Below are 229,693 nucleotides of genomic sequence, written 5' to 3'. Positions count from 1 at the left end.
ACCTATCCCCAATTTGTATTAAAATTAGCTTCAAGAAGTCATTTCCATAAACTCCTCCCATCTGCACCTGCGCAGTGGTGATGGTCATCAGGGGTCATGGGGATGAAGTCTGATAGCTCCTCTTCATCACCACTAGCTGACTCCCTGCCTTTGTACAGACTCAGCTGCTCCTTGGCTCTTGTCCAAATCACAGGGTTGGTCTCAGCTGGTTTTTGAGACAGGTTCCCCGTTTTTGTCAGGAAACATCCTCTGTGAGGGGCCCCAAGGCTCCTTGTTTTGGTTAATTTGCACAGTAGTAAGCAAAGGCACAGCAATATCTATTTTTAATGGGATTAAGCAAGCCCCCATTCTTCCATTCCTGGCTTCATTTTGGTTTTAGTTTATTTGGGGTGGGGGCTTCTGGAGCCACCACAAGGCATAGGTGGGGCTCTGCAGATCCCAGGTGTCCTTCCCCTGAGAGGTACCGCAAGCAGCACCAGAGACGAGCACCTTCTCTGCTGCAACTGGTTCCTGTAACAGCTGTAAGAGAGAGCTGGGGCCAGCGTGAGGAGAGCAGCGTTCCTCTCCTCTCCAGCCAGCCCCATGCAGACCTTGTGGTCTGGAGGCCTGCGTGTGCTGCGCACCCCAAGCACGCGGCCGCGCTGCGGCTCGCCTCACCCCTCTGCCTGTCCACCGAGCTGCCAGGGTGCCCCAGTTTCCTCTGGGGAATTTTTCTGCATTTTATCAGTGTTTAAGACTGGCAGATTGCCTCTCATCTCATCAAAAAGGTGTGCTTCGCTTTGCTGGTTGGGCCTGGGCCCTTATAAGAACCCTTTCACAATCCTGCATGCAGTGGATCTTTATTTCAGATTTTCTTCTGAGTGCACTGAATTTACATTTTTTTTTTTTTTTTTTTTTTTTTTTTTTTTTTTTAGCACTCCAAAGCCTCCTGTTACATAAATAACGTACAAAACATCTTTGAGAAGATGGTTGTCTGGTTTAAATATACCCTGAACAGAGTCAGTTCTTCTGCTTGGGGTGGATGGAAGGCGCATGCTGGCTGAGCTGACAGGGCAAGTGCCAGAAAGGTATGAGGCACCCACTGGCACAGCAGGATGCTCTATCTAAGCCCTTGCACTCACTGTTTCCAGCAAAACAATGCTTTCTAAAGCCAGGAAAAATGGAGAAAGGAGCCCTGGTGAGGATGGGGCAGTGGGGCAGCCCAGGGGCAGGGTGCTGCATGGAGTGGAGGTGGCTGCACCGCATTGCTGAAGCTGCATCTCCGTGGATGTGGACATGAATTTCTTATTTCACATGTAGGTTACTGACTTTTCAATTTCAATTTAAAAAATCTGCACCTTATGAACAGTTAGGCTCTAAGCACACTGAAAAAGAAAAAAACGAAAGAAAGGGTCCCTCAGGAGGCCCCATGTGGCACTCAGGAGCCATTTCACACAAGTAACCCCTTTTCTTCCTTCGTGTCCTGGTCTCCTGGAGGCAGAGTCCTGCACCTTGTTGGTGAGCTTTCCAGGACTCCCATATTTGTCATCTCTTTGAGAATGACTCATGCAAGGTGCCAAATCATGGCATGAGTTTCATCTGCATGTCTGGATTTGTGTCCTGCATTTCTTGCCAATGTGTTAAGCAGTTTCTCAGGTAGCCCCTGCCCGTCCTTCCCCCTCCCCCCCCCCAATACTCCTGTGTTTCAGTGCATGACAACACTCCTGAGCACATGGAGCGTGAGAGAGGCTTATTTGTCTTCTGCAAATAAATTTCTGGACTAGAAATGAAAATCTGTACTGTGCTCACTGACACAGGTACAGAGCTTTCTGAGGTGTCAGAGCTGCTGAATTCCCCCATCCCTCACCTATTTTTTTCTTTCTTTCTTTTTTTTTTTTTTTTTTTTTTTTTTTCCAGCCAAGTTTAACTAATAGAAACGAGCAAGAACTTAGTTCTCATTGAGGGGAATTAGCATGTTGAATTTAGCCTTGTACTAAAGTTATAAAAAGACATAGAAATGTGGGGGAAGAAGGATGAAAGCCCGAGGGAGGCAGCGAGTGTGTTTCATCGGTCTGGTGAAGCACGGTTTCTGTTGTTTTTTTTTTTTCTTTCTGTAGAAATCACGCATGCATTTCTGCACCTGTGCTCCTGCGTGCACGGGGCGCGGCGCTGTGGGGGCGGGGGCAGGGGCTGTGGCCGGGCCCTGCTCCTGCTGCCCCACGGCCCAGCAGTGCCCAGCACCCCCAGCACGCTCACGGCGAGGGGCGGCTTGCAGGGGCCGCGCAGACCCGGCGTACCCCTGGAGCTCACCCCTGGAGCAGGAGCGTGCTGGCTGCGTGCAGCCAGGCGGTGGTGGTCACCTTGGCGTGTCGGGAGCAAGGCGGCAGCAGGCGCTGCTTCATCGCCCTGGCAAACTGCTCCAAGGGGGTTGGAACTAGAGGGGCTTTAATCCCTTCCAGCCTGAGCCATTCTGTGTTTCTATGATTCTATGCAGGGAGCAAGGACAAGTACGGATCCCGTGTTAGCTTGCTAACCAGCAGGCTCCTCTCCCATCCCAGATGCATTTCTGGCTCCTTATGCACCCCTCCCCTCCCCTCTCTTTTTCTTTTTCCTCTTCTCTTTTGTCAGCTAGGAGTCTACATTTTGGGATCACTTGCAGAAAGGTTTATTGTTCTCAGTACAGTTGTCATTAGCAACACGCATTTTGGTATGACTAACAGATCTTTTTTGGGCAACATCTAAAAAAGGAAGTGGAAAGCAGTCCGTGCGTGCGAGCAGCGGTGCGCCCTGCCCGCCTCCACCAGGCTGCCGCAGGGAGCCAGGACCCCGCAAACCCTGCAGGGGGTCAGGGCTCTGCCTGTCACTGAGAGCAGGAGGGAGCGATCCAGATACAGAAGTCACAGCTGGGAGAGCTGGGAGAAAACCTCTCTTGTTGCAACTGGATAAACTAGTTACCTACACTGGATTAAATAAATTTGATGCACACAGCATTGTCAACATTCAATATTGTTTTCACTTTCACTGTGTTCAGCACATTCACAGCAATTTTTTTTTTTAATTATTATTTTTTTTAACATCTCTGCCTGGAAGGAAATCATGTTGCCATGCTCTTTTCTTTCCTCTGCCAATGTTAGTGAGAAGCAGACTGCATCCCACCACCCAAAAATTGTGTGCAGGGAGGTGTCGTTGCCAGTGATGGCTTAGCACTGGTGCAGGCTGTCAGCTGGTGTGATGCCCGCTCGGCAGGGCATCCGCTTGGCATCCGCGCGTGGTTTTGCTGGCGGCAGCGCCCCTTCCCCTGCAGACCGCAGAGCTCTGTGGCAGGAGGGGGAGATGCTGGCACGCCTCAGAAGAAGGGGTCTGTCCCGTTCCAGCTGACCGTTGCGCCTGGCCACCTGGTCCTGATTGCCATCTCTAGAGACGGAGACCTCTTCCCTGGGCTGCTTGTGTCCTTACGGCGGCCCTCTTCCCAGTGGTGTGAGTGAGTGTCTGGAAAGGAAATGCAGTTAAAAAGCATCTAAAAACATCTAACCCACTGTGTCCCTCCCCTCCCCCCCAAAAAAAATAATAAAAAAAAAATTTAAAAGGTTAAAAGCAAAAGAGCTGAGCTGCTGTGGTTGGGCTGCCCACCTGGTGGGGGGAGCATGGGGAAGCGCTGCCCTGCAGCATGTTTGGAGGTCGCAGTTCTGCACAGGTGCACGCGGCCTCCGCTGCGGCCATGCTGTGTACCATGACAGGGAATCTCCCTTCACCCCTCTTTCCTTCAGACTTGGCCTTCAGTGTGATGTTTTTCAAGTTTCTTGTTTTTAAATGCCACGGTGAAAGGAGAGCCGAAGGGCTGGGTGGAGGAAGTGGAGGTGGCTGCAGTGCCTGGGGAGCACGGAACGCCCTTCCTGAGCACGCCCTCGGAGCTGTGAGGAGCAGCCCGCACTGCCCAGGGCCTGTGAGGCTTCGGGGCACCCGGCAGCACCTTGCTCTTGGGCACGGAAACGCAAACACGCTGTATGCATATGTCTGTATCAGTGCATGTACACTGCTCCGTTGGGCTGTGTATGTAAGCAGATACATGCAGCACTATGCAAACACAGCTCCACACACGCCTGTACGTGACACCTGCAGCTCTGTGCTCCCGGGGTTCGTCTGAGTGCTCACCTACTGTGAGGTGGGCTGTTCTCGTCTGCCCTCGCTGCCCGTTGTAGAAGTACAGGTGAAAAACGTGCTCCATCTTCCAGTCGGACAAGAGCAGCCTGTTGGTGCTGAAGAGGACGCTGTGCATCCCGTTGATGCTGCACAGCCAGATAGGAAATTTAGGGGTTTTCAGCACGCTTCCAACCTGGGGGTGGAATGGGCAGCTCAGGTACGCAGGCAGCACTACCCACCGGAGACCTGTGCCTAAGGGGCTGTGGGGGCTGCTGTCCTCATGGGAGCCCGAGGCATGTCTCCAGGCACGGGGTGAGGCACAGTGAGGGCTGGGAAACTACCAGCACCTCATCTGCTGTGGGGTTTGGGGATGGGAGCGGGACTGGGGATAGGAGTGGGATTGGGGATGGGAGTGGGATTGGGGATGGGAGTGGGAATTGGGGATGGGAGCAGGGTTTGGGGATGAGAGCGGGTTTGGAGATGGGGTGCACAGTGCTCACCGGGGGCAGGTGGTGCCTGGCCTCCTCCCGGCTCCAGCACAGGAAGCCCACCTCGCAGCGGCGGCCGGGGCACGCGCTGCCTGCCAGGACGACCTGGAGCAGTGCCTGCAGGCGAGGGCCACGCTCAGGCTGCAGCAGCGCGAGGGGAGGTGCTGGGTGCCCGGCCCCAGGCCCTGGCCTCACACAGCACGGGGCAGCCGTGGGACCCTGCCTTCCCAACGGCCTTCCCACGGCACCGCCGGCAGCTCACGGATAACATCTACAGCAAGTGTCGCCTCACAATTTTTTTTAGGTGATTAACAGGTGGGGGTGTTTTCCAAAATCAGACATAGGAGGAATAATAATGACAGAAACACCTGGAAAGTGAGGCTGGTCCTACCTGAGTGCAGATGACATTTCCACAACTGGACTCTAACAGGTGAGGTGTCGTGCCACCTAAATCGTTTTGGACCCTGTGCAACCAGACACAAAATATCGCTGTAATGTCCAGGTCAGTGACTGGAGCGTCATACATCATGTCTGACTAATACAGAGAACAGAAAGAAATTTCACAGAATCATTTACTTTTCTTTTTTTGAGCACAGCAGTAGTGTCCCACTACAGGAATTTTATGCTCCTCCTGAGCTCTCGCATGTCAGGCCTATGTCTGTTAAAATTCAAAGCTAGGGTTGGATTCCAACCTTCTGCAGAATGGAACAGAGATTTCAGTCAGTGCCTCAACTACCCCCAAGTTTAACCTGAATATAACGATTTGAAGCAGCACTGCAATGTTTTGCTAAATAGCCACTGGTGTCATGTTAGTATAAATCACTGGTGCAGTGATGTCTCTGTATCTGTCTGTAGCATCTTTACACAAATGCAGTTACATTGCCTGTAGGAAGACTGTATCAGCTTCCTCTGCTAACGAAGTTATGCTGATGTATTTTTCCTGTGTTTAAATAAGCTTTTTGTGATTTTCATGTTTAAGTTTAATCAGCTATAACTATGGTTATGGCTACCAGTAGAATAACCCCTGATTTGGTACAGTGCACTGTTCTTCCTGTGTGTGCAGCCAGGCACATCGCCTCTCTGCTGCTCCCTCCTGCCTGCTCCTGCACGTGTAGGCACGAGAAGGACACACGTTAATGTACAACATCAGCCTCTTTTTCCTCAAAACTCAGCCAGTAGCTCTACATTCCTCTGACTGTTGCTTCTTCTCATTAGTATAAGAGTGGGCATGTAACTAAAATAAGAAAAAGAGTATTTCATAAAATGTAACTAAACTAGAAGAAAATTTAAAAAATGAAACATACCTTTCCAGTGTCCTTGAGAAAAGTAAACTGTACAAAAACAGGATCAGTCCCTTACTTCCTTCACTTTTAAACTGGAAAAAGAAAAATGTAATCACAGGGAAGGAACTATGGCACATATGTGATGCTTAATTAAAACAATTCCTCTGCTTAAATCAACCCTAGATAAATATAATGAGCCAAATGAACAAGGTATTATTCTGGGAAGACTTTGGCTTTGCTACTAGTTCTGTTGAATAAGACCAAGTGAAAAGAAAAAAAAAAGTCCAGTTCTGGACTAACCTATTTTTGTACATGTTTTTTAAATGTTACCCCTGTTTGCCTGGCATCTGTGGTGAGGTTCCAGTGACTGCAGTGGCAGTGGGATCATTTCCTGTAGTAAAAAAAAAAAAATCTAGGAATGGTCCCTGAACAACTGGGGCTAACAGCCTGGCTGTCCTGCTGAAGACCCTGCTATTGAGCTCTGCAAGGCCTACTTCTGTGTGAGAGATCAGGTTCAAGCAGAAAATAACTCAGAATACAGCAAATATTCCATACGTACACAATTTATGTGGTCGAAGATAAATTTCTGAGCTGCTGCTTTCTCAAAAAAGTTAAACAGCTGAATCTGCAGGGCAGAAGCATAAAGTGAGAAACAAAAAAAGGAGACATTATATTAAGAAGCAGGGCTTTTTAATTCAGTGTTTCCTTCAGACAAATGAAGGACTAACACAAGAAATTACTCTGACCATTCCTCAATTCTGGAGTTCAGTTCTTTGCAAATAGTCAAAGGCAATAGGCTTTAATTCAACTTTTTTTTTTTTTTTAAGTATTATTTTTTTATTTTTTTTTTTCCCAGAAGAAAGATCAGTCTTTAATGAAAAATAATTACAGCCCCTGGATTCACCTAAAGCCTTCAAGAGGTGGCAGAAACATCTTTCAAGCTCCAACTGGGATGTGGGCCCTGTGTGCTTATAATTTGTGATGCATCATAAGTTAGGGAATGGGTTTATAAGATTTTTTTTTTTTTCTAAAATCTTCAGGCCAAATATCTTAAAAAATTTGTTTACAGAAAGTGTTTTCTTACTCACCCGTTCAGTGAAGTTGTCTGCTTTGTAGTCCGTGGTAGGGACAAAATGGGTGGCTGCTGAGATAAGGCAGACGGTGGCTTCCTGACCTTCTCCCGCTGCCCAGAGGCTGTCTGCCAGGGCTGCAGCCAGGGCCTCTCCTTGCTCCTTTTGGCTTATTTTGCACAATCTGCAGAGCAGGACACAGCAGAGTATGGCAGGCAGGCGGGGGCAGTGGCAGCAAGGGGTCTGTGTCCCCATTGCCCCATGTCCCCACCAGCTGCCTGCTGGCTGTGGGCCCTTCCTCAAGGATGCGGAGAGTCCCCACACCCTCGTCTTGGAGTGGTCCCGCTCACAGCCAAGCCCCCAGAGGCCCTGTCCTGCCTGAATATCCTGGGTCAGGCCCACGCAGCTCTGAGGAGCGGACCTATGAAGGCAGGAGGGCACGGTGGAAGGGAGCCGTGCCCGCAGCCAGGCCCATCGCCCCCGGCGTTTCCAGCGGCACAGGGACCGTCCGAGTGCTGCGGGGTGCCCCGCTGCCACCACAGCACCAGGGACTGTGCTGAGGAGGCAAGCACTGCTCCTGCAGCAGCGAAGGTTGGGTGGAAAAATCCCTGCCTGGGAGCCAGGTACAGCGTTCCCACAGGGTGCAGGTCTCCATCTGTAGCTGCAGCTCTGATGTGAGCTCTCATCTGGTAGAACTTGGAGGCAGGTGCTGGTTTTATTAGTTCTAACAATGCAAGGAAGCAGTTTTTGTGTTTCGCCAGGAAGGCTCATCTGCTTACCTTTCCAGGTGAGTATATTCTGTGTTTCTTACGAAGAGCAGATATTTAATGATGTTCCCTTGTACAGCCATCAGAATGGCTCTCGTTCCTCCCTAGAAACAGAGAGCAAACACTTGCCAGTGCTGATGAGCCCAAACAAGCTGAGCTGTGCAGGTCTGCTGGAAATTGCAGCATTCTGTTTGTCTGAGCCAGCCTGCTGCCAGCATCAAGGGCAGTAGTGTTTCTCTTCTCCCTGGTAATTCAGGATGGCTGCTGACTTCTGAGATAAAAAGAAAAGTTTTGAAAAAGATCTTATGTGCCTAAAAATAAGAAGTCTCTATGCAAGAAGAGCCCGTGGTGGCCCTGTTACTGTGCTCATGCAGGGAGGATGCCCGTGTGCATCCTGGCGAGGTGGGAGTCCCAGCCCCAGAGAAGGGGTCAGGGTCAGCACCGTGGGCTCTCCCTCCTCTCCTCTGCCTTGTGACAAAGGGACCAGGGCTGGCAGGAGCGTGGCTCCAACTGAGTTGAGGCTGCATGCAGGGCCCTGCCTGCTGCTGATGGCAGATCTGCTTTCTGCACTGCACCCAAGTGTCCTTTGACCTCTAGGAGCCTCACCTGCCTTTGTGAAAAGCATTTTAACCTCCTGGCAGTTCCAGAGTATTTGCAATTTTAAGTGTGTATCTTGGTCTGCTGCTTCTTTGGGGGGCAGCATTATGATGGCAAATGAGGAAGAAGAGAACCACGCAATTTCAGCAAGTTAAAACACAGATAAATTCACCTCTTTCATTTCCAGGTGGGGCAGTAAGAAGTGGCTGACTACTGCCCCAAAGAAATGGGCAAGTACATCTGAATGTGCCCACCCTCAGCAACCCGCTGCTCGTCCCTGGATGCATTTAGTGCTGCGGTATTTCGAGCTTGTGTCTGCAGCATGCTGCTGGATCAGAATAGCTGCTCCACTGAAATCTGCTCCAGTATTTCCACCTTGTGCCACCAGAGCGGGTGCGGGAGGGGTGTGTGCAGGTCTGCAGATATACGGGTGTGGGAGTGTGCACCTCTGGCTGCCACATCCCGTGGGCTGGCCCGGGGTGCAGACACGGCACTGGCGCGTTACCTTGTCTGCCTCCAGAGCGTAGGCCAGGTCGGAGTGTGGCTCACGAAACCTGAAGTGTGCTTGTGCCCAGTCACGGCTGAAGATGCGGGACGTGTCCCCAAACAGCACCTTCCGCAGCGCCTGGGGATGGAGGGATGGAGAGGTGCCGGGTGCAGCTCCTGCAGGATCCACAGCCTTGGAGCAAAACACTAGGCACACACCCCTGAACATGCAAGTTGTTTTGCTCGGACCCACGTGGTTTGTGGGGGGGGTGGCTCCTCATGGAGCAGGTGGAGTCCTGTGAAGCTGACCCTAAGGGCAGTTCTGGGCCCATGTCTCTTCAGGACAGGACCTTTTTTGGGGGTGTGCTCAGCCCAGCAGCCCTGGCCAGGCTTTTCAAGCTCTTGAGCTTTTTATCATGTTTGTGGCACAGTGAGAGGTGATGGGTTTTGTATTGGAGATCACAGGAGGCAAGGTCAGCACTGGGGACCCCTCTGCTGCCCCCCTGCAGAAAACCCGCCGAGTTTTTGGTAAAGCCCCTTGGTAAAGGCCCAGAGGCAGCCAGCACCAAGCGCTGATGCTCTGGAGACCCGCTGTGGGCAAACAGAAAAACATCCTACTGCTCTCCCAAATTTCTGCCTTCTGTTCTGAGGCTATTCCCGAGGAGAGCACCAAGAAGCAGGACGCTTTGTGCCTTGCCATTGGGCCTATTATCTAACGCGAAGTATAGTATGTTGGTTTTGAGGTTGTGTTACAGCCGTGCTCTGTAAGAGTCCCATAAATAAATAACAGCCCTGCTCACCATCGCCATGCCCAGCGAGAGGGGCTGGCCGCCCCGGCTGGGGGAGGCCGGGGGAGGCCGCGGCACCACGGGAGGGCAGCGGGGCTGCGGGGTCCCTCCAGCACCACCTGCTCCGTGCCCTCCGTCCGTCCCGCAGCCCGGGCGTCCCTGGAGGAAGGGAGAGAGGGGCAGCTGTTTGGAGGCGGCTGGCTCCTGGAGCGCTCCCAGGGTTTCCAGCCCCCGGCATGAGCACAGATAATGGCACACGGGGCTGAGGGGCAGCAGCAGGACTGCCCGTAGTGCCTGGTGGCAGCAGCTTTGTGCCCTCACCCTGCCAGCCCCGCACCACCCGTGCCCCGTGTGCTCACTCCCTGCTCGCCTCCTTCCCCGCCACCGCTGCAGGGTGCAGTTTTCGGCTCTGCCACCCACCACACTCCCTGCTGGCTGTGGGGACGGGCCCCGCGCAGCCAAATTTTCCTTTACAGCCCCCTTTAACACTGACAGGCTAACAGCAACGGGGGACATTTCTAACTTAAAACAGGCCTGGGTAAACACAGTCAATTTTTAGTTACAAATTGTTTGTTTTAAAGGTGCGTGGTATTTACTTTCAAATATCAATTTTATGCTCCTGAGTTGTTTTACTATGTATAAACTGACAAGGGTGTGAGGCTTAGGTATATTTGTGTTAGACAGATAAATATGCATTTGTATACTTCACTTCCAACTAACTTTAACTAATTGTTAAAAATAACTCCCACACGAACAAATGATTACAGTGTAGAAGAAGAATGTTGTGTTTGTCTGAGTTTCAGGAAATAAGCTTCAGTGCTTGTCAACCTAAGGATGGAGTAGGTTCTCCAAATACTTGTATTCTATGGTCTTCACTTACTATCTTTTTTTCCCCCTGTCTTCTAAAGTTGACCACTGACCATGAAAACTGTTATGTTTAGACAGAAAGGTCAATTTATGTTGAAATGTTTTGCTATTTTGATTCAGATTGGGAAAACATCCCTTTAAATACCTGAAGAGAATGCACATTTCTTAGAAAAGGAGCACGAGAAATAAGTCTCTATAAAGGCTGTTGTACTACACACTCGGATGAGTAATTTCTTCAATAGGATGACATGGCAAAACAATTGCAAAAACTGGTAGACAAGTACAAAATGTTACCTTTTAGAGAAATGCTTACCTGATGAGTAGTAGTAGTGATTTCCAAACTGCAAAATAAAATATAAATCAAAAAATAAAACAGAGGCATTGTTAATGCATTAAGGAACAGGAGACCAGCTGGAGAAGAACTCCATAAGAGAAGAGGAGGAAAAGCTGTTGCACTCGCGTTACTAAGCACCTGAAAACCTTTCCTGCATTGGCATAAGTCTTGTGACGAAATATAATGTTACAAAAAGTCTGGAATTTAAAATGTGTGATAACAAAGGGGGACAAAAACCTTACCCACGGAAATGAAAGATTTCCCTCCATTTGTTCAGATCTGAAATTTTGTTGCAGATCTCGTCCAGTGCTGCCTGCGCCCTGGGGTGCTCGGGGTGCCCAGCTCCCTGCTCGTCCATCGGAGCCGCAGCCCCAGGCTCACTGTCACCTCCTGCTGCCACGCCGTGATTAAACTTTCATCAGTGCTGGTCACGGTCTGCAGGAGCACAGCGGGGGGACACCACGGGGCTGCGAGAGCTGGGGCCGTGGAGCAGAGCAGAGCACCACACGGCTCTGCAGGCACCACGCAGCCACCAGCTCACGGGGAGCCCAGCTGGGGACGGGCGAGCTGCAGGAAGGGGGATGCTTGTCGGTGCCTGCCAACTTGCCAGAAGGCAGGTGTTCGCAGGGTCAGCGGCTCTGCCTGAGGGAGCTGTGGGAAAGTCACTGCTTCCCCCAGGGGAATCCCACACCCACAGCAGCGGGGCTCTGGGCTCAGCCCTGCCGGCTTCTCCAGCTTCTCTGTGGTGCAGGACGTGCTGCGAGATGCTGCACGCTTCCATTAACTTCTCCTATTGCATGGTTCCAGCCCCACAACTGCTGGGGGCAGAAGGACCCCAGCAGGGCCAGCAGCACCCTCTCCCCCCCATGGCGATGCTGCCCGCAGGGACACCAGGGCCTCAGCACCCCACCAGGGCACCAGCCGCCCCTGCAGGGGTCTCCTCTGGCTTCTCTCCCACAGCACCACCACCTTCATTGCTCCATGCCCCAGCATCTGCAGACGCGTGTAATTTCCTGGCTGTGCTCTGTAGAAAAGTTTCTGCAGATAGGTTTCAGTTTGGACGTGCTGCCAGTGCCACAGCACAGAAGCTGACTGCATTTACTCTGTAAGCGGGTTCTGCATGATAAATCGTCTGCTTGGCGTAGTACCTTCGACAACAAAAAACATGAAAATGGATCTGTTTCAAAAGAGTCCACCAGCAGAGGCACCCGTGCGGCCCCAGCTCCCTTCACAGCTGTGCATGGGGTCACCAGGCGCAGAGCACCCACGTCTGCAGCACCTCTGGGGCGGCATCGCTGGGTGGGCAGTATAATCCTGATACATGCCCTGTGTAACATGTAGTGCACGTGTTTGTGGTTATAGGTATGCTCACTGCATTCACACACACACACAGACACGCATGCGTACTATTTTTTTTATTGTGATAGAAAAAATCTGAATTTTCAAGAACATTCAAAATATATTTACATATTTCTCCTAGCTGTATATATGTATTTTTTAATTGTGAAATTAGAAATGATGCAGAGCAAAACTTCAGTTGATGCTCACGGATTAAAAGTGATCCACAGAGTACATGCTGGTGTTGATCCAGGAGCATGAGCTGAGCGTCTCATGCTCACTGCAACTGTCGCTTTCAGCTGGTCCAACCTAAATATTGACAAAATTTAATTTTGCTAGTAAGAAGTTACTATATCTGCCTTGGAAAACGGACGAGCATGGCTTCAACAGCTGGCCTCACACTTGAGAGTAGGCTGGGAGGGGATGGGGTGGGACAGAGAGGAGCTCTCTGTGAAGGGGCTCCCCAGGAGCAGGGCCCCTCTCCTCTGCACAGGAAACGTGGTGAGAAGGCTGATCTGCACTGAGGCAGCTCCGTGCAGTTCTTTGCCTTACAGATACAGGCTCACTCCTTCAGAACTGGCAGGGCACAGGGCAGGTGCGGCGCTGAGGGCAGCCGGTACCTCTCACCTTTGTGCTACCGGCTGCCCATGGGGCAGCAGGGCTGAAAGAAGATTGGGTTCATAAAGCACCAGGAACAAGGGCAAAACATTGCTTCTCAGTACTTGTTCTATGGTAACACAATGAAATGTAATACAAATTATGTGTTAAGAAGATGCATTAATATTAATTAACAAGAACACACATTAGCTCAGAAGGAAAATGTGAAAAAAATGTTGGTAGTCGTGGAAATCTGCAGTAGTGCTTACACATTGTTAAAAACTAGGTGTATACGATACAGCTCGGGAGGCAGGGTTGTTCTGTATGAGGCTTGGTGGAGCGGGAACAAAGATGACACAACTTTTACAAAAATAAGCATGGTTTTTCTGTCATTCATAGTAAAAGTATAAAAACTGGCATAAATGTCAGCAAGGTCATCTTGTAAGATGCTGCAGCTTGAGGCACAAGGCTCCCTGAGACGCAAGGTGACTCCAGGGGTGATGAGTGGGATTGCTCATTGCTTGCAGCTGCACCCGAAACCTCAGCAACTTGGGCAGATAAATGGGCAGCTGGTGCAGCCTCTGCTCCCCTAGGGCACCTTCTCTGCTGTTTGCTTGGAAGAGCGGTTCTATGCTATGCAAGGAGAGCCTCATCTCCACAGAGGTGGTGTTTGCTGAGGTGAAGCTCTTTTGACCTGCCTGTAAGTAATTAGGCTGACATAGCTGTACCTGGGGCTACCTGGGGCGAGTGGCCTGGCTGCTTTACCTGACCTGCAGAGGTTCAGAGACACAGGGACTGACGCGTTCATCCCCACTGGCTTCCTGTGCGTCTTGAGTTGGAGAGCCTCAGGTGTTTCCTTGCCAGCCCCTGCTGAGCTGCAGCATGCTGTGTGTGTCTGGGGCCTCTTTCCATCGCTGCTGTTTGCCAGGAGCTTTGCTTTTTGTTTATTTGTACTGCTTGATGAGAGAGCACTTACTGGTTGTTTTCTGGGCTGAGCTATTCATAATTGTGACAATGAGGCTTTGGGTGGGTGTAGCACAGTACCAAAGGTGCCTGGTTTGGGTTTATGTTGCTGTGTTTCTGGATGTGCTCTTTGCCTTGCTGTGTTGCACAGCGGCTGTTCAGCAGTACTCAGCCAGGCTTCCTCCCTCATGTAAGCAGGAGGGAGTACTCTGAATCTCCTCTACATCTTATATTTCTGTCTTATATTTTGGCTAGGATAGAGTCATTTTTCCTCCTAGTAGCTGGTAGGGTGCTGTATTTGGGATTTAGGATGAGAATAATGTTGATAACACCCTGATGCTTTACTTGTTGCAGAGCAGTGCTTACACCAAGCCAAGGACATCTCAGCTTCTTGCTCTGTCCTGCCAGTGGGCAGGCTGGGGGTGCAGCGGGAGCTGGAGGGGGGACAGACACAGGACAGCTGACCCAAACTTGCCAAAGGGGTATTCCATGCCATGTGGCACCGAGCTGAGCGATTACTGTGGGAGGGGCTGGCTGGGGTGCTGCTCGGGGATGGGATGGGCATTGGTCAGTGGGTGGTGAGCAATTGCTTTGTGCATCACTTATTTTGTACACATTATTATTTATTTTCTGTCCTAATAATAAGTCTTTATCTCAACCCACAAACTTTCTATTGTTTTCTGATCCTCTCCACAATCCTGGGGGGAGGGAGGGGTGGTGAGCAAATGTCTGTGTGGTGCTGAGCTGCTGGTCGGGTTAAAAACCAACAGTTTGCCAGTGTATTCCCAAATAAATCCCCAAAGGCTTGCCATACCCACAGCTGCAGTGATTGCACTGGGGAATTTGGAATTCAGGGTCAGAGTAATAGTTTGGGCTTTTAAAATTAAAAAACTTAAGAGAAGCTTATGGACAGAAATAATGGTGTTGTCACATGTGACACAAGCTTAAAGTGTTAGTGGTGGGTTTGGGTGCTTGGGTTCTGTCTGCGAGCCCTTGCCAAAGTCATGCCTTCCCCTCCAGTGGGGTTTCTGGGGTAGTGCCTGCTGCCCGAGGCACAAAGCCTGAGGGCTTTCTCCTCTTGGCCCTGCTGCTCTTTCCCCTTGTGGTCTGCTGCCCTGATGTGGTGATAGTTGCATCACAGCACTTACAACAGGTAAAGGTCAAAACTGTGCTGCTGGTGATCGTAGACTCTTACATGGTTGAGTACTTATCTTACTATCTAGATTCAGTTCAATGCTATTGATTTAATTTTGTCAGTACCACCTACTTCTAAAATAAGTTCCTGGAGGAAGGAGGAGTAGATATACTGATAAGGTTTTACTACAAGGAAGAGTATTTTGATTTTGATGCCATCAGATAGCATGTTATCTTTTGTTTACTGTATATGTCACATTGACATCTACCTAAAACCTTCTCTTGTTTTTAATTTCTTTACAGCTAATCATTTAAAAGTTAGTACTCTTGGTGATTGTTGAAAATAGTGGTGATAAACCTCTTTGCTTTAAATGTTCATAAATTAAGTAAATCTAATACATCAGGTCAACTGCTCCAGTGGTTGTTGCTGAATCCTTTGATTTTGAAAAAGGAAATTCAAAGCCAGCAAAGCGGATCAAGAGGGCGTTCATGAAGTGCACCAAGGAGCAGCCTAGGATGATCCAGAAGGAATCTGCAAACTGTTCACTGTGAGTTTTAAATGTAAAACTTCCCTCCTTAAAATTAGCAATTTTTTCTGAAAGGTGGTGGATCTTCACCTCTGAGGAGAAGAGAATCAGGATGAGACAACCGCAGGAACCTGAAAGAACACGAGAGATGCTCACCACATCAGAAATCCTGGCAGCAAGGCTATATTACATCCATCACAATGGAATGCTGTATTGATGGTGTTGTTATGGCCATCGTGACTTCATTTTTACTGGGAGCTTATTTCTAGAACCCCAGCCACAGGCTGTGTCACGAGCAGACCTCCCACTCGTCTTCTTGTGCTGGGACTCACTGCCCACTGGCTGTGCTGGGGTCCCCATGTTCCTGACAGAGGGGACAGGACAGCCTGCCCTGTCTCTCTGCTACCTGCTGGCCTGTCCCACCACGCACTGCCATGGGGAACTTCAGCAGGTGTTTTCCTGGAGTCAGAAGACAACACCTTTGCTGTATTGACACCTGGAGGAAAGCCAGGTGTCAATACAGCAAAATTATCTGTCACTTTGGAGTCAATGCAGCTGTAGTCCTTAATAGTCTACTGTGCTGATAAATCAGCCAAAGTATATATATATCTCAAATTCAGGTGATGTGGAATGGTACTTACATGCAATGAAGGTCCAGAGGTACAACCCTACAGGGCCATGCAAAGTTTCATAGGGGCTGCCGAAAGCATTGTACATGAAGAAGCCTGTTCCCACCAGGGCAAAGACGATCAGCACTGTGCAGAAGAGAATGACGCTCACATGGATACTTGCAGGGATAATTTTGAGTAGATCTGGAAAAACTAAAAGTTATAAGCAATAATAAATAAATAATAAAAATGTAAGCAATTTGCTGCTAATTTGTGCAAATTATTTAAATTGTGCTTTTCCAAACGCAACAGATTTAGTCTCAAGTCTCTCAGAGGCTTGGCCAGAGATTTGTCTTTTGGGGAGGTGGACAGCAAATCCAGAAATGAACTCCTTGCATTTATGCTCATGCTTACTGAGGGTAAATTATATTTCCTTAGCTCATTCACTGACTGGAATGTCATTTATATTTATTGCTTTGTCCAGACCTTTATTAGCATCCAAACTTAGTTACGGTTGATGCTGTCACTTTTGTGCCTGATCTTGTCTGGAGTGATCAGCAAGTCATACAAAACCTGTCTCTCAGACTGGATTGTTCTGGCCAGTGCGGTTTGTTTTCCAGAATACATGTGCAGAGGGGATGAGGTGAGACATTGCTTACTGCGATGCAGGATGAGAGGCACCTTGCTGAGCACCATCACTCACAGCTGTGCTCTGAGCAGTGCCCGGAGCACCAGTCCTGCAGGGGGGCCGGGAGGAGGCCAGGCTGTGCTCCTGTCCCGCTGGTGCACGCCTAGTGTGGGACGACAAAGCCCCAGGGAATGCAGTGGTCCCAACCCTGTGGGCATGTGAGATGATCGTTCGGTGGGTGTGAGGTAGGCTCTGCTGTGCCTTGGGTGCCTATTCAGTGGGTCTGGAATACCACGTGCTATCTGTGTCCTGTGTAGAAATGTGGGGGTTTGGCTGCTTTGTCTGCTATGAAAGCAAAGAACTGCTCCCAGCTGTAATGTTGATTGCCATTACATCTGAAAGCAGTGATTCCACCACTTTGACTTGCACAAATATTCACTGCTGTTCTGTTAAGCTTATGCCCAAAGAATTTTGGTTAAATGCTTTTTTAAAGTGAAAATCCAAAGCACTAAATATGTTAATTTAAAGGTCCATGTTTAGCAATGAAAAAGAAAATATTAGTAAACCTGTGGTACTGACATACAGGTGAACTGCAGTGTGATCTGTTTCTGGGTGACATTAAAAGCTGCAAGAATGAATGATATTTGGGGAAAGGTAATGTGTGTGGATGTTTACAGAATGGAAATGATGGGAACTCCCTGTGAAAATCCATTACCAATGCCTAAGATTTGATTTGAAGACACCAAAAATGACAGGAGGTTTCCTATCACTTGATGTTTTCCTGTTTTTATTTTTTATTAAAACGTTTATTTCTGTACTTACCTTAATCTCTTAAAGTAGTATCTTATTTCACTATTTTAAAATAGAGGAAGTCATTCATAAAGGTTATATCATAGGAGTAAGTGCCACAAATTCAGAGTGAAATTTTGAAAGATGGAGTGTTTTGTGTGATTGAAGTTTTCTCCCCTGTATTTCCACAGATGAAAGATTTGAGGGATGTTTTTATCTGGAAGCATGTGGCCAAAAAGAAGATAAATTAATGAGAAGTGGAGAAGTCCTGCAATAAGAAAGGAGGATACAAAGAGAAAACAAGGTATCAAATACTGAAGCGTGTGGCTACGAAACCTGGTGCTGTTCAGGGCTGTGCTGGTTCTCCTGCTGGCTGGCAAAATGCTGCTGTTTTTGCAGCAGAGCTCTGCTCTGCAGGGTCAAGAGGAAAAACACTGTTGGTTATGTGTGAGCACTGCCTGTTAGGCAGTCCACGCAATGTGCTTGCTCTATGCTATATAATTGTTTCCATAGCCTGTGTTAGCACTGGCTGCATTTGCTGCTATGTCACTTGCCCCAGCAGCCCGCCCTTGGGAGCCCATGCAGCACGAGGAGACCCTACCAGTGGGAACAGCAGCCATGCTGTGTCAGATTTGGCATTTACAGTTAATTACTGCTGCCTGATCTACCAGAGGCTGTGCTGAGGTTCAGCTGTGTAATGGCCTGTGTGACCATTGTAGGCCAAATGTTAGGAATCATTTTAAATATTTTTCATGCAGTTTTTTCCCAAAGTGTGATCCTGCTTGGCTGTGGCACAGGGGATAGTTGATCAGCCTTGGTACAAGGGTAATCTTTAATCACTCATGTTTGTTTAGTGACAATGGATATTTCAGAAGTAATCATCAAACACACTTAGCTGCTGCTGATCCACAGGGGCACAATTAAAGCAGGGTAATAACACCTTGGAGCTGCCTCACTGCAGCTGCAATGTGCTGGGAGGAATAAGCCTCATGTAAATTAACCTACCTTGCAAAATGTTTACCAGCAAATATTTTGTAGCCTGCAATGCAGTAAATACAGAGATGCAGGTAATGTGGTGTCAAGCCAATTTATCGCCTGACTGAACAAAAGGGAAATTAATGGCACAAATGCTTGTGCATTGCTCCCGAGGCTGTGTTGACTGCCACTTTGTGCTGCTAATGTCTGCTGAGAGCAGAGAGGGCACTGGGGCCCACGGTGCATGCACAGCCCTGTGAGCACGCTGCAGTGTGGTGCTCGCCCCGTTACCGACTGGGTGGGTTTGCCTGGTGTGGAGGGAGAATCTCCATGCCTGGAAGGCAGCTGCTGCTGATGGTTGTGTATTGTCCAGTTGTTGCTGGTGGCTAAATTGCTTATCTCATCCTAGTAGAACAAAGCAGTTTTTGGAAACTAGACCTTGTGTCTGTTGGACTGTAAAATATTCCAAAAAGTTACAAATGCTGTGTATTCATAAGTGTAAGGAACAGCTGTACTGCTAGTATGCTGTAAAGTATGATTTTACTCTAGTACTATTCAAGATAGCCAGCAAAAGGCTGAAGAGTCCTTGCTTGTGCAGAATTTGTGCAAGGAATAACATTAGTTCATGCAACACTACCTAATCCTTTGGGAGAACATGAGCTTATTTCATAATACAGATTTTTATTGTTTATTTTAAGAAAGTATGCTACTGCATTGTGCTGAATCTTTCCCTTGGCACCTGCATTTATAGTTTTTGTCATTAAAATTTTATTAGTGACATATTGGGGAAAAAATAATTCCCGTAACAATGCTGTCTTGAAAGAAAAACATTCCTTCATTGTAATGAATGAAATAGTGTTTTAGTATGCATGCCAGTGACCTTTAGAAAATGAACTGCTGACCTAGAAACAGATGAGAATCAGCAAGAGTAAATGAGGCAGAAGGCTTTCCCCAGCCTAACAGGGTTTGCTGGCAGAGCAAATTCATTTTACAATTAAAAGAGATACAGTGGTCAGAGGGGAGCATTTAATGGGAGCAAACATAGAACTAAATCATTTAGCCTATTTTCCATGCCTTTTCTTCTTAGACATGCTAAAGTGCACTTTAGTGCATTAAAGAACAGATGTGTATATTGTACGTGGTGGTTCTGCTTTCTGCGTTGCTCACAGGGAGCTCCCGAGGGCTCTGTCTCAGACAGGATGGGTCTCCTCTAGCCCCAGGGAGTGTGAAGCGGCCTCTCCGTGTCTGGTCTCTAAAGTGGATGCTTTTGGTAGATGCAGACTTTGCTAAGCCACCCAGCCATTGTTTTCTAAATATTAATCCTATTAAAGTAACTGTTGCATTTGCTTTTTAGTCCAAATAAAAGATCCAAGAACAACGTGTGAAGATGACATCAGTGCTTGCTGTCAGTTGTTGGTGAGCGCAGGGAGGTGAGGCCAGGACCTGCTGCTGGGCTCACGGAGCTGTTCGGGCTGTGACTGGGGGGTGGTTTGGGTGCACGCTGCCAGGGATCTCCTTGCAGTGCTACCTTTTCATCGTGTGCTACGTAAAGGATTCCAGGGCAGATAAACAACCTGCAATGTGCTTCTAACATTGAGTGGGACCTACCGAAGTATTTCACTACTAATGCTTGACTTGCATGGACAGAAATTAAAAGGTAAAATCCTGCCCTTAGGCTGCTTTGGGTCTGTTGAGGCTCTTAGGTTCCCCTCAGACCTGCTCCCGCTGCTGCCCTGGGTGATGATCTGCTGTCAGCAGTGTGCTGGGCTGCCAGGCCCCTGGAAGGAAGCCTGCTCTCTCCAGGGAGGGATGCTGCCCTACCACAGGCATATCACAGCTTCTCTTCTGGCCTGGGGGGTCTCAGGCATGAGATTAAATCCAGCATTGGGTTCACATTCTGAGAACAGGCATTAAAGCACCTGCTTCAAAACTCAGTTCTCAAAATAAATAAATAAATGACATTTACTGATGTTGAGTGAATTTCTCTTCCATTTTCCTTTATGGAATTCCTGAAAGCTTTGAATGCCTGATGTCTGTTTTCAGAGAAACTATTGCTGGAATCACCCTAGCAGTACATTAACATATTTTAGCCATAACGCGATGAACTTAAAGCAGAAGTGAACAGACAGGAGCTTGAGTAAGGAAATGGTCTCAAGGTCTGGGAGTCTCTGCAGCTGATAAGGAGCAGAAGCCAGCTGCCTGCCTCTGGTTTGGGCTGGCTTTCGCTGCGGGATGGGATGCCTGGGTGGCTGCTCAGCAGTGCCAGGGTTGGGTCCCTGTCTGAGGCAGGCAGGACACCCTGGTCCCCTCAGCGCTGGCCAGGGGCCCCAGCAGGCCTCAGCCACAGGGCTGGCAGCAGCTCATGGGAAGGGACAGCTCAACCCTTGGTAGGAAATGAGTTCCTTGGGGCTTTGTGGACTGCTCTGAGAACTTCCTGCAGCCGACACCTGCAGGGCAGTGCTTCTTTCTTCACAGCCACAGCGTGCAACGGGACCGAGAGCTTCCAGCTTGCTAAATAGCTTAGTGATGGGATTTAATTAGAGAAGGTAAGCCTTCATGTTGTGTAAAATGAGTCTGGTCTACTGCTTCGAAAAAATAATATAGTAGACCATTTATGACACTTAATCTGGTAACCTTACTTTGCCTTAGGTGACTCATGTAAGCAATTTGCCAGTGCTGCTTTAGCAGATTGCTTCCAAATTTTGTTTTGTAATAATTTCAGGTGGCATGCAGTATGTATAAGAAATGACTGTTTGTTATCATCTGTTTAGTGTTGCTACATGCAAAATGTCTTCACTTGATCACTTCATTGATCTTCTTACCCTTGAAGATGAACAGGTTATGAATATTACATGTAAAGCAAAACCACTGCTAACAGTTTCATAAGATTTTGAATGTTGGTTACTAAGTTCAATTTGCAGATCAATTGTCTGAATGTCAGCTAGTATCAACCAGATGTTTTTCCAATTAATACAGCAGATTACTAATCTCTGGCTGTTTTGTTTCTCAACAGCAGCAAAATTCTTCTATCCCCCCGTTACTTTGACATTCCTGCTGGTTTATTTTTCTTTTGTGACAGAGCAGAGTATGTAATATTGACATGCACAGAAAGATGATAAAGATTAATTGACAAACAATAATATATGAAATTACTTTTTGAAAAAGATATGTTTTTTTATGTAGCATCTGTTAATTGAAACACAAACTGCTGAAAATATTAGTATGGCTTTGCTAGTATCAGAAAAGAGTAATTTAAACCCGAAGACTGAAATGCTGTAAGGGTAACATTAGGCTTTATAAAATTTCATGCCTGTTAAGGTCTGTGTACGAACAGGGGGGTACCAGGGCAGTTATCTCCTGGTTCCCCTAGCAGTGAGCAGCACAGTGTTAAATAATTCAAGCCCCTTTCTTACTCACATGAAAACTGAAAAGGTCTGCCTCCGAGCCCGCACTGTCTCACTCGCTCGCCATAGAAAAGCCCATACTGGATTTCCCCGATAAACTTCTCCAGCTCCTGCCCGGTGGCGTTGACAAGCAGGGCTCCAGTCTTGCAGAGGATCGTTCCTCTAATCCACAGCTGAGTGCCGATGGCTGCCGCGGTCCCCAGGGCACAAGCGAAGCTGAACACCCCAGCTATGCAAAAGATGATTTTCTTCTGCTGGGCTGGCATGGTGGCACGCCAAGTCCTTGGGGCGATGCAGCCTCAGCCAGGCAGCGAGGAGCTCTCCATCGCCCCGGCGGGCAGGCGCTGGGTGCCCAGCACAGCCGTGCTGGCAGCCCCCTTCTCAGTGCCCCCTCCTCGGGGGTTTTGGCAGGGAGGCACCGCGGGGCGTGCTGCCCTGTGAGCTGCTGGGGACGTCTGCCTTTTCCCTCTCCCCTTCTGTCTGCTGTGTAACTCCAGTTTGCACACTCCAGCCTGGAAAAAAGCAGTTTGCAGAGTGTTTCAGTGCATCCTGTGTCACTTGATAACGAAGGTTTAAGATGACAGAAGGAACCTCTGTAATTTGAGGAGTGCTCCCTTCCTCCCTTGTCTGACTAGGTGACCTGAGGATTTCAGGACCGGGCTTGGCTGCTTGTCCGGCTATCTCCCATCCAAAGCTAAAGTTTTTAGAAGGCTTTACTTTTCCAGGAGTTCTTCTAGAGCCAGCAGCATTGAGCTGTTCTCTCTCCCATTACGGGTGCTCTTAATGCAGCGGGGAGGCAGCGTGTGGTGCCTGGGCTGGGCCGGGCAGCCCTCCCTGTGACACCTGCTTGTATCCAGCCACTCGCTCTGCCCTGGCATGCTGGTATCTGCTGGATCTGCTCCTGCCCTGGCTGCTGTGTGTGGCAGGATGCTTTGGCGAACTCCTCCGCCTGGTTTTCCAGGCCTTGCAGGTGGGGTGCCCATGGCTGGGTCCCTGCTGCTCCTGGGGCTGCCTTGGCATGCTGCCTCACCAGGGCATCGCCTGGGGTCAGCCACATGGCTGGCAGCATCGATTTACTGGCTGCTAGCAATTTCTAGACAACAGAAGGGTTTTTCTCTATTTTCCAAATCAATTCAGTTAAGTTATCTGGACACATGTCTGTGGCAGAAATGCTCTTCAGATGTTTTAAGAGTATCACATCAATTGAACTTAAAGGTGACTAAGTCTGGTTTAACTACATATGTTTTTAGACAACCTTAGAATTAAAAAGAAGCAAGGCTGGGTACAGACACAACTTTTTCTAAACTAAAGCTTAAATAAAACTGCCTCATGCATGATCATGGCATGTAACCAAAAGATGGCACTGTCACAGGAATCTGGCCCCACCAATCTTGCACAGTGCATGATGCTGAGCAGTAGGTTTGGAAATACGTTTATTTTTAAAGATGATTTTGAACACTTAAGCAGAATGCATTTATTTACTGAAGTGGAGCATTTCAGCGTAACTATTACCACATGGTAGCAGTGAAAGCAAGACTTGAACATATGCATGTCCATGCAACAGCCTTCTTCACACCTTCTTCCCTTCCTAGGGCTTTGCCCTAGGCAGTGGCTGGTGGCATAAAGGCAGCAGGGGAGTGGGCTGGAGAGAACTCCGTGCACAGACAAGCTGGGAACTCAACTTGAGAGTGGTCTGGGAGTTTGCTTTGGAGCAACTTGTCACGGCAACGTTCATCAGCACCTATGGATTCTGACAGACTTGTTCAGAAACCCCTTGATATGTATCTTGGTAGACAGTACAAATCACTTTCTAAATCTAGCTGTTGGATTCTAGATTGAACACTAGGGAGATATTTACAGGGTCTGCTTCTTTATATTTGCACAGGAAAACAATGTTGCTTTCTGAGTGGCTAAAATGATATTGCCTGGTACCTGGGATACTTTGTTTATCAAACAAATACAGGGAAAGAAGATACAGGAAAAGAAATGTACATGCGTTCTTGTTAGACTGGCAGAAAAGGAAGGTCTCTTTCAATAAACGTTTTGACAGGTTTTTGTAACATCTTCCCTCTTCTGGAACACGCAAATGCAATAATTGGTTATTTTATCCCTCAGGTAATTAATGGAAAGAAGTGAAGCTGAGCTATCTGAAGATCACAGAAAATATTTTATTGCAAATGCTGCATGCTCCACTGCAGTGAATACTACACTGAATATATGACAAAACCAAAGAAGATGCAACAAATGAAGGATAAGAAGGGGAAGTGAAAATACTTGGTTTTGTTTTTTGTTGCTTTTTCCTCAGAGGCACTAGATTCCAGGCTTTCTGTTAATGTCATCCTGAAACAAGAATTAAGGGAGTTACTGTGTGAGGCCAAGGTTAAAAAACAAACAGAAGTAACCAAGGGATATTGTAAAAGTACTGCTGTGGTTGGTTGCACAGGGGCAGGGGATGGTAACTAACAGCTGGCCTGGAAGCTGCTCTCCGAGGCAATGCATCTTGTGGCACCACGAGCTGTTCTGCAGGCTGTGCTGTGACCTCAGGTCCCACTGATGGTATTTTCCCTTGCACTGGAAAAGAGCCTTCTTTGGCTTACTTGTCTCGTTCGGGTCCTGCCTGGCTCGCATCCCACCTGTGAGATGACACCAGTTCTGTTACCGTTTTCTCACTGTTTGCAGCACTGGAAATGACCGCCCTTCTTACTGGGACGGCAGGAGCCTTTGGGGCTCAGCACCATGCACCTCTACAGCCGGTGGCAGCTGGAAGGAGGGCGCGGGGCTCCCCTGGCCCGGAGGTGGGCGCGGTGCCCCCCTGGTACCTGCGGGAGGGGGATCTGGGCCTCGCTCCGTGGGGCACGGGGCAGGAGAGGGGGCGGCAGCCCGGGGGCTCTGCACCCTGCTCAGGCTCCTCCTGCAGAGGCCGGAGACCCCTCGGCCCTTTGGGGTCCCCGGAGGGAGGCTGCGGAGGAGCCGCGCAGCGCCCGGCCGGGCTTTTGGGGGCTGCCCCGGGGCGGCTGCAGCCTGACCCTGCCGGGGGGCGGCCACGTCTGCCTCGCCCTGGGCCAGCCGCCCGCCCGCCCCGACACCGGTGCTACCAGCGGCGAGCCGCCTCCGGGGGGCCGGGCTGGGGGCTCGGGGCGCTGCCACCGCGCTGCGGGCAGGGCCGGGGGCGGCTCCGCGGGAGGCAGCGGGCAGGGCCCGGCCGCCCCCGTCCCCCCCTCCGTGCCCGTGCCCGGCCGTGGCGGCGGCGCGCGGCCCGCCCCCGGCGCGGCGGGGGCTGAGGCGGGGGGCGAGGCGCCGAGTGCTGCTCCCTGGCGCTCGGAGCCCGCTCCAGCGGCGAACATGAGCGATCATGGCCGCCTTCGGGCTCCTCAGCTATGAGCAGAGACCGCTCAAGCGGCCGCGCCTGGGGCCGCCCGACGTCTACCCGCAGGACCCGCGCCAGAAGGAGGTGAGCCCGGCCCCGCCGCTCCGCTCCGCTCCGCGCCCGGCCCCCGGCCCCCCGCGGGCCGCCGCCCTCGCCTCCCGGCCCGGCGCCTCCCCCGAAACTTTTGAGCGGAGCCGCCGCTGACTTGCATTTTCTGCGGCGAGCCGGGGGCGGGCCGGGGCCGGGGCCGGGGCCGGGGCTGGGATGCCGGCGGCCCGCGGGCGGGCAGGGCTGGGCTGGGCTGGGCAGGGCCGGGCCGGGCGGCTTCGGAGCCCGGGGCCGCCCCCGGAGGCGCAGGGCCGAGGCTGGGGCAGCCGCAGCCCCGGCTCCCGGCGGGGCCCGGCGGGGGGGGGACGCGGCCAGGGCCCCGCTCCGCGATCCGCAGGCACCGGGAGGACGGGTCCGGGACGCCGGAGGGGCTCCGTGGCGCGGGGTCAGCCCGGCGGGGGGACGGGGGGGCGCGGAGCCGTGAGCCCTGCGCTGCGCCGCTGCCGGGGGAGGCTTCCAGAAGGGACCCGCTGCGGCTCCGAATTGCCGCCTGCTGTGTGGTGGCTGCCCGGGGCTCACCCGAGGGCGGCTTGGGCAGTGCCCGGAGAGAGGGGCTGGGAGCAGCATGCAGGGATCCGTGTGTCTCTCAGTCTGGTGCTAATCTTTCAAGCCATCTCTGATTTTTTTTTGACCTCGAGTGTCTGTCGGCCTTTTCACAGTATTCCTTACGCTGGTTGGGAATGTGTGTGTCTTTCTAGGCCCTTCAGTGCTATAAGAGAGTGGTGCTCCTTTAGGCTCTTGCCATCCGTGTGTAGCGTGCCCAGCCTGGCATCTCCCTCGTCAGCAGAGAAACTCGCCTGTGCCGGCGTTTGGCTGCTCGGGACGGCTCGTCCTGCTTGTGGCTTCTGAGCTGCGGGTGCTGAGGGGACAGCGCTGCTCTGAGCACGGTGCCCTTCTTCCTCTCATCCTAACGAGTCCCGGGGTGCTCGCTGATCCGTAACTGGCACAGCGTTCGGTGTACACCAGTCTCTCTTAGGGGGCCACTTCTTGATCTCACCGTTCAGAAGGCACCTGCTGTTCAGTGGTGTGAGCCTGAGCGCAGGGTTTTTGGCACGGCGGTCACAGCACAGGGCAGATCGCTGGAGCTTCCCACACAGGGGTTAGGCTTCCAAGCCAGCGCTGGTGTGGCTCCAGGCTGCCAAAAGTGGATGGCCTCTTGTAATAAAGGCACAAAGCAAAAGCTGGAGCTTGTGAGAGGATCTGAAAGGAATGACTGAGTTAAGATCCATTTTGTTCCTTTCATGAGTTCGTGAACTTTTCTCTTCTGAAGGAAAGTCTTGAGGTTAGGCAGAAAAAGAACGTATTGCAAATATGCCTCATTTTGACTGTCAAATTGTGCTAGTGTAGCTCTGTACATTGTCTACTCGGCTTAGACATCAGTATAAACTGGCCAGTTCCTAGTTTTTCAAAAACGGCTTTCCATTTTTCACCTACTGGCTGCAATAAACAAGCATTATAGGTAATAAGTATTAAGGAGGTGGGAAAACATTTAAGTTGCAGGAGCTCATTTGTTCAAAGCAGATTAATACAGAATTAGATGATCCAGAACACCCAATGATAACGTTGTGTTGGCTCCGCTGGTGTAGCTGTGAGTGCCCTGACCACGCTGTACTGCCCGGTGCTGCCATCGCCTCCTTGAGCAGGCTTTGCAGGGCTCACGCTGCAGTGTGGGGAGGGAACGTCTGCGGGTTTGGTGTGGGGTCTGACTCCCCGTGGAGCTGACAGTGCTCTGCTCCCGTGAACATCGGTCTGAACTTGTTAGGCTTTGCTTCTCTAAGGGTTGTGCGTGTTGGATTCATAAACGCTCAGCAAAGGAAGTGCTGCAAATATATAAGCAGGTTTTAAGCGTTCCACGGGAAACAATTAAAATACTTTCCAAAGGAAATTAATGCAGTTTGGGCTTGGGTGTTCGTTTGGCTCTTTAAACTTCAAAACCATTTGAAGTCTTGATTGGGCTCGCTTGGGGCCCTGCTTGACATTTGGAAAGAAAGCTCGACATCCCTGCAGGAGCGCGGCGGGTCCGGCGCAGATCGCTCGGTGACAGCAGCGTGCCGAGCTCCTCTGCTTCTCGTTAGGAAGGGGCCTGCGGATCGAGCCGAGTGAAAGCGTGCTCAGCCCGCCTGCCTTCAGCGCTGTACAGCTTAGCTGTGCTGGGGTTCCTGCTGCTTCGTCTAGGAAATATTGCCCTCTGCCAGGACAGCTGTGCTCGTGGAAAACAACCCTGAGCCATTAGTGGGGCTGGCGTGAGGCGTAATGAGAACTCCTGTGAACATTCAGCTGAACTTTTATTGTTGATTTGTTTGTATCTCTGCGTGTTGTGTTCACGGGCGGCATGTCTGTTAATTTAATTTGTGGCTGGTGTTTGGTTATGCAACTGTCCTGTGTTCCGTGTTTAAAATTTCTGAACTACGGCTGGAGGCAGGGAGAAATCTGAGCCAGACAAAACCAAAACACTGCTGTGTTTGTGTTGTCAGTCCATCCCCAGCTTGCTTGTACAGTAATGGTAGCTGCAGCAGTACCACACACGGTTCTCAGTTATTTTCAGTGTAGCTATATCTAGACAGATTTCTTCAGAGGAGGAAGAATTTAAAGATAACAGAGCTGGGGTCATCTGTGGAAATGGCTGTAATAGTAACATATATCTCCATCTGTTTGCCATTTACCTTTTATTTATTTGCTTATAATCCCTTTGATCACTTTCATCTCTGCCTTCATCTGTGTTTTCAAGGCTGTCTTGGGGATAGTGTGGGTGGAGGAGTGCTCCAGCACTTCTTGTTGATTTCATTTAAAATTTAGATGAGGCTTGCTAACTTCATAAACCCTAGAGAGCTTAGATTTCTTCTAAATACAGTGCTGTCTCCTGTGTTACTCACAAACTTTGAGAAAATACTGAAAAGCAAAACGCATTGCAAAGCACAAGAGAATAAACTGAATGGAAGTTTCTGGGTCATTATTTTTGGGGAGAAGGCGCCCCAAACCAGTAATCAAATCTTCTAATAAAGTTACTACATTCTTCTTTTTCCTCTTCTTTTATTCTTGTTGTTAGCCCGATTGCATTTCAGTTGCTTGTTGTTTTCATGGGTCATTTCACAGTCATCTCGGGGATGGTTTTTACATCTTGTCTGCTAGAGGTGGTCCACAGGCTGGGCTTGATGCCCTTGGTGGCAGGTGGCTGGTTTGCCACGGGAGTTTTCTGCCTTCTCTTCGGGGAGAGACCAAGGAAGAACCAAAGCAAGCTCTCCGGCCTGTGCAGCTCAGACCCGTGCTCGCTGAGGGCTCCCCTGAGGCCCCGTGGGGCGGGACGCGTTCGGCGCTGCGCTTGGCCCCGTGCTGCTGGCTGCCCTGGCATCAAGACCCTGGTGCTGGCCACGAGTGCAGCTGCGAAGGTGCCTCTGGATAAGCCAGAGATGATTCACTTCCGAGGAGGATGAGCCTTGCTTTCTGCTACCCTTTCTGTGGGCAGCAACCCTCTTCCCGCAAAACAGTTGCCATCCTTATAAAGTTATGGCCTTGAAGTCTGTAGTTAGGAGAACACTTAATGGGAGCCAGAGGATAGGAGAGGCACTGCATTTCCCTTCGCTGGCATCCTGTACGTACAAAGCATTTCAAGGGTTATTCAGGTGTGATGGACTAGCATACAGATAACACTTCTTTGTAAAACGTGCTTCTCAGAATGATGCGACTTCAGAAGTTGTCATGTCATTTTTTCATCCCTAAAACACTCTTTGCAGGATGAACTTACTGCAGTGAACGTAAAGCAAGGCTTCAGTAATCAGCCTGCCTTCTCTGGAGATGAGCATGGGTCTGCTAGAAACATCGTCATTAATGCCTCAAAGGTAAGGCCTGGCTTTGTACCTGGAGTATATTTGTGTAGCCTGCTACCAAGCTGGCAATGGTTATACTTGGTTCTCGACTTCTTTGCTTTCTAGTTGGAAGTCTTCATGTTAGAGTTGATTACAGAACTAATATAGGAACGCTGAGCTGTGGTCCTGCTGCCTGGTGTTACCAGTCTTTAGAGGAAGACACACATACTGAGAACAACACATAGCTATTGCACATCATTATAGCAGACACATTATTTTTTGCTCCTGTTCTTTTATTTGCTTCACTTACAAAGCTGTTAGTGACTCTTTCCCTGAAAGTCCCTAGTGTTTACAAACCATTCCCTTGCCTTGGTCTTATGTATGTTTCATCAGACTGTTTTCTATTATATTCTTGGACAGTTTAGTGAAACTTAACCTGGCTCTACTATGTTTTTTTGAGAGTTGAAGATATTTGAGATACAAAAGAACAATGAAAATCACTAAAATATTAGCTATTATCTTCCAAACTGAAAGTTATAACTCTTTAGAAAAAAAAAAAAAAAAAAAAAAGAGTAAGCTATCCAGATTTGTATACTTTCTTTTTTGTTCTGTTGGGAAAACACAAATAAACAATTTTGAATGAGAAATTTATCAAGAAGCTTAACAAATGTTTTCCAACAAAGTGACTCTTAAAATATATGATGTTTTATGGCTTATTGGAATATTTGAATCTACTTATTACAGTGATGCTCTTTTATTTTAGTAGAGCGTAAATCTGAAATGAGAAGTGATACAAGTAAATGACAAGGTTGTTATTGTTGAAATGTTAAAGGTTTTTGTTACATTCTTTGTTTGCTAGAATTGCCACCTGCAGGTACTTTCTGTCTCACATTTCAATTAGTCTTGTTTTGACTATTGAACATAACTGAAAAGTAAAACGAATTCACAAGGAATTGCTTATAGTCTTACAGTTGTTTGGAAGATGTAAGTGTAGAATTACCAAAATAAGTTCAGTGTCTCATTAAAAACTTTTCATAGGTTTTAAAATTACCCAACTATGAATGTATTTATTTGAAAATCAATCACCTGATTCTTACTGACAGGTCTAAAAATTAATTAAAATTTAATTTGTATTATAGTAATTTTGGTATGTAAAGAACCTCACACAGTAAATAATACCTCTTTTGGTCTTTTCTTTTTTTTTTTTTTTTTTTTTTTTTTTTTTTCTCTGCTGTTTCAGTATTGAGAGTTCTGTGTAAGGGAATCCTACAATGTTTTCCATTCTGAAGGTAGTGAGTGGAAGTGGAGGCATTTTGAATAGAAGTCAGAACACTTACTAGCTTATCCAAATCTTTGAAGTTTTGCCTGCTGTAACTGACAATGCAAAGGCAATTGATGCAGTTCTTGTGGCAGTGTAGTTTGTTCTTATTAGAAGTGAACAACAGCTATATACACTTATTGCATTATAAAATGCTGACACATCTCGAATATGCTGTGTCAGGTCCTAAATCTGAGATACTCAACTCCTGGAGTGATGTGCCTCTGGTGATTTACAGTGAAGTCATTGTAAGTGGTGGCTGCATTTCTGTTGTCTTTGAGGCCTGGTCGTCTTTGGCTTGGTTTTGCTGGCCTGCAGCTTTTATAGCAATACTGCAAAAGCATTGCACAGTTACTTTAATATCCGGAATCTCTATCTGCTAGCTGCAGGGCTTTAAAGTGTAACCTTTATTAGGCTGATAGCCTGGACTAGAGTGATGACTGCATCTATTCAGATAAAGATTCTGTGTGCGTTAATGTACAATAGATGCTTGCTAACTGGGTTGTCATGTGTGTTATTTTTCCCTCCCTTTTTTTCCCCACCAGATTGGCGCTTACTTTAGCAGCATATTAGCGGAAAAGCTAAAACTTAACACGTTCCAGGACACAGGAAAGAAGAAACCACAAATAAATGCCAAAGATAACTACTGGCTGGTTACTGCTCGGTCTCAGAGTGCAATTCACAACTGGTTCACAGATTTAGCAGGAAGTAAACCACTGACTATTTTAGCAAAAAAGGTATAAAAATACTTCTTCCCCTGTTTCTTGGATTGTACTGGGGTTGTACTGAATTGGTCTGTAAGGATAAGGCAGTATTCATAAAATGAGTTAAAAGGTTAACTTTCTGAATAAAAGCACCAGAGAGACTTCTTTTGTTATTTATGATTTAAAAACAGAATAACAAAAAGGGGCTTATGGACATACATAAGCCTGTTAAGAGCCCTTTGAAACTAATTGGGTAGACTAGACCTTAGAATGACTACAAAAGAGTGTTACCAAAAATCACCTGTGTTTGGTTAGCGGTGCTTTTCTGCATTGATGTGCGTCTGTTCTCCAGGCGCTCTCTTGGAAAGGTTGAATAATCTTGAAGGAGTAATTAGCATTTTTTGTAGGGGGACAGCAAGCGTAATATTTGTGCCTCCACTCCCTTCTGTCTCCACTGGGTGCGAAATGTCTTTTACTCGTAAATGTTGCTTTAAAAATACATTCAAAAGTTATGCTACCTTTATGCAGAAAGGCTTAAGGAGTGCTGTGACAGAACAGAGTGGCTTCACTGGGAAGTTTTGTGGGAGCAGCCCTGTTCTCTGCTTGGCACAGACACGTGTTGCAGCTGGCCACCTTCTTTCCCTGGTGCGCTCCATTACCATGGGCTCTGAGCCAGGGGCACCCAGGATACTGACAGAATCTGTGTAACTGAACCCATAACCAAAATCTCAGTACGTGCTTAATTTCCAGAAGTTCTGAGGATCAGCTTGCAGGACTCTTTCTGCACGTTGTATGTCTTTGGCTGTATTGGCAGGATTGTTAGTGGCCCTGTAGGCATCTCAGAGATGGGGAAGGATGCTCCTGGTGTAACCTGGGGAAGGTGTGGGGCGGTACCTTTCTTTTGTTGTGCCTCTTTGTATGTGCCTAAACAAGAGGCTTTGTCAGCTTAGTGGTTTCCCAGGTTGCTGAAGAGATCTGCCACTGTCCAGCTAGTTAGGGTTTGAGGAGAGGGGTCCTGGGCTAACCCGCAGGTGCTAGCTGCTGTTTGGACTGTGTGCTATAACTTGCTTCCTGTTTTATTTCAGGTTCCAATTCTCAGTAAAAAAGAAGATGTTTTTGCTTACTTAGCAAAATATTCTGTGCCACTGCTACGAGCGGCATGGCTGATCAAAATGACATGTGCCTACTATGCTGCTATTTCTGAAGCTAAAATCAAGAAACGCCAGGCCACCGATCCAAATATAGGTAAATAAACAACTTTAATGTCCGAATGAATAGTAACGGCTGAAAGGACCTGCTATTCCCGTTTGTGGCTTTTGTGTTACTGACTGTCTGGAGATGAATCTGTGTAGTGGGAAGGGGAATAAAAAGTCTTTTTAATTGGTTTTGCTTAGAATTGTGTGTCAAAGAGTACAAAAAGCCATGTGGCATAAATACAGCCCTGTTGGCTTGTTCTCCTCCCAGCTGTTTTCTCCTTAAATCTCCATGCACGGTATCTGAGGAGCTGACTGCGCTGTGTCTTAACCACTGATGCCAGTCTCTGTGGGGTTGCCAGGAGTGGCAAAGGCTGTGCTAAGATAAACATTACCAAGGAGCAAACTGAGCTGCTGATTTAGAAAGCCTGGAACAAAATGAATTTGCAAGTGTATGTGTTAAAACATAGGTGGTAATGTATTTATTTTAAGTATTGATGTTAAATGACACTGTCTGGCACCAAGCCAGTAGACCAAACAGTGAGCACCCTTTAGAGATCAACGGTATGGTAACTATTAGTTCTACTCTCAGTTTGTATGCAATAGCTACAGCTCTTCCACTACCTGTTATGAACTTTTTCCTTTTCCTTAAAGCATCTGTGATCAGATGCTGTTTAGCAGCATCTCCATACGGCTGTGAGAAATTTTTACATCGTTCTACTAACTCATTTTGTTTCTTTCACTTCTTGTTTGTTTGTTTTTATTTTTAGGCTTGAAGCATTCATTTTCACTTTGAATTTCTAATTAAAGCCCAAAAAGTGTTTCCTGGCGAGCATCTTACGCCTATTTTTTCATTATAGTTACAGATGTGGGGTCCTTGTGGCATGGTCTTCTGAAGTACTTGCTGAATATGATGTATTTATCCCTTGTTTACCCCCCTATTTATTCCTTGCTTAGTTCTGGGTGGCTGCAGTACTGACAGGCTTCCCTATGAGCATGTTTTGGCTTCCCTTGTGTGGTGTTTGCTTCTGACCTTGCCCTGCTTTGGGACAGGAGGGAGTCAGACAGCCTCGTGAATTCGGTCTGGTGCGTGCCTGTAGCTGGGCAGTCCTGTGTGGTGCAGTGGACAATGAGGCTGATACCTGCCTGTTCTGTTTCTCTCAAGGACTTGGTCTGGAGGATCTTTGTGCAGGCCTGTACCATGTGTCTGGCATGGCCTGTGAGCTGCTGTGCTTTAGGGATAGCCCTGGCTGGCTTGGGTGTATCGGCCTGCAGGTCAGCAAATGGCATTAGGCATGCCCTAAGTGCTGTCCTCTTGCCTTTTTTTTTTTTTCTTTTTTTTTTTTCTTAAGTTCTCTTTAACCTCCTAGGTTGTCTTCCTTTTCTGTTGATTCTCATCAGCATTTCTGGGAGTAGACCCTAGCAGAAAACTTAACAGGCAGTGAGAGCAGGTTGATTGCTTTCCTAATCCGTTGTGAGTAGTGCTGCTAAGGGTGAGAGAGCACCTCTGGCTGTTCTGGGGGGCAGAAATGGTGCTGCTGAGTAGGAAGGCCGGTGACATTGCTTTGCTTTGGTTGCATGCTCATTAATGGTGTAGTTAAAACAAACACTCTGTTTTCTGGTTGTCTTGGAGTGGGGGAGAAAGCAAAGCAAGAAGGTAAGGAAAGCTAGGGTTGCCCACTCCACGGCGGTAGGTTCTAGGTCATCTGGTTTGCTCTGCTCTGAGCTGTAGCTCTTCGCTTCCTGGGAAGGGGACAGGCAGTGGTGTGTGGTGGAGGGGCACACACGAACTGCTCAGGCTCTGCTTTTGGCTGGCCTGATGGTGGCATCTGCTTTACAACGAGAACGGAGAGCCAGTGAGAGTATTGGTGGGTGGAGGGGCCTGTGATTTTATCAGCGAGTATTCTGAGGCAGATTTCCACTGTAACTGTGCTGAAAGTGATGCTGAATATTACGTTGTCTGTCCAAATTCTGTTAGTTTTTTTTTTGAATTTTGGAAGTAATTTGATGTGTGTTACTGTGTAGTCTTTGACATTCCGCCAAATGTTCTAGATCTGTCCCCTAGGTAACAGAAAGGTGGTTGTGTTGTTTCTAACTCAGTAGCATAGAGATTTTGGTAATTGCTTTGGGAAAATTATTCTTTCATACCATGCCATGAAAACAAGTGTGATACAGTGGATTTGGAATTGTTTTTCCAAAAGTGAGTGTTTGAGGTAAATCTAGTTAAATAGCTGTATGAAAACACTAAAACCCACTAGCTTCATACAGAAATTTCAGATTTGGTTAGAAAGGCATTCAATGTATATTCTATGGCAGAATATTCAGTTAACAGAACTGCCAGTTATAAATTCAAAGGGGAAAAAAACACAGAAGGAAAGCGCTAGCTGAAATCTGAGGTGGGTAGTAACCAGTAAAAATAGTTGTGTTTGAGCCCTAGTTCCTGTAACTCTGGCAGTGAACAGGCTTAGGTTGTCAAAGCAATTGCATTACGCATTCATGAAAGAGTGTGCTCTTCCAAAATACGCTGCGTGCTGATTACATGCAACTCTGTCAGATGTTTGTGAGATAGTAACAAACACCCTTGGTTGTCCCAGTTATGCTGTTTAGAGTATGCCTCCTTTACAATTCCTATTTTCCCAAAGCTTTCTATGTATGGTCAAGCCATCTACTTTCATTTACTAATTTCTCGCAGTTACACTAAGTATACAATCACTGCTGGAGCATAGAGAAAAGCTGGTGGTTCTGGGTAGGTTTGTGTGTTTGAACAGTACCTACTATCTTAGGTATCACACAGAAAAGCGAATCAGTCTTCATTGCAAACCTCCGCACCGTGCAGGTCAGTCTGACCTGAGGAGCTGTCTCTGAACTTCTGCATCCTCATCAGAGGACAAACCCAGAGGAGGTGTCTGTTTCAGTGATTGCAGCAAGAATCGTATATCCCATTGCTGGGGCAAAGTCCTGTCTAGTGTTCTGGTGGCTGTATGTGGAGGGGGAGAGAGGAGGGGAATAAACCTCCATATGGAAGGCAGTAATGAAGGGTATTTATTTGATCTGTTTCAAAGCTGTTTAGTGGTTGAATGCTGAGCTCTGATGAAAGAGACAGGTGATTCCCTGAAGGCATAGCTCGTATCTGTGCTTTTTACGTCATGCTAAGCTAGCAGGCTGCTTGCACGCCTGACACTATATATATGTGCTTTGGGAGCAGCGCAAAGGAGAGGCACATAAAAAAACCATTAACTCACACTGGGGGCTGCATTATGCAACCATGTGTTAATGCTTTGGAGAAATATTTTTCAACATGAATTTGTTTCAATTCTCACTGTGAAAGAAACCTTTTATCATCTGAAGTGTTCTAATTGTGAACTTATGTTGCAGAATGGACTCAAATTATAACCAGATACCTTCGGGAGCAGCTGGCAAAGGTTGCAGAGTTCTACCATGTGACATCCAGCCAAGGCAACGGCTCTGTGGTGATGCCTCAAGAGATGGAACAAGCCTTGAAGCAGTGGGAATATAATGAAAAATTGTCATTTTACATGTTTCAGGTAATACTTTAAGAAGTGAATGGATTTTTTTTTTGAGGTCACTATTCTCGGGAAGTTGAATTTTAGATATTACTGGTAGTTTGTGTCATAAGACTTGCATAAATTTTAAATGCTAATTCATTTCAGAGATCTGCTAGCTGAGGAAACTTTGATTTGCTTATCATCCTTGATTGTGATTGCAGCAATGTACTCAATTATTCTCTCTCTTCCTATATTATCCCATCTTTTAAGGCTGTGTTTAATGATTGTGAGTCAGGCTGCGGTCGCTGTAGAGCACAAAGCCTTGGGTGTTTGAGTAGTGACCTGGCTGTTCAGTTCCATGGTGTTCTAGCCCATGCCCACCTTTGCAGTCTGCACGGGCCAGGGAGCTGGGACACCTGGTCCCCAGTCACACAGCCTTCAGCTGAAGACGTGTTGTGGCTTAGTGTAAGCAGAAGTCCTGCTAGACGTTGACCCAAGGTCACCTGAGCTTGGGCAGTGATGGTGGTAGAAGCCTCCAAGGAAGAATGCTGCTTTGTTCCTGGAATAGAAATAACTCTGAATCCTGCTCACGGCCCCTTGTCCATGCGGATGCTGTGATGGTGGTTGGTCCTTGCATGTAAAGTGATGTATGAGCATCCTGGTAGCTGTCATGGGTAATGAGAGTTAAACCAGAAATGAAATTAAACTTGTAATTGCACACCTTCTTGTTTAGTGCTCCCAGTTAACGAGTGATGCGTTTATTTAAAATCCTTTAAGGAAGGAATGCTCGAGAGACACGAGTATTTGACATGGATACTGGATGTTTTGGAAAAAATCAGACCTACTGATGATGATCTTCTTAAGCTGTTGTTGCCGCTAATGTTGCAGGTATATGCATGGTTCAAAGCCGTGTGATTTATTGAATCAATATGAGCATGACTCATTCATGTTAAATGATTGTAATATTTGCGGTGTTAAAATCTATGTAGGGATTTTTACATAAGATATTTGGGGAAATACATTGCATGGTGCATGCTTGGAATATATAAACACCTTTAAACTTTCTAATCCTTCTTAACTTGAATTGATAGGAAGTTTCTTTCTCTGTAGCTGGTCCTGCAGGACTGATGAAATTTTTAGAGACTGAACTACAGATTTGTATTTAGGATACTCCTTTGTAGTCCCTTTTAGTTTATGCATGTTATGTGTTAGATTGTTAATGAAAAATGAGTATGTGGAGTAGTAAACTGTTTTTTTTTTTTTTAATTTCAGTATTCAGAAGAGTTTGTTCAATCAGCTTACCTATCCCGTCGCCTTGCTTACTTTTGTGCCAGACGCCTGTCGTTACTGTTAAGTGATGGTCCTACCCTTGTGGCTGCACATTCCCCTCACATGATAATTGGGCCAAGCAACCCTCCTTTGGCAGCCCCAAGTCCGACCGCGCCTGGTCCTGCGGTGAGCCCGGTACAGCTAGCCTGCTCAGATTTCCTCTCCTGCCCTCAACATCGTCCGCTGGTGTATGGACTCAGTTGTATGCTGCAGGTAGGCAAGTGCTTAGTTGCTCCTTGTTTGTGAGGCTGTAACCATTCAGCTTATTGGAGAACAGTGTGCTTCTGGGTTTGGCAAGGTGCAGTAATTGGGGTCCGGAATGCAGCTGCAGCAGGTATCGTGAGAGGACCGAGTGGGTCTGGAGGGAGCCGGAGGGTGGATCCTCAGCACTGAGGTGTGGTGGAGCCACGCGTGCTGTGTGTCTGTCCGCACCTCTGCCACGAGAGGGAGCAGCTCTGCTGGCAGGAGCGGCCAAGCCTCCGCTCTGCGATGGAGTTTCTGGTTGCAGTGAGGCTCTGTGCAGCTTCTTCTCATCACCGGTGAACCTGCTCATTTATGCCAGACCCAGTTTGTCTTTGCGGAGTGCAGCTGGACAGAAGACCTTTGAGGGTTTCCCTGCTTCCTCCAGCTTGTAGTGGCTGCTTGGTGCCTGTGCAGACTGTTCAGGTTTTGTTGGGGTTACAAGCCATTTGTTGCCTTACTAACTTTTGCAGTTTTTAGGACAGTGGGACAGAAGAAACTTCATTTGTGCTTATTGGTCAGTGATGGTAGGATTGTTAGGAGTAGTTTTTTCCTAAAAAAGGACTTGTGTGATGGTACATTTTGGAGCATTTGTGTGACTGGTGCATTTCAGTTACTTTGGATTTTAGAATTTTGTGAGACGAATTCATTTTAATTATTTTCTTAAATGTTAGTTTTGCATACGTAGCTTCTTTCCGAAAGCTAAACAGCAAAATGACTCTTTTTCTGAAGCCCATTCGTGTTTCACAGAGGGGATCTGACTGAAAATAACCTTTGGTGATATTATTTGGTGGCATTATAAAAGCAATACAAATGGGAATTGAACATGCATGTATTTAAATACAATTCTTAATAATGGAGAGGGAAAATAACATAGTAATTTAATTTCTTCAAATGGATGTTTTAAAGTGATTGTGCATAGGCTTGTCTTTTGTTTCTTTCACTGTAACAGGCCAAAAATGATTAGAGTCTGATGGACTCTCTTATTACTGGTATTGTTGGTCTTGTCTTTCATGTACTACTTCCATTTTATACTATTGCTTGCAGACTGTAACTCTTTGTTGCCCAAGTGCCTTGGTGTGGAATTATTCCACAAATGAAAATAAGAACATTAATCCAGGCTCACCTCTGGATTTACTTCAAGTTGCTCCATCTAGTTTACCTATGCCAGGTGGAAATTCATCATTTAATCAACAGGTAAGCTTTTTTCATTTTCTGTTTACTAAGATGTATTTTATATCCCAAAAAGTGACTTGCATTCATGAGGACTATACCTAAGTTTAGATATTTCAGTAGTTCTGCTGATGTGCTAGTGTTTGATGACTCAAGTTTCTTCAGTCAGGTACCAATTTTGTGAAAATATCTGGAATTTTATTTACATTCAGATGTTTTTTTTACTTTAAGATGTAAAATGGCAAATAAGAGGAAGCTTGTCATACCATTTCTGAGATGTGACTTTTCAGACACATTGAAAGTTAACTTCCATTGGGTTGAATCTAAGGAGCTTACATGAAAAGATATTTTATTGTACAAAATAATTTTAAAATAATGAAAGCGTTTTAGCAGAACATACTTTAGTTTGTTGTTCCCAAATGTAGGAAGTGCTGGGGAATGCTATAGGGTACCTTGCTCCTGGTGAGAAACCTGTCACCAACAGGTTTCTTCTTCAAACTTTTCACTTCAAACTTGAAGCGAAAATTGAGACTTCCTATGACCAGCTAATTAGCAACTACCTTTTTTTTTTTTTTTTTTTTTTTTTTTTTTTTTTTTTTTTTAATCAGGTTCGGGCAAAGATTTATGAAGTAGAACAGCAGATAAAACAAAGAGGTCGTGCTGTGGAGGTGCGGTGGTCTTTTGACAAGTGCCAAGAATCGACTGCAGGTAAGACAAGTCAAAATGAAGTAAATGTTGGGAGTCTTAGCGTTTGCATCTGTTCTCCTTCTTTGAGTGTAAACCTGGTGCACTATGCTTAATTCCAGTAATAGAGTTGACAGATGGATGTAATGTAATAGCCAGCCAGCGTTTCTCCACAGAGTCCTCAGGTTTTGTACTTGCAATATAACATTAATATGGAAGTGTTGGGTAAAAGCTAAAAAATCAGGTTTGGGCTTGGGTACCTGCAGCTCCTGGATTACCTAGGTAAGAAATGTGTCTGAAAGAGCTTGTTTGCAGGTTAGGTAGGGTTATGTAGGACAGAGATTCTTGCTTGAAATACGTATGTAAAACATGCAAAATTAGAAAATATACATTTACTCTTTGAAGCTTGTACTTGAGCTTTCTTTTCCATGACAAAAAAAATATCTGTAGAAATCAGGCTATCGAGAGTACGAGCAGCTACCTAACAGTGAGATAAACATCAAATAAAGATTTGTATGGGCTTTTAGGCTGCTCTCTGTTTCTGGTCATTCTGTGCTTAGAGAACTTTTGTGTAGTGGTGCTATTCTTAGTGTAGGGGATTTGTTTGTTCAACTTGCTCATCTGTTGATCAACAGATGCTACCATCCATATGTGTGTTAGGGAAGTCTCAGCCTAAACTTATCGGTGGTCATTCTCACAGATGATTTGAGGTCCTCTGAACTTCAGTGTGGTACTGTGGCTCAGACTTGCCTTTTGCAACTGAATTGCTTGTGATTTAAACCATTAGGAGTCCAGTGTGTCAGCTTCTTCCTCTACTAGAGGAGGGCAGCAACATAAGTGGTTACAGGTAAACCTGCCAGCAGTAGTGATGTGGCCCTCCACTGCAGTCACCAAGAAATGGATTCCATGGTGGTGGCAAGTGGATGGTCCCTGCTTCTGCTGCCTCATACAGGATCCTGTGCTGTCCTGCTGCTTATGATGGTTGTGACTGATAATGCCTTAAATCCTACAGCATCTTCCTTTTTAAACTTTTTTTTTCCTCCTCTAACTCCTATATCTAGGGGTGACCATCAGCCGAGTTTTGCACACCTTAGAAGTGTTGGATCGACATTGTTTTGACAGATCAGATTCCAGCAATTCAATGGAGACTCTTTATCATAAAATTTTCTGGGCAAACCAGAATAAAGATAACCAAGAGGTAATGACCACTCTTCTCACTGTGTAATCTGTAGACAGAGAATTTTATTTTTACTTTTGAGAATTGTTTGTGTGTGTTTTTAAGTATAGACTTGATACAAAAGCTTTGTGTTTTCTTTTTTCTTTTTTTTAATTATTATTCAACATTTGGTTTATTAGGACTAAGTAGTTGTTTGCTGTTATAAATTCTTCAGTGCAATATACTGTAAAACTCATTTAGGAGAATACATGTTTTTTTGGATCATCTTTTGGGTCGTGAATTAAGTATTTTTTTCTTTTTTTTTTTTTTTTTTTTTTTTTTTTTTTTTACACTTTTACATCTATTGTAGAAAGTTTTATATTAATGGCTTATTAAATATATTAAAACATTCTAAAATCATATACTTTTTTTTTTGATATTGTTACCTGTGCTACTAAAACCATTTTCAGAGATCATAAAAATCATTATCAAAAGTCTTCAACATTTTGCTCTTTTTTTTTTTTTTTTTTTTTTTTTAATGATGCAGATGACAGCATCATTGGGCCCATGTGGTGTAATGTCAGACTCCTGAGCTTTCTTGGAGGGTGTTTGGGGAAAAGAATAACCGGCTTTAGCAATACACTTATGAAGTAAAATTTCAAAGTGGAAAATAGTAGTGAATCTGTCATAGCTGCTTATGTTAATGTTGTAAAAACATTTTTTGCAAAGTTGTTTTTCAAATTTACCTTTTTTTTCTTTATAACTTCATGTTCTTAGTGATTGATAATCATAATGCAAGGCCCTATATTGCACAGAAACACTGCACAGTAATAGTCACTCAGTCTTATAATGACTTTTGCAACAAACAAACAGAGTATGTTGGTGGGGAGATGAGATCTCTTTGGAAATATTTCCAGACAGATATACCTGCCAACTAACTCTGCATGTGAAGCTCAGAACTGGTAGGTAGGAATGAAAGACTTGCCAGTCGGCTTTGTATTTCAAGCACGTTACTATGATCATGACAGGAAAAAATACAGCTGTCTCATGCCAGCAACAATGTTTGTGTTTTGAATCATCTGGGACAAGCCTTTTTTGACTGCAGAGTTCCTACATTTTCAAGTTTAGTCTTATGCAGTCCAGTTTAAAGCGCTAGAAATCTTTAGAGTTATGTGGTACTTGCAGCGTTACGCATCTCATATAGCTGTGAAATTGGTATGTACACATATATGTTATAATGTTAGCTTCTCTAACGTGTTATGTAATATACATGTCATCATAACTCATGTTAAAAAATTGGCTTCAATTTGAAATATATTAATTGTATTGACATAGTAATTGCTAAAAATTTTTGCATAGCTCAGATTAAATCCTGGTTCTTTCAAGCTTTTGTTCCACTTTCATGTGGAAGAAATGATAACTTGCATGGTTTCTGTATTGAATTTTTTTTATCCCTTAGTCCGTTCATGCCCTGGTAAGATTTGTCCTGTGCTCTTGAAATGAAAATTGGTGTTCAATAGACTGTGTTCTGGCACTCCTTCCAACTGTTGAATTCCAGCTTCTGTCCTCCTACAGAGGTCTGTTGTGTTGGACAGCTGGTATTCAGAACAGCAGGATGAAGATTACCACTCTGTGCATTTTGAAGTACTTTATGCCTTTTGAGAGGCAGGTGATTAGATGGATTGTAGCCTTTCAGGGGCCTAAGACAAATACAGCAAGCATCTGCAAAGGTAAAATTTAAGGGTGGTGAGGAAATAGATAATGGAGAGCTGTTATATCAGACAGATGAAGTTGCTGGAAGTTCATAACACTGATGCTTGGATGCAGTCAGGATTTTTAACACACATTTTTTTTTTTTTTTTAATGGATAGGGTTTCATATGTTTTAAGTGCTAGCTTTTTGTTTGCATCTGTTTTGGGGGTCAGCTGATGTAGTTCCGTGCTGTTGCCCTCCTACATTTGTTTTTATATCTTTTTTTTTTTTTTTTTCCCCTTCTTCCTACATTTCAGAAGGTTTTTCTAACTTCCAGCTACAATTGTATTTACAAACCATTTTTTTGTGTTTCAAGAGGCAGTGTTGGTAGTGAGTGTTCTGAAAGCAAGGTAATTATTCTGTTCTGTTCTTGTTGCGGGTTGTCTGCTATTATTATGTTTGTTATGTGGTACTTCATGACCTGAGGTCGGGTTGCCTTGAAAATACCTCTGTTTTGGCTCCTGAACAGCTATCTTAAAGATGTGTTCCCTGCCTCTGGTACCAAACATCTTTATCAAGGTCTGTCTAGCTAATTTGCAGGGCTGCCTATCTTCTAATGGCATAATACTTTTACTCTGAGATGGAGAACAATGAGTAGTAAGAGAAGCATTGTCACACAAAAGTGATGTACCCATGTTTGCACAGTTGTCATGGGATATTGTAGGGAAAGCAGACAAAAAGGGTTTTAATGTATTTCTGAGAGAAGAAAACCTAACCTTGAAAGTTTCAGTTGTACCTTACTGGGTTTGGGGCTGGTATGAAACTAAACATTTAGATAATCTATAGCTTCTAAAGTCCCCTGGAGTTTTCAAGACTGTTGTTGCTTGCCTCAGGCTTAACTTTTGGCAGCCAAATGAGGTTGCCTCATGTTGCTGAATATCTGATGCTGTACTTGCTGTGTATTTTCACATTGGAGCTTTTACCATTACGTTCATGTTTATTAGTTTTGTTGTTAGCTGCTTACCTCGTGGGCAGACTGAGTGCCCGTGGCCAGCCAAGCCCTACCCGATGTTTCTGAGGCTCGCCTGCTTTCTCCAACAGGCTGCGAAGCCGCTAGATGGCAGCTTGATGTCCCGCGGGCCTGGGACCTGGCTCACGCTCTGCAAGTTGAAGCACATAAGGATGTTCCCACATGAAATGCTGTTTGTCTTTTTTTGTCTCTCTATTTCTTTCCCACTTAATAAATTTAGGATGTTTTTCCTAGGCAGAAAAGGTCATAAGTTAAGAGGTCTTGTATGTTCTGGTTTCAGATGATAACTTGTGTAAGCCCGTGAGGACTTCTGTTTTGTGAATAAGACAGCTATCTCAGGGATGTCTGCCTGCTGACGTAATTATCTAAAGCACAACATAGTTTGAAGGACAGCTATCTACTATCCCCCGTTGTGATGTGGGAATGTGTTTGGAACTTATTTCCTGTCTGTTTTTTCCTGTCGGATTCCTAAATTTTCTTGTGAAGATTGCAAGTGATGCCAGTGCTTGCATGTATCAGTGGTGCTCTCAAGTACTGGAGCAGAAGGAAGGTGACTGCTGCTACAAAGTGCTTAGGTTCTGAGTGGGTCTAAACACACACAAACGTACTCCAGATGCTGCTTTTATATGTGCTGCTGATTTCTTTGGAATCATTTTAATATACAGTTGATTGCTTCCAAGTGTTGGAGTAAAAGAAGACTTGGGGGAAGCGGCTGGAGCGAAGGAGGGTAGGTGGGTGTAGATTAGCTGCAAGGCCACGTGTCCTAGGCCCTGGAGGAGTAAGGATTGCTTTGCATCCCATGGGGAGATGCGGAGGAATGATGGTGAAGGATAGAACCTGCTAACACTGGTGATGGGGCCGAGAGACCAAAATGGAGAAAGAATACGGTGTGAGGGGCTGAGCTGTGGCTGTACATTGAGTTTGAGTGGGACAAATGGGACAGAGATGGCATACATTGAACAAAGCTCAGACTTCGAGCATCGTGCAGCAGATGGTGAAGGTGGCACACTGAAGCTATGTGAGATGTGATGTTAAATCCACGTTTTGACCGGACCTGGGACAAACCGTCCATTCTTGACCTTCTTGAGAGAGGCCACAGCAGTGATAGAAGAATCTAGTGCTTCTCCAGTGACTTGATGCTGCATTATTAAGTGGACTTGAAATAGGAGATAAGAATTACGTTGCAGTGTCTTGCAGACTGTCCCTGTGATCTAAGAATGATGGTCCTTGGATAATCACATATGAGTAGCTTGGTTTGAACCTTAACTATAGATCCCAGCCTGGGTTTGCTCTTACGGGAGGATTTCTTACTGGTGCAGGGTGATCACCAGGCTCTGTGTGCAGACCAGGAAGCGGTGCAGACATCTGTGAGATGTTCAGCTTTTTATTCATGAAGTTCCAACTGATAAAACTTTTGCTGTGAATGTTTGGCAGCCAATAAAAGTAAAATTTCACAATTAGTATGGTAAGAACGATATTACATTGTGAACATAGTGAGTACAAAAGTACTCAAAAGACTACAAAACAAAAGTAGTACATACAAAAGATACTGACTTGCATAGAGTTTCTCAGTAGATTAAGCTGGGTAGGCGGATTTGAAATCTAGAAATCTGTGACATGGCATAAGGCAGTAAATTCACTTTCATTTTGATGGTATTGTAGAAAAACATACTGGTCTTAATTATAGCCATGAGTGTTTTCCATCTGACATCTCCTCGACGCAGAATATCTCTTGTGCATTGGGGATTAGCCCTGAGGATGTTACTGTGCGGGTATCATTATGTAAAATCCTGAAGCTTCATCGATATTTGTGCTCTTGGATTGATTTTAAAGTTCAGGTCTCTGAAATCATATTTAGGTCTTGTGTTGTCTGCAACAGTCTGACTGCATAAAGTCCAACTGAATTCTTATGATGCCAAGAGTTTTTTTCATTTTAGAGTGAAAAACTCATGCTTTTAATCTTGGTTCTCACGAATGTGCTTGCTACAAACGCGGAGTTAATATTTGCCTTTCTGAGATCACTTTGCTGGAAATTAAACAAACAACCAAAAAAAAAACCAATACACCACCCCCTGTGTCTGTGGGAAAGGAGGTCTAACGATGCTGTTTTAGTTTGGTAAGCTAGAATTTAACAGTTTGATGCTGCCTGGGGGACCTGAATCTGAGTATGTTGGGATGCGTGACGGGTAAGAGAAACAGGATGAGCGAAATAAAATGAATTGAAATGAATTTGTAGAATCAGAATCTGTTTCCACAAACACTGAGAAAATAGAGGATGTTCTGAGCAGTCTTGCAGTGTTTTTAATAATGCAGTTAGTGTTAGTTCAGTTGCTTGAATTGCTTGGTTATCTATAACTTGTCTGTGCAGGTGTTTTCACCCTTCATTATTTCAGAAAATTCAACATAATATTCCTGCTCACTTAGGTATGAAGGGAGTTAGTACAAAACTTGCCTGAGAGGGAAAAAAAAATTCTGTGACATAAATAAGTGGCATAGTCCTTAAGAACAGTTTGTTTTTTCTTTTTACCTGACAACTACAGCGAAGTAGAGGAAGAGACCGGGGGAATGAGCGTGAGGAGCTGCCTGCCCGCGAGGGGTGAAGGGGTGCTGCGGACAGCTGGGTGCCCCGCAGGGAGCTCGGCTCCTTCAGTAAGGTGGTGGTCCGGGATTTGCAGGTTAGAAAGGCAGGCTGCAGTAATAAATGTTGCCATATTGTTCCCCTTCTTTTCCTCTTTTGATTTAAAGACAGCCTCCTGGAAACCATTTATTGTCTTCTTAGAAAGCAAACTTGGAGTTTAAAAATACTGGTCTTTTTTCGTGGAGGAGTTAATTTGAAAATGCAAACTGGAATTGTGAGTCCAAATTCATTATGTAGACTTGAATAAAAAAAAAAAAGCTGGTTAGTGTTATTAAATGATAATTCTAGTACATTTGAAACAGAAATGCTCATTTCGAAACTGAACTGTATTGCCCAAAGAGGCACTCAGGTTTGTTGTTTTGTTAACCTTTTTCATGATTCAAAGACACTGGCTTCATTGGACACGGACCTGACTTGCAAAAAGCATTTGCTTAGATCTGTGGAAAGATTTGTTTGAAGACATTTTCAAGATGTTTTGAAAATAATAGGAATATCCTTAGGAATATCCTTTGTACATACGTACATACATAAGTGTATATCTGTACACAATATACAGTGTTATCTCACCCATATCCTCCTCAGGCACCTCTGAGGCCAGGAGAGCCGGTCTGCTACAAGCTGTAGCTTCCTTCCAGCACGAGGTGGGGTGCTGTGCCCGGTGGCAGGGCAGTGCCGTCCTGCGGTGCGGCGGGCGCTTCCCGTAAGGGGCTCCCAGCGCGGTGGCGCGGCGCTGCCTGCGTGACATCTCGGAGGAGCGGTTACGACAGACGACGCTGGCATTTCCCAGCGGCAGTGAGTCACGCACCTGCTCCCCTTCTTGAGGGGTTTAAAAGAAGCGAGAGGGGATGGGGGTTTCCTCCTGCTTAGCGATTTGAGCTAGTTAGGGGATGCTACGTCATACTTTCTGCCTCCGTCACAAAAAAAATTTTGCAGTCTGAGTACTCGGCGGTGGTCTTAGCTTGAGCAAAAGTCAAACTTCATTTTTAGTAGCAACTTTTGAGTTAATAGAAAAAGCAGGGGCTAGTGGGAAAAGAGCTCTGAGTTATAAAAAGCAGTTTTAATAATACTTCTGGCTCTCTATCTCCAAGTGTATCAGAAACAACCATGTTTAATCCTTTCAGTGCTTCCCTTTATTAATAGTTGTGTTTCTTTTCCCTTTTTTTTTTTTTTTTAAACAAGTACCTCTGCTCATCTTCGCCCACCTTCTGCTCTACGTATAAACTGGTGGAGGTGAGACCTTTTGGTTTTCTTTGAAAAGGCTTGACTAACGACTTTCAGAAAGTTGCAGCTATTTTAAGTCATAACTATAAGACCCAGAATAGCTAAACAACGAATTTGTGAGTGAGATGTTTTCCACCACACAGCTTCTATGTGCCTAAAACAGTAGGTACGGTTCTCGGGAACTGACATTTGCAGCAATAAAAAGGCTCCCGGAGTACAGGTGTTGCTTTAAGGCCTCTCATGCGGACTTCTGTTGGGCAAGTTGCCACGGTTGTGAGCGAGGTGCCTAAACTTGTTGAAATCGTGCTTGGAAGGTGTGTGCTGCCACACGTAGTTAATCTCTGCTGTCTGATGCCACCTTGCAGTGTTTTTGTCTCACTAGGAATGGTGAGAGGTTTGGGAATTTTGAAGAAAGGGCCTTGTCTGTGGGAGAGTTCCCTCCTGCGGCTCAGAGATCCAGGTCTCACCTGCCCACGTCTGTTCTGTGCCCTGTCACATCTTGAGTCCTCCCTACAAAAAAATGTGGTCACCGAGCAACATGTGACCTGATCTCACTGCTTTCCTGCCCCTGAAGCTTTAAGGGTGCAAGTGTGATCTCACTGCTGCTCTTTAAGACAATAGTTTGAGCCCTCCTGAAATGTGGTCTGCGCTTTTCCAGGCTGGAACATCTGCAGATACAAAGTCCCAAATTAGATGAATCCAGAAGCTGGTTGTTATTAAGAGGTGTTACTCACTTGCATTCTTGTCGTGTAAGTAAACATTTATAGCATCAGAGGGGAGGAAATCATGAGGTAAGCTATCGCGAGGCAGCATCAGGAGGAAGGAAGCCGAGCAGTGAAGCTGCCGCACAGGGGGCAGGAAGCGAGAGCTCCCCATGCGTGCTCAGCAGCATCACAGGCTGCTGCGGCCCCGGCTCCTGGGAGCAGCAAACCACGGGCTGCGCTCAGCAGAGCAGCGGGTGCCCAGCACAGGAGTTTCCAGCACTGGACGTTCCAGCACTTCCCTTTTTGATGCAGCTGAGCTGAGGGCTGCTTAGGAAAGTCTCGCCTCTGCCTGTGTGTGAGAGGCTTGCTTACTGTGAGGTTTCCTGGATAATTCTTTACATTGCAGGGACTTGATACAGCCGTAAAATACATTTGTTATTTTCATTGTAAAGCAGATAGAAGTGTTTGATGGTTAGACACTTCAACATTACTTTTCTCAGCTGCTGCACTTGTCCCATGTTGCAAGAGCTTGATGTGTGTGAGTAGTTCTGGTGATGGTATATTGACCAAACAAAGTCTGATGGGGTTGAAATAGTTACCTGTACTCAGATAGCCTTTTTTTTATTGCTGAACATGTCAGTTCCTGAGAACCAAACCTACTGTTTTTAGGTGCTTAAAAGTTGTGTGGTTGAAATTCTTAGATGGATAAACACCTCCATGTGTTCTCTGTGTACATGAAACTGGAGAATTCGCACTGTGATTTTTTAACGTGAATAATCAGTTCTAGCCATCTGACCTGTCAGCCATCTCTGAAAACGGAGTTCTGCTTTTTACAGGCACAGAATTAGGGATTCTTTTTTATATTCCTGCGCTAGTAAATATCAGTGTTAGCTGATGACTCACTTAGAAACCGAATGAATTGACTGTACTTTCTGAACTGTAGGGCTGTCTGCCTCTTGTTGTTTGGGAAATAAATCAGTTTGTCACTTGAAACAGGTCAGTCCTTCAGCAAAATCTGACGTTCAGGTAGAGCAGACAAAGAATTAATCTGTACTTAATTTGTGTAGACCTCAATGCTATCATGACCAGAGTAATTTCACACTATTTTCTTGTGAAGTGCACAAACATCCATCCATTATTAATTTCTTTTAATATAACTTTAATATAGACACATTGCAGTATTATGCAGAAGTAAGAGTTCGTAGCATTTCTTGAAAAAATTGAAGTATCTTCCAGCTTTACCATGGGCTTAGCTGTAAGCGAGCTGCTCCCTCGTGCAGTGGGAGCGGTCAGCTCACCGAGCACCAGCCCTGGTGGCTTTGCCTTGCAGCACTAAATGCTGCTGAGTGCAGCAGTGAGGTTAGCTGGGCAACAGACTGGCTCTCCTGGCTCACTGACAGTGTCTGAGGGAAATACTGATGTGTGCACGCAGGTATGTGTGCTTTAGTGCTGTGTGCTGGCAGTGTTTGTGCTGCGTGTTTTCCTTGGAGGAACAGCACCCTTGTTTCTCTCGAAGGGTAAATAACTGCTGGCTTTCCACTCCTAGGATTTGACGTTTCACCAAAGAACTCAAGTCATTTTTTTAGGCCAGAACAAAAACGTGTAAGATCGCTGCCGTAGCCGTTTTACCTTCAACAGAACCCTGTGTAAGCCTCCCTTTGGAGTCTCTTGTCCCCTTCTCTGTTGCCCCAGCCCAGGGAGCTCAGACCTGCAGCATTTGTGCCCCTACCCCATTGCCTCAGCTCTTGAAGGCTTTCCTGGCCTACTTTTCTGAACAGATTTGGTCCTAGGAGCATCACCTGTTCCTCACTCAAGAAAATAAGCTTCTTTGTCATTTCCAAGTGCAGTCCCCTGTAAGGAAGGAAGGGGGAGGAAGGAGGCAGGTCCTGTGCTGCCCTCCTTGGGGTGCCACAAGCCTCAGGGAACGGGCAGCCCTTGCAGGTGGTGTCTGCTTGGGGCACAGATGCACTTCTTTGTTGGCGGTGTGCTTTCTGTTGTTGGCAGAAAGGGAAAGAAGCCAGTGTGGAGATCAGACCTTTTGAAAATGCACAGTGTCCATACTTCGGTTGTCAGCCAACTGCATCTAGCCACAGCAGAGGTGGCATTGCTGCGTGGCTTCGCTCGGGTTGGAGAGAAGCATTCCCCTTCTGCCCTCCATTGCCCATGCCCTTGTCATTTAGTGTCTCCTGTTGGGCCATTGAAATGCATTTCAGGAAATGTGTGTGTATGATGTGTGTACATGTATCCATGTGTACCCCACTTGTGTTTTGGCATATTATTGCATTTTTGTGTTTTTGAGGAGCAAGATTGCAAAGCTTTGGAGCAGTAACTTTCATGCTTGGGAGCCTGTAATTCTTAATTGCTATATAAAAAGTTTCTACTTTCTGGGGAAGCTACATTTAGCCTTTCTAATACTTATCTGTAAAGGTAGTTTCCACTAATCCTGGAGGAGGGGAGAAATCACATCTATTTATTTTGCAGGTCTTACTTGTGTTCGATGTTCAGATATAGTAGCGAGGTTGGGCAGGAGTGAGGAAGTTCAGCAGATCCAGTTCGGTAGCACACTAGAAAAATACTTCGAAAATGTAGGTAGTTAGTGCAAACAGGGATTTGATAAACATGCAAAAGATACAAACATAATGTATAGCATAGCTCTTACTTGGTAAGGGGGGATTTTCTAAAGACTGTTCTTAAAAGGCCTGTTAGGCATGTACGGGTCAGAAGTAAGTTGAGCTTTTTGGTTGGGAGTTTTTTGACCTTGGTTATTTGATCCTCACACCTCCGGAGTTGGTGGGTTTGGTTTTGTTTTGTCTTGGTATGAGTCGGTGGTGTGCTATTCATGGTCTGGAAGTGGAGGAGGTTTGGAAGAATTGTTATAAAGAACACAAATTCTGTGTGGTTATTTTGGTTGAGAGGCTTTGTGGGATATGCTTTTCCTATTTTACCCTTTACTGTTTTGTGAAGTAACGCTATGATAAAAGACAGTTTTGATTTGAGTAGCAGCAGTGTGAAAATTGGAACTTCCCTCTTCTTCTGCTCCCTCTGCTTCTAGGTTATGTTTAATTAGAAAATATGAATGAAACAACCTTCTGCATCCATTAGTAGTAAAGAAAAAAAACAGCAGCTTTTTCCCTCCCTCAGAACACCCCTTGCTGAAAGCTGCTTGCTCATAAATAAGCCTGTTGGATGTGTAGGTGAAATGGTTTTCTTTTTGTTCTTGCACTGAACAGGTAGCCCCAAACGACGAAGCTGTGGTAACTCTACTCTGTGAATGGGCTGTAAGCTGTAAAAGGTCTGGTAAGCACAGGGCCATGGCTGTAGCCAAACTCCTGGAGAAGAGACAAGCAGAAATTGAAGCAGAAGTAAGTTCTTTCTACTTCTAGAATAGCATAAGCAGTATGCTTAAAAAGAAAGATATTTCTAAAGAAAAATCACTTTAATCTCTACTCTTTTCAATACAAAGTAAGTTTGATTGCATTTGGAACACTGGAGATTTTGTTATCATTTACAGTTTTTATATTCTAGATAAAATGAAAAAGCTGTCTACTTAGGGAAGAAATTACAGCCTGAGAGTGGTTTTATGCCTCTTTGTTTGAACTGTTTTACTTCTGTGAGCTACTTGTCCAAATAAATGAATGCCACTGTACCTGGAGTTCCTTGAAAAGTGGGGCATGCATCTCCCCTGCACACAGGTGGGTGCGTGCCTGCTTGGAGGACTTGAGGATGGCTCCAAAACAAAGACCATTTTGAGGCAAAACTTGAGTGTAATTTTCATCTTGCGTTCTGTAGAACTGCATTCATTGTCAGGGGAAATGATAATAGTTTCACTGGAGAGGCAAAACACGACAGTGGTGTCTTTGATGTAAGCAGTTATCTGTCTGTAGTGGTCCTGTTGCAGCTTGCAGGAGCTGACGATGCTTCCCTGACGTTCCAGCCCTGCACTTCAGCGTGCACGGGGCGCTGTGTCAGCCACAGCCTTGCTGCAGGTCCCTGGGCTGTCAGCACCCCGCAGCCCTGCACGGAGCAGCCTCTGCAGACGGGCTGTGCGAGGCTTTCGCATCGTCCTCGCCTCGCCACAAACCACTGCGGGGGGAAGGGAGTTGGCGTGCTGCTGCTGCCTCCCGCCCCGGCACACGCGGCCGAGGTGTTCGCCCTGCCTGTTGCTACGCTTCTTGTCACTGACACAGACGAGAGGAGTTACCTTTTGTCTTCACTTTGGTCAAGGAAGTTCTGGATCTTAATTTGTTGTTGTTCTTATATGAAATTGTGCCATTGCAGGTGATGGTACGTGTGAGAGGTATTCCTTTTCAATAAGTAATCCAAAGTGAATAAAACACTTCAGTAATAACCTAACTGGGGTAATGGGAGAAAAGTGTCATTCTAGAGCGAGTCTGCATTTTATGGAGAGGTAGGAAGCAATCCCACATACACCTGCCTCACTTGCAAATTGTGGGAACACCGGCTGTGTTTGTGTGTGGATACATGCTGTTTTATGTATTTAACTGTGCAGAGATGTGGTGAATCTGAAGTCCTAGATGAAAAGGAATCTCTGTCTTCAGCCTCCTTGACAGGTTCCAGTCTTCCCGTTTTTCAGAATGTCCTGCTGAGGTTTTTAGACACACAGGCTCCCTCATTATGTGAGTATTAACTAACTCGTATTCCAAAGTGGGTCAGAAATGACTGTCTGCTCTCTGGCTGCTGAAGTCACTATTTTGTTGTAGCAGGTGTTTCGCAGTTTCTGTGATGACCAGCTTGATTTTCTTATGTATTTATTTTTGGAATTTCTTACCTTGTTATAGGATTTTTCTGTGATTTTTTTTTTTTTTTTTTTTTTTTCCTCCACGAAAGTAAATTTGGAAGAAACAATGTTTATTTCTGTTTAGGCTGTAAAAGATTTAGGGAAATTACTTACACTACATGCATAATTAAGACCAAACACTTGCCTCTTTTTGACAAATCCACCTTCAAAGTGACTGACTTGAATGTTGTGCACAAGTGTTGAAACCGAAAGCTGTTAGGTGGCAAATAGGTGGGCTGAAAAAAAAAAAGAATCTTTGTCCATTGTAGGTTGCTCTAAGAAATGTATCGGTGTAATAAAACTGTCTGATATTGTACCTCGTGTTTCTGGTACTTGTTAATGTTTTTATTTTTATTTTTTGGTGCTCTTAAATTGAGGGGGATTTTAAGTAGTTTGAAACATGATATTGAGAACTCTCAACATCCGAAAAAGGAGAAAATTCTTAAAAATCTGTTACAGACTCTGGAGTATTGGTGTTGCTCTATTTTCGTGTCATTGGTGACCCAAGTTTTACAAAACCATCCAAACTATTTGTGTTATTTAGACTTGTGTTTCTGATTTCCTTGTTTCAAATATGGTATCATCTTTCTTCACATGGGTAGCTCTGCGAGACAGCATATGGAGAATAGCTGGGGAACGTTTTCCTTGCTTGAAATATTCCTTGTTATTTTAGAAGACCAGAATAGTTTTGTTGTGTGATATTGTTTTTATGGTGGTTGAGATTCTTTGTCTCCAAAAATGAAAAGCATGTGACTGCTATATTTTGACTGAGGGCAAATCATTTAGTGTGTGGGGGTGTTTGTGTGATGCTCTTGTTGTGCCTTTCCGCGCATCTTGGTGGGCAGTTCAGGATGGGTAAGGTTTGCAGAGAAGAGTTCTAACTTAGAACTGGTGTGTTCTTGGGCGTACTGCTGCAACTTGTATACTGCAGTGTAATGGGAGTTCCAACAAACATGAGAGGATAGTGTGTTAGGGTGAAAATCAAAAGAATGTCTCTGTTTACCGTACGTGGGGGAAAGACTAATGTAGGTCTTATTGTTTATCTGCAAATTGCTTGTTACTTTGACAACAAATGACAATTCTAAGTAGAAATTGTTATATATTGAATTAATTTGAGCTTGTATTGCGTAATTTGCTGTAAGTGCATGTTGATGATTTAGATTTGGTAGTTTTGTAGCCAGAGGTTTTTATTGCTAAGTAGTTGTTGTGGTATAGAGCTATTTTCTGGTGACTGCAATATTGCAAACCTTCCTTTGTTATGGAACTAGTAAAATTAAATATAGCTGTGGCAAATGAAAACTTAATTTAAAAATTATATTTCTCTAGACTTTGCTTTGTCGTTGGCAAAATAACATGCAATTCTTTAAACAAGCTTTTTCCTGATGTGTGTGAACACAATTATTAGTTAAAATAAAGTACACAGAATAAATTCTTTGAAAATACTTTAAAAACTTTTGTATTAGGAATACAAAAGCACTGTAGACAAGACAGAATATTTACCCTAGTAACAACATTTTGGAGAAGTACAGTCACTGGATTGTCTGTTTATAATCCAAAGCTTCACAATAAACTTAAATTTTCAGCACACAAGGAACGGCCTTGCCCTCTTTCCCCCCTTTTTTCTTTTCACTTATTTCAAAGACAAATCGAATAAATAAACGCCAGAACATTGTGCTTAACTGCTGACCTGCCCAGCTGCAGTATGTGGATAGTGTAGGATGCTCTGGCATCCACTGCTGTCGGAGGTCCATCGTGTGCCTTGAGCAAACGTGCAGGTTGTATGTCACTACTTGGGAAGTGATTCATTCTGCAGAGGCAATGATAAAGCTGTCCGGGATGCCTGAGACACTTTTATCAGGCCTCTAGAACTTTAAAATGAATTTGCAGGGGTTTGTGAGTTGGGTAGCTGAGAAACAGATATTTATATGTTGAAATTACAGTCCTTTTTTTTGGTTTTTGAATAGCTGACCCAAATAGTGATCATGAGAAGACAGAGTTTGTGAATTTGGTGCTGCTGTTTTCTGAATTCACTCGACATGATGTTTTCTCCCATGATGCGTACATGTGCACTTTAATATCACGTGGAGACTTGTCAATCACTGCAACTGCTAGATCACGTTCACCTAATGGGGAAACTGTGGATGAACACTATTCTAAGGATCATGACATGAAAATGGAGGTAACGCTTCATGTTATTTCCCCCATGTTTGGTACTCAGTTTCATAAAATGTAGGTTTTTCACTAAAGCATTACTATTTCAGATGTGAGTTTTTGGTGTTTTTTTTTTTCTTCTGTTTTTACTTTTTTTTTTTTTTTTTTCAATCTATCTCTTTATCTCTCTCACTTAGAGAAAACTGAAAGTGATTTGTTGGATTCACTTTTGTATGTAACTTAAGTTTCGCAGTTTTGGTGCTAATGTGCTGAGCTGTCAGTTCTCTAGTGATCTGAGTAACTCGGGACAAACTAAAAGATATAATGTAGGTTTCTGAATTTACCAGTGGAAAAACTTACTTGCAGGCGTGCTTTAGTGAAGAGTAGAGAGAGCTTTAAACAGGTGGAATCAGCAGTAAGCCTGGGGTAAGCCCCACTGCCCTGTGTTGTGTGGGATGTGATGGCACGGTGCAGCTATGAACAGTTCCCAGCCTGGTAATCTGCTTGCAGATATGAGGAGCTTACTGTGTGCTGAACAGCCATGAACTGACGAGCATAAAGTGAAACCTCACGATTCCAACATGCACAGTCCATGTGCAATCCTGAGTCTTCTGTCAGATGAGCAGTTCTTAATCTTTTCTAAAATGAATTGAAGAGGAAGATGACTTTAAAATCCAGTCCATGGACCACATTTGTACTTGTGTGATAAGATGCAGCCTGTTGTTCTGCTACACAGTCCTTGTGGAGCTTGTGGCCAGCTAAAGTGTTCGCTCATTTATTTTTCATTTCATGTGTACATCTGTTTTGCAGGTCTCATGGCCAAATCTGTGCTTAGATGTATGGGGTTTCTCCAAGTTGCTTTTCATGGTACAACAAAACAGCAAATAAATCTGGGGCAGGTGCAAGAGTCTGCCTCCTGTTTTATAGGTATCGCTGGGAGCAGAACCGCACGTGGAGATATACTGAAGTTTTGTTTCCCCTTCAGCTCCTGCTCTTTTCTATCCTTTTGTGGATTTAGGCTTGAGATTGAAATTCACTTTTGTGAATCAAGGTTTTCATAAATATTTAAAAATAGTTACCTGAAATCTTCCTACCATCAGTACTTTTTCCTTGATTCTTATAGGTGGAATGCTCGCGTTTACCTGTGATCAGTCGAATAGGTCTTCAATAAAATGTAACTGATGCTTGTTTTTCTCTCCGACAATTATTAGGATCATAGTATTATGGAACATATGGGCATTGACTCAGGAACCACTAGTATTTTTGATGATGTAGACAAGAGTGACTTTAAGGCAGATTTTGGTTCGGAATTTCCAGTAGGTTTAACTTTCAACTTTCTGCATGCCTTCGATGCCTGTGTCTGCTGCTTGCTGTTGTCACTGAGAACGCCTCTCTGTGCCCCTAGCACCACCTCACTTCTTCCATCAACAGCCAGTGTAATTTGGAGCCAGTGCCTGATGCATTCTGGCGGTGCATGACCTTCTTTCTGTACATCTCTGCTGTGTGACAACTGCATTGCTTTACTGTGTGTCCCCTAGCTGTCCACGTGCACGCATGTGCACGTAAACACACATGTGCACACACTATCCTCTCTTCTTTGCTTTCCTCTGCTCCCCAGCATATTCAGAGTACAGTTAAGCATGAAGAAATATGCAGATACACCCACGTCTTTAACATTGAGGGGCCCCAATTGATACCTTCTGCTTTTCAAGTGACTCTTCTGTCTTTGCTCTGTTTTCCAAGTCTGTTTCCTCCTCTTCTTTTCCTAACTGTTAGCCTGATTCTGGATTACTCTTGAATCTCCTAGTTTCTTCCTTTGCACTGGTCCTCGTTCTGCATTGCATGGACTCCTGTGCCCAGACCTGTTGGTGCATATTCACTTGCAGGATATTGAGACCCCTGTTTTCTCCTAACATCTGTCATATTGATGGCTTCACGCATATCCATGCCTGCCTGCAATGTCTCTTGTCTTCTGCCACCTTCCACTTCACCCTTCTCATTATGTTCCCTCAATCACCGGACTGTCTTATTGTATTTTCCATGTCACAACAGCATAAGTGTGGAAATTGCTCTGAATTGTAATATGCTTTCTTTTCCTGACTGAATACTGCTAGTTTAAAACTTGTCTAGAAACAATGAGCTATGCATAGAGATATAACATGTACGTATCTGATTATATTTCAGGCTAGATTACCGTTTCCCTTGCTTTGTCTGTCTTTGAAAAAACACTCAAATATTTGTAAGCAAGAACAAAATTGTATCTCTGGAATTGATGAATTTCAAAAGTTAGAGGTTACACTTATCTTAAATGTTTGTTTTACATGACTTAGATTTTTTCTCCGATGCCTGGGGAGTCTTGTGAGAATATGAACTCTTCTTTAGACAGAAGAATTTCAGTTACCAGTGAGAAGTCAGTGAAGAGGGAAAGACTCAGAGAACTGATTTTTCCATCCAATTATGACCTCCTTCGCCACTTGCAATACGCAACGCATTTCCCTATACCACTGGTGAGTGTATTCTCTTTGTGCGCGTAACGGTACTGCCTGATGTGATGGCAAAGCGTTTAAAGAAAGAAGAACTCACTGCATAGAGAGCTGAGTGACCTTTGAAGGGCTTCCAGGTGGCTCACATGAGGCTATTTCTGCCCGTGTGCACGTGTTGTGTGCTGCAGGATGGCTTTAGTACAGCATACAGGCATCTTTATTTTATCCAGAGGACGTTAACTGGAAAAATGCGTAAGAGGCATATGCTGACTTACTAGAGTAAGGAGACAAGTACCACATTGCAAACACCGTGTTCCGGGGTTTAATGAAACTTTGTTAAAAAGAAAATTCGATAGTTGGACAAATGGATGAATAGCAACATATCTGAAGGGAGAAGCTCTGGAATGTAAGGGGTGGAATGGTGTTGATTCCTCCCACCCACTCCCTGTTGTTTGCAGTATGGATTTTTGTCTGCTGCTGTTATTCTATTTGTGAGCTGTTGGGAACTGAATAAAGCCCCATGATTAACATTCTAGATATCAAACCTTCGTTTGGTTGTTTTTTATTTATTCATTTATTTATTTTTGTCATGTTTTCAACTCCACTGGAAAAAGCGCCCAAATACTGAAGAATCCTGGAACTAGAATGTATCTGCTTGGTGGTGATGATGGTTATTTTGAAACAGCGATAACTTTTTAACAGTATTAAATCCTACCAGTAAAGGAAGTGTCAGCTGAGTGTATGATGTGATAACCACAGTTTTCTTTGCTTTAATTTTCCTCCTCTACAGAGTTTGAGTTATGAGTCGTTGCAGATGAATTGTTGTTAGGAGAATACTGAGTGAGATGTTTCTGTTAAGGCCAGTTTTGAGTGCTTGCTTAAAGTTTAATTTATATTTTGCACATTTTAAGGATTTGAAAAATGTAAATTGATTGTTTTTGTTTCTGAAATATTTTTGGTTTACAGATGAAGCTAATCCAGGTAGTTAGGCTTTGCCTATCTAAATTGATTTTTGACTTTAATTATTGACTATTTTATATATGCATTTTTTTTAAGTGTTTGTAAAATACATTATTAATACACTTAGTTGCTGCTTTATACATCTGCTTTATACATTGTTATAAATACAACAAGCTAAGAGAGCACTGTATATTTATGCTTATTTTGTATTTTCATTTTAAAATTTCCTTGAATTTTCTGTAATAATGTGTTGTTAGCTTTTTTTTCATACTCATTGAAGTAGCAGCAAAGGAAGGCAGTGGAAGTTGATAAGAACAATAAATTTATTTTATTTATGAAAACTGCAGGTGAAATGTAAGCGAATACACTATTTTCTAAACAGTTCAGCTTAAAATTGCTTTCCAGAATAAGTAATATTCTTAAAAACGCTTTTAGGTTAATTTTATCTATGAAGAGCTGTGCAGGTAATGAACTCCTCTTTAAAAAAAATATCTTTACTTCATTGCACCAAGTCATTTAATGTAGTATGCAATATTTTACTTAGGGTGAGTTCAGGTGTTTACCGTAAATAATTAGAATGTATATTTGAGTATGAAAAAAATTATTCTGAAGTGTTGCTGATTCTTCATAGGTTGTCACTGGTACATGGAAATATTTCTGAAAAGCAGTATCAAACGTTCTTCTAGTTCAGACCTACCATGTAAATGTATAACAAAGCAATTGTTACAGTTATTCAAGTTTTTTCCTTCTGCCAACACCAGTGTTGTTGACCCTGGTAGCCATGCTTCCAATAGCACAGTCACTGTTTATATCCTGTATTTGCACACAGTTTCCACGTAGTTCAGAATCCGTATGTCTGCACCTGCTGTTTGTTTCTGTGTTCTGTCTCTTCATCTGTGAAAGCCTTTGTCTCTTTGGGTGCTATGAAAGTCTCAGTAACTTTCAATTTGAATGAATTGGAAAGGTGATAATACAGAATAGGGTCAAAACAGAGGTTTGATACTGCAAACAGCAAGGTAGATTCTTTTGCTTGAAAGAGCGTTTGCTTCAGAGAGCAGTTGGTTATGGCATCATTCTGGCTCAAAGTGTAGGGAATGCGAACGATGTGGTATGGAACAAAACACAGTATGTAGCCTGCTGTTACAAGCAGTATGTTGATCAGGGCCTTCTTCACATTCGCGTAACTCTCACTGTATTTGTTTCTGTAGAGTTGTCTAACAACAAGGAAATTGGAAATCAGTATCACAGCTGAAAAGTTCAGGAATATTGCTGTACATACAAAATTTGTAAACACGTGCCAGTCTCTTCCAAATTTTGTTTTGAAATCAATGCACCCTGCATTGGGCCTTTCTTCAATGGTTTTTATTGGAATAGCCATGTTGGGCACTGTTATAAGGAGAACCATTGTCCATACAACTGCAGACAACATCTTGGCAAATCCAGGCTCTTGAATGCGGTAGATCTTACAGCTGTGCATTAGCTGAAGGCAACGATCCATGCTCACAAATCCCAAGAATATAATTGATAAATACATGTTCAGGTAGATGAAACAGGCTGTAACTTGACAATGGAATATTCTCAGTTTCCAGGACGCAACTCCTAGGTCAACAATTATCTTCACTGGCAATGCCAATGTCAACAGAAAGTCTGCCGTTAAGAGGTTAGTTAAGTAGATGCTCATGCACTTCTGTTTTTGACCTTTTTGTGTGAATGCCCATAGTGCAAAACAACTCCCCAGAAAACCCATTAGAAAAATTAAGTAGTAAAAATAGGTGAAAGGTTCCATTTCTGTTTTGATATAGCATTGCGAAACGTTTGACATGGTAAACTTCTTGTGCGCGTTGGTTTTGTTGTCAGGAGATATCAAGAACCTACAAAAAAACAAGACGTCAACTTTTCCTGACCAACAGTAGTAGTTATTTGAGAATTTTGCTTGAATAATTTCATGAAAAAAAATGCAGTCAGGAAGAAATATTTTTCTCACTATTCATGCTACTTCGCAGATGTTTGAGAGCTTTGTTGTTATCAGAAATGTCTAGAAATGTACGAGGATTTATTCATGACAGCATATAGACTTCTGAGAAAAATTTTTACAAGAGCAGTCTTGTATGCTTGCTTCAAAAAAAATACAAAAAGAAAGCTGCTAATCTGTTTAAGCATCTGATTAATAATCATTGCTGTAACCTTTGTAACTCTGGAACAGTTTGAACTACATCTAAAACTAGTAATGTTTGTAGCAGTCTCGCTAAAAAAAAAAAGTGTATGAGGAGTTTTGAAGTTAATATACTGTCAAACCGATATGCAGAAGTGTTAGCCAGATGACCAAACTGTTCTCAGCAGTTCTAAGTTTTTGCCAATTGCTGTCTCTCTTCCTACTTGAACAGAGGGTAAATTAACTGCATATTTTAATGACACCTTTAGAAAAAGCTTATTTGAAAGAAGTAGCTATTAAATAATTTTGTCTACATCATTTTTAGGCTCAGTAGAAATTATTGGGAAGAAAAGTAGAAAATTATGGTGGTATTTTTTTTTTTTTAAAACTAAATCTACTACTCCCCAGCCAAGTTCTGTTTTGGTTTGCTCTGCTGCCTGAGTGCTGCCCAGAATGTCAGCTGGGATGGAGGTATGTTTGTGAGCATTTCCTGGAACTAAGAACAATGCATTTATGTCTTGCATAGCCTAAAACTGCAACACTTTGTATTTCACTGTATTGTTTCAGATATTAACATACAAGTGAACTACTGCATCTGCGTATTTATTTTCTGCTGTAAAATACGTATCCAGATGTATGGTAATTTCTGTTACAGTTTACATAAGCACAAATGATTACAAACACTCCAGTGGTTTAAAATGGAGGAAAAAAGTAGTTTGTGCCTTGTAATTAGCTTTCTGCAGGTGGCCTCTATTGTCCTAAAACGCGTAACAGAATCGTGTGAAGTTTTGGTGTGCGCAGTGCAGGTGAGGGGCAGGCAGCGCTCTCTGGCCAGCTGGGCTTGATGCTCTGCTCCCGTGCGGGGGTCTGGGGTCTGCTGTGCTCACGGTGCAGCCTCCGCCAGGCTCGGGGGTGGCATCGTGCCTGCCGACGGGCAGCCCCGCGGGCTGAACCCCGAAACGGGCTGGGATTTGAGCCTGCAGGCGTACAGCATGGCCGCTGCCAAGTAACGCTGCCTGCGGGTGGAGCACGGGCTGGAGAGCTGAGTGCTCGAACCTGACTTTCGATGCGGTTGGCAGAGCTGATCTCAAGCTGTATATTTACATAGACTAGGGAGACTGGAACAAAGGCTGAAAGCACGTACCTGGCTTACTGCTCTCTGGGGTCTCCGGGGCATCAGGCTATTAATGCTCGGTGTCTCTCTGCGACTGTTTGCTCATAGTCCAATAGCATGTTAATCTTTTCCCCTTGCTGCCTCTACTGGTGTTTTTTGAATGCGTCTGTGGTTTTTAAATGTGCTGATTGACGCAATTAAAACCAGCATTCAAATAGCTAAACCACGTGGAAGTTACCTAGAAGAGAGGTGCCAGAAAGACGTAAGTGTTCGTGGAACAACCCAGGGGTGCCTTTGTTGCTTCCTTTCTCTAGTGCGGGCGTTGGGGCAGGTGGCAGCTCCCTGCCCGTGGCCATGGCCGGGTGCTGTGCCCAGAGTGGTGGCAGAAGGGTGCTGCGGGATGAGCCGGGAGAGCGCAGCCCTGGGACCCGTGGCAAGGAGAGCCGCAGTTTGGAGCGTGCGTTTGTGGCTTTTGGAGTGTAAGGAAGACGGTCACAGTTGCTTTCTCTGTCTGCATTAGAGAGCTGATGGTGAATAGTCCCTTCAACTTGTTGATATCTGCAGACCTGAAGGCAGTGACATTTTCACTCCTCTGCTAACTTCAAGCCTGAAACTTTCAATGTCTGTTTGTTTGCTTTATGTACGGGTGACAAGATGTTTATGGTTGGGTCTGCCTCAGTATGTGGACTCTTTCCTGTAGTCCTTAGAACTGCCTCAGGGTACAGATTGGTCCCAGGTTCTTGAACTGGGACTTCAGATGTGTGACACCCTCTGGACTCCATCTTTTCTTTTTTAAAAAATAACAAAAACCTGTCTTTCCTTCTAATATGTAAGACTTAGACTTAAATTCTATGGCCGATCAGGGACAGAGGCGTATGGATTTTGCAGTGTCATAGGTCATCATTCATTATTTTCTTGAATCCAAGCTTTGGAAATCTCATGCGTGTTTTTTCTAGAGTTGTAAACTAATTTACAGATTTAACAGCGTGTAGGGATTATTTCTGTTAAAAATTAAAATTCTGAACGTTTGGACATTTGCCGGAAGCAATTAAAATATATATCCCCAATGTACTATTTTTATTTAAGGGAAATGCTTTTACCTCTTTACCCACCTTCCTTACCTTTTTTTTTTTTTTTTTTTTTTCTTTCTTTCTTTAAACCAAGCTAGGAGGGCTGAGGTACTGACTACAATACTGAAAAAGCAACATTAGCACTCTGTTGTAGTTGAGAATCCACAGGAATTTACAAGTCATGTACCATAGCCTTGTGAAAAAACAAGTTAAGAATGTCTGGTTTTAGGTTTAGTCATAAGATGAAAGTTCAGACCATATTTGTTGAGATGTTTGCAAAGCTTCATAATCTGGAATGATCCTGTGTTCAGTTTTGAGCAAATGTGAACTAATTTTATGGTGTTACGCTCACCATGCAAAGCCAATCTTTGCATAGTTTTATTTATTTTTAACTTGAAATGCAGGATTCAGTCTTTTTTTTTTTTTTTTTTTTCCTCAGTCAGGCCAAATATCACTCAGAAATGGTCTTCACTTCCAACACAAGTGTTTCAAGAGGAGAGGAAACATGAGAACATGAGACAACCGAGTTGTAATTGTTTATACTGCTAATTGTTTCATCCTATACCCCTGTCTATATATCTAATGTAGGTGATCACTGTTGTTTGTAAATTACAGATGCAGGTGGTAGATTTTGCTGTAATTAAGGTTGCTGAGCACTTCTCATCATAAGCCACCAAAAATGCATTTAAGCTTTGCTGAATTTTTGACTTTGGGTTTGAAATCTTCCATGATGAATGCTTAGGCTGACCCCTAGGGATCGGAAGGGTGGTGCAAAGAAAGAATGGGGTGCTGGTGTGAGCAGCATCTCTGCCAAAATGGTTAAATCAGTTCTGAGGAAAAAGGAAAAATAACATCTAAACATGGAAAAAAGAAACAAAAAAATCTGGTGACCTATAAAACCATTAGGTGCCTTGTGGTTTGAACTGGGTGCACCAAAGACTTACGTGGGTTGTTCTGGCATTGGGATTACTTCTGACACGTCTCCATCTTCTGTGTACTCAGCTACAGAAGACTTTTTGGAGGCTTTCTGGGGCTCAGCTGCAATAACTGCTATTTTCTCTCCTGAGCACACAGCATTGCACGTGCAGCTGGGCCGCGTGCCCACCTCTGCAGGGAGCCGGGCAGCGTGGGTCCCTCTGCTGGTCCCTGCCGTGGGTGGTGGTGTCTCGCAGCAGGGACAGGCACGAGGGAAGAGACCACTCCTGGTCAGTGCTGGAGAAAGGCGTCTAAAGGCCTAGGCGAGGTCTGGGAAGCATGGTTGCAGGAGCGACGGGGCCTCCGAGCTGGGGCTAGCTCCTCACGGAGCGGGCTGCTGGCTGATGCACGGCGTGGGGAGAGGCTGGGAGAAAGGGAGGATATGGGAGTAGCTGGGGTGGGTGGGGAATGAGCCTGAATGTACCCTGAGCCCATCTGCCTTCGCTGGGATTGTTTTTTTGGAAGGTACCATGGCTTTGCTCTGCGAGCTGGTGAATACCCACAGAACTTCCCCTCAGGATCTCGGTACTCTGCAGCTGGCTGGTAGAGGCCAAGTCAGAGAGGGGCTTGTGCTCAGCTTTTCATGTTGCTTTGGAGCAGTCTGCTCCAGTCGAGGTGGGACAATCAGTCGTTCCCAGGCCCTTCAGGCTGTTTTCCTGCTATGCATGTGTGTCGTGCCTGGCTTCACGAGGAACACAAGATCAATTTCATGGTTAGGATGTTAGATAATCCTTTCAGAGAACTGTGGACTGGAGCCCCAGAATGTTTTGTTCCAGTTATTCCTCTCTCTTTTTTTTTGGAGATCCGGATAGATCATATCACACCATAATGCAATCATAGCATCAGTTGAAATAACACATAGTAAATATACTGATAGCATGCAAAAATCTTTTTATAGAGAGAAACACCACTTGGTATTTTACTCAAACTTTTTTTTTTTTTTCTGTTTTATTGCTGTTTCTCAGCACAGTTTCTTTCTGAGACATTGCGTTCTTGAGTAACTTTCAAGCATGTGTTATTTTACAGACCTAAACTTACAGAATATTCACACTTTCCTGAAGCGTATTTGATCTTCTAGATTTAGAAATGTCAACCTCATGTGAAGTTTTCATCTTGAGGTGCAGTTTTTGATACAGCTTTTCTCTAAAAGGTAGGCAGAGGAAAAAATAAATAATGGGGTCAAGGCACACGTTTGCAGCAGATAACACGAGAGTAAACTCCTTTGCATAGAACAGAGTTCTTTGTGACTGGCAGTTGAACTGTGAGCTAGTTTGACTTAAAGTGTATGGTATTCTGCAGAAGTGATATGGTACAAAGCAAATGACAAATACAAACATGATACTGAATATATTACGACTGGTTTTTCTCTTGGTAACGTCTGAGTTCCTTCTGAATTTTTTATAGGAGCTATATATTTTTTTTGATATTGAAGTGTAAAAAATGATTAGTAGGAGAAAAACAATCCAGAAAATCCCTGTGCAAATGTAACTTGACACCTCGTGCCATTGTCTGCCAAGCTCGCTTTTAAGACCAATACATTTTCTGGAATAATTTGCTTTAGAGATTTCAGTAGTTAAAATCATATTTGGAAGGGATATAAACATAAACAATAACCATATGATTATAGAGATAACCTTACTGTAGTTAACTGTGTGAACAAAGGAGGTGAATAAAGGCTTTACAATTTTATAGTATCTGTCAAAACCTATGAGGCCAAAAAATGTTATTCCAATATACATATTTGTATAAAAAACAACCGCAGAGTATCTGCACACAAACATGTTGAGTTGTGGATGTGCAATTTCTGAATCAGCAAGAATTTTGAAAGGAAACGTCAAGCTCATTAGGAGATCAGCCACAACGATGTTTTTGAGATAGACAATAAAACTCTTCTCACTAGAGACGTATAGAAAGATCCATGCTGCCACGCTGTTCAGCAGGAATCCTACTATGAAAATTAAACAGTAGACCAGGGGAATGACTGTCTTAGTTATTACTGTGTCGTAACTGCAGTTGTTTCCCGAGGAGTTTGTGCTGGAGTTGAACATCTCACAATATCTTTGTTCCTAGAAGCAGAGGAAAGATTATCTCAGCAAGATAAAATGGTGGTGTGCTTTCCATTAATTAGTATGAGATTTCTACTCTTGTTTCAAAGTAAACTTGGCATACTTCTGAGAAATCACATTTTCGTTTCCAAGGGGGATGCATAGTAAGTATTTTCCAAGTGATTCAGGCTCACTTTTGGATGATATTCAAGGGCATGCTGCTGTTCTGAAAATCCATTTGTTTTTAGATTGGACTTGAGTCCGTTGTCTTCGAGACCTGTACCCTGCTTTTCTGTATATGTGAGCCTATGTGCTGGGAACTAAAAACAGGACTGAGCCACAATGGTTTAGTGACTCTAAGTGCATTACATCAAACCTTAAGGACCAGAATGTATTTTTAGCACTGGTTTAACCAGGAAACATGTTAGGGATATAAATATTCCTTGTACTTCTGTTCTGTGTACAGTCATGGTAAACATGCTTCTGTTAGCCAAGACTGGGAATGAGTAGTATATGCCCATATTTTCTAATGCTCACTTGAAGGAAAGCCTTATGTGCAGCTAGCACAGTTTGCTTTAAATTTTTACTTTTAGTAGCACAACATACAGCAGTCTGTGTATCAGCATGAAATAAAAGCTAGAACTGTGCTCTCAAGTCATTCAGACTTAAATTTTAGATGATCCCCATGAAGGGCCCGAGAAATCACATCTGCTGTCTGCTTTCCTTCGACAGAAGGCTTATGGGGGTGGATTACCCTCTGTAGCAAAGACTGAACAAATACAGATATATTGCTGCTTCACTGGCAAATGAAAACTAAGGCAACTGGAAGCCACATGCCACAGAACTGGGTGGGGAAAAAAAAAAAAAGAAAGAAAGAAAGAAAGAAAGGGAAAAAAGCCCAGCCTGCCTATTAGAAAGTAAGTGTTTTCCATGTTGCCACAATTCAGAGTCAGTGGCTGTTGCCTCTGTGTAGCAGGTTGGAATCTGAATTCAACTTTGCAGTAACTGGAAATGGGATCTCTGTTTCACATAGGTAGAATTGTTTCATTTGGTGTATTGTTTTGTGTATCTCTTTCGAAGATGCTATAAAGGCTGACAGACTCAGTTGCTGGTTCGGAACTTGCTTTCTAAGTGGAATAATGGAGCATGAATTACCATTGCTTGCACCCAGAGCCTTCAGTTAATCTCTGCATGGTTGTTCTCCCATAAGGAGAGCTGCAGTCCTGTCTTTCAGTTTAAGCTCGAGTTGTTGAGGCATTCGTTTCTGTTTGGTTAGGTTTTTAATGGGAATAGATGGTGTGGTCAGTGGGTGTTGGAATAAAACTACCAGGTGAACAGGTGTGTTAGGATTATGTGATGATAATGGGTAAGGTTTGGGGTGATACTGCGGGAAGTAGGAGGATCTCTGCTTACAACTTTATAACTACACTGTCTCTAGCAGCATGGAGGAAACCCTAGACAAATTTCAATTTTGGTGCCAGCACATTTGTCAACTGGCCATGGTTGATTAAAAAAAGGACAAGGCAGACTTTGTAAATCTTTCAGTACCAACGACATATACTTACCTTTCTTGATTTCACTGCTATGGTGGTTTTTCTTAAGGTATTAAGGGTCTAGAGAGCCTTCCATTCTCAGGCACAGAGCCTCTCCTGCCGGCTGAGCTGTGTGGAACAGGACAGTACAGTTGTTAGAGCAGTGTGTGCTGCCAGGTAGGACAGTGTAACCCTGGGGTGCTGGGGGCTTCCCCAGTGCCTCTCCTGTTTAGCCCACCTAGGGATAAGTGCTGGAGGGGAGCCCTGGGCCTTTCAGCAGGACTTCACCGTTTTTTAGGGACAGAGCCACAGAGGCAGCAGCCGTGTTCAACCTGGAGCACAACCTGTGTGGGTAAGATTGGGGCCTTCTGTCCCTGTCATGTGCACCATGTCATATGTGTTCATGATAAAATGTGTCTGCTCTTGCTGTCACGTAGTCCGACACGCAGCTCTTTCTGAAAGGCCTTGTCCCTACTTGCTCTCTGGAGGCACCCGGCTGCGCTGCCCAGAGGAGCGGAGCTGCCGGGCACACGGTGGGTCCATGGGATGCCATCTCCTGCTGCAGGAGGTCACTGAACTGCTGCGTTCCTCCGAATCAGAAAGTCCTTTGGGGTTTTCTTAAGGTATGTGACTTGCCAGTCCCGATGTTACTGCCAGGGTTTCTGTACTGTCCATCCCAAGTGCCAAGTCCCAAGTCTGCTTTTTCCTCCTGTGTGCATCTCATCCCCAAGCCCTACACAGTCACCCCTTTTGTCAGTGTTCCTGCTTAACATCGCCATGCACTGTAGTCCCTTGGCTGACCTGGTGGGCAGGATCTCACCCTGACCCTTAACCTTGGTCTGTCTGCAGCCCTTTGCTTTGCACAGCACAGCAGCAGTCCTGTGCAAAGTCCTGGACTTTTTTTCCTGCTCATTTCTACCTGAAGAGAGCAGCCAAGTTGCTCAGATTGAGAGAAACTGGCGATACCCTGTAGCCAGTCAAGTCTTATTTCAACAAAAAACCAAACAAACATGGAATAAAGCCACCACGTCTTTTGTGACATCTCTTTTTTGGGATTGTATTGCTCCTGGCTGTGTGTATTCTTTTGGTTGGCTATATAATTCTTGTGGGAAGAAAGAATAAATAGAATTCAACTTATTCGTGTAGCATGACATACACAAAACCTTATAAATTTATGATTCTGTGTCTCTGTTTCTCATTCCTTGTGTCTGCAAAAACAACCCCCAAATTTGTAGGTTCAGTGCATTCCCAACATTTCCTGCCAGTGACTGGGCAGAGAGGAGTCCCATTGGCATCCTTCAGAGTATGCAGTGTTGCAGTAGAAAGTTTTGACTTTTTTTTTTTTGGTTACAGTTGTAAGTGCATTCTCATTTCAAGATGGATGTAAAACATCTGTTTCTAAACCTGATGCAGAACTGAGTACTGAGCATTTGTTCAGTTTATTCCTCTCTTCCTTCTTTTCCTCCCCATCTGCTCGCCATTTAGAAAAATAAATAAATAAATAAAATAGGCTGACATTTTCAGGTGACCTAGTGATGAGGAAAATAAAGTAACTTGTTATTTCCAGGTTAGATCAAAGCAACTTGGTCTGCTGCACCAGCCTGGAAAGAGGGCAGTGGGGATGCGTTACGTGACCGGGGGACTGGCGGAGGTGCTGAGCACGCTGAGCACCCTGCCCTGCGGCTGGGCACGGCTCCGGGGCTCAGCGCTCCCACGGACCACAGCGTTCCAGCTGCCCGAGCCGTGCTCCCTGTGCTGCCTTCCACGGGTGGCTTCTGGGGAGCTCGGAAACGACTTCAGCAAAGAACTTGTTGTTAACATGTCAGGAGATGGTGTACCACGTAAAATGGTTCATTTAATGCAGACAGCGTTTGGCATTGACATCATTTTATAACAGGTTTTCCTGACCAAAATTTTTCCAGACAATTAGATCATATGTTATGTTTTCTCAGCATTTATGATTAATTTCTGGTGTTCTGAAGGACAAAGCCAGTGAGGAGAGCCAACTGGTATAAAGAGCCATTGTAGATAAGATCATTTATTTGCTTGTTAAAGTAGCAAGCTTTTGAAGGGCAACGTGAGCTCGTTTGGTTGTAGGGTGAGAACACTCGAGGGGAGAATTTCAGTCTTACAAAAACCACCAGTAATTGTTTCGTTTCTTCTTACTGTCCAGGGGTCCCTGTGCTACTTTTTTTATGTATGAAATTTAACAGCCTCATTTTCCTGATGAGAAGTTGAAATTTTCATTCTGTTTTCATTTCTGATTTTTAGACAAGGCTCTGAGCTCTTCTAAAAATGCGGTCTTTTATCTTTGAAAGATTAGAGCCCACATCGGTATCTATTTGATTCCTGATATTCACACTGAAACCTGGGCAATGCTTTGAGCTGTTTTGTATATGGAATCATTGTCAGATCTAACCCAAATATTCTAGGCTTTTTAATTGTCTTACAAAAAAATCTCCAAATCCTTCCTGTCTCCCATCAGTTAAATATTTGAATTCAGCAGCAGTGATTCTAAAAGTTAGGATTATGGTATATGGAACAGTCTGTTGGTGATTTGATTAGAGGACTAATGAGACCAGCTTTTAGTAGCAATGGATCTATCAAATTTGGAATTATTCCTGTACAACTGTGTCAGTGAGATATTTTAATGACTGATAGTTTTATTGTCCTAAAACTGGCTATTTAAAAGGAGACAAATGTCTCAAAAAAATTGTTCCCTTTAATATTCTTTATTAATCGATCATGTTTGTTTTTTAGTGCCATTTCTGATGTTTTAAATTAGTTATGTTTTTGATCAAAAATTAAAACAGAAATAGTTGCTTAAGAAGAATATCTTTTGCTGATTACACCTCAGCTGTTTACACAAATCCAGAACAATCCCTGTCTGTGCAGATTGGCAGCATTAGGTGCAGCAGCTTTAGTCTGCTCCATGTCTCAGACTAATAGGCATTTGCCTTGTCTGTTGTATTTATTTACAGTTCAATTGTGTTTTAAGTAACTTGTTTGTGGCTTGCATAGCACCTGAATGATTTCCTGTTGTCCCTTGTCTATCATTCTTTTTTTAAAATTACAGCAGTAGTTATTTAAAAGCTTCAAAAAAATGTTCAAGAATGTTAATAACATACGGAAATGTGTAACGGAGAGGCGTGATCTTTCACCTGGAAAGACTTTTCAGCTATCAAATAAATTTACAGAATACACCTTTTACAATTGCCTTACAACACGAATCACTGTAGGAACGGTGTAAGCTGCAGCAGATCGTTACTTACTGGTTAGAGTGAAGTCTCCTGTTTTTTCTGCTTTACCCATTGGGTTATTCCTTTGCAGCTGGGTAGTCTGCCAGTTCTTTCAGTGAATGCTTTGAAATATTATCTTCATTATCTATGTTGATAGTGGTGAAGTTTCAGAATCGAGCTTGATCTCCACAAGCAAAAAGTTGGTGAGCCGCTTCACCAAATGTGGTCGAAATGTCAAGTGCTACAGCTGGTCGGTGCTATTTTAGTGTACTTACACGTACTTCCACGAAGATCAGCTTTGAATTGGTTTCAAAAAAGACACATTTGTGCAGTTAGCCAAGCAGTAGGCTTAAGGGTTGCTGTTTTCTTTCTCCAAGCTGTTCCCAGGCCTTGCTGTGACCTTTTCTATAAAGCTTGCTACCCCGATAGCTTCTGTTTTTGTTAATGGGAGTGTCCTGAACAGGAGTTCATGTCGTGTTTGCTCGGGGCGTGCTCAAATGCCAAGAGATTTATTCTTGGGACAAGTGATAAATCCCTGGTGTATGGCTATTTTCTTTCTTTTTTTTCAAATTATTATTATTATTATTATTATTATTTTTTTAACTTAGCCACACGTCCGTCTTCCTCCCTTCCTGTTCTTCCTATATGTTTACTGAGAGGCTTCAAAGCCAAGCACAAAACCAGCTGAAATATATGGTAAAGGATAATCAAATGTAATCTCTTATTAATCTGGGAAAGCATTGATGTTTATATTAAAGTAAAATTTGTAAATGGTATACAGTAGTGTTAATAAACATGTAGTACATGACTTGATCTTGGCTTCACAGTGCATGACCCGAGCCCGCCTTTGAACACACAATTTCCTCATGGACTTTCCTTCTGTGAGCGTGTATCTCCTTACTAGGAGGGGCCCAAGCGTGGCCTGCTAATGCTTTGCTGCAGCGTACATGTCCTGTACTGAGAGCCAAGGCTTGGTATCTTGAATTAATAGTCTCCTTAATTGCATTGAATCTTTCTCAGTGAAATAACGGTGATATCTTCAGAGACCTTAACAAAATTGCCTTTCATTATCGTGAGTGTTATTCCTCTTTTATTTCTAAGACTCCCTGGTTGAAGCCATGATGGTCAATTAATCGTTGCCTTCAGGTGATGAATTTGGAGGTTCATTTCATTTAGCGTTCTTACAGTGCCTTACATTTCATCTCGGATGAACTTTGAGCATTCAGCTTCTCTGAGAGTCTGAGCGCAGGCCCAGTGGGCAGCTGCTGTGATGTGGAGGTTTGGCCGCCTGAGGACCGCGGAGGATCTGGGTGTCAGAGGCTGACCTCCTCCAGCAGCTGGGTGCCCTCCTCTCCTCGCAGTCCCTGCTGCACTACCACACCTCTGGCTCTTTCACCTGTGGCTCCCCCGGGGATTTGGTAACAGCATGCTTCTCTGGTACCGTTCTCACGGGTTCTGTCATGTGAAATGCCCTGTGTGCTGGTGGGCGGCAGCTTTAGCGTTCCTGTCCTGCGGACTTCGTGTGTCCTGTCTCAAGTCATCAGGCTTCCATTTCCCAGGCAAACTGAAGGAAATCCATCTGACCTAAAGAGTCATTGCTCTTCAGATGTCCTGGGAGAAAAGAGGGTTAGGCTGGTAGCTCAGGAAGAAGCAGTGAGTGCCAGAGGTTGCAGGTTTTAACCCTGCTCTGGCTCATGCAGCCTGGGACACAGCCCGGCAGCAGGGAGCAGACTCTGTCTGCCTGCATGGCTGCTGCAGTGAACCCGGTGGCCCGTGGTGCTTAGAGGAGTGGCTGCTGTGTCCCTTTCCTCTGTCCTGCTGCCCCGTGCCATGTCACGAGCGTGACCGTTCCGCACCCCTGCCCTGCACGGCCTGGCCCATTTTGTTCCCTGTGCCAGCTGCTTTCCTGCTCGTCCAGCGTCCTCACAGTCCTGTGTTCTGCTCAGGCTCTCTTCCCTCTCTGCTGGGGGCTCGAAGGGGCCCATTTTCCTGCTTCCCTGCTCTATGCAGGTGTCACGCACTGCAGACAGGGGCTGCGAGCAGCTGGGGGGAGCAGCATTGTCCCGGTGCTTTGCCAGACCCGGGGGCAGTTCGCAGGGGGTGGCGGGTGGTGCTGACACGCGTCCCCTTACCAGCGCTCCGGCATCAGTGAGCGTCTCAGGCAGGGCTGGGGTCCTCGGAGAAGCCTGGTGGTCGTGGATAGCACTTTGTTTAACTGAAGCACGCTTCAGGAAGGTACTGATTCTCTTTGATTGTTCAGAAAGCAGAAATACAGCTTGAGAGGCATCACACAGGTCTGCGAGTCGGCAGCTGGGTTTCCTACGGTGAGCAGGACAGCACTTACTGGCAGCACACGCTGTTCCTTCTTACAGCTGGGTCTGTGGTCTGAGATGCGGTCCCGATTTTAGTCCGGACTTGGCAGTAGACCAGGCCACCAGCTCTGTGAAGACAAGCAGAGGTGTGCCGCTGGGAAGCTCTCCAGCTCCTTGCCTGCGCTTGGCACGTGCCCAGCCCTGGCTCCCAATGGGCAAGGAAGGGTGCCAGGGTGCCGCCGTCTCCTCAGGAGAGTCCTGCCCAGTGCCGGGGCTGCCCGACATACCCGTCTGCAGGCCTGCGGCTGCACAGCCCCGCTGCAGCTGGGTGCTCTGAGTGCTGCCCGGCCGAGGCAGCTCGCCCCAGGGCGAGTCCTGCCCTGCTTGCTCCTCCTCTGGCTGGCGGTCTTCTGCACCAGGGCAAGGATCAGGCAGGATGATGCAAAGGCTTTTCAGATTGTCCCCAGAAGGCACACAATCCAACTTTTCATCTCTTTCCATCTACCCTCTTGTCATGTTATTTTTGGAGCAAGGAAGAGAGGAGAGGGTCAGATAAGGCTTTGGCTGATAGAAGAGCTTTACAAGCCTGCAGTTCTCTGAGGCAGGCAGGCTTTGTAATTTCTTCTGTAAAAACCTTTCTTTGTTTTTCTGTTTTATTTTTTTCCTGTTGTTTGGTCATGTCCATCCCCCCCACCCCTCCTTTTTTTTTTTTTTTTTTTTTTTTTTTTCTTTCCCAGAAGCAGCAGCAGCAGAAACCTCAATATCCCTTTTGGGACCAGGATCAACTTTCACATTGTGACTCACAACAGACTTTTTCCAATAGCTTCCTCATCTAAACCTAAAATTGCAGTAAGTAATCGTCCATTTGTGTCCGGATGAAATCATCACAGAGGAGGAAGAAAAGTGTAGTTTGCAAAAACGAGCAAGTTTGAAAGGGAAAAACGTAAGGATAAAATGAGCTTCTTTGCAAATCAAAACTGCGCATAAATTCTTCACCTGCTCCTGGACGCAGGAAGCTTGAGCTAGAGCTAGCTTTTCTCTACAGCGTAAAGCATTTTCTTTTATGTTTTTCTGAAGCATTATGCTTTTTCTTGAGCTAGTTAGCAGAACTGCAGTGCAATCGCAGGCCTCCATCTCTGAGCGGCTCAGTAATTTGTTATTTTTCAATCCATAAAATAGACCTTTCCTAGCTAACTGAGGTGGATGCAAACGCAGGTGAGTGGTCTGGAATGCGTGTGTGCTGACCATGCAGTACTCCTGCCTTGGGAAAGCCAGGGCTGAGACCCCGCTGTCCCCTCCTGCAGCAGCTGAGCAAGGTGGTCCAGCAGTTTCATCCCGTCCTGGGACTGCTTGTCTGAGCAGTCTTGCACTGTGGTCACAGGGAGAAATGCGTCACACTTACTTCTTAATCTGTTGTATGTAAGAGAGAAGATCTTAGCTTGCTCTGGGATACCATTGGTCAATAAGTACTCCTCAAGGTAATAACTAAATAAACGTGAGGAAATGGTCACGTTTGAGTTTTGTACGTAGTTGCATACTGTCTTTCCTTTTGCAATGAAGATAGCTATGAAAACTTTAAGTCATGTGAATCTGTCGTTCTTTTATTATAAGTTAAAAACAGTTAACTTCCATGCTTGGTCTGAAAACTTCCTTTTTTAGAGTCATAAAATCCAAATACCCTGATTCTGTGCTCTACAATGTCTTAGTCAGAAAGCCCATGAAATTATCTGTTTGCACTCAAAGTTGTTGCCCATTAAAATGTCTTCCGGCACTGGGGGACTGGCCTGCTAGGTTTAAAAGTTTAATTCTCCTTACATACCAGAGGTTTCCTGGAAGCATCACATCTGGCAATCATCTCAGCAGTGCAGTGGCATGTTCCCTGCCATCTGCCGTGCTGATTAGCTGATCCTGTAAGCCCCTAAGTCTGCACAGAACTGAAAAGCCACCGCAGGGTGTGTGCGTGCATGTCTTACTCTTCCAAGAAAGGAGTTGCTTCATGGAGAAACCTGCTGATTTCTATCCATGGTTCTCTGTTAGTTCTTGGCATTGCGGCACGTAGGAGTGTTGGTAAGCATGAAATCATTGCAGTAGTATCAAGACCAGGCTCCAGGACTGCGAAGCTGTAAGTAGGAACTGCTTAAAAGATACGCCAATCCTGCAGGAACTAAAGCAGAAAGTACACAGAGAAGACACAGGTGTCATCTCTAGGTAGGAATGGTGTAAATCTGTCAGAAGATGTGCATTTGTCAGTGGGACATAATTTGTGGTTTAGACACCTCTGGCTTTTAATGAAAGCACACGGATTGAATGTGCTCATAATACACAGAGTTGCCAGGGCAGGCATCTGTAAAAGCAGATGCCAATCTGAAGTTCAATACAAGGGAAATTCTAGGGCACTTTTGGATGCAAGGTTTTTGCATATTTGGGTTTTGATTACAGGTTATTCTCTATTTGAAAGGCTTGATTTGAATCGAGAGTCTGCCTTGAAAAATTCCTGCCTGCATAAAAGGGGTTCTCTGCGCTTTCTAGAACTTGCTTTCCTCGTGTCTCCTGTCAAATGTTGAGTTGCCTTAATGCAGCCTAGAAATGGAACTTTGATGTTGTGAAGTACTTCTACTCCTTAGTTTGGTTCGTTGTCATTTGGATATCCTTTACCCCACTGCTGCCCCCTTGAAAGAAAAAGGAAAAAGAATGCTTTGAAACAGAAAGTGAAGCATCTTGTTCTTGTCAACATTAAAGGAAAGCTGTCTTGAGTAATGTGCATATGGTGGAGATGGCTTTTCAGCTGAGTGTAAGGATGCGTTGAACAACACATGCTTTGCAAATTAGTGTTGGCAGTACTTTTTTTTTTTTTTTTTTTAACTTTGCTTAATAGGGTTCTGGAAATGAGCACTTTCAGCTTTGATGTTGAGTGAGTGAATATTTAACGATAGTTCAGCAGAGAGAGACTGCTTCTCTGAAGAAAACAATGCTAGCACCATATTTATGTAAAACTGCTGATTTAGACTGAATAACTCAGTAAGCAAACTGATACTGCAATTGATTTCCACTGTTTGCATTACTGGGGGTCCAAGCTTTCTTTAGAAAAGCTCGTTTGCTTCTTTGTGACATAGCGAAGAGCACAGCACAGTACTCCAAGGAACGCAGCATGCTTGTTCTTCGCACCGGCAGGCTTTGTGTTAACCCATGATGACTGTTCTGACTTCCATGACTTCTCAGAATAATGTCTGCTGAAACTTAACAAGATATTTTCATAACTATTTTTGTTTGGCTCTACTTATGTAATGTAATTCAGCTAAATTCCAAGAATGAGCTATGCAAAGGTAGTTAAATGCAATCTGTCCTTGAGGGGAAGCTTAATCTCAGTTTTATGGAGGGATTTCTTTTTTTTTTTAGATTGAACGTTGCCACTTATTTCTTGCAAAGTCAAGGGTTGTTTTCTGTACTTTGCCAAATATTTCTGGGGATTTGCACCCGAAGTATTTTAAAATAAACTGAGTGGGAATTTTGGATGGGCAGCATGACCTCGCTGCTCAGGCTTGCAGTCTAATCCTGTCAGTCACAAACTTTATTGCCCAGAAGGAAATAAAGATGATGGTGCTTGCCTTTAATAACAAGTGAGGAACATAATTTTGCCTATGTGTTTAAAATATTGAGGTGAAGGAGGAAGAGCTTATAAACAGCCCCTAAAAAGGGCCTTTTTCATGCTAAATGTTCAAGGCCGTTCCTGCAGCTTTAAATAGTCATCTTGTTTTCGGACTGTTAGGGATATCTCTTTTCTCCCTCTTACTTCATCTGTTGTATCATTTTTTCCATTTTGTTTATTGTTAGAAGAAGAACAGTAGAAGCAGAACATGATTTGCCAGGAAACCAGAAGTGAAATGTTAGTGGTCTTCCTCTCTGAAGATCGCAGGGAGCCAGCACATACCGGAAAGGGAAGGCAATTCTCAGTAGGCAGAGGCAACTCAGACACCAGCTGAAGTGCTAGAATGTGTGGGTGCTTGGTAGTTTCCCTGAAGTTGTGCAGGACTCATGAATCAGCTCAAACTTCATAGTATGAAATTATTTTAAAATATGGTAATATGTTGAAAGGTAGCAGAATCCAGGGGTGAGCAGCTTTGGGCATGACTTTTTTGTGTTGTATGTTATATTATGAAATTATGTCATTGTAGGTTTGCTTAAAGGTGTGACTGTACTTTTTGGTTCGCAGTGTCATCCTTGGTTAAAGCTTGCCAGAGTTGTTAAACTACAGCTACTGAAGTACGTCGGTCAAAATTCTGCCTTCAGTGTGAGTCTGAAGTTTGCAGCTCCACATGACTGTGTGAGGTCCCAAATGAACAAGAAATGCAGAGCTTTCGAGTGCAAGTTGCAATTCTGTGACGGATTAGATGTTAGGGCACAGAGAGCTTTTTGCATGCTTCAGAGAAGTAACCAGTTGTCCGGGGCAGAGGATTAAGAGCTCTGCGGGTGGGTAGGAAGTCTCAGCTCTGTGTGCAGTTTCACCCCACTGGAATGATTCTAGACATCAGGGCAAACCGAAGGGTCACTTTGTTATGCAAACATGGATGCTTTTCCAACATACCAGCCAATTTTAGTATATAAGGATCTACAGATACAGCTGCTGTTTCCAAGGGGTTGGAAAGAAAGCAGTGAGCTTGATTGCCAGAAAAGACTTCTGCTATATATTGTATGCTTTTGGTGTCTTAAGAACAACTGATAATGTATTTTACCCTTAGCCATAGAAGTCTTTTTCTTTCCCCAAATCACACATCTCCTAGTCTATTTTTTTTCTTTATTAAAAAAATCATTTGAAGTTTTTGTTTGAGCTCAGTGCATGTGAAAGGAAACCATTTTATAGTCCTGCTGATTGACTTCTACATCAGAACCAGAGGATACATGCTCACAGACAGAGATGGGAGGACACTGACAGCGTTTCAGGGCACACTGCTCACTGAAAGGGCTCAGGTGGTGGTGGTGATGTTGGTCATGTCTGATGAGGCTGCTGACAGGGGTGGTAGCTCTCACACCTTTGCGAGCAGGAATGGGGCTGACAGGTTCAGATTTGTTTTTTTCTTAAATGTGTCTTACCCCACCAAACTGTTGCCATATATAAACAATGTCTCTGTCTACCAGTCTTATTAGAGGTTTGTGCCTCATTATCAAAACCTTCTAATGAAGTACTCAGTGCTTCCAGCCCTACTAAATGTGAAACCACGCAGATTGTATTATATCTGTGGCCAAGCGCCGTGAATTGATTAAAGCAGGATGAACAAGATAAATATTTGTGTAGGATAATCCCACTAGATGGCACGCTAATTACCAAAGCCCTGCAGGACTTAAGGGTTTAGTTTTTAGCCTATCACAGCTTGCCAGCAAATATTTTCTGCCTAGTTTTGTTTTGCTGACTGGGAGATGCCTCTACATCACTGTTGGGTAGGCTTCAGGGAGCTGCCAGTGACCAGTCTCAGGGTGAGCTGGCAGGTCTCTGGCCGTACCCTGCGGCACCGCTGTGGCTCCCATGCGCACGCTGGGTGTCGGGGTGGCCTGAGGCTGTCCGAGGTGGGAGCTGACGCACGTCGGAGTGAGCCCAGTCTGGGTGCACGCCACACACAGGGACAGCTGCAGAGCTCGTGAGGTTGGGGCGTGTGTCAATATGAAGACACTTTTAGAACTTTTGGGGGGTTTTACTTTCCTTTTTTGAGGTGTTTAGGAAGCTGCACTGGTGGAAAGCCCTGGCAAAGGTAACTGTTAGGAAAACCTCGAAACCAAAGGGCATTTTATATGTAGTGACAAAAGTCTTGCATGGGTTGTGGTCTAGAGCTGTCTCTAAGTACATGTTCAAGTAACATTTCTTCCACGGTACCTCCGTGGCATGGAGACTCAATTGCATTGTAATGCAAAGTTTCAGAAGTGAAAACTTTCACCAGTGTTCATGAATTGTGTGCTCCTTGCTTTCTTGGGTCTGATTTGCTGTCGTGCCTCCACCTGAAAAAACACCTTGCACATGTAGTGTCCTGTTTAAAAAAAGAAAAAAGGACTCCCTAGTTTCATGATCAAAACTTAGGCGTGCTTCTGTCCTGACCTGTTTCTCTGAAATAACAGCTATTGGTGAAGATCTGAGACTTTTCCTGTGAACTCTCTTGCACCTTTTTATTTCAACTTGGGCAGAGTACAGAAAATAAGGAGCCCCAGAACTACAGCTGAAGGAGAGGGCAGTGAGTCGTGCAAGGTCCTGGAGGGGCTGTAACGGGAAATAGCGTTAGGCCATTAAAACTTGTATCACAGGAGCAAGAAGTAGTGTGTGCACTGAACTATGGCCCTGTGTCAAAAGTGAACTGATCTGGGTGGAAAGCAACAACATGAGCTTCCAGCACATTATCACTTGACTCTTGTAACCTCAGTACTGTTTTTAAATTTTTTTTTTTGTTTGTTTGTTTGTTTTAAATGGAGCTTTAGTTAAAGATCTAGTAATTTAAACAATCTAAGCAAGTAATAGACGTAGAGAGGAATGAAAGTTCAGAACAGAGAAGTGAACAAAGCAGAGGATATATCTGAAAGTGAAGTCCTCAGGCCGTGCTCACTGAATGGTGATTGTTACCTAGGCTTCTACCAATAGCCAAGAAAAACTTTGTTTCAGCAGTGGGCATTAATAAACCATTGCTATGATCAGGAGAAAAGTGCTTTTAAGCACCAAAATTCCATGTACAATACAGAAATTAAATCCAGTTGTCTGGTATTTGAGAAGTAGGATATTCTTTTATAATGCATATTTAGTCCTGCAAAAATACGTCACAAGCAGCATCTTCAAGAAGTGTTGTGTGTGTAAGTGCATGTATAAGTTATAATGAGAACTGTTTATCACAGATATATGCTGTCAAAATAAAGGAAATGTATTTTGGGGGCAATTTTACAGTAAAGTGTTGTCTGTGTCACAGTTGTCTGGCTCCAGAACAGATGCTTGTCCTGGCTAGCCCTCCTTCTAGGAGGGAAGTCCATGTGAGTGCAACCTGTAATTAAAAAATAAGCGAGGTAGTGAGACCTTGTCATTCTCATGTCATTGTGCATGCACACTTACAGTTTGTAGCATGCTAGAAAACGAGTAGGTGCCCCCCGGTCGTGTTCTCAGCCACCGCTGATCCAGTGTGCACTGGTTTGGCGTGCGGGCCCTGCTGCTGCGCAGGGGGGAGTCCCGAGTCCCACACTTGTGGTCTGCAGTCTCCTCAGCTCTCATCCGTGTCCCTGGCTGGGGACAGATGGGGATGCTTCCACTCATGTAGCTCTTCAGGCGTTGCTGGAGTGGCTGAGTAGATAGGAAGACAACCATACACCTGGAGAAAGGTGGCGATTCTTAGAGGGGCTCAAGCTTTCTTGCTCTGTATGCATACATATCTCTGTGTTGCAAGACAAACCGTGGTTTGGGGTAAATCGGGATAGCCTGTATGGTAGGCAGAGCATTTCAACTCAAAAGATTAATGTTGGAGAAGGCTACAAGAAAGTATGAGTGTGATGATAGCCACTTGTATTGCATGCTGAGCCCGTGGAAAGATCTGGGAACCCGTCATAGCATGAGCGGCCTGTCAGCCTTGGGTGGTAAGCACGTGGTGAGTGTGCCACGAGGGGGGACATGAAGATGTTGCAGCCTCATAGGAAGTGATCTTGGTAGTGGAAGGTTTTGTCTAGCAATCTCCCTTAAAGCAGAAGACCAGCTGTCTGTACCTGCTGCGTCCTGTAGCTATGCAGATGTTGCAGCAGTGACGAAAGGTGCAAAGCAGAGCCCCGGGGAGGGGTGTGCGAATTTCTCAGAGTATTTGTCTGATGCAGTTTCACAAGCCATAAACCCCTCTGTGATTCCCTATTACTTGTGTCGTAAAAGGGAGACGAGAAGCACTCGCTCATCACTTTCTTTAACCATATAATACCTAAGAAGGTCTTTGATTATTAGTGTCTTTGTGTACATACTGACCTTGCAGTCCTAAATATTACTATTTCACAAAACCAAGCCAGTAATATGCAGTTCCACTTGGAGCTTAAGAGAATTTGAACTATGAAACCCAGTTCCCAAAATGGTTTTCTTAATATAGTTTTGTATATGCAAAAACCCGTAAGAGCACAAAATAGCAAATTCAGTCCCAGAACTAGCCTTTGATATTCTGTGTGCAAACTTGGTTTCCTACAGAGCTGATTGGAAAGTAGGGTTTATTCTGTGGTATTTTGGCCATTTACAGTATTTGTACTTTAAGTAGGATAAATATCCAAAGCATCCCTCCTTTCAAGAAGTGATCCCCCCCGACAATATAAGTAGCTTTATAATACTTGTTTTAATTCAGCTATGTAATCCAAATATTATCTGTAGTACTTACACTTCAGCTTTTTCTCTGTGCATAAAATGGAATATAAAACTAAACTAACTGCTGTTTAAAAAAAGAAGGAAACACTTATTTCTGTGTAATACTTCATCAGAGGTATTTTCGTGGAATATCTTACTTTCTTCTTTGAAAGCTGCAGTTTCATTTTTTTTCTCAAACCATTTTTTTTCTATCCTAAAGGGCAATTCCTTATATGAATAAGGCACTTGATGATGGACTATTGCCATCTTCTGTTTGTGCAATTTCACTGCGTTGCATAAGATGCATATCAAAAATACATCGCTCAGAACACTCGTCAGCTCCTTGCAATCTATGTTTTTTAAGTTGGCTGCTTGTTTAGTTTACGAGGAGCTTTTACTCTGAGCAAATCTGATTTAATCCCCAGTGAAATAACAGGACAAAACATTTCACGTAAGCATTGCTCAGTTGACCGCCCTAACTTCAAACACACCCTTGTAGCCTTGAAAGGCCAAGTGCGTTCTCCCTGCGGGTCCCCCCGTGCTGGCTGTTGCGGTGGGGTCCTGCCTGCGGGCTGCTGGGCGCTGCTGAGCTGCGGCTGGCACTCATGGGTGTGCACCCGCAGCCACCTAGCTCTGACATGGCATGCCCTGAATCCGCAGCGCTCTGTGCTGGCTGGAGTCAGCTCCAGCTCCTTTTGGGGCTTCCTGGGGCAGGGAGGTGTGTGGGGGGTACACCAGCCCTGTTCAGTGAGAGCTGCCCGTCCTTGTAAAACGGAGCTGTCAGAGGAGCAGGAACTCGTGCGTGCATCTCTGCACCATGCGGCAAGGTCCGTGCGCTTCCCGGGGCCGAGGAGCTGCTGTCTCAGCCTTGTGGACCTCGCTCAGCCCCGGTCCACCTGGCTCCCAGGGTGTGCCCTGCAGCCTGCCCGACCTGGTGATGGTGATGGGCAGGGGGATGTTGGCACAGCTTGCTGTGAGCTCCTGGCTGCCGACTGTTCCTCCTGACCACTGTCGGCTGCTTGCGTGGTGGAGGCCCCCGGGCCCCAGTGAAATCACTTGCAGTGTCCCAGTCACCGTGAGCTCTGGTGGGGACTCTTCAGGACTTCTGTCTTCTCTTGAGTAGTTTAGTCATTAGTCAACTCTTCGTCGTGCAGCAGATTCTGCGTTGGTCCTTTATTACTCCTTTTTTCTTGCCTTGGCTTTGGAAGCTCTCCTTTAGTGTTTCCTCCAGTTGGGTTGTGTCCCACAGCTTGAAATAACAGCCCAGAGGTGCAGCCTGAACTGTCTGAAAGAGGATTTCACCTGCTTATTAGGGACCCTGTTAGTTTCCAAGAGTTGCAAGCAGCCAACATAAATAATTTTGAACAAAATTTCCTAGTACCTTAAGTTTTATTCATGCTTTATTAAGCAGGCATAGAAAGTGCTGTGAAACTGAGTGTTCAGCTTCGTGTCTACTGCTCGGTTCTGTCACACATGAGTCTGTTAACGAGTATTTTCTGTTGTGCCCTCCCTTAGCATGAGGGAAGTGAGAAGCTAAAGAAGTAATGGTTTTTGGTTTGGTTTTTGAGAAAAGACTTAAACTAGGATAGTATTTGAATTTCTCATGTTGATATTCTGAAAAGGGATGAGAAGCGCTGCAGCAGGCTGGGCCTGTGGAAAGGAGGCTGCTGCTGATGACACAGGTGGTGGAGCGGAGCCGAGGAGCTGTCGGCAGGTAGCTGAGTGCCGTCTGTGAGGAGCAGCCCCGCAGCTCTCCTGTCCCCTGGCAGCAGCCCCCTGAGACCCTGCTCCAAGGCGAGAGCACGCCCGGCTCTGCTGGAGCTGCCTGCAGCTCCGCACTGCTGTCCATCATGGCCTTGTGTCTTGTCGGGGCCGTCGGGCTTGGGCAGAAGGCGTGTGAGGCGTGGGGCTCCGGAACCATTTACGTGGGGATGTTAGTGCCAATAGGCAGGCAAAAGTAGCTTCATTCTGATAACATTTTTCTGACATTGTCTGTGTTTAAAAACGAACCCTGTACATTGTTTCACCAACCATGGTCCATGTCAAGAGCAGTGCTGTGGTTTGGGCTAGCCAGTGGTGAAACCACCCTTGGGTATGAGTACTTCCCTGTCCCCATCTCTGGAACAGATGTGTGCACAGTTTGGCATGGCCTGCACCTTCAGTGGTCACCCTCTTCCTCCTCCTCTGCACATGTAACTGCAGCACATGATGCCTTTTATCTGGCTTCAGTGTCAGGCATTGCCAGTACAACCCGTGCATTTTTGGTTTGTTAAGCAAATTTTTTGCTGTTCTCACATTCTCAGTAACTATTTTAGGTGAAAATAACAATTTTACTGTCTTAAAGTATTTCTTCTAGGAAGTAGAAAGGAAGAACTGATAGAATATCAATAAGAGTGAAAAATGCATTAAAAATGAAATGAAAATAAAGGAGCATTACCAGACTGAAATAATTATTGGCATTTGAGCCATAAGGGAAAAGAACTTCTCTTGGCTAATGAGAACATTCTTTAAATTACAAGATATTGACATTGGATTTCTTTAGTTTCTGTTGACCTTAAGAAAACAAAACAAATTTAAAAAAATAGTAAAAAAACCAAAAACCAAACCCCTCTGAAGTGAACCTGATCTCTGTGTGAATCCAGGCTTTTGACATTTAAGATAGATGTTAGTAAGCTGAAATGGAAAAGCTGAACGTGTCTGCACAGTCCTTAATGAACATCCATGGTCAGATACTCAAAGATACATTTTATTTACATGCTATACAAATACTCTCAGAAATTAGCAAAAGTCTCTGTGTGGGTGACTTCAGACATCGGTGTACTCATGGTATATGCGCACTTCTGACCGTCTGACGCTCTGAAGCGACCTAATGCTCTCGCTCCTGGTTCTCATATTTGATTTTCTGAACAGCCTTCGGGAGAATGATCTACACATGAAAAAGTAAATTATTGGATCCAGACAAACATTGCATGCAGAGAGGAACAGTGTCATTTCCTTGCAGTAATACAAGATTTTATGTGCAGAGTCATCTAGCAGCTTGTCTAGATGACTAAAAGTAAAGGGTATTCTGCACAAGTGGTATGGCAGAAAACAAGTGAAAAACACAGCCACTACAACCCTTATACTTTGATTATGCTTTCGCTTTCTGCTTGACGAGCTGATGAATTGCTTGCTTGATTTATAAATGTATCTGGAGATGGCAATATAGCATCCTATTAGTACTATCAGGACCACTACAAACATGCAGGTATTGATGTAAATGACAGCTGTATGCCATTTGACTCCCAGGGGTGATTTAAGTTTTATGCAGTCGTCTATGTTTTTCTTTGTCGGGTAGCCGTTTGTAAGGATCAGATTTGGCAAAGCTAGGAAAGCCATAACTACCCACACACAGGCAGATAAGATCTTAGTGAAGGTGATGCTGTACATCCTGGAGTCTCCAAAGGGCTTCACTACTTTCAGATACCTGTCAATACTGATGAGTCCGAGGAACACAATTGTAGTGTACATGTTGGCGTAAAATAAAACCGTGGTGTACCGGCATAGGAACGAGTTGAAGTGCCATGGTCCCAGCTGGGAGTCCTGAATTATCTTAAATGGGAATGTCAGTGTCATGAGGAGGTCTGCAACCACGATGTTTTTGAGGTAAAATATAAAACTTGTTTTATTTCTGATGTGGAAGAAAATCCATACTGCTAGGCCGTTCAGCAGGATGCTTGCCAAGAAAATAACGAGGTAAAGCACAGGCAGAACAATGGTGGTGAACTCGTTCTGCGTGGAGTTCCCGAGGAGGCCTGCTGTGTGATTCGATGCGGTACTGTTGTCTTGGCTCAGATGGTCATCTATAGGAGCTATGGAAAAGAACAATTTTGAAGTATGTTTTTAGTGTTTTATAAACGGAGCAGTTTTAGAACCATCCTCTAGAAAATGTCACCTCTCTGGGCAATCCCAGAGGCTGCTCAGGTCAGCCAGCTCAGAAAACCTGAGCCTGAAACAGCAGTCCTGAGTATTGCATGTGTTAAAGTAAATTAATCTGTGGCTTATCAACCCCTGAGCACAATGGCTGCTGCTTCCCGCTGGATACAAAGGTGCCTCTGCCAATACTACAACTGGAGGAAAATGCAGCGAGTAAATGAATGTCCATTTTGAGCAGTTCTTGTGATACTCACAAGCACCCCTCCTGCCCTTTGATAGGATTCAATGAACTTAATATGTGGCTTTCATGCTTTGTACCAAGCTATTTTGTGTGAAGATTGTCTTAAGTTAAAGTTGTAAATGCTCAATGCTTTCGTCCCTTCCTACCACGCCTGCTCCTGTTGTTGTTTTCCTAACAGTTCAGGAATAATTCTTCTGTACATTACCAAAGTTTCCAGGAGAGGTGTTTTCATACAGGAAACTTGGTAACTGTGAGGATAATGGGCGTTTGCGCTGACTTTATAAAATCCTGCCCTAAAAATCCTGCCCTAAGTCACCTAATCAGGGAATGAAGCGGGGCATGTGCATTCATTTTGTAGGCCTCTCCGCGCCGAGGTGCCGGCACAGGGAGGGTGCTGGCAGCGGGGTTATCCCTGCTGTAGGATATCCCTGAGTTGGCTATAGGATGTTATTGACACCTGGGTGTGAATGCTGTGAAGCAGCACAGGGAAAATTAATGTAAGAGCAGGGTGTGCGCTCTTGGTTGTCTTGGCAGATAGACAGTGTTTGAGCTCAAATGGCGTTTGTCAAGAAACAGGACTCTGGAGAGTCTCCTTGGGCCTATTAAAATGATAATTTAAAAGTTAATTTACTTAAATGTACTTAAAAATCACAGCCTCTGGGGATTTTAAGGTTTCACATATAAATATTTGTGAACAAACTTCAGATTGTTATAAATTTTTCTTTTTTTTTTTTTTTTTTTTTTTTTTTTTCCTTATCAAGAAATTATTTGTGCTTTGAACTTGGCTGGTGAACTGGGACTGCAACCCATGGGGGCAGCACGTGGCAGTATTCAGACAACCTTTTCTGAGATGACTTATTTCTTTAAAGCTTTGGTAGGAACTGGTAGTAAGTAATACAGTAAGCGCTTCTCAGGCACTTCAGTTTCCAGCGTTATTTTACCTGGCAGTTTTCCATAGGACGAATTGTACCCCATTATTTGCAGTGCTGTAGGTCGTCAGCTGGAACACCTCTCAGGAGCCCCACTGGCAGCCACAGGTCCTGGAGTCAGCAGGGGCTGCGTCAGCTCCGCATTCTGGGGAAAAAGACTGAAGTTAAAGCAAACCAGAAGTTCCCGTCTTTCTCTCTGCAACATGGAGAACTCTGGGAAGCAAGTTTTGGCCAGAATTCCCTAGGAAGGGACTGAGGTGGAGCTGATGGCTGGCCTTGGGGGGCTGTGCAGCTGCTGTGCTGTCAGGATCTTCCCTACCGCAGCTCACTTGGAGCCGGGCATCTGCATCGCTGCTGTCAGTTCTGCCAGCTTGGTTTTTGTAAGCCCATGTATTGACTGTAAAGCTATTTCACTTCTTCTGCCTCACTGACACAGCTGTGCTGGAGCTTTATTGCTCTAATACTTAGAAACATTACTCCAGCTTCTAACCTGAGTATCTGTGGCCACTTTCTGTCTCCATTATTCCTGTACCAATGCCTTTCATTTAATGAAACCTTCCCCACCTCTGATATTTGTCCCTCTGTTTATAGAGGGACATTTCTGTATTTAACGAGACATCATTTACTGTGTTTAAGCAATCCCAGCTCTTCTCTCTCTCTTTTTTAAGACTTGAAGGTACCAGTCCTTCTTTGCATCTGCTTCAGTTAAGATGATTTTCCTTGAACACCATTGACAGATATTGTTCATTGTTTCACAAATGAGGTTTAATAAAAGCTTGTTTCATGGTGGTTTGTTTTCTCTGCTGAAACACCTCAGGTAATATTTTCTGGGGTTTCACTTCCTCCCTCCCTCCCTGTGTCTGCACCAGGCAAGTGGCAAGCAGCCACAGAGGGACCAGCTCTGCCACGCTTTGTCCCCTCTGCTAACCAGCAGTTGGTGCCAGTAGGTAGCAAACTTGTATTGTCCTCAGCCTCATGATCGTGTGGAGTTTGTCCAAGAAAACTTCATTTAAAGTTTGTTATTTTCTGTGAAAACATGTTGTATTCAACTTCTTAATGCCTGTTTTCTTTCTTTCTTTCTTTCTTTTTTTTTTTCTTCAAAAAAATGTAGTCTGACTAATGAGCCTCTAATGACCTGGCCACGAATTGCTCCTGGCTTTGGTACTGTGCAGGTGTATATCTCTACACCACACTTCTAGGCTTTAAAGCTAGCTTAGTGTACAAGGAGATGCAAACATGCAACCCCGGTTCCTGCAGCAGGCAAAGCCTGTCTCCAGGCACCGGAATGTGCTGGCTGGAGGACCTCGTGCCTTTGGTCTGCCACTACAGCTGGTTCCTTACTCTGTGATAAAGGCTTGGCCTTATTCCTGACAGTTCATGTCTGGATGTCCTGTTTGTTTTATCTTGGACGTTTCAGTGCCTGATTCCTGACAGATGCTTATTTTTATAGACTTTTTTTGAACTCCTCATTTCTTGAAGTTAAAAAGCTTCATAAAGAAAATTTGACAGTATCAATTTATAATGCAACATCCCAGATGATTGGTTTATTCTTGTATTATTTGAGTGTAACAATTTTTCCTTGTTTCACTTTCTGATTACTAGTTTTGATTAGAAAACTAGAGCTAAATAGCTCACACCTCAGCAGGACCTGACTGCTTCTCTTGTGGCTGTGAACAGAGGATAAAATTACTGATGCCCTTTTGCAGATCTAAATTGTTTTACACGATTATCACTGTATTAGTGACAGGGAGAGAAAAAGTTTTAATCTGTCACTAGATGGCAGTAAAGCAAATCGTTACATCTTAAAGCCTCAGTAAAATTGTGATTCTGCTATTTTAGGCTTTTTCTCGGTCTGACTTCTTTTGGTATGGCATTATTTGCTCTGATAAAAATTGGGGTCCCTAATGGGACTGTCAGTTATTTAAGGTATTTTGTCTTCTATTGAGGGATGTGCTGACAAGCAGTAGCCTTCCTCCTAGACAATAAGAAAAATCTCTATCACTCTTGCTGGTGTTTGTAATTCACAGCTATCCCTTTTCTACCCAGGAGGCACTGAGATCAAAAGGACAAGTGATTTTATGAAAAGATGCATATCTCTCTATCTTATGCAAATAGAAGCCTATTTCCCTGCATTTCAGAGTTCCTTTTAAGTTTGTGTAATTCCTGGTCCCGGTCCCTGGAAAGCTCCCTGCTCTAGGCTCTTCAGGGAAGTGCATTCCCAGATCCTCAGCACGGAGGAGTTGGTGAAATGCCAGTTGTGTTGCCTGAGAGCAGGGTGACTGATGGCTCCGGTGTTCCCATACAGTAACCCTGGGAAGCGCTGTAGGATTCAATGGAGCTGAGGATCAGATCAGTGCTAAACAAGCTTCTCGTGGGCTGTCAGTTACTCCAGGTCCTAAAGGAAACCACTCTAATTTCTGTTAAAAGAGGCTTGTGCCTGTTTGCACCTGTGCCTCTGTCCTTTTAGGTGGATGTTATCACTAAGAGACTGTACAAGTCTGACAACAGGTCAACACATATTTGTACACAAACAGCCCCAACACTCACCAAAGGTTTGGTCTCCTGACTTGCATCCAAAAAAGAAATAATACCCAAAGATGTTTTCTGACACTGATGAGAGAGCTGCATATGATCTCAGCCTTGCTTTCGTCTGGGCTCTCCTTTGAGCTTGCACCATTCACTTTCCCATCTGTATCCTGGGGTTTACTGTCGGCAGAGATGGGGCATCCACAGCAGCTTAAGACTGAAGCCCCTGCTCTTTGTAGACCTTACTGGTTTCCTTCCTCACTGCGGACAGCATTCTGTTTCGTATGTACTGTTGTTTGAAGCCACTGGTCTGAGTGCTGGGCTTTAGTCCGTAATTTTGTAGCTGAGTGTTGCTGCACGGGACTGACTGCAATCACTTGGACCAGTGATGTAGAAATCACTGCCACAGAAGGCTCTCCCCAGACAGGCATGTATCTTACCACTCTGGGGCATAAAATACAGTCCTCAGTCCCTGATGGGCCCAGTTGTGCCTGTCAGGTTTGATGGTATCAGCACAGCTCCCGTGCTTGCCCTGTAACAGGTCTGCTCAGGTGCAGTTTGCTTATCTCCCCAGTCCATGCAAAACCTCTGCTTGCTGAAGCAGCCCAGCCACTCGGTCACTGTGCTCTGTTCCCCTTCCAGGTGCAGCATGGACAGCAGAAGCAGCAGCAGCCCTTCTCTTACGCTTTTCAAGTCAGCACTTCTCATAGCAGATATCCCATATGGGCTTATTGATTCCTGACCAGGGCACTGGCCATGAGAAGTCCCTGCCATGTGCATCTTCCTGGCTGCTGGAGGTGTGAGAACAGTTAGATTGCCCAGGGAAGTACAGGTCACCCTGAAACCATAGTGGGAGGTTGCTCCTTCTTCTTGCAGACCAATTAGGATCAAGCCCCTGAATGGATATCTCTGCGTCATCTTATTCCTGAGGGATGGTTTTAATGTTAAAACATATTCCGAACAATTCCCAGTAAAGCATGGGCTGGAAAAAGAAATTGAACTGTCCACAATTACAAACTGTGACAGCTAACCCACATTAGCAGTGCTGGGTATCCTGCCCTGCCAGCACAGCTGAGCTCAGCTGAGAGGCCTCCATGCGTGCATGGGGTGGAGGTTAGAGAAGACACCTGCTGTTGGCTGCCCTAGTTATGTGTTATAGATTTTCCCTTATGCTGTTGTAGCTCTGAAGCTTTAATATCTCAAACAGATTTGTGCAGGACAGCAGAGAGGTGCAGGCATAATGGTCCTTGCTGCACAGAATTGGTTGTGTGACCAAATTTCTGGATGCACAGAAACAATCCTGCTTTAGGCTCAGAAGTCCAAAGGTGTTCAGTTTGCCATCAAAGCCTGTCAAGCTAAGGAGTTCTGTGACAGAACACATTAAGTAGCGTGGCTTTGTTATTTACACTGGTACAGTGAGAGATCAAGGCTCAACTGAGTCAAACCTGGTGTATCCCTAGGCTCTGAGAGCTTCAGTTCTTCTGATAAAGACCACTGGATTGTAGACTTGAGGAACTAGATGAAGGTCATCACCTATGGAGAGTTCAGAGTTTTTCACATAGGACTATAAAGGTTGGAAAAGACCTCCAAGATCATCTGGTCCAACAGTCCCCCTACTGCCAATGTCACCCACTAAGCCATGTCCCCAGGCACCACGTCCAACCTTTCCTTGAACATCCCCAGGGACGGTGACTCCAGCACCTCCCTGTGCAGCCCGTCTCAGTGCCTGACTGCTCTTTCTGAGAAGAAATTTCTTCTTATTTCCAACCTAAACCTTCCCTGTTGCAACTTGAGGCTGTTCCCTCTAGTCCTATCGCTAGTTACATGTGGGAAGAGGCTGACCCCCAGCTCCCCACAACCTCCTTTCAGGTAACTGTAGAGAACAAGAAGGTCTCCCCTGAGCCTCCTCCAGAATAAAATGTTCTCTTGGAACAGTGAGTGAAGACTGTCTTCTCTTCAAAGAACATTTTAAGGTATTTTGTAATTGTTCACTGATTATGCGCTCCGATAGAGGCTTTTTCACTTGTTTGAACGTGTTATTTCTGTGCTGGATAAGGTTGGTTTTTAACTCTTTGTCCAGTTCTTCACACACTTCTTCTGACCAGTTTCATCCTAACCATGTTTCTCCAAAGTCGTGCCTCACACTTCCATACAAATGTGTTCTGCTTGGATCCTTAGAAGCTGCTTCTTTATTCAGGTAGCTTTTTAAAGCAGAATACTTATTACTTCTTGTCGTTTATATATTTGGTTGGTTGTTTTTTCTATCATTTCCCTAAAGGCTGTCAGCTACAGCATATACAGGTTAATTACGTGCTGTTTTACAGATGAGGTAATCCGTCACTGCTAATGTTGATAGACTGGTTTATATGCATGACTGATAGAGCCTCAGATGAGAAATGAAGCAATAGGCTGAATGGCATATTTCAGTGTCATACGGGTACAGAATGACTGCATGGTTTTGCTGATGACTAAGGCTTTGAGTTGCCTCACTATTTAAAGAAATTCTGTATCCTCAAATCTAATTATTCTTCCTTCGTCTCTTATTTGCAACTTCTCAAAAATTAGAAAATTCTCTTTGTGAACTTGAATGAATATTCTAGCTCATAGGGCCGTGGAGTTTTAAGTTGTGTTTGTTTATTTAAGCACCTAACTTCTTGGTGTGTCACTCCTTGCCAGTCTGCATTTGTCAGCCTAAAGTCTGGTAAATGGCAGAATTAAAGCAAGCATTAGAAATGTGGGGCAGTTTATTCAATTTGTACTTGGCTGGCTGCAATTATTTTCTTTTCTGTTGCCCATCAGAACCAAATCACTGACAGTTAATTGTAAAGATTTGTGGAAAAAAATACACTGGTGCAGGCTGCAGTGTACTTGTGCATACTGCTTCTGCAAGCTGGCAAGTGGCAGGTACAGAGCCTGTGCACAGGCTCCCTTGGGTATGTCCAGCCACTCCTTGCCTGCATCGCTTGGGCAAGCCTTAATGTTATTTCTTCTCTTCTCTAGTATTTCTCTGGTATTCCCTTCTGCCGTGCTACTGGCATCAGTGTGAGCGCTGGTGGAGCTCACGTGGTGCGAGGGCACGCGCCAGGCAGACTGCTGCTGCCCATGGCACTGCTGCAGGGATCTGGATGCTGCTGAGCACTGCCTGCTGCGTGGGCAGGAGGCACCGGGCACAGGCTGAAGCACGAGGCCGCAGCTGAGCATAAGGAGTCGCTGTTCTGCGGTGAGGCCGGTCAGATGCCAGCACAGGTTGCTTGGAGAAGGGGTGGAGGAAGATGCCCAGCAGTGGATGCAGCTGCCCCTGCCTGAGCAGGGCCAGCCCCAGGGTCTCTGGGGACCCACCTCGGCTGGTTTCTAATTTGGTGATGGGGAGCTGGGTTGCTCGCTGCTGCCTGCTGGCCAAGGGCTGAGTGAGCAGTGGTGCTGCTGCCGGCTGCCTGCCTGGGCCAGCTGTCACGGGCCGGCCACTGCAGCCTGGGGACTGCTTTGGTGTGGGCTGGCTGGGAGGGGGTTGAAAGCAGCCCTCCTCTGGGAGCCCTCATTGGGGTTTCGTGCCCCTGGGGGCCTGCTGGCAGAGAGGCGTGCCAGCCGTGTCTGCTGGTTCTCCGTAAAGCAGAAATGCTGCTGCACCTAGCCAACTGGATTGCAAAGAGGCAATAAGAAGGTACAACCGTCTTCAACTGTGCCATCTGCTTAGTCATACCCACAAACAGGAACCAGTGCCTTGGCTCAGAAGGTTTCTTGTCTGCCTCAGTATCTAATAGAAAACCCCCTTCTTGGTTTTCAGGTTCCTCCTTGCACTTCCCCCTCCATCCCAGACTTCTCTCTCACGCGTCTCTGAACAGCAGCACATCCCGTCCCCAGCCCAGCTGTGCTGAAACCTGCTGCCCGTCTGCCTTCAGCCCGTGGCAGAGCTGCATTCTGACCACCTGTCCTGCCCTACCCAGCGGTCTCCAATAAAAGACAAGTGACAGGAGTGGTTCGGGAGCGGAGCTGTCCCGTGGCAGGCTGTGCCCAGCGCTGTGCTGACACCTGCTCCAGGGGCAGCCGTCCCCTCACATGGCCAGCGGGCACTTCCTTCTCCGCGGTCACTTAGCTCAAGAGTTGGCCCTGAGAAAAATTATCTGTCAGCTATTCTTGTAAACTGCAGAGCTTTCCACTCGCAGTCACTTACTCAAGTTTGGGTTTTAGTCTTTCTTAAGCCTTTGTACATGAAGGTAAAAGTATCATGTGTATATCCAGCCAGTTTCTGTAGCAGAGGACAATTTTGTGCCAAACAGGAACAAAGGTCTGATTCTAAGCCTTGCAGGTGCACATCTCAAATACTGAGAGAGACGTTTTCCTTGGTTTTGGTCAGTGTAACTTTGTGAAGCAGATGTCCTCAGCTCTGCGGGCACTCAGGTCAATTATGCTTCTCTTGGGATTTTTAATCTGCTACACTTGAAAATTGGGAGGGAGGGTGACAAGATTCTAGGCATCAGTTCTTTGGTGGCCACCACTTTGACTGCCATTTCTAAAGCAGCATAGTATGAAGGGTAGTGCTAAAATTTGTTTCTCAGGCTGCAGTTGCTTTACATGAAGGTTTAGGAGAGAACTGCCAACAAAGGTACCCCACTGGGCAGCAGGTAAATGGCTGTTGGTGGCAGAGGAGTTAAGTGTTGCAATTATTACTATTATTATTTTTTTTTTTATGTGAAAATGAAGAGAGGACAATGCCATGGTTGGCAGAGTTGGGATAATTAATGTTTTTTCAGTATGGCAGTCTCTAATTAGGAAGGAGGAAAGGATTAACCCTGGAATGTTTCCTTTGTTTCTGTCAAGAAGATGCTGCTGATGGTTGCTTCTGGTTGCGCAAAGCCTGCTGATAGCAGAAGCTGTATCGTAGCCCTATTAAGTTGCTTTCTCTGAACCCCTGCTAAGACTCTGCCATGCAGGATGCAGCTTCCGCTGGCTGCGCTCTGAGCAAGGCTTGTTGCGGTGGCAGTCCTGAAGCTGAGCAGCGCAGTCCCAGCCTCTCCCCCAGCACCACCACCGGGACGCCCTCTGCCTGCCCATCTCTTCTCCTGGTCCCTGTCACAGTCTCCTTTGTTTGTCTGGCATTTGCTTTTCAGCTCCTGAAAAAAACAACCCATCTTTTTGGCTCTCTTAGTGTCTTTGTCCTTGTGCCGGCTGCCTTGGATCCTTCCCCTCACCACACCACACGTCTTAGCTGATCTCTCACATCGTGTCAGCATCTGGATGACAGTGATGAATATGAAGCTCTAGACAGTTTCATCCTTTCCCTTCCTGTCAGCAGCTTGTATGTGCTTTTCCTTTCAATTGTCCTTCCTAGGAATCCATGACCATTGTGCTGATAGCTGTGGAAATCTTCTTTTTTTTTTTTTTTTTTTCCCCCTTCCCCCTCTCTATTAACTTCCCTCATTTCATTTGTGATGGGGTAAGAGGAGGGCCCCCTTTACAGAGTCACAGAATAGGTGAGGTTGGAAAGCAGGTCTGGAGACTGATTGTCTAATCCAAGTCCCTGCTCAGAACAGCCCGGGAGGCTCTTGGCCTGTTTTGCTGCAAGGGCACTTTGCTGGCTCAGGTTCAGCTTGTCCACCAGCTCATTCTCTGCCCAGCTGGGTGCCCCAGCATGTCCCAGTGCTTGGGGCTGTTCCTCAGGGGCAGGACTTTGCATTTCCCTTTGAACTGCAAGAGGTTCTTGCAGCCCATTTCTCCAGCCTGTCCTGGTCCTGCGTGGCAGCGCAGCCCTCTGGCGTATCAGCCGGTCCTCCCAGTCTGGTCACCTGCAAACTTTGTCCCCTTTCCATCCAACTGGATTGCCATTCTTTTGCTGCTTGGAAGATGCAGTTTTTAGTCCCTTGCCAGCTCACGTTTCTAGTCTTCCCTTCCAAGGGGGAGGCCAGAAGCAGGTTCACGTTTACATGTACTTGCCCAGAATAACTTAAACTTTTCCCTCTTTTAATCTCTTCACAAGTCTCTCCCCCAGCCCTTCTATTCCTGTTCTGCTTGTGTTTCTGTGGGCTCTGTTCTTGGCACAACAGGCAGCCTGGAAATTTTTGTCAGTTAATTTCCTTTAATTCCATGGGCTGTTCCTTACTTGTCCTATATACTTTATTATCCTGAAGTCAGTCTTTTAAAAGTTTTTTATAAACACAGCAGTTGAGGCGGTAAGCAGTCTGGTGCTGAAGTTTCAGCAGTTGGTGTTTGGGTGGCCTTGAGCTGCCTCCTGAGGAGCAGGCAGGTGGCTGCTCGGCTCGGTGCCGCGGCAGAGCTGGCGTGGGGAGCTGCTGCTGGGCTGTGCAGGCGGCCTCTGCCTCTTCCCGGTGGAGACCGACTTCGGGCTGCAGCTTCTTGCAGGCTAGGCTTTAAGTGTGGTGATTGGCCTTGTGCAATGAAAAACAGTGACCTGAGAAACTTGAAACTTTAAAAACAGCCAAGATGATGTCCAGGTCTAGAAATAAGAATGAAGATGTATGATTGATTGCACTGTACCTTCACCTATTGTAGCTCTGGCTATTGCACACCTGTCTTGTGTCTCAGGTGTACGGGGGATGCTGTGAGAAATCTTGTAGTTAAAAATAAAAGTGCTGGTACATGCGTGTAGGTAATGTCAATCAGTTTTATGTAATTCTAGCCTCACTTTTAGGTATTTTATTTTGCATTGAAACAATTTCTATTATTTTTTAATATGCAATTCTAATTCACATTGCAAAAGGACAAAAAATTCGCATTTACTGTAGTCAGCTGGGTTTTTCTGTGCCTTAGTATGTATTACTGTGACATGGGACTAACCATGCTAGCTACTTGCAGCAAAACCAGTGTTTCAAAAAGGAAGGAAAAGGACGTGGGGATTTTTGGGTATGACTGGGAGAAGTTCAGCCTGTTGCAACCCTGATTTTTCATGAAGTGCTCCCAGCCTGTCTGCCATTCTCAGAAATCAACAGACTGCAAATCCTGGGCACGGTTTCAGTGTGTGGGACCCAGAGAGCTTTTCTTCGTCGTCTGGCCCAGCTGCTTTGCCAGCTCCCGGCCGTTCCTTGTAGGGGCAGAGGCCGCTGCTGCACAGAAGGTGATACAAGGCCAATTTATAATGCTTCTGATCAGTTGTCACTTCCTTGTGTCAGCAACATTTTCCCCAGTAAAACCAAGAACTTGTAGCATACTGTGATAACGTGTATCTCTTGAGGTTTGTTGTTGGTCAGATGTGGAAGCCTGCTTTTGGTAATGCACTGCCTGGCTTGTTTGTTTTAAAGAAGGTACTGGGGTATTAAATGTTGGGAAGGGTTAAGACAGCTGAAATGTGGGACTCTGCTCACTTTCTCTGGTGCCTTCTTGGCAGTGCCTGGGTTTGTGTCTCTGGCAGCTGCAGCTTGGTCTCCTCGTGGAGCACTGGCGTGTGACAGCAGTGTGGTGATAAGTAGCCACTGGTGTACGTTAGGCACGTTTTCTCTTGGTTCCAGAATTTTAGTAAGTATTTCATGCCTTGAGTTTCCTGCTGCAGTCTTACCGCAGGTGCCTGGGCTGGCTTTCCCTGGCACTCATGTGGCTGAAGAGGAGAAGAGAGGAGGCCCTTCTGAACTCTGCTGTGCAAAGCTGAGCTGCGACTCCTCGTAAAAGGAGGTCTCTCCCACCCGTTGCTGCTGGTTGTCCGGGTATCTCCCACCCCAGGCTACGTGCAGCAAGTGCGGTGGGTTCCCTGGCTGAGACGGGCGCTGGGCCAGCGAGGGGCTGCCTTGGCGAACGCAGCCATCGCCACGCAGCCGCCGCCCGGTGCTCGGTGTGGGCCCGGGCGCCTGCCCAGCAGCCGGTGTGAGTGCGTGCCGGCGCAGGCCGGGCTGCGGGCGCGGGTGCCGGGCGAGCTGGTCTCCCTGCTCCTCCCCACCCTGCCCTGGGGAGGCCCCGGCAGCCAGGGCGGCACGAAGGGTGAGACAGCAGGGCCGTGCTGGGAAACAAACCCTCTGCAGGCGGGCAGGGAGGAACCGGCGGCTCGGTGCTGCTGAAAATGTACTGCTCTTTTTCTCACACGCCCCTAACACAAACAGATGCTTTCTGTCTCTAAAATCCCTTCACGCCCTTCAGCTTCTCTCTCTCGCGCGAGAGCTGATCCTTGTCGTTCCCCACCGTGGGGTTGTCCCCGGCTGGAGGTCCTCCCGCGGAGGCGGCAGCCAGCAGCACAGTGGCCCTGCAGGGCTCCTGGCTGGTGAAGGGGAGTGAGAGCGGGGCCACAGGGAAATGCTGGACGGCTCCCAGCCAGAGAACGGCCGGCAGCTTCCATGCGAGCAGGGCCTGCGCTTCTGGAAGGGAGTTAGTGACCTCGGCCAAGTGTTTCCTGGTTTCTCTTTTAACAGGGAGATTGCAAAATCTTCTTTAAAAGGATGGACTAAAGTATGAAGCCCTATCAGAACAAGACCAAGCGTATGCGATGAGAAGACAAATGGATGTCTGCAGTCCCTGTAGAGCACAAACACTAAGCCATTTTTTAAAATATAAAACAAACTTTTTTAAACCTTCAATTGCACTGCTGTTTTCAGTTGTTCATAGCTAAGAATAATCGCTTCAATCTAAAATACTTGTTAAATGACATAGGTTTTTAAAAGTACCCCATATATTTCCCTAACTTTGAGACTAATCAGACACGTAGTTTGAGTTGCTAGTTCAGAGCTATGTGGTTTTTCCAGTGATCTGGACAAGTTTTAACATGATCGGAGTGAAGTATGAAGGAAGAGAAACCTTTATTCTGTATAATGTAATTAAGAGAATTCACGTATGCTTTCCTTTACTGAAAGAGGCAAAAAGGATAGAATACAAGTATTTCACATCAAATTCAGATGTTATATTTACTGAATCTTACTTGATATGACTTTAAGCCCTGTCAAGACATAAATTATTAAATCCGTGAACCTTCCTGCACTTTGAATAGTATGTTAGAAAGAATAACTAGGAGAAATATATCAATTTTTGCCATTAGGAAAAAGATAGCAAGTGACGTTTGCCATTGAATGAATAAAAGATTAGTTAAGTCTCACTATTTAAGACCTTTTCACATTTTTAATGGATCTGATACTCCGCTTATGGTTCCATGTCCTGTTTTCAGCAACTGCATCTTAATTCCCGCTTTATTTTCAGTTAAGGGTGGTTAAGAGCAAGAAGATTTAGAGAACAACTTATCAAATGCTTTTCAGACCATCAAAAATCACTTACCTGCCACCATTGTCGCCTTCCATTTGCCTCTTAGCTGCATCTCGAAAGTGCCTTAGACTCCTCCAGAGTGCATCTTGCAACTAAAATAGTCATGAGAGTATTTCTCGCAATAAGGTACTTAAATAAACCATATCTGGAAGTAAGCTTCTTTGCTTCCAATCGCTTTTTTTTGTGGTACCTGATCAGAGAGGCAAAATTCCCCTGGCCAGGAGCAACTGGAGCAACTGGCTCTCTCATTCCCGGGAATGACTCACATGCCAGGGTAGGCGAGCGCGCTCCCCGCTCACTTCCTGGCTCCAGAGCAGCTCGAGCGCCCAGGACGCAGACGGTGATTCACCTGAGAGGTGGGTTAGTGCCTGCTCAAGGCAGCTGCCGTCCTGCAGGGAGACGTTGCGAGCAGCCTGAAATCATGTTGTACTGCAACCTGTGCAGCCCTGCCTGTGCCTTTCAGTTAGTGCTGTTTTGTCTGCAGGGTGAATGTGAATTTAATGCGATGTGTGTGATGTGATGTGTGTAAACTGAAAACTCTTGTGCTGGGTAGATGCAAATATCTGCTAATGAAGATTATCATGTCAATTATTAATTTGACTATATTTAGACATCTTTAATGTACTTTGAGCAGATTCTCTCTTCTAAATAGCGTGTAGGATGAAAGCAAAATGTGAAGTCTGTAACTAAATATTCCAGCTAAAATGACTAGACTGTCTGTTCACTTCGTCCTTTTTGCTGTCATGGTGCTCTTTGAGATTCTGACTGCGGGCCTGCTGCCTCCTGCAGTCCTACTGCCACTGGTCCTGGGTGTACGCACGTTTAGAGGAAGATAGCCTAGTGCCTTAAGAACATTGAAGTAACCCCAGAAGTAGTTACATCAGGACAAAATTGTGCGTGTGACTGTGTGTCAGTAGAGGATGAGGTTGTTAACCCATTTCTTTAGCCTTCTTGAATAGAAAACAGTTATAAACGATACCCTCTCTCCATTAAATCGACAGGAATAAAAATAATCTTCCCACTATTAAAGCAGTGGCTGCCAAGTCATATTTACTGGACTTCTTTCTGTTCTGCCTGCATTTCTCCATATACTTTTTTTTTTTTTTTTTTCCTCAAAGCTCTGAGTAGTTGAATCCCCAGCGTTGCTCTTCTAATGCTGGAGGAGGTCTTCCGCACAGGTCCCTTTGACAGCTGCTTGGAGGCCTGGGAGGAGCTGGAGATGGAGCAGGAGCCAGACCTACCAGTTGCTGTCCCCGTGCTGGTGAACTGCTTCCTGACTGCGTGTCCAGGGGGAATCCTGTGATAACTTTCACGTTTCTGCTCTCTGCTCACTAGCAGGCAAACTGTAAAATTCCCTCTTGCCTCGGGACCTCTCCCTTCAATCAGATACAGTCCCTGATCTTAGGAGACTTCTGACATGGCTCATCTTTGAAGACCAGCTTTTGCAAGGCAAAACAGATAATGGAAATGAAGGCAGCAGGAACACGTGTTATGTTTATCATCTGTTTTTAGATTTATTACTAGAAGTTGCAAAACTGATCTCAGGAGATGGATGTTCTAACGTTAAGTGATAGTCGCTATTACAGGCACACGGCTTTTTCTGTAGTTAGGTAGAGGAGCCTTGCCTACATTTCTGCGTCTCTCAGACCTAGCACATGGCTAAGTAGAACAGTGTGTGCCTGCCACCATTTCACCTTCTTTCAACTCTGCCTTGTGTTCTGCAGCTTAGCAGCTCCGTGCCTGTTTTTTGTTTTGTTTTGTTTTGTTTTTCCTCTCTCAACTGCTTTTGGGTCTCTAGACCAATGGTGCCTTCTGTTTTCCTTTCGTATGTGGTTTGCCTCCTCACTGGCTTTCGGTCATTTTCCACTCTTCATGTTAGGTGTTCAGATCCAGGTCTTTCTCCTCAGTGGAGCTAGTGTGAAACAGGAGCATGTTCCTGACTGCTGGTCTGGTGTGCTGCTCCCTCCGGCTGAGAAGCTCTCCAGCAGAGAGGGCTGTGGCAGCCACCCCAGGACATGCTGGTAAGTGCTGTCGTCAGTGTCAGTGCAACTCAGGTACAGTACAGCTCGCCGCATGTCCACACAAACAACCTCATTTCTCAGTATTAGATCTCCCCTGAGGTTTCCTCTCCTGTCTCTGTAAACCACTGTCTTCATGCTCTGCTAAGTGGAGACCCTGTTGGGGGTATGCTGGGGAGCGTACAAGGCAGTTTGTGTTTCTTGACCTTTTTCCTGTGGCTGAGTGGTAAGTGGGAGGCTATGGAGCTCTGAGAGCACCTGCCTTGGTTTATCATGCTTTGGATGAGTGTTGTACAGCAAGCTCCCTGGTTGGCTTCCAGAACATTCTGGTTTACTTGAGGACAGGGTAATGTGCAAGTTTGGTGCTGATTTGGGGGCTGGCCTCGTCTCCTTCCTTTTGAGAATTTGGGGGATTTAATTTGACTAAGTTTATTTGTTTCTTAGCTCTCTTGGGGATTTCTCAGATCTCTTCCTCAGTACTAACTGATGATGCTGGAGTCAGCTCTGATTAGACTCAGATTTGCATCTTACCCTGGCACCACTTTTTCACCGCTGTGGTCTCCTCTCCCTTTATCAGAGTCCAAAGGACCTATAAAGTAGCCTTGTTGCAGCTTAGACCTATTAGTGCCTCTGAGTTTAAGCTCTAACAAGGTGATTTCTCAGTCTTTCCCTCAGGTATTACCAGTGGTGATTTTTAGTCTGTACCTTATGGGGCCTGGTTGTGCAAAGGATTGCAGCTGAGTAACGTCATGGTCTGTGGCTGCTGTTCCATGCACAGATTATCTTCAGGATATCTCAGGTCAGTTTCCACTTGGCACTGCAGGTAGTGCATCCTTTCAAAAAGCTGCTCGGAGAGCAGGCTAGCATGTAAGCGGGTTGCTGTTGGCAGGGTCCTGGAGGCAAGGCACATGAGTGAGGTTCATACTCACGGTCCTGGTCTGCCAAGCTGTGTCTGGACAATTCTCCAGAAGGGAGAGCTGGGTGAAGCTGAGTCCTCGTGCTGGCTTCTCACAGTCTAGGACTTCACCAGCTTGCTCAGCTGTTAGCTGGTCTCAGGCACAATCCTGTATCCTCATTTCCACACCTGGAAAATTGGCTAGGATTAGGCTCTTCAAAATTCCCATCTTTCAGAAACCTGGCTCTCAAGCTGTGTCTGGCCACTCACCCAGATGCTGATGCGGACACCTACCTGTTGCAGGCCACATAGTCCTTCAAGTTCTTGAAGAGAAATGCTCTCAGTGTGACGTTTCTGAAGAATGTGGCAGATGTTGCAGGAGAAATCTGCCTCTTGCTTCCATTGGGATTTTTTGCAATAGGTGGTTCTACGTTGGGATGTTTGGACAACCCAAAATTCCAGGATCTGAAGTCTCTGCTCCTCTGAGGACGTCTTAGTTTGGGCACTGAACAAAATGCCCGTGATGCGTTGGTCTTGCAGTGTGTGTGCAGCCTGCCTGGCAGCCTGCGCTGCAGCTGCAGGGAGCAATATGCTCCCGTTGGCGAGATTTGTGCTCTTCTTCAGGTGTCTGTAACAGAGGGGTCGTCTCTGGGATCTTAAACAGCTCTGTGGGATATGTCATGAGGGAGAAGGGAAGAGAGTAGAAGAGAAAATAAAAAAGTTTAAAACAGTTTCTCACAGAGATCTGATAGTTTAATAGGTGGTACCCTGTATTTTTATTTTTCAATATGATGCATTAACTTTCCTGTAAGATCTCTGTGTTTTGATATATCAGCGGAACTTAATGGATTAGAAAGCACTGTCATAGCATCCCGTAGCAGGCTTTTAACTCAGGTGTGTTTTTTGGCAGTCCTCAGACGGGAGCAGGTCTGGACTAGCCAGCACATAAAAAGGAAATGCTACAGAGCTTGTCGTAAAAGCAGCACCACAGAAATGTGAAGCTGTGGTGTGAAGAAATGCTGAAAGCTAACCTGTAACTTTGCTATTGTTCACATTATTCAAAGGCTGGATGTCCCTTTTTGTATTCTGGTGATTACAGAGCAACTCTCAGATTACCTAAGAGTCAGAACAACTTTATTACAGCAATTACTGTGTCGCTTTATTGTAAAACTCCTTTACTATCACATTTGGTGGTGCAAGCAATGGGTTTATTTTTAAAGCAGATTAGCCACCTGGATAATGCATGAAACTAGCTTTTTTTATTTGATAAATAAAAAGGGAGGAAGGGACCTAACTAAAGGATTCATTTTAATAAAGCTCATTTCTTCTTTCTTCATCCTCGAGCTCCTCATGTTCTGTTGATCGGAAGGTGCACGCCATGGCTGGCGGATCCTTTCTGTAGGTGTAAGGCAGTTCTAGAGCCCTCAGTCTTCACATGCACCCTGCTGGCCCTGTGTGATTGTGTGTAGTCGTATGGGTAACATCTTGGTTGCTTGGCTTGGCTTCCCAGTTCTTATTCATGATGCAAATTATTTTTTTTGCATTTCTAATTAACTGAGGTAGAGCTGTGAGAGTCTTCTCAGTGCTCAGAGTCATATGAGCATCGTTGGAGAGGGTTATACTGTGGTACTGGAGAGTCAGGGCACATACGAAGTGCAAAATTTGTCTTTAGGTGTTCAGGTGTTTATTGTCCCTCTGAGAAGAGGTGGTCTGATGCAAAACCTAAAAGGCTAAAAAGGTGGATATATTAGGGAAAGGTATAATATATTTTCTTAAAAGCAAGCAAAATAAGAAGTACAGTTGGCCTTTGTGGGCCCAAATAACATTGATTTCCTGCAAAACTTGACTGCCTGGTGCCCTGTAGTTCCCTTTTTGGTAACCCAACAACCTGTAGAAAAATTGACAATAAGCATCGATAGTTTTCACGTGAAGCCAGGAGCATGGGAGCCTGCAGTAAAGTTCATTTGTCTGAACAAGTTTTAGGCCTGCTGCCAGCTTTCTAGTTTGTAGGTTGTGTGTTGTTTGTAGTCTGGAGCACAAACAAGCCAAGCAAACGAAAACTTGGAAGTGGAAAGGAAAAGCCTCATTGCGGCCTCATGATGATGATGGACTGTAGTAAGGATGTTCAATGTCACCCGTGTTTGCTCTGTCCTGTACAATAGCTGGACCTAGAAGCACAGGTGTCCCGGTAGCTCCAGGGGCACGAGTGTCAGTACCAATCTTTCCAAATTATGTTGGGAGAAAAATCAGATTTTGAAAAATGGTGACTACCTCTGAATTTGCTGCTTGACTGTATGGAATCACACACACTCCTCAGTGGCACTGGGGAACTCCAGAGAGCCCAGCCACGCAGCTTCCTGTGCCGTGCTGCTGGTACGCGCTGCGGTGGTCCGGGCTGCTGGCTTCCTTGTCTGAGACAAGCCTCTTCCTGAAATCTCTCTCAGTTCGTGTAAGATTTAAAATATTGCTTTAGCCTTTTTTGAACCTGAAAAAAGAAGAGACCTAAACTTTGAGATATTCTAACTGTTACCATTCTTACTTCTGCCTGGAGGCAGGGGTCTAAAAACTGATGGAAAAGAAGTGCAAGATCCCAAATGTTAGAATTTAGGGGACTTTTCCTGAAAATGATATCCTTGCAGTCAGCTGGCATTTCTCTGTGGCAGATTTTGGTAAATCTGTCTCTCCTTTACCTGAGATGCTACTGCTGAGAAACAGATGATTAAGACTCCTCTGAAACCTTTGGCACACCCCATGTTTAAGGAGCACCTCATCCCATTTTGGGTTACACCCACCCCTACATACAGGCTCTTGGTGCTTAACTGCGTGTGCTGCCAGGCTGGGTTTGTGCACAGTGTGAAAGAGGCATGTTGTGATCCAGGCAGTAGAAATGAGAAGGTTTGTGCTAGGTTCTGCCCTAGTGTACCCAAAGCTCAGGAACGCAGATTTCCTTGGGAGGTTGCCTGCTTGAATATCGCAGCTAATGTAAAAGCTGTCTTCCCCCATTGCTGAGCTTCAGCCACAACATTAATTGCCGTGTGTGTCAGCAGGCTTAGTGGAACATTTTCAGACTCCTCTGTACATTTCTTCATGCAGTTGCTACAGTAGTATTTTAATAACTAAGAATTTAATATATTTGCTTTAACTAAAGTAGCCAAATTAATCCTGTTAAACACTGCATGTGTGTGGGAGAGAAGACTTAATTCCTGAGTAGCATTTAATCCTGAGAGGAAGACACTGTTTGAGAGAACACTGATTTATGGAGAAGTTCAGAACCAGTTGGAAGCTGACTGGGGTTTAGTTCAGTTTCCAGTTGTGAGAGGGTGTTATACTTATGGAAAGTATGTAACGCGCCTAGTAGAGAAGATACAGAGTTGAAATTGCCAAATAACACATCTACCTGTGTGGCAGAGGCTGGGGAAACCTAAAGGCAGATGTAATTAATACACAGTAGTCTAAACACAGCTCTGAAAAAATCAGGCTGTATGGAGCAAGCTACGTGACTGCATTGGGCTTTTGTAAATATTTAAAGTTATAGAAATAACAAACAAGTAGTAATCAAAGCATCTGGCACACGTGAGAAAGACACAAAGCTAGCAAGAGAGCTCGAGAAGTGAAGTTTGTTGGTAAGGTCCGAGACTGATTCTCAGCCAGGCGCTGGGGACTCTCCCATCTCTGTCCCACAGTGTCACCGAGCAGAAGGGCCACAGGAGGTGAGCGTCCAGGCACAGTGCAGTGGGGCAGGCGAGGTGAAGGCAGTTACAATAATCTGTACGCAGGATGGAAGAGAGCAAGTTGTGATGCTTTCCCTGAGGCCCCTTCTGCAGTGCCACATTGCCTGAGCAGCGCATGAAGAGGTTATCCCCGGGTTGTGGGTATGTCAGGGACAAGCAGAGATAGAAGGGGGTTGTTGGAGAAGCCAGAAAGCTTCTGGCTGAAGTCTAAGGTAGTTTTAACAGATTTCAAGTGTATTTTCTAGAATTGGAGTCAATAAATGGTTGGTGTCTCTTTCATGTCTTAAAACAGTGGAATAAATGTCAGGGCTTTGGGTTACAAGCAGTTTCTCTTCAGGCGTGGTAGATTTGGACTTCCCTGGTGGGATGGCTGCTGGAGAGGTGAGTAGCACCACGAGCCAGCTGGAGCTGGTTGTTTGAGTGGGGAGGCAGCGCTGCTTGCTGCCTTTTCTTCTCCGCTCATCAGCTCTGGGAAGGGAGAACACGCGACCGAGGGGAGGCTCCTGGGCACTGCCTGCTGGTGGGCAGTGAGGTAGGGTGCGTGCTGCACGGCTCAGGGCTGCTCTTTGCAGGGAGTTTTGGGTCCTCTGCCTACCAGCCATGGCATATGCTTGGGGGCTGAGGTATTGCAGAACCATGTCCTCCCCAAACATCTCCTCGGAGGTGGAGAGGAAGGATGAGGAAACAGGGTTAGGTGGCAGGAAAGTAATTATGTGTATGAGAGGCGGGGAGGGATGGGAATGGAGCGTGTCCTCCTTCCCTCTGTCAGGTACGGCTCCTCCTCCCCGCCCTACAGCCGGCCAGCTGAGCTGGCACCCAGGGGGGAAATTACAGACATACAAAATCAAGAGCTCTGTGTTTTATTCCCAAATAAAGCTAAATTGTCTTTAGAAGCATCTATCAATAAGATGTTTAAGTGTTAATAAGAAAGGGTTTTTGTTTTTGTTGTTGTTTGTTTAAAGCAGATAGAATTAGTCGGTATCTTGTTCTTAAGCGAAGGCATTCTAGTTCTTGTTAACTTCGCAGAGCCACAATAGCAATGCAAGACTACAAGCTGATCACTGTTAGTTTTATGCATTACCAATGCAGTTTTATTTATTTATTTATTTATTTTTATTTTATTCAGACTGGTGTGGTTACAGCTGTGAAGTCGCATTAGTGTCTGACTGAGGTGATACAGATCTCTGTGGTGCGAGTGCAGCAGAACCGTGGCTGGGCAGGCACAACCAAGACACACTTGGGCTTCCCCAGCTTTGATTAGTGACGGTGATCCCAATGAGAGGGCAGAGCTTGGGGGAAGATCAGTGTTAGATCTGGGGTGGCAATGTGAGTGACAGCTTTTTGCCTATCAAAGCTAAGCGGTGAGCATAAATATGGAAATCCAGTGTCTCGCTTTTATTTAGTAGTAGTATTACAGTACCACCGCCCTTTAATTTTCTACAGCAGAAGTAAAACATTGTTTTTTTAACTTCTCCACAATATACAAATACCCACAAATGAATATGAGCTACAGAATCAAGGTTCAGTTGCCGACGTTCGTGTGTCCAGTTCGGATTTGGCATTTGTATGAACTGTTTTCTGAAATGTGCCTACTCTCCTGCATAATATCTTCTCTACAAATGGTTTGCACAAGAACATGTATATCAAAGGGTCCATGCAGATGTTTGTGGCAGCCAGCCAAAGAGTGCTTTCTTTAGCGACAAAGAGCTGGTTCTGCAGATGGCATTCCATTCGGGTTGTCGTTTGACTCAGGGTGTAGGGAACCCTGCTGAAATGAAAGGGGGCAAAGCATAAGAAGAACACAGTAAAAATGATGAATACTTTCCCCTTGACCTTTTTTTCCCTTTTGTTTTCTTTCTTCTGTGTTTTCTTGTAAGACTCATATACCTTTTTGGCAATAATTACATAAAACAGAAACATAAGAATGAGAACAGTCCAGAAGATGAGCTGACAGATGTAATTGACGGCTTCATGCCATTTGAGCCCAAAGTAGCTCTTCAGCGAGGCACACTTCTTTACGGATTGCGGTGTTGCTTTCTTGTTTGATAAGATCATGTTTGGTAGAGAGAGAACAAGGAAGAAGAACCAGACCAGGCCTGCGAGGATCTTTGCTGAGGTCACATGCTGCACCCAGAACTTCCCAAAGGGTCTCACAATCTTGAGAAACCTGTCAAAAGCAATGAGACCAAGGAGCACTATGCTAATATACATGGTGTCATAAAATATTACGGCTGAAAAGCGACAGACAAAGGCTTTGAGTTGCCATGGTCCCAGGCCAGAGTCAGTCAGGATTTTCAGAGGAAGCATCAGTGTCATTATAAAATCAGATACTAAGGTGTTTTTCAGGTAGACAATGAAAGTTGATGTGCTTGGAATATAGAAGAAAGCCCAAAGAGCCAGGCTGTTCAGTACAAGTCCCAGGAGGAAGACGAGTGTGTAGAGTACCGGGAAGACCAGGTGGGTAACTCTGGTGTCTCGGTGGCACGGGGTGGAGAAGGGTGCTCCGCTGGAGTTACTGATGGTACTCTCGTTCGCAAAGTCTTCCATTTTTCAGAATAGACTTGAGTGAAAAGGAGAGAGAAAACATACAGCGTAACAGTTTGTATTCAAGATGACATGTTCCTGGCAGTGATTAGCAGGTTTATACAATTTACACAAAAACTCTGGAACATGCATTAAACAGACTGGCTGATACTAAATCTAAACCTTGTCAAAGTTTACGTGGTTTACACACTAATGTCTAATGAAAAGTTGAAATGTTATATATTCATTATAGAGGCCTAAGATAACATAATAGCGAGGTATAACAGCACAACGCCTAGAGAACCATTTGTCTTTATGTGGGCACGTATTTTAACATTGAATACAAATTTTAGAGTTGTGGCTGAAAACCAAGGTGCCTTTGGGAAGGTGAATTCTGGTATTTTGTACCAAGCATGTACCATTTTTCCTTTCTCAGCACATATTTAAATAATGTTTTTGAGAATAAGATGCACACCGCTGGTTATCAGCCTCCTATCTCTGAAAGCCAGATGCCCAAGTGCCCCGTCATACCACATGAACGCTCCAATAGTGCAAGTACCTGAGCAAACTTGGCAGCAGCTGGTTTGAAGAGGGGTCTTTGGCTATCTCCACTTCATCTGCTGTTCCTCTGCTGACAGAAGCCTCAAGCAAAGTATTAAGAATGGGGAAATGTGTAGAATGAAGAAACTTTTTCTGCTGGTGGTGATGTGTTGTTTCCTTCCTCATTTCCACTTACCATCCAAGTTAGTTAATCACGTTTGCTGTTGCCTCTCTTTTCCTTTTGGTCTCTGTCAAAAAGTATATTACCTTCTTCTCTACTGACAAAGAAAAAAAATGACCCTATCTGTGAAGGTGGGCACATTGTCTGGATTTTTGTTTGTGTGGATCAACTACACTGTGCCATTACTATTTGGGTCCTTTAGAGATGTGAGAAGAATGAACAAAGAACGTTTCCTGACAGTTTCTCAGGATAATCTTCAAATGTAGCTTATGTGTGTGAATTCCCATGATTTGGACAGTGCTATTTGGCATTAAATCCATCACCAGAAAGTCTGCTCAAAGCAGACTTTGCTAAAGTGGGATGAAGCATTGAGGTTACTTGGCTACAAAATCATGTACACTGACATTTTCAGAAATGGTACCCTCCCTCTGTAGCTTGAGTAATTGGCTAGATAGACCACCGAAGGCAAGAAAAAATGCATTCAGTCTTTGTATTTTATGGTTTACACTGAAATGAACAGTTAAGCTTTGAAATCTGTTGGACAATAATTAATATTTGAATTCCTGGTGAAGATTCAGTGAAGAGAAGAAGGAAAAAAAAAATCTTAAAATGTGAGGTGTATTTTCTCTGTGGAACTGTTAATCCCACACAGGAACCTGAGCGTTACTTCTGATCTTCAGCATGGCATTTCTGGTTCATTTCGATGCCAGTGTGGCTGGGTGACATGGCATGCCAAATATAGAGACTTTCTCTTTCTGGCAAAAGCTGCCTCTGCTTCATGATATCTTTTTATTTTTTATGTGTTTATTATGTATTTGTTATGCATTTTGTTGGAATGCAATGCATTTCTCTTTAAACAGAATGTTTTGTTTGAGTAATGTGATTTATCTTGCTTTTGTGTCAGCTGTTTCTGGCTTCCTGCTTGGTGTGGTGTGGGAACGGCCTCATGTTGAAGCCGTCCTTCTGTGAGCAGATGTGGATTGCTTTTTGAGGTTCTCAGTGTGTGGCTGTACCGATAATGTCCGTGTATTGGCATGTACATTTTAACATACGTGCACACGCTGATGTTGATGTTAAAAGTCTGGCAGAGAGCACAGTGCCTTGAGGAGTCACCCTTTCCAACATCATCAGCTTGACATGCCCCTAGCTGCCTGACCTGACTTCTGCACATGCCTCAAAGACAATATAAAGCTGAGATGGACTGTTGCAATATCCTATTACCAACTGCCAAGTCAGCTTCTTCCACGTTTTCTTCTCTTACACCTTGACAATGCCGCCAGCTTCACAGGCAGGTACTAAGTGCCTGCGTGCGGCATCAGTGACATCTGTGTGGTATGCAGGGAGCTGCAGTGTCTGTTGTTTGAGCACACCATCTGACCAGGAGGAGCAGCTGGCAGATAATTAAATAATAAATCTCTGTGTGTGTGCAAAGAATGTGGAGAATGGGTGTTAGGTGGAAAAGGGGCATCCCGCAAGTCCCTTCCAGGCACCAGCTGGGAGCTGGGCAGTCTCCTGGGCCCAGGTGGTTGCCAAAAATGCACTCAGAAGTGACTGGCAATGCTGCTGGTTTCAGGGAAATAATGGTGCTTCTGCAGCGTGACCTAGCACTGATTGTAATCAGCATAAGCCGTACACAAAAAGTTTGTGAAATCCTTGATTTTGGCAGGCAGGTTATAAGAGATGCATCGGCTCCAAGGCTGAGTGCTGAAGTAATTGAACTGTGTTCTGATGTTTTAGGAAGTTGGATATCAATCCTGAAAGCTCCCTGTGCCCCGCCAGGGACCAGATGACTACTGCAGAGGTGTAGGCAGGACATCAGCTCGGGGCAGGTTTGAGCTCTTGTTTGCTGCTGGAACGTCTTTTCTGGCTGGGAGCTGTTTTGCAGCTACACTAAATGAAACATAGTTTATTACATTTGTCTTGCGTATTTTTCATGTGTAATTACAATGATAATTGTTCCTGAGAATACCTTCCTCCTTTTTCCCACTTTTCCAAATGAAAAGGCATAAATGGTTACAATTCTTGTATAGTGCAAACAGGCTGCCCTTAATAATTAGTAAAAATTTTACCATTAGTTTTTCTTTCACTAAGATCTAAGTATTCTGTAGATTGAATCTTTGTGCATTTTCCAGTGCATTATACACTCTATAAAAGTGTACATTTTTTATTTGTCATATAATAAGGTGAAGGATTTGAAGATTGAACACACATCAAGGTAAGCCTGGTGATAAAATAATTTCCTCTGACATAAAGTAATTATTGGTCAATGGATTAAGAACTGCAAGCATGTAATGAGATAAGCAAAATGTTATTGTTCCCAAAAATCTACACAGGTAGTTTACCTACATATGTCATATATTTCTGTTTATCTTATGGTTGCATGCAAGGTAAGAACTTCGTGTATTTAAAAACTATGTTTGTTGTGGACTTTGTTTACATCTGTTGGCTCTTGTGTTGTCATGGACTTTACTCTGGCCAAAATTAAGCTATTTCTGTAAAATCTCTGCATGTCATCTTCTGTTCTGTAGCATTTCATGACTCTGTTTTATTTTTTTCTTCCAGGACAAGCTCCAACTATAAATTCTAACTTTTTCCTTAGAAATTCTGACAAGCACGGAGTCTGTGATCAGACGGTGCTCTTGTTTTATTCAAGCTTTCTAATTTTGCCATTTCTTCAACCAGTGATGTTGGTTCCAGTGTGTTTGTGCTTCATCTGTAGGGCAATTTGTAAAGGTGTTGGCAAAATTCTAGATAACCTTCAGCAGGATTTTACTGCTTTCCCTTGTCTCCCAAATAAGCGTAGGTGGCCAAGTAGGGACATGGTTAGTGTCCCTACATGGTGCTAGAGTGGTGTCTCGTCTGTGTCGTCTGCTTCATTCTGCACTGCCATCTGTGCTCGGAGTTCTGGCGATTCCGTGTGTTTGCGTAGCGTGTCTAGCAAGGATTTTCTAAATGATTTGCAAAGGAAAAAGTAAATGAATGGATCTAGGCAAGCATTTAGTGATGTCAGCCACAGTGTGGTCTCTTTTAAGTAAAACAAAGTGTTCTGAGCAGAACATTCAAAAACGTCTCTTGTTTGGCTCAAAGTGTAGGGAATTCTAGTGAAGTGGAATGGCACAAAACAAATAAAAAACACTGCAATTATGATAAAAACCTTCAGATTTACATTTTTTTTAGATGCTTTTCCTGTGCATCTTGTCCTTTTGTAGGATTTGTACAGTTCCTTACTTATGAGCATGTAGCATACAACTATGACTGCTAAATTAACCCAGAAGATAAATTGGCAAATATAGTTTACGATTTCATGCCAGACTAAGCCAAAGTCAGATTTCAGGAGAGCACACTTCTTTACATTCATAGATGTTTTTTCCTTGTTTGTTAGAATCATGTTGGGTAATGAAAGAGTAAACATTGATATCCAGATTGCTGTGGACAGGATCTTGGCACCAAAAAGGCTTTTTGTGGTTGATGTTCTGAATGGTGAAGTGGCTTTTTGATAGCGATCAATGGTTATTAGCCCAAGAAACATAATGCTGATGTACATGGTGAAGTAAAATATGACCTGGGTGACCTGGCACACAAATCCTCTCAGCACCCACGGTACCAACTTTGCATCGCTAAGGATTTTAAATGGAAAAGTCAAGATCATGAGGAGGTCAGAAATGACAGTGTTCTTGAGGAAGATGATGAAATTGGATTTACTGGATATTTTAAAGAAGATCCATGTTGCCAGGCCATTCATAGTGAGACCCACCAGGAAGAGAAGTGTGTAAAGCAAAGGAAAGATGACCTGACTGATTTTGTTATCGCTGCTGCAGTTGTTGCCGTTGCCAGCGTAGCTGAAGTTGTTTGTGGCTTTCACTTGCATTTTGTCTTTCCCACCTTCCTTGTGAAAACAAACAAAAGAAAAAATAAACCAAGTGGGTCTTATATCTATTGTGAGACTTCAGCATTTTTAGTCTATTTTTAATTTTTGCATTGGGTACAGTTCCAGTGGGGCTTTGACTGCTGCCAGGTGGGTTTTTATCTGACCAAGGATGTTGGGTTTGTCCAGGGGGAGAGCTGGCCAGGGGGTGCAGGCAGGGGCTGGGCGGGTGGGACCCCCAGGAGGGCCCCCCCAGGCTGAGCTCCACCTGGCTGGGCCGGGCGGTGGGGCCGTGAACGGGGAGGGTGGCCTGCAGCAGCTCAGTGCAGCAGCAGCGAGGCCGTCGTGTGGGCCGGCAGGGCTGCCGATTCACTGTCTGATACGCGGCTGTACAAACTACCTCCTTTTCTCACAAGGAAGAAGGAGAAACATCCTTTTCCACATCCTTCATAGTGTGGAAGAGAGATGGCAGCTAAATTCCTTTTGACTGCAGATTTAACAGTGCCAGGCTGAAGTAAAAAGTAATCAAATTTCCCTTTTTTAATTTTTTTCTGCTTGGCTGGCTGTCTTTGTTTCCCAGAGGCACTACTCCAGCCTGCTGTTGGTTACCCTTGAGGCTGCTCTCTCCCTTTCCCCCCATGCCCTTTGCCAGACAGTGGGAGCAGCCACTTGCAGGCTGCCACCGTGCTCCCAACACTGGGCTGGCTCCAGGGGGTGTACGTGGCCCCCCGAGTCCCTGTGTGCTTCTCCCAGGGGGACAGAGGTGAGACATGAGTGGCTGCTCTTTGGTTGTGCATGCCAGCAGTTAGATAGCTAGCAGCATCTTACTGCAGGGGTTACACATTTGCCAGCACGGTCTGTAAAAGGCATTTGTATTCTAAGTATTAATGTATAACTTCACTACTAGTTTATCCTGTCAGTTTTCTAAATCAGTTACTTTATCGAGTGTCATGTTGCAAATAGATCTCAAACTTTGCTGACTTGAACCACAGTGCCAAAGCAGCGTGGGAGTGCTGGTGGCTCACGGCCCCCGGCAGTGCTGCTGGTGCTGTCCCGCAGAGCGCATCGCCCGGCCACTTACCGCAAACGCCCGCCCGTGCGCATCCCCCTAACTCGTAGCAGGGACTCAGTGGAAAACTTGCTCCTAACCTGAAAGCCTTGGTCCGATAGGGTTTGATCCAAACTGGGTGCCAGAAGGAGCCAGGCAGGGGTGTTGAATTGGTCAGTTTGGTATTACCAAAGGAGCGGCTTTCGGGTGAGTAACGATGCAATTGTAAAAATTGCTATCGTTCAGAACGATCTCTGTCTTTGTAAAATAAGGTGCCTGGAGGAGCTGAAGCTTTGTCAGCCAGTGCCTGAGCATCCCCAGCATTTTTCTCACAGACCTGCAAAGTTTTATTTCTGTCTGTTGGACTTAGAGAGGAATTTCTAAATCTGCTTTGCTGTGAAGCACATGACAGATTTCACTGCCGAGTGTCATCCTAACAAAATAAGTATTCACTAAACATGCAATATCAGGAAAAAAAAAAACAAAACCAACAAATAAACCATAAAACAGAGGAGATTACCGTAGTGGGCTGTTGAGAAGTGATGAAATCTCGTGTGTTTCCTGTGTTGGGAAGCTTACGTTGCTGGCAGAGGGTCGCCTGCGGTTCCTCTCGCTCCACGCTGTGGCAGCAGGCAGGAGTGTTCATGTGCAAGTCCCTGGGAGCCTGGAGAAGCTGGAGGAACAGCTTCACATCCCAGATCTGCCACTTAGACCTTCCTCTGGCTTGAACTGGTTTCTCAGCCAGAGAGACAGCTGCAAATTCCAGGTGATGCTGTCAGTGCTTCTCCTTTTGTTTCCTCTAGAACTGAGAGCGAAATAGAATTTTATAGATAATTTGAGGTTTACTTCCTGCTTTTGACAGAGACACTATTTTTAAAAGAGGTCATGTATTTTGTAAGACTGCAACGTTGTGAGCGTAGAGTGCACTTCCGCCTGCTATCTTTTGCCTTGTGATTTGTGTGGTGCGTGCTGTTTAGTATGACTTTTGTACACAGCCTTATCTGTTTGAAAACTTTAAGTAATCTCATTTTTAAAGAGAAACAGTCATTGGAGAAGGTAATTATATTACTGCACGAAATATTTACACCTTATATGACTTGCAAATCAGTTCTCCAAGTTTTTAAGTTATTGTGCATCAACATTATGGAATATATTTTAGTAGAAGACTAAATATAATCATTTAGAATTTAAGTAAACTATACGTATGTCTATTTCTTTTGGATGTACAGAACACAATTTTGTTGGGGTGCATCTTCTTTTTAATGGATTTGTATGTAGCAAGAGAAGTGATGCAGTTTCTAGACATCTTTTATTTACTGACTTACTACTGAATATCAATCCACGGGGCAGCTAAGGGTGATTACCCTTATGCATCTTCTGACTCTGTCTTTACAGATATTTATAGAATTCATAATACGAAGTTACATTTTTTCCCCGTGTATTTTAACCCTTTTCAGTGATTTTCTCCATGTGAATAATCAGATGAGGTGCCCGTTGTGATGAAGAGTTTGTTATTGTGTATTGCAGTCTGGGCTATTGGGTTTCTGCAAGTGATAACAGAAAAGAATAATAAAGAAAAGAGGCTTCATTCCTTCTGGTCTTTTCAGGATGAATCTTCAAGTCATGAGTGTAACCAGCGCATGATTCTTCTTTATGGTGTTGGTAAGGAGCGTGACGAAGCAAGACATCAATTGAAGAAGATTACCAAAGACATCCTGAAAATTCTGAATAAGAAGAGCACTACTGAAACGGGTGGTAAATGCTTTAACAGTGCTGTACGGTAGCCTGTAGAGAAGATCACGGGAGCTGAGGTGCTCAGCAAGTTTGAAGCTGTGCATGTTGATCATTACCTTGGCTTTCCTCCCCTTGACGATCACTGGGTGAGGTGCTGTATTCCCACAGCACAGAGTGCACCTGCTGTGCCGCGGCACTGGGACAGGAGAAGGCTGCTGTGGTTAGAAATCCCTGCACTGTGGTTAGAAATCCCTATTTAGCATCATAGCAGTTTGGCTGTCAACACTGCCGTTAGGCTAAAGCCTGGAATATGAGATACTGGCCAGCCCTTACACACATATTCCTTACCTTCCTAGTAACACAATGTGACTATTTGTCAGTTATTATTGAACAGCGCCTTCTTGCACTGGAATAATCTTAAAGTAGCTTTTACATTGTTACCTGCTATGCTCTGTATTTACCCCAAGTATTTTTGGAAAACTGAGAGAAGAAGGGTTTTATGTAGTCATGAGTGAAGCTTTAAATTTTTTAACTGTGTTATAAAGCAGTAATATTGCAGAGCTACTAGGGCTCCATTAGATATAAAATAACCAAAATATTTTTATCTGTTAAGTTGGGGATGAAGGGCAAAAAGCCAGGAAGAACAAACAAGAAGCATTTCCAACCCTTGAGACGGTGTTCACAAAACTACAGCAACTGTCATATTTTGATCAACATCAGGTGACATCTCAGGTACTTCCCATGTATAAAATTGTAGCCTTTTATATTCTGCTGTAGAGAGATCAAATAGGAAGTGAATCTAGGTTTTTAGAAATGTTTTGTATGTACCAAGAATTTTGAGTGCACTGCTTCTTTGAAGGCAAGAGAAAAAAATGTACACTGGCATTTTAGAATATCTGTTTCAGTAGGTATTTGGTGGTTTGTTTTGGTTTATTTGGACTTTTTTATTAATTTTAAGAAGCTTTGAGGGCTGTTATAGGCGTCATGATTTTTTAAGTGAAAAATTTGAAATCAGTTTTCCATTTCAGTTAATGTTATTGTTTAGGGATCACTGGTAAATTAGATACCTGTCAGTCAATCTCTCGTGTATGTAAAAGGTATGTTACTGCATCTGTGTGCATGTAGGATGGTGAGCTCTTTTCTGTGTGTTTGTGCAACAAACTGACTGTCTCTTTGAGAAACAGATGGATAGTACAGTTTGTTCTTTTTAAATTTATAGTTAACATTTAGCATTAAAAAACTATGTTAGGGGCTGACTTGAGAAGGTAACTTATTTTAAATGACAAGCCCGTTTTTCCTGATTTGTATCAGGACTTGTGTGCAAATGTATCTGCATAGGTTTTCATTACTTCTAGTTACTGTTTTAAAGTATTTTTCAATAACCTCAGGCTAGCCTAAGAAACAAAGTAAAAGAGGTTCGTGTTTGATACTTAATTTATAACACATCACTAGATCTGGTGTTTTGAATGAATTCATTACATTTGTTTTGTTTGCAGGATATCGTTTGAGTAATTATTTCAATAAAACAGCACAACACAGTAGGATGAAAATAGATTTTGTCTCTCCTTTAAACAAAAATTGAATTTTAAAAAGATCCCACAGAGTAAAAAAGTAATTATTGTAGGTATTAATATCAATTTGACATTTAGCTATAAAGCAGTAGACCAGCATGTTTCTGCTTTCTCTATGTAGCAAATAAAAGTGTTACAACTGACTTGCATGATGGTAAAGATATACTCTGTACTTATGCATGATTTGTTAGTGCTTTTATCTGCAAAATGCTGTAATTTGCTATTACCAATTAACAAATTTAGTACTTTTGGAGCACTAGTGTATCTGAGAAGTCGTCAGTTATCATACAACTTTTCAACATTTATTTTCACAGATCTCCAGTAATGTTCTCGAACAAATAACTAGTTTTGCCTCAGGAACATCATATCATCTTCCCTTGGCTCACCATATACAACTTATCTTTGATCTCATGGAACCAGCACTGAACATCAACGGACTGATAGACTTTGCAATACAGGTAAGAAGAGTTAATTTTATTAATACGTTCATCAGGACAAAGCTGTGATACATTTTTAAGTAAAATCAGGAAAAAAAAAAAAAAGAAAAAAAAAAACACAAACCAATTATATTCTCCTGATCTGCTGTCATGAGACTTTCTCTCTTTCAGTTTCCTAACCTCTGAAAAAACTACCCAGATACTTCCCCTTCTGTCCTACTCGCTGACCATTACGGGCAGTGAACAGATCTACTTTATTTAAAAAAAATAAATATATATATATATAGTTAATAAAAAAATGGATTATTTTAGCACAATATATTTTAGTATGGGCTTCACTGTTTCAGGCGCAAGCATCTTATTACACTGTAAAGCATGTAGGTGCCAGAAATATTGTGTTCTTCTGAAAATAGTTCTGAGGGACATGTTCTGTACTTGTAACAGTTGATTTTGCTGCCTCTTTCCTTTGTTCTTTAGTGAAAAAGATTTTGTTTTGGCTTGCCATGTAGTATTTCCTTAATTTATTTTTTTGAAGTTGGAAGTTATTTTCAGCTGTTTGTTTTTGTGTATGTGTTTTTAGCTGCTGAACGAGCTGAGTGTTGTGGAGGCAGAGCTGCTGCTGAAGTCATCCAGCCTGGCAGGAAGCTACACAACAGGACTGTGTGTTTGCATTGTTGCTGTCCTGCGGCGTTATCATGCCTGCCTCATTCTCAACTCGGAGCAAACTGCGCAAGTATTCGAAGGGTACGTGGCAGCTACACTTTTCCAAAAAAGTATTTCTTCTGTTCTCTTCTAAACAAAAAATGTGTGTAGGTTCAGGTAGTGAGACCAAGCAGTGCATGGCACTGGAAGCTGCTGCAGCATTGCTGGAAGGCTGCAAGCAAGCTCAGGTCTGTGCTTGCTCTAGTGCCGAGCAGACGGCTCAACTGCAGCCTGCTCCCTCCTGCTGGTATGACCTGTGCCCTTGGTAGCCTAGGAACAGGTGGGAGTTGTATATCTCAGTTTGTTACCCATTCACTTGATTCTTCCCTGGGCTCCCCTCCCTGGAGGGAGTTCTGTCCTCTCTGGAGCCCATTTAAACTCACAGGTGACACCAAACTTCAAATGAGCCCATCAGTTTGTAGATGCAACGTTTGTAATCGTGTTACCTAGCTAATGGGGTTTATACAACATGTAACAGGATGAGATGCGTTTCTAAGCTGTGTTGGAATGGACTCAGAATGGTTTCTATCTTTGCAGGTTGTGTGGGGTGGTCAAGCACGTTGTTAATCCCTCAGAATGTTCCTCCCCAGAAAGGTGTATTTTAGCTTACCTCTATGACCTGTATGTATCCTGTAGTCACCTGAGAAGCAAGTTTGGAGACCTCTTCAGGTGGGTGGTAACGCGATTTTTCTTATTACTGCCTAACCTGTAGGCTGATGCAGACTCCTGTTTTCAGTTAAGTTTGCTGTCAATGGAAAATACCCCATTGCCTTTGCTGCTTTACCTTTATGGATGAAATCCTATTGCGTGTGCCAAGTGTGGCAGCACAGCATGTGGACCTGAGCCCGTGAAGTCCTTGTGTTTGTGCCAGTACCTGCCGTGGAGGAGCTATTGCTGGGGGCCCTCCTCGCTGTGCTGTGGTTAGCAGTGGAGGGAGCACGTGTGGTGCAAGGGCAGTGGGGACCATCGGCACTGGGTCAGCTGCTGCGGCAGCCGTGACACAGCTTGGGACCCTCCCCCTGCCTTCACTTTCATAGGTTTTAATGGAGCTGATTTGTTTTCCGTAATACTGCAAGAGATTGACCAAAATTCTTCTAACATTGGATAGAAAATCAATGAAGTTTGTCTGTGTGGATGCTGTTCCCAGCTATGGTATAAGATCTAACACTTGAGACAAACACTCCTTAGACTATTTTGTGTGTGAAATTTATGTTCTTCTCTAATAGTATATTTCTATGTTTCCACTCCCACCACCAAATAAAGCAAATTAACATATAGGTATCGCTAGCCTTTATTATTTCTTGGTCTTTTGTCATAATTTTAAATGCCAAAACATGACTTTTATGTATCTTTTCTCTGTTTACTGACTTCATCCTTCAAAAAGTTGTCAATTGTGTCACATTATTACTAGATATAGGGGGGAGGTAAGTTAGATAAGTTTTTACATTTTCCTGTAACTAAGTCTGCTTACCGCTGCTGCAGTTTGTTGTGTCATAACAAATGAGGAGGGAGAGCAGTGTTACGAAGCACCATTATAGCTCACTGGAAAGGCCTGTGGTGTTCTGGGAAGTTACTGCGCAAAAGGAACGTGTGTGGGTTCCTTTATCCAGCCACTCACCATGGCAGTAGATGTCATAGAAGCTTCTTATAAAAACGAGATTGTGTACAGAATGGTAATCAAACTAGAACTTTCTGACCCCACATGGTATGTTCAATAGTATTTGTGCAAAATACTTTTTTTGGGCAACTCTCTCTTTTTTGGTCCTCAGTAGTGCCTGTTCTAAGGTGAAGCAAACAATATACAGCAATGTTCAGCCTTCAAATTCCAATCTGCTGTGGGACCCAGAGTTCATGCTAGATTTTATCGAGAATCCTTCAGCTCATAGCATTAACTACTCAATGCTGGGCAAGATCCTGAGTGATAACGCAGCCAACCGCTACAGCTTTGTCTGCAATGCACTAATGAATGTGTGTATGGGGCATCAAGATGCAGGAAGGTAAGGCAAACCCTTCTGGAATTGGAACTGTATGGATTTTTACATGATACAGGTGAGGCTTCCTTTCGCCTGCTTGCTTTGTGTCTTTGTTGCAATTGTTTTCATTCATTACTCTTTGTGATTGCTGAAAGCTTATTTTGTCAGTTTCCCTTCACTTTCATTCATTAAATCAATCTGCATAGTTTAACAGAAGGGATTAACGAGTAAGAAGTACTCACTGTAGGACAAGCAGTAAGCTTTTTGTACCAGTAGGTGTACTGCTCCAGGTAGGATGGCCCAGCACAGTGTTTAACTGTTAGATGCCTGTAAATGAAGGAAGGTTCTGCACTAGGTTGCTTCCTTCTGATGCAATTGATGTTTAAATCATTAAATATTGTAATTTAATTTTTCATAGTGAAATTCATCTTTGTGTGTAATATGTAACATGTCAAAATCTTTTGTATAAAGTATTAACTTTTATTAAATAGAAGCTACTAGAGTTATAACGACTGTCAGTTATATTTTAAGAGTAGTTTAGACCTCATGGTGCATGGTTCCATCAGCTCTCCAACAATTCAAGTTTAGGATGAGATCAGCACTTAGCAGGTTTTCCTGCTTTGTTTTGCTGTGGCTGTCTTCTGACACCAGCAGGTGCTGCCTTTTGTCACCATACCGTGCAGCTTCTGTCTGATCCTGTGTGTCACTTCTTGGACCTTACGGCTGTTAGATCTTTCTAGATGATCTCAAGGTACAGACAAGAAGTATTGTGAAGAACTCGTGCAGTAAAATTACTAACATCAGCATTGAGGTTTCCACTGACAGTACATTTTCTGTCATAATTCATACATTCTTTTCTCAATTGCTTCCTCTTTCCTCTGTATATAGACCGTCTTCTTGTGCAAATGCGGCGTTACGGTGTTGAAACTTTTTGCCCTAGTTTCTTGTTCTGCAGTCCCTGATGCAGGTTGAAGTGGGCACCAATTTTGGATCTAGCATTTATCCTGCCTCCAGGACCTTATTCCTCTTAAACAATGAAAATCACCAGAATTTGCTGTTCTGTTCCAATTATGTTCCAATTTTTAGTAAGAAATTCTTAATCCTGATAGTTAGGCCTAGGTGCAGCAGTAGCTGACCATCTTTGTTAAGGTTACTGACAGATCACAAAACCTGAGGAAATGGGGATTTTTTTTCTTTTCCTGATTGGCTTCTGCCCAAAGCGTGTGCTGTTCCTGTACCCTTCTCCCCGTCCCCAGTCTGAAGCCATCTAGGAGATGGGGGGCACCTTTGGAGAGCAGAGCAGCCAAGCAGCAGCGATTCTGTAGACCAGCAACATCCACATGTGGCTGAACGAGTTTCGCTGTGGAACAGGGAAAAAATAACTTGCACTGGGATGAGTCAGCTCTGCTCTGTTTTTTGCCGTGTTACCCAACTCTGAGTCACACACTGAATCACACGTTGCACAGTGTGCAGTCGGTCAAATGAAATCCATTCATGCCGTTTGATTTCGTGTCCCTCTCCTTCCCCCTAAGCAGCAGCGCTGGGCTGGCGCAGTGCACCACCCCAGGGGCTGGGGCCATGCACCACCTACACTGCTGCCTGATGGCCTGTGAGCGAGGACAGAGCTGCTGCCTGCAGGGCCGTGCTGAGCACAGCCCCGCGTGCCCAGACAGGGAGGGAGGGCATCCGTCTGCCGCGGGGGGCTGCGGGCGGCGGGGCTTTGGCTCTCCGTCCCTCTTTTTGGGTGGCTCAGCACAGGCAGGGGAGCGAGTACCAGGGCAAGGTGCACAGAGTTGGGCTCACAGAAAATAAAGGTCCCACGCTGCTGTGTGTGAGTGCAAGCTGCGTGTTGCTTGTAGGTGCGGCAGTTGTCCACAGCCGAATCGCACTAGGTTACATGTACTAGGAGCGTAATCACCTTTGGGCATTACCCTCCCCTTAAGTAAGGAAACACCGGTTCTTCTGTCAGACATCGATTTCCTTTGACCTAAATATTAATTGTATTCAAAAGATCTTGCTTCTGTATTTGTTTTTCTCTTCTCTCATAGGATTAATGACATAGCAAACCTTTGTGCGGAGCTGACGGCATGCTGCACGGTGCTGAGCTCAGAGTGGCTAGGGGTTGTAAAAGCTCTTTGCTGCTCTTCAAATCATGTGTGGGGTTTCAATGATCTGCTCTGCAGCGTCGATGTAAGTCCACACTGTCTTCTAAAGTACCTGTTAAACTTACTTACCTCAGGTGCACTTAGAGGTATAGTAAGGTCTCCATTCAGTGCATAGTGCTGGGCACAAAGTTGGTCCTATGTCCATCAGTTTTCAAGGCATTTCATGAGGTTCCTGATTGATTTTTATTCTTCCCTACATCTTCAGCATGAATGTAAAATTTGGGCAGCGCTTAGAGATTTCTCTTTGTCAGCATTTTTTTCTTACTTTATTATGGAATGTTACAGAATATTGGAGGTGCTCTTGGAAAGGAGCAGATGTTGGCATACTTTTCCTGAAGTGCTGATGGATGTGTAAATAACTGTTTTAAAGACCCCGTGTTTGGTGTTGGTTCTTAAATTGTAGAGTTTGTGGTACATTTTGCTGTTCTTAACTCAACTGGTATAAGTTACCATAGCCTTGTTAAGTCAGCAGGATTATGGTGACTAACGTTATTCAATATCTGATCCAATATATTGATCTGCAGTTTAGGAACAGATTGCAGTTGTGTACACTGGGGACGTATTCTTGTCCTTAAGCTAAGGAATGAGTGTTGGTATTATCAATTTTTATAGAATGATAAAATTGTCCCAGGTTTTTATAGGATGAGTGGGTTTAATTTTGGAATTAATTTGTGCTATTTGAAATAGGTCTGTGTTAAAGTTTAGTTCAAAGCTATCATTATTTGTCATTAAAAGTTTGGTAATGCACTAAAATGTGGAGACAGATGCATATGTGTGTACATTTTGCTCTTTATTCTAATATTTAATTCTTTAATAATCATGGCAGCGAGATGTGCACTGCCACGTGAAGCATAGCAATGTTTTTCTTTCCAGGTGAGTGACCTGTCATTCCATGATTCCCTGGCCACTTTCATTGCTATATTGATTGCCCGACAGTGCTTTTCTCTGGAGGATGTAGTTCAGCACGTTGCACTGCCTTCTCTTCTTGCAGCTGGTAAGAATGTATTCAGAGAAAAACTTAGAATGAAAAACTTAAGACTTTTTAGTGAGCTTCCAATGACTGAATAAGTAGTGAAACGCCACCTGTTGTACATTACAGCATGTATGTCCCTGCAGTTCGCAAAAGGAGTGCTGCCAGGTTAGATCAGAGAACCCACAGCTGACAAGTGCTGTCAGATTTGTTGACAATGCTCTGTCCTCTTCTGTTATGCAGTATCACCAAATGTCTGCCAGATCTACTTGGGTTGTGCTGTGAAACATTTTGGAAGCTCACCTGTTCTATGTATCCTCTGTAGCCCACAGTGTGCATTTCTCTCTCATTTCCTTCTGGCATCAATTTTCTCTCTGACACCATCTTTGCATCCACCCTGGAGTACAGCAGCTATGGTCCCCTTTGTTGGTCACATCCCATTTCTTTTCATTTTCTGCCTGGATTTGTTTTTCTTATTTCTTCATTGACTATCAAAAGGCAGTTTAGCCATGTATTCTCTTCTGCCATTAATTAGGTCCCTTGCTTAACAAAAATCATACTATTCTTTCCTGTGATTTTTTTTTTTGTTTGTTTGTTTTTTAATGACTGAAGGCCATAAATGCTGATTCCTGTTGATGAAATTATTGTATTTACATTTAAAATGGGGCTGTGAATTAGAACCTTTCCAGGCCTGCCAGCGTGACTTGTGAGGTCCTGGGTAGATGCCCTATGTCCATGTCCCATATTCCATAGCCTGCGGGGATCCAGATGCTGAGCCTGGGGCCAGGATGACCTGTCGGCTTCTCCTACACCTCTTCAGGACACCCCAGGTCTGCCTCTTTCCACAGGAAACAGGTAAGCTGCCTGCTGCATGGTCCTTTCATTTCAGAGAGTGAATCTGGATGTTTTTGGGTGGCTTCAGATTTCATGTGTGAAAATATCCATGGTGCAATTAGAAATTACAGCCTGCTTAAAATTACAGATTTTTCTCTAGTTAAAAGGTGATGTATACTATTCTTATTTGTTGGAAAAATGTCCTGTGTGCGTCCATGCTGCATGTGGGTCATCCTGCAGTGATGTAGAAACTGATAGGAATACACATAATGCAGCTTGGTAGCCTTGTGTGTAAACTGAAATTATATGTGATTTTAAGTAAGGCACAGTAAAACATCTAGTCCAACAGAAGAAACACGAGGAAAACCGTCCTCAAAATCCATTAATGTATCTTTCCTATTGGATTTTTTTTTAATAATTTTTTAAAATTTGAATATTCTGTGGTCTGACTTGGGTGGTTTTGCCACAGACCAAAAGAGGAAGGAACAGGGCAAGGAACAAGCACCTGACAGTTAAAACGAAATAACCATTAAAATAACGTGTGTTTTGACTCTTAAGCATTTCAGAAAACTTGATGACAAGACTATTTCTATGGCAAAAATAACCTGAAATTATTTTAAACTCTTAAGTGACGTCAAGTTTTTCCATCTAAAAGCAGTAGTAGCTTCTTTTTCAACATTCTTCATTCAACAGAAATGAATGAACCTCACTTAACAAATCTGAACAAAATAAGTAAAGGCTGTGAATACTGTCTGAATAACAGAAATACATTACGTGGCTCCAGGCTTCCCTAGAAATAGAAATTAATTTAAATGGAAAGGGAGAGTCATGTTAGAACTCTAGCAGGTAGTACAGATCAAACAAGATGTGACTACATTGCAGACTTCTATTGTGTGTGGCTCAGTTGACCATTTCAGAAAGGTGGTAGATTTGTCTTTCCTTTCTCCCTCCCTATCTTTCAGTCTGTGTATCTTCTCCTTGAAGTCAGAAAAAGCATTCACTGATGGCTTTTGCAGTCTGCTTCTAAACTGTGGGATTAGGCTTAACCGTGCAACAGGCGTTTATATTAATTAATTTTGCCTCATGAAGACTAGGTAAAGGAAGTCATTTCCTACATCTGTGAAGTCAAAACCAAAATACACTTCAACATCTCATTGTGGCTAAATTTGCTGTTTATATAGAAACAGTGAAATGACTGGCTTCTTTTTCTATTTAAGTAATTATAACTTATTTTAATATTTGATATTAATACATCACAACAATGTGGCATGGGTTAACCCTGGTGGGCAGCTGAACCCCACTCAACTGCTCACTCACTACACCCTAGGGGAGTAGAGAATTGGAAAGGCAGAAGTGAGAAAACTTGTGGGTTGAGATTAAGACGGTTTAATACATAAAACCGAAGTTGCACATGCAAGCAAAGTAAAGCAAGGAATTCATTCACTACTTCCCATTGGTAGGCAGATGTTCAGCCATTTACAAGAAAGCAGGGCTGAACATGCATGATGTTTTTTTCGGAAGACAAATGCCATCACTGACATGCCCTCAGTGCCCTGGCTGTCCACCCCCCACCAACTTCTTGTGCATTCTCAGCCTCCTTGCTGGTGGGACAGTGTGAGAAACAGAAAGGCCTTGACTTTGTAAGGACTGCTCAGCAGCAACAAAACCATCACTGTTATCACCACTGTTTTAATTTCAAATCCAAAACATAGCACCATGCAAGCCTACTGCGAAGAAAACAAACTCTATGCCAGCCAAAACCGGAACACCACGTATCCCACTTGATTTTAACGACTTACCCTTTGGTCTTCAACTTCAGTTATGACATTCGATTCTTCATTCAGTTATCGTGTTTCTATAGCTGTTTTGGATGAAAAGGAATTTGTACAAAGGAAATTTTAGATGGTAAAGCATAACCATTTTCCAAAAGATTTGCTCTTCTTTCCATAGGGAAATTATTTCCTGGAATTCGTTCTTCTTGTGATCGTCACCTCTTGGCTGCTGCTCACAACAGTATAGAAGTGGGAGCTGTGTTTGCAGTCTTAAAAGCAATTTTGATGCTTGGTAAGATTATGCAGAGTCATGCGTAATGTTTTTGCTCTAGGGCTTGGGTTAAAGTTGTACCGTGATACTTCACATATACTGGGAAAGAAAAGCGCCGGTGACAGAAGAAAAATGTAGATGCTGTCTGTGCTTCTGTAGCATAAGAGTAGTGTTTCCCCCACAGGTCAAGAGACAGCATTTTTCTCTGGTGAGTCAGCCCCAGCTGATGAGCCTGTAAGCAGATGTGGCTTTTTAACATTTTGACCTCCCCTGCCACCAAGTCCCAGTACGCTTCAAATTCAGGCAAGTCACGCTCAAGAGGAAATAAGGTCTCAGATCACTTTTCCCACCTTTTTCTGTGCTTTCCACGAATTGTGTCTGTCAGTCATTGAGAAACTTAAAAAAGAATCACTGCTAAGCAAAGCAACTCTCCATGAACAAGGAGTGTAATATTTATTCAAACAAATAACTATCTCAGAGTTTTGATTTGGCTTAAGTTCAGGTAAAGCTCTGGGGAACTGTGGTGATGTGTATTTTTGGAGCTAAGTAAACGTCCAATTAAACAAACAAGTTCTCCCAGATGTGCATATACCAACAGAGGTATACCTCCAGCTAGAGTACTAACATTATGTTCTCTGTTGGTCAGTGTCTCAGTACTCTCAAAAACCTCATAGTCCTTAACAACATGACTATGTTGGGAAAGAAGTTAAGGAAATAGCTAGCAGAGATGGACTGATAGATTGAAAGTGAGCTTGAAATACGTTTATGGCCATTATCTATGTTCTCTTGCACTTCAGAGTGCTGAGATCTGCTATTTTTCTTCACTAATACTGTGCAGTGTGAACACTTGCTGTTTCATCCCTACACAGGGACATGGTTTGAATAGGGTCTTGGTGCAGGGTGATAAGAAGGAAGATCTGGACACACAGCTTATTTGTGTCTTCACTGCAACTCACATATCTGTCAGTTTACACTGTCAGTCTCCTTATTTTAATATTTTGCTGGTAGTTGTCGATTTTAGGAAGAAATCCTAGCATAATGTATAAGCAGAGGCCATGGTGTGGAAGTGGATGTTTAAAAAAGTAAATATTTAATGTGGTGCTGAAACAAACCATTTCGCCTTGTCATGCCATGTTAGTTGATGTTGGTGGTAAACTGAGAGGTTTTCTAGGGGATAACTATCATATATGGTCAAACAGGTGTGATCCACAGGAGTTTGTGCTGACTTAACAATTTGGCTGTATTATCCTGCTTCACCTGCACGCTCCTGGAAGGCCTCACAGACTCTAGGGTGTTATTACATGCAGTAGTGTGGGCTATTTTCTGCTATTTTCTCCACTTCTACATGCTGTAGTTGCATCTACTTTCTTGTCCACGGCTGCAAAGCCTTAAACATCAGTTTTAACATAGACTGTTACAGGTCTTATTTTTTGCATCATGTCCTAACTGCTTTTCCTTGCTCCATTGGTCACCCCTGCTTGTTTCAGGCAGATGGTGGCACAGAGCTGAGCTGATGCCTTGCAGGGAAGATCAGCTCTCCCATGTTTGCCAGGGCTCTCTCACCATGTGCTGCCCTTTTCCATTCCCATGAAGGTCCATCCTTCTGGTGGAAAAGTTCATAGTAAGACAACTGAGGGTACCATCAGTCGAGACTTGTCTCTTGATCTATGGAGTGTTAATAAATCAAAGTAAGAGAGAAGACTTGGAAAAATCAGACATCTGAGAACAATGAGTAACCCAACACTTCCTTATCTGCCAAAGCAAGTCTGTGCATTCGAAGGTGCTCCACTTTCCTGTGGAGCACGGCGGTTTTAGTTGTGCTTGATCTGTATAAATGTTTTTCTGCTTCTGAAATATCCACCAAAAAGATACCATGCAAAATGAAGCAAGCAGGCAATACTTTGGCCGTAGCGATTTTCAGATCACTAAAACTTACTGTTTTTTTTTTTTTAATTTATTTTTTTTTTAAAGAAAAAGCTTTACTCCTGTTACTCCTGTTTTATTCCTCAGCTTGCCTGTGCCTGTGCAGATGTCCCTGTCTAGAGGCATGGGGCCTTGGGTAAAGTTCACTCTGTGCTTGTGTCCTTTGCTCTGCAGGTGATGCCGAGATTGGCAGCAGCAGTGTCAACACCTTGAAGAGCGAGGACTTCACTATGAGAGGCTTATTAGAAGACCTAAATGAGGATGAAATGTGGGGTTCCTCTCACACACTGAAATCATGTGGAAAAGCTGTTTCCATAGAAACTGCTAGTTTAAGCGAGTATGCTAGATATGTGCTAAGAACTATTTGCCAGCAGGTAATTTGTAAGAACTACTCTTCTGTCTTCATTTAGCGAAACAATGGTATTTTATTTGAAAAGGATAACGTATTTTGGTATAAAATGAATGCTGAAATATTTAAATATTTGACTTCTCTTTGGGTTTCCTGTTTTGGAGCAGAGACATTTAATAGACTGTTAGTGGGGGAAATAATGGCATAAGTTGGTTGTTAGCGTCTCCCTATGCTCTATCAGATCTGAGGTATTTTTCCTGCCTGACTCTCAAGCACTTTGAGAAGACAGTAGGACCACTCCATCAGCTGTCTGTTCAAAGTGCTTTTACAGTAGTCTTTCTTTTATTACAAAGTTGCTTTCAAATTATAGAAGTTCTTCAAAGCTCGGAAGAAATTAATTTTTGAAAACAGTTAACAGTCATACTTTCAGGTGGTACTGAATGACAGATGACGTTTCTAATCTCAGATAAACCATATTTCCCTTTAAGTTTTGCATATAGAAAATCACTTTTCTGCTTAGCTTAACGAAAGGTAATATTTGAACATTGAAACTATCTTCTGAATCTGTTATCTGGTTACTTACAGGAATGGGTTGGAGAACACTGCTTAAAAGAACCTGAGAGGCTATGCACAGACAAAGATCTTATTTTGGATCCTGTTCTTTCAAACAAACAAGCACAGAAACTTCTTCAACTTATCTGCTATCCTCATGGTATTAAAGAATGCACTGAGGGAGACAACCCTCAGAGGCAGCACATCAAACGCATACTTCAGGTAATGCAGTGGAGAAAAAGAAGGTGCAAAAACCACCTGTGAGGTAGTAACTCAACCTGTCATTCAGCAGCAGCACAAAGTGATGATGATTTGCAATTCCTGGTGCAACCAAGCGTTAGATTCTTCTTTAAACATTATATGTGCTCAGGATCTCTAGTCTTTGCTGTAAACATCTTACAGAATTCTGGTGCCTCTACTTCTGATTTCACAGTTTTGGAGGAAACAAGTGTGCTGCATGCTCATTGTTACTGTTTATCATTGTCAGCCGTTAAGGAGCTGCTGAAAAGGGAGCTGCTTTTGGGGATGTTTAGGTGGAGATGCATACTGTCTCAGTAGGGCTCTGTGACAGCAGTGGCTTGAAAGACACTCCTGCTCTGTGGAAAAGGCTCAAATGCAATCCACGTGGTCCTAAACTGATTGCTTCTTTAAATCCAAATACTATAGGACTATTTCATTCCTCAAACTTACAAAAATGGATTTTCTGTGAAATCTCAACTGTGTCGAGTCAACAATAGCCAGACCAGGACAAAAATTGATTGGTGTTCTGCAAAACAATCACTTTAGCTGCTTAGTTTACTTTAATCATGTCTAGATGGCCTTGTACTAAATACAAATGTGTCTATTTGGATGACAGCACAATGGTTAAATATATTTATTAAAGAAAATACTAATTACATTTTCTGTATTTGTATTTAACTAAACTCATATTTTGCAGAGAGCAGGATTTTTATTCAGAAAAGTTGCACAGTTACTGAGTAATGGTGGACCATTAATGTAGTTTCTTGAGTGGGTCTGATATTCTGGAATGCCATTAGATTATTAAAAAGAGTAGTGATTGTGATGATCTGCTTATAAGAAGGCTTTTGCATATAATACATTCAATTATGAGATATTTCTTCCCCTCGCACCTTTGAAGTGTTGACACCTGTATTTGTAATGTTAATTCTTTCACAGAATTTAGATCAGTGGACTCTCCGTCAGTCTTGGTTGGAGCTGCAACTAATGATCAAGCAGTGCATGAAGGAGTCTGTGAGTATTTGTTTTCAAACTTACTTTTTTGCATTAAATGTTTAGATAAGACTGTTAAATTTTAACGTAGTCCATGAGCAAACATACCATGAATGTGCTAGTTTGCTTATGTTTTACTGTAGGGTTCTGGGTCTGTGGCTGAAATGAACAGCTTGTTGGATAATATTGCAAAGGCGACAATAGAGGTGTTTCAGCAATCCGCTGATCTAAACAATAACTCTTCTAACTCTGGTATAGGCCTCTTCAATCCAAACTCTGTTGGAAATGCTGACACAAGTAATACAAGACAGAATGGTAAAAAGACATTCCTAAGGTATTTTCTGTAGCACCTTTTTAATTATTTTAGCCAACGTGATGCTTAATTTTGCATAGATTGCCTAGACATTTTGCACTTGAAGCAGGGATGTACAGAAATGAGTTACCTGAAGGTTACTTCTATTTACTTTTGTTTAACAATAAATATAGTTGCTATTCTTGAATTTTTGGAAACCAGAAATTATGATTGTTCAGTCCACAGTAGTTACTCCAGACATGTTGTGCCAACTGCTCTATTAAAGCAGTTCAGTTTTTTAACAGCTAGTACTGGTTGCAAAACTACATGGATATTTTGGCTGAAATACGTTTGCTCTGTTTCTAGCTCTTCTGAGAGGCGAGGAGTATGGCTGGTGGCTCCCTTGATTGCAAAACTGCCTACCTCAGTTCAAGGTAGGGTCTTGAAAGCTGCGGGAGAAGAGCTGGAGAAAGGACAACATTTGGGGTCATCTTCTAAGAAGGAAAGAGATAGACAGAAGCAAAAGAGGTATGACCTTGGGAATTCTCTGTTAACAGAGCTGGAAGGTATTTTTGAAGGAGGGGTATACTGGGCTGGGTTTTTGCTTCACAAGGCCTCATTGGCTCACTTCTTTGGAGCAGTAAGTTATCAAACCGAGACAGGTTTCAGGTTTCATTTAATCTGAAAAATGCCATTGGTTTCAGAAGACAAAATGTGAAAGCTTTGTAACATGTCTTCCAGTGGCTATTCTGCAGCTTGCTGATGGGTAATGTTGGAAATTAAAAAGGACAATCAGAGGGCTTGTTGTCTCTTCCCTTCTATGGTGGTAGGCCACTTCCTTGCCAGTAAGATACCATAACTGTCCTAAGATGTCACTTAATTCCTGTGGAGAGTAGTGGAGCTTGAAGTTCATCTCTAACTTTTCCAAAGGAATGAGAATTTTAATGATTTAATAGTTATTGATTTTTCATTTAGTAAAATATTCTTGTACAGTGTTTATTATTTGTTTTTATTTTGTTCCAGTTATGATGTAAATTACGTTAAACACTCTACACAACAAAGCCTCTTAGCTTCAAATACTGACCGTCTTTCTTCTTGGAAAGCTCTTCCAAAGTACACTTATTAGAGAGAAAGCAAATCAGTTCTTAAAGGCTCAGGGTTTTTGACTGTTACATATGATACCACTATAAGTTTATTGTTCTTGTGTTATTAGTGAGCATTGTTATTCATCCTCCATGTTTCTCATGCTGTATATTTTCCCTGAACAAGGGACCAATAATTGGGCATTACCACTTTATAGTGCTCTTGCATGTATTGATTTTTGACGTATGGTTGTCATTAAATTCTGTGAAACCTTTTAAATCTGCTCTTTTTCAGCCTCTTCCAACTAGCTTATTTTACCCATAGGGTTAAGAGATTTATTTATTTTCTTTCCCTGATAATTGCTGTATGCCTGTTACTCTGTGTCAGGTTGGACCCTAGTTCATTTGTGTTCTCTCTTTAAGAAGCTTCTCATGTAACAAATATATCAGTCTAGAGAGGTTTGCCGTGTTCAGTTTTTGAATTAAATCCTTGTCCTTCTACTTCATTTGTAGTACCTGCCTGTTCCACTGATAGACAAAAATGACATCTTGCTTTACGGATCTCTTTGCTAGGTATTTCCGGGTATTTCAGCACTCTTCTGCTATTCACTGGCTCTCATGCAATTTGCCAGTTTTTTTTTGCATCAGTAAAAGGGAGTATGGAACCTCTCTCTGCTTTCTTTTTGTATGGGAGAGATCATGTATAGAAAACCTAAAACAAGAATCTCTTCAAACCACAAATAAAATGCTGTAGAAACTGTTAAGCCCTTCCTCTATGACAGGTCCCGTGCACAGAAGTAAAAGCATTTAAAAGGTTGTTATAACTGCAACAATAAATGACTTCACCAGCGCCTTTTTGAAACCTTTCAACCTCAATCAAAACCAAACTTTCCTACTCTGTTCATGACAAAATCTTATACAGGGTATTTGTTGTATCTTTTTTTCAAACCCCACTTTGTGTAGCAAGGATAACTATTGTGATAATAGTTATCTTGCAAGTTGTAAATTTTTCTTATGGAAATGAATGAGTAAATGAACACATGTTCCTACCATGGGTGTTCCTCAAATATGAAAACAAAACAAACAAACAAACAAACAAACCTGTTTAACATGACTTCCATAATTGCAGACTTTCTAATTTGCTTGTTTTACAGAACCTAGAGATTTTGCCATTCCTTAATACTAGTTGTCACATAAAATGCTGAAGTCAGGTTAACTGCCAAATGAAAATAACTGCTGAAATGAAAATTTACAATAAATGTATGTGTGTATGCATGGATACGTCTCTATTGTGTTTAAGGGTGCATGTAATTTTCTAGGAGCTTACGTATCTAAAACTGTAAAAATCATTGCACGAACTGTTACTCAAATACCTTTGCTGACGTTTTTTACTTCTCTTCTACTTTACATGTTGTAGTTTCAGATTTGTCTCTGTTTCTTTCAGTTTGTCTAAATTTTATGTTCATAATGGATACCCTTTACTATATGTATGTATGTATGTATTCTGAAAACCTTTACAAAGTTTCCTAAAAACGTTTAAAGCTGCATCTCAATTTACATACACTAAACCCGTGTAAGATTTTAAGTGGAATTTAGGTGGCTTACATTCTAATCAGTGCTTGTAGGGGAACCTCGAGATTCACTTCAGACCACTAACATGGATTAGAAACTTCAGCTGCCTAGTCTCCACTACAATTATCTCCCTGTTTAATGAAAGTAGTCTTCAAATAGCATGCTCTGTTTCTGAGTCAGTCCTTCAAGTGTTCATGTAATTCTTGGTCATTAAATGCCTTGAGCTAGGTGGGTTCTCAGCAATGGCATGTATAACGTGTGCATTTATACTGGCTGGTGCTCTTCCTATTTACGTGCATGTTCTTTTAATTTGTCATGTGAGACTTTAATTTACTAAAACAGAAACAGACATAGATGCAGGCAATGCCACTTCCAGAGGGAAAAAATAGACAAAACAAGGAAGGTGGTGAAGATTTGGGGGGTATTAAAGTAATGTTACTAATTGACTTCTGTGTTTGCTTCTCTTAAAGCATGTCTCTTTTGAGTCAGCAACCTTTCCTTTCTTTGGTACTTACTTGCCTTAAGGGACAGGATGAGCAACGGGAAGGGCTTCTAACATCACTGCAGAATCAAGTTAATCAGGTAAAACAAGCACATAACCATAAGCACCCTTCACTGGATGTTTGTGTCATCAGTTTTATGTTTATAGGACAGTTTCAAGCCAGGAAAATTATAGTGCATGGCCTACCAAAAGGAACAGTCCAAGGAAGAAAGAATGGGGAAGTGTTTTATCAGTTTATGAGAGTAAATTTTTTATTTTTTTTTTAAATTGTTATGGAAAAATCTATTGAACTTGAGACTGGTTTCAGTTCATTCCAGGAAACACAGTAACAGATGCTTGTTCTGAGAGGAAGAGTCTTCTCAGTCTCTAGCTTGGTCAGAAAGAAGTTTTTGTAAGTTTGAAACTTAACATCTTTGGGAAAACCTTTCATCTTCTTCAGCTAGTACAGTTAAGTTGTGAGGTTTTTTGTTTGTTTATTTGTTTTGCTCTTGCTTGTTTTGTTTTAACATTGCTAGTCCCAGACTAGCCTATTGCCCAGAGAAACTATCCCTACAACTTTTCCTTCACTTATGCTCATTCACAACCTCTGATTCTGCTGTAGCCTCCTTGTTCCCATCTGGTTGATGCTGTAGCCTACATGAATATTGCTAGCTCCTAGAGACGGTCCTGTAAGTGAACATATGCAGTACCCAGTGTAGTGGGAATACATGTATGTTTCCTTTTTCTGTCTCTAGTTTCTCTAACTTACTGTGGCAGTGAAAATTGATACTTGTAGGGCTGTTATTTGCCCATACTGCTCTCACTGCAGGTCTAGGCTCAGACTTTGGTTCACATCCTAGTTAAATTCATTCCTTTTGATCTTTTTTTCCCTGGTGTTACTGCCACTTGGATTCTTCTTTAGAGGTATGGTTTCTCCTCTGAAATGCAGCTGGTCCAGATTCCCTAAGGTTTTGGTCCTTTCTCATCCAGAGCACCCAACAGGATTCTGTTGGGAAGCTGCATCCAGTACAAGAGATCCATTTATATACATATGGTGAGCAGTTAAATAGGATGTTTGAACTCTATTTTTAATAAATGCATAATGAAGATCCTTATTTTCTTTTTGCTACAATAGGAAGATCTAGTCACATAATTGATAGCAGAGTATTAACCCTGTATAAATTCAATTTTTACCTTCCTTTGTTGTATTTAATATGGTCTAAGCTTTGAACAGGCATGACGATAAGAAAGGTTAATAATCTTTTATGGCTCCTCAGAGGTAATGGTCACAAATACTTAAACTTGAAGGGGAGAAAATTCCTCTACAGGGAGAAAACAACCTTACTAAAATGGTTTCTTTTAGATCCTTAGTAACTGGAGGGAAGAACGGTACCAGGATGATGTTAAAGCTAGACAAATGATGCATGAAGCCTTACAACTTCGTCTTAATTTGGTAAGAAAAACTTACGTGCTCCTTCTGTTGGTATAAAGAGATGTAGCAGCTACTTGAAGTACATGGTAAGGTGCAAGAACTACTGTGTCTGGGTAGTGCAGGGGCCAGGGCTCCCAGAGGAAATCCCAGCCCCGGGCACCTGGCACCTCCACCAGGACGGGGACAGGCCGAGGTCATACCGGGCTGTCAGCCTCTTGGGGGGGTGCCAGGATCCGGCCCGGTGAGGAGAGGCATGGTCAGACACAACCCTGGTCTGGGATTTCTAGGCAGGGCTATGGTGATGAGCTGAGGCTCCTGACAAGCTTCTGGGCTAGGGACAGGCATGGGGCATTGGGGTTGCCCCAGGTGGGGCTGGCCAGGGGCAGCAAAGGCCATTAGTGCTCCCCGTGCCTCAGTGTGGCATCACAGGGGATTCTCTGCTTTTCCCGTCTCTCTTGTTTCAGCTGATGCTTCCTGGCCATAGTGTTTGGGCATTGTTCATAGAAAATGAGTAGGAAGGACAGACTATGCCCAGTTCACACCTTGTTTTTGTGCTGCTTTCATCCTTTCAGTGGCACTGGAATATCAGAAATTGTATCACCTTTATTTAGATGCTGAACGTTATTGTCTACTGATGGGCTGGTTTATCCTCTTGTGACAAGCAAGGGATTTATGGAATTAGGCAATATAGCTGATCTTTTTGGAGGTCTCGGGAAATGTAATATTTGGCTGTTTAATTTACATGTGCAATTTCAGTTGCCACTACTTGAATATCAGTCGACTTAAAAAGTTTACATCGAGTCCTTCAATGTCCCACATCTCCTGAAACTTCTGTACTAGATGTCAGGGTCACTGCAGCTCATTTAGCACAGTGACGGAGGTGTATAGAGACTTTGTGTAAGGCCAAGTGAGGGAGCTCCAAGGCAGGAGTAACACTGCAGCACTGTTCTTCTCCCACCTCCTTGGAAGCTGCTCAGGTGCAACCAGAGGGGGAAACCATATGCTGCCACTGGCTCAGGGTAGGGGGACTTGAGCCAACGCTTGATATGGGTAATAAGTGGTTTATTACTAAAGCAGTAAGATTTTATCCCTTTGTAAACAATAAACTACATATGTAGTCGAAGGAGTAATCTTAGGCATAAAGTCAACAAGGTGTAGGAGCTAAAAGCAGGTACTGAGATTTGAAACAGTCTGTGTTTCTTGAGCAAGGTAAAATGTAGAAATAAGCTTTAAGCATTGGGAAGAATTGTGAAGTGAGACAACTACAGGCATAAAAAGTGAAGGATTTAGTGTGATTATAAACATGAAAAAAATATTTTTGGAAAGTTGTAAAATGGGGAACAGGCAAGATGATTCGAAGCAGATACTGTGTGCAGGGATAATACACAAACCAGCAATGCTGACAGTAGCATCATGGTAGAGCAGGAGGACCCTGGGCTGCAGTGCACCAGCGAGGAAAGACCAGTGTTGGTTTGCATTAGCTCCCTTAGGCCTCCTGTTGTGTAACAGGGAGATGCTTATTCCTGTACAGAGTTGGCACTGTCTGAAGGCTTGATCTGTGCTTGCATTAGCTAGAAGTGTTGTATCTTTGATATGTGGGGTTTGGGCTCTATTCTGGCTGGTTTGGAAATGATCTTGTGTTGATGCAGGTTAATCCTTTGCAGGAACAGTTCTGATGAAATGGTTCATTCTCAAAGAAAAGGCATGTTTTACAGTGTCATAAAATACTCGTAGGAATTGGGAAAAATTGTTTGTGGAGTCAAATACATCATGTAGCAGTTTTTATTTTCAGTCAATACTATCTTGTTCTTTAGGTCCCTTTCTCTATGCAGTGGATTTTATTGTCTAATTTTTGTATGTGGGGGGAAGGCAATAACTAAAAGGTTTTACTTCAGTACCTTCTCAGTTCTAAGAATCTTTTCACACGCTTCAAAATTTGTTGCGTCAAACATGAAAATGAAGATAGGAAGCTGAAGGAGCAGTGCAGTACTATTTTGCTTTTCTGTAGTTCCTTCATAGGAGAAGCTTTTTTTCTGAAAGAATGGGGTAGGGAGAAAAATGTGTTTAAGCTCAGTACATCAGAGTGGCAGTCAGCACTCAAGAACACATGGGACTGGATGGCAGTTTTATTCATAAGTAACACGTGATGAGGAAGCATGCATCTGTGAGATACATGCAGAGCTTTGCTATCTGCTGTGTTATTTTGCAGGTAGGTGGCATGTTTGATACTGTGCAGAGGAGTACCCAGTGGACCACTGACTGGGCACTTCTGCTCCTTCAGATAATCACTTCAGGAACTGTTGATATGCAGACCAACAAGTATGTCTGCGCTGTTAAAACAAGCTAATCAATGTCCTTCGTGCCTTTAAATCTAGATTGCATGGATGTTACTGTTATATTTTTCTTATTATTACCATATTACTGCTTGAGTGCAACTTACATGCTCAATGCTGGTCTCAGCTGGGGAACATCTCTATCTTGGAAAGCACTGGAAACACTATTTACACTGCTCCTTAACAAGCATGTTTTCCTAGCAGTTTCCCAAACTGGAGCTGTAGTTCCTAATGACTATTAGCTCTTTGTGCTGTCTGTAGCTCTGAGCTGTGGTGTGTAAGATCTGTGTGTGTATCTTGACAGTTCACCTGCATGTATACACCGGGGCCGGTGCATGCGAGCTGAGTTGTGCGTGCATGCAGAAAGCACTGAAAAATTCGGCTTGTCTAAAGAGCTGTGTTTGTGCCTTTTGCTGTGAATATCTGTCCCTGGATCTCTTAGCAATGCGTAATTCCTCGGGTAACACTTGTAATTTTACTCTCAGTGAATTGTTCACAACTGTGCTTGACATGCTGGGCGTTCTCATCAACGGGACACTTGCCTCCGACTTGTCAAATGCTTCTCAAGGAGGGCCTGAGGAAAACAAAAGGGCTTATATGAATTTAGTGAAAAAGTTAAAAGTAAGTGTTACATCTCATCATTTTCAGCATTTCTTTTGAATCACATTTTCAACTTTTCATCTTGCCATTTCTAGTATCTGGGAAGGCCTCGGAAAAAGAGGAGAGAATGAAGTAGCACTAGTGGTAATAAGGAATGAAAGAAGGAAATTAAATAAAATAGGAATGTGAGGGTGGGGAGACAGTCTACCAAGATTTTCTTCTCATTACCTTACATTTAGGGACCCTGGAAGAGACTTAATTACTTTTATTCATGTTTGAGACACTAAATTTCTATTTAAATTGTATTATATAGTTTCTATATTCTGCTCAAACAAGAGATGAAATAATAACTTACATTCTTAAAAAACAAAACACAACAAGACCAGAAACTAACAACAACAAAAAAAAACAAACTAAAAAAATAACCAGCTCTGCAAAACCATTTGTTTAAATTTAGTAAAAGTACAGGGAAATGATTCATTCAGAAACTGGACATTTTCTAATAGTGAAAGCAGTGCAATGTTTCTCTTCCTTTTTTTTTTCTCCTTTCTGTTTGATTGATTGTTTTATTTATTCTTTAGAAAGAGCTGGGAGACAAGCGGTCAGAAAGCATTGACAAGGTTCGCCAGCTGCTCCCTTTGCCAAAGCAGACATGTGATATTATTACTTGTGAGCCAATGGGATCCTTGATTGACACCAAGGGCAACAAAATTGCAGGATTTGACTCCATTGATAAGAAACAGGCAAGAGTAAATGTTTACTTTCATCTAATTTTTTTTCATGATTTTTTGGTGATGGGAAATTCAAGCAAGCGGGTACAGCTTGTAGAGTGCATGCATTTACACACAGTATCAAAACCAGTATCGTATTTCTGCTGTAGTGCAGCTTTCTAATGCAGTCATTACCACAGCTTCAGCCTCAGCAATGCAATGTGTTAAACAAGTAGGCTCCCTGTGAGCAATGATGTGAAAGTTGAGTGATGCTGGGCTTGTAAGAGCAGCACTGTTAAAAAGAGTTGCAAACAACTGACTGTTTTTTTGTTACCAAATATATTTCTGTTTGAAATACATGTGCACTGTTTTTCTTGCATGATCCATGTGAAAGTTCTTGGACAGTGTGTGAAACCAGGACTGGGTTTATAGAGGGGCGCTCAGGGAGCTAGATGAGTCCGAGCAACCTGGTGTGAGTTGTATGATACAGCAGCACCACCAGCCCTGCATTCGCACTGATAATGGGTCTGTCCTCTTCCTAACAACTCACCAGTGCTTGCAAGTAGCCTCAGAGCTTTTGAAGTATAGGCTTCTTCAATGGAAACAATTTTATGCCACCCATGCAAGTTCAGGAGTTTGGATAACCTTTCACTTTTCAGTTTGTTTAAAGTTTGTCCATCAACATCTATACAAACTAGAAGTGAATGATGTTTGTTGCATGTCCTACCTCATTAATTCCACAGGGTACACGGCCAATTTGTAACTCCTAATGTAATGAGTGTTGACATAAGCTTGCTTGATTTTGCAATCTAGGGTCTTGACTGGTATCAGCCAAAAAGGAAGATTATGTTTGACTTGGAGCTGAACAGCAGCAGCTCTTACAAAAGGATTTGTTTTTCAAGCAGAATCCTACATCTGAGAGCTCATTTGACCTGGAAACCTTTTGATCTGTTACGTGCTGAGAGGAAGCTGGGGGGTGATCCTGCTTACGAAAGACAGGAAAGAAAAGGAAAATAAGAAGTGTGTTAGCTGGTTTGGAATTTTTGTCAATATAAAAGGATATGTATTTTTTAAGGTGAATTTATTTAGGAGAGAAGGGTGGAGCTTTTTATTCTTACCCCCCCCTTACTTAAATATGTAAACTTCTAGCAATCTTCAGATTAACTAGATTAATTATTTGACTTTTCCTCTGAAATGCGTTAGATGGAAATTGAAATATTTAACATGGCTACAAGCAAATAGTACTATAGAAATGTAACTGCTTTAGCTAGTGGTAGCCTTGATGGAGGTTAAAATCCCACCATTATGCACTTGAATTATTTTGTGGAGGAAAAAAACTGTTACTGGATTTTCTGACTCAAATCATACAAAAGCAAGTAGTTTGCTCTAGTGTTCAACTTTCCTAAAACGCTAACTTCACTTTTGTTTTGAAACAGGGCCTTCAGGTTTCAACAAAACAAAAAGTGTCCCCTTGGGACTTATTTGAAGGTCATAAAAATCCCGCCCCTCTCTCCTGGGCATGGTTTGGTACAGTTCGTGTTGATAGGAAAGTGATCAAATACGAAGAGCAGCAGCATCTCCTCCTGTATCACACACACCCCAAACCCAAGCCACGGAGCTACTACCTCGAGCCCTTGCCCCTTCCTCCAGAGGAGGAGGAGGAAGAGCCTACCACACCTGTCTCTCAGGAACCAGAAAGAAAGTCAGGAGAGCTCTCAGATCAGGGAAAACATGGCATGGATGATGAGAAGAAGACAAAAGGCAGGAAGAGAAAGTCAAAGTCAAGCTCAAGGACTGATGTAAGTGGTTGATGCCCCGTGCAAAACTTGAAATACCTTGCTGGAGCATCTGACGTTGCACAGTGCTCTCTCAGCTACCTTCAGAAATTGTCCTCCACCTGGAGACCTGGTCCTAATAAAGGGAATGAATAGAGATGGGCAGCTGGAGGCTGTATTTCTATCAGAGAGAGCTTCTAGGAGAATCAGTGTAGAGAAGTGTACAGGGCTTAGGACTTTACGTGCAATATAAAATATGCTAGGCTGGAACTTAACTCACTAATATTATTCAGGCAACAAACATGCTTTCTCTTGTTTGGAGTAAAATTACAGCACTTAGATTCTCTGTCAATTTCTAAAATACCTCCTGCTCAAATTATGTTTGAAAGCAAGCATGTTGGTTCAAACTCAGGTCCCATTCAAATAGAAACCAGTTTGAAAAAACCTCTTCCACACAGATAAACTGTTTCACTGTGCCGTTTGTTCTGGCTTCTGAGCTGCTTGCCCTGTTGGCTTTAATGTTGTTTTGAGGTGTGAGTTCCTCAGCTGAAGAATCACACAGAGCCAGGTGTTTGAGAAACAGACTCGGCACCACCTGAATAATAATGTACATTTACAAAAGCAGCATTTTGCACGATTGCAGCCTTTCCACAGTGCTGCTGATATAGTTGTATGCCTTGTAGATGTTACAGTATTCTGACAGCATCCAGCTGGTTTGGCACCGTGTTGTGTTTGAAACAGGTATAATTTTAACATAGTTTTCTGGCCTTTTTGATATTTCTGTTAAGTTCATCCCGTTATTGATAAACTGATACAGTAAGCAGAGCTTGTGCTTTGCCTAATTATAGCCTGCAGAAAATACTTGCTAATAAGGTAAAAATGGATGGTGTCTCTAAGAAGTTTAGTGTTAATTACCTGTGGGCAGCCTGAGACTTAATCTGTTTTTTACATCATTGCAAACGACAATGGGAACTGTCTCTATCCTTTAATAATTTAGTAGGAAAATTGGCATTATTTATGAGTTAGTAAGGTATGAATGTCAGTTACATTCACTTTTACTGTGTATTTTAAGGAATATCCACAGAACAACTTATACAGAGTGCCTCCCAATTATTCACCTATTTCCTCTCAAATGATGCACCATCCTCAGTCTGCCTTGTGGGGTTACAACATCATGGGACAGCCACAGCAGCCTGGTTTCTTTGTGCAGAACCAACCCCTCCCACCAGGTATGTGTAAGCTTTGGGTTCACTCACTGGGCCTTTTTAATTTGATCTATGATAGAATTTGACTTACTACAACCAGATTTTGTTCTGAACTTTCTCTGAAGCAGGTTGTGATGGCTGATGCCATTGGTTTTATTCCTTTAGTTAGACATTTTTAGAAGAACCTTCCATTAGCAGTTGTACGTCTGTCTCTTAAGCTGTTAAACTCTCCTGGTAGATAAGCAAAAATGACCTGCTGGTGGATTTTTTTATTATTATTATTTTTTTTGGTGGATTTTGTGGTGGATTTTTTGTGATACTGATGAATTTTTCTTATAAAAAGCTGGTAGAAGTTCAATGAGGAGTTAAATGAGAGGGATGATTAAAAGGAACAAGTGACCTTCAGGTTATTTCTTCTGGAGTTATTTCTTCTTTGATTCACATCAAGAACCATGGTGGGTAATTTAACATCTGCTAGATGGAATAAATAAATCTGTGGGCTAGCTTTTTTCAGCATTTGAGATGTGTTCAATTTTTTGTATGCTTGTTTTGTTTCTTTATGTGTATATAATTTAACATACATATTTTAGATGTTCTTGTGGGCAGCAGATTTTGAAATAGATGTTCTGTCCTTCTCGGATATTATGCACAGAAGCTTGGAAGTTTGTTTCCAATTATAAATGTTAAATATTTTTTCTGAAGCTCCAAATATAACTAGATCTGCATTTAAGATACATAAAAGTCTTCAGAAAATACCAGAAAGTGTCTACAAAATTAAGAAAATTATGATTTTTAAAAAACATGTATAAGATGTACCTTCCTAAGTCTGTTGACCTATATGTACTTGTTATTTCTCAAGTAGCGCCGATGCATAAGTTACTGCCACCTCATGATAACATGATTTGACATAATGAGCTGTTCGTATCATGCTTTTGATGTGACATGCAAATTTTGTTTTTCAGTAGTAGTCAAACATCTTGGCTGATGTAGAACATGTAGGAGCCCATAGCCTTTTTACTTTTCATTCCCATTTACAAGTGGTAGTCTTCAAAGCAATTTTGCCCTTTCAATTTTTCAGGCCAGTAATCTGGTTTAATCCAGTTCCCTGTCTGCCTTTACAGAGATGAGTTTATCATCATTATTGTAGGTCTAATCAAACAGGAGGTGATGAATTAGCAGTGAACTGTACTAACAACTTCCCTGCAGATGGCAGAGAAAACATTTGTGTTTTTGGTGGGTTTTAGGTGGTTCCAGACTGGATCCAACAAGCTCCTTTGTTCCAACTAATACGAAACAAGCCCTGTCGAACATGCTGCAGCGACGCTCTGGCACCATGATGCAGCCCCCCTCTATCCACGCAATCACACCTCAGCAGCAGTTGCTCCAGATGAAACTCCTGCAGCAAGAGCAGCAGCAGCAGCAGCAGCGGCTGCTCAGGCAGCAAGCACAGGCACGATCTCTCCAACAGGTTTGTCCAAACTCCAAAGGCTGAAGAGCAACACAGTGGTTTTGCCTTGTGTTGGGGCTGCTTGCCCTGAATAGGCACATGGAGTGGAGAGCCAGCTGACATTTACACTCACAGTAACACCCTAAATATTGCTTAGGCAGGACCATCTGCTTTTAAACTTCATTTGCCCTTTGGCCTTTTAGCCCTTTCTATTTTTAGTGTGTTTCATGAAATCAGGTTTTGCTTCTGCTACTTGATGTTACTCTAGTTCCCTGTTGTTCCACCAGTGACTTTCATGACGGAATTAGCATGGTGCTATGTACCTCCAAACAAACCTCCTAAAAATTCCAGGAAGTCCAGCAGCAGCCAAATCCATACACATGTGCACATGGATGTGCATGTTCTGTAGAAGCAGCTGGTACTCTCCTAACATTTTTACAGAGTACTGTTGCTGTGTGCCAAACCACACATGCCTGTTACGCAACTCCCTTCTGAGCCTAAGATAATTTTCAGAATACGGTTACAGCCAGGCTGATTTTGAGTTGATGGCATAAGAACCAAGGAAAATAATTTTTTCTTTTGGATCCCAGATAAACAATATGTGTGTATAGTATTTGGCGGTACAACCAGTAACTGCTCACTTTTACTTTTAAAGACCTACTCTACCCATTCCTCCCCTCACTGCAGTCATCTGTATTGTATTATCCTTATGCTGAGTTCTTGCCTTCAAACTTTATGATGTGTCCCGCTTGCTTAAAATTATCAAAATTTTTGGCAAGTATTCTCATAATTTTTCACATGCTGTGTCTGTTTCGTTAGAGCTCCCTCATTGTCCTTATCATCCCTCCTTCAGTCTCCCTGTTATGATGCATATAAAGCCCTCTGCAGTGCTTAAATTGCTGATGGGCTAGAATAGTTTTACATGTAGATGGGCTGTTCATAATGATGAAACCAGGGTTTCCTGTATATGTGTCTTATACTACCTTTCTTTAAAAGAAAAATCAAAATTAAAAAAAAAGAAAAAAATCCTCCACTAAAAAGCCTCCTCTAGTACGTGTTTTGTAAGGTCAGTGGTACAGTGGATATTTGATCCCTCATTGGTGTCCAATAGGCACTAGAAGGCACTAGGGACTAGTTGCCCTAAATGTTAGGATAATGGCTTCTACAGTCAGCCATTGCTTCCTGTTCAATAGGAACCTTGAATTACCTCTTACGTTAGACAGTACCTCAATATTTGAGTGTTAGGTTGAAATGGTTTTCAATTATTATGAAAGAATGCAGGTTTCAATAAGAGCCTTTAGTAAACAAATGATGTTCACTACGTATGGCTAGGTGGATTTAAAAGTAATTATTGAAGATCTAGAACAACATAGTATTCTCACACTTAATAAATCTGTTTTTTTAACATTGTTGTATTTAGAGGACAAAGGATGTTGGATTTGCCTTTTGGTTTCAAACAATACCCGTATCTGAAATGTTAAGAACAGTGCTTAGATTTTGCTCTGAAGCTCTGCCTAGGCAGTTTGTCAGTAATGAGAAACAGCCTATCAGGAGGATGTGATTCGAGGCCTAAATAAGTTTAATAAGGTGTCTGTCATGAACTTTTTCATAAAATATGGTTCATATTCAATACTGTTATGAGGGCATGCCCAGTCTAACAGTTGCATTAAAGTTCAGCTGGGTAGGTCCAAATGCATATCTCAGCTAACAAATGACATGTTGGGTGCTCTTCAATCTACTCGGCAGGTCTGTATCAGCCCTTTTTTTTTGTGTCAGCAGTAAGTCAGTGCAAATTAAGCTGAGGTAAACCAAGTTAAGCCAATCTTTTGTCTCCAGACTACCTCTACACAGTGGCATCCTTTGTAGCATCCTGGGGAGTACCACAGACGGGCACGTTTTGCTGTATACTTCTGATTTTTTGCTTATAGATTGTTTGGGGAGATTAATTTGGGACATTATTTGGAAACTTGCACTGTGGTAAAATGAATGAGCAATTCACCAGGCCGTACAGTTTGCTTTCCTTGTTTGAGTGTTTGCTGGCAATACTGATACCAGAGAAACCCCTCCAAGGTACTGGTGGCACTGGAACTTCTGCATGCTCTCTGAGACTGCAGGCTGCCCCAGCAGGACACCTGCCTGCACGCTTGGCTAGTGCCTTAGTTCAGCCAGGTGGCCTTTGGGAATTTGCGGTAGTTCTTTCTGTAGTCCTGGATTTAGAGCAGGAAATGCTGTACAGGTAGAAGCCTGAAGGTAGTATTTGGAAATTCAGGAAGAAAATGACTTGTAAGTATTATTACTATGTGGTGTAGGTTGTTAGGTTGAGCTTAAACGGGGAAGATTTCCTCTTTGGATTTTATATCTCAGCAGCTGGAGAATGAAGTTACCTGTGCAGCTTGAAATTATTAGGACTGGTGTTTCATGAAACCTCCAAAGAGAACAGTTCTGTGAAACTAGTCCACAAGGACTCTGACCTTCAGTGCTGTATTGTTCATGCTGTGCTCTTGAAAACAAATAATATGGTTTGTCCAAAATGTTTAATACTATATATAGAATAAATAGGCTCCAGTGGGTGGCAGTTTCCTTTCCATGTTTTGAGTTTCTGTTCATAAATCTCATAAAAGTGTGGAGATTCATTAGCATCATGAAACACTTGTAAGGGTTCTGTCAGTGTTTCAGAACACCAGCATTCTTTCAGTACATTCGGGTGAGCGCTGTAAAGGTGCTGTTCTACTGTACTAACAAGCTGAGCCTAATAATATATATTCTCTGTATTGTTTGCTATTTTCTCGCCTGTCCTTTTCCTTTAGGATGTCTGTAGCTCTGCTGTATCCCTTCAGGATGGCTTTGACAACGTAATGGTAACCAATCTGAGATCATGAACTTTTCTTCTTTTTATTTTCTCTTTTGCACAAACATGCATTTCTTTCAACACACAGGCTGCACACTTTGCTTTTGATGAGAATGATACGCTTTGGGTACCCCCGTGGCTAGGTAGTGCAGTGGCTGCATGCGGGAAGGCTGTGATATAGTTGCACACAGAATATTTTGTTCTTACAAATATTCCCAATAACTGCATCATTGATTTTTTTTTTTCTCTTCAGAAAATGTTGTGTTTCTCTCTGTGAAAGATTAGAGTAGCTGCAAGATAGCCTGATGCCATATCCATCCAAGCATGACCTGCGCCTTCCCATTTTGCCCCCGTCTCCTTGCTGGTGCCTGGGTCTGCTCCACTCTGCCACCTTCCACCGTGGTGGCGTTCACCGCGCTGTGCAGTGCAGTAGCGGTGGCTGCTGAGGCAGCCCTGTGGGCTGGCTAAGAGGCAAAGGATGGACCATGTAGGTTTTACAGCCAGCATGTCCCAGCCAGCACATAGGGCCATGTGAACTGCAGTTTCCAAAATACTTCATCTCGTAGACACAGCAGTACAGTGCCTGGTGGTGCGTTCCTGAGCTGCAGGACGTGCAGTTGTTAGAATAACCATGTTTTGTTTCTTCCAAAATAAGTAACAGTTAATAGCTAGATACTAAGGTTTCATAGAATTCAGTCATTTCTCGTGAGAAGAGATGACATCTGTCTTTGTGGCATGAAGTTTCATCCCTAATATCCATGTTTGAAAGTTTGCCGGATATGGTCAATTAGAAAAGCTGCTTCAGAATTAGTTTTCAGGACTTTCTTCCTATCCTAGGGAAACTGCAATGCTGTCAAAAGCACTAATTGGAAAAACAAAATTTATTTTTAAAAAGGCTTTTCTGCTTACCCTGTTTGCCAGTATTTTATAGATATGCAGTATTTACAGGTACTACTGGCAGCACGGCAGGATGGGGTACAGATCACTGTATTCACAGCTCATCAGGCACACCTAGATATGCAGCAAGTATGCAGCGAAGTCTGTCAGATTTATCAGTGTAGGATGTTGTTCTTACTTAAATAAGTGTTAGTGTTTCCCTACCTACTTTTGAAGTCAGATTTGACCAGATTTGATTCATAATCAGGGTACAATACCATAGCTGGTGTGATTACCAGTTCACACACCACATAGAAGAGCAAATGCATTCTAAATGCAATATGGTCACATACTTAATATGAAAAAGCACTAAGTTGTGTTTGTTTCAGTTTAAGGTGTAAGTAGAACAAAGAGAACAATGGTTATTGCTGTAACATTGCATCAGCATTGAATAAAAGTGGTGGGGTTTTTCTCCCTTCTTTTCCTTCGTCTTTTTTTTTTTTTTTTTTTTTTTTTTTTTTTTTTTAATGTGCATGCACAATTCTGGCTTGCAGCAATTGGCTTGCAGCAGTTGGCTTGCATGTTCAGTTAACTCTTACTAAATCATGCCTGAAGGGAGAAGTCCCTTTGAATTTAGTAACCCTGCTGTTGCTGCTCGGGAATGCAGAGCTCTCACTCACAACACGGGAATTTACTCTGTTGCCATGTGCTGCAGTGAAATAAATTGATCCATCTCCTGCCTGATGAACAGCTTGTTGCTTAAATTTCACTCTTGGATTTGTCTGTAGCACTTGTCTGGCCTGGGTGGTGGTGCCTCGGGTGGTGGTCTTTGGTAAGAGTGTTCTGCTCTGGAGCTCTCAGCCCCACGGCAGCTCTGCTGCTTTGTCTGTGTTTCAACAGTGGGAAGAAGGTCTGTGGACAAAAGCCATTTGTGGATTTCACCACATATTGCTGGGATCATGCATCTGCTTGTTTAGTATTTTCACACATAATTTCGGCCTAATCCAATTTCCATTGATATAACTTCATTAACACTAGAGGGACACTGGTTACACCCATGGGCATGAGTGGAGAAATTCTGGTTTGGGGCACGCAAGGTGAGCTGTCGCTGGGAGAACAAAAAGAAAACAAAACGCGGAGCATGTCTCCAAGTCTGGCTGTGGAAACTGACTTCAAATCAACCCACAGGGTCATTTGTGTTAGTGCTGGGCATATTTAAGGCCCTGTTTTGTTGTTGTTTTGAAAAATCAGTCATAGTTTTATCAGATTTCACTGTTTACCTTTGGGTGAATTCAGGTTACATCTTTATCTATTTCATGGTTGGCACCTCACAAAGGAGTTTTGGAAGCAGTTTGCTCAGAGAAATGATTGGTTATTTTGTTTGTTTGTTGTTTTTCTTCTTCTATCTCTCAAAAAAAAAATCTTAATTTTTGAGCACTTTCCCCTGCCCCTGATACCACTGTACTAGATGCGTCTTCAGTTGATCAGTGTTTTATGGGCATGCTGTGTGCAAGGTATACAGGCTGCTCAGCTTTTCGGTTCCTCACCTAGCAGGTGGTTGTTCTGAGAGCTCCCCATCTGATTTTGCAGATGTTTTTCCAGCTAAATTTGCTTTCAGTCCTGGCAGTAGTTAGGGATATAGATGCTTTTCTGTTCGCACTTCTGGTACTCCCTGATTTGTTTTTCAGAATTTTCCCGGAGATATTGGCTGGTTTTTAAAACAAATCCTTAGCATAGCTTCTGCCTGCTTAGTGTAGCTTGTCGTAACAGAGCTCCCTTCCACCTTGTCTGGCCCTTGTGGCTCCTTTAGCAGTGGCCCGAGTCCTGCACCAGAGCCCCAGCTATGTCAGTCACAGCTTTAAAAGAAAGGAAGGCATTAAAAACAAACGCTGTGCCAACCCCGTGGCATCCCATGGCAGCTTTGCCCCTGATTCGTGACCTCTTCTGTCCATTCCCTCCCTGCAGCCCCAGGTGGTGGTGCCACGGGGCTGGCTCGGCTGCAGCTGCAGCACTCGTGTGCTGTGCTCACCGTGGGCCCACAGGCCAGGCAGCTCTGCTCATTTCCTGGGACCTTGTTTTTAAACACAGTCCAAATTAATAGCCGATTTGCAAGACTGCTGGTGGCACTTTCAGACTTGTTATCATTTGGTGAATTTCTACTGAAGGGCTGGGAGCAGATAAAGAAGGAAGGTTCCTCTGGTGGTTCAGTGGTTTTATCCATTGGTATTTGTATTTGTTTTCTTTTCCAGCTGGTAGCCCGATTGTGGTATTGCTGCTTGCCGTGTGTTATCAAACTGACTTCTAGCCTTAAATTATAATATTTCTCTGTATGGATATCCAGATTACAATGTCAATTGCCTTTTTATTTCTTTGTTTGTGGTGAAGTGGACAGCTAAGTGGAGGGAGCACTATTGCTTCCAGCTTGTGTCTGCTACTAAGATTCCTTGAGTAGAACAATTTTCAAAATGTTCAATTGCAACATCACAATACCACAAAAAACTGATTGATTTGCATTTCTGGCAAATTCTCATGCACCAATTTTTTACAATCTTGGTCTTGAAGTATGTCCAATTTTTTTTCCTCTTTTCTTGTGCTTCAAAACATACTAATGCAATCTTTAAATGAGTTGCTGTTAGTTTGGCATAAATTTGGAGGCAATTTGAAGCAAGCAAAGTAGGCTCTCTGCTGATCAGAAATACAAAGCATATTTCCAAGCTGTTGGGAGCTGGAAATGTTTGCATAGCCATTTATCATACAAATATTTTGCATGTCATCAAGAAATCTGCTAATGAGCATGTGGACTGCTTCATCTGTGGAAAAACTAGCAGTCAGGTAGCTTGAGAAAGCTCAACTGTGTTTTTAAACTAGAGATTATCACTCTCTCTGAGTTTCCAGTGCAATTCCATGTTCTGTCTGGAAGACCAGCTAGATTTATTTATTTTTTTCCTGAAGCGCAAGAAATACTTTGCAAAACTCCATTTTAAAGGGTGTCTGCGAAACCCCCTGGTCAGTAAATTTCTGTTTCTTCACCACAGCAGTGTTACGGCAGTGTCAGAAATCAGACAGTCAGTTCTCCCACCTCCCTGTGAGCCAGAGCAGTTCAGCACAGTTCAGAGTTGCAAAGTGCCGTTTCTTGAAGGAAGTGGTGAAGCCTCTCCCTGGCTCCTTGTTACACGCAGTGGTGGGTCTGGGGGCGGCTGCTGCTCTGGGTGCAGGGGCTGCTCCCAACCCGTGTGTGTCTTTCAGGGTCAGCCGATGGACCAAGCTGCTCTGTTCACTCCGCAAGTTCGCCCCCCGGCTCAGCTCCCGCAGTACCCAGGGTTGCAACAAGCACAGGTACTGTGCTGCTCTGGTGGAGTGAGTGCCTAAAAATGTTTTTTAAACAGGGTTCCTTCACCTTCCAGTCTGCTTGTCCATGCTGAAGGTTTGCTTGGGGCTTGTCTCATGCATGTGGCCTAGGGCAATGGTGTTCACTGCTCTCTGCATGCTGCAGCTAGTAAATGTAAGGCAGCCACTTTGCAGTTTTTCCCTTAATGATGTTGCTGGTAAAGACAAACATACTTCTAAGCAAAGTCTGAAATTTGACCTATTTTTTGTGAGATATTGACACCAGCAACAGTTTAAAATGAACCTCTGTTATGCTGTACATATATTCATTCTGGACCTTGGGGTTTTGGGGCAGGGGGAGAAGGGAGGTGGAGCAGTGAGCACAGCCCCTCTCTTGCCCAGTACCTCTCAGGGAGGGAGGGCAAAGACCAGGCTGGGTCCTTTGTGTGCGGCCACATTGTAGCTGCCTGAAGCTGCAAGCAGAAGCACTACCAGCATGGGGAACCCTGCCTCGTACTGATGGCTTCTAGTTGCTGGGTTTTAGTTCTTTGATAAAGGCCATCTCTTTCTTTTATAGCGAAGCTAATTTAAATAGGGTTAAGTTACACAGTGAAGTCTCTCTTTTGTCTGTTCCCCACGCAGAGCATGCCTCATGGATACACAATGTACAGCACACAGATGCCTTTGCAGCAGCAGCAGCCCGGCGGCGTGGTGCTCTCCCCCAGCTACAACCCCCGGGCGTACACAGCGGCTCACTCGGGCCCCGCGCTGATGGAGAGGCTGAGGCAGATGCAGCAGCAGCCGAGTGGATACATCCAGCAGCAGGCTGCTGCATACATCCAGCCTTTGACAGGCACTCAGCGGTGAGGTCCTGATGTTCTCGTAGCTGGTGACATTGCAAGATTTTAATGGCAACTTGGATTTAGAGGTCTAAAGTTTTGCTTAAAGTTAATCAAAATGAAGCTAATGCTGGGTCTAACTAGCAATAAATTTGCCTTTCTCTCGTTTCCCCCTACTTGGTCTTGGCACAGGTTGTAGCCCAATTATATCCTGTGTGTTTGTAGACCATAAAATTTCATTTAAAGGTGACTGTTGGGTCCTATTTCCTGCTCCCCTCTCCCTATTCTATAAGCTGTATCCGTATTATGCAAATAAGTGTGCAGTATCAAACATTAATAAATATTTCAGGTTCTGTAGTCAAGAAAACACAAGACCAATTTGGTAGTTTAACTAGCAATAGACAAATGAATTTCAGTTCAGCCTGAATACACTAAATTGACTTGAGTTTGAAAATAAATCTGAGTCATAGCCTATAAGAAACAGGAAAAATACAGTGGTAAAGAAATGTAATGAAACAGATAGCAAATGAAGCAGGAACAACATCTGTAAGCAGGATTGTTAAAGAGTATCCTGAGTGGAAAACTAGAGTTTCCAGTGAAAGTCTTGAATTGGAGATTTTATTTATTTATTTATTTTTTTACTATAATGTTCTAAGATAGCATTTCTTGATTTTTTTTTTCTTTTTTTTTTTTTTTTTTTCAGTATTTTAGAAATTAAGAAGCCTAATAATCAGTTTTAAGTTCATGGAAATGCAACTAAGAGATGTTTTGGCCAGAACATTTTAGTGCTTATATGGAAGTCTTGCTTGAAACATAGAAAAGCAGAAGTCAAATTATTACCTATATCAGTTGCCAGGCAATAGGATGGTATGGCTTCTCTTATGGGATATATTTCATAGCATTTATATTTGGGAAAATATTCTTTCTGTAAAACTTAACATCTAAATCTGTAGAAGTCTGATGTTGTACCTTGTAGTTGAGTACTCCTATACTAATTTTTTGCTGTTTACCAATGGAGTACAATTCCTTCTTTTATGTTATTATTTTTCAACCAGATTGAGCCATCAGCCTTTGCAGCCAAATTCATTGATAGGAGGGGGACTGGACAGTGCATCAACCACAGGTCCTCATCCAAACCTGAACTCAGCACAGCTGCCTCAGGAGCAAATGCGACAGAGGCAGCAGCAGATTCGACAGCAGAGACTCTTCCAGGTGAGAGACCCAACTGCACCAAAGGCAAGGGTTGCTTCATTGCAGGGAATGTAAACATCACTGTAGCAGGGGATGGAGTTACTGGCTCACTTGTACATTCAAGTCTAAAGTAGAGGAGCTGGCTGCTGTTAATCCCAACTGGTTTCACTTGAGTACAATAATTTATTGCTTATCTCTGGGACTTCCAAAAGAGAGCTCTAGGCATACGTGTGAAAATCAGTACATCAGTTTTTCAGGATAGTAGAACGCTTTTGGAAAAGGTAAATTTGAGAATAGCCTAGCTGAATGAACTGGGACAAAAGCAGTGGTTATGCTCTATCTACCCTCTTGGGCCTTATATACTGAAATTAAATTGATAATTAAATTAAATAGACCTGTTTGTTCTATTATCTTTATTCTGATTTGATGATATATTTTTAGTTTGGAGGTAAGCATTGGTTTATCAGCTAAGTATGTAAGGCTTTTCCCAGGGGAAGTAAATTATATTAAAAATTCTTCCCGTGGCCCTTTGATGGTTGGAATTATTTTCATATTCTCATTTTAATGCAATAGCTATCTGTACCAGCTCTTGTCAAATGATAAGGCATTTTGTCTAGATTTTTTTGACATAATAAACAAAATATACCGGCTATTTATATATTTTGTATATTAAAAATGGCCTCGTGAGCCTTGGTGTGGCAGAAGATGAACAGAACTGGAGCGCTGTGAGGTTCATCTCCCACATGGGGCCTCCAGTGACTAGTGCTGTAAGCAAGGCCAGATCCCAGCCTGTAAAGCAGTCACAGAAAGCCATCTGGCTGGGCTCATGGTCGTTCCCTGAGGCAGCGTGCGAGCAGCAGCACCCTCGTTTCAACACCCTCCTTCTTCCAGTTGCAGCAGGGGCAGCAGCAGGGCCAGCAGCAGCCACAGACGCTCGGTCTCCAGCCCGTGCAGCCGCAGCAGCCCTTGGTAAGCAAACGTGAGGCTGGGGGCAGGCGTAGCACAGGGTGGGCTTTGTGGCTTCTGAGAGGGGCAGCGGGACAGGCAGCTGGGACCTGCACCTTGCCTGCCCCCGGCAGCTTTCAGCACAGGCCCTGGGCAGGGGGCTCGTGCACGGCCCTGCTCAGCCCCTGCAGCATCGCTGTGTGGTTGCTTTTCAGAGGTGCTCCTTCCAGGGCCGCGGTGCGCAGCTGCCCCCTGCACTTCTGTGCTTCACGCAGCCGTGCAGTCACAACCGTTACCACAGCTGGGCCAGCTATGACAAGGTGTTCTGCTGAAAAAAGGGTTTGTGTGTGTTGGGAAGGGGGAGCGGTTCAAACGCTTCATTTCAACACATCTTTCTGAAATTTTGCTAACAATATTGAACGAGAGCTAATGGTTAAGATCCCAAGCAATAAAATAACTACCCATAGCAGTTCTTTAGAGAAGTGCTTGGGGATGCAGTTACGAAATGAGTACTGGTGCTTTTCTAATTCGGTACATCTCTTTTCCATCACCAGTAAAACAAGACTGATGAGACTAGCTGCCTTAGGTCTGTGTGCGAGTTCAAAGAGGGAAAAAAATGAGAGGTTGTGAAATCATCCTCACCCCTACTATTAAGGCATAAATAAATGATTATTTTTAAAATCTGGTACAGAACCAAGTACTGTAAGACTCACTGAAAAGTCAGGGATCTTTTCCTCTGGAAGTGTAAGGACTTAGTTGTCCCACAGCAGCAAGATAAGGTAAATTAACATCTTACTTCTGCAGGATTTTTTTTTCTGTTTATAATTGCTGTGCTATGTGTTTTTACAAGCGTTATCCTAGTTAAAAAAAAAAAAAAAAGTAATAATGAATAGCCCTTGCTAGCTAATAACTTGATGAGAAATATACAGTTGCTGCTGATGCCTGTAAATGGGTGGATTTTTATGTCTTTGTATTGTAGGCTTTTAAGGTGAACACAGGATAACGTGTACATGTGAGGCTATTTGTGGGAGAAATTTTTGCTGTAACGCTAAGAAAAACATTCACTGTGAAACATACGGTGCTGGTTGTCAGCATTTTCCTGTGTTGCCAGGCTTGTGCTGTGTTTGTGTGAGCATCTGCACTCCCTCTGGTGTTGGCTGCGGATCGCGGCTGCTCCACTGCCGCCAGGCTCCTGCCCCTGCCTTAATTCAGTTCACAATGGCTGTCGGTGACTTCAGGCCTTTGATATTTAGGTTGTAATGCTAACATTTTTTGGGGGAGAAAAATAAAAGGTTATATTGTTCGAAGGTCCTTTTAAATTAAATGATTAGTCACATAAGAGAGCTGCATGAAGACAGTTGTACAAACAAAATTATTTGTAAGACATTCCTTTAGGCTGAATCGCAGCCTTTCATAGTTTTTTTGTATGATTTTACTAAATCACTATTGTTACCAAATAACCTTTATGGATGCTTACACTGAATTTGCAGTGCTGTTGTCTGTGTTTTCTGTACTTTGTCATTTTTTTCAGACACATTTAAGGTAGTTGAAGGTTATTAGAAAAAGGTTGTTCTAGGAAAATGGAAAAATTGGAATTGCTAACTGCTGAGTTTACAAGCATTAATCAGTACAATCTTACGGAGAAACTGGAAGGCAGCATGTAAGTGCAGGAGTAAGGATAAATGAAGGATGTTTATCTGACAGCTATTGAAGGATTATTTACATCCGTTTTTGAGTTTTTCCTAATAGCATTTTTATCTTGAACAAACTGCATGTGAAAGGCTGTCTGTCGTGGAGACAGAGCACCTGCCTAGCTGCTGGTTGGCTTTTCCAACACTTAGCACAGCAGGATGCTTTTTGCTGGTTTCACGTCCCTAAGAAGCCCTGGTACAGTTAATGCTTTTGACTGACCTCAGCATTTACTAAGGACTGTTCGCCAGAAGATTACACAATGTATTTTAAGTAAAGGATTTGGTTTCAGAAAGGGAAAAGAAGCTGAAGTCTTACTAAAACACTGAAAAGTCCCTTCAGTAACCAGGAAGTTTCACTGAAACAAAGCACGGGTGTATTCTGTAGGGCATGTGATGGACAAGAGTATCGAATATTTTAATTCAGTACATCAGGTTTTCAACTTGGTTGGGTATGTTATTATGCAGAATCTATAGATGCTGTATTTAAAAACAAACAAAACACAGTACTTAATTAGAAGCAGTGTCCTTTCACCACATCCAATGAGAAGGAAAGTTACAGGACGTAGGAATGGACCGAGAGAAGAGCTTAGAGGCCCTGAAGATAAGTAATACAATAAATGGTGCAGGTTTGTTTTCAGCACTAGCATAGCAGCGTCTCATTCATCACAATTTTCCTCCCTGGAGTAGGGAAGTGTGAGGGCCATGTCTTTGGCTTTCTGCCCTTGGAGAGCCTGAAGGTAACTGTTACACAGATATCTCTTTCCTAGAGGTGACACGTGGGTTTTCAGAGGGAATAAATGCCTCTTGTGTATGCAAAGCTTTTGCACCAGAGGTATCCATCCTAACCGTACCTTTGCTTCAGATGGTCTGTGCCAGATCTGTCCATCATAACTCAGTACTGTGACATCTGTCTGTCTGATCAGTAAAAGTCAGTAAAACAGAATGATTTTCTCCTGAATGACAGGTAGAGGTGTTAAAAACAAAGTGGTGCTTCTTTTCCTACCTAGGCTTACATGAAAAATAGACTGTTGTCTAGCTAGGGAATAATGCAGGCTGTCAGATAGACCAATTAGAGATTAAATTCTGCTTTGATGTAGATACAGATAGTGTGCAAATTGGTGAAAGTCAGTGCATTTACACCAAGGGTGCTTTTGAAGCGATCGAAGTCATGATTTACTTCATTAACAGCAGATTTCTTTGGATGCTTTTTGTGTCTAATTCCACTGTGCTTAGTGGCACACGCTGTGAGGGCTTTGCCTTGATCCCTGTGGGTTTCAGGTCAGGGTCAGAGCGATGACCGGTTTGCTCCGCGGATGAGCATGCCCAGCTGGGCGGGCACTGAGCAGTCCCCATTCCTCTGGAGCCAAGAATCAAGCATGCAGCTACAGCCCTGCAGCGGACCAAACAACCTCTGCCTTGTGCTTATCCCTCCTGTTATCTGAAGTGCCACTGCCCTGGGAGAAACGTTTTTTTGGAAGCTTAAGTTTCTTTTGAGTATTACACTTCAAATACTTGCAAGTGTTTAAAAATGCCCACAAGGCTGTTAATTTTGGTTAGCAGTTTTGATTTGCCTTAGCTTTGAACAAAGCAGACAGTAAAGCTGCTTGAAGTGACTTGTGGTATGAATACTGGCCTCTCCAGAGCTGGAAAAGATGAGCTTTTTGTAACAGAGACGGGACACGTGATACCTACAACATCACTGGAAAAGTGTAAAATTTCAGGGAATGAAGACAACAAACATTTTGTAAGTTTTAAATGTGCTCAATGTGTCCTTACTGTGCCGTTAAAATTTGGTCAGGATCTACATCGAAGGCAGGTCTGCCTTTCTTCTGTTGTCCTCTACCTGCGCTGTCAGCAGCTCGCATGCTCGTGTCTCCTCCTGGGTTAGGTGACTGAAATAGCTCCCCACTACAAGGCCAGGCTGGAGCAGCTGCTGTAAGATCAGGACATGAGCATCTGTGTTACTGCCTCCTGTGAAGCACTTGCTCTTCCTGGGCAGCAGCAGCTTTGGGGCTGCCTCCTGTTCGCTGCCACCTCCCCAGCACTTCTCTGCCGCTGCTCAGCCTCATCGCCACGCAGTTCTGGGAGTGCTGGCAGAGGAGCAAGGCAGGACTTTTTTAAAAGACCCAGAGAAGAAAGTAGTTTTGAAGAAATGCTGGGATCTTCTCCTGGTGGTGTCAGCCTGGAGGTGGATGGGATGGGTCGTGGTGTCCCAGTGACCTGCAGTGCCAGCAGTGGTGCTCCTGTGCCAGCCCTGCCAGGAGCTCGGCAGCGCAGCTTTCAGGAGGGCACTGGGACAGCTGCCGAGGAGGGTTTTCTGCTCACTCAGTGCCGTGTTTGATGCCTATCACAGCCCTGCTGGAGAAGGTGGGGGGCTGACCCCCAGACATCCTCATGTTGGGGACGCACAAAGCTGAGTGTCTGCCAGCACCATGACTGTTCACGGCTGCAATTCTGTAACGTGTTAAGGCACAAGTTGAACACTTTTTGCTGTTACTTGGCATGCCACTTACGCTATGCTCCTTTCTTCCATCTTTCTGATTACTTCAGCAGTTTCCACGGCAAGGCTTACAACAGACACAGCAGCAGCAACAGACGGCGGCACTGGTCAGGCAACTCCAGAAGCAGCTCTCTAGTAAGTAGAGTCTGTGTGCATACATGTGTGTGTGTCTGTACTGGGGTATGGAATTACTTTTCTGGAGACAGTCTGCCTGTTTTAGTCCTGCCATGCATGCGTGTAAGTAATTTAACAGCAGGTTACAGACCCCAGCTGCAATGCAGTAGCACAATTCTGGTGCTTGCACATCCCCTGCACTTCTGTTGGTCTCTGGAGGCACCTGCAGGACTGGTGGCCCACTCACGATCTGCTGCCCGTTTTGTCCCCTCACTTCCATAGCCATACTGCTGGCAAAGTCCCTGAGGAAATTAGCAAAACATGTGTGCATTAGACAGGTATATAAGGGAATGTGTTGACTACTACTTGCTATTGCTATGTGAAATATAGGTGTTTTTCTGTATTTTTGTAGAGTACAGTCGTGAGGCACAAACACTTCCCTTTACTTTGTCAACCAGGTAACCAGCCACAACAAGGAGTGAATCAATATGGGCATCCTTCACACTTCTAAATGAAAAAGATGGAAAGGAGACGTAGTGTTACGTTTGCACTGAAGAACAGAACATTCAAATTTCAATGCACTAGTTATTGCTAGAAAGCAAACTTTCGTTTTCTTCTCTTATTTCAATAATTATTTTTTTGTGCTGCAGTTGATGTGAATATGTAACAAGTTTTTTTTGGGTTTTGATTTCCTTTGCATTTAATTAGATTTAAATGTAGGGATGTGTGGGCCTACTTGAAGAATGTTATTGCAGATTTTATGAATTTGGTGCTTTTTAGGTCCTGTTACTTTTAAAGAGGACAAAGAATGCTGGATTTATTTATTTGTGGGAAACACTTTCTTGTTATTCTTTTTTTTTGTTTGTTATTTTTTAAGAACTGCACTGGACCAAACTACTGAATTGAAAGGCACTTCCAATTTTGGCATAGAAGTTGATTTGTTCATTAAAATATTCACATCTTTGTTTAATGGTAGAACAAGTGTTAATTTAAATTGTATTCATTTGACTGTAATTTTCATATGCACTTTATAAAGTTCTTTGTTTAAAGTAACAATTCTCTCTTGCTCTCATTGTGGTAAGAAGGTGCTGAAGTGGGTTTATTGCTTGTATTAGAACCTCTTAAAATTTATATTAAAAGCCACAATGTAATGTTAATAAACCTACTAGAAGTAGCAGTGTATTTTCATATTTGGTCCTTTCAATATAAACTTCATTGGTGATCAGTTGAAAGAGTACAAAACATAGTAACAAGGACTGAGCAGTCGGAATAGGTTTTACTCTGCTGATCTAGGGCAGTCTCCGAGTCCTGGTAAAGCCTGACGAGAGACAACTCTGTATCTCGATGGGTTCAGTAAGAATATCTCATACGAGGGTTCACAAGGAGAGGGTGGAAAAGCCACCAGAGTCTTTCTTGCTGTTTCAGTGTTTCTGTAGCTGACACGTGTGTATACTGAAGTCGCCCTATATGAGTTATTCCTGTTATATATGTCTACTACTACTTACTTTGTATGTTAACTATTTAAAATTCTGGGTTTGATGCTTGATTGCTAAGTGAGTTTCAGTGGTGTAATGCATTATTTATCATCAGCCGAGTACAAAACTACAAGTAAATTACAAATCAAACCATTATTTAAACCTGTTCAAATATGTCATAATTTTGAGTTTAAAACAAAAGAATAAATTTATTACTATTTTATGTAATTTAGGAGTCAGTCTACTTGATATTTTAAATGCTTTCGTTTTGAATATGGAACAAGCAGGGCATTAAAAATACACATAGGAATGCTTTTTTGCTGTTCTGTAGTAACTCAGTATGCTTAATCTGCCATACATGGAGTTTACAGGTGGTGGTGTAGTCGGGTGTCCTGCAGGGTGGGGGACAGATGCATGGCACACACCGCAGAGAGCTGCAGAAGGACGGGCAATGGTGAGTGAGGGAACACCCCCAGCACCAAAATCTCAGGAATTTGTGTCACAGATATCCCATATTACAAGGTTATTTCTATATGCTTTACAACAATAGGAATCATTCAAGCTGTAGACTGTTATACTTGCCTTATATGATCCCATCCAGGAAGATTTAATTAATACTTAAATTTCGTATGTTTTGATTGTCTTTTGGAATAGTCAGGGAAGTTTTACTTGCATAAACTTCTTTTATTTTTTTTTTAACAGAGGTTTACTTATCCCTTGTGTCAGAGTTTACTGTTCTTCATAGCAGAAGTAGCTATTACAGATATTGCATAGTGAGATTCATGTAATCCAGACAGTTTGTGGGTACTCTGTCAACACTACAGAAGGAAGGAACAAGCACACAGTGAACTGCATGCATGCGACTTATGTCAGGAGATGATTGAGCCAGCACAAAAGTAATCCCAGCTGAGGTTATAGTCTTAAAAATAAATCCCCAAGCTGATTATAATGTGATTAAATGAGGTAGAATCTGCATTTAGCTCTTGGCACTAGAATACTTTCTCACCCCTGAGTATCTTATGGGTTAATCAGCTGCTGCTGAGATGTTAATGCAGGAGGTTCAGCTGCTGTTACTGCATTATCTTTGAGGAGTTCCACTGCAGACTCTTCTTAGAAGTGGTAGATATTATAGGCTGGAAAAGACATGTTACAATTCTTCATTTTTTTTTTAATATTATTTTAAATATGTAAAGAGACAGAACTCACGAGGCAGGGATGGTTGCACTGAACCCTTTGTATATCCAGCAGACTTCCTGCGATGGATATGGACAGTGCTCTTGCCAAACAGCCGTGGCTTCAGCTGTGCAGTCCCTGCTCCTCCCCACTGAGGATGCAATGCAGGGTGCAGCAGGCTGCTAGAGCAGCTGGGACTGCAAGTGGCAACACAGACTTTTCCATGATCTCTTCTATGATACATGTACATCCCGAATTTGCAAATCTACCCTTCTATCCTGGCATTAATCTCAGGAAGAAAATGAGTAAGAAACTCAGAGCTTTATACCTACCTGCTGAATTGAGAAAGCAAAATTCTAAATTTACATGCAGACTGATGTATTTTTTTCTAGTGAGAAATCTTTAAAAGTGATTTTGTGACAACTGGAAAATTGTACCAACCTGGACTGTTACTATATCCAGTCTGTATTATTATTTTTTAAACAGTGTTAAGCAGAGCTTATTCTCTTTTTAAAAATTAGAACAAAATTGTTCTGTAAGTATCTTTCCAAAATTCTACAAAAAGACTATGAAACAAAGGTGTATTAAAAATAATTCACTACATGTTTCACCGTTGAATATTTATTAAAAAAAAACAAACAAAAACAAACAGAAAACAAACAAAAAAACATACTGAATAATCAAACATAATAAGGTAATTTGTATCACAATTAAATCTGCTCTTTGGTTCTCAGATACTCTTGTTTTATGTGATCCATGCTCATGATCATCATAGAAGGTGGACAACATTAAACTATTTAAAAAGTCTATCCTTTTCTGAATGTCTCTAGGTACATTTCTAGAAAATAATTTTATTGAATATTTCAAGTTTGTTGGCAGAGCAAAAGTGCCTTATTATTTTTAAGTCCATTTAATCATGAAAGAATCAATGGTAGATAGTAACGCTAGATCTAATTTCCCCCAAGCCCTTTCTCCCTTTTTTGCATGGTCATTGCAGAGTGAATACTGTAAATGTATTTAGGCACTTACATGCCTTTGGCTGCCTTTGATTAAACTTATTCCAAGAATAAACTCAGTCCATCTGTAGGCTTTGCTATTCATTCTGTTTTTCTTATTTCAAATGACATGAATGTACGTTATTGTGAAGTCACTGCCAAGATGGTTCTTTGCCATGCACTTGTACATGCCAGAATCTGACGGCCGGGGATCCTGGATGACCAGTGTCCCTGGGGGATGAAGCAGTTTGCTCCTGGATGCTTGGCCTTGGTTACCTGTAGAGAGTATCGAGTGGTCAGGTAATTCCCACATAATTTCTGGTTTTGGTATTCCCAGTGCCATGCAGGTGAGTTGAACTGCTGCACCAGGCATCGTATGTACAGTCTGTGGTGGTCTGTTTGTAATCCTGGGGGGATAGGCTACAATAATGACAGGAACAGTTATAGATGACTCTCCAGCGTTATTATGGGCCTTACACACATAATTCCCTCTGTCGTGAATGGAAGCTTCTCGTATAACTAGAGTGCCATTTTCCAGCAGAATGTATTTCCTATTGATCTGAGGTCGATCCAGCACATAGCCACCTGGCAGGGTCCACGCTGTGTTTGGTTTGGGACTCCCGTCAGACAGGCAGTGGAGTGATAACGATTCCCCACTGATGCCCTTCACTGGCCCCTTGGGGTGCACCAGAATACTGGGCTTCTGGCCGATCTCCAAGATGATCAGCCTTTCAATGTAGCCAACTTTATTCTTAGCTGCACAGCGATACTTTCCTGCTTTGTCTCTGTTAGGATTGTAGATGGTAAGAGTGCCATTGCTTCCTGTAAGAAACTGGGAAGTCTTGATCCCCTTGGAAAACCACGTGCCATTAGGCAACATCCAGCTTATTTCAGGTGGAGGGTTTCCATCCACAGAACAATTCAGTGTGGTAGCTTTTCCAGGTTTTGCTATTATTTTTTCATTGAATGGATTTTTAAACATTGGTCGCCTTAGCATTTCCAATACCTCCAGCCGCACCACCAACATGCTCTCTCCCCAGTCATTACGCGCCACACAGATAAAATCTGCTGTGTCAGAAGGTCTTAGGTTCCGAATTTCAAGTGTTCCATTTTTGTACACTACAATCCTACTCCCATAATATGGAGCTGTTAGGAAAATGTTGTCAGGCATAATCCACATAATCTGAGGGGGAGGTGTCCCTTCTGCCCTACAGTCGATTTGTTTCTTCGAATGCCTCACTGCTGTCACTTTAATAATTGTTTTATTGGTGTATAAACCATTTATGATAGGTGGTTTAGCCTCAACATCCACTTTAAATAATTTTGTATCATCCCCTCCAGCATTACGGGCAACACACATATACTCCCCAGCATCCAGCAGTTTGACTTGACTCACTGACAGGGAACCATTAGCATGCAGGAAGTATCTGTCTGTCGAGGAGGAGATCATGTCACTGGAAGGTAGCAACCAGAATATTTTTGGCTTGGGTTCTCCAACAACTTCACAGTCCAATAATGCCGTATCTCCAGCTTTCACTTTTATGTATGTCTTGTAACTGTGCTTTATCTGAGCAGCTGCCGTTACGACAGTGATGTGTATTTTCATTTCATCTCTTCCCAGCGTGTTTTGGGCATAGCAGGTATAATCTCCCTCTTCTGTTATGCCGACTTTGTTGAGATACAGAGTTCCATTGTCAAAGAGGACGTATCTGCGAGACCTGTGTCCGCTGTCATCAGCCAGCATCACGTTATTGATCACTGTCCCATCTGGCAAACTCCAGGATATTTCTGGTGCAGGTGACCCAGAGGCCTTGCAGTCCACTTTGAAATCTTTTCCATATGGTACCAGTTTCTTGAAATACTGTTTCTGGTCAATCTTGGCAGGTTTCATTGTGATGCTGACTTTCATCAGTATCAGATCATCTCCAATTTTGTTTCTTGCAACACACAAATAGTCACCTGCATCCTTTTCAGTAACTGCGTCGATAACCAAGGATCCATTGGGATACACATGGATTCGACTTCCCATTCTGTTATGGGGAAAGAGGAAAAGAATTACAGAACAAAATAGTGAAGGTAAATACTGAGCATTGGAAGTTTGAGAGTGAATTTAGTTCGCAATGTATTGTTTCAGTGACATAACAGCCACTTACATAAGCATTGGAGAAAACAGTGTTTGAATTTTTCAAAGAGATGGGCAACAAAAGGACTCCTACCTGTGCCACTGGTCTACAACTGCCTTGGAAGGTAACCTCCAGATTATCCTGGGCTTTGGCTCCCCGGTCGCTGTGCAGTTCAGAAGCAATTTATCCCCGAAATTCAATCGTGTCATCTCTTGAGAGGCAGCAGCTATTTTGGGAAGTGTATCTCTCTGTTCCACCAGCAGGCTTACCACCCTCCTCTCCGAGCCAGTCGAGCTTGTAGCTATGCACTCGTAGTTCCCGCTGTCGGAAGGGGCGAGGTTGCTGAGGTGGAGGGTGCCGTTGGGGAACAGGAACAGCTTGGCGTTTATGAACTGCAGAGGTTTCACCACTGTTCCATCAAAGAGAACCCAGTGGACACTGGGATGAGGATTCCCTTCCACGGTGCAAGGGAATTTCAGGCTTTCCCCCATCGTTCCTGCAATTTGTTGTCGCTTTTCCTCCAAAATAACAGGAGGTGCCGCAATGACCTGCAGCTTTACAATCAGCATGTCAGTGCCTGCTGGATTTTTGGCCACGCATGTGTAGAGGCCCCTGTCATAAACAGTGACTTCCTCGATGATTAGAGTGCCGTCTGGTTGCACGTGAACTCTTTTATTTTCCTTAGAAGAGCTGGAGATGTACGTTTTGTTGGCCAGGACCCACGAGACCGTGGGAGGAGGCCTGCCCTCAGCTTGGCACTTCATTGCCACGGTCTTCCCGGAGTGTGCGGTGAGGAGCCGCGGCCTGCTGCCGGCGATGCGGGGCGGGTAGGCCACCACCGACAGCGTGACCAGGAGCCGCGCCGTGCCGAGCGGGCTGCCCGCCGAGCACAGGTACTGCCCGCGGTCCTGCAGGCCTGCCCGCGCGATGGAGAGCGTGCCGTTGGCAAACACCGTCCATCTGCCGCCGTCCGGGCTCTCCGCAGCAGGGGGCCCTGCAGAAGTGGGGGGAAACAGCACAGCACATCAGGCCCTCCCTGGTCTGCTGCTTTTGTACTCTGCACCTGAATACACTTTCCTTATCCTGGTCTGCTTTGCCCAAATAACCAAGACGATAGTGGTAAGAAAGAGAGAAATAATAATTTGTATATAAAATAGAAATTACTGATTTTTAAAGTAGAAAAGCTTTAAAGTAAAAGCAAAACCTAGTTCCTCAGTAGAGAGAAGGCTTGAATGAGGTAGATAAGGCTTTGCACACCCAAAAAATATTTTAGCATGGATGTAACTTGGCTTTGCATGTTCAAAAATACTTTGCTATTGTGGTAACTGGATCTGATGGTTTGTTACCATAGACAGTTTTTTCTTTTCATTTGTCTCATCATTCTGAAATAACAGGTAATAAGTGCAGAACTATCATTAAATATAGGTTATATATGTATGTTTAAAATTCACATAAGCAACTGTTTTCATAATTGGTATTAAACAATGTATCATTTTTCTGACTATTTCCAAGTTCGTATTATCGCTGATACTTCACAGTGCTCCTAGATGAAGCAATATTTAACTCTGTCCTACAAACCATCTGCCAAGTTACAAGATAAGAGCAGGAGGTAAATTCCAGAGAGGTCCATGAAGCTTACCTGACGATATCTTGGTCCACTGTATTGTTGGCTGGGGGTTACCAACGGCTTCACAAGGAATAAAAGCATCTGAATTAGCTAGCACAGTAAAAGCAGCTAATTTTCCTCCAATTATTCTGGGCTTTGCAAAATGATTTCTGCTTAAAGGGTGGAAGGATATAGGGCTGCTGGTGGTAGTTTCTTGATCTTGTCTCTTGTCAGACCTGCCTTTGGCAGGATTGTTCTTGTCCCTACCCCATGGAGGAGCACATGGAGTAGCAGTCTGGGATGACTCTGGAACAGTCAGGGTGCTGAGAGCTAATATTTTGCCTCTCTCTGTGCCTTCAGTAGGTGGCTTCTGCCTGAATCCGATCCCCCCGCTTGGAGGTGAGGAGGCTTCTGCCGTAGGTGCGGGTGGCCTGGCTGCTGCTGGGGCTGGCAGTGGGGCGGGATGCTGAGCACTGGGGGCAGCGGTGCCTGTGGCTGCAGGAGCTCCGGCACTTGGCTCACTTCTTCCTGGGAACGTGGGCTGTGCAACGTGGTTTTCTCGGGTAACTTTCTTCTCCATCTCACCTGCCGTTGTGGTGGCTTTGATTTGCTGTGCAGGTTTTGATCCAGCACCAACTGGAGTGGGTTGTGTGCTTGTGGCACTGAATGGCTTTGAAAGCAGTGGTGTGGTTTGGGTTGTTGTGGTGGGGGTCTGAGGAATAAGCCCACTGGGTGGTAACGTAACAGACTGGATGTTCATCCGTGTGCTTGGGGTTGCTGATGTCTGCTTAGCTGCTGTAGGCATGTGCTGAGCTGTATCTGATGTAGCAAGGCTCCATGGCACTGGCATTTCTGTCACTAAGACTGCCCTTGCACTGTCAGGGAGAGGTTTTGCAGGTGTAAGACTTGCAGGCGTAGCTGCTGATTTGACTGTTGTCACGGCAGGTATGGCTGTATTCCCAGGAGGAACTGCTGTAGTGCTATGGCCCGTGGTCAAGCTTCGTGAAGTAGATGTTTTAGGGGGCCTTTTCCTCCTCTGACCTCTCTTTCTTCCCACTCTGAATGTTTTACTTTTGGTGATTTTGGTGTCAGTTTGAGGAGTAACAATACGTATAACTGTTGGCTTCAAACTTGCTACATCCCGTACTTCAGTTGTGCTAGCTGCAGGACTAGAGTGAGAATGCAGCTCTGCAGTGGGAAGATGTTCTCCTGACTTACCATTGTCATAATGAACGGACTCATTTGAAGACAGGAAACCACTACTGTGATCCCCACCCACTGAAATGGGTGTAAAGGGCAAAGGAGAAATTCTGGATGTAGGTAATGCTGCTGTAGTTTTAGGAAGCAAGACTGATACCTCTGTTGATGGAAACACATCCGTCTGGTGTTCTGGTAACCTTTTCAGTACTTCCTTCTGAGTGTCGTTTCCAAAGAGATGTTCCCCAGTAATTTTTCCTCGTTGGGAATTTTTTGATGAGGCTCTAGACTTAGTGTTGGGTGAGACTGATTCAAGAGTAGGAGATATCTTAGTGCTTACTGTTTGTGTAATTTCCGCAGCAACACGAGCTGTGTAGGTTGCTGTTGGTGGTCTGGTGCTAAAAGGCTGGACTCTGTAAGTACTTGTCTGAAATGGTGCACTGGTCTCTGATTTCTGTTGGGGGGTATTCTGGGTGCTTTTTGTAAAGAAAGGCATCACCGCAGAAGTAGTTCTTTGCCTTGCAGCATGTTCACTGTTCTCTGCTGTGGGGAGTGCTGTGTTTTGAACAGCTCCTGCTGGGTACTCTAATGACATATTCATGGTGGAGGGGGAGGGCAGAGGTGCTTCTGGGCTAACTAGGTTGATGGAGCTGCTTAAATTATTTAAGGTAGGTAAATCTGATGTATATTTTGAAGACAAGAGGACACCTGGAGCTGTATTTCCTCTGACAGAGTCTTGCTTCCCAAAATGGTACCTGTGCTCTTTCATATTTGGAATACGCCCTGGCCTGACAATTTTTCTCCTACCAGAAATTTTTCTCCTTCTTCCATATTGCTGCTGAGGTGCATGAGTTGTAACATCCTGAATAATTTGAATTTTCTGATGAGAAATGGTGTTTGAGCCCAGTGGCAGCTTAGTAATTACTGGTTTCTGGGTGCTATGAAGGTAAACGTGCCCAGTTTCAGGATTTGGTTCACTGACTGTTGCTGCAGATATCTGATGATCTGTTTTGGTGGAAATCTTATTAGTAGACTCTGTAAAAACATGTAGCTTGCCCACCGTATTTTCAGAAGTTACAGGTTTACTGGTGTCTGTAACATCTGCCATGGGTGTTGAAGACACAGGATTTAATTGCTGGCTAGGACTTTCTCCAGGAGATACCAGTCTTTGCTGAGTTGATTGTTTTATAGCATTTGCTGATATTTGACTTAAAGCAGGTCTTTCCCATGAGTTTGAGTTTGTAATTGTAGGGTTTAGATATGTTTGTGGCTTTCTGCTGTCAGACGAGACAGACTGTGAAGGAGAGGGTAGCGGAGCTACAGCCTCTGCAGCCAGGAGGGAGGCTGTCCCAGCAGGACTGTTACTCGTGGTCATGCTGGGCCCTGCAGTTACCACACTTTGTCTTGCTTTCCCCAGAGGAGACACAGTGGCACTCTCTGTTACTGGTATCATGAATTCTTGTTCTGGAGATGAGAGATCACCAGATGTTTCCTCCTCTTCCACAGGTGCTTTTGAGAGCTGACGACCTTGAATAGCTGGTTTTATTTCAACTTCTTGGTTTTCTACAAGAGTCGAGTTCCTCTTTGTTTTTTCCAGAAAGGCTGCCCAGCGCTGCGGATCAACCCTCCTGGCTGAGGAAACAAACTGTCTCCTCTGCCCCCTAAACCTCCTGCCCATTTTGTCCCTGTAGTGACGGTAGGATGGTTTCCCATTACTGTGCCTTTTATAGGCACTCTGTGTGACCTGGTTTCTGGATGCTGAGGCAGCAGATTCCTCATTAGCTATCAAGGGAGCCAGAGTAGCTGAAGGATTTGTATGCCTTCTAGCAGAGGCCAGCATTGCGTTTCCAGAGCCATCACTCTCTTCCCATTCTCCCACAGCTACATGTATTTTCTGTGGAGTGTTTTTGTCCTTTCTAACTAGCACTTGGAGAACCAAATGATCAACACCGTACTGATTGGCTGCAACACATCTGAAATAGCCACTGTCTTGCTCTGTTAGCCCTTGTATTCTCAAGGTACCATTGTCAAAAATGTGTTTGTTTCTGACAGAATGATGAAGAATCACACGCTCGGGTAACACCCAACTAATAGCAGCATCTGGAACAGCAGTAGATGTACAGGGAAGGTAGAGTGTGCTGCCAACAGATGTGGAAAGGTGGGCTCCATTTACACTGCTGTGTTCCACATAAGGATCAACCACAGTAATTCTAAATGTGAGAATATCTGCGTCGTTGTAATTCGTGCCTATGCAGTGATAAAGCCCAGTGTCAAAGGTGTCAGCTGTTCGTAACGTAAATGTTCCAGTTTTAACTACTATAATTCTGCCATCCTCACTGATATAAGGGGCTCTCACTTTGCTCCCATCAGCTAATATCCACTCTATTGCAGGAGCTGGATCTCCGATTGCTTGGCAATCTAGTTCTACGGTCCCCCCAACTAAAACAGTGTGCTGTGTTTGTGTTTTATTGTCCCTGGAGATGATTGTCCAGTTATTTCTCACTTTTTTTTGATCAGGACTGGGCAAAATAATCTGGGCATCAGTGAAGTACTGGATGTGCAACGTGTTAAGTGTGGTTGCTGTCCTGTCTAACTGTAGTGCTACTTTGCTTTGCATTAACCAAGGTGGTTCGGCTCTCAGTTCTGCCTCTACATTGGTGTAAAGTTCATCTTTTTCAGAGTAGATTTGTTTATAGTGGTAAGCAGTAAAAGGTATTTTAGTCGCTAGGGCATTTCTTTCTAGTTTTAGGGGGAAATTACTGTACAGGGCCAGTATGCTCCATAGCTGCTGGATATGCTCATAAGCAATATCGCACACAAGAAATGCTGTGAATGATGTTTTCAGTATTGTGTTGTTGCCATCTTTGTCAAATGAGAGTGGAGATGTTTCTTTAGGTTTCTGGATGTTACAAACCAAGTTGCCACGACTTCCTGCTTGGTCGGTCATGTTCAAAACCATGGATCCTATAGGAGCCATGAAGTCCTTGGTAGACACAGAACTGAAATCCCCATCGTCTGGCACTGTGAGGTTTCTGAATTTCAGGGAGTGATGTATGACTGGCTTAGTGCAGGTTAAAGATGCAGAAGGAACAGTGACGAAGTTTCTTCCTTTATAATTCTGGGGGCTAGCACAAACTGGGCATTGCTGAGCACCAGAACTTCTGTCTTTTTTGCACTTTATGACATCTGAAGGGAAGAAAAACCCAGTAAGCTTTTGTGATACAATTTTTAGCATTAAGACACACATAGTTACCAACAAGTTGTTCTCTTGAGTACAATACAAATACAAAAAGTTCATCCTACAGTAGCCACTAGCCTGTGAGCTTTCCCTAGTGAAGCTGCCTGATGACTGTTCCTGCTGCCAAGTAAGGGGCCGTTCAGTGGCAGCAGTGTTGGGAGTGCTCTGCTGGGGCACGCGGCCACTGCCTCCTGCTGAGGCTCGAGCAGTTCGGGGTAACACTAGGCTACCACCTGCAGCTTCTCAGGGCAGAAACAAAAAGCCCTCAAGTCCTGTTTCTCATTTCTTTTTTTGAAGAATCACGTACAATGTGTCCTTCATTCCTGTGAGTTAGGTAAAATTTATCTTCCTTATTCCCTGTGGATTTTCCTAGCACACGGAAGCTTCAGAGTGGCCAAGGAAAACATTTTGTTATGGAAAGCTGTACCTGGGAACAGATTAGGGCCACTAGATTCATTTAATTCAGGAAACTGGAGGGCATTCATCTGTTTATCCTGATTACATATACCTACAAAAATCCTGTTAACCATCACTCCTGGAAATAATAGAGAGAAGAGCTTAGAAGAATATATATATATTTCCTGCAGATGCATGGCACTATTTTAGGAGTAAAAAAAAAAAAAAAAAAAAAAAAGGAAAAAAGATAGAAAATAACATTTTAAGTAGAGGGGAAAAAATAAGAAATTATAAAAGTGCAAAAGAAAATATCAGGCTCATGTCAGAGTGCTATAATGGTCTACTATACATAATCAGTTAGTGGCAGGCTATGAAGGAGTGACAAGTTTCCTGTAGCTTCTTATGCTTCACATCTGGTACTTTAGTTTTGAATTTGCAGTGATTTTCATGTGGTGTGGTACAGCTGATAACACATCCAACACACTTTTAAAAGATCAGTATGTAGATGGTATGAACAAGACAGTAATTAACATGAAACAAATAAAAATTAATCAGATGTAGTTGCATTTCCAGTCTTCCTTGGAAGAATATTTAAATAAAGTACAATTGTATTAGAAAGAAAATTCATAATGGGGTTAAAAAACACAGACAAAGTCTTCAGCTCACCTGGCCTCTGTTTCGACCATTCTGCAAACCACTGTAGACTGCAATCACAGGACCATGGGTTTCCGTGGAGGTAAATACTCTCTAGCTCAGACATGTAGGAAAACATTTCTTGCGGTAGTGAAGTCAACGCATTTTCAGACAAATATATGTGCTTTATGGAGGATATTTTAAATATTTGTACATAGTTCAAAGTGACAAAAGTATCTGGATGAAGCTGCTTAATTAAGTTTCCTTCCAAATGGACCAACCTTAGAGATGTTAGTCCGTAGAAAACGTTTGGATTTACAATTTCAATTTTATTGTGGTCCATATGCAACCGTACCAAGCTCTTCAGACCATAAAAAACATCTTGCTGAAGTACACTGACCTTGTTATAACTCATTTTTAATACCTGTTGATGAAAAAGTGACAAGTGTATATTATTAACCCATATTATATTGCTGTAAAACTCCTCCTATATAACTTGCTATAAACTCCTAACAAATTTTCATTGATGGTTACTCTGTGAAGTGAAAATACTTCAATGGGTCAATACTGCAAGTGACTGGGAAAAAAAAAAAAAAAAAAAAAAAAAAAAAAAAGTGGGAGAAGTTATTTTTAAATGCAATTTTAGCTGCAAAGGACTACAAGGATACTTTCTTGTTCCAACCATCCATCAGGGCTATTTCTGCAGTCACATTCACAAAACGTAGAGATTAAAAGCAAAATAAATCAGTGCTTAATTACTCACACAAAAAGTCCCAATTAAAGCACAATAGAACTACCAGGTTGTTCCTAGTTTCAGGATTTGTGTCATGTGAGATGTGTACTTGCCAAACCTAAACTCTGAGGTGCCATTTTGTTGCTGACAGGTTCAAATTCAGTAACTATGAGATGAACAAATCTGGTGTATTGCTCAGGTATTAAATATGGTACCTAAGACACCCTTTTCATTATTACTTTTACTGTTAGAATTATTCTGTTACAGTAAGGAATTCTGTATTTTGAAAATTAGTGAAGAAAAAAACTACAAAATCCAAATAATGTGCAAGTTTATTTGCCAAATATAACTCCATTAAAACTATATTTCAGTTAAAGAACAAAACAGGCATCAAATAATACATTTTTAAAATCTACATACATATATAATTATATAACCAAGGAACTGTAGTTCTTTTTAAAACATTAACATGTTTATATGTAATATATTAAGTTTCAATTCAGTAGGAGCCTTTTTTTTTATGAAAGATGGAAAGGGACAGGACTACATTGTACTGAAAGGAAAGGGATATCTGAATGGAAAACTATCATCAAAAAAAAAAAAAAAAAAGCAAAACGAAAAAAAAAGCAAAAAAAAAACAAAACACAAAAACCCAATAATTAACTATGACAATGACTGTGACAAATTAACTAAAAACAAGTTTACTACCACAATACAGTACTTGGAGCTCTATAATCTTTATCATTTGAACGTCTCAGTTGTGGTTGCCAATTAAGATACTGTTGACAGATGTCTACCAACATCTTCATTACACTTTTTATACTATAACTGAACGTCCACCTGGGAATGAAATACATTTCCCAATAGAATACTGGGTATTGCAGGCTCTTATCTTTCATATGGGTACAATTAGAAACAGAAAAGTAAGAGGCAAGAGACCGCTGGCCAGCATCCACAAATTAGTTATTTCTGTCAGATTGTTTAAAGGCCATAATGAAAAGTGAGATTAGGTCATCCCCAACATTTATTTCTTACCTGTAATGAATGCAAATCAGTGAATGCCTTGTCCGGTATTGCATTGATCTCATTGCTGTGCAGCATCAGTAACTCCAGTTTCTCCAGGCCAGCAAAATCTGTTTCAGTCAGTTTAAGCAAGCTGTTGTAACTGTAATAAACATTTCATCCCAGACCTGGGTTTAGTCAGACAGCTAAACTTCACAAATTTTAAAACAAATGAAACAAAAACAAAAGAACAACACTTTGGATATGTATAAAGGTAGGGAGCACTTCTGATGGCAAAGATTAAATTTTAAATCATACCTTCACATTAGCACAAAAATTGGTAACTTGTCCATTGCGGCTTCCTTAAGATTGTATTCAAAGTGGGTAGTGTAAATAACTGCAAAAATATGCAGACAAAAATGACGGTTTTGGGCTTCAGTGTAAAAGAGTTTTCATGTAATGGTAGAATTTTGCAATACATTGATGCCTCTTTTAATTGAGGGCTTTCCCAACACTGCCGTACCACAGAGAAGACGATGCACAACAGACAGCTTTCTTTGGGGTCAGAGACCTGCATACAACTAAGGGGCCTGGGCCGTGCCCTTCCTCTGCCAGCACCTGAGGAACGATGGCTGAGCCCCAACCATGGTGCAGGTGGGGTCTGCCGAGTGTCTCACAGCCCTGCCTTTGTCCTCCTGTCAGGAGAGGTGGCTGGACCGTGCTGTCTGCTCTTCTCAGTTGTACATCTTGAGTTCCATTTCCACTCCACAGGTGCACACTACCTGTTCATGTAGACATAGCCTCTGCCTTCCCTGATCTCAAGGAGCATACACACAGCCTGGATAATCGAGGCTGAACTTAAACAGGAAGCCAAAAGTGAAACACTGAGAGCCCTTTAAATGAGAGCTCTACCGTTAGAGGAGGTTAGACCATAGGTCACATCTAAACCTAGCCAGCGTGAGTACTCAGTGTTGATGCTCCAGTGTCCTGGAACTGGTGTTGTGCAAGCCTTCCAAATACAGAGCACCTGCTCGTGATGCCTTTGACATCATGACTATTGCCATGCTTACATGACCCGATGACAGGAATCTTCTCACGCTGCAGCCACACCTCCTACCTCCAATGGTAACAAGTGAGTGAGGTTAATTCCTCAGCCAGACAGAAGGCCTGTCCATAGCAGCAATTAACGTATTTCAAATATATGTCCCACGCCTCAGGTGACCCATAGTCTGGAGGAATTGGTACTTAGTCTTCACATACAGCACTTTGGGAAAACTTTGACAAACTCAAAGGAGGGAAAAGGCAGACAGGAGTCAGGAGCTGAGATCACGTTATATTGCCTAGCAGCAGAGGAGGGGGAAGACTTCCAAGTAAAGTCCTTTTGTACTTTTTGCATATACATACAGACAATTCAAAGGTTATGTGTATCAAAAGTGATACCAGGGTCAGTCAAACATTGCTGATTGGTTTTCTCATTTGATTGTATGACAGGATACTTGCAGGAAACTGCATTAACAGGCCAATTGTACCTGGGTAAAATCTACTCCTGGTTTCTTTTGACCCCTTAAAATACAGAACCATTTTGGAGGCTGAAATATTCAGACTGGCAATACTTCCATAAACTGGATGGATAAAAACATAGCAAATAAGATTATGTGACATTCTGAAGTCACATCAGAAGTCTCTGAAGATTTTAACACACATACTGCATTTCCAGCCCCCTGCCTGAGCTCTGAGCTATCTTTTTCCAGTAAGAATTAGCTTAATTTCAAGCTCTTTCAGAGTTCCATACTAAAAAATGCAAGATATTCAGGTAATATAAAATAATTCATTTAAGTTCAAAGCTTTTTAATGTTCTTGCATCCCCCAAAATTCCACCCACTGTTGGAAGTCTTAGACTTTGCTAGCTCTCATTGCAACCACTTTTGATTAATGCAAAACATCCGTTTAAGATTTATTCCTTGCCTTGATTAATTTTTAGCCCTAAATCTGAAAACTCTTCATAATTATATGCAAAGTGTTGCAAGGTAAGTGGTCAGAATATTTGAAATCTTGGCATTAAACGTACCCCAAGTTGATGCGCTCCACGTTTGGAGGGATGCGTGGTGGGACGGCTGTGAAGTAGCGGAAAGTGCAGTGCACCTCGGTGGGGACGTAGCAGGCGCAGAGCCTGGGACAGGCGGTGCTGCCGGGGAGGACGGCCAGGCAGGCACCGAGGAGGACCTCCAGCCACCAGGGTCTGCGTCTGTGCATTGCTGTCATCCTGCAGGAGGACACTACAACGCCATCCTTCACAGCGACAGGGAGCCAACGGATTCCTACAAGGAAACAAAACACAAGCGTTTATGGAGCCATCTGTGCGGAGTCGCTCGGTTCTAAGCTACGAGCAAAAGTCTGCAACTTAAAGAAAAAACACCCCACGGAACAGAGCCGCCGCTTTTGGGGTTCCCCTGGTTTTAGGTCTGCATACTGAAATGAAATATTTGTCGTTTCGAAGCGGCAGCCCCGCGCCTCCTTCGTTTGGCGAGACCGCCCCGCGAGCTGCTGCCTGCAGGTACGGCGGGGCCACGGGGAGCCTGGGGCACTTGGCCGCCGCTACACCGCGACTCCGGCCGTGCGGAGCGCTCGTAAATCTGCTAGCAATTTGTCCTCGGGAAGGAACACGTCAGCTCCTTTCTTGCCAGTAATTATTCCAAACAAAATTAACCAATTTCAAAGCCCCGCGCGCGGAGCCGCCGGGCTGCGGGAGCGACCGGCCCCGCTCCGCTCCGCCCCGGCACCGCCCGCGGCCCTGCCCGCCCGGGCCGATACCGGGGCCGATACCGGGGCCGAGCCGTGCCGTACCAGGAGGGGCCAGCCCGGCCCGGCTCGGCCCAGCCCATCCCAGCCCACCCCGCCGCCTGCCGGGGGGCGCCGCCGCGGGTGCCCGGCCCGGCCCGACCCGGCGCGGAGCAGCTCCCGGTGCAGAGCCGGTCCCCGGTACCTCGTCTCCTCGTGCTCTGCTACCTGGGGTTGGCAGCAGCCACACGCTTGGCTGAAGGCGTGGCTCTGTCGCCTTGGAAAAGGTGAAGACGCACTGCGCTCACGATTGCCGAGCTCTCTGCTGTGCTCTCGAGCTGCAAGACTTTGCAGTGGCAGTTTAATAAATTATCGTTGCCAGATGATTATATCTTTATGTAGTCAGCCTTAGATGAAGTTAAACACAAACCCTCTCATCCAAAGGCAGTTGCTCATCCATCACCTCTTGCACTAAGGCAGCATTTAGGACCTGTGCGGTCACGCAGCTTTCAGATGGTCCTGAAGAAGGCGCGTGGCTTCTTACTGTCCTCCCAGCCTCCTACTCCACAGTATTACCCACCAACAACACGCTGCCTGCCAGCAAAATCCACTGATTTTTTTTCCCAGTACCTGAATTTATCCCAGTAAGGGCCAAATCCACTCGGCACTCTTTGCCCCTGATTCTTTCCAGTTATGTAGCTCCTCTGAGATCAATTGGTTGGAGGTGCAGCGCATTGCTGGTTATGTCAATACGGCTGCTGTTCTCTATGGTCAGGCCACAAAATGATTTCTGTCTTTGCAGAGCAAACAGCAGCTGGGTTTAGATACCCTGGGTGAGACACACAGATTATCCAACCACCGCTCAGGATACGTCAGTTCTGTCTGCAGTATACATTTGTTCCTCTGTCTCTGTTCCAAATTAGCAAAGTATCAGCCTTGTCCCAGAAAACAAATCCCTTAGCAATGTCACATAAACCCCATGTTCTTTTGCAGAAATACTCTTGTTTATCTGTCTAAAAAGTTATGCCTGAGAAATTATTGCTATTTGATATAGGTGCTAAACTTGCACCAAAAAACTTTATATAAGGAATAGTTATATTAGTATGCAATAAAGTCACTACAGTGCAACTCTCTAGGTAAGTTTGGACAGTCAAATAGCCAGCTGCTGCTTTCTTACAGATAAATACTCAGACCTTTGCATCAGTTTATAAACAAATGTGACTAAACAATTTCTAACAGTGTCTTGCTACAGTTTTACATATATTGGACTGCCAGCTTAAAAGATAAGGCAAAGATTGTTTTCAAGACATATCACGAAATAAGAAAAAAACAATGTAATTCACGTAACACAAATGATGCTGGACTGTAAGGAACTTTCTTACACACATCCATGTGTGTAAGAAAGTCTGTAAGGAAGGTGACACATGGCTTCCAAATGACCCTTCAAACAAGATCGTCATTTATGACTTGAACTGAGTAAGAATTTTCAACCCAGATGTATTTACTGAGATTTTTCACTTTCCACAGAATTTATATTTTCTTGGAGACATGTTAATTTTACTAAATGTTCTAGTTTTCCGCAAGGAAAGCCAAAACATCTGAAGTCAGTATGAACCTACTTACATCTGCCTTTGTGCCACAGTGCCAAACAGGAGCTGTGGTGTGCATACAGAAGGGTTTCTCTTTTCTTGTCAGCTTGGTTCTGGGGAAAAACAAAACAAAACAAAACAAAAAAGACAAAAAAATCATTTAGAATGTTTTGGTAAAAAATATATGAAGATCGCTGTTCTTGTAGAATCATGAACATAAATACGTTAATTAAGTCCTTTACACATATCAGCAATACTTCTCCGAGAATTACATATTTAAAATAACATTTTCGGTTACTCAGATGGCTTGCCTCTTATTTCCATACTGTGCTATTTTGGTAGAACTTTACTTGAGGTACCTACAGCTGAGGTTCATTATCACTGCAGTGATTGTCCTTGTGAAACACATGGGTGGTCTTAGTGCGATTCAGCATGGGAACTTTGTAAGGAAACACTAACCTACTTGTACTACCTGGCACTTTCAGTCTCAGGAAAACAACAAAGCCTCAGTTGAGCACTGGCATTAAATTATTTGCTAACATTTTTAGGTGCTACCTTAAGAGAAAGGAGAAAAGGGGAGATATCACACTGTCCCTGGTCCTTCCAAATTCTGTTCCTCTGAGAGATAAAAAGAGGCTTGGAGGGGTATCATTAGGCATATTTCTAAACCTTAATTTCAGTCTGAAGGGCAAAGCTGAATTGCTTTAATGAGTTACTTTGTTCTTCTAGATTGCTGAAGTCAAGACTTCTCAAGTGATGCACTCTGATTTTATTTAATTATTTATTTGGGGGTGGGGGGTGGAGAGAGGTAAAAATGATGTAAAAGACATTTTCAAATGATTTGTAGTAGTCTCCATAATCTGTGGTAAAAAAGGGACTGAAGTTTCTTCTGAGAACATTCTTCCAAAACACATGCTTGAAAAACTGCATTAGAATTAAATACATATACACACACATATAAAGTACACAATGTACCTTGTCAAAGCTTTAAGAAAAGCATATTCATCTAGGGATACACTACACTATGTGTATTGTAATTAAAACCCAGTTCTTACTATGCTTCTGAGAAACACAGTATTAAATTACAAAAACTACAAAGTTCTCCCTCCATAAGGTTGCTGAAGAACATGTGGAATATTTTCCATTTTAATGCGGTTGTGATTTAATGGGCCTGACTTATGAAAGAATACAATGGTTCTAAAAACCCATGCTGATCTTTCTGTTTTGCTGGCAAATTCTGGAGTGTCTGATATTAAAAGACATTGCTTTAGATGGAAGTCATTATTCAGAAAAATCAACGGAGCTTTTTGTTAAATGAAACTATATTTTGGCAAGAAAGTGTGGTTGAGTGTAGACTCAGTAGCTCTAAGAGGAAAGTAGAGTGAAGAAAGTATTTTGGAGATGGATTTTCATAGCAAATTATACATACCAAAAATGGAACCCAATTTCATTTTTTTTTTTTAATTTTTTTTTTGCAGTTCATTTCCTAATATACACTTATATGATATAACACATGCCTAAGGAAGGAGGCAAGGCAGTGTATCACTACAACTCTGGTTTGTGTGCTTCTGGAAGCACCGGTAGTTCACTGTGGTCAGATTACATTCATTAACTTTGTGTTGTTGCACCGTTGCTGCCGTCGTGCTTTTAGCCATGACTGGCAGCAGCAGCACTGTACGTATCAGACTGGTGTATCTGGGGCAGCCCTGCACGTTAGGGCATCGGGAGCGCTGCCTGGGTGTGCAGCGAGACACACCTGGCACCAAAAGGGCTCCGGGCAGAGAGGGGTCCCGTTGGCAGGATGGTCGGTACACAACTACAGAAATACCTGTGGCACAGCAAGGAAATAAGGCAGCTCTCCTGAACATTAGTTTGGTGTTATTAGTGTAAAATTCATAGTTCCAGACTTCAATTCTGAGATCTTTTTTTCCAGGCAAAAATACCATTCCAACCAAGCAGAAGTCTAGACTCTGGAACTAAACACTACCTAGTTCATTATGTATTTCAGCATTACTTACAGCTCTGTATCCTTGAAGAAAGCCAGGCCTATGAAGTCAAATATACACAGGCTGTTCAATCCATCTTGTATTAGAGTTCATAATTTAGTGTTGTTATTTTGGTTTTTGACTTTTTGCTTACTTTTTAGTGAGCATTTTCTTTTTCTTCTTCCTCAGGGAATAAGTGCAAATATGACTCAAACTTTAGAGAATGATGTCACAGAAAGCAAATGATATATGAAAGGAATGATTCCTCACTTTTTTTTTTGTTTGTTTGTTTTTGTTTTTGTTTTTGAAAATGAGAATACTGTTACTCTTCAGGCAGCAACTCTGCATCTCCAGTGGGCAACCTTGCTGATAAGTCAGAATACTAGAATACTGCTATTCCTGGTGTGGCAGCAGCAGAAAGCAGCAGAGGGGAGCTTTATGCTGTCTATGCACATTAGGAGCTGTTGCCCAAGGCTTCTGTATCTTTTAGGTATATTACTGGTTTCTTTCAAGCTAATTGTGATAAATCACAAGGCTGAGATCTTGAAGGAAATTGTGAACAATCCCTTTATTTATAGTAGTTGAATGACGTTACATTAACAGGGCAGGTTGCGATTTTAAAGAACACCCTAAGGATGTGTTCTGTGCATCAGCAACAGCGTAACTTTTTGGTGAAATTCTAGTCTGAATAATGTACCTGTTTTTTGTTTGTTTGATTGTTGTTTACTTTTTAATTTGTTCTTCCATTGCAGATACCGGCCATTCTCCCCCACCCCCAAAGTTTACTGTTCCCTTGTGAGACTGCTCTGGCTGATTTTGCCGACCCCTACTCCTACTCCAGGTGTCTCAGCTCCTGCCATACAACATTCCCACTCTGCCTCATTCCATTCCTCACAGCATAAGGACATCCTTTCTCTCCACATCACAGCAGTTCTCCTTAGAGAGGAGAACTTTTTTTGCTCTTTGCAAAATGTTTTCATGTTCTGTCTTTTTCTTCACAGCTTCTTGCCAGCCAAATTTTCCTAATACATTCCGTGCCAATTCTCTGTATGGTACCAGATCAAATGTCTTGTTTTTCAGAACTGGATTGTCTTACTGTTTTCTTAAGTAGGAGAGTGATACCAAGCAAAACAAAATATTAACATTTGTGATAAAGGAGAATGTCAGTTGTTTTAGGAATATGTTATTTTAAAATTCATGTTGAAAAAATAAAGCATATAGAAATGTAGAATATCCAAATCTATCCAAGAATTGAATCCCGTGTGAAGTACTTCACAGGGCACAAAGCTGCCTACCATCTCATTTTTCTTTAATAATCAAGTAGGAGGATAGGAATCTGTTAAAACTGATCAAATGATACATGGCCAGTGCTAGAGGAATCACTCAGCTCCACTATTTGTATCAAAAACTATTTTCCCTTGAAAAAAATAAAGCTTCTACCATAACCTACATGTGGAAAAAAATGCAGATGTGACGAGGCAGTTGCATCTGCCAAAGTTTTTGAAGCCTGAAACAAACGTACAGTAAGAGAGCATCCGGTTCACATCTGCAGCAGTAACTGCTGCATCTGGAAGGAAGCCCCTGCTGCTACCTGTTTCTCTGGGAGCAGATGCTGTATGTCCATGCTGGTATTTTACATTTCACTGTGGTATTTCCAATGTACTCTTCAGAGCTGTAGATCTTAGCTTCAGAGGCTGAGCGCCCAAGAACATAAATAAACTGTACTTTAAAGAGCATGCAGAAATTTCTAATTTAATATGTAATGTATTCAAGTTCTTAGACATTAAGGGTAAATTTACTTTGACTTATAGGGTACACTCTCTGCAAATCTTCAGGTCATCCTATCTGGTTTTCTAAAGCAAATATGGCAGTTTTTAGATGTGACCACAGCACTTCCAGGAGCAGTACCATAACTCTGGCACCTGATTAAAGCTTGTAGTATAAATCAGTTTCTTTAAGTAAGTTTTAAAGCGAGTCTTTTTCTCCAGACTGTGAAATGCAGGTTTCTAACAGAACAACTAACATAAATATGATAAAGTTTTGTTAAGGGCTGACTCAGTGGGTTGTTGGACAGCCTTTAAAAGAATTGCACAACTCTCTGAGTGCCTCACTGGGAATTTTCAAAATAACACAGTTAGGTACACTTCTGTGGCTCAAGGCCATGGTTAGGCACTTTAGTTTTATTGTAATGAATTGGACAAGTTCCCAGCAAAGCATCCATTGATTCTTAAAATACAATTAGTGTTTTTAAATTGCTAGCGTATTTGTGCAAATATTAATACGGGGACTTTTAGTCTTACCTGCTTTATGCAATGCAGTGCTGTATACAACTCTCCAAGAAACCAAACAATATATCAGAGGAGTAGATCTACAGAAGATTGTGTTTTTCTCATACATATAAAGAAACACATTCAGGCATACAGTTTGAACCTTGGTGTTTTAGTACTGAATGCTGACAAAGCTTAAATAAACAGTTCTATTGATGCAGAGAGAACAAGGCAGCTAGTCTATGGGAAAACGGATTCCACTCTCATTTCCTACTGCCAAAATCTCATGACAATAATCCTGTTGGAGTTCAGCTGTAGTTTGATTTAAATCAGTGGCCTTGTTAATTTTCAGAAGGGAAAGTCTGATTTCACAATGCACCTTGGATTTCCTGGTCCTGTTTCCACTCCTACTCCTCTGTTACTGCCTAAAGAAATAAGATGATTTCAGTGAAACTACAGCAATGTAAAAATCCTACCAGGAGACAATAGGTCTCTTTCTATATACTGTTGAGTATGTATAGCAACAGAGAGTGGCATCTAAAGTAAAACAAGCTGCTTTGCAGTTAACATCTACATTAAAAAGTTGGTCCTTCTAAATATCATCTGTATTTTGACAGGCATTAATAGTTAGCATTTTACCAGAGGATACAAATTACAGGGGCACACATTTGTCGGGGTGATAACTAGAACCAGTCAAGGTGCAATGTTTTTGTTTTGATGAGGAACTCAGTAACTTCTGGCACCTATGTTGATTCTTCCCAGCTGTTTGAAATGCTCTGAAATTCAATTAGCATAAAATTAGTGTAAAAAGCTAAGTGACTGTCAGTGTAAACAACATATAATTTGATTATTTGTTGCCTCTGCTTTCCTTGATTTTCTGTATTCTCCATATATTACATTCACATGTTTTATACTTCTTTTGCAGGTTAATTTTTCTACTGTTGCAAAGCCTCCAGTGGTGTCCAGATTTCTCTTGGTGATGCAGTGAAGGCCCTATGGAGACTGAGGTACCATAATATACAATGCAACTGTTCTGATTTTTAATATATACGTATTTTTTGTACTCTTGCCAATAGTTGAAAAACAGTATAAGGTATATTGCTGCTTGGTTAAACATTGCTGTCAGTTGCTAGTTTGTGACCATCATTTTGTATCAGTAATAAAGACTTAAAATTTAAGGCAATAAGGCATTTTCAAGGATTCTTATCTTAGGGAAAGGTGAAGTTGTAGGTCAGGTACATTAATTTCTAAGTTTTCTCCATTTTTTATCAAATAAGTTACTGTTAGAGGGGATGTGAAAGTAAATTAGTATTGTTCTTGGAACTTACATGATGGAGAACAGTGTAAATATTTTGTAGTAGTTTTTTTTTTTGTTGTTGTTTTTCCTTTTCTGCTGGATAAGTAATGTTTTTTCCCCACATAAACAAAAAAAATGCAAATTTATAAGTGTAGATAGAACACGATGTAAGAATCAGGAGCCAAGTGTAACTCAGGAGTTACATTAAAGTTCTTGGAGTATTTGTTTCAGATATTGAATTAATTGTAAAATATAGAGATGAATTTGGTCAATACTAACACATTGCAAACAAACATAAATTTTCACCAATAGCTAAACTCTTATGCCCCTTGTAGGATTCTATTAATCCCTAAGAAGGAAAACTATTCTCTTCTATAGGGTGTGGAGAATGCTGTGTGGAATTCAGCTGTCTCACTGCTCTGCACCTTGACCCTGTGTTTTCAAGTCATTTTAGTTCAGACAGGTCACAGCAGAGAAGCAGCTTTGTCTGCAATCTGCTTGTCACAAGCTTAGGCTTTCTTTTGTTCTTGTTGTCTACCCTTCTGACCTTTGAGCATCTCACATGTGAAGCCAGAAAGTAATTAATCTTTTCTGATTGGGATAGGTTATTATTGATGTCTGCACTGGGTCTGAGCAGCCAAGGACACCCACTGACTATGGCTTTTGAACTTTAACCATATCAGTTAACGTGGGGCCTAATAAATTATCCACAGTATTGACAGACACATTAAAAACTCCTGCTTAGTGCATTCAATATGGGCATATACATTGTAACCTACTTAATTAAGAAAGGTCTGTTTTCTTGCCTTGTAAAAAGTTGTAATATATTTCTCTTTTACCTGGATGGTTATTGGAGATGGGCATAAGGAGGGATCACCTAACTTTTTTTTTTTTAAACTCTGTATGCCTTTGCAAAATCTGCTCTCCTCATTATTGGAACATATTCTCCAACTGGGTGACTAAACGTGATTTATAATGAGATCGTCAATCTCCTTTCAGACCACCTTGCAAGCAGAGGTGTTAACCTGCAAATATATTCAAGCAGCAGATGAACTGAAATGCAGATATTGCTGTTAAAGTAATATTGCAGATGTAGACTGGATATTTTCAATGCTAATCTCAAAAATTATTTAAAATATCTTTATTTTAATTTCAAAAGTGAAATAGAAATCAGATCTAGAAGAGCCTTTGTGTTGCTTTCTGTAGCTAATTGTAAAGATACCTAATCAGGCATGCCATCGCTTATTGATGTCCATTATGAATTTACATGGATAGGATAAGGCAGCAAATTTTATTTATTTTTTTATTATTATTATTAAAGATACTATGATAGAGCTTTTTAATTTTAATTCAAGGAATTATTTATACTGTCTTAGCTACTTTTTCTGGAAAAGAGTATTTCAGCATGAACAGTCTACCTGGACAAATACAAGATCAGATATAAAATCCTGTGAAACTTCAGGGGCCATCTCTGAATGACACTTCACAGAGAAAGAAAAATCTTGCAGTTTGTCTTGGGTCCCAGCATGGTAGTCCATTGTAGTAGATTGTTCAAAGGCAAAGGCACTAAAACAGAAACTGTGGCTTAGGCTGCTGTTGCCCACTCTGCTTTGGATTTAGCATTGCAAGTTTAAGTCATTGTCAGGGCAAGGTGAGAAACAGCCATAATAAAATATTCGTATGAACAGTAAGATGTTCTTTTATTCTGAAATTCAACTAAGAATCAGTAATAATCACAGCACCTTATGCTACTTTATAGATTGAATATCACATACTCTTGCTAGTTCAGTATTTTCCTCCTTTTCTGTAAACTTATAGTTATTAATTTCTATAATCTGATATGGATGAAGAGTTCATATAAATGTGTGGATTTTCTTCTCCTTCTGTGCATTTCAGAGATGATGCTTTATTGAAATTGGTAAGGCTTGTAATGCTGAATGCTTCTGGGTTGGATCCTGGATGGTAGGAAAACTTGGTCCATGTGTTTTACAACAGTTTCAGTTCCTCAGGTTGGTTTCTGTGCTCATTTGTTAAACCAAAAGGCAATGTGGGATCCCCTGCCTCTCTTGGCTCAGAGACCAGTGCACTGGGAGAAAGAATGCATCAAAACCTGTCTGAGGTGCTGGACTTCACGTAGCTTGATGGGAACTGAGCAAGCCAGGAATGACAGGGATTCAAGTCTGAGTTTGCAGAGATAAGCCTTCTCAAGTTCTTTGCTTGAATAGATTCCTATTTTAAGCTCCTGCCAAAATAATCTCTATTTCCATTGTCTTCTGTGTACTTATATGCTTTGGGTTGGAACTGAAAGTCCTTAGAGTGCCCAGAATGATAGTTTAAAAAGTGTTACCTGTAAATGTGGTCACTGAATTGAGGGTACTTCACCACCAGGAGGCATTCAGCACCTACTGGGCAGTAGATACCAATTCCTGGAGATAGCAAAATAATCAATTCAAAACATATGACTTCCACATTTTATTTATTATGATGGTTTGGGTAAGGCTGTACTTTCTTATGCTCTAAGGATAACACTAAATTAACTTATAAAATGTGATCACAGTTCCTGTAATGCAAAAATGTCATGACTACGTGCACAAACACATCCCTAAGTAGGTTCTCATTACTGACATAATGTATCAGTGGGAATTGGAATAGCAAAGTTGTTTAGTAGATGATGCCATCTTTAATTATGTGACAATTGCTAAGTGGAGTTTGCTGGTGTCTTAAGTAAAAATAAGTGAGTCCAAAGAACAATATATTGTTGCTTAAAAATATATAATCCTGTGTAACCTATAGGTATAGTGCAATAGCTAAAGGAAGATGTTTCAGCAGCTAATTAATGAGAATCTTAAAACCTGTCTGTAAACAAAAGTAATTGATTGTTGGTGCAAGGCATGGATAATTTTTGCTTGTGATGAAGGAAAAATTTGTGATCTCCTTATGAAGGTGGACCTGCACACTGTCTTTTATTTTGTATGGTAAACAGAGTTTAAAACAAATAATAAAAAACACCTCACCTGCCTTCCCAAATAAGCAGATACATCTCAGGTAAAAGAAATGGGGTGTGGTGGTTTATTTCAAAGTTACAGATGAGAGTATTTCCAAATTGTATTATGTTTTATTTCACAATTAAAATTTTAGAAGTGGAATGCTTTAAGGTCATGTAGACTTTCTTCAGTTCTCAGCTGCAGTCTTTCTTCTGCAGAGCTGGTAAATTTTGCTCTCTATTTGTCAGCATTTTTAATTAGCCAGAGAACTTCATTATTTTCAGACGTTAGAAGGGTGAGTTAGACTGCCTGATGTTATGTACACAGACCTACTGGGGCTGCTTTAAGATGAGTGTATGCTCAGCCTCTGCTTGGTCGAGCACTTCTGTTCTGTGTTCCATTCAGTGAGGTACTTGGAGGCTTAGAACTGAAGACCAGCAGCAGCAGGACATAAGATCTCTTGCAAATGGTGTTCTTATGCAGATCTTGCCAAGTCAAGGTCAACACTAGAAAACTGGAGGTTTTCTGTATTGAGTTGTGGGGAGAAGGGAAGGAAAGATGCCAGTTCTACAGGAAAAAGCCTGAGATAACTGTTCTGGAATATTCTTGTTCTTACAGTATAGGAAGTAAGAATGTTTTAGCTTACATATATATATCTATGTTATTTCACTTACCGAACGTTTATGGTGGCTCGCATAAAATAAGCTTCCACAGGAAAATATACTTTTAAATTTAAAATATAAAGCTTTTCTGCTGTAAATAGCAGTACTTTCTGCTGTAAAAGCAGTACTAGTAAATACTAGTATTTACTAGTATTTCACTAGTAAATGAAATTATACTGGTGTTGGTCTTACAGAGTACTTGCATCAATAAGCTAATTAAAAAGGCACACACATTAGTATGACTTCTTAAAAACCTTCAAATTAAGTAGTTGAATAATTTCTGTCTTGAATGAACACCTGAAAATTGTATGAGAAGGGAAATCAGCATGAAAGTGATATTTCTTAGAGTGAAAAATTGTGTTTAAGGTTATCATTTTCTCCTTTGTCTCAAATTGTTCAATTAAGTCTCTCAATTATTTTCAAGTATAAAACACCTAATTAAAATATTTTTTAAATTTTAATTTTCATAATGAGGTCATGAGATTGTAGCTAAATAAGGATTGCTGCTTGTCTCCTGTGCTACTTTTGTCTTAATACTGTCCTGCAGTGGCTGTAGCAGTATGCAGGGACTGTTGTGTAACAGTTGTCTTCCTGATGTTCTTCTAACAGTTGTCTTCTATGACAAAACTAAATGAGAAATGGCTGACCTGCTTTGAACTCTGCTTTGAATGTTGCAGATCAGCTTTTAAGCAATGTTAAAAGCGATGTTGTTGTTTACTATATTTAAAGTGTTTGTTTTATGTTCTTCTGCTTTAAAATGAATCACGGGGGGGGGCGGGGAGGGGGAAGGCCTCATCCAAATACTACTATACAAACACCTGAGTGTGAGATTTCTGAAGTCTGTGTACTTAGGTTGTAGTGTTGAATAATATTGTGCAGTTTCATGTTGTCCACAAGTCCAATCTAGTACTAGTACAAAAAATATGAGCTATTATATAAATCAGATGCAACTCTGCAATTACTTTTTTTAAACTGGATTGGTACAGATGTCTAAAATCTGAAGTGTAGAAATGTGCTCAGTGTAGCAGTAGGCTGTAATTCAAGTACCTAAAATGCTGGGGAGAGGTGACCTTGATAGTGTGTGAGGTGGGACATACAGAAATGTAGGCTACTGGACTCACATTTATACTAATGAAGTCATCAGTATAATTCCCAATAAATTCATAACAGTAATGTTTAAAAACCTATGTTACTTGTATCATGCTATTGATTTATTGATTGAAAGGAAAGGTGGGGTTTTTTGAATTGATTGTATGACTCAAGGCATTTCCAGCTTTATTTCAGTGGGATGGCCCTGAGCTCTGGAGTTGTAGGCAAGTACATAGCTTTAGGTTCCTTGGGTCCAGAAGTTCATAACTTGTTCTTACCAAAGCAAACTTCATTCCATTTTCATGAATCTAGAATCTGATCAGGTACATCCAAAAAAGCTCACTTAAATTTGTAATAGCATTTATTTAGCTGTGGAATACTTTGGTGGTTTTTTTTTTTTTTTTCATTTATTTTTAGACAATACTTCATTTAAAACACATTTGGAATCAGGTTTTTACCCAACAGGGTGGACTGTTAGCTTTAGACATTTGCAAACTGGCTCGACCAGTGCTAACTTCTGTGGGTGTTTATCAGGGTTTAGGGGAAACAGAGGAGGAAATGCAATCTCTGCTAGCTCTTCTAGAGCTGCTTGCTGATCTGTAGCTTAATGAAGAGAGGAATGAGATGGGGAACCTTCTGGGGTGATAGATGGAACAAACGTTTTTTGTGTTAGCACATATGTAGGGCAAGAATAGACTGGTGGAGCACAGAGCATTTTCTTACTGGTTTCCTAAGTGACTGCTATTATGTTTCATTTGTTTTGGAAACATGCTGTATATTTCAGACTTAACTGTATGTTTCTGTTGGTTTGTGTCAGAACTATAAGTCAATTCAAATGACCTTTCCATTACTGAATGTAATATGCTCTCCAAGGATGAGTGTTGCAAGCATTCCAACACAGTTTTCTTCCATTAAAAATCTCTTATAGAATATCAGACTGCTGTGCTAACAACATTCAAGAAATCTGATGCTTTCATACAGATGAAAGAACAATAAAACTAAATTTATCTTGTACCTCACCCCCATTTCTTGTCTCCTTGTTGCTGCTGGCATAAGCCTTAATGCCAAATTCGGTCCTTTTGGGAAGCTGTAGAAAGTGCAGTGACAGACCCTGTCTGCCTTGCGTGCACCCCTGCTGTAACTACTGGCTCTGCTTCTCAGTACTGAAACTGCAGGGCAGCTCCTGGGCCTGTCCTGCTGCAGCACCCACGGGAGGATTGCTCTGTGCCCGTGGGGTGTTTTTGCAGCTGGAGGTGTGGCAGGGCCCCCGGGACACCTGGGAGAAGCAGTGAGGAGTCAGGCTCTGTGCCTCGGGATCCATTGCATTTGGCCCAGCATAATCTGGTTTGTTTTATTAGCTTTCTGTTAGGGATGTGGAATAGAGAGCATTTGGAAGTAACTTGACATCCACTAAAATAAATGTTCTTTTCTGTTTATTCCTTGGCTTGCATTCAAAAATTAAATGGTAATGCATTAAGAGTCTAAAGCTTTGTCTTACTAAGTCTTTAATTGAACACAGTTCAAAAACAAAAGCAAACCTTCATTTTTTTTATTGCACTAAGAAGAAATAATGATTTTTTTTAAAGCTGACTATACTTAGCATTGCATGTGAATCTGACATCTAACTATGTGATTTCACTTCTTTACTGAAAAAATTAGCTACTCACCAACTGACAGAAGTGTTAAACTTTATAAAGCTGAAACAAATTCCAGACACATAACATAGCTTTTTTTTTTTTTTTTTTTTTTTTTTTTTTTTTTTTTTTTTTAAGATATCTTCATTCACAATGCAGCCTATAAACCATAAGCTTGCTGGATAGGTATTGACTGTTTTGGATTTCTTGTTTCATGTTGTCTGTTATGTATTAAAAGAGAAACCACAGCTAAGGAATCCTTAGTGCCAGCAGCCTGGCTTGCCAGCGGAGTGAGGAAGGGCAGAATGTTGCCACAAAGGCAAGGCATCTGCTATGGGAAGAGACAGACAGGGGTGAGGGAATGGGAGCACACAGGAAAGAGCAAGGGGGTTCCTCCATCCTGTCTGCATCTTTCAGTGGTGTAGAAGTTTCTTTTGACGCAGGGAGGAATGGATTGAGTTTTGGATTAAAAAGCCTCAGTGATGACAGGGAGCGAAAGGAGCAGGCAAACTTGTGCCTCCAAGAGCAGGAGATGGGAGCAGAACAATTAACAAACAAAATGTGCAAAAGCAGCAGAATACCAGACTTGCTCAGCTGCTGTTTTAACTTTCCCAGAAATGTTGAGATGGATGTTCCGGAGCTTGGCTCCCTCCTGTCTGTGCTCAAGGCTGCTCTGTCCTGAGGCCAGGCGCGTTCAAAGGCGGCCCCTGCTCCTGCAGGGGAGCAGCACCAGCAGCCAAACCGCATCCTCCTGCGGGGCAGTGCGGGGCGGCCGGAGGGGCTGAGCACTGCACCCAGCCGCGGGTGTGCCCGGTGAGGGGAGCTGTAAGCAGGCAGCAGCAGGAGGGTGGCAGGAGCATGGCCCTCGTTCCAGGCCTGAACTGCCACCAGCGAGCTCCCCAGCTGTGCTTTTGTGATGCAGGTAGCTGCTAAGCCTGTATCTGTGCTATAAACTGCAAGTGTTTATAAAAGCTTTTAAATAGTGTTTCCAAGAATATAAATTTTAAAACCTATTAACTGGCTAAAGCTCTTGTTTCTCTTTGTGCAATGGTTTGATTTCACAGCACTGAGAAACAAAGGCTTTCAGCGTGTTCCTGCATTCACACGCTAGCTAGTCCTATGTGTGCCTCCAGAAGCATCTGCACTGCAGGAAGGTTCCCAACGTGCACAGTTCAGTGTGGCTCTCCAGAGGCATGCAGCATGCTGAAGGAACGAGACACCCACACATCTGTGAGCTTTGCAAAGAGGCTGGGCCAAAACAGCGCAACTGCTGTCCTAATGTCAGCAGGCAGCAGGAGCATCTGTGTATTAAATGCCTGGTAACCCTTTATTTTGCACTCCTTTCACACAACAGGCTTTAAGCTTTGGATAATAAAGTAAATAACATTGTACTTAATCCTATTGCAGTAGTAATCAACAGTAAAGTCTGTAACATCACTAGGAGTAGGAATGGACTTACTGCTTTACTTCTGAATGAATAGCACTTTGTTCTGTTATCACCTCCCTCCCCCTTCCCTAATAACCCTTCTGTAAAAGATGAACATGGTTCTTAATTACAGGTTCCTTTTGTTTCTTAGCATTCTGTGACTAACCCATTTTTTCTTTTTACTTTGGCATGCTGATGAAATGCAAAATGAAAATAAAAAAATAGAAATTGTATGATAGTTACAGACTCTACATAGATTATGGAACCCTACAATTAAAAATATATATACTTGTATTATCTTAAATCTAGTTTGCAGCTTGTGTTTCTGAAACAACTCTTTCTCCTACGCTTTGCTGTATGTCCCACTCAAGGCAGGACATCAGTGCTGATGCCAGCTAGTGAGAGTTTTTATTTCACCTGACTAGTAAAGGTTCCTTATTGGGGCTGTCTGTAGGAGGTATGGGAGGTGTCTTTTTCCCCTAAGAACTCCCCTGCACGTCCCAGGCTTTCTGCTCACTGTCGAAGCAGTGCTGCACTGAATGATGGTTGCCGGGGGCTCCTGTGCTCAGCGGTGGCCGCCAGGTCACGGAGCAGTGTCCCCAGCCCTGCATAGGACCAAAGCCCAGTGGGCTGTGGGGTATGAGCCATGGTTTAACCTCAGGTATCTGGTCCCCACTTGCACTGCCCCAGCTCTGCTGAGCGTCCTGGCATACGGCACTCCTGGGCTCTCAGCTGGGGCCCCGGAGCTGTGGCCTCGCTGGGGACAGGTCCTGGGCAGGGCACCTCCAGAAGGCAGCGTGGGACTGACCTGGAGCTGGGTGCCAAGCTCAGAGGGAGCAGGCACTGGCAGCACATCCAGTCACCGCGCTCTGACACCGGCTCTGTCACATCGTGGCCTCTCTGTGGTTTTCCCCAACAGAGGAGGGTTATCAGACATGCTCATTTCATCTGACCATGAGGAGGTACCTATAGGTAAAATACATCACTGCTATAAAAATAACCTTAATTTTAGGTCAGGAAGTTGGCAATACTTTGTTCTTGAATGACAGAAACAAGTGACTGTGGGGTAGTTGGACCAGTAATGATTTTAATGTAATTCTTGGGTAAAACTTCCTTAGACAGTGAACCCTGGCTGAAAGCTTTACATTAAAAGCTATTAACTCTCTATTAAAAACTAGTAAATGTGTTTGCTTTCCACAACAGTAAGCTTAAAACTAATTTTTATACGAAGAAAATTGTTGACTCAAGTGGAAAGGAATGTGCCCTTAATTCTTTCAGCAGTTCTTAAACCACATGCTCGACAGCTCTGTTAGGAAATCTGAGCAATGTTTCTCTTATTTCTACAACAATGTTTGCCTCTAATTTTCATGCTTTCCAGCATTTTCAGTGGTATGAGGATAAAATGTCCCTCCTCCCCATGCTGTCTTAGTGCTGATGATACTTGGATAGTATAATTGGACAAATTATTTCCAAAGCAAGCTTAGCTCTCTGTAACATGATATAACATGGGCTTGTATAGAAATTACAAACTGGAAACTGGTTGTCATAAACTGTTCTTCATCAAAAAGCCCATACGACGTTCCTTTGTCATGCTGAACTACTCCTCCGTCAACCAAAAGCCAATGCTAATTTATGAAGTGAAACATTTAACCCTGGCTGAAGTTTAAACACTTTCCAGTGTATTTATAAAGTCTTGTTTCTGTTCAAAGCATTTGAAAAAACCAAATCTGTAAATACCAGATTTACTTCTAGTAAATATTGCATTTAGTCACAGAAGACTTTCATCTTAATTTGAGAATGTTTTGCACATTTTTCTTTAGTTTTGTAACAGAGGCACTAGCTACCCATGAGAAACACCAAGTTTGTTGTTTTAAAGCAACTTCACTATTCTTTTCTCTGTGCTTTGAGTTGTATTTGATACAGGACAGAACTACTTCAAGGATGAACACTTATCTCTTTTTCTCCCTTCAAGCAGAGGCCATGTCCCCTAGAGCTGCCGAGGAAGGCAACATTTACTCATTTAACACTGAAAGCAGAGAATAGGTGAAATAACCTGTGGCTGCACCCTGCCAAAATATCAGTTTCCTACATTTGAACTGAAGTGCTCTTTTCACAAAATCACTGACTGGCTGAGGTTGGCAAGGACCTCTGGGGTCCATCTGACCCTGCTCTAGCAGGGCCACCCAGAGCAGGGCCCAGGGCCATGTCCAGGTGGCTTCAGAAGGTCCCTGTCCCCAAAGAGGAGACCCCAGCACCATGTGGGCAACCTGAGCCCATGCACAGGGCCATTGCAGTAAAGTTTTTCCTCATGTTGAGGCAGCCTTCTGTATTTTCGTTTGTCTGTTGTCCTGAGAAGCGTTTGGCTCCATCCTGTCTTCACCCTCCCTAGAGGTATTTAAACACAGCACTAAGATCCCACCAAGCCTTCTTTTCTCCTGGCTGAACAGTCCCAGCTCTCTCAGCCTTTTGTCATAGCAGGCATACTCTAGTCTAGCTCTGTCTTATACTGGGGGTGCTTTGAGCTGGAACCAGCACTTTAAGTATGGCCTCACCAGTGCTCAGCAGAAGGGAAGGATCACCTCAACCTGATGGCAGGGCTTTTAATGCAGCCCAGGATGCTATTGGCCTCCTTTGCTGCGGGGGCATACTGCCTTCCTTTTCTTGAAGATACTTTTTTCCAGAACTTTTTTCACTAAAAGAAAAAAATAAACAACTTGGCTTTTTTTTTTTTTTTTTTTTTTTAAATGCAATACGCTTTTGAATCCTGCAAAAATAAAACATGCTGCACAAACCGCTTTCTGACGTTGAGATTAGGCAGGATCAGAGTCACCGTCTGGAAGTACTTAGATTATAAATTCACATGCTTTTGGCTTCTAGCATGCTTTATCAGCTGTGTGTTTAGCAGATAACCTTTTGCTTTGTTCTGGTTTTGTTTACAATGTGAAGTCCAAAGCGACTTCACAAAAACAGTGTTAAACAGTTATGAGAGCAAAGTCATGCACGTTGGACTAAACGGAAAACTTCCATGCTATGTTCATCTTGTAATAGCCTTAAGAATAAAAAAGACCATTCTAATTTGGTTTCTGTGTTGGCCCTGGGGCAGTATCAAATGTCTGACTCTTTCACCCAGTGCAGCAGCATTGGGGGCTTAATTTGGGGTGCTAGTGCAGAGGGGGTGCGTGCTGCGGGCTGGCTGCACAGTGTGCTGCCTCTGAATGAAAGAGGCAGTTGGAGATGAGGTGGTGGAGCTTCTGGGGGCCCCCCAGCCCTTGTGGGAGTTCCTCCCAGTGTTGTGCTGCCCCGAGAAAGCTGCTACAGTCAAAGTTGGGCTTTGACCTCAGAGCACCAGCCCCGAGGCTGCAGCTGTTCCTTTCTGCCCAGGCCTGCAGCCACGCTCGTTCATGGCAGCTGGTTTTGATATCCAACTGCTGTTTTACCAGGAAAAGCGCTCCCAGGGGAAGGCAGAGCCTGACAGGCAGCCCCAGCAGCAGGGAGCACAGCGGTGACCCCCAGCGCAGGAAACTGTCAAAAGCATGAGGCAGGTGTTCACAAAACACATGGCCGAGAGCACACACCGCACTGTAAATGTACCTGTGTTTCCCTGTAGCTGATGTCTCTGTATTTCCCTGGTCTGGACACCTCTGAGCAAGCTAGTCGTGCTGGTAGAAGAAGAAGAGGAAGTGTTGAGTGTGTGAGTATTGGAAGATGTCTTTCATGCACATCACTGCGTGAGTTTAGCTGCTGGCAGGGAACAGCTTTGTGTTTTTTGTTTTTTTTTTTTTTTTTTTTTTTTTTGTACCTACATTATTATATGTCTTCAAATAGAGATTTGATTTCACAGCAGATGAGATTCTTGCCTGGTTTTGGCAGGAGGACTCTACTCTCCAATGTAGCACAGCTTTTATCAAAGCTTTTGTTTTGTAGACTACTTGGATTTTGTGATGGAAATATTTCTAAAATTCATGTAATCTTTTTCAGAACTCTTCAATGAAAAATGGTTAGAAACTTGCTTTACAACAAATGTAGAAGTTGAATGCAATTATTTGCTCAATCCAAACCAAACCTTTTTTACTGTCATATTGAAAAATGTGCAGAACTGCAACAATCCGTGATTTGGATTGCTTTCGTGCCAAGCCCTGTGAAGCTCAGGTTGCCTCCAAGGCAGGCAAGTGGGAATACAATCATTCCCATGCAGGCTGCTCTGAGCAAAGAGATGCGCTCTGCTTGTTCTCACCCATCTCTACTACAAAAAGTATAAGAAACATCTGGCAGAGAGGCCAGATGGATCAAATCTTGCAAATGCAGATGCTTTGGAAAGTAGTGTAAAAATATCGACCTTATGTTTTCTTTATTATTCAAACATATTACATTTTCCCTTACGCTGAGCGTCTGCTTTGTGGGACATTCTTTTATGGATGTTTTTTGCTAGTGTTGGCTTTTCCCTTTCCCCTCAGTTTTGGTTCAAGTTCTCTAAAACAGAGTAAGGATGCCATATACTTCTTCCACTGTTTCTGTAGACTGGGAATTTGTCCTAGTGTCTGTCGTCCATAGTGCTAGAGATAAATTTTGTGCTTGCAGAATCATAGCATTGGATCCATGAGCTTTACCTGCTTTTGGCACACTGAAGAGGCAGAACTTACCTGTCCCTTTGCCAATTCCCAGATAAGACAGAAGTCCAACCATTATGAATTTGCAGAAATGGCAGGGACACATACAATCCACTGGGGAGACCAGTTCTGGATAAAGCTCTCTGCTTTAGGCTTCCTTCTTGAGTTAGGAGAACGTGTGTCCTGTAGTGAGTGTGGCAGCTCTTCAGCTGCAAGCTGGTCCTGCCTGCCTTTTCATGTCCCTGCTCTGCCACCCTCCCAGCAGCTTGACAGGGAACGTTTCTGAAAGCACTAACCTCCCCGTGTAAATCTGACCTTACTTGCAGTGCATCTTATGGTCCTCATTAGAAAGCTGAAGTGTAAAATCTGTTTTGTCTTGCACTATTTTCCCCTAATTTGCCATCTCAGCTGTCTGTTACAGCTGCTGAGAGTTGTTTCATGTGTGGCTGCTGCAGCCATGTAGCAGTAATGACTTTGTAATTAAAGTCTTGCAACTGTAGAAATAACTGCAAGACTTCCTGGAAGATAACACAGCCAGAAATGCTAGTGAGGGCTATGCTTTGCATTTTCCAGTGGCAACATTTACAAATGCTTTGTCTGCAGTTACTTTGTGGACAGAAAGAGATGACCCCAACACCTACAAAGACTATGGAATTATGCTTCAAATCCACTGTATCAACAGCCGTAATGGGAGTGCCATTCCAGAAGGAAGGGCTGTGAGAGGGCCAGAAGGAAGAGTAGTGCATCAATGGCCAGCAGTGGGTGACCCTTGTCACCAGGCTGAAACCTTCCAGGCAAATGGGCTTGTTTGACCTGCAGACTAGAGATGTTCCCCTACCTGCAGGCATCACATAGCTTAAATGGTTGCAGTGATACCGTGAACAAGAGGAAAAATGGCTAATTCTCAGCGTGCTCATTGCAAAAAATTATTCAGCTGCTTCCACAGACGAGTGTGTGGGCAGTGTTCCCGTACTGAAGGGTGTTCCACTGAGACAAAATATTTGGCCTGGGTGTGTTGTCCACTAGAGGATTTGATTACATTTGGTTTTGTAACTGACACAACAGGGTAGTTCTGAAGGGACAAAATAACAAAACTGGTATCAATTTAGTGGTCCTGGGAGGAAAAAAGTAAAATCAAAGTATGAGGATGTGACTCCTCCAAGCCTTCAAGTGTTCGTCTCATATGCTTCAGACTAATGAAGAGCAGAAGATATTAATGCACAAAAGTGTATGAGGTGACTCCTCTATTTTTCTAAGTCATTATAGACGGGACAGTTGGGCGATAGTGAGGCTGGAGCTGTGTGACTTACTGGCTCAGCTGAGCCCACACGTGGGCTGTGGCTGGGGACTTCGAAGTGACCCGGGCTGTGGGGGAAGAGCCCTGTGGGCCGGGTTCCTGGGAGCTGTCACTGCATGTGCAATGTGCCTCGCCTGTTGTGCATGCTTTTCAGGCAGGAGTCTGAGTAAGAAATATTTGTGAAAATAAATGGGGATTTTGAAATAACTTTCAAGACTGCTAGTATTTAAAATTACATGACTATTAGCAATAAAGTAGAAAAAATAAGTATTGTGACAGTGTAGAAATTACTTATTTAAAAAGGACAGTGCTTCAAGTGAGACTTGTGTTTTCTTTGAGAATTGTGCTAATTTTTTTTCCAGTTTTTCTATAGATCCACGCCATGTCCATTTGTCACTATAGTTGTGTATTTTAAGCTCAGCCTTTCTCCCATTAGATTTCTTTGTTTTGTATGCAGTGTGTAAGGTGGGTGACATTTATCCAGCTCATCAGAACTGGTGTACGTGATGGTTTATTGAAAATCTTAGTTTAATAGGCAGAATCAGATTCGGCTTTCTTTCAGAACCATACCGTCTTACACTTTATGCTGTTCAAGAGGAAAGCATGGTTGATCTGTGCAGTTAAGGAGTTCAAGGATAGTTGGTAAGGAACTGTTTGAATGTGCAAATATCTGATTTTATGTGCACCTACCCTAAAAGCACTATCTGTGTGCCCAAGTCAGGCACACAAGTACAAAGATTTTTGCACTGCATGTTTTGCATGTTTGTTCCTTCAAATGATGTGTGCTCAGTAGCTCTGTGGTGTCCTGTGGGATGCCTGCACAGCATGAATGTTTCAGCTTCGTTTCCGTTCTGAACTGACTTCACAAGTGAATGTGGAAATTTCCACTGTCTTTCTGGACGTACACGCTGTTCTTTGTTACGTTTCTATTCACCAATACTATGAGCTGTAGTTTTGTGTTAAAGCTGAAATACTGCACAGAAGCTATAGTCAGCAGGGAATTCAGGAATGCTGAATATCACATGCTTTTAAACTTCTTAGGCCACAGCACTAGGAAGTTTGACTCCTCTCACTTTGGCCTCTTCCCTGTATGTTCCCAGGCATCCAACACTCTTCTGTGCTCATTTTCTCCCCAGCCCCGTAGTTGCTGTGGTCTTTGCCACATACGTGGCAGTCAGCACTTAAATTGCCTATGCAAAATCCATTGCATAAATCACATCAGTTTATGATATCATTTTGAAATTTGTTCTAACTACAAACAGATCAAAGTAGCTACTTTTACATCAACATGTGAATTCAAAACCCCTTAATTTATCTGAGAGCAACTCAGGTGGTCTTAGAGTAATGGTTGGAAGGCAGAAACAATGTACTGAGAATGATCAGCACATGTCGGAATTAATGCAGCTTCTGCTAATCAGCACCTCCCTCTTCAACTGCTTAAGGCTTTATGGTAAGGCTGACTGCTGCAGCCTTACTCTGCGGAAAACCTGTGGATTTGGATTTTAGTTTTGTAGTTTGTTAGTCCATTTATATGTCAGTTAAGATGGCTTTAACAGTACAGAAATTTGATAGTCATGGTACTCTTCCTGATAATGACTGTAAGTCATGCTTTTCACTCTTTTCCAGTGTGTTATCTTTAACATGAATGTGTTTAAATCCATAGAGTACCCTGTCTGTTAGGGCTTGTCTTAATTCCTACTTAAACACCATGGTTTTCCCTTGCTTCCCAGCACTAGAGTCTTCTAGATAAATCTGCCTATCCAGAGACAGTGTCTGTCTCATTGCCTGCCATCCATTTAGCATTGCCCACCCTCACACCTGAACTGCTCACCAGCCCTGTGTGGGGAGCTCCAGCTGCCGCGGGTCTGGCATGCGGGCAGTTGTGTGCTCTCACCTTTCCCACGAGTGCAGAGCAACAGCAAACCACGCGGGAAAAGTGGCTGTGTTAAATAGGAAGAAATGTTGAAAACAGAAGTGTTTTATTTATTTATTTTTCTCCTGGCACTGCTTGTAGTTTGGCCTTATTGTAGTTAGCATGTCACTTGTCGTTATTTCATACCGGTAGTAAGTGGTTTGTACTGAAAGAAATTAGGCCCTAGATCTCAATGGAAATGTGGGATTTTAACAGAGCTAAAATTAAAAACCTTTAATGTTTGTAACAAGGTTTCTGGACTGAAAAGTTTTGTTGTCAGTTTACACCAAGTACTTGAATATTGGGCCATTTTATCATTTCTAAAGGCCCAGGAAGGAGCTCCACTGGTGCCGTGCACTCTGTTCCTGCCTCTCAGTTCCCTGCTCTGCTTACTGTTCTGCCTCTGCCCTTTACATGGCAAGCCTCGAGCCTTAAAGTACTTGAATGTGATAGAAGCCCCTTGTCTGTAACTACGAAATCATCAGTAGCTTGTCACTGATGCACCAAAGTGAGCATTAGCCGCGAGCAGAGGCTGGACAGCACGTACGTGTCAGTAAGCGGCTCGGTGCAGCCTTTCCCTCTGAGTCTCTTGCAGGTCTTTTCCTGTGTTGCTGCTTCCTCCTCCTGCAGGCATACCCTGCTGTGGAGGTAAGCCCAGAACATCCCATGAAGATTTTCCTCCTGAGTTAGCAGAAATGTGCTAAAAGGAGAGTCTTTTCCACTTGCACAATGGAGCTGTGTTTAAATTGTTTGTAGGTGCCTGGCCTGATGCAGAGGCAGGCAGAGGCTGCGCTATGTTTCCAGACATAGCTTTTCAAAATAACATTTGTTTCAAGACCAAGATGAGCCAAGGAGGCTGAATGACATTTCTAATATGTTAGCTCATTTCCAGAGATAGTAGTTTTCTTGGCTTTGATGATTGACTGGGACCTAATTCTCAATTCTGATTTCTTCTGACGACTTGACAAAGGAAAGTGCTGATCTTGCTGAAGTGTTCAGTCATGTAGGAGCTTCGCAGCAGGCAGGCGTCTGGGAAGAATTGCCAGGAGGCCAGGTGAAGGGTAGCGAAGCCTGGAAAAACACACGGGGTCACATCCATTCCTGGTGTAAATCCACTGACTCTAATGACTTTCAGGCCTTCCTTGCTTCTTCTACAAGTTGTAAAGGAACTAAATGCAGAAAATGTCTAATTTACAGGAAACCAGCACAGAAACACTGTAGATACAGTAAAATCCCCCAAAGGTTGCTGGCTGTGCACAGCCAAACACCAACCGACAGCAGGTCTGGTTCTGTGCTCCCCATGGAGCTGCAGCGAGGAGCCAGCCCCGGGGCTGGAAGGGGCTCGGCCGCACGCCGTGCCCAGGGGGAGCGGGGAATGGTCTGTGTTGGTCTGCCTACTACGTTCACTTTACGAAGTACAGAAAAAAGTACAACTGTCACATTAGCTGCTGTCTTCTGATGTCCATTGGGTCTGCTTTGTTTTATTTATTTGGCTTTTGTGAAACTGATGGGTCTTGTGCTCTGAGAAGGTCTTTATCTTCATTTTGATGAGCAATGTGGGCTTCAGGAGCTCTCAGAGCAATCTCTACAAGCCAGAAAGCTCTACCCCTAGGAGCAGGAGCGCACTGCTTAGGCTGGGAGCTGGATTAGTGTGGAGCAGCAACTTCCATGTTCCTTGTCCTGAGCTGCTCTTCACTTTGGTGCCCTTCACCACAGGAGCTGGGCTGTGCCGTACCTCCACACGTGCACTTGTGCCCTGCTCTTGGGTCTGCGCTGTGGGGCTCCCCAGGGAAGGGGAAGGACCAAGGCTGGCTGCAGCCCCGCTACAGAACCTTATCAAAACCTTTTGCCCTTTTAAAATGGGTGCTCTTTGCTCACCTCTGCAAATCCAGCAGATTTTTCTCAAGTAGCTTCGTGATGTCATGCTCAAAAGTGCTAGTAACTTGTAACAGACATCTTGGCATCAGCACGGCCACCTTGTAGATGGGTCCTGGTATCCACCTTGCCCCCAGCCCCTGGGCGGGTGCCCTTTGCTGCTCCCTGGGTGCGATGAGGCCAGAGCCGCGACGTGTCATGAGGCTGGTGTAGTTTGTGTCCAGTGTTTCTGAAAACAGCTGCCAGCAAAGTACTCCGCAGTGCTCTCTGTTTTAACATCGTTTTTGTGATCACCTCTAGGATAAATCCGCTTGGGTAGCTAAAGCCAAAATTTATGCTTCTAGCCAGAAAGAATTCACTCTATGGAAAAACAGTAAAAGTTTCTGGTTGTGGCAGGATTACAGCAGGGATGACAGTAAAAGTTTCTGCTTATGGCAGTAAGACAGAAGGGATGAAGTTTCACAGGAACTCAGAGTTTCCACTTACACAGACTGTGATAATTTTATATTTGCTGCTTTGTGGTTTTGAGAAAGACTCCTTCTGAAGTTGATTTCTGTTTTGTAGAAACTAACTGTAACTCATTTTACAATTTAAAGAATACCCTTTCTCTTGTAAAATTGGTTTTTTATTAGAGTTAACAATGCTGCAGACAGATTTTTTTCTTTCTATACTAAATGTATTGTATGTGCCACTCAGTTACTCTATATTTAGATTCAGTCCCACAGTACTTCAAAATTGGCAGTTTTGTATTGCTTAAAGGGTGAAAAAAAAACCTCTTGCTGTGCATGAACTGTGCTGCAGGTATGTGGTTCACCCCAGGATCTCTTTCCATTGACTCCCATGAAAGCTGGATGAAGCCCCAAGCTAGCATGGTTAACACAGGCTGCCAAGACGCGCTTTTTTCCCAGGATCTGGCGACCGCTGCTCCCGTGCCTTGCTGCCTGTGTGGCCTCCCCCGTGTGTATGGCTCCTGCTTCCCATGGCACGTGGGGGATGCTGAGAGGTGGTAACTGTAGATTACCCCTCAGAGGGAAGGGTGCCAGGAGCTTGCCAAAGGACACTAGCCTGTGATGGGCTGTGCCGAGAGAAGCTGGTTGCAGATCGGTGGGGTTATTTACACAGGAAATGATATTTTTATGTAGTCTGCAAATGCATCTTAAGTCTTTGGTGCTGGTCACATTCTGAGACTATTTCTTGGAAGTTCTTGGTCACCCCTTCTTGGTCAAATCCTAGCAGTATTTTCAGTCTTGTTAATATTCAGAACATCTTATTTGGCTGCAGTTAATCACTGGCAAAGGCTGCAGATTCTCTTGCAGTCTGTTTTTGCACATGAAAAAACTACCAGGTGCACCTCCTGAAGTGCTTTTGTCACTGACTGGGCCACAACACGGGCTGAGCTGTAAGAACGCAGCCTGCCTGCAGGTCAGCAGGTGCCAACGTCCAGGTTTGTCTCTGCTGTTATTTGGTCTGCACGGAGAGGCGAGTCACTTCATTCTTGTCTTCATTTTCCCACATGCAAAGTACAGCCTCCTGGAACCTATTTAGCATCTAGAGAGGTGGTTTGAGAGCTATTTGCTTAGCTTGCACTATTATTATTAGAGTCAGAAATGATTTTTAAAGGCCTTAGTGAGCTCCAGTTGTAGCTAATTTTCACTTCATAACATCCAATGAGAGGTATTGGGGCTGGCTGTGCTGTAGCTGAGGACACTGAGTCATGGAAGATGGAGCTCGCGGGCACAGTGGCACTATTGTAGTGGTGGATATGTTGAAGGGACTGCAGTTGAGCTGGAGAAGCTCCAGTCTTTTGCCAAAGGCCTCACGGGAATTCTGCTGCAGAACTGGAACCAACTGGACTCTGTAGGTGCTTGGAAACACAAACTTCTGTTTAATGAACCTTCAATTAATAAACAGCTATTGCAAATCCAGGTCTGTAATGGTTACTAAAAGTATCTGATATAGCAACACTTCTCAGAATAATTCTCAGCCTAGAACCAGTGCATAGGCATTCTAAGCACTAATTCACCCGGAATAAATGACATTTCCCATTGAAAATAGTTACGTTGCTCTGGCCTTTTTTTATACCAGCGGTTAGACTGATAAAGCAGCACTGATTGAGATTAACCCTTGGAAGAGACAGGTTGGCTACAAAAGGTACATTAAAAGTCACATCGTGCATTAATTTGAAAAATTCCATACCCTTGGTCAGCAGTAAAATAAGAATAAAGATAAAAAGACATAAGAATAAAGACAAAAATCCTATTTATAAGGATATACAGAAGGAATAGCTAAGAACTGCTTTTCAATTTAATGAAAATAATGTTTCTATTAAGTGTATTGTTTATGTAGTGAAAGCATTTGTCACAGATCGGTTTCAATAATTGCAGCTCTGAAAGAAATAAAATGTGAAAGAAGGGCTCTAAGAGCCCAATCTTTAGTCTGTGGGAAGGCCAGAAGTAGCCGTTCAAATAAGAATGATGACAAAACATGCACTACACAAAGACTCACCATTTTACTGTTCATCCAGGTGGTGCTGGGGTTTTCAGGCTGCATTTCAGGCAAGGTTTAGCTTGCAGATCACTGAAGCACTCTGGTTCTGATTAGGCTGTTGGAAAGTAGGACAGAGTCCAAAGCTGGAAATTAGCATAGCATTAAGCAACCTTAAATTGTGGTTGTAAGTGCAGTTTGATACCACTGGGTTGACTTGAGCTGCCTTTTACCCATGAAATATGCTGTAGTATAAACAGACATTTTTTGGCATTTAATATATGGAGCTTTAATGCTAAAAATAAATGTTCAGGTGGCACATATGAGGCATCCCCTACCTGGTAGGCAGAAGTATGCTTGCGGGAGCCTCCCTGTGGTCTGCATTTCCCACTCCACATGCCCATGGCCAGCAGCCCCGTGGGGCCCCACAGGCTGGGCTGGTGCTGGCAGTGCTGGCTGGCAGGCTCACTCCTCCATGCATGGCTGGGACATCTCAGATCTCCATCTACATGTGTTTTTATCACACTTGATTTAGTCTTCTCCTCTTAGCCTCCATCTTTATGTAATTCATTTTTTATTCATCATAGTTATTATTTTACACTTCTTCCTCGGGCCTAAATTTGCATAAGAACTGAAGCAATAAGGTCAATGTCAGTAGCATACTGATATGGCTATGTTTACAGAAGAGTTGTTTTTTTGTTTAGCAATGTTCTGTTTACACAGTTTTTTTTTTTTCTTTGTTTTTAAAAGGTTTGATTTTTAATATCAACCAAATACTTTCCACCCTATTATTGTGCTCTAGTTCTCACAGGTTTTGTCTGAATGATGGAGCTTCTCTTAAGTGGACCTTGCATGAACCTTCGCTCTTTTGGACCTTGCACTGGTGAGATTTTTCCAGACGGTGTTTGTTGGCTCAGCTCTGTCTTCCTCCAGCTTTTGGAGTGCATGCTATAGCACAGGTTTCTGCCTGCTTTGTTCCTGGATGTTAATAGGATGTTATCTCTATGTTATTAAACTAATGTTAAGTGCCAAGAGCTTTAAAGAAGGTCTGTTGTGCGGTGTCATTGGTCAGCTGTTGAGAAACATGAAGTATCCTGACTAATGAATAGCTCAACAGTCAATACATGGCAGATCATCAGTCATTAGGGAGCTAAGATTCAGAGGAGATAACTCAAAGCAAGCATACTAAAATAAGCTTCTTAGCTCAATGTAAACAACTAGGTGTAATCATTCTTCCAGAAGTCAACATTTTCCCTGAGGCTGCAGTAATATAGTAATATTAGTAATATAATGAATTTTAGGCTGAGTAATGCTGTCTAGCAAAGCAGTATCTTTAAAAGATATCTTAAACTACTGCTTTGCTCTCACTTTCAGTTTAAGTTCATGAAATTTTCATACTTACTCAAAATCCAGTTAGATGCAGTTGGGATAGACCACATGCTGATATTGCTGATGGAACTTAAAAATACTGGGGTCAGGTTTGTGGTATGACAAAGCATGCTGTCTACGAATGTTCCTGTAAGAATAAAACGGAAAATCAAAATTGAGTATTAATATGGGAAAAATGAAGTCTAGACCCAGAGCTCATGGACTGGTGTTTTCAACAGGTTTTGTTTCATATTCCATTTGATTGTCTGTTTAGGAATCAAGCTGTAATTCCAACAGACTGTGACTTCTTTTAGCTCATGTATAAGGCAAAATGATTTTAGGCTAGTAGATGAGCAAGTAATTATGTGCATTCGTTAATGTTGCCTTTGTCTTGACCAGTTATCTCATAACTTTGCAGCTATGTAATTTTAAATTGGTGATTGAAGTAAGTCAATCAGTCCAAAACAGATGTGAACGACGAAATGCTGGGGCTTTGCAATGAGCACTCTTTAGGGGTGCTTGCCTGTTCCCTCCTGCGCCTCAGCTCCCAGGCAGACTGCGTGTCGAGCTGCCTGCCTGGGTCTCTAGGTGGGCAGGCGGGACTGCTCAGTGGTTCAGTGCCTTTATTCTGTCCTCCATTTCTTAAACTGCTGTGTCCCTCAGTCAAACTATGAGTATGGAGAACTGTCATTCAACTATTTTTTTTTTTCTAATCTGTGTTCTGAAGTCTTCCAGCGTGCCCCTTTTTTTAGTCTGCTCCTATGGTTTAAAAAGCTGTGGCAGCATCAATGCAGGCTAGGTCCTGAATGTTACTAAGTCTTGAAGGGAGATTATCTGTTGTTGGACTGTCTAGATCATTGCATGCATTAGTGGAATATAATTTGAAATAAGTAGTATTTGATGTATATACCTCTTATTTGATGCTATACCTCTTAAAAATTGTGTAAGGCCTGAACATTAGGAGTGAAGAGATCAGAGGACATGGAGGAAGTATGTATATATATATGTCTTCAGCTGTTAAACAGTGGCTGGTTAATATACACAACCTTTTTTCAAGTGCTACAGATCAGAGAAAATGAGGCTGTCTGCTGCCTCTCCCAAGTGGAAGCTTTATGGTCACGAAATTTTTGAGTGGAACCAAAGAACACAGCTTCATACAGTTCTGTTTTAGGATGCATAGGCAGCTGAAAAGATCATGTTTGGTCTGAATTTACACTTAATAAACCAAACTGCAAATTATAGAAATGCTGAATTGTTATCTTAAATAATTTGTACTGTATTTTAAAATATCTCTGTAGATATTTCCTGTAAGGCAAAGAGATAAGTCTAGAAGTTGAAGGTTTTATTCCTTTGGCACCATGGCCATATGCTGTCTTTATTTTAACAAGCTCTGGAAAGGTAGTGATGCTGTAGTTTAATCTGTGTTGACAGTCTTAACTTCATCATAGCAAGGCTATTTGGTTTGGGAAGTACTTGTCTGGTTCTATTATTTATTTTTTTTCCTCCAGGAGTGGTTCACTCCCCTTGAGTAATCTTAAATGTCAAAATTGAGCATTTACACTGAACGGTGGTGCAAGAGATGTCTTGGCATCAGATAGTTAAACTCTTTTTACATAGGCAGTGGGAAAGTAGCTGAAATCACAGGGGTAATGATTTACTCAGGTAGTGATGTTCTGTGTGGTGTTTTTATGATGATGAAGGGCAATGGTATATGCATATGGGTAGGTTCAGATAACATCAAACCATATTCCTTCACTGCTTTCTATTTGGTCACTGTTACCCAAAGCAGAGGTTTCAGGAATTTGGAGCAGTAGAATAAAGAAGATTTCTGTCATAGCTGCTTGAGCGTAGATTTTATTTATTTATTTATTTATTTGGAGCAGGTCATGAACAGCGATGACTTTAGACAGCACTACATTAACAGGAAAGTTGGCACAGAAATTAGTTTGTATCTGTCACACTCGTCTGGAAGAGACACAAAGCAGAGCACCTGTGGCGATGTGCTTTCCTGCATACACAATGCTCTTCTGAACGCTGCATAACCTCACAGCTGATTTGGGGAGCTGCAAGCAAGAGCTGTGCAGAGCTGTGACCGCTTCTGGTGTAAATACATTTCTTCCTCATTTAATTTGCAGAGTCAAAAGCACAAAAAAAGATTCAGATTAGTGCTTGTGAACATGTCTTAGCAGTTATTTTATAGAAGGTTGTTAGTCTCTCATTGTTGAGCAGCCTTACTTGTAAGGGCCAGCCAGATTCTAGGAGGTGCTAACGTGAAGAGAGTCTGCTGGAGAAACAAGTGCAGCTGTTTGTGTTCATATTTCCTTGGTGGCCAAGGATTGCCTGGGCTGTGCAGATACAGGCAAAGCATAAGTGGTTTCATACTGTTGCTTACTTTCTTGTCAATAAAATTACTATTAGTACTGCATATTTGTTTTAATAAATACAAGATCCTGAAGGAACGATTGCTTTCTGGTAGCCGTATTCATTGTGGCTTTACCTGCATATAGAAGTCTCTCCAGCACATTTAAATCTTCATCTTTACTTCATGAAGGATGGGAACTTTTTTTCTTGGCTTTGGAGATGAGCGGAGGGGCAGTGAGAGCACTGTGCCCATGAGCCATGTGGTGCTGGATGCCCTCCACGGCTGCCTGGGAGAGGAGCTGGGTGTTCCCGGCAGGACAGGCTGCCCCCGCACGCGGTCACACTACAGCATCCTGCAGTGCTATTCCAGTGACTGCTTTTGTTAGGCTTGCTGGCTCTTCTGACCCCTTGAGGCTGTGGGAGTTGGGATTACCACGAACTTCCCTCTCTTTGAATGTTAAGGTTGTAATGTCAGGAAAGAACTTGCAGCTATTTGACCTGACCTTGTGCACAGCATGGGTCCATAGGACTGCCCTGAGTCGGTGGTCTTGTTGGGCAGCTGGAGCAGCAGAAAATAATCTGACCCCACACCAGAGAGTAACGGGAACTCATTACACTCTTGTAAAGGTGTAGAGCCATGGGCAGAGATGACTTGTTAAGGTTTCTCCAGGTTCTCGCCCCACTGGGCAAGAAGATCTGACCCTTGGGGATCCAGAGTTTGAACCACTCTTATTTTCAGGCCTCTACAGAACCAAGTCAGGCTTTGTGTAAAATTCAGGCAGCAGCTGGTATTCTGCGTGCATCTCCCTTGAGCCCATTCATCACATCTGAGTCAGCTTCTCCCAGGCACCTTCGGTGAGAAGGTGCTTTGAAAAGCTGCTGGTTTGCTAGGCAGAGCATCGGGCTTCCCATTACATTGCGGCTATAGAACTCAGCGTTATTTGGTTAAAAATGTCTCCAAGTGTTCATTTTGAAAGAGAAACAGCAAAAGTAACTAAATTCTGCTTTTCGTCATGCTTTTGTCTCATCTGCTATTGAAATTACAGTTCAGAATGGCTCTAATTTAGCAGTTTGATTTCCTCCTCCCCTCTAAATTCCACAGCAACTCAACTGGAAAAATAGACCTCTGGTTTGAATAATGTCTCTTCCATTCATCATCCTCAGCATGTCCATTGACTCTGCAATCCAAAAGGCTTACTAATTTCAGAAATCAGCTTAAATGCTTGTGTGCCCACAGATGTATATCCACACATTCATAAATTCAAAGGTATATTTGCGCAAACCTAAACATTCCTTTGCTGAAAATATTTAGCAAATGGTTTATTTAATCATGGTCTGTCATGCAATCATTCCACTTTTTGAAAAGATCACTTTCTACTTAAATGTTATCGGTACTACTTTAATTTTGTACAAGATTCCTGCTGACTGTTACACAGGCATTATTTCTTCTCTAATAGTCTCTGTTCCCCTGGGATGGCAAAGTGAGATTTCGAGCAATCTGTTTCTGGGTCATGAATTTAAGAATTGTGATTTATTGTTGTAAGAACTAGAAAACCTAATTACACAAACTATGTGAACACTGAGAAGCCAGAAATTGAAGATGTAAGCAAAATGAACCTGTTGATACTTTCAAGTTTGGGATTCTTAAGTTATTTTGAACATTGAAACTTGAGGTACAGCAGGAGCCAGTGAAGTTGGCTTGAAGTATGTCTGGATTTCTGGTTTATTATGGATCAGGTAAGGGAGTTTGTTGCCTTGGTCTACCTCTGAAACAGTCACTGCTTTGTGATGGCTCCTGTGAAACAGTGCATTCATGCGACAGCCCTGCAGCTTTTCTTTGAGTGCATTTCTTCACTTGGGAGACTGACTAGGTGAGTAAAATGGAGTTTCACTTGCTGCAGACTTCTCCTCAGCTTATTTCACTGGGGGAATGAGCCAAGCCACCATTGCAGTCTTCCTTCTGCACAAGGCAGAGGGACTCTTCCTTGTGAGATTCTCAGGGGAGGCATTCTCTTTAGTACTTAATGAAAAGCAGATATATTCTGCATTAATTCGTAACATTTCACCGTGTCTTTATCAGTTATGGACTAGCAATTTCACCTTTAATCTCAAGAGTTATGTCTACATAATAATCTTAAATGGATTTAGTTTTTGTTCATGGAAAAGAAATCAGGGTGTAGGTAATTAAGGAAGAAGTAAAGAAGGAATTCAGGTAGATAATTTAAATTTAATGCCTCTCCATCCAGTGTTCATGACAACTGCATGCTCCTTCTCTAACTGGAAAAATGATTGCTTTTTCAAATTGGTGAAAATGAGAATAAAGTTGGAAAATAATATTTGTTGTCTTTCTACTGTTTTGAAACATTGATACCTTTCTTCCAAGAAGTAAAAAGTGATATGCTTGAACAACATATGACATTGTGAAAACATCAAGACAAAATACTGTTTTGGAATCTCCTATTGTCTAATTATAGTGATGATATGCTTTTTAGACCAACTTGGAAAATAGTTTATTGAATGTCTTAATGCTGTTATGACCCTAGCATATTTCTGAAATTGTTGCTTTGTCATGTATTCAGAAATACTGCATGTGTTAAATTTGAGCTTATTTAAATTTTGGTGAATTGCTTTTTTGAGTTCAGAGTATGAATGTATTCAAGACAAACATTTGTTTCCATTTATACAACTTAAAATTCAGTAATAAACAACAGATGGGAGAACTATATCCAAATCCTCTTTTATAAAACATCTTGCAAGTGCCATGTCCTCATTTTATGAAAATAGGCCAAAATCCATTTCTATAGGCGTCATTAAAAAGTAGAGATAATAACAAAGAAGATAAGATAAAAGTAGAAATCACTTTAACTAGGCTGCGGTTTTATGATTCAGTGAAATACATTGCTAGCTTCTGAAAACAAGCCAAAAGCTGTTTAATCCAGAGTGAATCCCACCATGTATATTCAACACTGCTGGCATCTTCAAGCCTGTTTTGTAGAGAATGGGTGGAGGTACACTTGAGCCTTGTTTGGGCAGAAAGAGAATATAAGGAATAAGTGAGCCAATTTGTTTTTTTTTGTGAGACTCACTATTTATATGTTTCTGTCAAAAAAAAAAAAAAAAAAAGGCAACAAGAAGTCCATCCAGCCGTTTGCTGGCCAGGGCAATTCTGGCCTGAAAGACCCGAAGCCAAAAAGCCAAAGAAGAGGGGCACCAGCAGCGGGGGGCTGCTGCCCTCCGAGGCCCTGCAGCACGCTGGGCTTTCCCCCTGAGCCCTGCGTGCTCCCCACTGGTGTGCCCTTCTGCGCAGGCAAATTCAGTGCACAGATCCACCTCCTGGCTGCCTGATTTACCCATGCCCTGGCCATGGGAAAGCTGGCTTATATCACATCCTGAAAGGTAGGGTTGGCGGAGGGCACATCTCTAGCTGCTCCCAGGAGAGCCGGGGCAGTGGATGGGGGAAAAACGGCTGCACTGGGTGATGCTGAGTGTGTCCAGCCTGGCTGGGAGCAGGTTTCCTCCTGCTTTCCCCCACTGGTGTCCCTGTGGGTTTCACTGGTCTTCGGACACGTGGTCCTGAGTGGTGCTGATGCCCCTGCTCATGGCCTTGCCTCTCTCCTCAAACACATGCTGTGTCCTGGCATGCCAAGGATTTGTTCTCACCTCTGGGCAATGAAATCCGATTTCATCTTTGTTGCTAATCCTCTTAATCCTCTAAAGAGAAGGGCACGAGTCTCAGCTACTTTATTTACTGGGGCAAGATTAAGGGGTGATTTGATTGTGTGGTGAGAAGTAATAAGCTACTGTGAAGCTGTAGAACATGTTGGTGTGCAATGCAAGCATTGGAACTCTGACAAATGCAACACCAGCATTTCAGGACAGTTTGCAGCTGATTGCAGAGCAGTACGCAGCAGCTCAGCACTGAGGGGAGCATGGCTTGATAAATCACAAAATATCTACTGCTTGAATTCTCACTGTTAACTGTGTATCTGGGTTTGGTGTGGATTTTATGTTGTTTGCTTTAATATCGACCATTTTTCATCTGTTTCCTGACTAGCTATTGGTGCCTGTTTGTGTGCTGGATTAAGACCTACTTACAGCAGATGTGTGGCTGCTGCCTTCCACAGGGTACCTCCAGCCTTGCACTGATCTAATTACAATCATAATTATCAGTTGATGTCAGTCAGATACTAAAAGACAGCAGAGGAAATTTGTGCTTTTTACTACAAGTTTGTAACTTGTCTCACCAAGGGCACCATGGGCAATCATTACTGGCCCCAGCCTGTCTTTTTCTCCTTTCTCTTCATTCTCTGTCCCTGGAGGATGGTCACAGATGATCCTCACAGCACTGAGAGAAGCATTTACAGAACCAGTACTTCTTACCAGTGTTTGGATGCTTCTGAATACGCTAGTTTTAGTGGAAAGAAAAAAAATAAAAAATAATGTTATGCTGCCTCCCAGTGGCTTTTTAGTTTATTTCTTAAAATCTGTCAGAACAGAAAATTAATTCGGGGCTGGGGCATAACTAACCAGTGCACTACTGCCTTTTCTCTCACCCTGGTGCTGCTGGGTGGGATGTGGGGACAGGGGTCTGCAGGGGGTCACTGGTGGCCCTGGGAGGGACCCGGGAGGGAGGGATTGGGGACAGACCGCCATAGGTGGCCCAGTGGCTTCAGCAGTGCCTGCTGTGGGTGCCTGCTGCTGTTCTCGTCAGCCGTTAGCCCGCACCCCATGAAGACATGACCCATAGCACGAATGTCTGGGAACACCGCAGTCCTTGGGGTCAAGCTAGTGGCCTGTCTTTAACAGCAGGGCCCCACAGCCCTGGCCTTGAGGAGCACCGCTGGTGTAGCCAGCGCCGGTGGGCAACGCGCCCAGCGAGCCCCATGGAGCCTGTCCCGCAGCCTGGGCTGGCTCTGGGGCTGCCCTTGGTCAGCTTGAGGGTGTTCACTGCCCTCCTGCTCTCCTGCAGGTGCTAGTCCACGTGCTGTCAGCTCACCAACCTGCCCCTGTTGTTCAAGATCTGCTTTCAGATGGGGGCTGGCAGAGTTTCCATGAAATTCCTTCACAGCTTCCTCTCAAGGGTGCTCCGCAGCCTTTTGCTGCTCCATGGAAATCTGTGCTCAAAGCAAACCAGCCTGTACAGAGACCCCCACGGCACAGCCTGGGCAAGCACTGGGTGTCTGTGGTGGGGGTCCCGGGTGGGGCTGGTCAGGGCCGGGGCAGCTGCAGGTGACCATCCCATGCGACCGAAGAGTTGTCATCTGCTGAGTGTGTCCCAGTCCAACTTTGGGTACGACAGCAATTCAGACAATCAGTCTACTACGTTTGTGTATAGTTTGTGCAAATGATATGCAAAATACCACCTTGTAAACAAACTGGTGGAAAAAATGAAGGCAGCAACAGGGAAGCGAGGTGGCATGGGTCCAAACTGGTGTGTATTAGGGACCTACAAACTGCAGTACAGTTGTGAGAAGAAAGATGCTGAAAGTTTAAAACTTCAAGACTATTTGTCATTTCAAAAGAAGCAGAAAATTAAAATTGTAGGCATGGCATAAATGTAATGATTGATACATAAAGATAATAAGCTTATACCACCCTTGCATTTTGCTAACAAAGCAAAACAAACAAACCCACAAACGAGGCCATGATTTATCTTTCCAGAACGTTGATGTAAGGTGCCTTTGTACTCCTGCTTTTTGTACTCCTGCACTTTTGTACCCTAACCCCTGAGCCTGAGTGCCCCAAAACATCTACTGAATCTACATTAAAAAAACAAGGAAAAATAATTATTTAGCAATAAAAAGCTAATAACTTTTTCAAACTTACTTGGTCTTTTTCTTTAGAAATATATTGTACTGACAACAGCAGGCCTTAAATGTGCATGAGAGGATTATACTACAGTTTTTGATCAATTTGTTTAGGTCTTGTACTTTGGACTATATAATCGTTAAAGCTCAAGTCACAACCAGATTATACTCAGTTATTTCTCATTTAGGTTACACAATATTTCTTTGCTGGACTGCCTTGCAAATGCTTCTCTGCTTTGGAGAGATCTGTTTCATGGTGTGTTCTCCTAAAACAAATAGATACCAGGCTGTGTTTTGGAACAGAACTTCATTGATCTGGATGATATTTTCACAGTAATGCAGTGAGTACATAGAACGCAAAACAAGTGGAAGAGAGGTGAAGAGGTATTACTTATATGGGCTTACAACTTACACCTGCTCATTAATTTCTTCTTTCCAAACCACAGCTTGAAAATTCAGTCTAATATAGCAATACTATTTTTAGCAGGATTGATTTTTTTGAGGTAGCAGGTCATTGTGTGAACTAGCTCATGCAAATCTTTCCATGGCTGTGCAATGTGTCCTGTCAGACAGCCTTGGAGGGCATGGCTCTGTTGCAGAGGGTGCTAGCTCCAGGCAGGGCTGTGGTCTGCTTCTATTTCCACTGCAGTTTTAGCCTTGTCTTCTAGTCTATTTGCATTATTACTGTTTTTCTTTCTTTCCTTTTCTGAAGCAGTAGTAGCTAGCATCTGTGAAAATACAGAAGATATGAAGGGGGGCACACTGAATTATTCTTTTGTTGGTATGTTATGTTCAGGGAGGGGAGCAAAATTAGTTTTTGCTTTAGCAAATGATGAGTGGTGGAAGACTGATGCAACAGAAAACTGGAAGCTGATGGGTAGCAGTGAAGGGTTCTGAAGATTACCTATTGCCTTGGGTAGATGGTGAATTCAATTCATTGTTTACTTCTGCTACTGTATATTAGGGTAAATTGCTTCAACTGTTCACTGGAGGACAAGAAAGCTGGCTGTGTGAGATGAGGAGATTGCAGTATCCAAAAGCTAAGCACTGAGCACATGCCTAAGCCAAAGGTGACTTCAGGGTAAGGACAGCACATAGAACCTATGTGCTCAAAGTTTACACCCATATTTGAGCTGTAGAAAGCTGTGTGGCAGGGGGGGGTGAAATATTCTATAAGTGTGACAAAATGCTAAGAACAGCTCCGTGATAGTCTGAGGTCTGGCCACGTCTTTCCTCATGCTATTCAACACTTCTGAAACAGTGAGAGCTGATCACACCAAGAAATCTGTCCTGAAAGCTCATGTCTCTCCTGGAGGGGGACAGAGCTTTTTGCTCTCTGCCTCTTCCCTGTCAGTCTGTGCCTGAAATACAGCTCCTCCATCTGCGTTTTTCTTTGAGCCTCCAAAGAGAGGCCCTGAGAAATGGGTGATCTGAGCTGGTAAAAAGAGGAAAGTAGGGTTTGTCCTGACTCTCCAGGGAGAAGCTAATACCATTTCTTTCCTCTTCAGTTGTGCTTGGGGGAGAGAGGAAGAAAAATAGGGTCAGTGCAAAGGGAAGACATTTTCTGTTCATGTCTGTTGGGCTATTTAACTAAAAAGCTGCTCTGCACACTCAGAGGAGCTCCGAGGGACAATGTGGAAGGAACCTAAACTTTTATGTTTAAAGCGGGACTCTTGCCCACTCCTCGTGTGTGAGAGCTTCTAACATTTCCTTAATGGAATTATTACCTATTTTATCTTTCTCAATTCAGTCTGTGTGGAGGTGGTTACCTGTGGGAGATGGATAGAAATCTCTTCATCCTGAGAATAGCAGCAATTAAATCTAGTCTTTCAAATATTACCTAGAAGCCTATCTAGTTTTTCTGCCGCACCTGTTATTACACAACTGATTTGATGTGTTAGCACACGATAAAGGGTGCACTCCTGCCAGAGCAGTGTGTGTTTGTTTGAGAAATGACAGAGGATATATGTGGTTTTTGTCTGATGCTGTTTGGTATCTCTGTAAACTGGGATGTGTTTGAACAGCTACATTATGACGATAAAGCTAATAGCTCCTGGATATTCAATACATCTCTTTGTCTTTGACTGTCTCTTTGCAGCAGCCCTTGGTTCACAAGACCCATCCAGTTCCTTTCCCCCCCCCCCCCCCCCCCCCCAACTGCCTTTTTTCTTCTGAAGCCTTCCTGCTGGTTACTGTTCCAAATGCCAAAAAGAGGGTGACTGTGGTATATAAGCCTTGATGTTTAATCTGGAGTTAAAGTGCTGACTCTATGTGCTTTGAGTGCTTGAATGCCTTGCTAAAGAAATGTGTTTTCTCTCAGCATGGCAGAATAACCTCTGTGCAGAGTGATCAGATGAGAAATCACCTCCTGGGCGGGATCCAAACATAACATGGGATTAACTTTGCCCTCTCTGTGTGTGCTGGCTTGTAGCTGTTAAGAGTCAGTGAGAGCACTTAATCTGATCAGTCCTGAAGAAAAGTTCACGTAGAACATGGGAGCTAAACTGCTGTGCTTCTGCCTCGCCTCTGCCCTTGTCGCATACTACATCTATACCCCCATCCCAGAGAACATCGAGGAGGGCTGGAAGGTGATGCTCATAACCTCTCTGTTTAGGACCGTTGGGCATGTGGTGAGTTCAGTCCTCTCTTTGGTACGGGCTCAGGAGAGCACGCTGTCTTGGGGAGAGACAGATACAGAGCAGTGGATGTTATCAGTGGCTCTGTGGGTAATAGATACATGGCAATACATACCTGTAATACATGTATAATATAAGGTAGTATATAGGGCAGTAGTATCTGAAATTGAGCCCCGAACTTTGTGTGGCTGACTATAAAGAGACTGTTAGAAAAGGTTAGCGGCACAGTCTCGGAAAAAAGGGACAATGGGGGTAACTAGAGGTGTGATATATAATGTGAATATGGATATATAAATGCAAACAAGTGTATTTTGTGGTATGGTCCCTTGCAGCTGAAGCACTGCCCCTTGAACTTTGTGTGTCACAGAACCTGTATATTGAGCTCCCTCAGAAGTGTTATGTTGGATGTCAGCAGAAGGAAAGCTAGAGTGCTTTGTAACTGCTGTTACCTTTGTGGTTTCATAGAAATCTACTGATAGCATGAACCTAAAAATAAACAAAGCTAATTAGAGGAGTGTTAAAGTTAGAGCATGAAGATTTTTTGTTTGTTTGTTTTTAAACTGATGTGAACTAACCATAATTTGGCTTAAAAAAAAAAAAAAAAAAAAAAAAAAAGGTTTCTGGCTAAGCAGCACAGAACCATATGCTGCAGTCTGGAAAGGAAGTGGTATTATACCCTGTCTGCAGTTGCATGGTAATATTTACTGGCAGTGTGGTCCTTATGTTGTTCCATGCTATTTTTACATATTACAGCCTTGGCTCCTGCTTCATTTCAGTCATGTTGTGCAGCTATTTCATACGTATTTAATTAATTAGCAAACCTGTACATGAAGCATAAGTAGGTTCTGTAGTTCCCACCTCTGAAGTACATTGCACTCGGAGCTGTTTTGAATCCAGCCTGCACCTAACAAGCAGCCGTGGCTGCAGCACTGTGACCAGACTAAAACCAAGGTCAAAGATGAAGGTTAGCGGGGAGCAGGGGCACTCAGTGTTGCAGACATCTTTCTGGGTGGCTGCAAACATTTGGAGGCTGCTTTTTTCTCCACCATAAAAATCCGTTGAAAGGAGGCTTTTAGGAGCCATAGGAGAGGTTTCTAGTTTTGCTTGACAGGTGCTCCTGAAATGCTTGCTTGCTGTGGACCCAAAGACTCAGGCTGTGCTTAAAAGTGAATGATGATGAGTCAAGCTGGGCAATCGTTTTCAGTCCTGTTCTGTCACCAACTCGTTCATTTCTGCATTTCTTCTCTGCTTCCCACTGGTATTACAAGAATTCTTAATTGATTCCTAAGGGTGGGATTAATCAGGTGTTGGGAAAATGCTTGAAAGCTGTTTTCTGTTGTGAAAGAGTATAAAATCATATAACATCATTTTCAAATACAAAGCTGTCGATTTCTGTAAGACTTTTGATATAGGGGCAATCTGCTATTCATCTACTCATTTTTTTCAGAAGCAGGAGAAATGCAGAAAAATCCATTCTTAATGCATTTATTCATCTGTTAATTATGTCACTAATGAAATGTGCCAGTGGTGGGTATCCTTAATGCAGCTTTGAAGGCTTATGTACGGCTGTGCACACAGGAACAGTGTGATCACTGGAAACGGTTCGTGGGCCCCTGCAGAGCTCCTGGGCCGAGCACTGTGGCTGTGGTGGCCGGGATGTGCCAAGCAGGGTGGGCTTCCCCCTCCCCGTGCTCGGCTGCTGGGAGAACAGCGGCGTGTACGGAACAGCCGTGCGCCTCACTGAGGGAAGAGGGGCAGCTGCTAAGCATGTAAAGGCCCTCCTGACAACAGTACGTTCATGGAACTGAGCATTACCTCTGCCAGCTTTTGATATGCTGGCTTGCTTCTTCCCCTTTTAAATCCTTTTTTGGAGGTAGCCTATAAAAAAAAAAAAAGTCTATAGATAGTTCATTTCGGTAACAACGCTTTGTGCCTGGCCATTTGGTCAAACCTGTAGCCTTCAGCACGGCAGTGCCAAGTGCTCAGGAAGCAGATGCAGGCTTTTTCAGCAATGGAGCGTTTTGTGTTTTCACTTTAAAATGGAATTGGTGTCTTCCGTGGCTGTTGCATTAGCTGCCCGTTAAACCGAAGTCTGCTATCAGTAGCAGTGGTGTTGAGCAAGCATGTTTTATAACTGTGCTCAGATCTCAAGCAGAACAATAATCCTGTGGGGCTTTGACAAAGATAGCTTCCTTGGAGTTTTTAAGATGTCTGTAAAGCCTCCTAAATACATTCTGAATGGTCATCCGATTACAGGGCAACAATTTGTAATCACTTAATTGTAGCTCTGGATTTGAAGAGACCACCTATTTTAGTCTAAATCCCTCAGTTTCATTTGAGGAAGGGGAAATAATACTGTTGCCATTGAAAACTCCTGCCCAGGAGGGTCTCCTGTTGAAGCTCCCACAGTGATATACAACAAAAGCTGTCAAATAGCAGATCTCAGTCCTCCTCCTTGCTTTAAAAGGTACCTGAGAGCTGTCCAGATTCTGATCTCTGAATTGTCTCTGATTTTGGGCTTCCTGACCCAGATTCCCAGTGCTGTCAGAGGGTTCCATCATGTGGGGTCTTCACTCACTGCAAGGTGTTCGCTCTCTACATCAGCACTGTTCTGTGGATGAATAGCTGATGTGCATAAAGCCTGTGCTGGTTCCAGGCCTCTTTTGAAATCTGTGATTTCAAAATCAGCATTGCAGTAGGTACTGGAGGTCCCAGAGGCATGTCAGAGGCTCATGATTAGATTTTGCAGCTGGTTGACATGTGGAGGATTTCAGCTGGGTGAGGTTTCACTGGTACAACCAGCCTGTGGCACACAGGAGATTCCACTTGTACAAATCCTATTACAGAAGAGAGGCTGGGAATGTCTCAGTTTGCATACTTATAACAAATCAAGCCTGCTTGCTATCTAGATGGGGAATAGCCTATGACAATAAACTGGCTATTTTCTGTGGTGGTAACAAAATTCTTAACATTTTCAGGCAGTACAATATGCACATAATATAAAATGTATGCACTGTATAAATTGCAAGACATCTTTCTTCATAGCTAAATGTTTCCCTAGCTGCAGCACTGCGAAATCCCCCAAAGCTTTCTCCATTATTTGTCTTGCTGCTCAGAAGCAGTGAAATCCTTATCTGAGTTCTGTACAGCCCATCTCACAAAAATTGCCTGGCTTCATGCTCAGCTGTCAGAATGCTTCACCTGGAGGGGTGCCTCCACCTGAATTATCACCAGTCCAGATGAGTAAGACATTAAAATAATGTTAGGTTCTCTGCCTATCAAAGCACAACTTGTATAAAGTGTTTTTTTGTTTGTTTGGTTGTTTTTTGTTTTGTTTTTGTTTGTTTGTTTGTTTTTGTGTGTGTGTTCTTTTTCTTCGTTGTCATGTAAGGACCCCAACATGAACACAAAAATTAACTTCCTAGTTGTGTTAGAAAGCAACTGTGAAAAATGATTTCTAAGGCATAAGGAACAGAAAAAAAACTAAAGTGGTTAGTTTTTCTCTTACTCTGTAACATGCATTAACCTCGGATCTGTGACAATGAGAATTTTCAGATGAAAGCATGATTTCCTTTTGACTTTCATTTTTGAGGGAATTGCTACCATCATGTGGGAGTCTTTCACAAGCTCAGAGGAATTACGACAGAATTCACTTTGACCTGTATATTTAATTTTACAAGATGCTAATCCTAAGGGAAAATACTACAACTAAGAAACACTTAAGTAAACTGTGTAATCTCTATAGATAAAAAGTTTTGGCATGTGTACATATCTGTCTTCATTGAGCTTATAAAATGTAGAAAATTATGATTTTATGTATATATATATAACCATTTACAACAACCATAATCAGAAAATAAGACCATATTCAATTCCAGTTTATTACTATGACTTGTATGGTATGAAAGCAGTTCTAAAGCTTTGCTTTTGAAGCAGGGAACATTTGAGGAGGAAAACAAAATATTCCAAATATTGTAAACTTATAGAATGCAGCAAATGCTGTTGTTTCCTCACAGAAAGCTAGTCACAGTTATCAGTGCAGTTACGGGATTATTTATGCCTGTTCAAACAAATAATTGTATGCTGACCTGAAACTTAGGTAAGTTCTCCTATTGTCACAGAACATCAGCCTTTCAGTTTTCAGATGTTTAACTAGAATATGTACAAGAGCAGTGCACGTTATACCAAAAGGTAATGTAAATTGGTTTGAAATTTCTGATTTTACTTGAAATGAGAAACCTGAGTTCTTCGTTCGCTTTCAGACACTCAGATAGCAAATGGCTTTCAAGCAAATTTAAAATTGTATTCTTTAATACGCTTTGTTTGTCTTAAATAAAACCCAACAACAACAATAAAAAAGCAACAAAAACCTCTCCCTTAATGTATTAGATAATATAATTCTTCCAAATATGCTCTTTAAACAAAAAAAAAGCATCTTTCACAGTATAGAAAATGAAGCATTTTTTTCCATTATGACATTATTCTTTTGTCTTTTTTTTTTTTTTTTTGTATTTCCAGAATACATTTCAAATATCTTATAAGCAATGTGAGAAGTAAGTTTCCTTAAAACACCATTTAATCTAATGAAAAATATATTAAAAGAAAAAGAAAAAGAAAAAGAAAAAGATTTATGTATGTTCAAACTCTGGCCACATCTGTATTTGTAGCAATTCTCCCAAGGCAGCTGTGAGGAAACGTGGCACCTCCTTTGGTGTGTGACCGGTTTTGGAATGAGTAGCTGAAACCTGCATTTCTGGCACAGTTGGTAGCAAATGCCCTTAGGAATGTTTTTGCTTACATTCACTCTGATATACAAAGGATTGCATACAACCTAAAGCCAACACAATTCTTGAAAAGTGTTTTAAGTTCAAGCTATAAAATAGTCTGTGAATAAGAGGATTCTTAAAATGTTTTAATCCATGTAAATGGTCATGATATTAGAGAAGCCAAAGGTGATAAATATGCTTTTGAAGCTTGCAGACTGCCAGCAGATTTCCTTGTTAGGTTTTGATTTTTGTTTTAATTTTATTTAGCATCTTAAAATAATTGTGAACTAATCTAGAATTATAGGATTTCATAATAAATGCTTCGGAACACGACTTTCAAAGGAAGCTGCTTTAACAGTAAGAAGGGTTGGCAGTTCCCAACTCCCTGAAGCACGTCATTTTTCTGTTAGGAAGTTTCCATGAAGTCTGTTTGGAAAGCTTTCCCTGCCCTTCCCACAGCTGCCACACACATGCACTTTGACCTCCTGCTTTTCCCGCCTTGGAGGTGCCAAAGGTTCCAGCCTTGCTGTACAGCCGAGCTAGGGTCAAGATTCCTGGGAAAAAGGACCTTTCTAAAAGCATTAATCTTATGGATATTCTCAAGAGTAGTGCATTTATTGGGCAAACAGCTACTGGTTAACATCATCCTAATTTCCCCTCTTGGTGCAGGATTCTCTGCTGGCCTAGTGGAATTTCTCTTCTGGTCAGAGACTTTGTGGGAATTCATGGTTTGCCCTGACACAGGCTGCTCATTGAGCAGACTCTTGTATGGGGTCTGGGGAGGCTTCAATTGATTCTGCTTTCTTCTAGATCCTCTGTCATGTCCTTGTCCATCAAGGCTTCCAGTCAGCTTATCCCAGTTCATACCTAGTATCTTAACAACGCCAAGCAGCCATGTCCCCCAGGCTGCCTTGCAGGCACTTCTGGGACTGAGTTTCATGTTGAAATAGCAGGAGAGAAGGGAGTTGAACAGCTTGGACTGGGCAGCATTGACAGTCTGAGTTACCAACATTTGGCTTAGGGTCTTCTGCAGCAACTTTATAGACTTGTGCAAAGTTAAGTGGCTTTATGGAAATGTGACCTTGGAGTGACTAAGACTGTTTAAAATACTGTTTTCTCTTCTCTTGGGCTTTAGGCTGAGGTTGCTGATCGGCTGGGTCTGATGCACTACATGGAAGTTATGAGGCTGATCACAATTGCTGAACACGTTGCACCGACCTCCGATGAGAACGTCACCGTGACAGACACGGAGTTCAGCAACGTGGCCGTCCGTCTGTATCTGCCCAGGAAGCCAGCCAGTGGACTGAGGAGGGCAGTGATCTACTTTCATGGTGGAGGATGGTGTGTAGGGCAGGCAGGTAAGCTCAATGGCCCAATTGCAACAGAGAGGATTGGAGGCTGGTATTTCACCAGTTTAAATGCAACAGCTTAGGAGAGGGTGGTCATTTTCATGAGTACAAACTGTACCACCAGTACAACTGGTTCAGTAGTCTACTTCTGCCATGGTATTTTATGTGCAGCTACTAGCATGGTTAGGGCATTTTAGTTGAAGAGAAGAGCAAAACTGAGTATCTTCAGGGAAAACAAACAAACAACAAAAAAAAACCCTCCTCTCCATGTAAGGATAAAAAAAAGAAATGGAAATCAAACGCAGATGCAGTGACTAAGGGTCTTTCATTCCCAGTAGCTTGATTTTCTGGAGTTTCCCCGTACCTCTTGTTCCAGGAAGGGCATAGAGTATTTATTGTCCCCTGAAATCTATTTTAGGGAGTTTTGATATATCAGAAGTCATCTATTACTTTTTCTTTCATTCTCATGAATGTGCTTCTAGGAGAGCAAGCACATTTCTTGTGCTTCGGTTACAATTGTGCTGTCAACATTCATCTCATGTTCGGTGTTCTTCCACATTAATTCCAACAGGATTTTCTAAAATGTTTTAATTGTGTGCTATGCTTTAGTTATTATTATTTCATGGGAATGTTTCATGTTCTATCTCAAGCCCAGTCACGTCCTCCCCTAGAGCATATCCTCTGCTTCTCGTTGCTGTAGTTCAGTGCTGTACATAAACGGACAAGTTATAATCATTGGCCATCACCCAAACTGGCATCAGAGCTATAGTAGATATGACTGAAGTTCCCAACAACCAAGCCATAGCTCACTTAAGTTGTGCTGCTTGTTTCTTGCATTGTATAGTGCTTGGAGGCTTAAATAATGTATCATATATTTTTTTCCATGCTTAATCCTATTGGATAGCATTGAAGTGATGGCTGGATCTCTTGTCCAATTCACGCTTTGAGATAAACCCATGTGTGCCACAGTCACATTACGCTGCTGCAGAGTCACCTGAAAGTTTCTGCCAAGAGGAAGATGCAGCTGTATATGTATTTGTTCTTAAATGCACTGAAATATATTTTAAGTGACTCGTTTCATTTCAGGCATGAAATCCTATGACCTTCTGTCAAGGTGGACTTCAAGTCAGTTAGATGCTGTGGTCGTATCAGTCAAGTAAGAGATTCTCCTTCCAGATCAAATGAGGGTTTGGAATAAGTTAATTTATTTCAATTTAATTTTGCAATGTATTTTATTTTGATCATGTGCTTTTCTTCTAGTTTTAAGTATTTGTAAACAAAAGCTGTCAAGGTTGAAGTGGTGAATTGTGATCGGTGGTTATTTTGGATATTGCTTTTTGATGTTGGGTGGGTAATAAATCCTGTCTCCAGGATAGGCAGATAATTCCCATTGCTGTAGGCTCAGACAAATAGCATGCATTCACTAGCTAGGACAGATGCTAGCTGTCCTTTCTGGTTTTATTAACAGCAGGAAGTAACATCTGCAGTGTTTGATCTCCTTGCTCTTTTGTATAAACAGTAATACTAAAATCATCTGCTTGGTATTCACTAGTAATTTTTAAAAGGGGATTTTAATTTTAGACCATTCTCAAATTATATCAGATAGCTTTTGTGTTGCTGGGCAAACCACCTGAGCAACATCTCTATTGATTACAGCTGTATGCAAAGAGAAAAACAGCATGTAATTCAAGATATCTTTCTTGAATTGCTTTTGGTGCTGCAGACTTCCTGCTGCACTAGTAAACAGGCTTGTCCTGCTAGATCCTGTTGTTGCTGTCATAATTACATTGTCTATTTAAGAAAAAGGGTTAACAAGCACTCCATTAACTTATTAAAGCTGGTTTATGCTCCAACTCAAGTTTTGATAGGAACCAAATCATTCAGCTGAGGAATTACTCCTCCTCTAAACCCCAGCATATATTGATAACATTTTTGGATAAAAAGTGAAGGGCCATGGAACTGTGTTTCAAAGAAGGGGTGTGGAGATAACAACAGCCATTGCTTTGCTGAGGCAAAGTCCTGTCTGGTGGACTGAGGAAGGTGCCCTGAGTTACTTTCTGGCACCCCTCAGTGCAGCGGGGCAGGCAGCAGGAGCGTGATGGTGCCCAGAGCAGGTCATGGCAAGCAGCCTGTCCCCAGCCAAGGTCCCTGCTCTGCTCTGCGCCAGCATGGGCAGCTGCGGGCACCACAGGAGGAACACTGTATTCCCTACTCCTTTACAGAAGCACTTCCCTGCCGAGTAAAAGGTTTGGAGGCATCTTAGGGCAGGTTGTCCCAGCCTCTCCAGTGCTGCTTGCTTTCCTTTTGTTGTTCAGATTCTGAAAGTTGTTCAGAAATTCAAATTCTGGTGTGAAGTGGTGCAGGAACATGGTCCCTTCCCACTCAGCAGATTTGCTCCTGGTATGTATCACAGAACCATAGAATCATTCAGGTTGGAGAAGACCTCTAAGATCATCTAGTCCAACCTTTAACCTAGTACAGACACGTCCACCACTAAACTGTGATACTGAGTTCTACATCCACACATTTCTTGAAGACCTCCAGGGATGGTGACTCAACCACTTCCCTGGGCAGCCTATTCCAGTGCCGCACAACCCTTTCAGTAAAGAAATTTCTCATAATATCCAACGTAAACTTCCCTCTGGTTAAACTTGAGGCCATTTCCCCTCATCTTATCACTTGGTGCATGGGAGAAGAGCCTGATCCCCAACTCTCTGCAACCTCCTGTAAGGTCTCTCCTGAGCCTTCTTTTCTCCAAAAGAAACAGCCCTAGCTCCCTCAGTCGCTCCTTGTAAGACTTGTTCTCTAGACCCTTCACCAGCTTCGTTGCCTTTCTCTGGACACAGCACTCGAGGTGCAGCCTCACCAGAGCTGAGTACAGGGGGACAATCACTTCCCTGGTCCCACTGGCCACACGATTTCTGACACAAGCCAGGATGCTGTTGGCCTTCTTGGTCACCTGAGGACACTGCTGGCTCGTGTTTAGCCAGCTGTCAACCAATACCCCCAGATCCCCTTCTGCTGGGCAGATTTCCAGCAACTTTTCAGGCACTTTCCAACCACTATTCCCCTAGCATGTGGCATTGCATGGAGTCATTGTGCACCAAGTGCAGGACCTGGCACTTAGCCTTGTTAAACTTCATACAATTGGCCTTGCCCAACTGTATCATTTTGCATTAGAGTGACTAGAGTAAATTTTACTGATTTTTTTTTTTCCATTTTATTTCTTTGCTGAGCCAAAACAGCTGCAGGAAAACACCAGAGTTGCTTACTTTTCACAGGCCAGCAGAATTTACTGAGTTTTAATAAGTTACACCTTTATGGTTCCACTTACATGTACATTTTTTTTTATTACAGTGCTGGGCCACAGCAACAAACAAAAGCAAAACAAAACAAAGCAAACCAAAACAAAACCAAAAACAAAACAAAACAAAAAAACTGGCTCATGAAGGCTGATACTATGAACTAGTTCAAGATGATTTGACTTTACAACACAAAACACAGTGATATAAAAAAGATGAAAATATGCATAGAGAGGTACAACATAATCAAAGTGATGTTCTGGTGAAACTGATCATCACAGGAGTGTTTTTGATGGTGCACAGCAGGGCTGCAATAAAAGGAGATGGCAACAGTGTGATTATAAAATGATTAGAATCTGTAGAGTGTTGTTGCTGTTTGGGTTGCAAAAGAATGGAGATGGCTCTATGGGAGGAATCTGCTTGATGCAGATGTTTTCTTTATGTAAGACCCTGGAGCAGGTCCAAATCCAATATTGTTGATGTTATTGAATGATACTGAAAGTTATTGGATGTTGTTGCTGAGTGGGGAGGTCCTGGGGAATATTTGTTGGAAGGAGAAGAGTTTTTAGACTTAAGAGGTCTACTTAGATATTTAGTGAAGCATAAGGAGAAAAAGGCAGATTGTTGTTATTTGTATTAGATGCAGTATTTTAAGGAGTAAACTGTAGGATAAAAATATCCTAGATATTTTAGACAGAAAACACAACTCCCTCCACAAATCCATGTGGATATTTCATTGAAATCTATAACAACATAAAATGCTTTCCACAAGTATCTCCAGTATTCATAGAAGCAGAATGGTTTGGGTTGGAAGGGACCTTAAAGATCATTTAATTCCAACCCTGCTATGGGCAGGGATACTTCCCACCAGACCACACTTCTCCAAGCCCAATCAAGCCTGGCCTTGAGCACCTCAATGAACGGGACATCCACAGCTTCTCTGGGCAACATGTTCCAGTGCCTCACCACCCTTGTAGCAAATAATTTATTCCTAATAACTAATCTAAATCTACCCTCTTTTAGTTTCAAACCATTATCCCTTGACCCAACACAACACTCCCTGACAAAGAGTCCCTCTCCAGCTCTCTTGTAGTCCCCCTTAACGTATTGGAAGACTGCTATTGAATAACACATTTCTGCTTGTCTCAACAGTTACAGGTTGGCACCTAAATACCATTTTCCAGTTCAATTTGAAGATGTGTATTCAGTGACAAAGTTCTTCCTCCAAAGCAGTGTGCTCTCCCAGTATGGGGTAGACCCAAACAGGGTCTGTGTTGCAGGAGACAGTGCAGGTGGCAACTTAGCTGCAGCTGTGGTACAAAAGGTAAATGTCTTGTTTTCTAGCTCAAAACGTGTTGGTTTTTGTTTGTTTGTTTGTTTGTTTTTTGTAATTTCATGACTAGTTAGAAAAGAATAAACAAACAAAAAGAAACAGAAACAACCAGCTCTGCTTATAACAAGTGGACCTCCCAGATATCTTTCATAGTTGGTATAAATGGGTTGCCATGCAGCCTGCAGGACTGTGAGGTTTCTGAGTTTCCAATTAAGCAAATTTACTTTATTCATTTAATGGCATCAAACCATCCTTAAGTAAATTTTAACTGGCTTAGGTTTATTGTTTGGACAGGGAATTTGAGAAATTTGACTCAGAGCTAAATAATAGCAGGGGTGAAAAAAAGACAGTGTTAGTGTCACTTGATCACAAGCAGTTTCAGTGCCTTTTGCACTTCTTATTCAACTTTATGTAAGTCAGTATGGTATTGTTATTCTTGAAGGTGTTCAGATTGTAATGAATCTTGCCTGGAAAGGTTAAGAATTATGTGAAATGGTTAAATGAACTTTAGAAATCTTCAAGTTTTAAGCTATAGGAATAGGAATTTTCTATAGGTAGAGAAAATTTAGAAAAAATGTGTTATTACTTAAGAAAATGTCAATACTTCAGAAAATCTCAATGCTTCAAAAATAATGTTAAACATTGTCCTTCAGTATAAGAAAAGAGATGAAATTATATTTAATGTTTGAGAATTTTTAATACAACATTCTGTTTTAGGCAATTTGCCTATGAATTTAGAATTTCTTTTAAATTATCCTGCTTTTACTGGCAATCTTATTTTTCTTACATTGTAAAATGTGTGCCTTAATTCTCTACTTTGAAGGTCTTACGTCAGTGACAGAATCAACTCTTTTTTACTGACTTTGTGTAATTATTATTTTTTTTACAGCTGCTAGAGGACTCTGAAGTCACAACTAGAATTAGAGCACATGTTTTGCTTTATCCTGCTCTTCAAACCCTTGACCTGAATTTGCCATCTTACCAACAAAATGAAAATGGCCTGATTTTACCCAAATCACTTATGGTCAGGTTCTGGAGTGAATATTTTACTACTGATTCCTCTCTCAGGGAAGCAATGACCTCCAACAGACACGTCCCAGCTGAATCAGGCCACTTGTTTCAGTTTGTAAACTGGAGTAATTTGCTACCAGAAGAGATGAAAAAAGATTACGTTTACACCAGTCCTGTTTTTGGAAGCTCCAAGCTTGCAAAAAAGTACCCCGGGTTTCTGGACCCGAGAGCGGCCCCGCTGCTGGCTGAGGATGCCAGGTTACATGGGCTGCCCCCTACCTACGTCCTTACATGCGAGTACGATGTCTTACGGGATGATGGAGTTATGTATGTCAGTCGCCTCAGGGCAGCAGGAGTTCGAGTCACACACGATCATGCCAAGGACGCTTTCCATGGGGCTCTGATGTTTGTATCAAGTCCAACTAGTCTGCCTGTAGGGAACAGGTTGAGAAACAGATACATTGCGTGGTTAAATGAAAATCTATAACTTGAGAAGGGTGTTTGAGTATGCCTGGCTCATCACGGATGAAATTGAGATGTGTAGGAAAATGGAGACAATGTGAGTTTTTGGGTGTGATTGCCATGTTCATTTTGTTGCCATGCAGTGTCTGCATTACAGCATTTCTCATCATCTCCAGCAGGGAAATTAGTTTGATTCATCCTATGTGTTCTTTCAGTGTTTTCTTCTGAGCTTAAAACAAAGTGACTGCCCTGGGATTCCTCTCCTGGCCAAGGCCAAAAGGGTTGTTGTGCCTGACCCTGTCTCTGCACAGCTGCCTGGGCCTGAGGAACCCCTGGCTGAGCTCCGCTGCTTGCACTGCAGGCTCGGCTGGTGCGGAGTGTAGGACTTGAGGTTGGTTTTCTCGTTTCTTCCTATTTCAATGTCGTGGCAATAGGCTTGTGCAAATGTGCAGCGTAGCCATTTGCACACAAAAGGCAATCAGAGGCCACTTGTTTCCTGCCCCCTTGTCCAAGGGGTGTGCTGGCAAGGACCCTGTGCTGCTGTCGGCAGATGGTGCGAGCAGAGGTGCAGAGACCCGATCTCATGTAACAAAAGGCAGTTTGCTTGTGAAACCCTGTCCACTGCACGTCTGGTGTTTGTGCTGTTGTCCCTGCAGCACAGTTCAAGGTAAGCACTAGAGAACTGAAGGGGATAGCTGTGATAGAGTGCAAATATTAAAAATATGCATCGGTCTTACTCAGTAATTACCTTCATTAAGCTCTGTACTAGAAGGAAATAGTGTAACAGAACAGCACTGGATGCCCATCAGATAAAGAAAGACTGCAAAGGTCCTAGCCTTAAAGTAACACTGCTGTGTAATTATGTTCTACTTACTAAACAAGGATAATTAGAACACATAATACTTTAAGCTGTTTAGTAACTTTTGCATATGAATTTTTAAAATGAAATTAACTTAGCAGTATTGTAGGCTTGAAGAAGTACAATTTAGTTCTGTCTTGAACAAATATCCTCAGTAGAAATGTGTTCTGTATTAAGCACAAGTACGAGAAGTTGTGAATGAGTGCACATATTGATTAGCTATTGATTTTAGGTAGATCGCAAAATACCAAAAAATACTTCTAGCATCCTGTTTCGTCTTTTGCGTAAAAGATATCGAATCTGCAAGAACACTGTTTTTTTCTTGTTGTTTGTTACCAACTGTGTATGCAGCCTGTTTAGATGGAATTGTCAGATTGCTGTATTTTTCATCTTCATTATGTTGAATATAAAAATTAAACTTTTCTGATTGCAGTGTACTTCTTGTCATTCATGTATTCCTTTTATTAGAAAAGAATAACAAACATCCTTTAGTAAACACAGTAAGTTAGGGTATTTCCAGTGCTGCAAATGTCAGTAGGATGAAACATGTTGGCTTTTATTCAGTTAGGTGATCCTTTCTCTGAGTCTTGCTGTTTTATTCTTACTGATTTATTCTTTCTCCCATATAAGCAGCAAAAAAATACGGGCTTAAGAGAACATTTAGAGAGGGAAGTTACTTCCTTTGCATCAGAGGGGGATGTGCCCGAGCCCAGGGTGTGGAAGCAGGCATCCATCCTCACTTTACGCTGCTGTTGCTGCATTTTGGCTGTGTTTCCCTTTTCCATGGGCACCACTGTGCTGGGCCCCTGGAGCCCTGTGCTGCACGGGGAAATCTGAGTGAGGGTCTGGGTGCCCGAGGCCTCCTGCCTGCATCCCGAGCCTTGTGGGGCGGCTGTGGTGCGGGGCAGCCTGTTGGGAGCTGCTGGAGGAGCTGCAGCTGTGGAGCCTTGCCTCCGCTCAGTTTCTTTGGTCAATGCTCATGAAAGGATACATGTAGGGAAGTGATCAGCAGGGGAGGCAGGCTGGCCATCAGCAGGTGGTTATCACTGAGAAGGGAGCGTGGAGAGGTGGTGGAGAAGGGGGAGTTGTGCCTTAATGCAGCGTGGTTAAACGTGGGGAGTGCGAATGTGCAGGCATCGAGGAGATAAAGCAGTAAAGGTGTTGGCAAGGAGAAGAGTGAGACACCTCTAGAAATGATCGTTCTTACCTTTGGGAAGGCTTTGTGCCTGCAAGGTAGGAGAAAATCTTTTTTTAAGCAAGAGGGCTAGCAGCGTTACCAAACTTGCTGTGGATGCTTTGGCTGGAATGTGCTGGGAGCAAGGAGTGAGCGAGGCTCCCTCTAAGGGCTAAGGGCTGCCCAAGGAGCTGGGCTGGCATGCTGCGGATCCCACCAAGAGGGGCAAGCCTCATGCTGGCCTCAATACCAGCAGAGGACAGAGCGTGTACCACAGCCGTGCGGTAACCTGCGGGCAGGGACCTGCCCCAGCTGCGTATCCCAGCTGCTGCGCACTGCTCCAGACACAGCTACGTTGGCAGCAGCAAAAACTGCTGCAGAGACACATGTTAATCCAGGTATGCCTTATTGGCAAACCTACTGGAAGCCGATGTGACTACAGAGGCTGATATGGTTAGTCCCTGTGACTAACAGCTTTGTGAAGTCTGTGGCCTCAGGATAATCAGGGCTAGGGAACTGTGCTCAGAAAGAGAATGAATCTATACAGTATTCATAGATGCATTTAACTGGGACAAACGTGGAAAAACAGTGATATTAAGAACAAAACAGTGATATTAAGCGTATTTTCTCTGTTTAACAATTATTGAAAGGTATTTTTCTTTGAGATAATTTTTCTTTCCTGTACTTTTTTCATGCTCGTAACGCTGAGGATTAAAGCTATGAAAAATGAATACCCCCGTGCAACAAATCGGGTGTATTCACAGCCAGAAGGGCGGAGCTGTTTGTAGTCAAAGGCGGTGGCTTTTGTATTCCTGGTCCTGAAACTGGTGGTCACCCGCACATGAAGACTGATCATCTTCCCTGAAAATTGCTTTATCATGCAGCAGTGGCGTGTAACTCTATTTGCAAACGCACCCGAGTTTGCCTGTTTGTGCATGCAAATCCTGGCAGCAGTAAGTGCATGTACATTTCTGGAAGTTTATCTTTATTGTTCTGTTACTATTTCTTTGGAGTTGTGCTGCCACGTAGAAGAAACACTTCATTTATTCAGATTCTTTTCAGTGCAGCAGCAGTTGCCTGAATGTGTAAAATATTTAGAATCTGGTAAGTGAGAAGCAAATACTATTTATCAACCACTTGGGAAATTCTAAAGCAGTTTTTTAATGCTTAAGTATTAGCTGACTTACTGGAATTGTCTTCAGAGAAAAATTAGAATACATTTTTCTATCCCAGATACTAATCAGGTTAGTAGTTGCTAACCTGAAAGGCATCTCAAAGAAAGGAGACAATAAGAAAAAAAGAAGGTAGGATTTTAATTAGCCAAATCACGTTTTTCTCCCACTTGAAAATAATCATAGTGATATTCAGGCTCTTTCACTCTGTTTATCAAGATCTTGCAATTAACTTCTCCAGGATTTCCTTTTTTTTTTTTTTTTTTTTTTTTTTTTAATTTATTCACAAAGCCTTCTATTACATGCAGTTATCATTTATGCTTCATCAAAAAGAAATAGGTATGTGTATGGTATGTATAGGTGATATGTTATACGTATGTACCATATGGTACAGAGGAGGGGGAAGGTTCCAGTTTGAATCTCCCATGCAGCAGCTGAGGACAGCAGGTGCCCCTTCCTCCCCTTCATGGACAGGGCTCAGCAAGAAGGGCTTTGTGGCTTGGAGGGAGCCAAAGAAAGCTCTGTTAGACTTTTTGAGGCATACTTTGTTAATAAAGATCTATTCCTTCAGGGAACAAAACTTAATTGAATAATTGAGGCAATTTCATGTCTTTCCTCATCTTCACACCCTGGATATAATTAGTACAATTCCAAATAACAGATGGCGAAGTGCTAAGGGAGGCTGTTGCTTACGAGATGTGCATTATGGAAGCACTTTATGCAAATAACTTTCTACACACAGTCATAACACCGCGGGTTTGCTCATGTGTTCCTGTCGTAAAGCAGAATTTCATCCAGATCATCCACAGGAGTGGATTCATTTGGGTTTTATCTGCTTATTGCACTTGCTGCATGTCTGCTCACAGCAATTGTAGAGCAGATCTGTGCCCGCCGTCCCCGGGGTGCTGTCTGGGGCCGGCAGCTGCAGGAGCCGGCCGGTGGGCTCGCTGCTGGGGTCAGCCTGGACTGCTCAGCCCTCTTCTTGCTGTGCTCTTAGCACAAGCCCACTGTCGTCTGCCTGTGCTCCGTGCCTCCCTCAGGCCTTAGCCACTTGCTGCTGCTTCCTAGGCCTGGCACTTGCCCGCACTCCCACGTTGTGACCCAGCTGCTTTCAGGAGCTGGTGAGCACTCGTCCATTGTGTCTTCAAGGCAGCGGAGGAAAAAAATGTACCTTCTGGTTCACAGAAACAGCTTCAGAAGGCTCCTGTAGTATAATGCTCCCTGTGCTTGGGTTAATTAGTCAGCTATCAAATATACTGCACTATGAAAACGGTTACAGGGCTTGGCCAAACACTGCAGCAGGCTGGCTCTGCTGCTGTAACTCCTGATGTTTTTCACCTGACCATGCAGCCAGATACAACAGCTCACCTCTCTGAACAGTGTCTTTAGCAAAGCCTCAGCGCTGCAGCAGGGGCTGGCGCAGCTCGGGCACGGGCTCTGCGGTGCCGGGGCTGGCCATCAGCAGAGCCCGAGGCCTGGAGGTTTTCCAGATGAGAGCTGGCAAATG

The 229,693-nt window shown here is 43.3% G+C and overlaps 10 protein-coding genes across 24 annotated transcripts; 2 read left to right on the top strand and 8 right to left on the bottom strand.

Moving 5' to 3' along the window:
- Positions 1-3,325: 3,325 nt before the first annotated feature.
- On the bottom strand, positions 3,326-9,619 carry MINDY4B (MINDY family member 4B). The gene is made up of 10 exons (XM_032193308.1): positions 9,611-9,619; positions 8,830-8,949; positions 7,740-7,831; positions 6,979-7,144; positions 6,450-6,515; positions 5,912-5,982; positions 5,793-5,841; positions 4,999-5,142; positions 4,132-4,312; positions 3,326-3,468 (listed from the first exon to the last, which is right to left on the bottom strand). Exons 1-10 carry the CDS (start codon positions 9,617-9,619, stop codon positions 3,326-3,328), a joined length of 1,041 nt encoding a protein of 346 aa, XP_032049199.1.
- Positions 9,620-15,223: 5,604 nt separating this feature from the next.
- Positions 15,224-22,028, bottom strand: CLRN1 (clarin 1). The gene is made up of 3 exons (XM_032193718.1): positions 21,776-22,028; positions 16,000-16,179; positions 15,224-15,489 (listed from the first exon to the last, which is right to left on the bottom strand). Exons 1-3 carry the CDS (start codon positions 22,026-22,028, stop codon positions 15,224-15,226), a joined length of 699 nt encoding a protein of 232 aa, XP_032049609.1.
- A 3,077-nt stretch (positions 22,029-25,105) lies between these two features.
- On the top strand, positions 25,106-180,296 carry MED12L (mediator complex subunit 12L). 8 transcript variants are annotated; one of them, XM_032193002.1, is made up of 44 exons: positions 25,106-25,213; positions 28,969-29,073; positions 30,904-31,095; positions 32,148-32,307; positions 35,631-35,800; positions 36,539-36,649; positions 37,034-37,303; positions 38,378-38,527; positions 39,112-39,211; positions 40,249-40,385; positions 50,859-50,990; positions 52,139-52,265; positions 54,391-54,605; positions 55,789-55,893; positions 56,908-57,084; positions 113,994-114,141; positions 114,734-114,852; positions 116,006-116,149; positions 116,709-116,872; positions 117,368-117,499; positions 118,600-118,827; positions 120,852-120,993; positions 121,842-121,962; positions 122,692-122,793; positions 124,723-124,836; positions 126,913-127,112; positions 127,673-127,861; positions 128,816-128,890; positions 129,013-129,203; positions 129,528-129,689; positions 132,286-132,397; positions 133,660-133,749; positions 135,938-136,047; positions 136,547-136,682; positions 137,243-137,410; positions 138,808-139,170; positions 140,219-140,375; positions 141,596-141,819; positions 148,769-148,858; positions 149,492-149,712; positions 150,744-150,900; positions 151,771-151,848; positions 156,066-156,150; positions 180,245-180,296. In XM_032193002.1, the coding sequence occupies exons 1-44, from the start codon at positions 25,115-25,117 to the stop codon at positions 180,247-180,249; spliced, it is 6,477 nt and encodes a 2,158-aa protein (XP_032048893.1). In that variant the 5' UTR covers positions 25,106-25,114; the 3' UTR covers positions 180,250-180,296. The 8 variants fall into 8 exon arrangements, with proteins under 8 accessions (XP_032048893.1, XP_032048894.1, XP_032048889.1 ...); XM_032193003.1 differs by lacking the exons at positions 55,789-55,893; positions 180,245-180,296 and adding exons at positions 144,606-144,656; positions 156,588-157,788 and having other exon boundaries at positions 137,243-137,404; XM_032192998.1 differs by lacking the exon at positions 180,245-180,296 and adding an exon at positions 156,588-157,788 and having other exon boundaries at positions 118,603-118,827.
- Positions 58,485-61,357, bottom strand: GPR171 (G protein-coupled receptor 171). The gene is made up of 2 exons (XM_032193015.1): positions 61,317-61,357; positions 58,485-59,891 (listed from the first exon to the last, which is right to left on the bottom strand). The coding sequence occupies exon 2, from the start codon at positions 59,840-59,842 to the stop codon at positions 58,862-58,864; it is 981 nt and encodes a 326-aa protein (XP_032048906.1). The 5' UTR covers positions 59,843-59,891; positions 61,317-61,357; the 3' UTR covers positions 58,485-58,861.
- P2RY14 (purinergic receptor P2Y14) lies at positions 64,366-70,698 on the bottom strand. Its single transcript, XM_032193014.1, has 3 exons — positions 70,181-70,698; positions 66,942-67,037; positions 64,366-65,397 (listed from the first exon to the last, which is right to left on the bottom strand). The coding sequence occupies exon 3, from the start codon at positions 65,377-65,379 to the stop codon at positions 64,366-64,368; it is 1,014 nt and encodes a 337-aa protein (XP_032048905.1). The 5' UTR covers positions 65,380-65,397; positions 66,942-67,037; positions 70,181-70,698.
- GPR87 (G protein-coupled receptor 87) lies at positions 83,591-85,916 on the bottom strand. The gene is made up of 2 exons (XM_032193011.1): positions 85,883-85,916; positions 83,591-84,627 (listed from the first exon to the last, which is right to left on the bottom strand). The coding sequence occupies exons 1-2, from the start codon at positions 85,914-85,916 to the stop codon at positions 83,591-83,593; spliced, it is 1,071 nt and encodes a 356-aa protein (XP_032048902.1).
- Positions 105,361-109,249, bottom strand: P2RY13 (purinergic receptor P2Y13). The gene is made up of 2 exons (XM_032193012.1): positions 107,312-109,249; positions 105,361-106,789 (listed from the first exon to the last, which is right to left on the bottom strand). The coding sequence occupies exon 2, from the start codon at positions 106,774-106,776 to the stop codon at positions 105,745-105,747; it is 1,032 nt and encodes a 343-aa protein (XP_032048903.1). The 5' UTR covers positions 106,777-106,789; positions 107,312-109,249; the 3' UTR covers positions 105,361-105,744.
- P2RY12 (purinergic receptor P2Y12) lies at positions 109,316-113,184 on the bottom strand. Of its 2 annotated transcripts, none has more exons than XM_032193009.1 (2): positions 112,907-113,184; positions 109,316-111,359 (listed from the first exon to the last, which is right to left on the bottom strand). In XM_032193009.1, exons 1-2 carry the CDS (start codon positions 113,030-113,032, stop codon positions 110,316-110,318), a joined length of 1,170 nt encoding a protein of 389 aa, XP_032048900.1. In that variant the 5' UTR covers positions 113,033-113,184; the 3' UTR covers positions 109,316-110,315. The 2 variants fall into 2 exon arrangements, with proteins under 2 accessions (XP_032048900.1, XP_032048901.1); XM_032193010.1 differs by having other exon boundaries at positions 109,316-111,355; positions 112,907-112,960.
- On the bottom strand, positions 159,441-173,421 carry IGSF10 (immunoglobulin superfamily member 10). Of its 5 annotated transcripts, XM_032192992.1 has the most exons (7): positions 173,171-173,421; positions 172,769-173,018; positions 170,734-170,863; positions 168,999-169,389; positions 163,535-167,884; positions 161,989-162,889; positions 159,441-161,802 (listed from the first exon to the last, which is right to left on the bottom strand). In XM_032192992.1, the coding sequence occupies exons 2-7, from the start codon at positions 172,960-172,962 to the stop codon at positions 159,894-159,896; spliced, it is 7,875 nt and encodes a 2,624-aa protein (XP_032048883.1). In that variant the 5' UTR covers positions 172,963-173,018; positions 173,171-173,421; the 3' UTR covers positions 159,441-159,893. The 5 variants fall into 5 exon arrangements, with proteins under 5 accessions (XP_032048883.1, XP_032048884.1, XP_032048886.1 ...); XM_032192993.1 differs by lacking the exon at positions 173,171-173,421 and having other exon boundaries at positions 170,734-170,911; positions 171,019-172,829; XM_032192995.1 differs by lacking the exon at positions 173,171-173,421 and having other exon boundaries at positions 171,019-172,829.
- AADAC (arylacetamide deacetylase) lies at positions 180,267-226,230 on the top strand. 3 transcript variants are annotated; one of them, XM_032193007.1, is made up of 5 exons: positions 180,267-180,326; positions 218,660-218,882; positions 219,960-220,029; positions 223,328-223,499; positions 224,398-226,230. In XM_032193007.1, the coding sequence occupies exons 1-5, from the start codon at positions 180,315-180,317 to the stop codon at positions 225,004-225,006; spliced, it is 1,086 nt and encodes a 361-aa protein (XP_032048898.1). In that variant the 5' UTR covers positions 180,267-180,314; the 3' UTR covers positions 225,007-226,230. The 3 variants fall into 3 exon arrangements, with proteins under 3 accessions (XP_032048898.1, XP_032048899.1, XP_032048897.1); XM_032193008.1 differs by lacking the exon at positions 180,267-180,326 and adding an exon at positions 194,226-194,253; XM_032193006.1 differs by lacking the exon at positions 180,267-180,326 and adding an exon at positions 212,609-212,752.
- Positions 226,231-229,693: the final 3,463 nt, after the last annotated feature.

Source organism: Aythya fuligula, chromosome 9 (assembly GCF_009819795.1).
Source record: "Aythya fuligula isolate bAytFul2 chromosome 9, bAytFul2.pri, whole genome shotgun sequence".
Lineage (NCBI taxonomy): Eukaryota > Metazoa > Chordata > Aves > Anseriformes > Anatidae > Aythya > Aythya fuligula.
Note: the sequence above shows the minus strand (reverse complement) of the source record. Positions and strands in the feature narration are given on the sequence as shown.

Excerpts from the sequence above, each read along its gene's own strand:
- P2RY14 (XM_032193014.1), bottom strand. The coding sequence starts at position 65,379 with ATGTTCAACTCCAGCACAAACTCCTCGGGAAACAACTGCAGTTACGAC.
- GPR87 (XM_032193011.1), bottom strand. The coding sequence starts at position 85,916 with ATGGGGTACAATTCGTCCTATGGAAAACTGCCAG. Across the intron at positions 84,628-85,882 it reads GTCCTATGGAAAACTGCCAG|ATGACCATCTGAGCCAAGAC; the intron begins GTAAAATAACGC and ends TAGCTCCTATAG.
- MED12L (XM_032192997.1), top strand. The coding sequence starts at position 25,115 with ATGGCCGCCTTCGGGCTCCTCAGCTATGAGCAGAGACCGCTCAAGCGG. Across the intron at positions 136,683-137,242 it reads ATTTAGTGAAAAAGTTAAAA|AAAGAGCTGGGAGACAAGCG; the intron begins GTAAGTGTTACA and ends TTTATTCTTTAG. Across the intron at positions 156,151-156,587 it reads ACTCCAGAAGCAGCTCTCTA|GTAACCAGCCACAACAAGGA; the intron begins GTAAGTAGAGTC and ends TTTGTCAACCAG.
- GPR171 (XM_032193015.1), bottom strand. The coding sequence starts at position 59,842 with ATGTCAAACGTTTCGCAATGCTATATCAAAACAGAAATGGAACCTTTC.
- P2RY12 (XM_032193009.1), bottom strand. The coding sequence starts at position 113,032 with ATGAACACTCCTGCCTGCTGCCACAGCGTGGAGCGAGAGGAACCGCAG. Across the intron at positions 111,360-112,906 it reads CTTCTCAACAGCCCACTACG|GAAGGTGGGAAAGACAAAAT; the intron begins GTAATCTCCTCT and ends TGTTTTCACAAG.
- IGSF10 (XM_032192992.1), bottom strand. The coding sequence starts at position 172,962 with ATGACAGCAATGCACAGACGCAGACCCTGGTGGCTGGAGGTCCTCCTC. Across the intron at positions 169,390-170,733 it reads CTGATTTGCATTCATTACAG|GTATTAAAAATGAGTTATAA; the intron begins GTAAGAAATAAA and ends TTTCATCAACAG. Across the intron at positions 161,803-161,988 it reads GTTGTAGACCAGTGGCACAG|AATGGGAAGTCGAATCCATG; the intron begins GTAGGAGTCCTT and ends TCCCCATAACAG.
- P2RY13 (XM_032193012.1), bottom strand. The coding sequence starts at position 106,776 with ATGGAAGACTTTGCGAACGAGAGTACCATCAGTAACTCCAGCGGAGCA.
- AADAC (XM_032193006.1), top strand. The coding sequence starts at position 212,615 with ATGGGAGCTAAACTGCTGTGCTTCTGCCTCGCCTCTGCCCTTGTCGCA. Across the intron at positions 212,753-218,659 it reads TTAGGACCGTTGGGCATGTG|GCTGAGGTTGCTGATCGGCT; the intron begins GTGAGTTCAGTC and ends CTTGGGCTTTAG. Across the intron at positions 223,500-224,397 it reads CTGCAGCTGTGGTACAAAAG|CTGCTAGAGGACTCTGAAGT; the intron begins GTAAATGTCTTG and ends TTTTTTTTACAG.
- MINDY4B (XM_032193308.1), bottom strand. Across the intron at positions 4,313-4,998 it reads GAAATGTCATCTGCACTCAG|GTTGGAAGCGTGCTGAAAAC; the intron begins GTAGGACCAGCC and ends TTCCACCCCCAG. Across the intron at positions 3,469-4,131 it reads AACAGCCCACCTCACAGTAG|ACACTCACTCACACCACTGG; the intron begins GTGAGCACTCAG and ends TTTCCTTTCCAG.
- CLRN1 (XM_032193718.1), bottom strand. The coding sequence starts at position 22,028 with ATGCCAGCCCAGCAGAAGAAAATCATCTTTTGCATAGCTGGGGTGTTC. Across the intron at positions 16,180-21,775 it reads CAGACCTTTTCAGTTTTCAT|TTTTTCCAGATCTACTCAAA; the intron begins GTGAGTAAGAAA and ends TATAACTTTTAG. Across the intron at positions 15,490-15,999 it reads CCTCTGGACCTTCATTGCAT|GTTCCTGCGGTTGTCTCATC; the intron begins GTAAGTACCATT and ends GTGTTCTTTCAG.